We start from the raw sequence: 288,358 nt of genomic DNA on the forward strand, positions 1-288,358 counted from the left end.
TTTGTCCTCTTATAGTAAGTTTTTTTTTTTTTTTCTCTTCTTTTCATGACATTGACAAATTCAATCAGTGTCAGATTCCATCGTTTTGTTGATGGAAAATTTTTCATATTCCTCAAAATAAAACTTTATGCTTACAATATACAAATGATTTTATTCAAAAGAAAAAAAAAATAAATAAAAACGATAAATAAAATTTAAGAAAGTATTTGGAAATTAACAAATGATAAAAAGATAAGCTGCTTTATTAAAATGAAATAAGAAGGTAGAATTAATCCTTTTTTTTGATAAACTTTGATTAAAAAAAAAATATAATATATACTTATCATTGATAGATTATTTGATTATATTTATCATTGCATGATTATTTGAAAAAGTTTTTTTTGTTACTGATAAGTGTTAGCTGATACGTGATGAAAATTTTTTAATTATACAATGAACTAAACATTTTCTATTTAACTTTGATATAAACATTGCTATTGAAATGTGTTCTATATGAAGAAAGATTGTTTAATTTCAAAGAAAAAAAAAGATATTAAGTGATATGATAAAAAGATTAATGTTATCAGTGATGAAAGTACGAAAATATCAAAGTTATAAATATGCACTTAAAATGACATTTATTAAAAATTTTCCACTGAAATGAACAATGGAAAGTTAATATTTCTATTGCATATTTTCATTTCTTTAACAATTTTTAATGGCTACAATTTAAAATGTTCAACAGTCCATGAAATGATAATTTATTATTACTTTTTTGTGCCATCTATGAAAAATATATGTCTTTTCTTTCTTTCGTTTTTTTTTTTTTTTTTTTTGTTAGATTGCGCTTTTGGGGTTTTTTTATGTTTTTTTTTTTTTTTTGATGGTACAATGCCTAACATTAATATGAATGATGGAAGAAGGAACAGATGTTTTACTTGAATTATTTTATTCACTAATTTTCTCTTTTTCTCTCGAACATTGTGATCACCCTCCATTTTTGTAGTATTTTTACGTAAATGCGCTTCATATATCACTCTAGATCACGTAAATACATGCGTGTATTACTCTAGATCACGTAGATGCACTTCGTATATCACTCTAGATCACGTAAATGCACTTCGTATATCACTCTAGATCACGTAAATGCATTACGTGTATTATTCTAGATCACGTAAATGCATTACGTGTATTATTCTAGATCACGTAAATGCACTTCATATATCACTTTAGATCACGTAAATGCGTTTCATGTATCACTCCAATCAATAAGCTCTTCATTACTTGAAGTATTGTCTAGTAAAGTATCATAACACGTAAGTAAAACGTTGTTTTCTTTACAATTATACCTAGGGATTATAATAAAAATAAAAAATTAGTTTAATAACAATGCATGGAATGGAACTTTAAAATTTTCATTTTTAAAAAAAGATATTCTCAAAAAAAAAAAGTGTAAAAATGTAAAAATGGATTAAATTTAATGTCCAAAAACTTTTCAAAACAATGCATATATGATAAAAAATCTCAAATTTTAGTGCTACAAATGAATCCTTTACTAATCGCATTAACATTTTATTAAAATTAAATTGAATAAAACCATCGCTTTATGAAAAAGATTTATTATAGTCCAAAATTGAGTGTGGAAAAAGTACATATATGGTAGTCTCAGTATTATAGCAACTTAATTAACAATCATTAAAATATTTTTTAAAAAATTTAATCGATCAACGTAGTATCAACTACCTGAAGTGTATCCTTTTGCTTTTTATCATTGGATTTTTTCTGAAAAAAAACTATGAAATTTGCATTTAATTGAAAGAAAGCAAAATTATAAATTTATTTTATATTATTGTTAATAATCTATAAATTATGAATTATATCAAAAAAAATTTTTTTAAATGTAAATTCTAATAATTTGTCTGTCTGTTATGTAATCTCAAAATTTATTCTTAACATCGAATACAGTTTTTGTTGTCATTAAAAAATATTTTTTATTGAAAATTCTTGTAAAAACGAGAAAAAAAAAAGTGATAATTTATGAATTCGTTGGAGATAGATTTAGCAATATTTTTTCATTTCTTTATTTTATTTTAATTTAAAACTACAATTAGATGAATTCAAGAATAATTATGAAATTTATTTTAATGTTATTTCACTATGAAATGTAAAAAATTTGCAAATTAAAATTTTATACAGATAAATCTCAAATGAAAATTAAACAATAAAAACTAACATCGTTTTAATTTTCAAAATTTTTAATAGAAATTTGTTAAATTTTGCAATATTCTATTTTTTTTTTTTTTTTTTTTTTGTATTTCAACAATTGCATTTGTATGCTTAAAGTACATACAACAAATCTCTAATAATACCAAAATTTCATTTTCAAGATTTATTACTGTTGAAAACTTTCAATCTATCATTATTCATCGATATGAAATTGAATGGTTGCAAATATTTTTTCATTTTCTCTCTCTCTCTCTCTCTCTCTCTCTCTCTCTCTGCTTATCATCAAACATACTAAAAGGAAATAAATGATTCAATCAATCATTTTATTTAGCGAACATTATCATTTGTTTTGCTTTTTTTTTTTAATTCTTATTTAATTCGTTCCTAAACATTTATTTTTCATTATGTACTATTTCTATTCTTTCTTCTTATCTTTTCTATCAGTTGCAGTATGTTAAATCAATTCATTGATTGAATTCAATTAATGTATTAGTAAATAAGTGATCTTATGTGATTTTATTCTCTAAAAATAATTATATTATTATTATCGAAATATTAATTACTCAATTTCATTTCCATTACATCGTTTCTTTGTAATTTTTGAATAAATTTATTTGAAAATTAAAACAATGGAATTATTTATTTATTTTTTTTTTAAATATAAGTGTTTATAAATTAATTCTAGAATAGATTTGTATCATTCACAAATCATTTTTTGATAATTATGCAAAAAAAAAAAAAAAAAAAAAAAAAAAAAAACGAAAATACATATTGCTTAAAAATGCTAACAAAATATATTTTGGCGGAAATTAAATTTCGAAAATTCATTCATTCCAAAAATTTTAATTTTGTTGCAGCCATTGAGAGTAATAATGAGTTTTTAAAAGGAATTTTTGCATTTTTATTTGAATTTATTGATGAATTTTTCATTTTTTCTTCTTCTTTTCTTTTCTTTTTGCACTATTACAAAATTAGTAAAATTTATCTGTCATTTTTTTCTGTATTCATTTGTTAGAAGAAGTTCAATTTGTAAAAAGTTCACTATAAAAGTTATTTGAATAACATTTTGCGCCGCTATTTGAAGTTGCATTTTTTTTTCACTACCGAAAATAAATTATATTATGCATACATAACTAATAATAATATCTTATAAATATTTCGTTTAATCCAAATTAAATTTTAATAATGAAAATTATGAAAAAATATTATTTGCATTACTTACAAAATGTTTTGCAATGGAAAAACTTTTGAATAGCTAAACTCATTGTAAGTTATAATTAATGAAATTTAGTTATTTTCTATTCAAAAATTAGTGGGAAAAAAAGAAAAAGCGAAAAATTTTGGACAAAAAGAAAAAAAAATTAATGAAAATTATAAAAAGAATTCTTATCACTTTGAGTTTACTAGCATTTATCATAATTTCTTTATGATACTTTTATTGTTTTTGTATAAAATTGGATCTTAAAATTAGTAAAATATTCCTGCGACAATTTCCCTAAATAAATGGCTGCTATTAAAAAATGATAAATTTATAAGTTTTTTTTTTTTTTGTTCAATTTATTTTTGTTTTATAATCATGCAATTCTTATAATTGATTGATTACGCATTGATAATAGAAATTATTAAACTTCAATTAAAATGATTATCATTTCACCAATGGAATTTCTTCTTCGTCATAATTTGAAGAGTGGAAATGAACTTGAATGGGTAATGAAAGTTGTCAAGCAGAAATATTTTCTATCATTTCATATTTACAAATTAAAATGTTAAATTCCACGCACGTAAATAAATAAAAAATTATCAAATGATTCATCAATTTTTAAGCGTTATTTACATATTTATTTCAGCAATTTCTCGTAGAATTTTAATTATCAGGAAAATGATATTATCATAGTTTTAAACATTTGTACTGATAAATTGAATAAATAATCGTGAATTAAAATTAATTCATTAATTGCATAAAATTGAATGTTGTAAAAAAAAAAATAAAGTATTTTACATTTTATTGTTAGCTAGCCGTTTCATTCCATGTAATTTTTATCTTTGCTACCAAACATAATTATCAAATCTGTCAGAATATTTAAATTTATGCTTTAATTTAAATTAAAATTCTTAATTAATTCTATTAAAAAGTTATTAATCAAAAAGCAATGATAATTTAAAAAAAAAAAAAGTAGCAAAGAAAAATTATAGAGAGGCAACTTTTTTTCTTTTCTTTTTCTTCCTTTCAATAAAATTTCCTTTAATATAACAAATAAATTAAAGAAATTACAAAATTTAAGACTTTATTTTTTTCTAAATCTGTAAATTTAATTTTATTGTAGTAGCATTGATTTAATGGTTTCCATACTTTTTTTTCATTTATTTTAATATTTTATTAGCTAAATAAATCTCGCTTATATGTTCAATTTAATTTAAAATGCATTACTAAAAACTAAATTTTTTTTTTTTTAATTTCAGGATGAGCGCGTATGCGGCGAGCCTTCAAAAGCTCATCGTCGCGTTAATTCTCATTTATGCGATAAGAGGTTTTGTTAATTTGAATACTTCTTCAGCTTTTTCTCTCTATTTATTTTTGTAAATAACAACAATTTCCATATGTCTTCTCTATTTATTTATCACATACCATATGGTTTCAATAATTTTTTTTTAAATGATATAATTAAAATGAATCATTTTACAATCAATGGTATGTGTAATAGTTATGTCAACTTTTCATCCATTTATGGCTTTCATCCACTTCAAATTCTTTTTCAAATTTCTAAAAACTTTCGTTTATTCCAAAAGAAAAAAGAGAAATAAAGGAAAAATAGAATTTTAATTAATTAATATGACAAATAACAAAGGTAAAATGTGAAAAAAATGATAGAAAATGTTGACTTTTTACATGCATATAACATGCTAAAAGCTAAAAAAGTAAACTAATACTTTTGATTAATTAGAGGAAATATTTAATTGTTTAATATATCACTAAGGTATATTTCATTTATTCAAAGTTATCATTCATCGATGAGTAAATCATTTAAATTTTACTAGGTAACGAACCTCGCATTCGATTGCGACGAGAAATTGGTGGATCGCAAAGTTTGCTAACCGTTGAATGGGAGGGTATTCAAACCGGTGATCATCCGGATGATAGTGTTGGAGGATTTGCGGTAGAATATCGTGCCGAAAAAGACACACAATGGCATGTTCATGATGGTATAATTCCTTATAAAGGACCTAATTTACAGTATAGAGTGCAGGTAATTCTCATATTCTTTTAAAAAATAAAATAAAATTATTTTTTTTTTTTTTATGAGAAAATTTATTTGTGAAAATATCTAATGAAAAAAAATCAAATTTTACATTTATCAATCATAACAAAATTTTTTATTTCTTGCAAAAAAAGAAAAAAAAAATTACTTTACATTTATTATTCCTCATTAATTTAGTTAAAATTATTAAACTGAAGAAGAAAGAAAAGCAATAATTAAATTATTTAATCATTTTTGAAAAAATTTTTAGATTCCTCGTCTACCAACTGGTATAGCTTACTTTGTACGTATCAAAGTATTAGGTAAAAATGGTAAAATTCTGGTTGAGACGCCAGAAATACGCGCACGTAATGAAATGGTTAGCATTAAATGTGAATCAGGTTTGTTCACTCTGATCATTTAATTTTTAATTTTCAATTCTAATTTCTTTAATCGATTAATCCAATCATTCTCAAATGATAAATTTAATGTTTATTTAGTAAATTATTACGTTTTCTGATTTTTTTTTTTAGCTTAATTAATTGTGGCTAATTTATGAACTTTTGATATGAACAAAGAGATTGGATTATTTTTATATCAACAAATGTTACTAATTCTAAAAATACTAAATATTCACAATATTTGTTTTTAAAATTTTCCACTACTGTATGTATGCTTATTTTGAAATTTCAGATGAATTGACAGCTCCACGAAATCTCGAGGTGACACAAACAGGTCAATACAGTATTGCAATAGCATGGGAACCTCCAGAATGTGGCTCTGTTGGCGAATATCACATTGAGGTGTGTTCTTTTCTTTTTCCTTTCTCAAAACACAATTTTTTTTATTTTTACTTTCAATTATTAAATTATACTAAAAATTATAAAAACTTTCATTTTTCAATCATTGGAATTCTACATATAAAGGTATGAATGAAATTTCATCTCTTCAAATCTTCACTTATCTTTTTGTTATTTTCGTATTTCTTTTTTTAATTAGAGTTAATTATTTATTTTGTTGTCGTTCAAATAATTTGTTTTATTAATTGAAATTTGATAGATTTGTTCTAGCTAGCTGGTATTGAGATGAAATTTGACGTTCATCGCCAAACAGTAACGCATCCGTCAGTTAGTGTTACCAGTCTTTTACCCGGAACGGAATATCAAGTTCGGGTTCGAGCCGCTGATCGTTTACGCATGTTGGGTCCATGGAATGATTACTTACTTGTAGCAAAAACTGAAGGAGAAGGTTGTTTAGATATTGCTTAAATCTGATTTAATACTTAATCATATCTTTTGTGCATCAATTTTTTTTTTTTTTTTTTTTTTTACTTTAATCTGAAAAGTTTTAAAAATATTTTTCAGCTCCGAATGAATCAGATGAAATAGAAATCGATTATCGAACAGATTCAGAATTACGCATTAGTTGGCAACCATATGACGATGAAAGATTACAACACTATGAGGTATAATTGAGATTAGATTGTAATATCAAAAGAATATCAAAAGTAATAACAAAAGAATTTTAATCATTAATTTTACTTTGAAATTATCTTATTCTGATACATAATTATTGCAATTTTACTTAATATTTTTTTCTTTCTATTTTCATTGTTGCAGCTTAGATAATAGGTAGATTAGAGGAGAAAAAGTTAAATTCAATGGATTTTTTTAAATTTTATCAATATATTTCAGGTAACAGCGGTTGAAGTGGATGGTGAGAGTCAAGCGGTTGAACGAGCACGTGTAAGTCCCCTGGCTAGCAGTCATATTTTTGTTAGGTTAAAACCTGATACCCAATATGATATAGGTGTAGTAGCATTTGTGGATCATGAACCTAAACTAGTTTACAAACTACCTGCTAAAACGGTAGCTGATCCGGGTGTAGCATGGAAAGAGAAACCAATGGTTACGCAAGAAAATGCACAACAATTTGCGGTACAATGGAAGAAACCATCACTACCTGATCAAATTATTTCCAAATTTATCGTTGAATATCGTCTACCAAATGAAACTGAGTTTGTTTATTTTTGTTAATAGTTAATTACTTTTGATTTTTGTTAGCAATTAATTACTTTTGACTGGTTGAATCATTAATATTAAAAGACATATATATATATAAGTACGTAAAATTAAAATTTTGAATCATCTAAGAAATCAGTATCACATAAATTGGTATGATGAATCATTTATGCCATCTGAAAAAAAGAAAAAAAAAAACAAATTCAGAAGATTTGAAATCGAATAACAACCAAAAAGTGCTAAATATATTCTGTGTTAACATATCATAATTAAATGAAACTCTCTTAAATAATAATTTCAATTGTATCATTGTAATATCATTTGTTTAATTTAGTGATAAATATTTTGAGTGCTTCAGATGGCGCAAATATGATGATTTAATGATAGAGGAAGAGACAGATGATTATCATATTCAATTTGATGGAATGTATGATGGTTCATTGTATTCATTTCGTATTTTAGCAGTGGATGATCAACTTAAAGTAGCTGCTAAAACAACTGAGGTTTTTAAATTTTTTTTTCTTTTTTTAAATTAATTAGTGATTAAACAAAGAAAAAAATTTAAGTGTATTATTTAGAAATCATTTTCTTTCCTGTCTTTTTTTTTTTCTGTTTGATATTTTATTAAATTTTAGATTACGGTTGGATCAGCAGCGTCTAGCTCCTGCGTTGGTGACGCTGGTATCCCGCAAAACGTACGTACCAGCGCCGTATCTGAAGCAACTCTTCAGTTTACGTGGGAGAAGCCACGTTGTGATGAAACATTTGGACCAATTGATGGTTATGAATATACGGTTGCAGTTTATTTAATTTTCTAAATTTTCTCTTTAATTAATTTAAGTGTAGTTTAATTTGAAAAATGAATTCTTTTTTTTTTCTTTTTTCTATCATCAAGGAATAGGAAAATTTAATATGTGATTGTATAAAAAGTAAAACTTTTATAAGTAAAAAATATAATAAAGTTTTTTTTTTTTACTTTATTATAAAAAACATTAACTTAATTTTTTTTTTTTTTATTATAAATGGTTATTATAATTGATTGATTTTCATGTAGAAATATGCTTTATTTATTTATTTATTTTTTTTTTTATCATTTATTTATTTTTTTTTTTTTAATTTATCATTTATTTGTTGAATTCCTGTGGAAAAAATGAATATTGCTTTTAGTTTTGGAGTATAGAAACAGATATGCAACCTGAAACCGCATCATATGTTGGACGGAATACCATAGAATTGGATGACTTAAAACCGGCTACACGTTATGCATTCCGAGTTCGTTCACGTGCTGGACACGGACATAGTTCATGGAGTGAGATTGTGAATGCTGAAACAGAAGCACATTCAGGATCAAAAGGTAAATTTTAAAAATTTTAAATTAATAATAATATCTTTTAATTAATAATAATATTACACTAATAATGCAAATCAGTTTTATCTTATCAAAAAAAAAGCAATCATAGATATATTTGAAATTTTATGAATGATTATTGTTATTTTTGCTATATAATGCATAAAATGCATAAGTTTGACATTATTATAAAATTTTTTTTTCTTTTTACTTCAACAAACACATCGCAGATTTTATGACATTTTTTTCTCGTTCTGTTAGATTATGCACTTTCATTGATCAAAAAGAAAAAATGTGTTTTCACATATTAATCTTTGTAAAATCATCGAAAGTTTACGCTAAATGACGTACGTCAGTCGTTTTTATCAGGTAAAAGCTATTTTATATTTCTATTCCAATATGATTTCTATTTCTCTATGTTCAATTTGCTTTTCTAACTAATATTTCAATAATTTTCTGTCACTTTGGAGATTGCTTATAGTATCAATTTTAACTTTTTTTAATAACTAATTTCACGTCACACAAACATGCTTAAAACTTCTTTAGCTATGGTAAACAGGTGTAATAGTTAAAACTCTTCGTCCGCTTTTTTTTTTTTCATAACTTTTAGGAAATTGTCTCTCTCTCTCTCTCTTTAGTTTTCTAATAATATTTTTTTTTTACTATTTAATGAGGCTGTATATTATTGTAGTGAAATTTGAAATAGATTTTAAAAAGCAATGAAATCATCAAATTTAAGACGATTCTTTTAATATTGTTATTTAAAGAAATATTCATTAAGGTAAAATGCTTTACTTACTTTTAATCAAATGTATTAAGGTAAAATGCTTTACTTACTTTTAATCAAATGTATTAAGGTAAAATGCTTTACTTACTTTTAATCAAATGTATTAAGGTAAAATGCTTTACTTACTTTTAATCAAATGTAATGCCTTCAAACTTTAACTTTTTGAATGTAAAATGACGAAGTGTTGTCATTGTGTCACATAATTTTGTTTTTTGTTTTTGTCTGTTGATAATGCTATTTGTTCTTTTTTAACTTTATAGTAAAACTAACATTTAGTATCCACCAGTAATGGCAATTCTCGTCGATATCACTATCAATCACAATTAACCACAAATAACCCATTATCATTTCATTCAATGTTACACGAAGTACCAACATTTGCACTTCTTCGACGTTTTAAACGGCAACAAAAAAATCAAATTACAGGTAATTTAAGGTAAATTATACAGTGAAAATGTAATGTTAAAAGTTTAACGAAGTAAAATTGAAATATTTGCCAATTAATTCTTAAATAAATGTTAGTAAAACGCTTTTTCTATCCTAATTTTATGTAAATTACATAAATTTGTTTTTTTTTTTCTTCAACTATGTCTCTCCCTCTCTTTCTCTTCTCTTTTGTCTTTTCATATTTATTCTCTCTCTCTTTCTCTCTCCCTTTTGTCTTTTTATAGTGAAAAAAAAATGTAAATTGTTATTTAATTAACAAAAAAATGAGCATATAGCGTATATAATTCACATTACTGATAAAAATATCATTTCATTGCTTTTTTTTTCATACTTTGGTAATTAATAATAATTTAATAAAAATACAATGTATATAATTATTGCCTGAAGAATTCAATTTCAAAATTGCCAAAAAATTATTTCATTCCATTACCAATTATCTTTTAAAGAAAAATTTTAAATGATAATTGATAAGAGAAAATTTTTGATAGCAAAAGAAGAAAGTAAATTGTTATATGAAAAAGTAATAGTATAACTTTTACTTTCACTCTCTCTAATTTTATCATTTCTTTTTTTATTAGCTATGATAATATTTCAGATGATCATAATATCTATCAACTTCGTATCATTTTGGCACCACCAAAATCATACCTAGCTTGGACACCATTACCTGAACATGCTGAAGAAATTGTTAAATTCAAGTAAATTAATTTTCCTTCTATTGTATGCTCTTTCTCTCTTTATTAGATGTATTTTATTTAAATTAACATTTTTGTATTGAAGTGAAAGTATTACTACTACTACTACTACTGCTATAGAAGTTTGTTGAAATTTCTTGATCTGATCAAAATTTATTTTAGATTATCATATAAAAAGAGTGCTGGTGATCAATGGACACGTATCATCGAAATACCGGAATATTTCAAATGTCCAGAAGGAATTGCTGATCCGGAAGATTATTGCTATGATTTATCCAAACTTTCATTCGGTATACAATACACTGCTGATGTAAGTTAGAATTTCTGTTGCATGTAAAGAGAGAGGGAGAGGGAGAAAGAGAGAGAGAGAGAGAGTGTCGTAATTCTTTAACTTTTTTTATTAGTACATAAATTGGAAATTATTTTCAATAATTTCAGTTAATATATGAAATAGAAAATGGTGAATGGACAGCACATGGCAGCCCATTATTCTTCATCCTTGTTGAAGCTGGTACCATTTATAATTTCCATGTCTAATCACATTTGACTTATACATCACCGCCCGGCGCAATTCTGTTTCATGTTACGCATGCAGTTTCGTTTATGAAAAAGCATGCAATGCTATTTGTTTCTGCTATTTTTTTTTTCTCTTCTTTTTTTGTTTTTCACTTTCTCAATGTAAACAAGAAATACTTTTCCAACAATAAAAAAAAAAAGGAAAAGCATGCCTTGATGTAGTTGCAATAGTAAAATTTTGTCCGTCCCCTTGGTGCTTTTTTTTTTCTTTTTCGAAATTTTTTTTTTTGATAAAAATTCCAATCTACGATGCATTATGAAATAGATTTCAAAATTTGTGAACCACAGATGAAAAGGATGCTTCGGATTATTTGTAGATTGTTCTGTGGTCCATTTCAGGGGAGCCATCTGTGCCGACATCACCGCACAATCTTCAGATCAATCCTCATGATGCATCAAGTATTGAGCTTCATTGGTTACCACCCCTAAACTCGAAGCATATTCCTTTTTATCAGGCACCATTTTCTCTACTTTTAACTTTTCATTTTGCACAAATACTATTTTGCATGATTTATACATGTTCCTTCTTGCATATTTTCTGAATCATTTTGATTCATTTTGGGATATTTTGGGATACTTTTATCAAAAAGTTATTATTTGTTTATATCACAGATGAAAGCACTCTTTCCCTAGAATTATGCACAAGGCATTATAAAAAGAAAGGAAAAAAAGGAAACCAAATCTAAAATTAGTCGTATTTTGTTAATTAGTTAATTAGTCGGTTCAATTTAGATTGAAATAGAAGATCTGCATACAAGGAAAGTACGAACTGAACAGGTACCAGGGTCATTTTTTTCCTCTATCCTTAGTCAACTATCACCATATTCCATTTATAATGTTTCTGTTCGTGCTGGAACCGATTTTGGTGAATTAGGTGCACCTATATTCAAGGTTATTTCTTTACAAGGTAACAAGGATGACAAATTGTCACATCATTTATCGGATGAAGAAGACAGATTGAAACAACAACAAATTGAACAGCAAAAACAAATGAAAATGAAAGAAGAAAGTGAAAGGAATAAATTTGAGAGAGAACAAATAGAGGAGGAAGAACGGAAACGGAACAGAATAAAAGAATGTGAGCGTAAAAGATTGCAAATGGAATATGATAGGTTGAATAGGGAACGTGAGCGTAATCGAGTCACGTATAAGCATGAACGTCCACGTGAACATTTAAAATATGAACATATCGATCGAGCAACGGAGCAAAAACAGGAATATGAGCAAACGAAACAGCAACAATACTATGAACGTCAACAACAGCTCGAACGTGAACGTATGGAATTATATCAACGGCAACAATGGGAAAGAGAACGTGAACAATGGGAAAAGGAACGTGAACGTAATCATCGATTGATTCATCAACGACAAGAGCATGACACGGAACAAAGGCGGAACTCAGTAGCAAAAGAAGAAAATATTGAAGGGGAAGAGAAAGAACGTTTAGAATTGGAACAACAACAACTGGATCATATTCAGGTGTTACCGGAAACAAATAACAGACGAGGTGAGAGGACGTAACAACGAACTATGCTGACACGTGTGATTGCTAACAACGTTTAACAAGCGTGAAATATGAATAAACTTGAGTGTTTCAATAATTTACTACAATGACAAATATTTTTCATCTTTTATTCGATGACATACGTTCATCAAATCTCATCCACTTTTCTATTCTTTCATAACTTATAAGTAAAGGTGTACTTTCTGTTGAAAAATGTTTTAATCAAAGTGTGACAGTAAATATTTGCTTATTTATTGCATCACTGCATGCATGCTTAAGTATTTTCTCTATCGCTGCATGCTTATTTGCACATTTTTGCATGCTTTTACACAAATTTGACATCTTTTAATTTATTAGAGTTTTTTTTTTTTTTTTTTTGTGTGTGATAAATTTTGCTATCAATTTAGACTAATTTAAGTGAAAAAAAAAAAAAGCAAATTAATTTCATTTTGAAATTATTTATATAAATAAGCTAAAAATAATTTACTTAGGTGACATACAAAAACCACTTCTTGGTATTGATAAACCACGTATCGAGCAACGTGGATCACGTATTCTGCTATACTGGACCGTCGGCGGTGATACGTCAAATGTAATAGCATATCAGGTTTGTTGTAATTTTTTATGAAAATTATTTACAATTCTTACAAGTTCATTGTGCAAAATTTTATTGGAATACCAATCACTCATTTGTTATTTAAATAATCAATATAGCCTTTTACCTTATTAATTAATATTAATTTTAAAACAAAGTTAATAAAATTTCAGTTAACAGTCAAGTTTTCTTTTTTTTTTTGAATTTTCAGATTGATCTTCGTTCAGATTCAGATAATGAATGGAAAACTATTGATGGTTACCTGTCTCATTCACCGTCAGAAATTCATTTTCGACAGGAATTAATTAATTTAGAAACTAATAAACATTATTACGTTAAAGTCTCAGCTATTGATCAATCACGACGCATTCTTGCGACATCAGAAGCGACAAGTTTTACTGTTCATTGCCAAGGTATATATATTTCTTTGCATTTGTGATATTATCTAGTAAAAATGCTCTCAGAGTATTCTGTAATGTTCAAAATGCACTTTCACTTTAAAATCACTAAATTTAATTAATTTAACTATATTCTAAGTCGAAAAGCAATTCTATGCATCAAATATTTGTAACTTCATTTTGTCTCTTTCACAGTTAATTGTTTAAAATTTCAATATATTAGGTATTTAATTTTAACATAACTTTATCATTATAGCAATAATTTTTTCAGTGCCTAATAGCTCACCTCAAGATTTACGATTGGAAAATGTAGCGGAAGGAATTCAACTTACCTGGAATTGGTCAGATGAAGAGAATCATGAATGTGAATCATATTTTCTAATAACAGGATACCAAAATGGTGTACCATTTTCGGAACGAGTTACGGGTAGGCAGCGTCAATTTACTTTCCGGAATACAAACGCTAACGAATGGCATGTGGAAATGCGTGCTGGAAATCGTGCCGGAACTGGACCCAGTAGTGGTCCTGTAAATTTGCAAAGTAATTCAAAAGGTATTGTTCAATTCATATGATGTTATGATGATTTTTGCAGAATTTTTTAGCGTTTTTGGCTCAGTATAGTTTTTTTTTTTTTTTTTCTATTTCTTAACTGTAGGAAAAATGGAGTAATTACTGTTAAAAATAGAATAATTAAATTTTAAACTTGATTAGATCATTTTCTAATCGTAGAGGACGATTATGAATTATGTGATATTAGTAAGAGACAAAAATTAATTAAGATTAACGATTTGTTTAAAACTAATTAATCAATTAAGCATTAATGATTTGTTTAAAATATTCAATCTTTAACAATTTATTATACTTCAGTTTTCTATTTGTATTTATATGCAATTCAATTGTCAATTTTTAGTCTATGCTCATTCAATTTACTAAAAAAGTTGTTAAATTTTGATTGTAAAATTTTGATTTCTTCTCAGTTATCAATCCTAATCTTTGATTATTTGATGATTTGCTAATAGTCTTTTGATAATAGGTTATTTTTGTATAACATCTCGAAATTAAACAGTAATCGTTTTTTGTGTAAACAGAAAGACAAATTAAAATTGTAGAATTAATAAGAGGAACAAGTAGATAAGACAGATAAATGTTAATAGTAGAAATATTATCTTTTCAGTGATTAGTATGTAATCATAACATAAAAAGTAGATAACATTAGAAAATTGAGATTTATCAAACAAAGTTACTTTTCTAATTATTTTTCTATCTCTTTCATCCTACTCCAACAATTCTAAAGCTATATGTGAATGAGAAGAAGCAATGATATCTTCCAGTGATTTTAGCGCTTATTGTCATCATTAAGTCATTTGTCCCCTTTCCAGTATCCAAAGGTCTTCGTGTTCTACGTAGCATCTGTGATCCACGTGTAGATTTCTGGTGTCGTTCACCGGATGAAACTTACGAAGTTGCTATATCTCGTCATCCTAATGAAGGTTTGATTACGTGTGCTGTGGCGTGTCACCTTGATATTATGTTCGCTCCTCTTATCCTATGTTTAAATTAAATAACTTCTTATCCTAAGCAATCACCTTTCTTTTTTTTTTTTTTCACTAGAATTGCAATTTTTTTTTAATTTTAATTTTGTTTATTTTTTGCATAACTCGAAATAATTTATTCAATACTGGCTTAATTGCACTAATTAGTGCTCATCCATAAATTAAGCACTTTATTTTTATTTATTTAATTGTTTTTCTTTTTTTTTTTAGTTCTGATTATGATAAAGCATTCATATCATTTGATAAGGAAATACAATATAAGCTGTATAACCCATTTAACATTTAAATTATCCATTCCATAGTGCTGCACTGATTCATCATTATGAAGCAAATGACTTACTGATATGTTATCATTTATTTTTACCAGTTGTGATAATCAAATTTTTGCGATTCCTATGATTTCATTTCTGTTCTTGAAAATTTTTCGCCATCTTTTTTTTTTTTTTTTTTTTTTTTTTTTTTGAAGTGATAAATATAAAAAGATGGCAATGCTATATAATTTGAAAATTATTACAGATAATATTAGCATTTTGAAATTATTCTTATTTAGAAAGTATTGTTATATTTTTTTTTTCTTAAATATTTAATTTCAAATATTTGAATTGATGAATTATTGTGATATTTGATTTCGTATTATTATATATATATACATATATCATTATATATTTTTCAATAGGAATGATCATAATATTTTCTTGTCTAATGGTAAGTTATTATATGATATGAACTAATCATAGCATGATGCAATCTATGATATAATATTGATTTATATGTAACATTAGTACTTATTGTTTATTGTTACTGTAGTTATTGTTATTGTTATTGATGCTATTGCATGCTCATTATTTTCAAATTTTTTAAAAACAATTTTAAAGAAAACTTCAAATTTATGAATTTTAGAGCTTATTTCGGATCTACGGGTATTAGCACATGATGGTGATTTATCTGTTGAATGGAATAGTGAAAGAACCAGCCATGGTATTTTTGGGTATCGTATACAGTATCGAACAGATAATACCGGTTGGACATCTTATGGGTAATTTTTCTTTTTGCATAATTTTATTAAATAAATAATTATTTTAAAATTAAAATTAGTAGTGGAAAAGAAAAAGAAGAAATAACATTTATAAATTAATTAAAAATTTTTTCTCAAAATTTTATTATAGATTCTTTTTTTTTTTGAAAAATTTTTGGTAATATTTAAGATTTTTATCATTTTTTTTCAGTCAAATTGTACCATATGTGGGTGATAATAAACGTTATATGCAACAACTAACAGGTTTACAGCAAGGTAGCATGTATTACATACATATTCAAGTACTTGATAGAAATTCTTATGTTATGTATACTAGTCCGGAAGTATCAGCAAGAACTGTTTGTTCCGGTATGATTTAAAGATTTTTTTTTTTTTTGATATTAATTACATTAATAGATTTGTTATTATTATCTATGAAATTTTCATTTTAAAAATAATTTGCTAATATTTAATTTGATAAGCTTTATGTTATTATACAAATAATGCAATAATTATAATATTTTTTGCATTATTGCATTTTTCTATCTTATCTTTACTTAAATTATAATCTTTTCAATTTTGAAACTATTTTTTGAATTTGAAATTGTTTATGTAACTTTGCAAACTTTCATAAATACAACAGAGATTAATTAATTGAAGTCTGAATTTCAATCTTAAAAATGTATAATGAACCAAAATAAGTCTGTCATTAAGGTTGTTTTAAATTAAATTTTTTAATTTCTTAAATTTTGATTTCAACAAATTCGGTAATTTAGCACCAACGCATCCTCCATCACATCTACAACTTCACGCTGCTGACCCACGTCATATCCGAGTTAGTTGGGCGCAACCACCTCAAAGCACCTGGCAATGTAATGATATACAGGTGGAACTTGAGATAACAGAACCGCAAGGTATTGCACCGGTGCTTCTGAACGGATATCAGACGTCTCACGTGTTTGATTCGGATGCAAATCAGCAATGGTCTGTTCGAATCCGTACAAAAAATTCAGCTGGCACATCAGCATGGTCACAAATTGCTTCTGTTCGAACGCCACTTACCGGTGAGCTAATCATTGGACCATCAGTAAGCTATCGACACGGAATTCCGGTGCTTACGTGGACGAGCAAAGAGCGATTAGATGATCTCATCCGAACCTATCAAATTGAATATCGAACTTCGGTTGACTCAACCTGGCAAAGGCTACCTGAGCAGGTATGATAATCAATTTTACGTCTTACATTTCAACTTTTCAATAAACTATGACATGATTATGCTATTATTCAGGTGCCATACACAGGTTGGCAACGACCTTACAGTATCGATCTCAGTGAGCTACCTACTGGTCATAACTATCAAATTCGAATTCATGCAATTGATGCTAATAATGGTGTTGCTTATACCTCATCAGCAGTTAATGTGCAAACTCAGGTGAAATGTTCGGTACCACGTCGTGCACCACTTGACGTACAAGCTACCTCACTTGGACCTACACAAATTCGTGTATCCTGGAAGGTTAATTTTGAAATATGTAACAACAAAATTTTAATTGAATTGTAATATTAATGTTAAGAGATAAGAAATGTTAGACATTAAACAATTAAATTCATAAAGATTTTAAAAATATACAATCCAAAATTACTGTCTATTTTGATATATAATATGTTGACGATATTATATAAATTTTCAATTTATCGATTACTACCCATTTAGCTTATCATTTTCGATGCTTATCTTTGCCTAAATTCATTGTTAATTTCATAATGCAATTTATTAGGTGCATATAAAACAGATAGCAATGTTAGATGGATGTGTTAATGTTAATAGATAAGAAATATTAGAATATTATCATATCAATGATATCACAGGAATTACATGAGTCAGAGTGGAACTGCAATCGATTGTGGTATGTGGTTAAATATAGCACTCCACATAATCAAGGTTTCAAAAATTTAACACGTGGTGAAAATCATGTAATTTTTGATTCGGAACCATATACACGATGGACTTTTGAAGTACAAGCTGCTAATCCGGCAGGAGAAACACATTGGTCACGTCCGGTTACTGTACAAACTGAAGGAACCGGTTTGATATTTTTTTTCTTTTTATGACTATAACCTTTAATTTATATAATTTGCTGGAAATTTTTTAAAATTTAAAAACTAAACTACTTCTTTTTTTCCTTTAAATTTAGAATATTTGAGGAATTATAGTCGTAATTGAACGAATATTTTTAAAACATCATTTTTTTCTTTTTTGAACTAATACACAGTCTTCTAATTTTTAAAGCACCTGGACCAATTTCTGATTTACGAATTTATCCACAATCATCGGATACACTTCAACTTTCCTGGAGACAACCTCAAAATCCCTATGGGCAAATTACAGGTTATGAAGTGACCTATCAGTTGTTATCAAAGTGAGTTATCTTAATTATCATCAATAAATTCGAATAATAAATATCATATATAAATTCGTACTTAGCCAGTAATATTTTGATCATATTAGCTAGGATCCATTTCAACTATTTTTTAAGTGTTTCAAATAAAATTTTGACATGTATGTGGGAGTTATTTCAGAGGTATGTGTGACCAAGTGACAGAACGACCAATAACAGTGACAAGTGATAAGCCTTCATTTACCCTTCAAGGTCTACTGCCACATTCGAAATATCGTATTTCTGTTGCTGCAAAAACAAATATTGCTGGTAAGTATTTCTGATCTTAAATAGATAACTATCAATTTGTTGAAATTTATCTGAGCAATTAATACAATGTTTTATGATATGTGGTATGATATCATATAATATCTAAGTATTTGCCGCAGTCCTTCTAATGACATTTGCTATGATCATAAATATTTTAGGAAAACCTGTAAGTCAGGAAGTGCAAACTCACGAGGCTACACCTAGTGGTGCCCCAGTGTATATTCGTATAATAAATGTACTACCTACTGAAGTAGCTGTGATTTGGCAAGCACCTGCATGTTTGCAAACAAATGGTGAAATAACAGAATATGAATTTGAAGCAACACCTTTGGAACGGCTTGATTATGGAGCTGATAGTACAGTTAGACAGGTTGTCAGAGGTACCAGAACCAAAATCACTGGTCTTTCCCCATACACAAAATATTTGGTACGGATACGAGCATTTACACGAAAAGGACCAGGACCATGGTCGGAACCGGTTCAGTTTCAGACTGCTGCTGCACCTGAAGTATGTTTCATGTAGTAAACGATGCTAAATTTATGAACTGATAAATCAAGGATATATTTTATTGATGAAATTTTTTCTTTTACAGATTCCAGCACCACCGATGGTTCGAATTCTAAATACTGGAGTGGATAATGCAGATTTGATTTGGCAAGAACCCTATCCATCATCCGGTTTAATCGACAAATATAAATGTAAATATGCAGTAGCAGGTACCAAGCAATATCAAGAACGACAATTTCCCTCATATAATCCATGTGGTGAAGAAGTGATTCGTATGCAGCAATTGTCACCATTGTCACCAACACCAAGCGGAGCAAAATTACACTGTGGTAGAATTGATGGTCTACAGCCTGAAAAGCAATATACTTTTATGGTTTGAATTTTCAAATATTTAAATCTTTTTAAAAAAAATTGTTGGTAATGGATGGTATTTTTTTTCTTTGACATTTCGATCATTGTACTAAACACAAAACTACATACTCATAACAAATTGATTATGTTGAAGGTATCAGCTGGTGATCGCAGTGGTACCTGGTCACCATGGAGTGAGCCACAAGTTGGTCATATTAGTGAAGGACCTGTTCAGGTTATTTCACTGAATAAATTAGGTGGAGGAACGAATAGTGTCTTAATTGCATGGAATGTTCGTCCCACTGATGCAGCTCGTGTTGTTGGCTATCGAATTCATGTGACACCGGTGCTACAGCATGGTGCTAAACCGATATCATTTACGGTAGATCGATCAACACTGCAGTACAATATTGATAATTTATCACCTAACACACGTTATAATATAACTGTAGACGCAACTACTGATGGTATTCATTATCATCCTGGTACAGCGATTGAGGTACGTACCGATTCAGTACCAGTGGACAGTTTAATGGTTACTCCACGAGTAATTGAAGAACAAGCAACCTCAGTAACTTTGGAATGGAATGCACCAGGTGGTAATGTAAGCGGATTCGTGATCGAATATTGTCTTGGTGATGGTGTATGGCAGCAATACAGTCGACGAATTCCGGCATATCCTGGACGTCGTGTCTACACCGCTCAGGTTGATCAGGTATCATAATTTTTGCACATTTTCATTAATTTCCAATGTTTATCAACAGTGCATATAAATATAATATTGGTCAACGTTAAAAAGAGCTGCTATAAAATATTAATCATTTTTAGATTTTTTAAAATTAAAATTTAAAAATATTACTGATAAAATTATAAACTAAATCAAAATAGATTTTCATATAAAAACGCTGGAAAATTCTGTTGCTTTTTGCAGTTTTTCATTTTTCTGTTTTAGCTTCCAACAAACAGCGTAGTGGATCTTCGCGTACGTGTCGTATCACCTCAAAATGAACAATCTGCTCCAAGTCCAGAAGTTCGAGCTCGTACTCGATGTTCAGCACCACCTGCACCACCACAGGCTATTCGTCTGGATGCACCATCCACCAATGAAGTTCGGGTTTCATGGGCTCAACCGGCCAAAGATACATGGCAATGTGATCAACTAAACTATGATCTTGCTTATCGGGTAGGTGGACAAGCAGAACGTGTTGTACCAGTGCCAGGAGACAGAACCGATTATACTTTTCCTTCAGAAGCCAATACTCGCTGGGCTGTTAAATTAAGGTGCACCAATCAGGTAGGATCAAGTCCATGGAGTTCAGAACAAGTAATAACTACTCGGCAAGGAACCCCAGGTCCGGTTCGAGATTTACGTTTGCGTGCTAAAAGTCCTAATGAAGTACATGTGCAATGGCTTGCACCATTGGTACAACGTGGTTCTATTGTTGGCTACGATATTAGTTATCGGTTGAAACATCGATTAGCTTGTCCGGATGAGGAACCACGTGACGTCAGTCGTGATTTCGTGACTGTCTATAATCATAAAGATTTGGAATATACATTGACTGGATTGCTACCTTTTTCTTTATACGAAGTACGAGTACGTGCACGTACCACGGAATTAGGGCCAGAAGAATCAAAAGATATTGCAACAGAACAACAACCACCAAGTGCACCACCACTAAATTTACAACTAAGTTATGCTCTGGAACGTTCTATCAGTTTTCAATGGGAGGAAATAGAATGTTCACAACGTCATGGACATATTGTCAACTATGAATATGAGATATTGGGACAAGATGATTGGGCAAAATTAGAACGTCAGATTGCGAATACAACCAATACTAAAATAAATATTGAAGGTTTGACACCATTCACCAAGTATATTATGCGTGTGAAAGCTTACAATAGTATTGGTGGTGGTCCAAATACCGAGAATTTGGATGCAATGACGGCAAAAGCGGACGCACCATTACCACCACAGGATTTAGTAGTAGCTCAAGAAGGTACTGATTACTTCATGATTTCCTGGCTACCACCTTATCCACCATATGGACCACATGATAAATATAAAATTCGATATCAAGTACTGAATGAAACTCGTTGGATGGAAATTGAAAAAGATACCAAAGATCGATTATTGAAATGTCCAGCTGAAAGTCCTCGACATTGTTTCAATGTTACAAATTTGGAAAGTGGACGTCAATTTCGAGTTCAAGTTGCAGCTCATATTGTTGGTGGTTCGTATGGTCCGTGGAGTACGGTGACTATTGCGAACACGTTACAAACTTTACCTGATGCTCCACGTGCTATAGAGTTAATCAAGAAAACTGATCATTTACTTCACATTCGTTGGATACCACCGCCCGATCCTTTGGGACAAATAACACAGTATAAAGTTGGAATTGTTTCGTTAGATGATCCGCACGATCAATTAAAAACATTCCTTGTAGATCATCCAACATTGCAACATCTTTTGAATAATCTTCAACCTGAAACTTCTTATAATATCAGTATTTCCGCCGGTACCAAACGTGGTTTTGGTCCACTTTCTTGGACACGTTATTCCACGGATCCATTCAAGGTACCACCAATAGCAAATGCACCACAAGTTACAGCAGATGGAGCTGATGCATTGAATGTTCAATGGAGTGGTATTTTGGATACGAAGAATCAAGTCCATGGATATATCATAGAATTTCGTTCCAGTGATAATCCAACATTTACGGAATACGATGGAATCATTGAACATGACGCAAACCGACGTAATTACCAACAGCGTTTATCCTTACTGGATGCTGATACATTATATTTCGTTCGTATCAAAGTTGTTGATCAGAAGCAACGCGTTAGTGAAGCAAGTCCGGAAGGAAGTGCACGAACCGGTTGTGCATGTAAGTACGTTGCATCGATTAAAATAAATTTTAAAATTTTAAATATTTCAAAATTTCAGCAGTTCATTGTTATTTTATCTTATTATGCTAGTTCTCTAGTTTAAAATTCAACTAATTTCAAAAATGTTGTCATTATATAATTTCAATTAGTTTTTCTTTTGTTTTGAAAGTAAATAATTAATTTAACATTTCTTCAGTACCTCTTGCACCACCATCAAATGTAAATGCTTCTGCACCATCGCCTTATCAGGTGCGTATCAGCTGGCAACCACCTAGTCAATCCTCATGGCAATGCTCAAATATCAAATATAGACTGGAATACACCAATGGTTCATCATCCCCCGAGGAAATTGATGTACCCAGGTTAAACAGTTATAATCAATAATTTTAAACTCTTGAAATTTATCATTTATTTTAAGGATTACATTTCATGAACAAAAAAAAAAAAATAAAATAATTGTTGATTTAATTCCTGAATTGAGCGGTGAAATATAAAAGCATTTATTATCATTGTTATCAATAAAAAATTGAAATTGCTTGGAGTTAATAAGATTACAACAATATTACCAAGTTAGCACTAAGCAATTTGATTATTTACTAATTTCAGCGGTATAACTGATCGAGTGCTGGACGCTTCACCGAACACATTGTGGCGATTGCGGGTTCGGGTTGAAAATGAAGCTGGTGCTTCAGATTGGAGCAAGGAAGTGACCATTACAACCGCTGAAGGTACCATAAAATAAAATAACGATCATTAGCAACACAAACATATGTAACCTCTAATGATAATCTGAAATAAATCATGATATGAAATATCAGTTTAAAAGATAATCATAATTTTTAATAAATTAATAGCTATTTCGTTAATCGTTAATGACAAAGCTTAAATCAATTGTAATCATTTATGGAAATGATTAGGATCATATTATCATTACTATCGAATATGATCAAAATCATTTGTGATCGATTATGATTGATATTCACATATTATTAATGAGTAATAACAAATGAAAGTTTGATAAGTTTAATGGAGAAATTAATTTTTAATTTGACTTTATTTCAATTGTTTTAATGTAGCAAATGATTGTTTGATAAATTATTGTTAAACCTACCAGTACTCTTCATCCCTCATTTATTTGAAATCATTAAAAATAATTTAATAGTTCTTTTTTTTTTTTTTTGAATTATGCTATAAATGTTAGCTAATTACAGGTGCACCAAGTACAGTAGAAGATCTTGATGCTCGTCCATATGGACCGGAAGCTGCATCAATAACGTGGCGACCACCTGCACAACCTAATGGACAAATTACCGGTTATACCTTAGTATATAAGCTTAAATCCCGCGGTGAATGTGGTCCACGTTCTTCACAACCAATTACTCGAAATACTAAGGAAGAAGAAATTACATTGGAAGGATTATTACCTGATTCCACTTATGAAATACACGTAACAGCACATACCTCTGAACCTGGACCTCAATCAAATATTATCACTGTTACAACTGATGAAGCTCGTATGTTTCATTTTTCAGATTTTAAAGTTTAATTGAAATTTTAATTGATTGTGAGCAAAATATACGTTTCTTTCTGCAATGTCAACAAATTAATGAATTTGTTGAGTTTGAAATTGAGGGACTTTAAGTTTTTCAAAAGGAATTATCTTTAGGACATCCATAATATAAGTTTTTTTTTTTTTTTTTCGATGACAGAACAGGAAAAAAAAGTGCTTTCAAGTTAGATTTAAACTATATTTAACAAATTTAAGACTTAAAAGGTTGTTCTAAGAGAATTAATGACATTTCTCATGCGACACTGTATGTTCTGAAATTCCTTGAAACATTTCGAGAATTGACAAATTGAAAATCACAATTTGGATTAAATTTTCTTTTCATTATTGATTAGATTAGCAAATTGAAGAAAATGCTTACTTTATTTCTTTATTTGCACTTATTTTTATTTGCAACAGCTGAATTAATTTTAGATTCAATGATAAACATATTGCTTTCCTGATATGATATTTTTCATCAAAATTTTAGTAAATTTAATTTGCAGCTCCTACCGGAGCTCCGTTAAATCCACGTGTAAGTTCGATAACGCAAACACGAAGCGATTTCCTGTGGAACGAACCGGATTGCGAGCTCCGTAACGGCAAAATAACAGGTTATGAATGGCAACTAGAAAGCCTGGATCCCTGGAGTGAAAGTAAAACTGGTCAAAGTACCACACAACGAATATCCTTCGATGATTTGATACCGTATACTCAGTATCGTTTGCGAGTTTTAGCGGAGAATTCAGCTGGACAAGGACCGTGGTCAGAATGGGTTTCATTTAGGACGCAACCTGCCGGTAGGTTGGTACTTCATTTAGGTTAGGTTGTTTCAAAAGGACAACAACGCTAAGGACAACACTTTTCTTTTAAAAAGAAAAATCGAAATTCAAAGAATAGAAATTGTAATTTGATGTTAAGAAATTAACTATAAATAAAGATAGTTAAAAAAAGAGGTTAATATAAGCAAATTATATATATATATATATATACGACTGTTTATTTTAGCACCACCGGCACCAACAGATTTAACCGAGGAGCAATCATTCCCACATGCCATCGAGATTTCATTCCTGCCACCATCACCGCCTCATGGTGTTATTAATGAATATCGAATAAGACATACACCATCTGGCCAAGTGAGTAATTTTGTTATTTCGATAATGTTTACTTTTGTATCTTTTTTCAGTCATACTTAATTTTAACTTCAAATTGTGTAAATCTTTCTGTCGTTACGGAATTGTAAATCTTTCTGTCTTTCTGTCGTAAAATCTTTCTGTCCTTTTTTTTTTTTTATGTCATTGTGGATTATAGATTGAACTAAATTCTGTTCCAAGTAAGTATAAATATAATATTGTATACAAAATTTGCTAGATGAAGGACTTAATTTCTATATTATTTCCGCTAATTAAAAATAATTATTTAGTAGTGAGATAAAAAGAAATTGAATAAATATAAGATTGAAATTGTTTGAAATTTAAGAACTTTTTTTTTTCTAAAGATGAATTACAAAGAAGTTCGTGTGCTTGCAAATCGATTGCAATGCTCGGATATATCGAAACGTGATCGGTTATGTTATCGAGTGGTAGATTTGGAACCGGAACAGGAGTATGAAATTCAGGCATCAGCCCATACTGAAGGTGGTGCTTGGAGTGATTGGAGTGAACCGTTAGGTGCTCAAACACATGAACAAAGTAAGTTAATAGAGTTTAAATTGAATAAATTTTTGTATAAATGAAATGAATATAAAAATGAAAATAAAATAAAATTATTTAGATATACCGGTATTAGAACGTGAGCTAGAAGTAGTGGACAGCAAACCAAATAGTATAACATTACGATGGCAAGGATTGGATGCCGATCAGGTAATTTAAGTAATTGTTTACTTGATTACGCTTAATTAGTCTAGCTATAAATTCCTAAAAATGTTGTACTTATCAAAATTTACTGCTATTGAAATAGATGACATTTTTTAAGATAGTTTTTATTCATTAATCAGAAATTAAAGTATATATTTTAGTCAAAACATGTTGTTGGCTACATTCTGGAATATAAATCGGAAGATGATGATTGGAAGGAATATGATGGTATCACAAAACATCGTAGTCGCCAGAATGATTATCGTATTCAGGTTAAAGATTTGGAACCTTCAACGGAGTATTTCTTCCGGTTGAAAGTTGTTGGTAAAAATGAAAAACGTGGTTCTTCAGGACCCGAATTAAGAGCGATGACAAAATGCGGACGTTAGTGCTACTTTTTCGTTTTAGATTATTTATCACTTTTTTTTTTTATTTCTCTTTTCACTTCAATTTTATGAAAACAGCTTTTCACTACATGAATATTTCAAATTTTATTTTTAAGGACCCGAGGAACCGCCAACTGATCTACAATTAACATCTGATTTCGAAAATGTTAAACTCACCTGGACGAGTCCGGACAAAGACTCTTGGGCATGTGATAATGTTGAATATGTAATTGATTTCGTCAACACCACGTCACGTGGTATAATGACAGTACCAGCGGATGCACCACCTAAACTCTTGTTGCCATCACTTCCTGGTACCAAATGGGAGATTCGAATGCGTACACAGACGATTGAGGAAGGTCAGAAACCGTCGTACAGTCCATGGAGCGATCGTGCAACCTTGGTCACTCAAGCTCTTCCCGGAGAACTATTCCTTACAGTTGAACCAAAGACACCTACTTCAGCAATGGTTATTTGGGATCTAGCTGACCAGGACCGGAAATGGAACTACGGCGTAGATATTACTTATCGCCTGAAACAATTAGGTGGTTGCATCGAATCACGGAGTGGTAGTCATGAACCGGTGACAAATTACAATGTACAGGATAAACAAATTTTGCTTCATGATCTGACACCTGGTTCAGAGTATGAAGTGGTTGTTACTCCTCGACGTCCACCAACGTTACGATCATCTATCGCAACGCCAAAAACAATACGTCGCTTCAGGACTAAGGCTACCTTTCCATCTGGTCCGCCACGTAATTTGCGTGGTGAAGGTCGTCGTGATACTGAAATTTTCTTCAAATGGGAACCACCGGTGTGTGAGGAACAAAATGGCAAAATAACACAATATGAATATGAGGTAACAGGTGCTGAGGAATGGAATGATATGAAACGTGAAGGTGTAACACCACGTACCAATGCTGCAGTGGATCAGATGAGCCCTGGCTCCACGTATAATATACGTGTGCGAGCATATACCAGTGAAGGACCAGGACCATGGTCAGAACCAATTCAGATTACCACTACAGGTACCGAACTGGGACCACCTCGAGAGCTTACTGCAGTGCATACAAAACCTAAAATTATTCAACTAACTTGGCTTCCACCGTATCCAGAACGAGCACCAGTAGTTGTTTATAAAATTAGGTACAGCCCGCGTGCCGATGATTCTAATCCAGTGGAGATGGAACTTTCCGGTGATCAGTTGAGCTGTACTGGATACAAAAGTCCTCTTATTACTAATGATAATATATGTGCAACAATAAAGTCACTCCAACCGGACACTACCTACCGGTTTGCTGTTCAGGTTTGTGATAACATAAAATTCGAGGTTTGTTAGGAATAAATTGTGTATTTTCATTTATTTATGAGAAAATTCTTCAACTGAAATTTTGATTTCGTTGCAAAACTCCATAATAAGATTTAAAATAAATTCAAAATATGATCCTAAAAATTCTAAATTCAAAAGTTTTTTACTTACATCATTTCTCATTACATTAATTTTTAATCTTTAAGCGTATATTGTTATATTTTTATATTTCTATCTTCAGTTTGAATACTGTAAACTTTTAGGCTCAATCACCGACTGGTAGTTGGGGTGAATGGTCACCAGCATATTTTGCAACCACACGTTCCACTGAAGATGGTCCAATACCTGGAAAATTACGATTGGTATCTGCAGGACACGATAACCTTCGTGTGAACTGGACAGCACCGCCAGCTGTTAAAAATGTTGTGGATCAATATTTGGTACATTTTATTTTATGTAAATTCCAAGAATACTCAAATATTTTTAAAGTTTGATTCAGTTTCTAATTTCTGAATGCTAAATATGAGTTTAATTTTATCAATTTCAGGTTAGCATATCATTAGCAAGTTCTTTCGATAAACATCCAAAACAGTTTACTATACGTGGTGAACAAAATGATTATCATTTTCGTGGTTTAGAACCAGCAACACATTATAATATTACAATACAAGGCTTATCAGAAAGCAAACGAATGTGGTTCATAACGGAAGTTTTTTCAACTACCGATTATGGTATTTACTGCTAATAGTTTTCAATCTCATTTCATTTCTTCCTAAAATAATTTTAAATTTGTTGTAAAAAAAAAATGAAACTAGAAGCCTTAAATAATTTTGGTACAATAATCTTAACTATTTAGTATTTTATTTTTAGGAACTGGTTTACTTTCCTGGCTACCACCGCCAACAGATTTGAAATTGCTAGAAAAATCAGATCGTTTTTTGCATGTAGCATGGAGTCCACCGGAAATTTTTGATCCAGCTTATAAAGATTTGATTACTCATTACTTGGTATATTCCTAAATATAAATCTGCTTTTAAATTTATTCACTTTGCATAATTTTTCCAGTTAAATCTACTGTTTAGGTTATTTTTTATTTATTTTAGAAATATATTCCTTTATGGTTTGCATGTATTTAAATTGGAACAATTGAATTTAATGAAATTTTTAGGTAACAATAGCACCATTTGATTCATATACCGGTAGAACTGGCCGACCACGTAACTACTCAGTACCATATCCTGGTACATCGATCAAGTTTGATAATTTATCACCGAAAACAATTTACAATATTACGGTACAGGCTGGTACTAACAGCGGTTATGGTGAAATATTATGGGGTACCTACAGTACTCTTGCACCAGGAGAAAATCATGTATTACGATTACTGGATCGTACGCCGACATCATTGACCGTTGAATGGGAATCATCATTCCTCGGTGACAGAGGATATATCGTATGTTTTTCTTTTTTTTTCTCTTTACTGTACCAGTTTTTGATGTAATAATTTGATTAAACTTAAATCAGTCCTTAATTTCGATTAATTTCAGTATTTTAGTCGATATAAATACATCTTGAAATTTTCAGCTTTCATGGAAAAGTTTACATTCTGCTTTCAAACATGTTCACATCAATGTAATCCGTTCAGCTGAAATACCTGCTGGTACCACTCAATATACAATCGAAAATCTAGAACCTTCAACAGTTTACAATGTTACTTTGAAAGCACGACCAAGTGGTAAAATAGCATCAGGTGCGTATGCTACTTTACCACCAGGATGGTTCATGGTGCGTAATTTGGTATGGTGCGATCGAACCAATTACGCTCTGTCATTGACCTGGGAACCAGTAAACCTAAATAAAGCAACACACTACCAAGTGCGATATCTGAGACTTAAGGAACATGATGTTATCTGGACAGAAGAAAATGAAGCCAAAGCTGTAGATCTACTTTGTCCCAAAGATGGTTGTAATCGACATTGTTATCTGGTGTTCAATCTTATTCACAATCCAAATGAATATGTTTTCCAAGTACGAGCTAAGGTAAGTTAACCTTATCATTCTCTTTTCTCTTATCACTTATATTATGTATAGAGAATCAGCAGTGCTATTTCATGGTTATTGAAATGCTTAACTTTTATAAGTAATGTTTTCAAAATATCTACTAATCTCATTATCATGTGACAATATATTATTATTGGTCATTTCTGATCATTACTACCACAATATTTATTGTTACTTTCACAACTGCTGATAACCTTAATAACAATCAGTAAGTTGGTGAAGTTAAAAAGTAGCATGAAATTTAAAAGTTGAATATTTCAGGTGAACAACCAATGGAATCGATGGAGAACAGCTGGGAAACCAAGCTTTCTTGAGAAATCGGGACAGAAAAAAGGATGTTGCATCGTACCACCGCCATATATGGTTGAAAATATTGGTTTAGCTGGAACATTTTGGGAAGTGGATATTTCACCGGTTCAATCGCAACCACAAAATGTTTCGTCAGTCTTATATGCATCTTGTCGGCAAATTTAAAAGATTAACATTTCATAATTATACGTTTTAGCGATTGTAGCAACATCAGTTTGAAATTTTTTTTTTTAAATATTAATCTTTTCGTTTGTCAGAAATCATCTTTGATAATTTATAAATGACTTCTTTGGTCTCTTTTATTAGTTATACTCCTATATAATAAATATAACAACAATGCTTCGTTTAGGCGTTACTATGTTGTGGTTGATGAACGTGAACCAGCAGGTAGCACTAATTGGACTGAACTAACTGATAAGATTACGGCAAATAAAATGAAGATACCTTACTATGTAGCAGCATCTTTCAATGCTGATACATTACCTGGACCACGAAAAGTTCGTATTGGTGATGGTTCCGTAATTGGTGGCTACCTTAATTATCCACTGATTAAGGGTAAAAAATATAATTATGAAATTTACTCAGTCTGGGAGCTCAATGGTAAACCAGCTGCTGTAGCACGTCAACGAGGTTAGCTACTTTCAATATTTATATTAAGTATGTCATTTTAATGGCATTCCTTGCTTATATTAAGCATGTCATTTTTTTATGGTACTTTTAACAGGTTTGTTTCTAAGTGAGTAATGGACGTATTATATAAACGTTTGTCACTAAACTGTCGTCTCTTTATAAGTTTCAAATTTTTCACTCTACTGATCGCTCTACCGGATATCTGAAACCATCCAGGATTCTTCACAATTTATTATATACGAACATACATCGATGAACTTTTCCATATTTTCTCGGGACTAATAATGTATACTGTGTTATGGTTACGTGTACTGTAATAACGTAATGCAACTAACAATGATGTATATTGTAATAACGATAATAATATACTATGATAACACTACTAACAATGATGTACACTGTAATAACACTACCAAAAATGGTGTATACTGTAATAACACTACTAACAACGATGCATACTGTACTAACGATAATAACATACTGTAATAACACTACTAACAATGATGTGTACTGTATTAATACTAATAATGTAATGTAACTAACAATAAGGTAATATAACTAATAATAATATATACTGTTTTGTGAATTTGCTAAAAGAGTTGAATGAACTGGTGAAAAAATAGACGGGATGAATGTAGGGAGAAGAATCTACCGAGGAGGTATTCACCATGAAGGAATCTACCGAAAGGGGTTAACCGGAGGAAGAATCTACCAAGGAGGGATTTACCAAAGAGGAATCTGCCAAAGAAGGATCTACTGAAGGAGAAATCTACCGAAAGAGGAATTTAGCAGGGAGGAATTTACCAAAGAGGAATCTACTGAAGGAGAAATCTACCCGAAAGAGGAATCTACTGAAGGAGAAATCTACCCAAAAGAGGAATCTACCATCTTACCGTTTCATATTTCTATTTTCATTCATTCGTTCTAAAGAAAATATTAAAATATAAATTGCAGAAATTAACGTTGAAGTAGTCATTGAAAGACTTCCTACGACTTATGTATTCATATATATGTAAAAAAAACAGCTTATTCTCGAAAGATTAAAATTTTTTAGCTAAATTCTAAGGAGAAGCATGGATGAAAAGAGATCATAAAGGAGTGAGAGAGAGAGAGAGAGAGAGAGAAGAAAAAGAGGAGCACAAGATGATAGAATGGGATAGTTGAAGTATATTTCTGAAAGTTTAACAGATATTATTGATAAGAGATAAGAAATTTCTTTTTTGTTTTTGAAATTTTGTTAAATTTTTGTCAAAATATTAATTATTTCTCAAAACTATTTTTGAGACGATGTCTTTTCTGGACTTAAAATATTCCATCTTGTAAAAAAAGCTATAATTCTATAATGAACAATCTTGAAGTTAAAGAATTATATTTAGTTTTAAAAATGATAGCGTTAAAAAAAGCGAATTATTGGAATGACTTTTTTTTTTGTGAAGATTAGAAAGTATTTGGTTGTGCTGGTATCCAAACATAATGTTTAAATCTTTGGGGACTTTGGTTGACATTTCGTTTTAATTGTTTTTACAGCTGGTTGATAGTACTGATCGATTGTAATGTGTAAAATGCTTAAACGCTTTTCAAAACGTTCGTATTGTAGGTATCACACTGGGATATGATTCTATTTGATATGATAAATTAGGAATTATTGGGATAAGATTATAACTGATTTGATAAAAGAATTATTACGATAAGATTCCATCTGATTTGATTTGATTTTTTTTTTTTTTATAAGTAAGAAAAAATGTACAATAAATCAACGATTTCTTATTGAAAATAAATAAGTTTTGATTATAAGAGATGAAATGTTTTTCTTTGCGGCGTTTTTATTATTATTAGTGTTACTGGCGCAAAAAAAAAAAAAAAAAACGATGAAAAAAGGAAAATTCAAATTGGTGGCTTTGAATAATAATAATAATTTGTGGGAGTTTGGTAATATTTAATTCAACAATCAAATCAGAAATAAAATATTTTATTTAAAAATTTCAAAAAAAAAAGAAGACTAGTACAGCCTGGTACTCTCTCATCATTATTTGTTGCATAATCTGGCTGAATATTGAAATGGGCTTATTATCTGGCAATATCAATTAACTCGACTCATCCTTCCGACCTTTACATTATGAGAGTAGAGAGTAGATCCGATGGTCTAATTTTTTTTTTTTTAATTCTTTTTATTTAATAGAAGAATTCTCGATGAAAAATAAAGTACTTTTTTTTTTTTTGCATATGTTCAAATTAATATCCAAATAATTACAGAGTGATGAAAAAAAAACACAATGAAATGACTAGATAGATAAGGTAAGATTGTTCATAAGTTAAAGTTGAAATTACTGCCTAGAATTAACTCATATGCGCAAATGTTATAACTTGCGGAAGTATAATTTTAATCAATGAACCATTAAATAAAATTTGATAGAAGTAACTAATATTACATATTATTGCAAGAAGAACGAATTGGTCGATTGTTTCCTAAAATAATAAAATGCAAAATGATAGAAGTTGAGAGTAAAGAGAAATTCATAAAAAAATATCGTTAAACGACAAATATCTCTTTTAAAAAAGAAAAAAAAAGAAGCATTAATGATATTTAATTTACCAACGATTTTTAAAATGATTTTTCGTTTCTTTTCTTTTTGATAGCAAATCAGTTTTGTTTCTCTCAAATAATTTTTCCCATTCTCATTTCGATTATCTTAGAAAGTAATCGATCAATTCTTTCTCCTCTCACAACAATAAATAGCATTTTGGTATTTAGAAAAATAAGAAAAAAAATGGAGAAAGAGAAACTTGAATTATATTTTTTATTTGAAAATGATATAACTTATTGTTGTTTAATTTTAAATCTAATATGTGATAATAAATCGAAGAAGATTAATTATACTATAGAAATTAATTTTATATTCAATATTTGTGCTTTCAATATATTCACTCATCTTTTTGAATCCTTTACGACATCTCTAATGTATCACATCCGCATTCCGTTACTTTAATTTCTTCTTCATTAGAAAACTTGTTATCAGTGTAAGGTGATATTAATTGTTAAATTACTGCTAATGAAACTGTATCAATTTTCAAAAAATTAATCAGAATTTTGTTATTCATAAAAAAAAAATTAATATCATTATATATCAATTATATATTCAAGAATTAAAAATTAGGTATTTTTTTTCCTCTCTCTCTCTCTCTCTCTGTTTCTTTATAAATGATTGTTAATTTTTTTTTTTTTTTTTAAATGCCAATGAGAAATGATATATTTAATAGATTTTTTCTTGCTATTAAATGATTTTTAGAAATGAAAAAAAATAAAAATATATTGTAGGAAAGGAAAGAATAAAATTGTAAGAAAAAGGAAAGAAAAAAGTGAAAAAAGTTCACTTTAAAATTACTAATCATTGTTTGCTTATTGCAATGACAAAATTAATATAAGACAAAGCAGACAAATAGCAAACGCTATTAAAATTTTTTAAAAAAAAAAAGGAAAACAAAAAAAGAAAACAAACTGAAATGATTTCATTACTGTTTCGTATATTGTATTATTACTATTGTTATATTTCATTTTTTTTTTTCTTTTTGAATAATATATTAAAACAATGACGTATAAATCTTTTACCATCTTCTTCTCATCATTATCACTAATCATCTTTGATTGGTGATAATGATGAGAAGCAGCTATGGGTGACAATTGTTGATCATTGAGAGTTTGGTGACAACCAGCAACAATATAGTAGTGTGCATTATCCATCTGAACCAATTGGTTTGCTCGTTGAAGTGAAGTGGAGATATCAATTTTGAATTGAACTCGTTTTTCTATTACCCTACTACCTACTTACTTCACAAACTGCATTCCAACAACGATGAGTGTATGGCCTGATGGTACGCCTTTTTTTTTTGAAGTATAAGTTTAATTAGTGGTATTTAATTACAACATAAAATGGTTATATTAGTTAATCAATAAAATTTATTTCAAATTGATCGTTTCTCAGCACTAACAAATTATATGAGTCATTTTTCATTTATGATTCATCCTCAAATGCTTTTCGCTAGCGAAACTGTTTACTCTTAAAGCTATTACATTTTTGTTTTCTTTTTTTTTAAAAAAAAAAAAAAAAAGAAGAATGAAATAAGCAGAGAAAGAGATAACCTTATTCTCTCGAAAGAGAAAGATTTTTATTTCAATTAGCTAAGCAAATCTTTGAAAAAAAAAAAAAAAGTTAAGCATGAATGAAGTGATATGAATTCTATTTTTATAAATGTATTAAATAGAAGTTAGCACTGTTAAAGCTTTCCGATAAATAATTACTGAATCAAATACTAACACATTATATTCCTAGGATTGATATAAGATTATAGGTTTTTCTCATTCATTTCAACTGTTTTTATTTTTATTTTTTTTTTATGTTTTGAAGCACTTGAAAACATTTGAAATTTATTTCTTATCAGTTTTTCTCTTATTTAATTAATTAAAAATTAAAGTGTAAATGGTAAAAAAAATACTTTGTACTACTTCTAAGCTTTTGATTGGTAAACTATCTGTAGTAAACTTATAACTTTTGAAATACTTTCTCTGAATCTATTCAAATTTTTTTTTTCTTTTTTGCTTTTCATTTTATTTTCAAAATCTTCAAATCTATTATAATTGATCTGAAGTGACCTTTTTTTTATGTTATTATAGTTGTAATATTGCTGTGTCATTATAATGAAATGATATTTTTCTTTTTTCTTTATGTATAATACTTTTTGCTAAAACTTTTAGAATGTATTACAATGATTTTTACTCACATATTTTGCTTCACTTTTATTTATTTCCTAATAATTAATTTAAAATAATACTTTCTGATGAAATAAGTAGTGAAACATTCTTTTGGATTATAACACTACAATTCAATTTATGCTGCTTGGAAAATAATTTCCAACAAATTTCCATCAATATTATCCTAAAAATTTTTCAATTTTGTGATTTTTTACAAAATGAATTTAAAAAAAAATTGTTTTTTTTTTTTCTTTTTTAAATTAAAAGGATGAAATTTTAGCTAGTCCGTATGCGATTTCCGGTTGGCCATGGTGGTGGCTATTACTTTTACTTCTTCTGTTACTCCTGCTCATTCTTCTCACATGTTGCCTACTTTGGTGTTTGCAAGGGTAATTTTTTCATCTTTATGAAGAAAAAAGAAAGTTTTCATTTTTCTTTTCTAAAATTTATTATATTTCCGGTAATTCATATCATATTCAATAGTGTAATTTTCCTTAATTTTAACTTATAAAGCAGTGTTTTTTTTTATTTTTTTTTAAATATATATTTAACAATCATTTTAAAATAATTTGATCAAATAGTAACAAAAATCATTTGATCAAATTTAGCATATTCTTAAGAATTCTATTTTAATAGTTAAAATAATACTTATTGAATTTGTATTTCTCTTCTAAATTATCCATTATCAATGAAATTTTCATCTTTCAGTTACTCATCTTGCATTTGAATGAGGGAAAATAAAAATGGAGTAATTATCTTAGAAGCATAATTTATTTTAACTAATTTGTTTATAATCATCTATCATTTATTGCTATCGTATAATCTTAAAATTTTCAAAATCAAAATTAATAAACAAGAAATACAATTTGACCTCAAAATTATAGCATTCTTTCTTTTCATAACATTTTGTAGAATAAAAAGAAAATAAATTGGAAAAAAAAAGTGAATTATATCAATTCAATATCAAAAGAAATGACATTGTGCCACTCAATTATTCATTTATAGCAGAAAAAAAAGTTTTTTTTTTTTCGTCAAATTACTATTATTATATGAAGTGCGATAATTATTGAAGCAATAAAGAATATTTATTATATTTTTTTGTTTAAAAAAAAAATTAAATCTTTTCAATCTCATTTCATTTATTAATGTCATGAAATGATTGATTTATTTTATTAAAAAGAAAAAAAAAAAAGACATATTCGTTTGCTAAATTGCACTAATTGTTGGCAAAAGAAAAAAAAAATTGTCTTTTGAAAATGTGACAAATAAAAAAGATAGGAAAAAAATTTTTGATACAAATATTTTTAAAATTGTTGAAAATTATAATTGACTTCATAGACACAATCATTGCTTACTTCTTTATACTAATTTAATTTGATAATTTTATTTGAATTATTACTATGCATGTTTTAATCTATTACTAGTAAATAGTTTATAAAATAAATTATTCTTGTTGTATTGTGTTATTTATAACTTACTACTGATATTGCATGCTTTCTATCATTTCCTCTTTTCCTCAAATATTAAAATTTTTATTATTATTTGAAAATAAACTGAAATGAGAGATAAAGAAAAAAAAAAAAGAAAACGAAAAAAATTGAATTACAGACGTTATCGAACACGTAAAGAGCGGCGACGTGTGATTGCGTCAAATGGTCAAACAGTTCCATTACTTTCCGCAGACGTAAGTCTTCCGCAACTTACATTAATGTTAAGTATTTTTTTGCGTAATTGAGAAGAATTGCTATTAAATTAGATTCAAAATTTATTTCAAAATTGAATTTGTATTGTTAATAAGAATAAAGTTTATACCAGTAAAAAAAAAAAAAAATGAGAAATGAAATATTTTATTGATATTTCAATTTAGAATATATATTGATAATTTTGAAATTAAAAAAAAAATTTTTTTTTCTTTTTTGTATTAAATTTATTCCTACTTTTAAAACATCTTCTTGTCAAATCCTTTTTTTTTTTTTGTTAACTGTCCAAATATTTCTATGATACTTATATCTGTTAGAATTTCTACTATATTATTGCTTATTTTTTCTTTTTTTTTTTGGTAAATTTTTATGTAATTTAAAATTTGTTTAAATTTTAGAGTAAATTATAATTTTTTAATAAATTTGTTTAATTTCGAATAAATTATTGAAAGAATATTAAAAATAATTTTATGAGAAAAAAATGCAATATTTTTCTAGATCGAGAAAAATGGAATTGAGCAAAATATGCAAGCACTTTCATCACGTGTTGATGATATCCGATCATCACTTGATCAAAAAGCAACAGGTATTAATATTTTACAAAAAAAAAAAATTACCGATTCTTTTTTTTTTGCCAATATGATACTGAATTTTTAAGCTCGTGGAGATTTCGAAGATGGTTATGTACGGGGTTTTCGAGATGCAAATAAATTAGGTACTGCATCAGCAGCACGTCGACGAATGGATGATGATTATGGTAGTAGAGATGATCGATTTCATGAGGGTTATGTGAAAGGATTAAGGTATAAGTAATTTTATTAAATTATTTGAATTTTGTAAAAGTATGAAAGTTATGAAGCATTTTTGAGAATTATTTTAAACTTTAAATGATTAAATAAAACTTTTTTTTCTTGTATTTTTGTTTCTGTTTTTTATGTGATTGATAAGATAATTTTGATATAATAAATATTTTAAAAATGATTATGAAATTAATTGAAAAATTAAAATTTAATATTAGTTATGATTTCAACTAAATGCAACATTTAGTTGAAATTTCAATCAATTTTTTCAAAACTAAGAGTGAGAGAGAGAGTGTTTTAGAATTTTTATTTATATTTATTATAGAGATGCCGGAATGACCGGAATGAGTGCATCAATGCGTAATTTGGCACAACGTGGTCAAGGAGCTGGCTATTCTTCCGGTTATATGCAAGGTTTCCGAGATGGTAACTCAGGTTTCTTTGGTGATCGGATATCTAATAGTTTATTACGAAGGCTAGAAGAACAGTATCCGAATCAGGAAGAATTTCGTACCGGCTATATTGATGGATTCAAGGAAGGTATTGCAAGTCGAACTTCCGGACAACGAGTGAGAATTTAAATATTTTTAAATTTGATATACTCTACAATTTTGTTTGTAATGATATAATTTTATTTATTTTATTATTATATATTAGCCCTTATTTTGCATTTTTCTATTTTATTTCAAATGGCATTTTTATTGCTATGTAATTTTGAAAGAATTAAATTTTTTGTAGAGCTTTGAAGAATCTCGACGTTTGCAAGAGAGTCTTACTAAACTTACTGAAATATTGCAAGACAAATCGAGAGGTGGTGGTGATGAAACGCATACAACTAAGATTTATCATGTTTGTAAGTTTTTTTTTTTTCTTTTTTCTATTTTATTTGTTTCATTACTTAATTAATATTATAATAAGCAGTACAAAATAGTTTCCCATCTTCAATATAGTCGTGAATTCCAAATAGTTACCGGAATTATTCCAATAATTTCTTATTTTTCTTTTTTATATATTTTTTTTTAAATTTCTAAATTTCTTATTTTTTTTAAATTTAAATTTGACTATCTCAGATAATCAACAACCGGACGGTGTTGCTGTATCAGCTTATTCATCTACAACCGGTCGTCAACTGGAGCAAGAATTAGAGGAGCTTACATCTTCTTCGAGAAGATCAACCCTTAGGAGACATTATACAGTCAATTTTTTTCTATAAATAATTATTTGCTGTATATAATGAAATGTTTAATTTAAGAAATTTTGAAACAATAATATAGCATACTTTTTTGTTTTTATTATATTTTTGAAAAGGAATTTTAGAACAAATGTGAAACTTTTTTTTTCTTTAATTTTTTAAATTTTAGCCAGGTGATTATTTGAAATATGGTAGTGAAGCCGAGGCATATGGTAGCTTAGCAAGAAATCGACGCTCACTTTCTGCATCAGCACTTGGTCGAGAGCTTGCTAGAGGTTTTTCTCTTCTCTCTCTCTCTCTCTCCTTTTTTGCAATTTTTTAATGAAAAGATATAATGATTCTTTAAACTGTTAATTGATAGAAATATTTCAAGTTGAAAATTTTGATGTGAAAATTTTCAAATAATTAATTAATTTAATCTAATTCGTTTTTTCACTATCAAATTTAATACTAGTTAAATTCAAAAATTAAAATTTTCATGTGTTTATTCATGTGCGAGTAAAAGTAATAATTACTAAGTGATTTTCAAACAAAAAAAAAAGGAGTAGATAATTTATTTTACTACACCTAAGCACGTGTGGTTTTCTTTTTTTTTTTTTTGAAATTTTCTTTTTCTTTTATTTATTGGCTATTAACCAATGAAATATAAATTTAAGCAATAAAATGACTGTTTCAAATGAAATGCAATTTTATAAATTAAAAGAAACATTTGCAATAAATATTAGAATAATTATGAAATTTATACATTAATAATATTATCATTTCGTTATTTATTACAGTCATTTTGTTGCTTTCTATCGCCAATAATCTTTCATATTCTTTGTTGTTGTTGTTGTTATTATTTCAGGTCTTTCTGGCTAATAAGAATAATTTCTGGCCAATTTATTTTTTAAAGCTTGCTTCTGCTAAAATTCTTATTTTTGAGTTTTTACTTTTTTTTTTATAATTTTCCTTGAAAATAATTTCAGTTTTACTGTTTACTGTGTGCAATACTTACATTTTATATTTCTGTTTGCTGTTTTGTTTGCAGAACAGTCAGAACGTGCTCGTCTGTATTCCGGTACCGGAACATCATATATCAGTCGTGCATCAGCTGCCGAAAGACCCCTTACTGATACATATTCACGTCGCTACACGTATCGTAGTCGTAGCGATATGGGTAGTCCACGTCATTATGCATCGCAAACATTACTGGACGGAACTCGTCCAGGACCTTCAACACCTCACACACGTCGTGATGCACTGCACACTTTACAACGTGAACTTGATACACTATCACGCTCACCGGATCAGTTAACAGCGCGTGGCTATAGCTCCGACACCGGGTACATGAACGATACAATGCGATCACGTACCCGTGCATACTCAAATTATGACTATGGTTAGCATGCACTCCGCCATACCTTTTCTTTTCTTTTTTTTAACGTGACACAAATTATCACGTGACACAATTGTTAAAGCACCACACGTCACCGTACCTACTAAAACACTATAACTTAACCGAAAGCTTTCAATAAGTTAGATAAAGTATTACTCAGATAGGAACCCTTACTTACTCATATATATGTGATAGCTATTGAATTTATCACTTTCTTTTTTTCCCTCTTTTCATCTTTTTCTTAAACTTTCATTTAACGCAAATATAGCAAACAGTTTAATTTTCCACTTATCTAAACGAATCAAAGACGCTCACTTTACCAATTCCGCCACTTACTTTTCTTAAGTTACTTTCCGCCTACATTTGATACTATATATGCTATCATTATTAGCATGATTTGCTGAGTAAGCAAATTTTTTTTTCTCCACCAAAATTTTTTACCTTATATTACAAAAAGTTTTACGTTTCTTTCTCTTTTTTTTTGTAGAGAACAAAATTTTTAATGAAAGGAAATAATTGAGAAGGAAATTAATTTGCAATTCAAAATTAGATAAAACTCGCACTTTTTGCCGATATCAAAAAAAATAGAATCAAAATTTATTACTGTTAATTTATGCATGCTAAGCACTTCATTGTCCATCTTCTTTTTTTCGAGATTTAAATAATATTTTGAAATGATTTTTAATTGTTAGATACATATCGAACATCGAAGAGTGAAATGAGAAGTGCCGAAGCATCTGGCGGTGTCATTGGTTCAAGTAGTGGTGCCTCAGCAGGTGTTGGTTATGGTCCAAGAGCCACCGCTTCTACCTCATTCAGTACTCGTAGAGGAGGTATCTTTGCTAATTGCTGTAATAATTTTTTATTTATAAAATATTACATAGATTTTTATCTAATAATTACTATATATGCTACTAAATGGATTATAAGTTTTACAAAAAAAAAAAAAACGAAAACAAATATATATATTATAAATAGTTAATATTTCATTGATACATAATTGCATAATTTTATTTCATTTTTTTTTTCTTATCAATTATTTATGTTTATTTTTCGTTTTTCTTTTGAAATATTTGAATTGCTTTCTAAAAATTATGACAATTTTGCTTTTTTCACTGCACATTTTTAAAAGTTAAAAAAGTAAACACAAAAAAAGCGAGTCACGTTTGCAGTTTGCACAATGCCAACTTTTTTTTTCTTTTTTTAACTTCTTTTTTTTTTTTTTAATTTTTGATATCAGAAATGATATCGAGAATTGTTTGAGTGTTATTGATATGATAATTCAAAGTGTTTAAGCTTAGTTTTAATTTTAGCTTATGTATTAGATAAGTGTGCTATATTCACAGTAGCTAAATGCTAACGATACTGAAACAGTGAAAAATAAGTTTTTTAGCATTTTAAAATCGATTGCAGCATTAAATCAACAAACAAAAAAAAAAACATCAAAAAACAGAATTGCAATACAAACATGCAAGAAAAGAATAAACAAAAACAAAAAACAAAAAAAGTTGCAGAATAAAATTTGCAGAAAATGAGAGAGGAGCTGGTAGTGGAAGGACAACAGCTTTCTCATCGCATAATTGGCCCGATGATTTAATTGATATTGTCAACGAACCGATGGGACAGACATTGGATCGAATGAAAAAATACAGTAACTCGTTGTCACAGGTTGACAGAGGTACGAGAAACTCGTCGTCTAAGAGTTTTGATTACAATTACAACGAAAAAAAAAAAAAAAAATGGAAAGGATAAAATGAAAATTTTTCTTTTGCTTTAATGAATGCTTCAATTTGCACAATCTGAAATGAATGTTTATAGCTAATTTTTTTTTAAAAATATCTAATGCTTATAATAAGAAAAATTGATTTTTCTTTTTTTCTTTTTTTTTTTTTTTGTTTGTTTTAATTGATATTTAACTAATTGAAATTATGTGGAATTTTTTGCTTTGCATAAGTGTGTGATAGCTTTTGTTGAAATAACCTTTGAAAAATATGATTTTTCCCTCACTAAATATAAATTTTATATAAATTAGAATTTTTTTTAAAGGTATTTTTTTCTTCATTATAAAATTGCGTTAGTTAATTTTTTTTTTTTTTTTTTTTTGATTAAAATATTTTAGAAATATTATTGGGTGCAAAAAAAAAAAAATGAAATTAATTTTTTAATATTTACACAAATAATTTTTTGAATATTTATAGATGGAACAGAAGAAGGTGGTCCAATTCGAGAAAGAGTAGAAGAGCGATATCAGCGCTCATACAAAGAAGTATGTTTGATAATTTTGATGTTATATAATTTAAAACAAAAAAGAGTAAAAATAAAAATGAGAGTGAATTTAATTAATGATATCATTTTTTTTTTCTTTTTGAAGTGGAAAAGATTTTATGTATTTAATTTCATTTTTATTTATTTCATCGATAATTAATATAATATTAGAATATATGATCGAACAATTATTCGGTATTGCATATTTAATAATTATGTAAATTACAACAGAATGTATTGCCGGAAATTTTCCTCATAGGTTAATGATATCATATATCATACTTAAGTATTTGAGTATGGAAAATTTGCCGGAAAATGCCGGAAATTTTTATTATAGAAAATTTTAGTATAATATTTGAGTAATGTATAATTTGAATATAGTTATAAATTTCTCATTTTCGATGACTCTAATTACATAAGCTTTGTTTTGTTTTTATAATATATCTCAAATTTTTATTAATGCACCATCATTCTACTGTAATTTAATCTCATTTTGTTTCATTAAAAATATAAAATTATATATATATATATATAAAATTACTAATTACTAAAAAATATAAAAAATAAAAAATTTAAGAAACTAAAAAATATAAAATCACTAATTGTTTATAAATTTTGTTTTAATTTCAGGAATATACAACTGGAAGACGATAAACTGATATATGGATACATTTGCTAAATAAAATTTGAGGGAAAAAAAAAAAAGAAGAAAAGGCCAGAAGAATAGTCGTTGTTATTATCAGTCTAACATTTCTCTTTTTTTTTTTAAGAAATAATTATTTTAAAATGATATGAATAATAGAATAAAAGTGATAACGGTGCTCGATGATATACTGATATTTCATTTTCAATACTTCCTTATTTCTTCTCATACACATTGTTTTCTTTTCTTTTTGCATTTCTCGAAATGTTATTGCATTCCTATACATACATAGAATTGACCTTTTTGACCTTTTTTTTTTTCTTCTTCTTTAAAACAAATATTTCTTTAAATTACTATAATAGTATATAAATAGTATTTGATAATCTTTTATTTTAATTTAATTTTTTATCAATTTATATAAAAACAAAAACAAAAAAAAAAAAACAAAAACAAAAACGATTCATTCATATATTTGTTATGTATGAATGAAATTTTTTCCACTTTTTTTTCTGATTATTAATGATATTAATTAAAATCATTAATGTTTATAATATTTGTAATGCATAATTAATTAAAAATACACTGTTTACCAAGTATAACTAAGTAATTTTTGTTGTCTTATATACTCCTCATCTAATAATCACTGTCAATTATTATTATTATTTTATTGAAATTTGTACTTTTGCTCACATTTTACTTTCATTAAAAGTTTAATTTTCTTTTTTTTACTTTAAAGGTTTCAACTTTTTTTTTTTTAAATGGAAATTTTATTATTTTAACTTTTTTATTTTGTTTTGCTTTTGTGAACTGTCGCATTTTTGGAAAAACTACGCATAATTTTTTCTTTTTTTTTTTGATATCAGTGTGTTAATTATATGATAATTTTTGATAAGGAATATAGATTAATGTGATATATTATTGTGCTTACTAATTTGATCATATGTGGTCTTTATTTTTTTATTTTTATATTTTTCAACTCAAAATACTGCTGCCAATTCATTCATTAGATTAATTTTTTTCTTTTTTTGGATCTCTGAAGGAGAAAAAAATTGAAAGTTTATTGATTATAAATTGAATTATCATAGTTATATTTAACTGAATTGAAATCATTTTACGAATAAATCAAATATAACTTTAGTGTGCTCTATCTACTGCATAATTTTTTTTTTAATTTTTATTTTTTTTTTTTTTTAAACGAAATAATTGGTATGCTAAGTTACTCTTTTTTTTTTCTTCTTATGGTTCAACAATTTATTTGAATTTGTATGCTTTCTAAATAAAAATGATACGATTGTTTGTTGCACAGAATTATCTTATGAATTATTAATTAATTTGAAAATATATCAGCAGGCAGCATTTGAGCAATCTAAAGATGAAATGATGATTTAGAGCAATGGGAAATTTAAAATTGGATTAATTTAAAATAGTTTTAAAAAGAGTTAATTAATTGAAGAAAAAAGTATAATAAAATCAGGTAACAAACATCGGTGGTGATGACATCGTTAAATTGTCACCAGATTATTCAATTATGAAACATATAATTCCGTCATTAGTTACTATTAAAAGGATAATTAAATTGTTAGTGTTAAATGTAAAAAAAAAAGAAAAAATTTCTGTAAAATATTTATTTCATCTTTTTCTTTTTTTTTTTCTACAGCCTAATTAAATCTAACAAAAAATCTAATTAAGTTTACCTAAATCTAACAAAAAAAAAATTATCGCGCGATTTTGTTGCGCTATAGAAACCAATAATTAATACGAAAGTAATATTTTCTAATGTATAATTATTTGTCAAAATTGATTGTCACCTTGTTTATTGTTCTATGAACTCATTGACCTATTTAAATTATTAGCTTAATCCGTTTGACAATTTTGAGTGATCGCAATGAACTGTTAATACTTCAACAAAGGTCAGTGATAGCTAAATTGAAATATAATAAAATTTTGAAATGATAGAAAACAAAAAGTATTCACTCTTTCCTACTGTTCCTTCTATTAATACCACTTTTTTTTTTCACTCTAACCTAATTTATAATAATTAATTAAAAGAATTTACTCGTAATTTATATGTTAACTTAAATTACTGAAAAAAACATCTAAGCAATGACCAATTTTGATGATTCTTTATTTGTAATTATTATATTCCATTTATTCATTATTTACTACCTTTTATCAACTAATGATAATAGTATCAAAAATATTATAAATTTGTATAAATTATTAAAAAATAATTATAAATAAATGAATCAAATTGTATCAGTTAGCATTTTTGTTTGATTGAAATAATTCGAACGGTATCATTGACACTTCTGCTTCTTCTTTTTTTGTTGAATATTTTTAATAATTATAAAATATATATGTATATATTGAATTCATCTAGTTAATGTTTATTATCATCGATCGAATCTTCGACGACTTACTTTCCTGTTGTTGATGTCTGCTCTGCTCTAAGGTCAACTGAACTGAAGTCACACTCATGTCTTTCCTTCATTACTTTTTATCTGCACATTCTTTTTCTGATCTCTTCTCATTCTGACCTTTTTTATTATTTGTATTTAATTTTGGTTGCATAAGATGATGTTTTTGCCTCCATTTTCTATCTTTCTGATAAGTAAACTACTGTTCTAATTCAAAACAAAGAAAAGTACTTTTTTTTTTTCTGTCTCATTTTAAATTATTTCAATAATATGTTAAAATGTTTAAGTAATACTTAAGCAAACAATGATTATAAAAACTTACTATTGATAATAATTAATTATAAACAATTAATGAAATTAATAAACTTTGCAATTAATAATTATATTATTTTCACTGTATTTTATAGAATGGTAAATTGTCCAATTTGTTTGGAAGCTGATAATGGACTAATTGCATTTGCAGCATTAAAATGTGGCCATGTATTTCATCGACAGTGCATTTCATCGTGGTTAGCGGTTCGTAGAATTATTTTCTTATTTCAGAAATTTTAACAAATTTGAATAATTGCAATTCAGTATTAAAAATGAATATTAGTTGCTAAAGTATTTGTAAAATTCAAAAAAAAAAAAAAAAAATCTTAGTTAAATCGAACAAACATTTAATTTTATTATTTTTTTTTGTTAATTAAAAAAATAGTTAAAATGAGATTTTTAAAAATTTTAGTAGATGATATAAGTATTGAAATAAATATAAGAAAAAAAACGGCAGATTCAAATAATATCTATTAGATAATTTAATCTTAAATATTAAGGACCAATCTTTGTTATTATTTTTTTTTCTTTTTTTAAATCGATTAATCTGTAGATAAATTAATTTTTATTCATCTATAGCTTTCATTGATTAATTTCAGATTGATAAAAATACCAAGATTTGCCCAGTATGCAGAAAATCTGCTAATAGCTTTCTAACTTTATATTTTTTTAGCACGGTTAGTCATTTTATGCTAATTTTGCTTCGCAAATTAAGTTTTATGAATGTGACATAACTTAATTAATTAGCAAATTGTTAATGCTAATAAAATAATCAGCAAATAATAAAAATTAAATTTTTGTAGAATATAAATTTAATGTTTTCAAAAATTCCTATCAAAATATTGCTTTAAAATTAATTAATTTTGATTTAATGAGTGAAATTTTTTTTTAAGGTATATGGTTGAAAAATTAAATTAAATATTTTGCAGCAAACTGACAATTATTCTGAAAGTGAAAAACAAATGGAGAAAAAAGTGTCAAAAAAACGGTATGAATATTTTAAAATTTAGATTTTTTTTCAAAAAACACAAAAAAAAAAGGTAAATACATGAAAACTGGCTTTGAAAAAATCGTTTTTTTTCTTAATTAAAATTATTTAAATTAACATTAACACATTCGTTTCAAAGAAAAAAAACTGTCCGTTAAAGTTTTTTTCAATTTAAAATTTTCTTCTCTCTCATAAATTATTATTATATATATATATATATATAATTACTAATTAAAAAATATAAAATATAAAAAATAAAAAATTTAAGAAATTAAAAAATAAATATATATATATATATATAAAATTTTCTCTTTCTCTCTCTCATAATTATTTTTAATTCAGTTATTAATTAAATTTTATCACTTTATTCAGTTATTAATTAAATTTTGTCACTTTATCAGAATTTATCACATTTAATTTTTTTTAGAAATAAGAAAAATTTTCCAACCCACCAACAATCTAGCATACATCACTACGAGCTTCGATCAATCAGTCATATTTCAAATACTGGCAATCCTTATTGGCTACGAATTCGACGATCATAAAATTTCATTATTTCACAAAATAATACATTACTTAACTTATTGATTATTTCATATTCAGTGCTTTTTAAACATTTCTCATCTTATTTGCTAAGTACTTTTTTTTTTTAGAGAATTTTTTAAATTAACTTTAATATATTGTAAAAATTTTTAATAATTATTGAATAATTTCATTGCAATTACATTAACTGTTTACAGGGAATAATGAATTAATGAATGTTCGCAATAAAAAAACGAATGAAAATAAAAAAAAATTTTTTTTTTTTTTTAAATCGCACTGAACTAGCAAACTTATTTGTATAATTTTCAATGATATCTTTTTTTTTTTTTTTTTGTATAGAACTTACTGATTTCTTCTTTTTGAAATTGTATTTCAAAACGTTAGGAATGGTATAATTAATTGCATTGATATTACTGATATATCACTGATAATGGAAAATGATGATCTCTTGATGGAAAATAATAAATGGAAAATTATGATCTTTCTTTTTCGTTTTTTTTAATTTTTAAATGATAGATTATATGATATTGTAATTTGATACTTAATTGATATCATATTCAGCAATCTCTCAGTGAATGTACCGAGATTTCTTGTAGTGTTCTAACATTCTGCTAGTTTATTTCCATTACTTTATCATTTCAATCCTAATGATAACAATGATTTTACCTCTTCTTTAAACTAATTTTATTCTATTGCCTTTTTTTTTTTTTTTTTTAACTGTAAAAATATAAATTTCAATTATGTGTATGTGCATGTATGTGGTGTGTGTATGTGTATGTCTATGTGTCCGTGAATTTATGCATCTTTTGAAAATCCCAATTTTTGATTATTTATTAGTTGGTTATAACAATTGTGTTCAAATTTAAAAATTATTTTTAAAGTAGTCAGAATTCAGCAAATAGAATGTGAAAAAAAATTTTTTTGGAGACAGAGAAATTCGTCATTTTGCGTCACTTTAGTAACGTTACAAGTTGCTCTAAAACTGTTCATAACCATTTTAAGTTTTATTAAATGATAGGTTTATCTTTTAATGTTTTGTTTAATTTAATTTAAACTATTGTTTAGTAATAGTTTAAATTGATTCTTTTATAGTCGAAAATAGTCACTTAAAGAAAATATTTAAAATATATGTATTATTTAGCAATTGAAGATTGGACGAAAATAATTTTTCAATTTAAATTTCATTTTATTTATCACATTTAGATATTCAGATGAAATAAGGTCAAATGTAACAGTCCAAACAGTTTAGACTTAATGCAAATTAGTATTTGATACTAATGTTTGTTGTTTATATTTTTAATAAATTGAGATTTCAAAAAAAAAAAAAATGTAGATTTGTTGATTTATTTTTCAATTGTTATTTAAAGAATTTTGAACTTAACAATATTCTTCCAATTGATAAATTGGTATTTTCAAAATTTATTCAGTATAATCTTCTTAAATACATTTTTTTTTTTTTTAAATGCACAATGTTTTAGAAGTATTTTAAATTTCAGTATGTCAGAATTAGCTAACTTTTGAAATTAGCTATTACTAGCAATGATTCATAAAATTTTCATCTAAATTTCGAAATTTATTTCTTATTCAAATTTAAATTATTACATTTTAGAAATATTCAAAAAAAAATTTTTTTTTTTTTTTGAATTTTATAACGAACAAAGCAAAAATTGTTTAAATTCCTTATAGTCATTAAATGCCATTTTAAGTAGACATTTCGGCATAATATGCATTTTCACTGCAATTTTCAATTCCATTTAATAGGACAAATCTATGCAACGATTCCTTTTTGTCTCCTCTCGGTCCTTGGTATTGCCAAAAAGTCTAAATGATAATATACATTTGTTCTTGATAATATATGATAATGATAATTGTAGTGATAGCATCAATACTATCACTTTATCACTATTCACATTCATTCTGAGGATTGTACCTTTGACCTTTTGTAAAAGAAGCACAGTTGGCACAAAGGTAAGATGTTTCAGAAACACTTTTTTTTAAAAAAAAAAAACGTTAATAAACGAACAAAATCACTTTTTCGCATCTCTCTGTATACAATTTGAATGAAGAAAAGAGAGAGAGAGAGAGGGAGAGAGAGAGATAGAGAAACAAAGATAAAAAAATTGTAGAAAATTTTTCGATAGAGCTTGTACTATACAAATATAATTGCTATTCAACAGTTGAAATTTTATTCATGATACTTTTTGCTTCTTTTTCTTTCTCTTGTTTTGAAAGAAAATTTCATATAAAAGAGATAAAGAGAGAGAGAGAGAGAGAGAGAAAAAGAGAATGAAAATTTTATTTGAAGGACAAAAAAATGAAAAGAGAAAAAATAAAAACAGAAGAAAAAAGTTTGAATTATTACTGTTTGAATTTATCATTTAGTTATAGCAATTTAATCTTTTTTCAAAATTTAATTTCAAAGTGAAAAAAAAAAAAAAAGAAAGAAAAAAATTGAAAGAAAATGAAACGATTCAGCAACATTACCAATTTATTTCCTTCCGTCTCACTATATCGTACAAAATTTTTCTTTTCTGAAAAATTCTTGTTATCACTGTCGTTTATGCTTCTTTTTTTTTTTTTTTTTCTTTCCAATAATGCAATCAGTTAGATTTATTTTGAAAACTGGTTTGTTTCTTTTTTTTTTTTTTTTTTTTTTTTTTAAATTAAATCTTCAATGAATATTTGTATTGATGTGGCTAATAAGAAAAAGCAAAATGTGCTTTTTGCATTTTTTTTTTTTTCTTTAAATGAGTTAAAAAATGATGAAAAATATTTGTGGCAACAATTGTTCTTTTCCATTCAATTCAATAATTCTAATTTCATCTTCGATCATTCCATGAAAATTTTATTCCGAAATGAAAATTTTACCTGATTGTACACTTTCCTTGTCTCGTTTTCTTCCAAACATTTTATGTGACAGCAATATGTATTGGGTGGGACATTTCAGCTACCTGTTATATACCTTTTTCATAAATATCATTGGTTTTTCAAAAGAGAAATACCTGCTTTATAAAGATGCTGTAAATACTTTTAATGTGAAACAATTTTCTAAAATGACATTTTGTACAGTTTCCATTGTATTGTAACAGTAGGTTAGATGGTAAGGTAAGATGAATAAATGCAAAATAATGAATTGAATAATTTCCTTTTCTTATCAAATTAATCAATCTAATCTTAACATAAAATTTTTATGTTCAAATTTTCTGTATAAAATTAAAATGTTAAAAGTTAGGAAATTGTAATTAAATTTTAGGAAATTAAAAAATATATGATAAAATATAATTTATTTAATATTTGAAAATTTTTCAAGTTAAAACACAAAAAAAAAATTTTTGATCTATATTTTAAAAAAAGAATGAAAAGAAAGAAAGAAACTACAAATATTTTTTTAGCATTTTGGAAAATTTTAGAATTACATTTTGACTGAGAAAATTTTTCATTTTATTTCAGAATTGATAAAAAGTTTAACTTAGCCTGTTTTGGTTGTATTATAAAATGTTATACTCTTTTCATATTATTATCATTTCATCAATTTCAATTTTTTTCTTTCTTAACTCAAAATTTTGATGTCATAGAATTGGAATTGAAAGGCACTTATTTAATTTAGTATTTAATTAAATTACTGTGATAAGATTACAGGGAAAGAATGAGCACCAAGTCAATGATTGGTATTGCAACGGCCAGTTGCGCCTGTATCATTGTCATATCAATGGTCGCTGTTTGTGTAATATTTAATGAAATAAACAATTTGCATGACGATGTTATGGATGAAATGGGCGTCTTTAGAGTTAGTAATTTTATGAATGTCAAATTTCTAATTTAGATTTTCATTTTTTTGTTGTTTTATTTGTTTTACAATTTATAGCAAGTTTATTTAAGAATAGAATTAAGAAAATGTTAATTATTATGTATTTCGTTTTTTTCAAATAACCATTATCAAATTTGAAATGTGATACTATGATAATAGCTATTGAGAATTCATGCGCAAATGATTATGTTTACCGCTAGATTATTTGATCATTTACAGTATTATAAAAAGTTTAGAAGTAGATATATGAAATACTATTAGATGAATTAATTAATTATGATAATTTATGAGTATATGATAATTAAGAAGGATCAAATTCAATATTCTTTCAGACAGTTGCAGATGATACTTGGGAAAGAATAGTAATGCTTCACTTTGGTCCAGGTGGTCGTCGACAAGAAACATTCTCCTCTTTGATTAACCGATACAAACGACAATTCATTCCACCACCACATTGTCGTTCGTTTTCAACTTTTAACATTAAATCAATAAAACAAAGGAAAATTGAATTAAGCCAAGATTGATTTTTTCTTTAAATTCTAGAAATTATTTGGAGATCAGTTCCATTCAGAAATGTGCAGTTTGGATAAAATGATAAAATTTATTATAGAATGTCAAGCGCCAGAATTATGTCCACCGGGACCACCAGGACCACCAGGTGATAAAGGTCTAAGAGGTATTGATGGACCGATTGGCAACGATGGTAGAGACGGTGCCAGTGGTGTATCACTGTTAGCGACATATCACTTTCCTGGTGGTTGCATAGAATGTCCTCCGGGACGACAGGGACCACCTGGACCTAATGGTTTAGAAGGAGATTATGGAGCCACAGGACGTCGTGGATCACTTGGAATACCGGGTAAAAGTGGACAACGTGGACCAGTTGGACCACCAGGTGAAATGGGTGAACCAGGACCTGATGGAGCACCTGGAAGGCCAGGATCACCAGGAAGAGATGGAAAGCGAGGCATTGGACCACAAGGACCGAAAGGACCAACTGGACCAAGAGGACCACCAGGTTTGCCAGGTCCGGATGGAAACAGAGGTGCCGATGGTGAACCAGGAGAACAGGGAATGGAAGGACGACGAGGAAATGATGGTAGAAAAGGCAATGATGGACGTCCTGGAGCGGTATATTTGACATTTTTTTTTAAGAATTTTAAAATTACTTAAATTTTTTACATTGCTGTTCTTTTTAAAATGTTTAATGATGTATCATCACATTTAACTTTTTATGGATAAGTAAGATATTGTTTCGTTCTTCCACTTGACAACTTCATAATTAGCATATAATATTTTAGCTTGGTAGGCCTGGTCTACCAGGACCAGATGCTCATTACTGCCCATGTCCACCACGAAGTTCAGCTTACCTAACGAAGATACATTGACGATAATCGACTCTCTCTCTCTTTATATATACATATATGCTCATTCAAACGGTGACATGGAAATATTAAATTTCTTTTTTCTCAACAAATATTTGTCATTCTGATCAAAGTGACGTGGAATTCAACAATTAACAATAATTGATATGATGAAGCTCAATAAATATGGTGCAAAATAAAACACTCCATTTCGCATAAATTTTCGCCTATTTTTGTTTACACTGTACGCTTTTAATATCAGATAAAAAAAAAAAAACTAATAATGGAAAATTGATTTCATAAAGTATTTGTGATAATTATAAGAGTTTGATGGTGCAAATGTTAGGTAATTAAACAGTAATTAACATAATAACAGCTAATGTTAACATATTTAATTCTTATAATATATTACATTAATACTACTCATTAAGTAAATGTTCAAATTTTCAAAAATTGGTTTATGAAATTCCATTTTTTTTTCTTCTCCAATTTTTTAATGATTTAGCAAAAAATACACAAATTTCATTGGGTTATTAGTAAAAGTAAAGAATTAAAAAAAAAAAAAAAGAAAGAAATGAAGAAGGAACTAAACATTGACCTTTAAACTTAACATGAAAAATCATTTTTTTTTAGACTCTTTGATGGATTTATTGCTATAGATGCTATATGCTTTTTTTTTAAATATTATCTCCCTCAATCATATACAGTGATTAAACTGCTTTACTGATATTTAATGAATTAAATAATTTTTAAATTACATTACTGTTAATTATCAGTAAGATGAATGCAATATCAGCAAAAGAAAATTTCCAACATATCACTCATATATCTATTTTAACTATTATCTTTTCAGAACAATCATTTGTCAAAAATTTTAATCACTTCGTTTTTGTTTTTTGCTCTCTTATCAATAACTAATCATTGAATATTACCAAAAAAAAAACCCTTTTTAAACATATTAAAAGCAACTATTAGATGGATTATTTATAAACAAAAATTAGTACAGTTAAAAAATATCCCTCAAAATTAACAAAATCATCAAACTTTTAAAATAACTTTCAATATTAATACAAAAATCTCTCGGAGGGATCATAATTTTCATATCGATTCGATTCAGGAATTCATTAAATTTAACACAGGACATCTAAACAGAGCGCGATCGTAATATCCTGTAAATTCTCTTGCAAATGTTTAGGTTTTGGGTATGTGCTTGAGGTTTGTTTTATTTCACTCTACACGTGTTATCTTTTAAAATTACCGTACAGAGGTCACGTGCGTAAATTTACTCTCCCATACTTCTAACAGTAATACTCTTTAGAAATTAATAGATTCTGTAAAAAAGTTTTTATTTTGGTGAAAAGGGCCGTGTAATTTCAGCACTAAATTGGTTTCAGTTCTTTCCAATTCAGTGTTTTGTTTTTTTTTCTCTATAATCTAATATACATTTACACTGCATGTATGGATTATTTCCATGTGATTAAACAAGTTAGATTCGATTTGATGGTATTGTTTGCTGTATTTTAATATAGTGATTATATTAAAAATGTTAAATTTTTTAAATCGTTGTCCATTTATTCTTCTATATCTTTTTGCTGTAAAGGTTAAGGGTTTTTTGTAAACGTCTGAAAAAAGCTTAAGCCATTAGAAGTAATCATAGTTTCGTTTGATTTCTCTCATTCTTTCTTTTTTTGAACACAATTTCTTAAAGTTATCATTCTTGTGATTTTCTTCAATGATATATTTTTTGTCATATCGTGTAACAATTGCTTCAATCAGATTTCTTTGAGAACGGCAGAATATGGATGAAGAAGAATTACTGTTGGAAACACCGAGTACATTTGTAAGTTTATGCTCATGTTGCATAGTACCACACGGTATTTTATGCAAAATCTTTTTCAACTTCTTTGGTAAGCGTGAATACTAGTACTACCATATTTATTTATGAATTGACCTTTCTTCTGGGTACAAGCTCGATTGTCGGGTAGTTTGAAATTTGTTGAAAACAGTTCCGTGACTCATTATTATCATTGTCAGGATGTTAGTAACTTAAGCGAGTTGGATGAGTCGGCAATTTTGGGTGATGACGATATTCAAGAGGAAGGAAGCATAAAAGACGAGATTGTGGAACATCATGAAGAAACCGAAGAACTTGATTATGATGAAGATTTGGAAGCCGAAAAAGCACCACGTTTATCGAAGTTCACTTCTGAACGGGTATAACTTCCAATATTTGTTATGTCTTTAACTTTTAAAGTATCTCTTATGATGATACTAGCCTTTGAATTTTAGACGATAATGCAGAAACGTTCTTTGTTGAATGAAGCATCGTCAAAAAGGGATGAGCAAAATCGAAGTGCTCCGACAAACAGTGCGTCAGTCAGCAAATCGGTAACACGTTATACTTTCTTATATTCTCATTATATATCTTTTTTCTTCTTTTCATTCGCGCTTTTTGTGTTGCTGGATATTTTTAGCAATAAGTGTTTAGAATTATATAGGAATTCTCAATTGTAATTCGTTTGTTTTGATTAGGAAGCATATTATATTTTGTCATATTGATACATAATTCCAAGTACTGGTTATTTTTTATCCTGGGTAGGAGAAAACTACCAAAATACTATGTAATTTTAAAGGTTAAGCCGATAAGTTTGGAGGATAACTTGTCTCGATCATCTCAAGTGCATTCGGTGAAGAACACGACAGGCACAACTCGTGCACCGAAAGTTTTCATTAACCCTCATCACAGAGGCGTTCTGAGACCACAAGGATCAACACCACATAGCTGTGAGGACACTTTTTAATTTGATAGTGTTTAATTTTTGATTTGATTTTTTTCGTCTGTTTTCATGAAGCAGTAGGCACAGCTGAAATTTTTGTATATGTCATGAATTTTTTAGATTCCTGTAAGGTGTCTTTTTATGGTAGTTTTAATGTAATGCCCTGTTTTATGTCTCTTGGCGTGCATTTTAGCGGATTGAAGAGTTTGTAGCTCTTATTACATTTTTTAAAGAGGGTACTTTGATGAGACAAAGTCTATATCATTGTAGACTTCCATTAAAATGCTGCAAACAATCAATTTCAGGCTGTTGGAATTTTTGTGTGAGTCTTAGATTCTACAATTGTTATTTATAAGCCTTTTTAATCTTTATTAAACTATTGCAGTACCGTTGCCATGGGAAGCGGCAGTTAGAGTACCTAGTGTACCAGGTTTACGACATCCGGTAGCCCTTCCACTACCAAACAGTGTCACAATGTTGCCACAAGTGTCACATTCAGTCCCTTTTCCTGTAAGTTTTTTTTTTTTTTTTCTGGACACATTGCTAGCATTTTTAAAGGGAAATATCGCTAAGAATGTAAAGTTTGAAATTTGCGACACAGTTAAGACATTTCTTAATATTTATAAAATAACAGTTATGATATTGTGTAATACTTTTGTGGACATTCATCGAGAGTGTTCTTTAACACATGGATTTAAAATGCTAACTATTAACGTTTACCAGCTAGTTGAAGCTATGATTCTTTCGAACAAATTTCATTTAGTTAATCATATTTAGCGTTTCATAGGTTGCTTTGAAGCTTCGGAAATAAGTCGTCTATATACACTATCGAAAGAATTAAATCTTATATTGTCTTAAAATACCCAAAATACATGAGTGATTTCCAAATGCCTCGAACAAATGTCATAGATTTAAAGTGTTTCACCGTAATTAAGACTTGTGATCTTTTAAAACTTTAGTATGTATTTAAATTATTTAGCATTATCCTTCTACATGTATAGTCTGTTAGTTCTAATTTTGACAGATGTTTTAGATTGTTCCATCATCATCCACAGATTTCTCGCGTCCACCACCCCAAATCATGCCACTTCCAAATTATTCAACACCACCTCCATCTGTTTATCCTAGTCAGTTTATGGCAGAGTCTCTTGGCTTAATTCCATCCGTTGGACAGTGGGATCAAATGGTGGAAGGTTTTTTGCGTCGTACAACGGCTCATAGCAGATCTCGTTTCTCACGTTCACCACGTTCTTCCTCTTCTTCACGTTCAAGGTTTATCTCATAGATTACTTTTATTTTTGAGTTATTTTGACTAGGAGTGTTTTTGTGACACTTGCCAAGTTGATTAAATCATCTGTAAAATTTAATACAGTAATACCAGAACTCAGTTAATTAATATAATAAATAATAGGAACAAGTAGAAAATTTTTATTTAAAAGTGCAAGGTACACTATGGTGGTCATTACAGAAACAACTAAATATGAAAACTCTTTCTACGGTAAAAAATTTTATGAGATTTAATTCGTAGGTCGCATTCTTATTCATCGCATTCCTCAAGTTCTACAGTATCTTCGCGTTCTTCATCACGTTCGCCTTATCGCCGAGTTCATTCACGCAGTCGCCGTTCATCTTCACGTCGTCCGTTCAACCATCGTTCAAGGTTGGAATTTCTAATGTTACTGGTCATGTTTCCTAATTGGTGGCATTCAAAACTTCAATATGTATTAAGTTTAGAGGCTTATTATTGAGTTTAGGTTCTATAAGCTTTTTAGTCTAATTGCAAAAAGAAGGTCACGTATACCTTTTATGTATGCTATTTTTTCCTTTTTTTTTCTAATAATATTGATACTCTCAGGAATGAAGTGATACGTCGACGTTCCAGAGACCGTTTGAAAAAATCTGGCGATGGTCATAGAGAGTCGGTATACCATTATGATCGTACTAGAAATCGTGCAAATGATGTAGCGAAGCAGGTCAGTGGATATCTCCGAATTTTGTTGTTTCTAATACTTCAGAGGTACTTTTTTTTTTGTTTTTGAACTCTTAATTGCTTCAGGAAAAGACTATGGAATGCGCGAAAGCAATTGGTTTAGACAGTGAATATTTGACAAAGCTGGAGGAGCAGAAAAAAATGCGCGAAGTGATTTTACGAAAAAAAGAAGAGCGGCGTATTCAAACTGTTCAACGTCTTGGAGGACCAATTTCTGCATCCGACCAGAAGTCTATGCGGCAGTTGAACCGTACCAGTAATTTCGGTGAACGGCGACTTGAGCACAATCGAAGAATGGATGAAGAGCATTCCAGCAGACGAAAATTTGACAGTAGGATGCGAAAAACTAGTGGAATTCGAAATGGAAGAAAGGAGCCTGTGAGTGGTACAAGTAGTGACGTTTCACGAGAAGCCGTTAACGTTAACCGACTAGAAGCATCAGTTTGTGCGGAAAAAGGTGTAGCTACTAATAGTAGTGTCATACAAAAAATGGAACCTGCTGTGGTCGGAAATGATCCCAATATGGAGCAAACGGCTGCAAGAGTTACTGCAGTTACATCAGTTCGTCGTGCTAAGCGAGAAAACGAACAGAATCCGGAGCGAACACGGAAGAAGAAAGCTTATTTGGCTGTTGTTATCAGTTCATTGAATCAGGCTCCGATCAATGTAGACAGAATCAGGATCATTGCTGAGACTATTGGGCCTACTAAGGTATCGAAGTTTTTTATCGTAAACTTTTTAGTAGGGAACTATCTTGATTGAATAGCGAGTTATATATAATTATATAATTAGATTAGTTTATATAAATACAATTAAATTAAGCGCTTACTGAATAAAGGATTCTTCCTCCATGCTTAAAAGAACGAAATCATATTTCGTTGAAATCTTTAGAAAGTGTGGAGATCGTCGGAGAATACCGTATCGCTTATTTTTGAGGAACATGAGAGCGCCAAGAAATTCATGTTTCATTATCACAAGTTTGTTCATTTTTATTATCATATTTTATACTTGCTTTTATCAGATATGTTATGGTATGTTAGTTTAGCATTTCTTCCCGATCAGACTGTGATTGGAAATTTGAGAATTCACTGCAGGACGGCGTACATAGAACAGATGGAAGCATTTTGGAAGAAACATCACGTAGAATTATTTTGATCAGTTAGTAAAGTTTATAGAAGCGTTTGTTGTGTAATGTTCCCTTATGAAGTTTCTGGCGAAATTCCTGTAGCTACTATTATTGTAAAGGTATTTACTATCTTAACTTATTAAAAACAAGTGGTGAGAAGATCTGTGTATCCGTTTATTGCTTTATTTACATCACTTTTAGTCGAGTAATCCACGGTGTACAACTTGCTGTAACGCTACAAAAATTGTTCGCTAATTTGACGGAACTTCCATGATGAATGCCTCGGTTGCCGTTGGTGAGATTTGCTGAAATTCTCTTCAACGCACGAAATGAACATTTTTATTGGGTAGCTATTTATTTTGAGCGTTATCTCTTAAACTATTGGCATTATCATCAAATTTATGAGCTCGAATAGCTACAGTAAGAAAATATTTTATAAAACTAATTCAAATGAGATATCCAAATTGGGTTCCATATCCACTATGTGTGGTTTTTTTTTTTTTCTTTTAATATGGTCTTGTAAAAGAAATAGTGATTGTAGAGTATATTGATAATCGATAAAGTATTATAATCCTTGGTTTTTTTATTTTTGATGTCACTGCTTATATTTATATTCAAATTATTTGCACTAGAGAATAACCGTTCTTATTTTTCGATTTTTGATTCCTGGAAAAGTGTAATTTTGATAATAAGTTTGTTAGTGCTATTTTACTGTTTCAATTATTCCTTAATTGTTTGCATTGATGAACAGTGGATGATTTTATTTTATTATTTTGTTATCCATTTTTCATTTTTTAAACTAGTTTTTTGTTGGTCTTTGACCTTCTTGCAAGTTTTAAAAGCATAATTTTTCCGAAGCTTGAAATCTCTATTTTTTGGGAATTTATCAAGTTCTTGCTTACAACCAACAGTAGTTATTGAATGATGAAGTGTTTACTTGCATTATTATTATTTTTTTTTTTTTTTTTTTTTTTTTTTTTTGCTGCATTTTTTTCTTTGCAGTAGATGTTTGACTTTAATCCTCGTAAATTTTGGAAGTCTAGTGTCTTAAAGCTCACAGTTTCCATTCTATGTTTATTTCAAATGCGTCCTTCTAACAAAATCTCTTTACATTGACAAGTGAGCGATTTAATATATTCTGATGTTTTGATGTTGTATTTTTCTTTCTTTTAGCACGTAAATCATGGTATTTTTTGACTTTACTCCTTACAAATTTCGAAAGCTTAACTTCTCAGCAAGTTACATTCCTCTTCCTATTACTTTATTAAATATTTGTTCCCGATATATTAAACTAAAATATATTTTAAGTAGATCTGGTTGGGTGTTGATTCAAAATGTAATGTTTAACATTTCTGATGATTTACTGCTGGTCATGCGTTTCATCCATAATTTCACGTTGTAACAAGTTGTGTTTTGCGTTTAACTTTAACTTTTTCGTAAAGTATCATGATTTTTGCTCGAATCAAGAAGCATTACTTGTATCTTTCGATTAAGTCGGAATATAATTTGGAGAAAATTGACTTTGTATTGTTTGTTTTTGCTCTTAAAATTCTTGTTATAATTCACAAAAGGGCTTTAGTAATTTCAAAAATGGGTGGACCACTGACTGTAGCTGTGAAATTTGATTGTTCGCTTATTATTCCAAGAAACTGTTCCTTTTCGATTACTGTTGTGGTTGAGAAGCATATTACTATCATATAAAGTATTGTTTCATGTCACGTTCTCTCCCATTCTATTAAACGAAGTTCGAGACTTCGTTATATTTTTGATATATATGTCACTTTCAAATAGAATTGTATTAAAGTTCAACTTTTAATTACATACACTTTTTAAAAGCTAGCTTTTCGGACTTTTGTACGCTGTTAAGAGTACATTGAATAATATGATTATGTATTACCACAATAACTCTGAATATCTAAATAATCGATTTCAGTTAATTGATTTCTTAATGATATAATGGACAATTTTTGCACATATTTACGGGTATAAAGAAATCTCAGTTATCATAACATCTTTTTAATTTTCTCATTCCTCTATGCTGCTATTTTATTACTCTCAGTAATATCACTAGCTCATTGTAATGAGCAAATAAATAATAAATAAAAAATGCTTTTCATTCATGTATTCTTTTTTTATTTGTATACTTTCTTTTCCAAGTACAGTGATACGTACCTCTTGTTGTTCGCGTATTCTTCAAATCAAAAAAGGTAAACTGTAAAATATGTATACGGGTACTAGAATAAAAATGATTTGGTCGTGTTGTTTCTTTAATACACTGAATGCTAATTTCTTCTATTCGATCATTGTTTGATGATTGCAAAAATTAATTGTGCTTCTGGATGAATTGGGGGAAAGTTGAATGAAGGATGTGGTGGAAATTAGGTTATTGCAGAGGAGACACCATCATGATATGTCTTCATATGACCGAAAATTTGCTCATAAATCAAGAGCTTCGGGATTTGCTTCAGTACACAAGAAACCAAGTCTGAATGATAGTTTCATACCAAGAATAATCAGTACGAGTGGTTGTTCGTGGAAATCAAGTTTTTCTTTCCAGGAATAACTGACATTTTCCAGAACTGTCTTGGAGAGGAGCAATAGTGTAATCCGGGCAATTGTGAATATGTAAATTAATATAAAATTCTGTGCTGTAAGTAAAAAAGTCCCATTTGCTGGAACTTGGGATTTTTCATAAGCGATAGTAAAAATTTTACTGACAATAAATAAAAAAATATAAAGTACAGCATTATTCAAACAAAACGACTTCTAAGCCAAGACGAAATGTTCCGCCAGCAACACAATATCAGTATTTAATTCTTTTGGCGATATCGCTGAAATGTTGACATTAATTCCTTTAAGAAGAAAACGGTTGGAAAATTAAAGTCTTGGAACCTCTAGAATTAATGGAAAATAGTGAATATTTAAGATATAGTTCAGTTCAACTTATTTGCTAAATTCGTAACATCTGTCCGCACACCCTTAATCTTTTTTTAAGAAACACATTTTAGATAAGGACTCTTATTCTTGCAATGAATTTATTGAAAATCTTACGATCTATGGCCTTCTATTTTTCGTTTTTCAAGTATTTTAGTTATTTCGGAGAATTCACGATCCAATTTATGCTTTTCTCGATCTGGAGCACTTTTTCTTGTTTTCCGTCCATCATTTGTTTTCACTCCGAACTGATACGCCGCTCTGGAACGCAAATCAAAATATCAAATCGAGACCGTTTAATATGCTTCACAAAGGGACGTGATGTGGCTCATATAAATAATGATACAATAATATAATTACGCTAAGAACTGCCTAAAGATCTAAGGTCTTTCGAGTGACTATGACTATAAGAAAGTATCTTTAACTTGCTGCAAATATAGGATATTAATGGATTTTTTCCTACTTCAGGATTTTCAAATGTCCTACTTTAAATTTAACTTCAGGCATGTCTTACTTCGGCATAGCTTCTTTCGATTCCATATACTTTTCATAGTCTTCGTGATCCTCGAAATCCCAACGTTTCACTGGACCTCGTCTATTTCCCTGTAAAAAACAAAAGTTTAAGAGTCTTTCTATTTAAATCACCTCACATATGGAATTTTAGGCGTCTTTATACTAATCCCAGATATGACTATATGATCAATCAACAGATAAACGGAAACATAAAATGCAAGCATCTCATTTTTACTAACCATATCCATTTTTGAATAATCAGCTTCGTCATCGCTTTCTCCCGCAGCTTCATACATACCACCCGGATAGCATTCAGCATAACCTTCTGTTTCCATAGGCACTCTTTTTTTCTTTTCAGATGGTGCATCATTCTCAACCAATTTCACTACTTCTCGACGTTCACCTCGTCTTTCGTCGTCCCGCGTACGACGTTCCCGATCTCGATCCCGCTCTCTTCCCCTTTCGTAATCACGATTCCTGTCACGATCGCGATTCCTATCTCTGTCACGATCCGGTTCGCGATCATCGAAGTATCTGAATTTAAAATGTTAACTTATATATGCGTTATAACATTTCAAATGTTAACATACGACATTACCGTAAAAATTGAAAAAGTTAACACACATTAGTCTTTTATTTAATCAAAATCTCAATCCGCCTCTTGATCTCTTTCCATATGATTTTAAATCGGTTTCAAAAAACAATGAACAAAGATATATCAATAAGACGAATAACAAGAAATAAATCCTTATTTCAGTTAATTACTTCTCGACGATGAAAGAGGATTACCTCACTTGAAAGTAATGTATTGTTTAAAAAAAAAAAACGTAAAATACACTACTTCAAAACAGTGGTAAATTGATACAAAAATATAAACTGCATGGGAGAAAAGAATGACGATACATCAACACTTACGAAGAAGGTTTTAAACGTTTCCGATCCCGATCACGTCTTTCTCGATCACGATCATTTCTGGAAGCAGCGTAATCACGCTGATCGTCAAATATTGGTTGTGAAGCTATCTTAGTATGCTCATCGTTCGTACCTTCAGTTTTTTTCTTTTTCTTCTGTGTATCGGCGCGCAAATATGATAGAACTTGTGTGAGTTTCTGAAAATTTAGGACAGTTGGAAAAAACTAGGTTAAATAATTGCCCTTTATTACGACAAAATTAAGTACCTGAATAAGCATATTGCTGGTGTTGATATCATGAGTACTTTCTGTTGCGGGACAATCATGAACAGAACGTAGCAATGTAGTAGGCAAATCATTATCTTCCTCCTCCAGATCAATGACGTAAGCCATACGACCCTTCCTAAATTTCAATTATAACATTAAAAAAAATTGTGAAAAAAAAATTAAAACAATAAGGGATAAAATATAGCAACAGTCTTGCCTGAATAATTCATTACACGCAGGAAGTTCATTCTGAAACAATGCTCGATGAATGTTTCGAACCATTCGATTATCTGATTGTGGCTCGCCTTTCTGACTGTCTTTCTAGAACATGGAAAAGATCAGAAAATTCACCAAATTTTCAGTATATTTCGAAAGAATGAAGTAAAGTGTAACAAGAAAAATTATTTTATGGTGAAACTTTTCTTTTTTTATTTGCAGTTAATTTAAGCACATTGTATTTGAAAAAAAAAAGACAAAAAAAAAAAACAAAAAAACAAAGAAAAGACTAGCATATGCAAGAAAGAAATAAACACAAATACATAAAAACCTATAATGTTATGACTTACATTATATTGTGATTCCAATACTTCATCACTTTTCTGTTCTCTCATAGCTATTTCTGAACGAACTTTATGCAGCAATGAATAGTCCAAACCTTTCACTAAATGAGTATGCTCCATATCACCACCAAGATATTTACTTTCCTGCAGATTTATTCCATACATTCATTACGATTTACGAGCTTGTAACTTTCCATCAAATTGCATTTTATTGCTTCAATAACAAAAGATGAAGATTCTTGCAAAAAAATCTCTAAACATCTCAGAAACTTGGAATAAAAATTAAGCAGTAAATTACCTGAATTGCCTGTTTCCTACGTTGTGCTGCATCAACTGTTGCCCTTACATCACCAGGTACTGCTCGGTATGCATTATTTGCATGTAAATCATCAATAGTATCATCTTTTCCAACTCCCTTTCGTCTTTCTTCCGCTCGGTCACGATAATTTTTTAAAATCTCATTTAAATTTGATGGTCCTGTAACACCAATTTTTTTTGCTTTATATGCCAGAAGCGATGTGAAATCATTAATAAATGATCCAAACAAGGATTAGTTAATTTTGCAATCTTATATCGCTTCAACTGACAGAATTAATATATTTATACAAACCAAAAATATCGTCTTCGTCATCAATACTACTCCGTTCCCTTTGTTTCTTGGCCTTGGTACCTGTATTGTGGCTTCTTTTCGAACTGAAAGCAAAATATATTTGTTGTGTAGTTTTGAGTAACCAAACGGTTTACTCATTCAAAATAATCCTTCGACTATCGTTTCATAAACAAATACAAGGAATTATGATATTAACCAATAACAAAATACAAACTCTTTTCTCTGTCTGACATCTGCTTTTTTTTTTTTGTCTTGACCTTTCCTTCTAACTGATAGATAGTTAGAAGAAGTATGTTAACAAAATAACTAACTCAACAGCTTGTCGATGGCTGAATGAATGAGTAGTTTGTGTCTGTGGCCCTCCATTTGCATTTGTGTTTGTTTGAGCTACCTTCTTCGTCAAAAGTTGGCGAAAATCTTCATTACGTAACGTTGCCATGGTCCCATTTCGTCTAAATGAATAACACAGTCAGTAATTTTTTAATTATGCTTCAATAAGAAAAAAAAACTTTACCCAGTTGAGGATGAAGTGCCCAAAAGCTCTTTCAAATCTGTTTCCATAGGTGAGGTAATTCAGTTTCTGAAAGAAGAATGATTATTTTAACAAGCGTAAACATACGTGAACTCACAATTATGTAAAATCCAATACAAACTTTAGCAACTTCACAGCAAATTCAGCATTAGGTTGAAATTTCAAACACCACAGAGAAAAAAAATGAGATGAGAAAGTTCACAAATGTGAGAGAGCATTACAAGTGAAAAGAAGCATACGAAACACATGAAGAAAATGTTGGCTACTAGTTTTGAAACCTTCAGTAACTCTTCACTTTTGAGATTTAGTTTATGCTACACGTACAATATTAAGAGTATCAGACAACGATAGTAGAAGTAATATTATTGACATGAGAAAAAAACATTTCAACATAGACAGTGGGTTTTAATAGTGAGTTGGTAGAAGTGAATTAAAGATTGGAGAGAGATTACGCAATCGGAAGAGATTATGACGATTGATGGATGATGAAAATAGCGAATGTTATTGGTGGTAAGAGATGGAAAGGTTAATTAATTAATTAGTTAAATAAAAGGAACAAATTAATAGACTTTCTGAAGAGAAATAGCAGAATTCGGGATGGTAAACATAATCCGAGAATACTTCTAAATGTATGTATTCTGCATGATGCGTCAATGGTATACAATTTGCGCCTAAATTAATGAAATAGGAAATGTACTATAATTGAATTGAATTAAATAAGCAATAGTTTTGATTTTCGTTCTAAGAAATTTTTGAAAAGATTTTCTTTTCTTTTTTTTTTTTTTTTTTGATCAATCAAATTTCTTCCTTTTAGTGCTATTTAACGAACACTCTAATCGATCAAAATATATGCAATAATCAATACTAACATCAAATTATATAAATAATCTTCGCTTTTATTTTATATAAGAAACTACAAAATTAGGCGAAAAAAATTATGAAAAAAATGAAAATAAAAAAAAATGAAATTCAGGAAAGTTTTATAATTGTATCATATTTGAAATAATACTTTAAATGTTACAAAGCTAAATTATGAATTGAGAATTTATAAATTCTATAAATTACATAACAATCTATAAAGCACTAATATCAATTTCTAGTTTTTTATTTAAAAAAGAGGAGAAAAAGTACTATGAAATTACGTGAATGATTTTACTAATTGTTTGCTAGGATTTGTAACGTAGGGATTATTAATTAATTAATTAAAAACACATTATATATATATATTTCACTAAGATTTCATCTCAATAAAAAATTTTTATGTGCACCAATGAGGAAGTGAAATGCTATAACAGCTTATTTCTTTTTTTTCCTGTTGTTTCTTGAATCTTTTAGGACATTTAATTAACAAACGATGACAATAGTAAGTCAACAATAGAGATAAAATTAACATTAATGAAACTTAGGTAAAATTTTGCAATTTGTTCATGCTGTATTTCAAATTATTTATTGACAAATATCTCTCTGCAATAACTTTAAAATAAAAATGAAAATGCATTAATAAATGAAATGACAATAAGCAATACAATACTATGTGATAATTCAATGATTGGTGAATGTTTACCAATAAATGAATCCGGAACGAAAATACTTTTCTGATATTTGGTTAACGTTTCTGAAATTTCTAGGATATAATTTTCATTCATCTTTACCAATTCATATTTTTCTCTTATTTTTTTTTTTATTAATCATTTAAAAAAAAAAAAAAAAAGTAACTTTCTATTACATACCGTATGATCGGAATTTCGGTTGTTGCATATCAGTGGCATCACCGATCCTTTTCCATATTGCTTCAGTGTTATTAGTAACCTGAACTTATCATACATAATTCATAACATGTTTTATTATTCTGATATATTCCGATATATTCAGTTTTATTACATTCTTACACTGCACAATCCGGAATTAGCATTTTGTTCAACGTTACAATCATTTCGGAAAGAATTTGTATTACTTTCTTAAGATATATCCGTTTTGTTTAATGCTCAAATATTCTATATATTATTTCATTTAATTATTAAAAAATTTTTTTATTGGAATGTTTAATTAATAATTTGAAATTGATTATTTTAAAGTCTTACAGGTAATCGCATTCGTAACATAGTGAAATGGACAAATGCTATACTTCGATTTTTTCCTGTTCCTTTTCCGATTCTACATTTAGGTTCCGGTATAATTTGAACATGTTTCAAACCTTCCGACTCATCATACGGTTTACTTCGTAGTATTCCACCACCATGATACCAAATACGGAAATAATTTTTTTGACGCAGTAATTTACTGCATGCTACCTATGTTGTTAGCAATAAATGCTATAAAATGCTAAGTAATAGAGTAAATTAATTATTCGGAAAAGCATTTTAGACTATTCTAATGCAAATTTGCTAATTTACATTCTGATTTTTGCATCTTTCGAATGTTTAAATATTAGTGAAAAATTAATTTCTAAATGTGAGAGACAAAGAAAACTTAATGATAACAAATTAAAGTGTGTATAACTGACCAAAAGAATAACATTTTGATTAAGATGATCAGTGGGAAAAATATTGTGAACAGTAAGTTCCTCTTTTGAATTTGACATAGCAGCAAGTTGAAAGCTATAAATAATCGTTCATCATATATATTTTTATTATTCACACTGTTAAAAAAAGTTTTTAAAAAAAAAATCTTAGACGATATTTTATTATATTTTTTACTGATAGCATACAATTCAAATGATAAGTTGAAAATCAAAATATGGAGACATATAATTGTACATCAAGTGGCTTTTTTCTTTTTTAATTTTCTGATTGAAAAAAAAAATAATAACTTACTTACAATCCGTATTTACTTTTGCTACCTGTATGACAACAAATTCATTTCGTGCTGCTTTGTTAAATTTTACAGTTTTATAAAAATCTCCTCTTTGAAATGAAGATTTCCGACAGAAATGTCGATACTGAAGTGAAAATTTAATGCTATTAAAAGATTCCTCAATGACGTTACAATGTTATATAGCAAAATGCTAATATATGAATGTATAGCACAACTAGTGTTTATCCAATCAAGTAATATTAATTAATTAATTTGCCATCAGTTTCAACCATCAGTTTAAAAATTCTGTCAATTTTTTTAAATTTAACTTTAATTTACAGCTACATTATTACAATACTTTTAGTCAAATCATCTAAGAATTCAAACAGTTTAAATAAATATCAAAATTTTAATCTTTTTGCAAACCTCTTCATCTTGTATTAAATTTAAATCTTCATGTGCCACAAAATGCTTTGTCTTTTGTATCGTACAGCTAATAGCAATAAGAAAGAGAACTGAAAAGTTTTCTTTACGATTTTTGTTTTTGTAAGCGGAAAAAATTTTAAGTTTTGAAACGATAATGAAAATTCATTACAAATCGAATTTAAATTCTGCAATGGTTTTGAAAAAAAAAAAAAAAAAAAACAAGATTGAATTTAAAAAAATCAGTCATTAAAAATCGAATTTTGAAAAAAAAAAACAAGACTGAGACATATTTTAATTATAAATAAAAATTAGGGTACTATTAAGACGTTAAGTGTTATATTTGATAATTAAAAATACGTCAAACTGTAATAAAACTATTAATGACATTTCATTATAACTATCCGAGTTAAACTACTAACCATACATAGCGTCTGCAAAGACTAAAATGATTGTAAAAACATAAAAATGAAATTTTTAAAAATGAAAAAAAAATTTCTTTTTTAATTCAAAATATATTAAATTACGACAAAGGTTTTTATGATTGAATAGAATCTGATGTTCATATTTATGCATAAACAATAAGTAAAAATTATATTGCATATTATACAATACAATTTCAAATATTTTGCTTCAAATCAATTCATTTCTTTTTTTTCTTGTTAAATTGAACTTTCATTATTGCTATGAAATGAAGTTCATATCAATCATTTCAATTATTCATCCTGTTGTTTTTCTTTTTTATAGCAAATAAATAGCCTTTATGATTTCATAGTTTATTTCAATTTTTTTTTTTTTCTAAATCTATTTACTATTTTGGTTAAATTGCAAACAAAATCATACGAATGACAATTTATGATTTAGATATTTTCCCAAATATAACTTAAGTATAACAATTTATAACTCAAATATATAAATATAAATAATTTCACATTTATTTAAATTTTACATAACGCAACATAATTTCACAAATTTTTTGATGTTTGATGATTTATGATGATATTATCATTGTTACGTGATATTTAATTACAAATGATCGAAAGTAATCTGTTATAAGAAGATTTCAATGCTTCACTTTTGATATTATAACATCGATAACAGATTGTAGATGATTGGTCAAATCTACAAATTTGCTTAAAAACAAAAAGAACAAAGCAGATTGATAGGCGCCAGCTTATCTGATTGTCCTTACTAACATCAAATAATTACTGTTGTGTATAAAAAAAAAAAAAAAAAGAGAGAAAAATTTAACCACTTTGCAATATGTTTTATATATTATGTTAAGAAGAAATAAGAAGCGCATATGTACTGTAACAAATTTATGATAAGGAGCGTTAATGGACAGTAAAGAGGGCCACCGACTGTGATAATAAGTGTCGCATGGAGGATGAAATATTTTAGGAAGAGGCAAAAATGGTAACCAAAATATTATTTGTAACGGATGAATAAACAAATTGAAAAATGAAATGATCTTTTCTTTTTTTTTACATCAAACTAAATGCACTAATGAAGCGGAATGAAATGATAATATTGTCATTAGTATCGGAAAAGATTAAAAGTTATTTCATTGGAAGAATTTATCGGAAACTGGAAAATAATGAATTCCAAATGGAAATACCATTAGAAAAATATTATTAAATGAAATAAAAGAAGAATTTTTAGGAAATGAATTTCATCTGAAATATTAACGCTTCAGAAGAATTTATTTAAGTTTTTCACTAATGGTTTCGAATAATCTTATGAACATGTCTTACTAAAAAGAAGTATTCTTGAAGAAATTGATTTTTCCTTTTATTTTCCAGTTTTTTTTTTTAATTTAATCGGAAATAAATTTCAGTGCCAAAAATAATTACTATTCTAATTGTCTCTTTAACCTATTAATCTCTCCATATACTTTCATCATATCAAAAGAATTCTACTTCGAGGTGAATTTATAAAACTTTTAACATATTATTTTGTTTTAAACTTCAATCCTCTTTTTTAAAGATTACTATTTGAAGGAAAGAAAAAAATGAACCAATTTTAAAAAAAAAGCTAAATGAAAAAGTAAGGTTATAAAGGCAAAAGAGAATATTTGATGAGAAAGCTGAACTTTCTTAATTAATTAATGCCATTTTAATGTAACGGAACATCAATGCTAATTAGCTCAACATCACTTTTTATCACTTAAAATAGTAACGAAAATTGAATGAAAGTTCTGTCGGCGCTAATCTGTCATCGATCATTCACAAACAGTTGCGCACATTTTTTTTTTTTTTTTTTATTTTTGATAATCTGCTACATTCCTCTATAAAACCATAGTACCGCTCTTTGATCAACAATAAGCAATCGGAATGGTAGTTCTGTCATAAATTATAAAGAAGAAAATAACATTTATATCTTTAAATGAAGCATTCTGTTATTTGTTACATCATCGTACCATATTCAAAAGTACTATGATAGTTACAAATTTCAATAATCTTTTTTTTTCTTCAATTTTTTTAGTTTATAGTTTATAATCATATCTTTATCTTTTAGTTTTTAAATATTTAAATATCAATAAAACCTAGAAAAACAAAACTTTTCTTTAAATCAAATAATTAAAGATTCTTTCAATTTCTTGATTGTTAAATTTAAAAAAAGAAGAGTGAAATTCATAAGTAAAATTATCAGTACTATCTTTTTTAATGGTTTTCTAAAAAAAAAAAAAAAAAAAAGAATCTAATGACAAAATAAAAAGAAATCATGGAAAAGAGAAACGAAGTGATATGATAAAATTATCAAAAATTAGCTCAGTGAAAAATTTTTAGCAAATATTATTGTAATCAAAAAAACAAACAAACAAAAAGCAAAAAATTTAATCTTTTTCATTTCAAATTCTTGTTTACATGCAATTTTGATTAAATTAATAATGCAAAAAATTTATTACATTCTTTTTGCTATTTCATATTTATTTTATTGAAGTGAAAATGATAATTACCGTATGCTATATAAACTTTATCACTTCGTTTGCACCACTCAGATTATCAGGAAGGGGTGGAGTTCTACCATAAAACTGCTAACGTATACAACAGACGACAAAAAATTCTTTTAATAGAAATACAACTCAATCTTTGATTGGTGCTTGTCTTTTTCCTTTCAATCTTATTTAGTCTTTTTTTTTTTTTACTTTACTTTATCTTACTTATACATTTAATAGGTTATTAAATGATAAAAAATTTAATTTCATAAGTCTAAAATTACAAATTTAGTTTATCATTTAGCGAATCATTCACGTACTATTTGCATATACATATTTTTTTTCACTTAGTAATAAATAATTTTCTATTTTTTCTTTCAAAAATGTTTGGAATTGAAAATGAAACATATAGAAATAAAATTTTAGGAGAGGATATCATTATCAAAAGAAATGCTTTATTTCAAGTGGAAAATGTGATCCAAAAGTCTAATTTTCTTTCAAAAAAGTTTTCAAAAGTATAACATTTCATATTAAGTATTAGTTATTATTTTATTCTAGCTTATCAATAATTTTGGTAAATGATAACGATTGTAATATAATTATAAATTTTAATTTTAGGATTAAAAGGAGAAATATTTAAATATGATAAATTATGAATGATATTTTTATACAACAGAGAGAAGATTTGACTATGAGTAATGGAAAAATTCGGATTGCTATATCACATCGAAAATTATGGGAAGAATTTAACCGTAATATAAATGAAATGATTTTGACAAGTAAGGGAAGGTAGTGTAATGTTCGTTTGTTTTTTATGAATAATCAATTAAAGATATATGAAAATTAATGGAAAAGAAAAAAATTGATGGATTATTTCATTTTATTTCAGTTTTTTTTTTTTTTTTCGAAAATTATTCTCGAAATAAGGTTAATAATAAATTTCAATATTCATAAAATATTATTCAGGTTTATTTTTTCTCTTTAGATGCATCTATCCTCGAATTGGATATTCTGTAGAAGGTTTAGAACCGAAAACAATGTATCTTATATGTCTTAAAATATGTCGAACTGATCGTGCCAGGTTAATTATTATTTGATAGCTATTGCATAAATGAATTAATATATCTTCAAATCATTAAGAAAAAAAAAAAACATAAGTCTATTTTTTATAAAATATCAGAATTTTTTTTACTGAAATAAAATTTTAAATAAATTTAATTAGTCTATTAATTAAAGATACAAGTATACAGCCGGTGAATGGCATATGATTGCTACGGGAGAACCTGAAAATGAAGCAAAATATATTTATCCAGATAATGGATCAACACAACTTGGACAATACTGGATGAGTAATGGTATTCGTTTTGGTAAACTTAAAATTACAAACAGTACCAAAGATTGCTCTTCAAATGTTAGTTTAATTTGTTAATAATCAAAATTTCATTTTTTTCACTCATATTTAAAACTTATGATGAAGATATAAAAATTTAATTATGAAAAAATCTAATATATTTATAAATTATTTCTTAAAATATTTATACTAACAACTTTCTATTAAGTGATAAATATTTTTTACTGCTATATTTCATGTCATCACTTGTCATTTTGCAAATAAATCCATCAAAATGAGCAATTTGAAGAGATATATGAATGTTGTAAAGTGTTTATTAAATGACATACAATGAATAAGATTTATGTATGTGTGTGTGTGTGTGTGTATGTGTATGTATGTGTATGTGTCATTATGAGCATTAAAGTTACTGATAAAAATCAACAATGGCGCCTTACAGCGATCATAATAAAGCGATAACTAGGTGAGGATGTCCAACTGATAAATATCTTTGCTTTTCACCTTACCTAACTTTTTTTTTATTCTCTCCCTCTCTTTCTTTCCCTTTCTCTCTCTAAATGATTCTTTCGGGAAGAATCATTGAACATTTCACGGTTATATCAAAAACGAATACTATGATATAGCATTTAACCGACGTAGAAATTATATATTGTTATAAGCTAATGTAAGTTTTTTTGTTTAAAAAATTTTGTAACAAAAAGTCATTAACTATTTAACATATCATTGCTTATATTAATTTATAAATAAAAAGGAATTATAATAATAATAATAATATTAATATTAATAACAATAACAATAATAATAATATTAATAATAAAAATAACAATAATAATAATGCAGGGACGAGAGATAGTTTTTAGATTTTTTGTGATAGTAATAATACGTGATTAACGTAGTTTATTTTTTCTGTTTAGGTACTTCTCACGTCAATGCATAAATATCGTCCCATTCTTTACATATATAAAGTCTATGCAACACCAGCATTATGTTTCGATGGTTCAACAATATTAACTAATCAATATCAGTTGGTTAAAACTTTTACCGATCAAATTATGGAATTTATAGCTGTTACTGCATATCAGAATCAACGAATTATAGAAATGAAAAAGATACACAATAGTTATGCACGTGGACAACGTGGTGGTACCATTAAGAATAGCAATAATTTTACTACTGGTTAGTTTAACTCTAATTTATTGACAATTTTATAATATTTAACAATAATCTTATTTGATAATTGATCACGACGAAATTAGGAATTACATTTATTAAAAGGATATTTGAAAAAAATAAATAAATAAAAATAAATTTATTTACATTAAGATAAAATAGAATATTAATAAATTAACATTTATTAGTATCATTTCATTATAGAGCTCAATGATGCTAATACTACCATTTCATTGACGAGTGACCATTGTCCATTACGCTTAGCTATCAGTCCGTTGAATAAATATAAACCATATTGGACGAACAGATCAAATTATTTTACAAAACAGCGAACAATTCCACATTCAATTCATCTTCTATCTTCTAATTGTAATTCATTAACAACAACAACAACAGCAACCTCTCCGATTAGATCATATTCATTAGATGCTACTAACAATTCCAACTATCCATTATCTAGCTATGCTAATCATCAAAATTCTTTTGCTAATTTCATTTCAAATAATTCTGGAAATATACCTATTTCAAATCACTCAAAATCATCAACAACAATAGAACAACGGAATTTTTTAAATCCATCAGATTTTACAACATTAAATTTACCAAGCATGTGGAATTATAACACTTTATGGCATCATTTTTCACTACCATATCCATCGCTTGTAACAACGCATAATCCTTCTTCTTCCTCTTATATTTAAATAATCTATTGAATTTCTAGTAAAAAAAGATAAATGATATTGAAGCTGAATCATTTATTATTATAATAAATTTACGGGCTTATTATTATTCATACTAATTTATGCATTTAATTAATGATTCATGATTAATATATTTTATTTGTACAATATACTGTAATAAATATACCACTCTGTATTTTGAAATTAAATGATAAAAGGAATGAAAATGATAAGAAAGGTAAAAGGTTTTAACGATTTGTTAAATATTTTTCCCTTCTTTCTTTCTTCCTTCCTCTCTTCTCCTTCCTCTTCCCTTTCTCTCTCTCTCTCTCTCTCTCTCTTTCATTCATAGTATCCTAATGATAAGATGCAAAATGTTAAATATCTGAAAGATTGTATTGCATATGTATGAAATGAAAGAGATATTTGATGTAATCAAAGTGATGAGATGTAAATGTTTCTGGCAAATGACAAATGTTTCTTTCTTTTCATTTTACAATAATTGATAGTAGTACTGTAATCATAGTAATGTTAAGTAACTGTAAGTTGAGATTTCTTTGATTGCTAGGAATGATTAGCGAATTAGATATTTACAACAACTGAAAGTAAGAGATTAAGTCAGAATGATATAACCTAATAACAGTAACGGTAATATATTTATCGGCATCATCAAAATGATCTTTCATTTGAGAGAGGAAGAGAGAGAGAAAGAGGAAGAGAAAGAGAGAGAGGGAAAGAGGAACATTGAACCGTAACCTTTCCTTGCTGTAAAATACTGTGTCATAGTATGAATTTCATTATTATTTCAATGAGATTTTAAGAAAATAAATATTTTCGTACTTTAAAAAAAAAAAAAGAAAAAACCATTATTGGTAAAATTTACAAAGTATCCATTACTTTTATCTATAAATTTGCTATATCATCAATAAAAGTAATTATTTCTCATTCAAAATCCATTGCAAAAAACAGTAGAAATTTTAATTTTATTCCAACTTTTATTATAATACTACTTTAACTCATCCATATTCTTTGATTAACTTCTTTACTCTTCAATAGTAATACTAATACTAACATTTTGTAATATTTCATTTTGGCAAGATGAATAATAACAACAAATTAGATTTGTACGGCGAATAGTTTCAGAACAACAAAAGAAAGGGAATTACCAAAAAGGGGGAAAAGAAGAAAGATGCTTGGTTATCTGGCGAAGAGCTTAATTATATGATGCTTTAATCAACTACCCGAACTGTTGCTTTTGACCTGATACTACTTTTATCGCACCGCTTCGCGCAACTGCTCCTTCTAATGCTTAAGTTTAAGTTACCCATAATCACAAGCAATATGAAAGTTAAGCTTCATTATGAACAAAAGTGAGACCGATATTCACACCAGATACGAACATCGTTGTGCTTCAAAAAGATATATATTATTTAATCAACCCTCGAACTCTAACTATCGCTCCTTTTTAGTATTTGCTATAAATAAAGGGAATTTATACAAGCTTTGAACTATTCTAATAAATGATAACAATAGCATGGTACCATCAATGTACTCACTCCTTGCAATTCATCAATGTACTCACTCCGTTCAAGACCTTATGTATTATAAAAGTTTATGTCATATGACATCTTCAATAAAAATTAGATCCTGTTCAGATTAACTAATATCAGATAGTAAATAACCAAATTCTACGGTCAACGATCCAACGAAACTAACTAACGAACATCGCAGAAAATTATAATTTGTCTTTTCTCCAATGATATTTTTCATATAGTATGGTCTAAAACAAAAAACTTGTCGCTAAACATGTCTTTGATGGTATCCTGATGTTGCTATAAGCATCATTAAAGTTAGAAATTAAAAAAGAAAAAAAAGTTATCAAATACAATAGAAAAATAAAATCACATCAACAGTACAATGCTCTAATCTATAAAGAAATCATAGAGAGATCATAAATTCAACAAATAAGCAAAAGAAGAGCACACTAACACGATTGCAAAAAAGTGAGAATCATAACCTGATAACCACGAATTTTTACGTAATTATACAAATTTTTCATTGAATATAGTAACTCCAATAATTAGGATGAAGTGGGATCACTCTGTTAAGGACTACCATGGTCTTTTACTTTAATAATTTGAGGATGTTAAATTGCAGATAGTTCTGATTAAGTTGAAAATGTTTTATTTTTCTTAATAAAAAATGCACTAGTAAAGAGTTGATGCAATACTGTCAGATACACTGGTTGAACTACTCGAATGGCTATGTTGTTGTAGAAAAAGGCTTGGAATCCAGTACTGGATAGTGTCTGCTGATTGACTATCAATCCAAGCAATTCCTTCTTTCATTAAATGCTCCAGCACTACATCAGCACGCCGCTCATCCCAGCGCAGACGATCCATAATAAGTTCCTGAAAATAATTGAGTTTCAAACAGTCCAAACTGAAATCACTAATTTCGAATCAATGTAGTAAAAAATTTAACCTACCGAGTGACCAAAAGCAAATCTTAGACTAAACTTAGAAAACAAACTTTTCATTCACAAATAAAAGTAGATTCAAATTATGAATTTAGCACAAATATTATTAGTGGTATGAAAACACAACGAATTTCAAGTCATACAAAATCATTTTCACCAAAATTCACTTTTGTTACATAAGCAGCATCCTCAGCCAACTGTAAAACTCGTGAATCATCCATGCTAAGTTCACCAGGCACACTTTGCACCAAAAATCGTCCACTTCCTAACGCAATTAATTCAAAACCATTACCAAGTACTTTCAGTTTGTCAACAGCACGTAAAATGTCGTCTCTAAATTGTCACTAAATTAAACTTTAAAAAGAAATTATTTTGTTAGATTTACAAGTCATATATAACTATGTTTTGAGGAAAATTTACTCCATGTACTGAATGAACCCAACAGGTTTCCATCCCAGTACCTTATTTTTTGATTCTCATTCTTCACCACAATTCAAAATATATAGGGAAACGCATACGTAGTGATAGCATCACGTCGTGTTCGTGCTCGTGATCGCAGCAATCGATTTCTCAGTTCCTCTACCGTCATAACGCCACCATTTATGTGACTGGTTGACATACAAACTTCAACAATTTGAACAGCCAATTCATAATAAAAATCACCGACACCAAGTTTCTCAGCCCAAAAACCTTTACTAGCTGAAAAAAAAAAAAACAATTTTTACTACTTTTCCTAAAGAAAAATAGCCAAAAAATCTAATTCTAGTTTAATGTACTAAACTCTGGCATTCGGACCATACCGTGGGTCGAAAATCATAATTTCCCTTTTCACGTTAATTCTTATGTTTCAGCTTTATTTAAGAAACGTGATCCAAGTTATGAAGATCCCCGTCGAACAGAGACAAAATAATTCTTATTGTCTTGCAAACATATATCACAATTGAACTGTTAAACAAAGCTTAACAGACCTTAAACATTATCGACTATAATTAAGATTAAAAACGCAAAATTTTTACAGTAAAATGCAATGAATAAAATTCCAGTGCAAAAAAAAAAAGAACGTCTTAGCATCATTTCTCTAATTATTTGTTCTCAATAACAGCTCTGTTAACTTACAAGCAAGTGGATCAACACCAACTGACGCACACATATCCTGAAAGTGTCGACGAAAGTGGGAATTTCGACGAATTTCATCGCGATGTTTGTGGGCAAATTCCTCTAATTTTGTTTGAAAAATTGCAAGTTCCTGCGAAAATTGATTTAATTGTTCACTTGCTAGTTCGGAACCTTTTGCTTGAAATTTTGCCTGAAAATACTGGTGTTTCGTTGGTAGCACAAATACTCAACCAATAAATAAAATTCCATAAATCTAGCAATTTACGCTATAACTTATAATAATCAAATAAACAAGATACAAACCTGAAGATCCTTCTTCTGCTGCACTGCACCTACTCCAACACCGCGTCGACGTGTTGCCATTTATTTTGTGACTAGCTATACGCATGAAATAAATAACCAAATGGTATACAAAAAATGAATAAATAATAACCAAGTGCAACAAATTAATTTGCAAATCAAGCAATAAAATACATCGTTTCACGTTAAATATTTATAATTAAAGATATTGAATTAATCAGCATTTCCTAACTAAGCTTCCTAAAACAAAGGGTTGGGATTTGATTAAAAAATTGAAATGTCATACATTTTTTGCTAGTTTCTGTCTAAAAATGAAGGATTGAAGTGATTTAATCATCAGGAACGGAACGTATCACTTAAACAAGAAGGAATAAATAAGTAAAGCCGAAAATCTAATCACATAACTTTGGTATATGAAGCTGCGAAATCATTGTTTTGCTGGTAGTAGCAGCTCAATATTATTTGGCGTTGAAGACAGAGAATGGCAATTTAGCGTGGGGTACGTCGTGGGGTACGTCGTGGGGTACGTCTGATCGATTGCTGTGCAACGTTAAAAACGGAACATAATAGCTGTGTATGTCAAGTGATAAAGAGGGGAGAAAGGCATTGCAAAAATTAGTAAGTAATTCTCGTACGTGTATTGAAAGTATCGTTTTGCCGTGTATTTCCTTCCCTTTGTTTCTCTACCATTAAGCAGTTAAAAAAAAATGGGCAATAAAAGTGATTAATCTTCATTTCAACAGTGCTTTATTTCACAGCAACTAGTTTGTGCTGTATCACTGTTGAAATATTCAATTCCCCAAGTAACAGATATTGATTTTATTTTTTCATCACAACATTCAGGAAACGGATGCATCTAACATTGCGATGTGCATTTCAAGCAGGAAAAAGCTTGCGACATGTGGTAAATGGTCAATGGGTCACTTCGCATTATCTAAAATGTCCAAGAGAAAAGGATGTTCGTTGGGCTAGGATTGATATGAAACGAGAAGTGGAAAGTTATGATATTGTTATTGTGGGTGCTGGACCAGCTGGTTTATCATCGGCTATTCGTTTTAAGCAACTTTCGAAAGAGAAGAATATTGGTTAGTGTTGTTTTAGATAATGTTTCTAGGACTTTTCTTTTTGAACTGTTTTCTTCAAAATTCATTTCCAGGTAAACGACTAAAGAGTTGCATTGGTTTTCTTGAAATTACCTTCCACAACAGTTCTCTCTTTTATCTTCTATCTTACTCACTGTTTCGTACTTACTTTATTTAAATATTGGCACCTTTTAATCGTCATTATTTTCACCATACTTTTACTTCATAGTAATAGTGAGATCTGTTTCGTTTTTGCTTTTGCCATAATTGTTTGAACAAACGTAACCAGTTCATCGGCACCATTGTGCAAGTATCAAAAACTTACCGTATAGGAATATTTCAGTTTTGGATTTTCAGTGTTTGAGTATAGTATTCCAGATATTCGCGTTTGTGTGGTTGAGAAAGGAGCTGAAGTTGGTGCGCACACATTATCTGGTGCAGTGATTGATATTCGAGCCTTAAATGAACTTTTTCCGAATTGGAAAGAAATGGGTGCTCCTGTCTACCAGAAAGTTACTGTAAGTACTATTTTGTTTACAACCATCTCTTTTCAATATATCCTTATTTTTTCGGAAAAATTTACATCCGTTTTCCAATTTTTATAGTCTCAGTCGATGGCGATTTTGACAAGAAATGGTCGATATGGATTACCTTTTGTTCGCGGAAGTCCACTTGATAATATAGGGAACTATATTGTCAGGTAAGTTATGTTTATTTGTAATTACTTTTCAAATTTCGATTGTCTGAGACATAAAATGAACGTGCACTTGAATTTATTTGAAATATAGGTTAGGCCATCTGGTGAAATGGCTTGGCGAAAGAGCAATAGAATTGGGAGTAGAAATTTATCCGGGAATAGCGGCTCAGGAAATTCTATTTCATGAAGATGAAAGTGTAAAGGGCGTTGCAACAGCTGACGTTGGAATAATGAAGGATGGTGCACCAAAGGTTTTTTGAATCCTTTATATTGCTGATTGTTTATAATTACTTGACTCTCAGCGAAGATCATAGATGGTAAAGAATTTGGAATCTGAAATGTGTTTTTATAAAATATACTAAGTGAACAACTGCAATATTAGGTTTATTAAATAATTAAAAACAAAAAACTTATAACAAGATTATTCGTGTTTTGTATTTAAGTCATTCCATCGTTTTTAGAAAAATTTTCAACGGGGCATGGAATTGCAAGCAAAATGTACAATATTTGCTGAAGGTTGCCGTGGACATCTTTCCAATTTTATAATGGAAAAGGTAAGTTTTTTCTGTAATCCTGAGTTAAAACTACAGTTTAGTCAAATACGTCAAAGCATTTTTTTTTTTTTTTTTTCAATCCTAGTACCGCTTGCAAGAAGAATGCGATCCAATGACTTATGGTCTTGGTTTCAAAGAATTATGGTTAATAGATAAATCAAAGCACACTCCTGGCTATGTGGAACATACCATCGGATATCCACTGGTGGGTTTGAATTTTTATTCAAACATTTTTGTTGTTAAAGATATTTTACGAACTAACTTAAAAATAGTGATTTATACAATGTTTTCTAGGATCTTCAAAGCCATGGTGGATCGTTCATGTATCACATCGAAGACAATGGTCAGCCTCTTGTTTCTCTCGGCCTTATAATTGGTCTAGATTACAAGAATCCTCATACAAATTTGTATCAGGTAAGTCCATTTCATGAAATGAATGAAGATTTGGTAAACGATAGGTTATTCGGTTATTATTGTGATCTCAAATTTTTTTTTTTAAATTTTTTAATTTTAAAATTTACTCCTTCTTTCTTCTTGAAAATTTGCTTTTAGGAATTCCAGTTGTTCAAGTCTCATCCATCCATTCGTCATTATCTCGAAGGTGGGGAGCGAATTGCATATGGTGCTAGAACAGTGAATGAAGGAGGATATCAAACAGTACCTCAGCTAACTGTGCCTGGTGGATGTTTGGTTGGTTGTGCAGCAGGGCTGATGAATCCAGCAAAGATTAAAGGTGTTCATAATGCCATGAAAAGTGGTATGATCGCAGCGGAAGCAATATTCGAGGATCTAGGTCCACACACACGAAGTAAAGCCTATTCGATTATTTGTCCCAAACATTACAACAACAATGAATTTTAATTTCATTTGTTTATTTTTACTTTTTTTTTTTTCCGAGATTTCAGCAGTAATTCCGGAAGATTTCGAGCCAGAACTATACAAAAGCTACGTAATTAAAGAAATGCAACGAATGCGCAATGTTCGTCCGTCTTTCAGTAGTCGTTTCGGATGGATAGTTGGCTTACCTTATACTGCATTTTTTTATATGTTACTACGTGGAAATGAACCATGGACCTTCAAAAATAAAATTGAAGACTGGTTTCAGACAGATTCAGCGTGGAAAGTAAGTATTTTGCAGCAATTAATATTTCAAGATTCAAAATGTTACTTTTAAATCAAAAATCAATTAGTTGACTTTCACACACCGTATAGACTTCTATTTGATATTTGTTCCATCCGTCCTATGATGCGAGTGTCAAATTATAGTAAATTCTGTGATACTATTTACAATATTATTACTCAAAATTTGAAATTAGTAGAGTTAAGAACACTTTTAATTGTCTCTTTGATGCATTTGTGATCACAGATTCAAATTTTTATAATAATGGTCTGAGTTAAGAAGTTTATTTTTCTTTTTTTGAATACTTTGTAACTTGATTCATATCTCCTAGAGAATTATTTATATAATTATGTAGATCTGGTTCATGGTCGTTTTACTTGCAGTCGAAATCTATTAACTACCCGAAACCTGACGGCAAAGTGACATTTGATATTCTGTCTTCAGTGGCTTTGACTGGCACAAATCATGAAGAAAATCAGCCTTCTCATCTGTTATTGAGAAATGATGCCGATGCTGAGTTAACTACATGGCGTAGGTTTGCTGGCATGACTGAACGGTTCTGTCCGGCAGGTATGCAAATTCGTTGATTTGTTAGTGTAATCTTTAATTATACTGTTGGCTTTTTTCTAGCGAAACACGATATTAATTATGTTTAAAATCAAAAAGATATTAAATAATACATAATTCTAGAAAAATGAAAGATATTAAATAATAATATATATATTATATAATAATAAGGATATTAAATAATATATAATTCTAGAAAAATGAAAGATATTAAATAATAATATATTATATAATAATAAGGATATTAAATAATATATAATTCTAGAAAAAAAAAATGTCTTATATTTTACTATTTTTAGGACCTTAATAGTTGGTGTAGAATTTTTGTAATTTTAATAATTATAATTCATGCTGTTCTCATTTTCGATTATACAGATTCTGGACATCAGTAGTGAAAATATATAAACTTTTGAAGTTTCTTTAGTGGCTGATTCAATATGTTCTGATTAAAGGATAGTGCCCTAATAATGATGGAATTATTGTGGTCTTTGCAAATATTTATTTTAACACTATTGCAATGTTTAGGTGTTTATGAATATGTGCCATGCGAAACTAAAGTCGATACAAGAAGGCTTCAAATAAATTTCCAGAATTGTATTCACTGTAAAACATGTGATATCAAGGAACCACGCAATAATATTCAATGGGTTGCACCAGAAGGTAAATTTGTCGATATTAAGTCCTCGTATTCTCTTAGTCTAAAAAATTTTGCAGCGTAGCATCTGAAAGTCTGAAAGTGCTTAATACACAACAATAAAGGCATTTAAATTCATCCATAATGAAATTAAATGTGTTTGTACATTATTTCTCATTTTTTGCAATAATGCATAGAATCGTACAAATATATTTGTAATGCGCTATTAACGTAGATTAATTTGTAATAAATCTTATATATCAATATAGAAATAAGAATGATGATATTACACAAAAACACTCCTAAAACTAATTGAAATGAAAGTTCCTCAAGCGATGAGTAGTGTATTAACTTCTTTTCAATCTCTTCCTTTGAGTCTTTTGAAATAAAATGCTTAACTTGTAATTTACCATTAATTATTAGTGAATGTTTCATGATAGATGCTATAAAGATCACATATATCTGAGAAAAATATTTAAATCTTTTGAGTTACATATGGATAGTAGATAGTGCTTATCCATAAAAATGACAATTCTTCATTCTATGAAAACTAATTACATTTTTAGGAAATGAAGGTTGAAGAAATCTCTTTTACAACTTGTTTTTTGTCTTGTACATGATCTTCACTTTTTTATAAACACATTTACAAGATAAGCAAAATTATTTCTTTCCGATCTTCAGGAGGCAATGGTCCGAAGTACAATGGGATGTAATGGTCAGAATTACTGAGATATCCTGACTAAAATACTTCAGTTTTATTTTGAGAAATTTTGAATACAATTTTAACGATCAATTTGTATCCCGGTGCTTTTGCTGCTTTTAGGTTAAATTTGATTCAGTATGATATATTTTGTTATTTCTTATTGATGCGGTCTTTCATTACCGAACTTTGTTGTCTTTTAGTTATTTCTCTTTTTATGTAGTATATAGAAGACTTCTGATTACGTTTAGTCTGTAAATCTCTTCGAGACGAGTGCCTTTAAATCGTTGCTTCAAATTTAGCAGTTGTCCTGTAGAAATAAAATTAGACGTAATTTTATGATTTGGAAGATAATAGCAGGAAATAGTGGAATATCCTTACGGAAGTCATGTTTTTGCTCTGATTAGCATTTCACTGTCTAAATTGCTGGTATTAAACTTACTGTAACTTTAAACTTATATATGATAATTGCTTGCATTATGGAATTTTCTTATTTATTGATTTGAACTTTGTATTCTGGTAAGCTTCAAGCATGATTTCTATTGTATTTTCAAATTACTTTGTGCAAATTGTCTCGGAAGATTAAAACTTGTTCATTTGTCTCTAAAAGCATAATAGGGATGATGAATTATTTATTAGCAAACAGGATAGCAGATTTAAGAACAGTAAGAAATATTAGATTGCCCATTTCTTTTAAACAGATCTTAATTAATTATCGATGACGATCAACTAACCTAGCGCTGTTTAGTTTAATATATCAAACAATGCTTTTAGATTCAAAATTCGGTGTGATTTAAGTAGCTTATTTCAAATGTACACCGAAGAAGTTAGGAATTAGCTAACTATTAGTTTTTGCAGTGTATGCAATTGATAATCTTTTTCATTTAAATTTCTGAAAACATTATTATTATTGAAGATTTATGGTTATCTATGTTATTGATTCTGAGGAGCTATCTTGCTAGCAAATTAAAAAAAAAATGGCATGGAATAGCTGGAGAAAGTTATTATTTTTATTAATTATTATTAATAATAATCATTATTATTGGTAGTGATGTTAAGATAGACTTGCTCTTCAAATATAATTAATTATGACTGATAGTGAATAACAGATGTGTAATATCGTTATAACTAATTGAAACTAGTTTAAGAGAGGTTGATTGGCTGACACTCTTTAATTTAACCATGAAAAAAATAAAGAAACTGAAAATAATATTTCATTGTTATGTCTCTATGTCTTTATCATTTTCATTTAAAATAATTTGTAAAATTTCATAAAGAATAAAAAGATTAGACATAGTTTAATTAAAATACGATCAGTGATCATTTACTAAATTATTAGTGCGACTAAATAACGAATGCTTAAAATGACGTAACAGCATCTTTTCTTTACATTTCTTTGATTTGTTTTATTAAATAAAATTAATTTAATGCTTCCTTCCATTAATATGCAATGGAAAAATTCTATTATTAATTGTTGTTGACATATATAAATGAGGTTGAACAATTTACCTAACTAATTGATACTTTAGGCTTGAGAGAGTAAATTTGGCATCTTATTATTCTTAATTTTGGACTATAATTTGTTTACTCTTTTTGCCAAAAGCTAAGTAAAACTATTAAGTAATTAAATAATTATAAAAGAATCAAAAAAATAAAACTTTTGATTCTTCCATAATTCAGTAAATAGTTGTAAACGTATGTTAGAGATTTAAATTGATAAATAATATCTAGTCATTCTCTTTAAAAGTTTTAATTTTCAATTGATCTTTGAGACAAAATGATTGAAAAAGAAAAAATAGAAGAAGAAGAAACAAAAATATTCTAGAAATAACTAATCATGATTTAAAATATGATTGCTATTGCTATTTCGTATTAAATTACTGATTTGATTGACAATGTAAATACAATGATATAGCTTCAGTGTTGCTAATTTTTGCTGAATAAAATTTTAATCAAATATTAAAATTCATTTTTAAATTCTTTAAATTCAAAGGTTTTAAAGTATGAACTTAGAATGATATGGTCTATTAATTGATTTATAAAATAAATTATAAAGCTTTTAAGGATTAATTTCGGAATTTCACTCAAAAAGCTGTTGCGTTTTCTCTTTTTTTTTCTGTCCAATCTTTTATTCAAGTCTAATTGAATGAAAAAGAAGTATTTAAGATAAATTAAATAAATTTCAAAATTGGCTATCTTTTCTTGGCCTAATTTCAACTGATAACATTTGTGGCAAAGAAAATTTTTTACTGTTCTATCATAATTTGAAATGTATACTAGAAAAGTGATTAGCTGAATGAAAAAAATTCCCATCAGCTAAATTTAAATCGTTTATTAATTATTTTTTGAAGAATTAAATTTTCATTAATCAATAAGACTACAATTTTTGAAAAAAAAGCAGTACGGCAAATTATTTTTAATAGTATTGAAATAAAAGATATAACTTATTATTGCAAATGTTACACTATCATATGTTCAGGTGGTATCGACTTCTATTTTATTTTATTTTAATTTTATTTATTTATTTTTTTTTTTTGTTTATGTGTAAAATATTTTTTGTAATCATGGATTTTTCAGATTTCAGCTACTTTTTTTTTGTACTCTTTTCATCATTTTGTTTTTTTTTTTTTCATCTCATTATTTTACTAAATTTCGTTCAATTATTAAATATTTAGAAAATCTGTTGAGCTTTTCCAAAATCATTAGAATCTTAATAGCAATTTTTAATATGTTCAAACTAAATTTAATTTTAGCTAAACACATGGTATCATTGAAATGTTAGTTTTAAAAGCATGAATAATTCTACAGCTATTTTGTTTCAATTGTAAGTTATGTCTTCAATCACATTTCTTATTATGAGTAAATTTAAATTTATTACTGCGCTATTGCAAATTCATTACGATAAGCTAACAGTTAATTAACATCATTTTATTAGAGAAAATAGGAGGTGACAAAGGCAAATCTTTTAAATTACTCACATTAAAACCACTATTAATTGAAAGTTTTATTAATTTTGCAGATGAATTTTTGCGCAAAACTTAATTCAAAAGCGAATTTTAATATTTAAACTATAAAATGACCACTCTATATATGACCAGCTCTGGGACAATGCATATAGCATAATCAATTAAGTTCAAAAAATTGCTATTTTTAGTAGTTTTGGCACTTAATTAAAATTAAAATTGATAATCTAGAATCAATTTTCTTGTCTAATATGCAAAAACCATTACAAATTTTGAAATTTTTAAAAAATTCAAAATTTAAATTTGAAATAAAATTTAATTTTTATTCCTTAAAATGAATTAAAACCCTGATTAATTGAAAGTTTTATTAATTTCGCTGATGAAGTTTTGCGCAAAACTTAATTACAAAAGCCTATTTTAATATTTAAACTATAAAATGTTTGGTTACAAACAAATTTAAATAAATCGCTGACTTTGTGAATAATTATTGAGATAATTGCTGTTGTGCTAATAATTTTAATTATGCTATGTCTCATTAATAATATTACTTTTTATAACAACACTATTATTGTTATTATTATATTTATATTATTATTATTGTATTTATCCTGGTACTATAATTCCTTTTTAAATTATCAAAATTAATGAAAAGTTGAAAAAAATTTGCTATTACTATTCATTTTTTGAATTATTTCTAAAATTTTACATATTATGCTACTTCACTAATGATGTTACCCAACACATTAAACTGATTATAATATTGATTGATGAAAATAAATTTAAAGATTGTTTGTCATTTTTAATGACAATATTAGGAAATATTTGGAAAAGAATATAAAATATTTGAATAATAGTAATATTTACAATGTACAATAAAAAATGCATGGAAATGAATAGCATTAATAAATGTGAGAAATACAATAACCAAGATAAGAAATTTTCTCAGAATATATTAAGCATTTGAGAAAGACAAAATTATCCGCGTCTAATAGAAATGGAAGAAAAGCAATATTATGCATGTTGAATTTAAGTCATTTAATTAATTAATTAAAATTAATTAAAAAGTAATACTATGCAAAAATTCTTTTATTAGCTTTTTTATAAATGTATGCTTTTATATTACAAATAGCACTTTCCGCGTTCAAATATTCAACTTCGAATGTTTACATCTCGCTTTCAATCAAAAATTTTGTGCCATTTCTATGTAATCAAAAATCACAGTGTTAAAGTGAAAATATAAACTGACTGGTGTATTCTGATAATAACACCGAATAGGTTGTTTCGTTTTTGATTTGTACAGGTGCACACCTTTTCGAGTATTTCCTGAATTACATCTGAGTTGTGAATCTCTCAGATATTGTCACGTTGTACCAAGAAAGTGAGTAATTAATTGAAGTTCTTCCTCTCGGAACGAACTGAACTACTACGGTCACGGATGTTTCGTAATACACTTTTACGTGTGTTCCATTTCAGATTAATAAGCATTTATATTATTTGGCAGATAAATAATGCAAGTTAAAAGCTGTTAGTATCATGGAACTTGGGGTTAGCGATATTTATAGCTTAAAGTCGAATTGGATTTTAGTATGCTCAAGTACTTACTTTGTTTGTTATTATAGTTATTATAGAGGATTTATTGTAATGATTTTATTGCTGGCAATCACAATATATATGTATTTATCTATAGCAACAATACAGTGATAATTTCGTAAAGTACGAATAAGATGAATAACTTGATGTGGCACTTTAAATTAAAATGTGTTGTGAATTCTGAGAATTCATGTAGATTTGTGGGGAGAGGTTAGGATAGTGGAAACCTTTATTGGTAACTAAAATATAATATAGTAGTAATGAATACATACAGAAATAATGAATACAGAAATTAATGAATACATGAATACAGAATAATGAATACAGATAAATAATGAATACATAATGAATACAGAAATTAAGTATAAGTAGAAGAATAGAGAAGGATAATTCGTGTAGAGTGGAGCTTTGCAGTATGTAAAAGTTATATAAAGAGGGGAAGAGAGAGATGTATGGAAGGAAGTCATTCGTCTTATTTTTTTTCTTATCTTTCTTCGTCTTATCTCTTCAATTATTCCCTCCGATTACGACTGTCTAATCAATATGTTTTTAGCTAATTTATAATCATCCGTTATAAGTTGATCCTGTATCGTTGGTCAGGATTGTAACCATTGAATTTCTCCCTTATTGTTTTTTTTTTTTTTTTATGAATTTAAGAATCCATGCTGATATTCTTACTCTTACTAACCTTACTAATCTTACACTTACTAAAACGACTAGCGCCTACAACTTTGAAATTTCCTTTCATAACAGTTCCCTTAGTAACTATTGCGACAAAAATTCCGCTTTTTTCTTCATGTCCAAAATTTCCATCGAAGTTATATTCCAACTACGACCAGTTGTTCTCCTATTTTCTCAGCCATGATGGTTCTTTCCACCATATTTCTTAATTCAGTTTGGTCGGCGAGTTCTGGATCCAATGTTATACATATTTAGATTCCGACCATAACCATAATGAAACAATGGTGCATTTTCGAGTTCAAACTGATTTAATACAAATTGGGTAGCTCATATTAATTCCAGTTGGTGTATAATGATACCTTTAACTGATACGATTTGAGACTTAGCAAATATCAAGAATGTTTTAATTCCTTGAGTGTTTATATATTGCTGCCATGCTTGATGCATCTGTGAAGACATGAAGTTGTGTTTACTCTGAAAAGGGTGTGTCACAAATCTTGGTAGCTCCTTTATATCTACTGAACCATTCTCTTATTAAAGATTCTCATATTTCCTTATCTTTTTTGTTTATAGGCTGATGCCAGGCGTTGTTTTTTCTCCATAAAATCTGAAGAATTTGAATTGTATCATAGATGGAATAAGGGATCCTATTGGATCACATTGAGATGCTACGATTTGTAAAACTGTCCTTTTTATTAAGTTTTTATTGTTCCAAGATTTTAGGGTGATTTAACCTTTTGGGGATTCGATCGTGCTCAGTAATGATTTTATTGAATTCATTGAATTAAAAGATTTTATTGAATTAAAAGAAATTCTCGAGTGTTCATTGAGGCCTCTCTGAAGATACATTTGGTTTCATCGCAAGGTTTGAGTAATTCTTGAGTTCCCTTAGCTGGTAATTTATAAAATAGTCACATTCATATATAGTATTAACATACAGCTCCATTAATACAGCAGCGTTCAGATTTCTTCATATACTTTTCCATCTCACATAACTGAAATAAACGGAATTTTAACAATCGAAATTTTATTTAAATTGACTGGAAGCATTACACTGATAGTGATACATTGAACAAAAGTCGAATAATACTTTTCAGGAAAACAAAAGTTTATCAAAAATTACTTAGAACTTTAGCAAAGATTCAATATAAGGCTCAATTAAATTGTAAAATTTGTGCACCATTCTGTTGATAGCACCAGAAATGCCATGCAGCCTCTCATTCTTGCGCACCTTATCGTATTTCTTCTGAAGTATTCGCGAATTGTTGATTGCTTTCTGTTACGACTAGAATGAACACTTTAGGTGTCACCTTCCTAAAAAAGACCAAAAGAAATGAAAAGTTTGCTGATTTGGCTTAATAGAGAAAATAACTGCTTCTTTTCATTGCTTTTTCTGCATCGCACCATTTACTGAATTTTGTATTACTGTACAACGATCACGGATATTTCTTAACATATTTCCATGTGCATTAATTTCAAATTCACAAACATATTTAAATTATCAATAGACTATCGAAATTAACGATGAGCTCCGATGCAACCCTTCAAGCATTCAATTCATACTCAACATTGAAAAATTTTCCTCAGCGTTTGCACTGAGGCTGAGGTCGATGTGTTTTCTGACATGGATGTTTGCAAAACATTTTTTTGCACATTTCATTTCTGGTTGACAAAAGGATTTAAAATGTTGTCAAATTTACGTAACAAGACCTGCGGTTCAGCGCCTCTTGCGAATGTTGAAAGAATTTTGCCACAATTTTTGTACTGAGGTTTAAACCTGTGGGTTCCCAAATGCCTACATAGTGATAACTTGTGCCGGATAATTTACATTCATAAAAAAAAAGGTTTTTTGAGATGTGTATTGTTATATGTTCTTTTTATGCGTTATGTATTCGTCGTAATTCATCGCTTTGACAGCACCCCAACATAACTCGCAATTTTCCTTATCTGAAAAGTTCCCTACGTAGTAAACCTGTCGTTATTCAAATAGCAAAAATTGCAAAACAAATAATTTAAAATTTTTTGAAGCAAAGTCAATATTTGAATCACAGCTTTTGTCTCCACTTCGAATGGATTAATTTTCGAATATTAAATTAATATTCGAATGGAAGTTTTGATTTTAGATTCATTAGCTATTAGTTTAGCAGGAAAATAGAATGAAAGGGAAAAAGTATGAATAATGATATGAATGAAACATTAAAAACCACTTGGACCTTTGGTCGTTTAATTCCAACCAATCTGAGATAAAAACTTTTATTCGAATATTTCTGTCATTTCAACAATTCAGTATTTCATCTTGCTCTTCATTTCAATGACACAAATCATTTGGTTCAGCTTTCTGCTTTGGATCGCTTCGGCTGAGAATGGAAGTATCTCTCTACTAAACCTCGATATCGATGATAATATATGGGATGACTGTAGCAATGGGTACTTCTCAAATAGTTTCAATATCCTTGATAACAGCAATTTGGAATCGATTCTGGGTTCAGATATGGATGCTCATAACAGCAAACTAGGAAATTCTGCTGACAATTTGCAGGATAGCATTTCATCTGATTTTTCGCACCTCGATTTTACTGATTTGGAGAAAACTAAACATAGAAGCAATGAGGATTCCAAAATCGAAACCGTTCCAATCACAACAGGAAATTATCAGTTGCGAGAATTGCCGAGAACAGATGGCAAGAATATGAACAGTAGCAATTCGATAAACACTGAGAAATCCGAAATAAAAACTGATCTCGTTACTGAAAAAAACTTGGACTTATTTGTTCTGCAAAATCCTACCATTACAGGTAACATTAATTTAATATACGCTCACAATTTAATTTCATAATCAGTTCTCAAATTACATTAAATAATTCCAAACGAAGTAATGGAATGCGTTAATTGCAAAATACACATGTTGTGGCGCTTTTCAGATGAAGAAAATTACAAGTGTCCCCATATCGGATGTACTATGAAAACGAAAAGTCGTAAGAAATACATAGCTCACAGGAAAACACACCCCGAACCCTTTATTTATGAATGCAAAGTGTCCGGTTGTGGGTTAACATTCAATAATCCATCATCATTCTACAGTCATCAGCAAACACACGCACCCAGGACTGAGTGCGAAAACTGTGGCAAAATTTTCAGCTGTAAGAATAATCTGAGCACTCACAGGAAGTACTGCACGAAAATCATACGTTAGTTTTTCATATTTAACAAGATTTAAACACGTTTAGCTGTCAGAAATGAAATGCACGTACTGAGAAACAATGTGCTGAGAAACATCCGTTATATAGGAAAAAAACAGAAAAGAATCAAGAAGTTCCTGATTTTATCGTCACAGAAAATTTTCAATTAATTATTTCTTTAAACGCATAAAAAAAAAAACAAAGTAAAAAACTATAACCTAAGTCATTTGAAGTAAATTATCACAGACATTTTTATGATCAGTTTCCAAACTGTGTAAATTAATTAACAACTGGTATGATAGAATTGTAAAAACAAATGTTATACGAGAATTTTTCAGATGAGGAAAATCACGAGTGTCCCCATGTCGGATGTAGTATGAAAACGAAGAGTCGCAAAGAATACATAGCTCACATTAAAACGCATCCCAAACCTTTTATTTATGAATGCAAAGTGTCTGGTTGTGAGTTAACATTTAATCACCAATCATCGTTGTTCAGTCATCGGCAAACACACAAACCTAAGCCTGAATGCGAAAACTGTGGCAGAATTTTCAGCTGTAAGAATAATCTGAACTGTCACAGGAAACATTGTACGAAAACTCCATGTTAGTTCCGCAAATTTAGCAAAATTTTAAACAAAGAAATAGATTATTCTCGTTTATGTTCAACATAAAAAATGATAAGCAGTACTTGTTCTAAGAATCCAATAAATTTAGAAGTTACTTTCCTAAGAGGTTTTCTGGTTTTACGTGAAATTGTGGACATAAACAGTAAAGAATGGAGAACTTGATCTGATCTTATCGTAGCGGAAAATTTACAATTACATTTTTTGTTTAAATACATGAAGAAACAAGTAAAGATTGTAACCTAAGTTATTTGAAGTATATTATGACAGACATTTTTATGATCAGTTTCCAAACTGTGTAAATTAATTAACAACTGGTATGATAGAATTGTAAAAACAAATGTTATACGAGAATTTTTCAGATGAGGAAAATCACGAGTGTCCCCATGTCGGATGTAGTATGAAAACGAAGAGTCGCAAAGAATACATAGCTCACATTAAAACGCATCCCAAACCTTTTATTTATGAATGCAAAGTGTCTGGTTGTGAGTTAACATTTAATCACCAATCATCGTTGTTCAGTCATCGGCAAACACACAAACCTAAGCCTGAATGCGAAAACTGTGGCAGAATTTTCAGCTGTAAGAATAATCTGAACTGTCACAGGAAACATTGTACGAAAACTCCATGTTAGTTCCGCAAATTTAGCAAAATTTTAAACAAAGAAATAGATTATTCTCGTTTATGTTCAACATAAAAAATGATAAGCAGTACTTGTTCTAAGAATCCAATAAATTTAGAAGTTACTTTCCTAAGAGGTTTTCTGGTTTTACGTGAAATTGTGGACATAAACAGTAAAGAATGGAGAACTTGATCTGATCTTATCGTAGCGGAAAATTTACAATTACATTTTTTGTTTAAATACATGAAGAAACAAGTAAAGATTGTAACCTAAGTTATTTGAAGTATATTATGACAGACATTTTTATGATTAGTTCCAAACTGCGTAAATTAATTAATAATTAGTATGATAAAACTGTAAAAACAATGTTATAAGGTAAATTCAGATAAGAAAAATTATGAGTGTCCCCATGTCGGATGTACAATGAAAACAAAGAATCGCAAGGAATACGTAACTCACAAGAAAACGCATCCCAAACCTTTTATTTATGAATGCAAAGTGTTCGGTTGCGGACGAACATTCGATAATGCAGCATCATTGTGCACACACATGCAAACACACCGACCTAAACTTCAGTGCAGAGACTGTGGCAAATTCTTTACTTATATGAATAATTTGTACACTCACAGGAAGAGTTGCGCGGAAGTTCCACGTTAGTTTCACAAATTTGGCAAAATTTTAAACACTTTTGTTTACCTGAAGTGGAATACACAGCTAAGAAATACAAAAATAAACAGGTATTTCGATATTTATTCAATATCAACAGAAAAAACCTAGTTGGTTTAACATAAGAAACGACAACCAGTTAGTAACAACTACTGCTGTATGAATGACCCCATAGATTTACTACAAATTGGTATGACAAAACCGAAAAAATAAACATAAGGGAGCTTTTCAGATAAGGAAAATTACGAGTGTCCTTATGTTGGGTGTACTGTGAAAATGAATAATTACAGTCAATATATGGCTCACAGGAAAACGCATCCTGAACCTTTCATTTATGAATGTAAAGTATCCGGCTGTAAGAGAACATTCAACCACAAATCATCATTCTCTTTCCATCAGAGAACCCACAAGCCTAAACTTCAATGCGAAAATTGTGGCAAATTTTTCGGCTCTGAGATTTATTTCAACACTCACAAGAAACGCTGCATTGCAGATACTGTTAGTTCTGTAAATTTAGCAAAATCCTAAGCACTTTGTCAACCGAAAGTGAAATGTGAGCAAAAATGAGTTGCGAAACATTCGTGTCCGTGGTATAATAAAATAAAATTCTTTTGCACGATGCACAAAGACATATTAAAATGCATTTCATTGGTTGTTCCTACAAGAAACTGTTTAGTTCTTTGAAAATATTCATTGTAGGAGTGAAAAAAGAGATACACAATTCTGGCATAAATTAGGAGTGACATAGAAAGGTACTGTCATCAACATGCTGCGGACAATTTTTTGATGACATTGTGATATTTATCTTTACTTTTTTTTTAACCTATATTTCATTGGAAACAGCATGTTTTAACAGAGATACGTAAAGATTCAAGGTTGAATATTCGAAAATATAGAAACAATTTGAGCATTGCTTTTTTTAGCCAAAAAATATTTTTTTAAAGCTGGGGTCATTTTCATTGAACAAAGATTATTTAAATCTGAAAGAGAAACGAAACTGATGTTTGTTTCATACTCCGCAAATTTATTCAGATCCTGCCTAGTAATCCGTAAATGCTGAATATTTAAATTTCTAATTCAGTTCATTTGCAACTTTGAGACCTATCAAACCTTTGATTTCAGCGATTACATTTAAATGTATAATTTTCTTTCATTAAACTATGAATACTAAAATGTCTCGCAGAGATAAAATACAATGTCATTAGCAGAAACAGAAAAAGTTTCAAGTAATTTTCTTATCGACACTTCTTATTTACTTGTAATTTGCAATGTTTCATTTTTTGAGGCTTTGTAAGATTTTTAAATTTCATCGGCAACTATTGTTATGTATTTCAGTGATCTCTTTGTTTCAGTCGTATGCGTTCGATTAATTTTACTATTTTGGCCTTTAATATTTTGCTCAGAAAAGCTAATTATACGTCCATTTACAGGAACATATAATGTTTGTTCCCTTAAATTTGATGTTTGTTGTTGAAAGAATTGAAATTTTTTATCATCAACATTTTCAAAGCCAAATTATTTTCATTTCAATGCAATCGATTCTATTTTATTTTCTTAATCATCTAACGAATTGATAAAAAAATATAACAAATATTTGCTGCATGATTAATTAACTCTTTGATTAAATGATATTGTGAGATGCATTTTCACCCAAAAGATGCCGCTGCTACTCAAAATAGAATATCCGTGGAGTTGCAATATCTGGTGGTATCAGAGCTTGTATCACCGATACAATCATAATAGCACTGACATACAACTCTATTGATATATAGCAACGCCCGGATTGTTTCATATATTTTTGAGAGTTCCACAAAACTGAAATAAACGGAATTTTAACAATCGAAACAATCGAAATTTTTATTTAAATTGACTGGAAGCATTACACTGATAGTGATACATTGAACAAAAGTCGAATAATACCTTTCAGGAAAACAAAAGTTTATCAAAAATTACTTAGAACTTTAGCAAAGATTCAATATAAGGCTCAATTAAATTGTAAAATTTGTGCACCATTCTGTTGATAGCACCAGAAATGCCATGCAGCCTCTCATTCTTGCGCACCTTATCGTATTTCTTCTGAAGTATTCGCGAATTGTTGATTGCTTTCTGTTACGACTAGAATGAACACTTTAGGTGTCACCTTCCTAAAAAAGACCAAAAGAAATGAAAAGTTTGCTGATTTGGCTTAATAGAGAAAATAACTGCTTCTTTTCATTGCTTTTTCTGCATCGCACCATTTACTGAATTTTGTATTACTGTACAACGATCACGGATATTTCTTAACATATTTCCATGTGCATTAATTTCAAATTCACAAACATATTTAAATTATCAATAGACTATCGAAATTAACGATGAGCTCCGATGCAACCCTTCAAGCATTCAATTCATACTCAACATTGAAAAATTTTCCTCAGCGTTTGCACTGAGGCTGAGGTCGATGTGTTTTCTGACATGGATGTTTGCAAAACATTTTTTTGCACATTTCATTTCTGGTTGACAAAAGGATTTAAAATGTTGCCTATGTTATCAAAATAGTCTCATCAGATAGTATTTAAACTAACTTTAATCACGTTTTTTACTAAGTTTTGCATATATTTACAGAAGACGTAATTATAAATCTTGCATTATGGTGAGATCAATTTAAGTCCCTTATTTTTCATTACTTACGTCTGCAGTTTTCCAAAATACAGTAGAGAAAAAAGCCTTCTAAAAAAAAAATTTCTTTTCAATTTATTGGACTATTAGAATAGCATAAGTTATTGCATGTTAATTACTTATTTTTCTATATTCAGTGTGAGCGATATGGATCTCTTTATTGAATTTGGTAAAATATTGTAAATATTAAATAAAAAATGAAATAAAAAAAAGATCATATCAAAACAAATGGTTTGGTGTAGCTTGGCCTGATAAAGAAAATGAAATGCATTTCTTTGGCAAATTACAGCTACAGATGTTGTCGCGAAACTCAAAATAAGTCTCGCTTACCTGCAGATAACCTACAAAATATAGACTGTATTAATCTGTATTAATCTATTTTGTCTTAATTGAACATCTTTCAAAGAAATATAAAATCACATTTAAGCCATCATTATTCATTCCAACATTCATCCTCCTATTGTTGTTGAACTTATCTGCTTATCAAAAATTTTTAACTGCTAGCAAAGATTATGTGCCTTGTTTAATACATTAAAAACTATTCCTTTTTTCCAAATCAAATTTGCTTGCAATATCGAAATACTATAAAAGTTTTCTAATCTAACAGTCATTCTTTGACAATATAAAAACCTGTCTCCCATTATATAAAGAATTAAGATTATCGGATAAATTTATTCATTTAGTCATTTTCATCTCATTCGTAAAGTCACAAAGAATAAATAACTCACAGGAAAACACACCTCAAACTCACAGTTCATATAATTCCTTTAAATTCCCCATCAACTTATTCATCTTCATTTTATTCGTAGACACTTTACAAATTAATAAGGTATTGTTGCTATTATAGATTAATACTTTTGCACATTGGTTGCTAGCGAATAAAATCGTTACAGACCTTCCACTCAATGCGTTCAATGCATTCGTTTATATCAGTTATAATAATAGTTGTTCTAACGAATTAAACTGAATTCAAGCTAACAAAAATCAGAATCTCTATTGTTTATGCAAGTAAAAAATGAATTTTAGAATTTATTTACTTGTTTCAAATTCCAAAAACTCTTACAAATTGCAGGATTTCCATAGTAAAAAAAGAAAATTAAAAAAAAAAATTAATTTTAATTCTAAGAATGAATTAAAACTGTGACTCGTTGAAATTTTAATAAATTTCGCTAATGAAATATTGTCCAAAACTTAATTATTAAAGTTTTTTTTATTACTTAAACTATCAGATGACCAGCCCCGGTGCAATGCATATAAAATAATCAATTAAATTGAAAGTACATATTTTTTTTAATGAATTGCTATTATTAGTTGTTTAGCACTTAATTTAAATTAAATTTGGCAGTAGTAGAATTTATTTCCTTGTTTAATATGCAAAACTCTTACAAATTGTAGGATTTTCATTAAAATGATAATTTAGATTTGAAATAAAAATTAATTTTAATTGTAAAAATGAATTAAAACTATGACTAGTTGATGGTCTTAAAGAAACTATTGACGGAAGTTACAATGTGGAGTCTCTCGGAAAGTAAACTTTTCTTTCGCTCTTTGCCGATTTTTCACGTCAGACTTTCATTTATTTAGCGATATAATAAAAATTAGAGTACTAAAAATGTGAATATTTCTTCAGCATTAAACTTTGCAGAAATTTCGATCTCCTATTTCTAATGTCATACGATTTACACGGTAGTTGGGAGAAGAACGTCGATTTACACGGAAAATTGCATCCAACAAAGGGAGAAGTTTCCGGAATTGGCATATTTAATACTGTTAGTTTGTGAAGTGCATAAAAATTTCTCATGTTTACCCGTTTGTATGAAAACGAATTCACCATTGCTCCAGGAGTTTGCTGCGGACTATTGGGCAAGTAAGGGTATGCCGAAATAGAAAATTATCATTGGAATTCCGATGTACGCTCAGAGATGGAAGTTGTTGCATGCAAAATGGATTATGAGGATCAAAAATATATCTAAGATATAGATGAAACAAAACACAATTCGATTGGAATGTGCATGACTCTTCGTGTTAATAACTTTTACAAAACTTCCTTTCTGGTATTAATTTGCATTTTTATTTAGAATATATATCAATCAAAAAAGTCCTTTTAAAATAGCATTTGTGATCAGGAAAAAGTCATATCCTGGCAGTTTTCAAAAATACCCCTCATTACATAATTATGAAGTTTAGAAAAGTTGTGCTGAAGTCTTCAGAGAAGCAATTTCGATTCGAAATACTGATTTCTACTAGGAAAAAATATACATATAATTAGTCTTACAGCTTTTAGCTTTATTATTTACTCACCGAAGACAGATATTTTTAACTTAAGTGACTATTATTTAATTAGTAAGTACTTTGTGGAGCGCCTATTTAACATTTCAGATATTTAGAACATCTGATTATACTGTGTTATGTTTATGCTTAATATTGCTATTTTTCTGATTGTTTTCCACTCAATTTGCTTTTATATTTTGTGCATTTTGATTTTATCTGTTTACAAAGTTGTGTGAATATCTAACAATTTATTCCAGTAAATTGTTAATTTCGTCCTAGTATCGTATCCAGTAAATTTCTAATTTCTGTGTTTGGCTCAGCTGTTACAATCTAATATTTGTTTTTATTTTATTTTGTTGCTTTTTGGTTCTGTTTGCAAGCTGTGCAAACATTTTCCATCTATAAATATTTTTATCAAAGTCAAGCTTCCGATATCTTTTACAGTAATTTGTTTACCTAACATCAATGTAACTCTCAGTGTCACGTATATTTGAATTAATTTATTACGATTTCAACTTCCATGTTTATATTTCAGCGAATAACATATAAAAGTGAACGAAATTAGCCATTTGATATAATGATATCAACGTGTTGAAAATTTTCATCATCGTTTTTCTCAGTGAATTTTTTCTTTAGTTTTCAGTGTGTACCGATAATCATCAGTATTAATTCATCCAATACAATAATCCCTTACTGTTTAATTTCAATGAAAATAATTTTATTTTAATTTTCATTAATTATTGATGTAAATATTCACTAAATTTCGATTAATTATTCCTTCTTAATACATATATTTACTTCATATTTACGAATTATGCTACTAATATAAATAAATATCAATTATTCATAGCAATAAATATTGAAATACAGAAGTGGACAACAGCTTTCGCAAAGTGATATGAATCGGACTACGCTAATATTATTTTTCATTATACTCAGTAATACAATTACTGTTATACACGGTAAGTTATTCAATAGAATGACACGTTAGTAACGTGAACAGAGAAGGAGAAATATCATTTCTAAAGAAACAATGAAGTCGATTTATCTCAGATTAATATTATGATAGGTATAGCAATTAAAAAAACTCTTTAATCACACCGCATTCTAATGAATATAATAATAATAATAACTTCTTTATATGTTATTCAATCCAAAACTGTACACACTGTCATACATTTGGCAAATGAAAAGGCTAAATTGAAGATCATAAATATTCACGAAGAACTTCAAACATAAAATAAAATATTACATTTTATTGAAAAAATACAAAGTGCTTAATAAATAGAATAAAATTAGCAATGGCATACTTTTGAATATACTTCTAAGTTGTAGCCTATTGCAGGTTATGTTCGTGGATGTTACTACACTAACTGGGCTCAGTATCGAGATGGTTCAGTGATAATTTCATTTTTATTAGAGAAATTAAATAATTTCAAGAAAAAGAGTTTCTAAACAAATGCGCAGTTTTTCAAATAAAAATTCGAAGCCATTGATTGTAATGGCTATGATAAAATGAGAAGAAACAATTTATAATTAGTAATTCAGCTTCCAACATAAGCGCAAATTCTTTTCATTACGGATTTTTTAAATCCATTTCTATATGTGCCTTCATCAATGCAAACTAATATGCAAATCGAAACTACATAAATGAAATTAAGCAAAGTAAATCTTATTGTCACAATATTAATTATAATATCTATCTGTCAATCTAACATGCATTTTCATTTTAAAGGAGAAGGTAAATTCTTGCCTGGAAATATTCCAAATGGACTATGCACCCACATTCTTTACGCATTTGCTAAAGTCGATGAATTAGGTGATTCAAAGTAAGTTGCAAATGATATTTGTGATAGTAAATATGAATGCCATTTTCATATTTTGCTCAAACTGAAACTAAAATTTTTTCAAAATTTTATCAGTTACTCCGGCAGTGTTTATATGTGTGCTTCAGTAGTTTGAGTTATTGCTCAATATTCTTTTCCAATGAGTGCGCAATTGTCCCACCAAATACCATTTCTGTGATTCTTCTTTTTCTTCTCTCTCTCTTAGACCTTTTGAATGGAACGATGAAGATACTGAATGGTCGAAAGGAATGTACTCAGCTGTGACGAAACTGAGAGAAACGAACCCAGGACTGAAAGTCCTTCTTTCCTATGGTGGCTACAACTTCGGATCAGCAATTTTCACTGTTAGTTTCTGTTTTCTTCAAAATGATAGCATTCGTCAAACATATCGACAAAATTTCCAGAAATAGTTTGTTGACATCTGCTCTCGTTGGCACTCTCGGGACGTCCTATTGTTTTCTTTTCCATAAATTTAGTGATAGACAATATATTAAGGGAATAGCAAAGTCGGCGCAAAAAACGGAACGTTTTATTAAATCAGCTATAGCATTTCTCCGTAAGAATAATTTTGATGGATTCGATTTGGATTGGGAATATCCAGTCGGTGTAGCTGAGGAACACGCTAAACTTGTTGAGGTAAGCGCAATCTCTTAGCAATTTATCATTGTAATCAGACATTGATATCAAATTTCAGTTCACAAAGGGAAAATTTCATTTCCATTCGTTGTTGTGTGTTGATTTTACTGGAAAAAAAGAAGAAAATAAAATTTCCAGGCAATGAAAACAGCGTTTGTGGAAGAAGCCAAAACATCTGGTAAGCAACGATTACTTTTAACCGCTGCTGTATCAGCCGGGAAGGGAACTATTGACGGAAGTTACAATGTGGAGTCTCTCGGAAAGTAAACTTTTCTTTCTCTCTTTGCCGATTTTTCATATCAGACTTTCATTTATTTAGCGATATAATAAAAATTAGAGTACTAAAAATGTGAATATTTCTTCAGCATTAAACTTTGCAGAAATTTCGATCTCCTATTTCTAATGTCATACGATTTACACGGTAGTTGGGAGAAGAACGTCGATTTACACGGAAAATTGCATCCAACAAAGGGAGAAGTTTCTGGAATTGGCATATTTAATACTGTTAGTTTGTGAAGTGCATAAAAATTTCTTATCTTTCTTATCTTTATAAAAAATTTCTTATATATAATTTCTTATTACCCGTTTGTATGAAAATGAATTCACCATTGCTCCAGGAATTTGCTGCGGACTATTGGGCAAGTAAGGGTATGCCGAAAGAGAAAATTATCATTGGAATTCCGATGTACGCTCAGGGATGGACATTAGATAATCCTTCGGAAACAGCGATTGGAGCAGCGGCTAGTCGTCCGTCGTCAGCATCGAAAACAAATCCTGCTGGTGGTACTGCATCTTACTGGGAGGTTTAATACAAAATATTAAATTATTTCCAAATACTTTTCTTAATTATCTTCAAACTCGATCTTTGACAAATATTAAAAGCGCTATTTTAAGATATGCAAATATCTGAAAGAAGGTGGCAAGGAAACGGTTCATCAAGAAGGTGTCGGGGCATACATGGTAAAAGGAGACCAATGGTATGGTTATGATAACGAGGAAACTATCAGAATTAAAGTAATCATTTATTTCTCTTATTGTCGTAACTTTTGCGCCTAACATTGTTGTCATTCTATTTATGGATAGTTTGTTGAGAGCAAGGGAGGAATAATCTAAAAAGTATAGCTGCGAAGATATCTTTCAAAATAATTTCACAATTTTTGCCTGTGTGACTATTTCGTTCTAATTATCAATTTCAGAATCAAAATCAGGTTATGCTGTACATTTGAAACAAAGTTACATATTTCCAGATGAAATGGCTTAAAGAGAAAGGATATGGTGGTGCCTTCATATGGGCTCTTGATTTCGATGATTTCACGGGTAAAAGCTGTGGCAAAGGTCCTTATCCATTGTTAAATGCTATCAGCAGTGAGCTTGAAGGCGAGGTAGGATAGAGAGAAATATATTTCAAAGAAATTTCACTGTAGAACATAATTAAAATTTCTTTTTCTCTTCTAAAAAATGTTGAACTAAATTCTGGATGAAATTGCAGAAATAATTAGTAGGAAGCGAATAAGTCAATTTACAGATCGATGAAAATAAACATCCAGTAAGATGATTAGGGAAAACCGAAGATAGGACTGATATCATTTTTATCTGAGAATGTTAACTAACTGATTGTAAGATCTACCATTACTCGTATATATTTTTAAATTTTAAATTGATTATTTTACAATCGTTAAATTGTTTTACCGATGTAACGTTTCTTATCCAATGAGTTCTAAACTTATCAAACATTTATAGTCAGAGAACCCTGAAATAACGACGGAAGAACCAAGCATTACAGAAACTGAAGCGTATGAAACTGATGAAACTGAAGGTTGGTTAATTGTTCGAAGAATAAAAATGCTGAATCACTTGTTTTATTCCTTATGCATTCTATTTAAAATATGAAATGGTGTGATGACGAAGCATTTTGATGCTTTTAATAAAGACATATTTGAAAGCTAAATTTAAATTTAATGCTTGCTAAGACTTAATAAATATACTTGAAATGTGTAACAGGTAAATCATTTAGAATTCCCACACATTTATATTTTTCTTTCTACCATAATTTGTCCTTTTTTTCCCCAAAAAAATTACCTATCACGGAACTAAACATTGCAGAAACTTCCGAAACTGAAGCATATGATACTGATGAAACTGAAGGTTGGTTAGTTATTCAAAGAATGCTGGATCGCTACTTATTTCTTATGCATTCTATTTAAAATATGAAGTAGTTTGATGACAAGACTTAAGAAGCATTTTGATGCTTCTAATTTATATTTGAAGGCTAAATTTAAATTTAATGCTTGCTAAGACTTAATAAATATACTTGAAATGTGTAACAAGTAAGTCATTTAGAATTCCCACACATTTATATTTTTCTTTCTACCATAATTTGTCCTTTTTTTCTCCAAAAAAATTACCTATCACGGAACTAAACATTGCAGAAACTTCCGAAACTGAAGCGACAACGTATGATACTGATGAAACTGAAGGTTGGTTAGTTATTCAAAGAATGCTGGATCGCTACTTATTTCTTATGCATTCTATTTAAAATATGAAGTAGTTTGATGACAAGACTTAAGAAGCATTTTGATGCTTCTAATTTATATTTGAAGGCTAAATTTAAATTTAATGCTTGCTAAGACTTAATAAATATACTTGAAATGTGTAACAAGTAAGTCATTTAGAATTCCCACACATTTATATTTTTCTTTCTACCATAATTTGTCCTTTTTTTCTCCAAAAAAATTACCTATCACGGAACTAAACATTGCAGAAACTTCCGAAACTGAAGCGACAACGTATGATACTGATGAAACTGAAGGTTAGTTAGTTATTCAAAGAATAAAAATGCTGGATCGCTACTTATTTATTCCTTATGCATTCTATTTAAAATATGAAATAGTTTGGTGAGAAAACCTAAGAAGCCTTTCGTATGCTTCTGATGAAGACATGCATATTTGAAGCAATGTTCAAATTCAATGCTTACAAATGCATTGGAAATATGTGACAGATAAATCATTTGGAATCCACACGTATATATTTTTTCCTACCTGTAATTTGTCTTTTTTGTCTCAAAAATGTTATCAATCATACAGTGGATGAACACACCGCTATAGTATTGAAATCCATTTCAGGTCAGGAATGTCCAGAACGTGACGGTTTGTTCCCGCATCCTACTGATTGCCATTTGTTTATTCAATGCGCAAATAACATTGCACATGTGATGCAATGTCCAGCGACTACTTTCTTCAATGACGCAATCAAAGTTTGCGATCACATGACGAATGCGCCGGATACATGCATCTAATTTGTTGTTCTCTGTAATGTGTTAGTTGTAGAATAAAAGTTTAGAGTAAAAATGCTAATAGCACATAAAATAAATTGAATACACACCGCTATGGTATTGAAATCCATTTCAGGTCAGGACTCAGGAATGTCTAGAACCTGACGGTTTGTTTATTGTTTAATAAAACTCGTTTGATAATTCATATTATATTAGGAAGATAAGTACAATTATGTGAGGAGAGAAATAAAGAAGCAGAAGGCGCAAATAAACAGGAAGAATAAAGATGAATTAACCACATAGCAGATGGTTTATGATGGATATTTTTAAAGTTTTTTTTTAATTTTTTTAAAATTTTTGAAAATCGCAAAACTCGAAATAAGTGTCTCGCACACTTCCAAATAATTCACAAAATATATCAAATAAAATTGTATTAATCCATAATATTAAAATTTATCTTAATTGAATATTTCTTTAGTTTTACAAAAATGTTTCAAACTGCATCTCATGTAAGCCACATCGCAGCTGAGCTTATCTGTTTATCTAAGAATTTTTCAACTGTTAACAAGAAGTATATGCATTGTTTAATATGTTAAAAAACATTCCTTCGTTCCAAACCAAATTTGCTTGTAGTGTTGAAATGTTATAAAAGTTTTCCCATCTAAGAGACATTCTTATGACATGAGAAACTGACAGTATTTAAAACCCATCCATCTCATACTATATAAAGAGTAAAGAGGTTTTAATTCAATTTTAAAATTAAAACTTTTTATTTCAGATTTAAATTTTGAGTTTTATGAAAATCCTACAATTTGCAAGAGTTTTTGTATGTTAAACAAGGAAACAAATTCTAGTATTATCAAATTTAATTTTAATTAAGTGCTAAATCTGCTAAAAACAGCAATTGATTAAAAAAAGATATTTAAAACTTAGTTGATTATTTCATATGCATTGCACCAGAGCTGGTCATATATGGTATGGTCATTTTATAGTTTAAAAAATAAAATACACCTTTATAAATAAGTTTTGTACAATATTTCTTCAGCAAAATTAATAAAACTTTCAATTAGTCATGGTTTTAATTCATTTTTACAATAAAAAATAATTTTTATTTCAAACTTGAATTTTGATTTTTATAAATATCCTACAGTTTCTAAAAGTTTTTGTGTATTAAATAAGAAAATAAATTGCATTATTATCAACTTTAATTAAAAAAAAAAACAACTTGTTAATTGCAGATTCACCACGTGATAAGAATGTTAATTTAGTATAAGTAAAAAAGAAAGAAGAAAAAAGAACATATAGTAAAGTTAGGTAAGAAATAAGAGATCAAAAATAAAATAATTGATAAAGATGTAAGATATTAAAATCAGATTAGTTGTGAAAAACATGTGTGAAGTGATTTTCTTTGTACAAAATTCATTTTTATATAAATCAGTGGACATATTATAATATTATTTTAGAATATTAAGTTTTTGCTATATTTGAAATACGTATTATTCATTTCATTCCATGTACAAGTTTTCACTGATATATGATAAGTATTATAAATGTGATTTCAAGTGGTATTTCACTCAACAATGTGAGGCATAGATGCTTGCGATGATATTTTATTTTAAATTCAAACTATTAATAAAATAATTATTTCAGAATGAAGAAAAAAATAGTATAATTTTAAAGTATGTTGTAAATTTTTTAATCGTGTTAATCCAATAATTTTTGGCATTTATAAAATCACGAAAAAATGGAATTAAAAAACTTTGATTTTATTAAAAAGTTTCGGTGGGAAAACTTTCAATGATGAAAGTTATCATTACTATCATTATTGATATTGAGATGTTCTTTATTACTTAGAAAAAAATTGATATTTTTATTTAAAGATTTTAAAGGAAAAAATTTCAAAGCAATAATTATAATTAACACAATGGAAATTCTAATTACTACCATTATTATTATCAATATTATCATTATCACTATTAAGGACTTCATTTTGTGTAGCATTCTTGTTTTTTTCTTTTTTTTCTAGATGTTTTTAGTATAATGACTTTTGAAAGTGATATTTGAAAAATGTAATAATTTCTTGAAACTCGAAATGAGTCTTTCGCGAACTTACAAATAACTTACAAAATGTATGAAAAAAATTAATAGAAATATAAAACTGTTTCAAATTGCATCCCATGTAAACAATGATTATTCCAATATTCATCCTCCTATTGTTGTTGAACTTATCTGCTTATCAAAAATTTTTAACTGCTAGCAAAGGTTATGTGCCTTGTTTAATACATTAAAAACTATTCCTTTTTTCCAAATCAAATTTGCTTTCAATATCGAAATACTATAAAAGTTTTCTAATCTAACAGTCATTCTTTGACAATATAAAAACCTGTCTCCCATTATATAAAGAATTAAGATTATCGGATAAATTTATTCATTTAGTCATTTTCATCTCATTCGTAAAGTCACAAAGAATAAATAACTCACAGGAAAACACACCTCAAACTCACAGTTCATATAATTCCTTTAAATTCCCCATCAACTTATTCATCTTCATTTTATTCGTAGACACTTTACAAATTAATAAGGTATTGTTGCTATTATAGATTAATACTTTTGCACATTGGTTGCTAGCGAATAAAATCGTTACAGACCTTCCACTCAATGCGTTCAATGCATTCGTTTATATCAGTTATAATAATAGTTATTCTAACGAATTAAACTGAATTCAAGCTAACAAAAATCAGAATCTCTATTGTTTATGCAAGTAAAAATAAGGAAACTTCATTCTAATTAGAATATAATGCCGTAACGTCACACATAACTATTACAAAACGTCAGTTAATACGTTCACACGTGTGCACAATACGTTTACAACTGTTAAATGACCATCTGTTATGCATGTGATAATATATAAACTTTTAGATAAGGATAAATGAAACATTGTTATTATCACATTTGCTACTGTTCGGCTGCTCGATAAATTGGATTGTTTATTGAATGAAGTAAAAACAGAAGGAAGTTTCATACTTGATGCAACAATATATTTTGGTGGTATGAATTCATTGTATGTATTATCAGAATACTATTAATGTTTGTGCTAGAAAAATTGAGTATTTAAATGAACCAGAAATTCGACGTCACAATATCGTAAATCAGTTGTGTGCTACATCAGAGTTTGTTACCTTTCCCTGATTTACTTGTATTTAAACATCTAGTAAATTTTAATAAATTTTTTCAACTTGTCAATATTTCGTTATGCTTCTTGGTGGTGCTTTTTAAATTTCATTGTTTCGAATTACTTATTAAGCATTCGCTTTTGTAAATAAAAAAAAAAATCTACCGATTCTGACATAAATTTAGTTGCAATTTCCTTATATTTCTCCAGAATGTATCTGGACACAGCTATCATTACTGCCAAAAAACGACTCAATACTTTGCTATTTCCTGATTTCCGGTTTGACTATAAATGTTGCATATATTACTCATCCAGTTTGCATGTATTACAATGATATTTACTCCATATATTATCTGTAGTTGTGGCAAAAAGGTAACTTTTGTAACTTATATAAATCTCTTTGGGGAAATTTTCTAAAATTTGTTTCAGCTATTTTCTTTCTGATTTTTCTTAATTAGATAATTTCAGCACATTATCAAAAAATGTTGTAAACCTGAAATTATAAAACATTAAATATTCTTACCTAACTTCCGCTACTTTAAATAAATATGTGGCTTTTTGATTAGTTTCGTCAAAATTCCTTTTTTAGAAATTAAAATTATTAAAATTTACCGTTTTGTATCATTCAGAAATCAAAACAAGCAAACAAAACGAGTATAAAACAAGAAAGCAAACAAGTTTGTATCAATTTAAATCAATTTAAACCATTTGTTTTAAATCAATTTAAATCATTTTGTTAACTTTCGAAATTGAAAAAAATTGATAAAAAACTTCAACTTCTATGTGAAGTTTTATCTTCTATAAAATAAAAAACATTATGTGTTATTGTTATATGAACTCACACTGCATTAGTAATTTTTTCTTTTTTTTGTTTGTTTTTATTGTTGTTGCAATAATAATACAAACAATTACATATGAGCAATATTACAAACTAACATTTCAGATCAATGAAAGACAGCAACAAGAAGGTTATATTGACAATTAACTTTACTACTGCTATTAATCTATCACTTCTTACAATAATATTATCTTGATTGATTGATTGATTTATTGATCGATTGATTGATTGACCGACAGCATATCAATCGTTTTTGGGTTGATGTGAATTGATTTGTCATTTTTACAACAAATAACATTTCATTGATATATCAATTACTTCGGGTTTGGATTGAGTGAAGCTATTCTATTTATGTGAATAGCTTCACATAAGTGCTTCTTCCTCAATTTCTACAAGGAGGAGAGAGAGAGGGAGAGAGAGAGAGAGAGAGAAGGAAAGAGAGGGAGAAAAAGAGAAATTTTATAGTCTTCGCTTCGATCATTAAATCAATAAAATTGTTTAATTGATAAGAACAGCAATTAGCCAATCTATCACCTGAACTGTTTTTATCTAGTATCACAAAACAACAAATCACTATCACTGAAGAAGAAAGAAACTGATGGATCAGAAATGAAAAAGGATGCTAGTAACACTGAAGTGAGATTTGGATATCCTGAAATTTTTAACAATAAACTTATGTATGCTTTATATTGGAATATGAAAAAAAAAAAAAAATATGATGTATCCTTGCATTTCAAATCATAAATTAATAACCGTCTTACTAATTTTAAAAATAAATTCATATAGTTCAAGCATTAAAAAAAATGTTACTAATACGAAAATAAAATCCGGAAAACGATGTCCTTAATGAATTGGTAAATCAGTTGAATATTTTCCAGGATAACCTCTCGTACATTTATTAATTTCTCCTCAAAAAAGTCATTTCAGATAAAGAAACAAGTTGCTGTTGTTGTACCTCTTATAACTGGAAAAACAAAAAACGGAAATGGGCAGGAAAGTAACGAAAGGATCAGTACAAAAAAGGTTGTAGATTTTCTAGGGGAAATCAAAGTTTTAATTTTGAAAGGTTGAATTATTTATGATTTTTGTTCGAAAGACATTATTTTATGGAACGAAATGTAAAACTAATATTAAAATTCATTTCAGGCTGAATCATTAACTAAACCAAAAACAGATTCGATGAAAGCTAATGAAAAAATTCAGGAAGTCATAACACAAGAAGAATCATTGCCGGAAATAAAAGAAGGTATAATGGAAATTGCTGATGACGACGATCCAAGATATAAGGTTAAAGGAAATGAAAAAATTCAAATCTATCACAATAAAATATAACATAAAACTTCCCCTGCAATTTTTATTAAATTATTAATATTTTAGACATTGTACATTTTTATGGACAAAAAATTTGACATCTTTGGACCTGACAAACGAAAATCAGGACAGCCTGAAATTGGTGTATGTATATTTGTTTAAAAATTTATTTTATACAAGAAATTTTAAGCCATAATTTGATAAATTTTCTGATAGAATAAAATGATTTACTTGTAACTATTTCCATGGATTAAATATATTTTAAAGGAATTGAAACTTTCTAAAATCTCGAATATTTTGTCAGAAAGAACCAAATTGCTTTAATATTGTTGCAGACGATGAAAAACATATCTGATGAGGAGTTCGCTGCTAAAATTGAAGAAATCAAAGCACGATATGAAACGATAGCAAAGAAGGATCAGAGGATTGAAATCAATTGGGATACTTTATTTGTGAGTGTTTTTTGGTGGCTGAAATTACCAATAAATAATATAAGAGTATGGCAATTAGCTAATAAAAATTTGATGGATAATCTCATACATACATATATTCCAATTTTGTTTACTTCAAATAACATAAATATTGATTAGGCTGTAAGTAATTTACAACTTTTTGATTGTCTAAAAAAATTTTGACAAATATCACAGTGATTACTGTTCTGCTACGCTTAATATAATTTGTCATAAACGTTTGTCTTCAATTATAGCAAGCAAAAAATATCGAAAAAAATGATAATGCATTAATATTTACACTACCAACGGAAGTTGTGTCAAAAATGAAAAAGAAAAAGAAAAGAAGAAAGAAACAATTTCGTGAATAATTAATTTCTCTTAATTGTGTAAAATATAATTTAATAAAGATTATGTTTAACATATGCAATAGAAATACAAATATGCGGAATTTCATTAAAGAATATTCATACGGAATTATTTCTTCACTTTTTTAACATTCCGAAATGAAAAAAAAAAAAAAAAAAAAAACTCTACTATTTAACGATGACCTTCGTCAGCATATACAAATTATGCTTCCGCAGAAAACGAAAAACACACTGTCTAACTATGATTTCGATTACATTCTTTTAATTAATTAATTCTTTTCAGTTATTTTTAACCATTGCTAGCGTTTATTCTGTGTTAACACGTAATCCATTCCTCTTGAGAGTAATATTTTCAATTTTTCGAAAATATGCAGGATAAAAGTCATTTTCCACTTTATTATACAAAAATATGAGGTGAAATTGATCAAAATTCATGATAATTTGCTGATTAATTTATGATCAAAAATGTTTTATTGAAATTGTAGAATATTTGCAATGAGCAAAGATTATTTAGTTTAAAAGAGAAACGAAATTGACATAGAATTCATTGTATATTTGCATTGTTTCCCTCAAATTCATTCGGTCTTCATTTTATTTTCAAAAAACGATTGGTAAGTTACAACGCTTAAAAAAATGATATTGAAATTTTTGAAAATCTAAATTGCTCGTCCTTTTCCGTTAGATTGAAAAGTTGCAACCTCAAGGCTCATCAAATTAAAATTTAACTCACTGTAATATGTGTTTGTATTAAATTCACATAGCTTTCCTTCATTAAGGCACTAATTCTGGAAACGCTCTACAATTATGAGAAACCCACGATTTGCACTTTTTACATTATTTTTTTGCATTTTCGGCACAAGCATATTATTAGTAGCGTCGCAGCGATCCGCTCCGGTAATTTTTGAGAAGTTATACAAATATGATATGACACTGAAAGAAATTAAAAAATCAAAAGTGCGGATTCTCAAGGAATTTTTTGAGGATGATAACGACAAAATTGAGGATTATCACTCATACGGTGAGCCTGACGATATTGATGACGACGATTTTGATGATGATGACTTTGACATGTTCAGTTCTTTTTTCACTGATATTATCTTTAACCGTAACCATACCACCCTTACCCTTACCTTTCTAAGCACATCGCAAGATACCGCTTCTTCGTTTGCCATAAATATCCTCACACAATTAATGCGAGATGGTCACATAACTGATGCAGTGCTACCTTGGAAGTAAGTTTACCTTCGATCTTCTCATAAATATATTGCTAGTGTTGTTTTCTTTGCATCACTTATCAGTTCTTCTGTTTCAGCACTGGCAGACCACTTCTACTCAGAATTAATCAGACAACTACAGGATAAAATGCTGATAGAATTACCTGCATTTAAGTCTTATAATTTTATCATTTTATGAGTGGCAACCGACTCCATAGAATTTGGTAATGTTTATTGCTGAATAAAACTGAAATTAGTACTTGCTTACTCTAGACATTAAATCATTTTTGTCACAGAGCAATCAGTTTCAGTTTTGTATTACTCGCAAAACTGCAAATTCTGCCATCTTTTCTTTACAATCAAAAGGCGTAATGCTAAAAACTGCAAAGTCTAATGATTCGTTAGACTATGTTGTCCACGTGAAAAACATCACAAAATGCCCCATGTGGATCTTACAAAATTATGTTGCAGCCAGATTTTTTTCTTTATGAAAGTCTGAAAAAACACCTGTTTCAGCTTACTTCCTTATTAACGTGTGCTATTTTTTCTGATCTAAATAGCACCATTGGAATTCTGAACAAAGATTTCAGGAATTTAATTATTATTAATCATCTGAATTAATAAAAATCTAGTTATAAATTTCAACAAACTAGTGAAATAGAGAACTGTTTTAAACAAATATATAAATTTTCCACATAATCAATTAATGTAACCAATGCATTCAAAATTATGAATGATAGCTTAAAAAGAGGCAATAAAATAGTAATCATACCTGAATAATTTGTAATGCATTTATAGTTCAAATTACTAGAAATGAGTACAAAAATTTCTACGCTTTCATTATGTAAGCAATCCAATTCCCTTCTTCATAAAAATATTTCTCAACAGTACAACCACCAGCATCACTGATCAAATCTCCGAGTTCAAAATCACGGAATAAATGATAGTACCTAAATTAAAACAATAATACAATGCTAAAAGTAATTCAGTCTATTTCTTAACAATTCTATCATATCACCTTTAATACTATTGCTTTGACAGTAATTGAACAATGACTAAAATGTAATATTCTAAAAAGCATTTAACAAAATCAATACATTCAGATGGTCCAAATACGAATTTTTTTATTTAATGAGAGATTCATTAATTCCATTATTTCCATGCAATGATTCAATTTCATTCTCAGTTTCATCAAGAAAAATAAAAAACTGTGGAGGAAATGTCGTCAAGTACCTCAGAAATCGACTTCCATCAGCATTTTGAAATGGAACAAGCATATCTGGTTGAGTGAATTCTCTTCCCTCATGCACCCTCAGTCTTCCATGACTGTCGCGACGATTCATCTGAAAATGTTAACTTTTTTCATATGTATTCAAACAAAACTTCAAAATTTTTAATTTGCAGTTTCTATGAGACATTTTGGGAAAAGTGAAAAAAGATTAATGGTTTAAAAAAAGTTTGAAACTTGTCGTGCAAATTAAAACAGTTCAGATTATCCCGTCGAAATTGCGACAATGTATGAGAAAAACAGTATAGTCTAAAACCTGCACATCACGCTTTTTTTGACGCATTTTCAAATATTCAGACGGCGCATCACATAACTTCTGCTCATATGCCCAAACGGTAATGCACGCTTGTCCACCTGGTTGCAACACACGAATAATTTCTTGAATTGCATGAATCCTTAAATGAAAAGTACGTAAATTATAAAGCTATTGTAAACATCGTAAGCGTTTCACTACTATAACAACATACAAGTACACAAGTAGTGCAGTAATTTTGCATGCTGAAAAAATTCCCGTACGCAGGACTGCAATCTTTTATATAAAATTAAAAAAAAAAAAAATTACATAAACTAGTACCTTCTCTTTTTTGTAGTTAAATGATGGATGACAGCAATGCATAAGACTGCACCTGCACTAGAATTTTTGAAAGGTAACGATAAAATATTTGCGCGCAATACATTACACTGTTTTTGGTTAGCAATAAGGCATAAATTGTAGCATAAGTCACAACCAATCTAAAATACAATCAAATCCGCATTTCAAATTTCTAAGAAATGAAACAAGTCAATGTCGATTTAAGATCGTGTTAACATTAGGAATTTGGATTATTCCTAATCATTCTCTAAACGAGCAATGATCTACAATACATAATTCAAAACAGTTTTTTCATATTAAAAGTTTAAAAGTTAATTTCTAAATATAAAGGAAATATACTTTGATAAGTGCATCATCAAGTTTGAGATATTTTCCATTACCGCAACCAATATCATAAACTATTGTTCCAGGTTCAAATTTTGACAGAAATTTAGCAACACCATTCCATTGTGCGTGTCGAGTCACGTCAAAATGCTCTGCTATAGATTCATAAACCTAAAAAGATAAATGCAAAAGCAAATTCGAAAATTGTTAAATAACTAGTTTATGTCAGATAGAACAAAGAACAATAATCGATGTTTCTTACTGCGGAAACATATTGATTCTCAATAGCTGCACCAAATTCATCACTATCCGGAACTTTCATTGCACCATTTCGATCCCAGTCACAATATTCAATGAATGCACACTGGCATTTTTCTCGTATCACATTTCGAAATGTAAAAGAAACTCTCAACTGTCTCGCCATCAATTTATTTGTCACCGGATTTATGTCATACTTTCGCTTTGCTATACTATAAAATTTTTCACTACAAAAAGTTCGCAAAATATTTACATGATGAAAAAAAAAAGTTTATAAAAAACTTCTTACATGCATTCATTTATCAATAAAAAAATATTAGTAGGAAAAACAGCAAAAAAAGTAAAATACCCATGCTTCCATCGATATCGTGACTCTCCTCGCATCACTGTCAAACTAAAACGTGGCAAAAGAACATCATAAATTGTTGAAGTGTTTGCAAAATCACGAAATTCCATAACGAGATCTAAGAAAATAATAATTTGGTGAGCAGTTGTGTTCTAAGAAGGATAGGGTAGTAGAAACTGGTGAACATGCCTACTTCCACGATTACGTCCGAATGAAAAAAAAAACAAATTTATTTACAAATATATCCTCACGAAATTTTGTTCAGATGATTTTCCAAAAGAAAAAAAATGTGCAAAATAAACCTGAAAGCAAACTAAGCGAAGCTATAGTATCACTGAATGCAGAATGAGTATCAACATGCGACGGTATACCATTTCCAGGTTCATAAATATTTACCGTTACTTGGTCCGGTTTTTCCTTAAATATTCCGGCACCTAGCATTCGATCAATTACAGGTTGGCAAACTGATGGTATTGGATCTGGAGATGGTTGTTCAGATGCCATATTATTATCATAATTAAATTCAAAACCAAAATGAATCACTTTACGGTTTTTTAACGTTTCTGAAAATATAACTTATTCAAAATTTGCAAGAATAACGATATCAAAATTTCCATAATGCATCAGATATAAACTGTCAATTCTTTTCAGTTCAACATTTCTGATAATTTGCTAGCAACTGATTAATAAATTAAAAAAGTTAAAAAAATAGTTTGGCCAGTACACTAACAAACTAACAACAATAAAAAACAATTAAAACCTAACAACAATAATAAAAAAAACAATTAAAATCGCACTTCCTCTAGGCAAATAATCCTGAATAACAGTAATCAATGCTGCTTCCTCATCCGGATTTATAAAATCTGGTAAAACCCAAAGATTGTTTGGTTTATACAATGGTTCTATTCTTTTAACCGATGGCACTGAAATGAATTTCTTTTTTAATAAACAACAACTTCATATTAACTTCATATTTACTTCATATTTACATATTTACTTTTTTTAATAAACAACAACTTCATAAGATTGTAATCGATTTACTAGAAGGTTAGTTAAAATAGAAAATCAATCCGACATTTACAGTGTGATATTAAATATATACATTTTTATTCACAAGATATCATAAATACCTAATTAGCTTAAATTTGAAGCTCCTAATTCATTTCAATTAATTCAATCATTTATCGGTGTAAAATTTATGACAACATGCAACAATAATTACCGTTTTTAACAAAAGCAATATAGAAAGGTAAAGCATTCGAATTCAAATCTGATGGCATGTGTCCATGAAGCTTCTGATAAGCTAAATGAGCTACAGCTACAGTTTGAAAAATGACGAATGAGTAAGAACGTTGAGATTGAAATACCATAAAATCACAGTTTTCACCAAACTGACTGAATATCCTTTCCAATTCATCATATGACAATCCACACAAAGGACTACTATTAGCCACAAATAATATCTATAAATTAAAATTTGGAAATTAAAATTTAATTTATAATCAATAACTTCATATGAACTAAATAGAAGACAAGCATTTGCTTTATTGATTTCTGACTTGAACTTGAATTTGAAGAAAACTTGACCTCACTAAATGAAATAACTGTGTAGTAGTGAAATATCTGGTACTAACAACTTTGCTATTTCTAATAACATCAGTTTCTTTTTTCCTTAATATTATCTATTTACGATCAGTGTGGTTCATATCTATTCAATAAACCAAATAAATCACACAGCGAATACGTTCTTTCTTCATCGTTACGATGTTTGTTAAACTTCATTCTACAGTGTATAAATTTTTCTTTCTATAAAACTAGTGTGTAAATTCTATAAAACTATAGAATTTACACTTTTTTTTCTTTTTTTACTTACTAGGCGAATAAGTTATCTAGCAAAAATGCCACGGAATGATTAAAAAATCTTTTTTAAAGGAAAATATAATAAGAAAGCTGCACACACCATCAAAGTGCGGACAGTGTACATGAAATCTATTATGATCTACATCTTTGATAAGTAATTACTACTTTAATAAGCGTACGCAAACCGTTCATCGTATGTAAATAGCCATTATTATTATTATTATTACTATATTATTACTGTTACTATTACTATTGCTATTAAACAGATTATCATAATACGTATGTGAACTGTCATTTATTATTATTATTATTATTCCCATTATTATTATCATTATTATCGCTATCATTATTACATCATCATTATTACTATTACATTATTATTATTATTGTTGTTATTACTATTACCATTATCGTTATTATTATTATTCATTACTACTATTACCACATATGTTATATCTTATATAATGGAAAAGAATTGTATATAATCAACATAAATAATACGAATTAATCATTTTCACTTCTGTTTGCAAACATACGAAAGTATATCGGTGGCAATATGATAAATTATGCCGAAGATGTTAAATCCTCTATGAAAACTATCACTTACTTCAGTAGGCACTGATGAAATTTCCACATCTGGATCATGTTTTTGTAATTGTAGTAAACACTTCCGAAGTTTTCGTGATACTTTTGATCGATCCATCAATTCATCATATCATATTATTTGTTTAAATCAATAGCTAAAAGCAAATCATCAATTTTTCAGTTTTAATTTTCTCAAATTTCAATAATTTTAATCACAATTATGTCCTTTATAAATCACTATGCGTGCATTTACTCTTTCCTCCTTTCTTAAAAGAGAGAAAGAGAGAGAAATAAGGAAAGACAGAGATAGAGAGAAAGACAGGGAAAAATTCATATACAACAGAAAATCTTCCAAAAACCCAAATTCCATCCGTAATTGCCTATTCCTAATCTAATATGAATACTTTCAAGGCAAATCATAAATGCTCTCGCAACTCGAGCATAAACCTGTCGGTAGTGTGGTTCTTTTGAATACTGCAAAGGAATGTCGAGAGTATACCCACGGGGAAGGGTAGGGGAAGTGGGGCAGTCTTTCTCGCTTGTCGAGAATGTGTAGTGGTAAATGAGATTTCTTCTAAAGAATGATGAAAATGTTCATTAACAAATCGAATTATCCTGTTTTTTTTTTCGTTTTAATGATGATAAAAATTGAAATTTGATATGTTTCAAATTTTTCTTACCTCATTTCTTCTGTACTAAAAAAAAAGAAAAGAAAAAAGTTGAAGCACAAAAAGAAAGGAAAAAAAAGATTTTAAATATTAAAATTTTAAAGTTGGGGAAAAAATACTTTAGTTCTCTTACATTTTACTCACTACAATTCTTTGACATTTTATTCATTTCACTGCTTGGAAATTTTCCTTTCATAGTGATATATTCCATTAGGATGATAAGAATTCGAGTAAAATAATTAATGAAATTTATTTATTAGAATATCAGAATCATTATCGATATGATTTAAGTTTTCTTATCTTATTTCTTCTAAAACTAACAATTCTAAGCAATTTTCTAATATAGAAATTTTGAACAATTAATGCAATAAGTATTTTCATTAATAAAATTTTATGAGATTATTTCTTTTAAAAGCAGTACATTTTGCACTTTATAATTTTATTTCTAAAATAATTTACTAAATTTCAATTCGCTTTTTGTAATTATTTTAATCCATTTTTTTCTCTCTTTCTTTTTCCCCCTCTCTCTCTCTCTCATCTTATCCAAATCTAAATTACAACTATTTTTCACATATACAACTGTCGCATACCTACCTATATTAAATTTCTTGGCTCTTTTTTTTTTCATATCCTACATTTATTTTTCATTTTTATCTTTGCTTGGCTGCTTCCTCTTTTTCTGTTCAAATACAGCTTTTCTCATGCATTCCCATGATCGTTATTGAAAACTTTTCAAACCTTAATTACTGATTAATTAACAAATTATTAATTAATTATTAATTAAACAATCCAACATCAATAAATGTAGAAATGGATATATAGGTACATATGTATATAATCCGGAAATTCATTACCAAACATTAATAGTCAAAATGAATAAATAAATAAATAATTAGCTACTTTTATCATTTTCAATAAAAAGAAAGACTGTAATGCAAAAAGTTATAAGAAATGTCAAAAAAGAAACAAAAATGAATAATATCGCATCGCATATGTTTGTTATTCAAAATGGAAATACAAAAAAAAAAAAAATTAAAAAATAATTTTACAAAATCTTTAAACTGAGATTTTGCCTTTTTTTGAAAAAAAAATTCTCAATTTAATTTAATTAATACACTAATACCAGCAAAAAAAAAAAAAAAAAAGAAAAAAATATCAGCAAAAAAAGGGAATTATTTGGTAAAAAAATGTCAAAAGTTAAAAGTATGATAAAAAAATTAAATTTTTGTAACAATTGAAATAAATTTTATAAAGTGCACTAATTAATTAATATATTAATCGTTAATGCCATATAATAAAATTTATGCTTTGACTAAAATTAATAACACTTCCAACAATGATCGAAGGAAAATTAATAATTCATTAATTGCTTGTAAAAGGGAAAAAATACATTTCCTTTCTAAAAATGCTTTTCTTTTTTTAAATTTCATTTTTCTCCTCTTATTTCACTTCATTTTACATTTATTACCATTAAGTGAATAAATTAAAACAAAATCTTTAATTATGCCATCCTTAATTTAGCTTTATTTTATACTATTATTGGTTGAGTAAATTTTATAAAAAAATTGCTTGGAAAGGTTGAACACAAAAAAAAAAAAGAAAAAAAAAATGATTAATATTCGAATTAATTATAAAGAAAAGCTGTCAGGGAAATATTTATTTTTATGAAAAGGTGTCATTTTATTACTCGGATATATTCCATATTCTATGACATATATGTATATGAAATGAATTATCACAGATATTGAATATTTGTTTATTTATTTATTTATTGGTTTATAAATGAAATGGATGAGTTTGAAATGTAAAATGAAGAATTTAATCAATAAAAAAACCAAAATTTACATTATTTTTCATACTGCACTATTTTATTTTCTAGTTTTTCCATTTATTTTTGTTTTTCTTTTTCTTTTTGCCTTTCAGTACTTATCAATTTATTTCTTTCAATGTCCTTTTTTTTTTGTTCCTCATCAAATTTTCTTTTTCTTTTGCTCTTTTCAAACTTTTTATTGATTCTAATTCTTATCAACTTCATTCGATAATGAAATATCAAATAGTAGATTGCTAAATCATAGCCTATTTGATCTTATTTCCTTTTTTTTTTTTCTTCATATGCTAATAAAACGAAAATGTAATTAGCTGTTTATTTAATCCAACATTTATTACTTTTTTTTATCATTGCGATAATATATTCTCACTTAGATATATCTTAGAATAGTTAAGCATTTTAAATTGCAATTAATTTACAATTCGAAACTCAAATGTGGTAATAAGTAAAAAATTTATGAAATAACGGATGACTAAAATTAAAAGTAATCGATTGCATCAATGAAATCTAATTCTATTTTATTTGTTACTCTGACAGAAATATTTTTTTAAGATGGAAATGTATGGTAGAGCAAATAACAAGTAAGAGTGACAAGTAACACTGATCTAATTAATTAGAGAATTTGAAACGAAATAAATTGATAGTTTTGCTTTACGAGTTAATATAGGATAATATAATAATGAACTAAATATGTAGGAAATTTGTTGGTTATAAATATATAAGTTACAAATAATAACAGCAGTGAAATATGAAGTATAATTTTGTGATAAAACAAATTTAGTGATTATTGAAAGTTTAATAAAATATAAAAAGCAAATAACAAAATATATAAATAAATTAATAAGAAAATGCTAGTAAAACCCACATAAAAATACTATAAACCATAAACATTGGTATAAATACATTTTTTAAACATTTAAAATTAATCCAGACTTGATTTATTAAATACTATCAAAAAGCTCATCTTATGATATGATTGTTATTGTGCTTTAAAATGATGGCAAAGTTTATAATCAATCTCTAAGAAATCATTAATCATTATCCAGGATTTGCTCATCGTAGTTATTGATTTTTCCAAGTTTTTAAAAAACAAAGTTGCAAGAAAAAGAGGAGCTTTTCCTTTTTTTTTTTTCCTAAAAACCTACTTTCAAACACTTTGAAATGATGATCATTATTATTTGCTTTGAAGCTTTTCAAAATTCGCTTTCTTATCTTCATCAATTCATCATCTTTTGTGCAATCATTATTACAATCATCGTCAATATCGTTATCACTATTACCATTATCATCATTATTACTATCAATATTTAGTGAAATATTCCTTCGTCGTCTATCTAAAATGCTACTGAGCGAAATTCTGATTAATGAAAGAAAATAAGTTAGCAGTTTTTAAAAGAAGAAACAACGATAATATTACATTTTTAGTGGCTATATTATAGATACATCCAAATATCATTAATTTTAAAATCTAATTCAATTGACAAATAATTTATTTTTATATCGCATCTTCACCTCGTCTTGTTCTTTTCTTTATTAGCATTATTGCTTTTATTGTATTATTATTATTATTATTATTATTATTATTATTATTATTATTATTATTATTATTATCATTATTATTATTATTATTATTATAAATATATAAAAAATATATAAATATATATATATATATATATATAAATATATATGTAATTTAAAGTAGGCTTTTTAGCATAAAAAGAAATAGAAGCAACTTTAGCCAATCATTAATTTATAAATGAATTTTTAAAAAACAATAGTGGTAGCAGAAATGATAAAATATATTTGTATTACTAAAATAACATTTTTATTAAAGAAACTTATAAATTTCTTCAGAGTTTATTTAAAGTTTTGGTAAATTTTTATTAGAAAGCTTTCATGCTTTGCTGTTTTCTTTAAAATTTACATTTCATTATCTTACAAAATTATTAATTACCATTAATAGATAAATTATATTGGTAAAAAGTATGGGCAAAGAATTCATGAATTAATCGCGACTGGTTTTTTTATTATTCTTGTGCTTCTCATTTTTTTTTTTTTTTTTTGCAAAAAATGAGGAAAGTGTAACTTATTAATAGAGTTATTAATTTGAAATTGTATTTCAGGATCAAATTATAATTCTTACTTTTTTTTTTTAAACTTTTGCATTGTAGCAACAAAAGTCGAACAGAAATTATCAATTATTTTATGAAATTTCATTTTCTTTGTTAATTTTGTTAAAGACAATGAAAATTTTTGTTAAAATTTTGCATCGTTTTATTGCACCAATTTCGTGTCATTTTACTTTTTCAACAAGAAATGAATTCATTTCATAAATGACATGTTGGGGACATTTCATTTAATGGCGGTGCCAGTCACATGTGTTTGATTATATTGTGTTCAATTGAAAGGATGCTAAAATGAGGTTAAGGTCATTACCTGTTATTATAAATTATTTTAAAATTTAATTTGCAAAATTTTCAATAATTTTGCTTCTTATTGTTTTTAACATTCATTGTTAAAAAATAAAACAAAAATAAATTTATGCATTTGTTATCGTTGTTTGAATGAATTCTTTATTGTTTTATTTATTTATTAATTTTTGCTTTGATCATTGCGTACGAATAATAATTTTTTTATTGTAAAATTAACGATTAAAAAAAAAAATACGATTTATTTTAAATTAGATTTTTCGAAGAATTAAAAAATTATGAAAAATGTTTTTCTTTAAGTAAATAATATATTTTTAAAAATATACCATTAAAGGTAATTTAAAATTTTGCAATTTTTAAAAGGAAATCTGAAATTAAAAAAGAAAATAATATTATTAAAAAATGATAACAACACTGTGTTATTTTTATAAATTACAACAATTGTTGGTTTACTTTTTTCTTCTCACTCAAATAAGCTTGCATACATTAATTGCAATTGCAATATTTTTATTCATTCAGTTTTATTCCTGTCACAAATTCTAATTTAATTCTTGAAAAAAAAAAAAAAATGAAATTATTTCTGTTATTATTTATTATAAAATATGTAATTCAACTATTTAGCAATGATAATAGCTTATCACATAAAATGCAAATTTTTGATTGCATAATAAAATTTTATTTTTTTAAAATGAGAATGAAAGAAAAAAAATAGAATCGGCTTGTCTACTAATTTCAAATTAATTTTTTAATGATTAATTTAAATTTACTGTCTCATTGATGAGTTTAATTTTTCTTTGCATCAATTAGTTAAAGTTTATTAATCATTGATTGACTTCTTCCTGATTGCTTCAAATTTACCACTCGTTAGTCGATTTAAATTCATTTTTTATTAGTAAATTTTCATTTACATCTTTTCATTTCATTTACATAGCATTCAAATTTAAATTTACATATAATTTGATTGCATTTAAAAATTTTGCTTATTTTGTCATACAAATTAATTGTATATTTTTTCAAACATCGATAAAATAGTGAAAGAGATAAATTTCAAAATGAAATTGAAATGAGTATGCATATATACTTACTTCAGCATTCAAGTATATCAGTCTTCTTTATTTCAAATTGTAATCAAGTAATTGAGAAAACAATGCAACATTCAAATGTAGAGGGAGAGAGAGAGGGAGAGAGAGAGGAAAGAGAGGAGAAAAAATATGAAAAGGATTGAAAACATTAGAAGTAGTGATAATTTTATGAAATCGAATTCTTTTTTTTTCATTCCTTTTCCTTCTCTCTCTCTCTCTCTCTCTCTCTCTCTCTCCTTTTCTTTCAAAAAAAAAAAAAAAAAATCATCAATTTTTCCTCTTCTTCCTCATCTTCTTCTAGTGCTGTTTGAAAATTGAATTTTTCAATATTTCCCTCCGATTGATTGTTACAACAAAAAAAAAAAAAAGAGAAAAAGGGAGAGAAAAAAAGAGAGAGAAAAGGAAAAAAAAATTTCCTACGAAATAACTATGAAATGAAAGAAAGAATGTAGCAAATGAAAAAGTAAAAAAAAAAATAAAAAGATTAAAAGAAGAGAAAAATAAAGAGAACAGAAAGGAGGAAAAAAGGAAAAAAAAAATTGTATAAAATTAAAAGAAAACGACAACTATTGTCTCAATTTCAATTCCCATTTCAATAGTTTTAATTTTAAATTTCATTTTTTTTTTTTTTTTTTTTTGCTTTGTCTCCTCTCTTTCTACACATATATTCTCACCTTGTCGTTGTCATTTTTCTTCCTTTTTTTTTTTTGCTATTTTTCAAAAAATTTCCTTTCCTTCTTTTATTCTTTCGCAAATTCTTTTTCACATTTATATTCATTTCATTAGTTCTTGGCTCGAAAAACGAAAAAAAAAAAAAAAAAAAACACTTTTCTTTCATTTTATTATATTAGTCATGGCTTAGTTTCGCGTTAGCTTTAAATTTCAAACCTAAGCAACGATTTTCTTTTTTCTTTTTAAATGTAAGACAAAATGTACCTTGTCATTTAATTTTATATTTATTAATTAGAAAAGCGAAATTTTTGAGAATTGTAGAGTTTATCTAAAGTATTGTTTTCATAAATTGCTGATCTTATGGAACAGGTTTGAAGTGAGAGTTTATTGTTCTTATAGAATCGTTGCTTGAAATTTAATAATTCAATTCTACCCATGAGGATATGAACCAGCCCGTGGGGATAATAGACCCTTTGAAAATGTCACTTCTTGAGAATATAATGTTAAGAAATGACATTATTGATTGGTTCATTTTTGAAAAGGAAAACTAAAAGAAATTATTCTTCCTTGTCTGGTCATTTCTCTGTAAAAGTCTTATATTATTTTAGAATTTTACAACTCATTCTAGAATCTCTTAAAAAATAGATAAAAATAAAAGAGAAAAAACAGCGCTCTTTTTTCCCTTTTGCTATTTATTTAAGTAAAATTAATCGATCAATCAATTAACCTATAAGATTGTTAAAAATTTAAACCTAAACTTTGTCATTCTTCGAACTTCCTTTTTCATTTTCGTCGTATTCTACTTTAAACATAATAATTAATCAAAATTATTTAAAACATTTTCTCTTTTCATCCCTTATGACAAGATTTTATTTGCAATGATTTAACTGTCGGCATTTTCTTTTTTTCTTTTGTTTTTTGTTCTTCCCTTAATTCTTACTTACCAACTAAATTATTTTAAATGCTTACTAATTCGAACAAATAATGAATTTCAGTTTTTCTTTTCTTTTTTGAAGAAAACAATTTTACAAAATGGATCAAAAATGATTACAACAAATTTTCATCGATTATATTAATTAGGAAATCCTTACTTTCTTCTTCTGTCTTTTCCTTTTTTTCTTACTCAAAATGAAGAAATGCAACAATGGAAGCTAGGTGAAAATTTTTTTTCAAATTATTCGAAATTTATAAATTTAAAAATTGTTTTCCTTTTTGTAAAAATTTTTTTCTTGTATGAATTTAATAACTGATTACTGAATGCTATTCTTTCGTTGATCAAAGTGAACAAAAAAAAAAAAAAAAATTAAATTGGCATAAGTATATCAAAATATTGCATTTACAAATAATTTTTCTTTTTTAATTTTATGCAATTTAAGCAAACAATAAACAAGAAATTACTCGTTCTCGAGAAAAAACTGCATTTCTGTTTGAAAAAACCAATGTTTTCTCGAAATAGTACTTTTTTTTTTAAGATTTGCTACTATTATTTGATTGGATCTTTGCTTTCTGAAGAATTGGTCCTTTTTTTTTTTTTTGATTTGTTCTGAGAAAATAATATTAATGCGGGAAAATTGATAACTTCCCAATAAAATTATTTAAAAAATGAGAAATATATATTTGAAAAAAAAAAAAAATTTTTAAAAAGAGAGGAATATATATTTAAAAAAAAGAAATATATGGCAAATTCGTATTGTGTTATACTATACACATAATATATCATATTCAAACAGATTTAATATTTATTGAAAGCATAAATTATTGCAAAAATTAATATCTTACATCATCGATTATTAAATAAATTTTAGCTTAATTAAGAAATAAAATAATTTTATGAAAGATAACCCAAAAAAGTTAAACTTCGATATGTAGAAGTTGAGTTTAAAATATGGAAAATTTTTGAAGTTAAGCTTCACACACATATTAGAAAATTCTAAAAAAATGGACAAAAAAATTAACATATCAATCTATATGCTTAAAAAAGATCAAAAATTTTGATAACAAATAAATTAACCAAATAAATAATTAATAATAAATAAATAATAGTATAAATGATTAATAATAATAATAATAGTAAATAAATAATAGTATTATGCAAATAAATGAATAATAAAAAATATTTTAACATGATAGAAATGATCGGTCGGTCAGAAATGAAAAAAGCTAGTAATATATATTGGCTTCACTTGAATCATCGATTTTAATCTATCCAACCATCCAACTATCCATCCATCCATCCAACCAACCATCCATCCATCCGTCTATCCATCCATCCTTGCATCCATTCATCTATCCAAGCATCCAACCAATAAGCAAGCATCTCTTCGTCCATTTCTCTCTTTACGAAAAGGAAAAGGGAGAGAGAGAGAGAGAGCCCTTGCTGCTCTCGAGTTAGTGTTAGTAGTAATCGACCGCTTGACATCTATTCTTTCCTTCTTCCATTTACTGAATTGCTTAAACCAAATGATACTATAATTTTTTTTTTTTTTTAATTTTTAAATATTAAATAATTTTTTTTTTTTTTTCCAAATATTATTCATTCAGTTTTTCATTTATTTTTTTTTTCTTCCTTTTATTTTAATATTTCCAAAAATAAAATTTTGTTAATACAAAAAAGAAAAAAAAAAAAAATAGTGATTAAAATGTAATAAAAATATTTTTAACATTTATTTCTATAACTTCATCTTTATAAAAATTTCTTTTTATTTGCTATTTCATATCAATTTTATATCATTTAAAAAATAGTATTTGAATGTTTGTGATTAATCCGAAATTTGTACTTTTTTTTTTGTTAATTTGCAAACTTTTACAATGTACATAAACTTTTATTGTTATAGCACATATATTTATACGTTTTATGTTTTTTTTTGCATACTTACACATTAAATATATTTGTATACTTACGTATTAAATGCATGTTCACGCTAACACGTTTAGTACACGGAAGTACACCTAAGCATGTATATATTCATCTCTGCATTAAATTTGAATTAACTAATGTTTTAATAAATATAGTATATAACTTTTTATGTTAAACAGTAATGTGCGTAGTATGAGAGAAAATACTTTCTCAGAGTTTACATAGCTAAAAATTAATTAGAAGAGGTAATTATTGTTGTTTACAAAAAAGATATGAAATATTGGTACACTTTTTTTTTCTATATTCTATGAAATTAAAGTGTGGTTAAGCATAATTTTAATACAATAATTAATCAATCCAATTTATATTCAAATTTAATTGAGTTATTTAATTGTTATTATATTTACAATTTTTTTTTTCTTTTTTGAATATGATTAATTAAACTAGAAGAAAAAAAAATGCAACTATTGCAATTATTCTGCAAATAAGCAAAAAATACTTTCAAATTTATATGACAAAAAAAAAAATTATATATATAAATGATTTTATAATTATTGTGATTAAATGGAATCAATCAGTATTTCATATTTTTCAACATTATAAAACAGAATTACAATATTAAATTCATTTCTAACTCTACAATTGCTTTTCTACTTCAAAAAAATAAAGCAAATATTAATGAAATAAATTTCAAATGTTGGAGCAAAAAAAAAAAAAAAGTGAAGGAAAAACTTTGAAAAATTATCGCAGTATCCTTTGAGCTAAAATTTTGCGATGTTCGACAGCAATTTGCAAATAATACTGAAAATTTCTTATACCATAAAAAAAAAAAAGAAAAATAAAAACGAAGAAAAAAAGAAGGAAAAAGAATTAGAAACAAGAAAAAATTTATGCAATCTTTTATTCCACTTTTTTCCATACCCTAGCTAATTTCACTAAAACTTATAACATTTTCACTAAACAAATTGCAGTAAGTAAAAGTAATACTTTATTTTAATTCTCTATGCAATATGTATGCATATTCTTCCCTATAAAAAAACGAAAACAAAATAAATATCTATGGTAACCACTTGAAAATTAGTATCATTTTAACAAAACCCAGAAGAAAAAATTTTTTTTTTCATTCATAAAATAATGCTGCTTCTATTTTCATCATTTTTCAATAAAATTTAAAATTAAAATTATATCCGATGAATAGGATTAAAATTTTGAAATGGGAATGGAATTTGTACTTGCATCATCAAAAGTATAGCAATAATAAATTCACTTGTAAACAGCGAAATTTCTCCTTTCATAACAAATAATAATAAATAAATAATAATTTCATCCATTTTTATAGTTTATTAAAAATTCTTGCTCAAATTATATTTTATAATTAGTAGAAAAATATAACCAAAATTTGTAGCTCACATATTAGCAAATATTTCTTGTTTGTTTTTTTTTTTTTTTTTAAGAAATGTACTTTTTATCTTTTTTTTATTCTTACACTTCTTTCGCATTACTTTTTTATAACCCTTTCTTGATTTGCTTTTTTCCTTTCATCTTTGCATTATAATGTTTAAATTTCATTGTGATAGATTTTCAAATGTGAATTCAAATTTTCATACTTTATTTATGCAATAACTAAGAATGAACAGTGTTATAATTTTTTTCATCACTGCAAATTATATCTAAATTTTTTGCTGAGAATTAAATTTCGAGAATTACGCATTTGAAACGAGAAAAAAAGTAATAAAAACACTATTGTTTATTGCTTATTTCCTCTTTGAAATCATAAAACCAATCAACTGAATCGATTTTTACATATGTTTTCGATTTGAATTAGTCGCATTAAAAAAAAAAAGAGAAAAGAAAAAGTGAAAAAAAATGACAAATGAAATGATTCTAAAATTTTTAATAATTATTGTCAATATGTTTTTAAATAAACATACTGATAACATTCCCTGATAAGTTCATGTATTATCAATAACAATTCATTTTATCCTTCTTTCTACTTCATCTTTAATTATTATACGAGTGTAACTGCAAAATACTTAAAATTTCAAAAAACAGAAATTAAAATGAAATCAATCAGTTAGTCAATAGCAACTTATTTTCTTCATTTTAACAAATATTTTTAAACTTCTTTGTATTGAAACGATAAGTGCTTAACAAATATGCAAAAAATAGAAACAAAAAAAAAGGATTTTTAAATATTTTACTAATTAAAAAATCTTTTTATTTCCAGGTAGCAGGAGATGTTTTTTCATTTATTCTCTATAATTTCTGTAATTAATTGTTTGATATATAAAATTTTTTAGCATTAATTTTTTAAAATAAAATTAGTTGGTCAATTTTTATTTTAGTTTTTGCTTAGATAATAAAACTTACTGTATTAAAACTTTTTTTTTTCTCTTTTAAATATATCTCTTAATGATATATTTAATGTATTTAATAATGGTAATATTAATATATTATGTAATTATGTATTAGTAATTAATAAATAAAGAAATAAATTACCGAAATAATAATATTAAAAATAAGGTAAAAACACATTCATTGTACGAACTAGGAATGAAGCAATTTTAAAAGTAAACTTTAAAAAATTCATTTATTTCAATTATTACAAAACTTCAATTTTTTTTTCATACTTTTAACGTTTTTTTCTCTCATCAAATAATTTGTCTCGTTTCTTTTTCTGATAATATTATTGTTTCATTCATATCTAATTTATGAGTGTTATATTTGTATTTTTATTTCCCTTCCATTTCTTAAAAAATATTTCCAATATTTAGGCTCTAATATTTAGCCCTGAATATCCACCAGTAATTTGAATAAAATTATAATTATTAACTACTTATTTATTTATTGAAAAAAAAATTTATTTTTTAAAAATAATTTTTCTTTTTCTTTCAATTTTTATGGCTGTTATATTTTATCAGTTTAAAATATTTTGCCTTTTGAATGAATTCATCATTTTTTTTTTTTTTTTTTATCTTTTATTGTCTGTTTCAATGAATTCCATTTTCCTTCTAAATTTCAAAAGGAAAGAAATGTGAACATTTTTTTTTTTTTAATTATATAAATTTAATTCAGATTTTCATTATTTTTTCTCACTTTTTGCATTTTTTAAATATTAATAGACTGAATAAAATTTAAATTAATCTATTTTGTGTTGGAAAAAAAAATATTATTCATTTTTTGCCCATTTGCTATTTATTTTTTGCTCATTTTAAAAAACATCACATCAAAATGTGAACGACATTTTTCTATAAAAGGAAGAGAGAGAGAGAGAAGGGAAGAAAAGAAAAAAGAAAAAGAAAAGAGAATGAAGGAAGAAAGAAAGAAATACCTATGTTTTTTTTTTTTCTTTTTTGTTGTATTTTCGAAAATATATCGATTGTAAAAGTTCATTGCAATTCATTTTTAAAAAATTGAAACCAACGAAAGATGAATGATATCAATTTGTGTTAATTTTTTTGTTAATTCATACAATTTTATTACCTTTTTTCAATGAATTCCATTCCTTCATCTCTCCCTACCTTTCTCTCTCTCTCTCTCTCTCAAATTTAGTCAATTAAAATAGTTCATTTTTAGCTATTTTAAAATTTCATATAATTTTAATTAAAATCACATAATCATTTACTCTTTTTCTTTTTTCTTTTTTTTCATTTCCCACTTTTCTTCATCTTTTCTTCATTTCTGATTATGCACTCATTGTGCTTTGTTTGCAAATATTGATCAAAACGTTAACATTTAATGTCACAAATTTTTCCTCTCTCTCTCTCTCTCTCCCTCTCTCTCTCCGTATGTTTATGTATGTGTGTGTATATGTGTATATATAAGCGTATGTGTTTTGATGACAATTGAATGCTAAAATTTTAGTGACATTTCAATCAAAGTCAAAAAAAAAAAGTAAAAAAAAAAACTGAAAGAAAAACAAAACAAAACAAAAAAAAAAAATTATATAAGCAAAGTAGCATCGATCATTCAGTTAGTAATATTTTATTTCAATTCAAAATTTAACTTTTTTTTTTAGTTTTAGTTTTCAATTTGTTTCACTTTGTTCATTCTTTATTTGTATTTCATCCATGCATTCGGTATAATTTGAATTAATTAATCGATATGAATAATTATGTGAATTAATTCACATGAATACATGTCTTTGTCAATGCAAATATATAATTTATCTCAATCTCTCAGAATTAGAATTTGATTAGATTATAAGCTTTTAAAATATTAACTGATGTATTCCTCATTATTAGTATATTCCAGTTTGAGATCTAAAATTAAATAGTGACAAACACATTTAATTTATTTTTAAATTCCAATAAACATGTATGTAATATCATTACTCGTTAATATTACAAGTATCTTTTTTACTGTGAGCAAATACGATAATATTTAAAAAAGAAAATATAAAAAATTTTAAAATACTCAAACAAGTTTGAATTTTGTGTTAATTTTTAATAGAAGAAAGTTCTGAAAAAGTTCCATTATTACTTATCCATGCTATTTGGGCATTAATCCTCATACATAAATTTTCTTTTTTTCGTTTTTCTCCTTTTTTTTTAAATTGAAAATACAAGGCCAAAGGTGAATATCGATTAAATCTAATCCAAAAGTAAATAACTCTGTCTGACAAACATACATTTGGGAGGTTGGAAGGAGTAGAAGGGGGGGGGGTCATTAACATCCATATATTGTAGTAAACAAAACTACAATTGAAATCTTCATTCAATCAATAAATCTTTATGAAATAATTTGCAAATCGTGACATCTTTTATCATCTAACGTACTCATTTGGCAATAATCCGTAAAGTATATCCGGAAAAAATAGGTATTATAAGTGATAATTTGATTCTAGCAAACAAAAAAAAAAAATTAGCCGATCGCATTTATTTAATAATAAATTTATTATTAAAAAATATGTGTTGCTTATTCATTTTGATATTTCACCAATGTTTTAATCACACACTGTAGAAATCCGGAAAAAAAAATAATATTTGTTTTATTTCCCATACAGTCAATTTATCTTTTCATACTTATTCGATCATTAATACTACTAATTATAACATAATTTTAGGATAAATCTTTCTTATTATATATAATTTACTAGCAATGAAATATTGACAAATCCGACTTTCGTCTTTTTTTCCTTTTTTTGCTTTTACCTTTCTGTTTGACCTTATTTTGACCATTTTCATTTGACCATTCTATCATTTGTCATCATCTCCGATTTTATATATCTTCTTACCTCCTTTCTTACATCTTTTAGTTTCTCTCCCTCACCTAATAACTAGTCTTGTTTGTTTACGTATGCGTACACTGGTATATGTAAACAATAACAGATGTCAGTATTGTTATTATTATTATTTATTATTATTATTCTATTATTTTATTTATTTTATTATTATTATTATTGTTATCATTAATATTTATTTTTATTATTTATTAATTTATTTTATTATTATTATTATTATTATTATTATTATTATTATTATTATTATATTGTCAATTATGCATTAATTATTGTTAGTAATTATTGATTTGTTCCATCCTCTTTCATCCATTTCATCCATTCTATCCTATTGGTCATTATTTCTTCCTTTTCAAAAATTGTTACTTTTTAAATTCTTGTTTCATCTTTTCCTTTTTTTTTTTTTTTTTTTGTTTCAAAAATTTTAATTAATTTATCTAAAAGCAATACTCTCCTCATATATTTTTCCTTTTTTTTTTTGGATTGATAAAAGCTTCTTTTTTCTATTTTCTCAACAACATTACATTACTTTTTTCTAAACAATTGCAATTTGTCATTCATTTATTATAACCATAAATGGAAAATTTTTCCATTTCTATTTTTGTTTGTTTTATTTGAAATTTCGGAAGAAAAAAGAAAAAAAAAACAATATATTAAAATTTGAAAGAAATAAAAGGATTGTTCAAATTTAGCTTAGCTTAACAATATGATATGAGTCTTTTCTCTTTCTTTTGCTAGAAATTTAGAATTTGAAAATGGAAACAAAAGGAAATGATGATATTAAAGAAAGATCAGACTGAGTTAATTAATTTCAATCTTTTATTTTTATTCTTACTTTAGGAAATAATTTCAAATACTGAGAGTACCTTTTGCAATGCTGTTAATTATAAAGAGAAATGATGAAGTTTAAAAGAGTAGCAGATAGTAATAGTTAACGATTTATAATTTTATTTTTTTCTAGAAATGATTTTTTTTACGCTTTGTTTTCTTTAAAAATTAAAATTTTAAAATATCTAATTTTTCAATATTTTGATTCAATATTTTGACATTTTATCAATGTTCATATATTCTCAAAATGCCTTGAATCAAATTTATATATATATGATGAATTCGAGAAGAGATAACGTTACCATTCTTCTTCCCTTCTTTTTCCTAATTCCTTCTCAAATTTATCAATATGCAAAATTTCAGTAGCAATGATAAAGTAGCAAATTAGAAATAAAAAATCAAATTATTAAACTTATCTAAAGATATATATAAGAATGAAACAATGATGATAGAGAAGAATATATGACGAATTGACAGAGAAAATTGGTAACATTTCTCATTTTTCTATTTTCAGCAATTTAAGGAGGTAAATTTAAGGTAAATGAAAGGTGTCGAATAATTATGAGTGACATTGCTGTCATTGTTGTCGTTATTAATAATACATTTATTATTATTATTATTATAATAGTTGTTATTATTATTTTCATCAATCATTGTTGCTATGATTGATGTTATTTTGTTATAAAATAGTTGGAATTATTGTTGAAATATTTCAATATTTTACTTTTAATTTGTTCTTCTTTCTTTTTTCAATATTTTAATTTCATCTTAATTAACCAAACTTTCTGGAGATGTTAATAATTACAAAATTAAATCATATTTCTCACAGTAATATTATGAATTTTATTATTTCATATCATAATTTGCTCTTCACATTATAATTTGCTGTCATTTTGGAATTTTTATTATAATTTTTATGAATTACTCAAAAATCGGTCTTTTTCTTATTCCAATCAAATAGTGGAAAATGGTGAGAAAAGGAAAAAAAAAAAAAGAATTAGATAATATGAAAGATAAAATTCGGACACACATTTATTTAACTTCCCATCCTTCCCATTTCTCGATATTTTGTCCCATTCGGACTATCTACCATCGTTCGCAAGAATTGCTATTAAAACTTGTTTAAAATTATAAAAAAAATTTTTCCCTTTATTATTCTTACTTTATGCTAATTTTAAAGTACCAATTTATGGATTTTTTGCGTTGCTACGTACACGTACACGTATGCTCACGTTTTTAAAGTTTTTAGTAAAAAGTTGGAAAAAAAAATTGTTAAATGCATGTAGACATGATTAATGATTAATTTAATTGTAAGAAAAATTAGAAAAAAAAAGAAAAAAAAAAAAACAGAAATGTGGAATAAAATAATAGCAATAATAGAAAAATGAATAAATTCTGAGAGTAAGATAAAGTATTAAATTCTTCTCATTCCTTTTTTTCCCCCTGCAAAAACATCCAAAAACTGTACGTTCGGAATTTTGGAATGTTTTTTTGTTTTGAAATTCAACACTAACAATGCAAAAATTAAATTGAATTTCTCATAAATTATGCAAATTAATTGAACATTGTTTGTTTTTAATTGAAAAATAAAGGAATAAACAATATTGTTTCTTCTTTTTTCTTTTTGTGATAAAATTATTTTATTACATAAATTTATACCAGTTTGATTAACATTGATTAGATCAAAAAATCTAGAAAATTCATCTATAACAAACCTGAAACAGAAATAATTTTCCATGCTATAATGTCATAAAAATAAGAAAAATCAAATAAAAATGAAAATATTGGTCGACTAATAATATACTGATTGATTTGTTAAAAACAATTAATATGAAAATAAGAATTGATTGATTGATTAGATTACGCTGTTGCATTCTTTGAAATGTACTAAAAATTGAAGTTTGCTGAAGTAAAATATTAATATATCCTCAATACTTACCTGTGTCATCATCACTCTCAGTTGTTCCATTGTGTAAAGTAAGTAAATGATGCTGCAATCGTGAAAATGAAGCATTTTGTTTTCATTTCTGCTCATTTCACTTCTTTCTTTCTTCGTCTTCCTCTTCTGATCTTTCTTCTATTTCTTGTTTATCACATTTATTCAAAGTTTCAATTTTATCATTTCATTTGTTTGATTATATCAGTATTTTGTCATTGTATAAGAATTGAAATGAATTATAAATTCAAAATAAATAGAAGATATTGTTAGCAGATAGATTATTTAATTAAAGTAATAATAATAATAATAATAATAATATAATAATAATAATTAATAATAATAATAATAACAAATGATTATAGACATTATTATTGTATTCGGCAGTTGCTAGCCTTAGTTTATCTCATTAATATAATTATTATTATCATTCGCTATTACTATTAACTATTACTATTACTATTAATAATAATTATTAGCATAAAGGAATAGTTGATAATGTCATACAGATATTGAATTATTTCGTTAAATAAAAATATCTATAGATTGAATTCGTAAAAATTAAATCGTGCAATGAATCGTTTTATTTTAAAGAAAATACTTTAAAAAAGTGTCCTATGAATCCAATTTCAATTTTCATATATTATTTATGCTAAAAAATTAACTTATTGTTTTTATGCTATTATTTGACTGTAAAATGATAATACAATCTTTGAAGTTATGAAAAAATAACTTTAATTGTTGAAGTGAGAAAAATAAAATGAATTAAACAAATTAAAGTTGTATTTGAATTGATATATTTAAACTGACGTAATAATTTAGAAAGATTTGAAAATTTCATTTTGCTACAGTAAACTCTAATAGCTTTTGCTAATTAATTTTTTTTTTTTTTACTAGCTTTTACTAATTAATTGTTGCTAAATAGAATTTTATTTTATTTTCAGTCAGTGACGTATTTCGCTTTAAGAATTAAATTTCTTCTTCACCATAATTGCAATAGCAGTATATTATTAAAGTTCTGATTGAGTAGAATGGGAAAAGAAAGAAAGTAATTTGTATTTGAAATTTTTGAAAGAAATTTTCATTTTGAAATAAACGAAAAGAAGGAAAAAAGCATATAACTACTCCTGCATTATCATATCATTATCATATGCTATACTATCCAATATTATGGAATTTCTTATTTTAATTGATCATGAATATTTGAAATTCATATTAACAATTTTGGGTCAAATATCTTTGCTTTTATTATTTATTTATCATTTTCTCAGAATTACAGTATTATTATTATTATTAATTTTACTTAAGCAATAAATTTTTACTCACAGCAATATTTTAGTTTGCATACATTATGCATGCTGCTTGCATGTAATTTACTTTTTTAATTCATTTTCCCATTTTTTGAAACTTCCCTTTTCGTTTCCTTGCAATGAAAACTACTTATATTGGAAAATTAAGCATCAATAAACTTCAATTTCTTCATTTCCTTCTTTCGATTCATCTTCTTTTCTTCTTTCTAATATTTTACTTTTTCATTTATTTGATGTCACCTTGCATTAGAATATTTTAAGCCAATTGTTTAAATTTATCATTTTATTATCATTTAATAGAATAATTTTCTTATTTGTATTTTTCAATTTTATTATGTGAGTATTATTACTATTATTATTATTTTATTATTATTTTTATTTTTATCGCTACCATTGTTAATAATTATGATATTATTATAAATTATTATAATATTACTATTGTTCTATTAAACAGTATGTTTTTACCTTAAAAGTCTAATTGAATTATAATTTAAGTATTAGATGAGTAAGTAGACACATAGTAATTGTCAAAATACAAAAATGCTTTATTAACTTTTTTATGGTAATAATTCTGAAAAAAAAAAAAAAAAAAACGTAAATGAGTAGTGGCGTTTGATCTTTCAAATTTTAAAAACTAACATTCACTAAGTAATTATAATTTAGGAATCTGAAATTTTCGCGGAATTAACATCCGAGGAAATTGTTGTATTAAGTGAGGTGATAGCTACGGAAGCATTTCCCATTTTCTGTGCTTTATTTTGAATCTGTCACAGTCATCATTGAGCGGATTTTGTCGTGTTGTCGTGGTTTCTGCCGGTTAATTCGAAGACTTCTAATGGCTGCAATACCAGCTGTTAAACTTGTCGAACCGATCAAAAAAGAAAAATCGAAAACTTTTCAGGTATATTTATATATGTTCTAAGTAGTTCTGATTTTTTGACAACTTTTCTAACATCTAATAATCATTATCTCATAATGTTGCTTTTTGTTTTAAAAAAAATTTTTGATTTATAACAATGATTTGATAAACAATCATTTATTCTACTTTGTATTAAGAGAAAAAATTTCATCACGAAATTTTTATATTAATACATTTTTATCCTCAAGATTATAGGATGAAATATTAGTTAGTTAATTAATTAATTAATAGGAAAGCATTAAAATGAATTAGTTAATCTTATGTGAAATAAAAATTAAAGTCTGACAATAAGTCAGAAGCTAGAAAAGATTATTTCATTTTCATTATTCAAATTATAATGATTCATGAATCATTAATTTGTTCTTTAGGCTTACTTACCGGATGGAGCTCGTACCTATAGTTGTGTACATTGTCGTGCCAATTTAGCTAATCATAATGAGCTTATTTCAAAGGTTACTTTTTTTTTTTGTTCCTTCCTCTTTCGTCGTCAACTTTTGAAATTTCATTTCCATAATTAATTCTTTTTTTTTCGTTCTCCTTCTGTATTTTAAATGTTCATTTATAAAATTAGTTTACCCTTTCTATATCGGCCATTTTTATTATATCTAAATTTTTTTTTTTTTTCTTTTTCTCTCACATCATTTTTTTTTTCTTCAGCTGTTGCACTTTTCATCGGTTTTAAAAGTTTGAAAAAATTATGAGAAAGATTTCATTTCTTTTTTTTGCAGTCATTTCAAGGTAGCCAAGGGAAAGCATATTTGTTCAATTCCGTGTAAGTTTTTTCCTCCTTTTTTTTTCCTTTTTTTTTAAAAAATTTTAAAAGTTTCATTCATTGCCTTTTTTTTCTATACTATTATTCAAAAATAATGTGTTAAAAAAGCATAAAGAAAGTGAAAAAAAGTTTTTATTTCATGAACTTTTCATTTTCTTGTATGACTTTATTTCATTTCATATTTACGTTTTTTCAATCATTTAAAAAGAGTTACAAACTTATTCATTTAAGATTTTAATTAATTAACATATTATTTATTAAAATGAAAGAAAAAAAAATATTAAAATGACGATAGAATATTTTATTATAACTTTATTTTTATTATGATATTTGTAGCATGCACATTTATTGTAATATGATATCATAAATTGTTGAAAAAAATTAATACAAATAGCTTTTAAAATAATTATACGCTTGTAATAATAACCACTAATCATTCAAATATCCTTTTTTTTATTTTTTTTTTCTCAAATTCATTTTCAAAATGAACTGAAAAGAAAATTTCCAAAAAAAAAAAAAAAAAAAAAGTTGAAAAAATTTTCCAAAATTATTAAAAACATCGCTTATTTACTTATTTATTTATTTATTATTATTGTTGTTGTTTTAGAAAAAGTTTGAAAAAAATTCAATTTTTTAGGGTAAATATAGGATGTGGGCCAGCAGAAGAACGTGTTCTATTAACTGGCCTTCATGCAGTAGCCGACATATACTGTGAATGTTGCAAAACAACACTTGGCTGGAAATATGTAAATTTCTTTTTTATCATTAATAAATTCAATTTTGATTTTAAATTTATTAATTTAATATTAATGTGTATCCTTTGTAATTTCAGGAGCATGCATTTGAAGTTAGTCAAAAGTATAAAGAAGGTAAATTTATTATCGAACTGGCGCATATGGTAAAAGATAATGGTTGGGATAAGCGTGATTTTAAAAGGAATACCAACACTCACTAATTTTACATCATCTTTTTTTTTTTTTTTTTTAATGAGTGATAAAAAATGAGAAAATAAATAAGATGTAAAATTGAATAAGAAAAAAAAAAACAAAAATTCTTTTTTTTTTGTTTATCTTTATTTGCTTATTTTTTGTATTATAAATTTTAAAATTTATTGTAAATTTGATCATTTGTAATTGTTTCTTCTCTTTTTTTCGCTCTTTATATCTTTTCTTTGAACCTTATCATTGATTAACTGTTGCTTATCATACATGAATATAAGCATATGTATTTGAAAAAAGAAGGATGAATAATTTAGGTAATTTAGGTATCAGAAGAATTTTATATTTTATTATTTAGGAAATGATTATTTTGATTTTGTTTCCTTTATTTTTTTATTTTGAGTTTATTTTTAGTTTTTTTTTATTTATTCATTTTTTTTTTTTGATTAGAATTAGGAAAAAAGAATGCAAAATGATTTGGGATTAATTTTTTTTTTTTTTTTTACATTTCATTAAAATTGAATGGAATGATTAATATAGCTAAAGTAATCCTGTTGAATGCAATTTTTACATAATTTCAAAAATTTTATATATTCAAAAACAAAATTTCACACAAATTTATTGTTAGTTTTGTGTTTAATTCGGAAGAAATTTCTAAAGGAATTTTTTTTTTCTTCCGATGTATTCGAAAAAAGTTAAGAATTCAATGAAAAAAATATTGATATAATTATTTATGTAATGATAAAATTTTATTAGGCATTATTATAAGCGATTAGTATTCATTATGCTAAATTAAAAGAAATTTTCATAGAGCTATTAGCAATGTTCCAAAAGCAATAATTTCATTTGAAATTAAATTTAATGCAAGAAAGGAAGTAAAAGAAAGAAAAGATATGAAAGGAAAATTAAATGAAATCTTTAAAAAGAATTCAATTGTTTTAATTTAGAATATAAACGATGGAAAGAATGATATGACTTTATTTAATCAATTTTGTCACATATAAAAATGATGCGAGAAAAAAAAAAAAGAATAATTATTTTTTTTTTTTTTTTACCTTACTTTCTAGCTTGTCAATTCTTTGTGACATTCCTTTTTCTTCTTCTTTTGAAAAAAGAAGACAAAAATTGAAAAATGAAAATTTTAAAGAGGTTAAAATCCATTTGAATTTTCTTAAAAGTTTGTCATTTTTGTTTATGCAACTAACTTATGATTGAATTTCAAAAGAATTCAAACATTTTTTGTTTAAAGTTTTATTGATTGATCTCTGTATTTTGTATATTTACACCCTTTTTTTTTTGGTATATATATATATATAATTTTTATTATTATTATTTTTTATTAGTGTAAACTTTGATAAGCAAAAATATAGCATCGTCAATTGCAGTGTTTTAAATGAATAATTAATATTGCTACTAAATTAGCATTACAAAATCATAAAAACTCAAACTATGATTTTATACCAAAATATTTAAATAGCAGAATGAAGCATTAATTTAATTAAATGACTTGTTTTATTAAAAAGAAAATCATTTTAAATTTTAACTAGCTATGCTAATTATATAAAATGAAACAAAATTATTGTATAGTATCACATCATCTACATTTGTATTTGAAATGATTAATGATAATATCATTTTTATTTACTGCTATTCATACTATAACAATTGCAATTTGCTAAAATTATCATTCATGTGCAAAGTCATTTAGTAGTATTTAAATTTTATTTTTATATTTCGTTTCATTTCATTTCATTTTTTATTAATTTAAAATCTTTCATTTTCTTTCTTTCTTTCAAATTTGAAAATCATCTTGCTTTTTAATTTTTTGCTCCTTTTTTTTTTTCTTCTTTTCATAATAAATTTCATATTGTTTGATAAATTTTTAAGTTAGCAAAAATTTTTCTACTAATTTTGCTTTTTTTTTTATGATTAAAAAAGAAAACTTTCTAATAATATATAATGAATTCATTATAATTTGTTGTTGCTAATACTACTAATTTTTGCAATTTCATTCCATTATATAAAAGAATGTAAACATGTAAACAGGATGTAAACAATTTTAATATAAACAACCCATAAGTTGTTTATCGCTTATTAGTGCTAATCTATACGTAATGAAATTAATTGAATTTATGAATGTAATTGTGAGATTGTACAAATTGCAAAATATCTCTTAAATAATAGTTTCAAATATTATTTTCTGAAAAAAATAAAATAAATTACACCCAAATGTAAAAATTCAAAGAATCTCATTTTTCTCTCTCTCTCTCTCTCTCCCTTTCTTTTTTCTTTCTCTCTGTTTGTTTAAAGTTTCAAATAATTGTACAAATTTTATTTCTATTCTTATCATTTATATATATTATACATACTATGTTGTTTTTAATTAAGTAATTTCATATAATGAATTCTTACTAAAATATATTACTTTGTACGTGAAATTTTATCATTTATACGTACAAATTATATGTACAAATTATATTTTTTTTTTTTTTTTTTTGTTTCTGAAATTTTTAAATTGCTATGAAATATTTAAATTTAAGCATTAAGCATGGTACCATCATATTTCATTTATTGTCAATCATTTATGCTGTAAATTTTTGATAAATTGTTATTATTATTATTATTATTTTTAGGATAAACAAATGCTATCGTCGCTTTCTGAAATATATTTTCTTTTTTTTTTAGGAAAAAATTTAAATTTTTGCATTAATTTACATTTGCATATCTTTTTGTATGTATTCAAATGCGTATTATAATGCATTACTATAAATAATTTTGTTGTATTTTATGAATAATATAAAAAATTAACCCTAGAATGGCTGTGTGTTTTTTTTTTTTTTTCTGTTTAAAAATTTAACTTTGATTTATTTAAAAATGAATGGTACGAAACAAGAAAAAACATTTGTCAATAGGAAAAGAAGTAAGAGTATATCTTGCTATCGAAAGAAAAATAATTTATTTTATAACTTTTAATATTTCAAAAAAAAAAAAACCATATATATTCGAAAAAGAAATAATGAAGTTTTAAAATTTGTTTTAAAATTTTTTAAATTTCACCAGGATATTTTAAATCATTTTAAATCACATATAAATTCATCAAATATAGCTTATATCTATGCTTTATCAATAATTTAACATCGTAAATATGTGAAAAGTTGAAAATTTGTTCAATAAATGATAAAGTTTATTTAAATTTCCACTGGAATACATTCATATATTCATCATAAATTTTTTTTAAAAAAAAAAAAACAATTTCTTTCTTTTATTACTAATCGATGCCATTTCATTGTTTGTTTCAATTATTTTTATCTTTTCAAAATAAATTATTTTTTATATCCTCAAAAGTTGGACCGTTTAATTGAATATTTTCACCTCAAATATTTTATTTTATCATATTTATATTATTTTCTGTCCTAAAATATTTTAATTTTGCCATTCTTAAAAAAGTTTTTTTTTCCTTCAAAAAAAGTGATGATTATCTTTTTATAATACCTGAATTATTTTCATTTTCAAATTTAAATTCTTAGTTTCATATAAATTGAATTATTTTTCTTAATAAATGTTTATAATGCTTAAAGTAGTTCCATAGCTGAATGTTTACTATTCAATAATTTAGCAGAAACTAATTAATAACAAAGTATAATAATAATTTTTAACTGTAGCATTCAAATTAATATAATATTTGTGGGAAAAATCAAATTCTATGTTATTTCTTTGGATAATATCAAATGAAAAAATAACATAAACAATGCTATCATTCTTAATTGAAATTAAATATAATCCTAAATAATAGTAATATAGTTTGAATAATGTATGAAATATTTAATATAATTCAAAAGTTTATGATATTTGATATTCAGATTGAATTATTTAATTAATATTAAACCAATTAATCTTTTATAATAATATCATATATCAGTAAATTATTTTGTAAATTCGTGTTTAAAATTAAGTTTAATAAATTTTTATGATTTCTGTTTAAACAAATTATTTGAAAACTTTTTTTTTTTTAAATTAATTCATTATACTCTTTATTTTGGTTTTTTGTCAATAATAAATTATAAAGGAAAAAAATTATCTTTTCATAATTCTTAATTTAAGCAATTACTTAAAGAAATGGTAATCTGAGCAATTATTTACCAAAATAATTATTATAATTAATAGTTATTTTATCTTAAAAATTTTAAATATAATATATCTTTTATTTTTTATTCAACAATTCTTGAACAAAAAAGAAAAATCATTGTTACATACTTTATTTATTTGTTTATTCGTTTTTATCGAATTTATTTTCAGTTTCATTTTTTGTTTTCTATTTTTTTCTAACATTTATCTAAAAAAAAATATTACAAATACATATTTCATAAGTTTTTACATGGATAATTTGTATATTTCTAATTATTTCCATTAATCAAATTTTGATATTATCAAAATTACTTAAAATAACACTGAAATATTTTCTAAGTGTAGTATTATTAATCATCAAAACAAAAAAAAATATGCAAAAAAACATAAAATCATTTCACATTTCATTTAAGCGCAAAAAAACATAAAATCATTTCATATTTTCTCTAAGCGCAACTGTCCTTTTCTCATCTTTCACATACTAAATCTATGAGATAATTGGCTTATTAGCAATATAAATAAACTAAAAAATTTTAAACTACTGCTAGATTTATTAAAAAACTAAACAAAATTGTTAACACTGATTTAAAAATTGCTTTCTCTTTATTCTCCTTACTACTTTAAAATGATAATAAATAATTTAAACTTGTGAACGCATGTTTCAAATTTTCTATGATTATTTTAATATTACATCAGTTTATTACAATGCTAACTTAACTTAATCGATGAAAGTTTTAAAATAACATCAATCCATAACATTCTGTAATATTTGTAATATAAAATTATAATTAAGAAAGAATGAAATTTTAATTTAAAATGAATTACTTCATAATCTGTTTTTCTTTTTTTATCAGTTAAATGATAATTCTATTCAATTAATAATTATTTCATTCAATAACAATACTGATAATAATTTTTACCATTATTTACATCGTTATTAAATGAAATATTATCTTTGATTATATTAACAATATTACTTGTATTTCAATTATTATTTAAATTTCTACATACTTTTAGATTTTTTATATACAATCTCTCTATTCGAATAAATATTTTAAACATATTAATTCAAATTCAATAAAGGTTGAGTTTATTGTATTACCAAATATGCAAATTTATAAGTAGCACAAGTATCAACAATAAATTATTATGAGTAAATATTTAATTTAAATAACTTAAGAGTGAAACAGTTAAAAATCAAAAAGAACTAACTGTTGTTGATATGAAAGTATAAAATATACTCAAAAAGGGTAATAAACAATCATTTTCAATTTAATTCTTCGCTTCGATTGTTTACTTTAAATTCACATAATATAAACATTATTAATAATTGTAGTAAAACAATAACAATAATAAATAATAATAGTAAATAAATAAATTTCTTTCCTTTTTTTTTTGTTGCGAAAATATAAACGAATTCGTATTCATTTGAAATATAAAATGGAAACAATGCATATTCGTACAAAAAAAAATTTTATATTTTTAAAGTCACAAATTGTGCTATTCATTACTTCAATTTAATTATTATTATTATTATTTTGAATATTTGGTAAAAAGATTAAATAAAGAGTAAAACAGTTATAAAGAACTTTTTAACTGCAAGTTATTAGTAAATAGTAAATGACTTTTAGGATGTGAAAAATGTTTATTTAAAAGTTAGCGATAATATCTAACGAATGTTTAATTTTCATTTATTTTATACTACCAATAACTTTTTTTTAAATTTTTACTTTAAATTTTAACCTTAATATCATGGATAGAAAAAATGTCAGAGAAATGTAAATGACAAAAAGTTTTAAATGTTTCAATTATTTAAAATATTAAATTGTTGTTAGAATATTATTTTATGTAACTTAAGAAATATTTATTTTAAGCATAGCATAAACTCAATTATTAATTTCAATTTTGAAATATAACATGTAATTTTTGATTAATTAGAATTTACATTTATCAATTTATCCGATATGAATGAGCATATTTCATTTGTAACTAATAATTTATTTTTCCAAATGACTTTAGCTTAAGTCATTTTGAATTTTATTTCATTTTCGTTTCCTCTTGCTATTTCCCCATCTTATTTTGTTTGTTTGTTCGTTCGTTTATTTGTTTGTTTGTTTGTTTGTTTATTTGATTGGTTGGTTGTTTGTTGTTGTTATTATTTTCCAGAAATTGTCACTTCTTTTTTGTTTTCTTTTCTATCGTCATTAATTACATTAATTTATTGATGCCAGTTTTATTAGCGTCAATTACCAAACAATTCGAAATTACACATTGAAAATTTTCTTATAAAACAAAAATGAAATACTCGAAATTTCTATTTGTGCCTGAAAAAAAAAAAAAAAAAAAAACAAAAAAAGACGAACAAATGATACAGTTATTGAAATTTGGAATTTTTACAATTATTATTGATAATCTGATGAAAACGATTTATTTTTTGCCATTGTTTTATCTAATTTTGTAGTTTAAACAAGTTTAATTCAATTCTTTACAAATATAAATTAATAAAATAATTTTATGAAATAAAAATTGTTCATTTCTTTTTGTTAACACTAAAAGTTAAAGAAAAAAAAAATTGCTCGTAATGAAATTTTTTGAAAATTACGAATCAAACATAGAAACAAATATTGATAAATTTTTGAAAAATGTAATAAACTGATTACAAGTTTTATTAATTATATATTATACTGAAATTTAAAAATGAAACAATTTAAATGTATCAGTAATTTCATGATGGAAATTTCATTTAATTTTTATTTCATTAATATTTGTAATGTATGTAAAGTAAAAATAATAATGAAAAATAAAGAGAAAATATTAAATTTTATGCAAAGAAGAATTTTCAAATTGATATTTTATTGAAAATAGGAAATTGAAATCAAAAGATAAAAGAAATTTAATGAAATAAAATGAAAATAAGACTAGAAATAGATGCATATTTTCTACATTGGTAAAATATATATTATATATTATACTGAAATTTTTTACATCAATAAAATGTGCTGTAAACAATATTATGTCAACAATAATTGTCACATCTGTGTTGTCACATGTATTTAATGTTTATATTGACGAACTGATTAAATTGCATTGCTGTGTAATTTATCAGTGATATTATCAAAGTTTCATTTTTACATAAATTAATCACAATTATGCTATAAACTATGATAATTTTTTTTTGTATAAAATTTAAACTTTTGTTCAATTATTTTTGAAAATATTTTAAACAGTGAAAAATAATTTTTTTTTTCTTCACACAGCAGAAATTTGAAAATTTTTAGAACATTTTAGGAAAATATTTGAAATTAGTAGATTAAATACTTTTTTTGCGTATTTTGGTCAATTTTAAAAATTTTTTTTTAATTTCACTTTTTATTTTAGTACAATCTTTTTCATCATTTTTATAAAAAAAAATTAGGAATTAATTTCAATAAGATCACAAAAGTAATTAATTAATATTTTTCCCTAATTGTTAAGTTTTGTTTGCTCTTGTATTGTTGTAATAAATTTGAAGCAAATTATCCCAAACAATATCTTAAATAATATCAATGTTGATTTAATTTCTCATTAATGACTTTATATTTTCTAAACTTTTATTTTATCAAACAAATTTAGACGCAATTATTACAATGGTATCTTTTTAAACATTTTTAAAAGCTGTACCGAAGATTTCATAAAATATGTAACATTTGTGACAAGTAATAAATAAATTAAAATAATTTAATGAAATTGTGTTATTTGCAAATGAATCAATTAATTATTTACTATGGAAAAAATGATTCGAACATTTTTGTCATCAAAAACTTTTCATTCTTTTTTAAAACTATTGAAATAGCTTTATTCTTTTCTTTAAAAAAAGGAATAATCAAAAATGGAAATGAAAAAATGAAATTTTAAATTGTAATGAAAAGAAAAAAAAGGACAGAAATATTGACAATGAATAAGAGTTTAAATATGATAAAGTTACTAATAGAAAGAAAATGAAATGAACTAAATCATTAATTTTGAATTTAAAAAAAAAACATGAAGGAATTTTTGACTGAAATAAAATTTGTAATTTTAGTTGTAAATAACATTTTAGTATTATCTGGAAAAATAAATATTACACATTCATTTTCTATCCATCTCCTCATTATAAACGAAACGATAATAAATTGCATAGAGCAAACTTTGAAAATAAAATAATTTTTGAATTATTTATTTTCTGATCAAACTTACAGTACGAAGAAAAACGAAAAGAAAAATTAAGAATTATTGAAAAAGTTTTTTGAAACAAATCTCTTAAAATTATTCCTTTTCTTCAAGTTTTTTCCTTTTAATTAATTTTCCAATTCTTTTTTTTTTTTTTTTTTCATTTTCATATGTATATATAATATTATAACAAATAATTATTGAATAAGCCTTAATTTATTTGCTTTTATAACTTAAAATTGTAATGAAATTTTGAAATATAACTGATGAATAAAAGTATAAAAATGTTTGAAAAGTAAAGTAAAAAGGGAAGATTTAATATTTGAAAACAATTTTCAGCCATTTTTTTTCCTTTTTCCTATGCTATTGAACAATTAGCTTTCCTTTCCTTCTTTTTCTTTCAGTTTATTCCAATTTAGCATTTTATGGCTTAGCTAGTTATTAGCTATTTGACGTACTTAACTTTTAGTTATAACTTAAAAAACGGAAAAGTCTATGTACACATTTATTCATTTCATATTTATCTCCAAATATTCATATTACTATTATAATTCTGCATTTGAAAATTCGATCATATTTTATGCATTTACAATATTTTAAAAATGATTCTATAATGATACTATAATGACTTATGCATTTGGTTCATTTTAATTTTAGGTTTAATTAATTCATATTATCATAGTAACTTGCATATTTTCTTCAGTTTAATTTTATGTTTAATATTTTTACCAAAAGTTTTAGGAAAAAAGTTTCATTTGTTTTAGTTTTAGATTGTTTGTATATTTGAGTTTTAAAATTTTAAAGTATGTTACTATCAGTTATTTTTTTTTAATGCTTTGAGATAGAGAATATCATTTACAACAAGCATTTTTCATGATTTATAATTTCGATATGATAGTAATTAACAATAAGAGTAATGGTACTAATTAATGATAATCATATTTGATGCCAGTGTACTATCTTTGTATATACAAATTATTTGTAAATCTTTTCAAAAACAAAACACATCAGATTTCCATGACAATATAATTTCTGATTAATATTATTTGATCAGAAAATATGATTTGAATAAAAAAAATAATAAAGAGTTAAATGCATTGTATCTTTTTTATCGATGAAAGAAAAAAACATTAAATGATAGATATATTTTAATGTATTTTAATTGTTTGAAAATTAATATATTTAATTGTTCGAAAGTAATTAGCTATGATAAGTTATTGATATGTTAGTAAAAAAGTTAAAAGTTGATAAATTAGAGAAAAAAGAGGCAGTAATAACAGAATTCTTTTCATATGATATTGTAAAATACAAGGAACGATTACAACAACAATAAGGACAAAAAATACTAGCAACAGTAACAATAACAATAACAACAAAAAATACTAGCAACAATAACAATAACAACAAAAAATACTAGCAACAATAACAATAACAACAAAAAATACTAGCAACAGTAACAATAACAACAAAAAATACTAGCAACAGTAACAATAACAACAAAAAATACTAGCAACAGTAACAATAACAATAACAACAAAAAATACTAGCAACAGTAACAATAACAATAACAACAATAGCAATAGCAGTCTTTCTTTTTGTATAAAAAAAAATTTTTTTTCACTTATATTTATTTATCATATTGACACTTTTACTAGTTTTATGATTGTTATTATCATTTAACGATTTGATCATTGCATTTACTTTTAATGAAATGCAAATTAAAGGATGTTATTATTGGTTGAATTAATTATTGTTTTCTTCTAATTTTTTCTCGTCAAATTAATCCTTCTCATGCATTTATTTCTGATGTTTATTACTGATGAAAGTTTCAAAGTAATAACCTTAAATGAATGAATAAGAAATTAAAGTTATTAGATTTAAGAGATATTTAAAATTTCTATATTTGAATAAAATATTTGATAAAATAATCATTTCCTTTCGTTTTTCTTCTCATCGTATATTAAAAATATAGCATATTCATTCAGAATTTGATAATTTATGCTGTCAATGTGTTAATTATCTTTTTTTTTTTTACTGAAATAATTAAATAATCAATAATATTAAATTTTATTTATAAATAACAATTATGATTGCCATAATTTTATTCATTTATTTTTTTTAATAAATTTTTCTCATCTTAAAATTATTCTCAAAATAGGGAAAGTTTATTTTATTCACTTCATTAATTTCATATTGAATATTATTGGTTACAGAAGTATGAGAAAGTATTTATAAGAAATTTTTTACTTCTATTTTAAAAATTTCACTTCAACTAATCTTCTTCCACTTTATCTTTCACTGTTTTCAAATGATATATTCACTTCCGCTTTTCACGCTATAAGATCTAAGATTAAAATTTTAAATGCATATTTGCCATGCGATTATAAAATCATTGAAAAACAACACAACAAATGAATGATTGGATAATATTTGACATCAATGAATGCTAAAATTAATTCTTATATTAATCCTATAGGTAATTTAACAATTAATCTTTCATCTTTTATGTTTTTTAAATTGATAATATTTAACTTTTGATTAATATACTAATTTATTGTTTATACAGCGTTAAAAAAAAAATAGATGAATATCAAATCAATTTGAAAATTTAAATTTTTGTAGAGCATTTATTCTAAAAATTTTTTCAGAAATAAAAAAGCAATTATCGTTTTTTTTTTTTTTCTTTTTTTGTAATTTTTAATGTCTGTATTATAATGATAAATTAAAAAAATATTTGTTAGCATTTAGTTTCATTACCCACCAATCTGATTATTTACATACACTTTAATTTCTGATTATTATTATTATTATTATTATTATTATTATTATTATTGTTAATTTATTTAATAGCAAATAATTAATTAACTACTAATTGTCACTAATCATTGTTGTTATTATCACTACAAAATTATCATCCATTGTGTGGTTTGTTAGGGATAAGATTAGAAAAGGAAATTTTCTTTTCCCTTCCATTTCTTGAAATGGATATACTTTTTTTAAAATGAAAAACGAGTAAAGAAGAGAATGGAGAAGAGGAGAGAGAGAGAAAAAGAGAGGGAAAAGAAAGAAAGAAGGAAGGAAGATGAAATTCTCACTTCATCTCGTCATTCTTTTCTTTATTTTGGTTGTTTACTTCTAATTTCCTTCGATAAACTGACTAATATCATTTTAAATTTGCTTGTTGATTAATCCTTTTCCTTAAGTTAATAACAATTTCTGATATTCCCACAGCAGTAATTAACATTGTTACTAATATTTACTTTGTTTTATTCTTCCTTTTTTTTTCTTTTTTTTTTACTTTATTATTTATTAATTTATGATATTTGGTTGTATTTCTTTCATTTTCCTTCCTTTTAAAAAAAAAGAAAAATTTTAATTTACACTTTAATGATTATATCTTAGCTTTATTATGTGTATAAATAAATTGGAAAATGAATTTTCACAGCTTACCTATAGGTAAGCTTTTTATTTTAAATGAATTTTTCTTTTTTCTGCTGTTGATATTTTGATTTAATATTTAATTAATTTGTACTTGAATACTCTTTTACCATTATATACACAGGTATTAATATATTGTACTTACTTTGTTTTATTATTTGATTAAATTACGATTATTAAATATACCATTGTTTGTCAGAAAAGAGGCACTTTTCTTTTTCATCTTCTTTGAAATATGCAACAAACAATATTCATCATTTTTTTTTTATAAATGTAAAAAGAAAAAAAAAAAAAGAAAACAATTTTAAAAAAAAAAAAAAGAAACGAAGAAAGAAAAAGCAAAAATACATTGAATTGAATGGACAAATTTTATATTTTACATTAGCATTTCTTCCTCTTTCATTTTGATTTTATTTCATTTGTTTTACTTTTTTCTATTAAACAAATTTTATTCCTTAATTGAAAATTACTTTCAATTTCCAAATTGTTACCATTGCTAATCATAATCATTTATCATTTAGCTATTTTCATTCCTTTTCAAAATTTATCTCTTTTTTTTTTTTTGAAATCGATTATTTAAACGAATGAAATGGATAAATAAATAAATATACATATTACTTTACTACATTTGCAGTATGAAAAAAATATATTTATGCTTTTCATGCTATTCTGCATTTTTTTCATTTACAGAAAATAAATTGCCATAAAGTAAAATAGTGAAAAAGAATTGACTGTTTCGAAATTACAAAAAATAATTATAATTTGAAGTTTGAAAAGAAAAAAAAAAAAGCACTGAGATAACTTAAAATAGTTGTAAAATTTCCTGTGAAAATTTTTGAGTTTTTTTTTTTCTTTTTTGTTATAATCTATTAGCCTAAAAACTACTCAATAATTCCCTTCTTTTTACATAATTTATTATTATCACATTCCTCCATTAAGCATTTTTCGAATTTGTTAAAGCTTTCATTACTAATTTGTCCTTTCAAGTAATATATAAAATCTTAATTTAATTTAATTATATCAAATTATATAACTATTGACATTTTCATTTATTAGCAAATTATTTGCTAACTAAGAACTTTACGTCATTTCATCTTTACATATATTTTAAAGAAATTAGTTAAACAATTAATCAGCTAATTTAATTTAATTTGATATATGCCTAATCTATCCATCTAATTTTCTTCTACTGAATTTTTTGATGTCAAATTTTATTTTATTTTTATACACCAACATTTCCTAGCATTAGTTATCACTATTTTATCGCTAACAAAAATAATACCGTTAATATTATTTATTAGCAACAAACAAAAATAATAATAACAATGATAATAATAGTTAATAATGACAATAGTTGATAATAATAATAAAAGTAATAATAATGATGATAGTAATAATAATAATAATAATATTAGTAATAATAAATAACTGCTGATATTAACACTTTATCATATGACTGTGATTTTTTTAAAAAAAAAAAGAAGAAAAGAAAGAATGGAATTTTGAATGTGTTTAAAAATGAATTTTATCTACGCAGTTAATTTCATCTTTTTTTTTTCTTTAATTTGAATAAATAATAAAAATGTGAAATGAGAAAAAATTAAAGGAAAAACGAAAACGAAAAAGTTTAGTTTTCATATTCTTTTATTCTTTCCATCACTCTTTTTCACTTATTTCTTTTTTTTTTTCCCACATTTTTTCTTTTTTTATTCTCACATATTTTATTATTTAAAAAGTGAAAAAGGACGAAAACATTAACTCAAATTATATTTGAAAGTTTTTCCTTTTTCTCTCCTTGTTTCCTTTTTTTTTTTCTTTTTCCTCAAATTAATTTTTAACTTTTTTTTTTTGAAATGAATTTAACAGTTTGTAAATTTTTTGCATATCACATACACATTGATACATACATTTAAAAACGGAAGAGAAGAAAGCAGTAAAAAGAAAGTAGATATGGAAATAATTTTGAAATAAATTTTATTTCTTTTTTTTCTTCACTTTTTTTTTTTTACTTTTTATGCAATAAAATTAAATGAAAAGCAAAAAGATAAGCATAATAATATCAATATGTAATATTATTTCAATTTTCAATTCTCAACTATTAAAACTCATTAGTATTTTATATTATTCATATCATTACAAAGCTAATTAATTATTTAATTTGTGATTATAAAAATTTTTTCATTTTGCTCCAAAAAAAAAAAAATTTGCTCCTTTTTTAAATATCTTTTTGCTTTTAATTTGATTCTTTATTTTCATTATTTTTTTTTCTCATTACTTTATGTTATTTAGTAAAAATGAATTATGATAATTCGTTTATTTGTTTTTTCGATATTTGAATAAAATTGGAATATTTTTTTTCTATTTGATTAAATTGAATCAAACTTTTAAACTTTTTTATTAGTTAGATATTGTCTTTATTTCAGTTCTCCTAAATGCTTTTATTAAAATTTTTAAAACAATTAGAAGTTGTCGTTACTTTAATTCTCCTAAATGCTATTAATTAAAACTTATTCTAATAGTTTTATTCGACTTGTCGATATTTAAATTTACACATTTCACTAGTAGTAGACAATTTGTTCAGTAATTATCAGAATTAGCTAATTAATTGTTAAAGTTTAGAATGTTATTTACGTTTAGTTACAAATTATTACTCTTTATTCAAAGTAAAAGATATCAAATATCGTTATTAAAGTGAATTTTAGTTTAATGTCAAAATTTTGATGAAAATTTTCAATCGTTATTTGCTATGTTATTTAACACAATTTTCAGCTCTAAATTTTTAAATTGATAACTTTATAATGGCCGTCTATTAGTGCTGGTGCAAGAAATTTTACTCAAAAATCAAATTTCAAAAAATATTTGTGCTATATTTCCAACAATAGTATATAACTTTATTTGAATAATGCCAATGTATGATATTTTGATATAATTTTTAACTTTAAATTTTTGGGTTGAGATTTTTTTTAAGTATCATATTAGTATTATTTATTTCCAATGGTTATATTAAAAAATAATTTTAGCAATTATTACAAGTTGGTTTGAAATTTAATAAAAGGAAGCAAAAAATAGGTTTCATTCCAGCGAATTATTACTTTTTTTTTTTTATTTTTTAACGATTTTTTTTTCTTCTGTAAAATCAATTGAAATGAATTATTTCTCTTTACCTTTATTATTCTATATTTCAAATTAGTGTAAAATTAGAACTTCAATTTGAAATTATTTTCTTAAAACAAATAAAGTACAATTTGCAAAAAAAAAAAAAAAAAATATTTTCCGATGAAATAAAAACTTACGAGAACAAACCGAAATAATTTAATTTATTTTCGAAGTAATTTAATTAAATTACAGTTTTTTTTTTGTTCCTTTTTTTCCTTCTCTTCAGAAAAAATTAGAGTAATAGAACAAATTTTGTATATGTTTGTAAACGTACGAGTTACGTGTGCGTAAGACTAGAAACGTGATGTATGTTAAATTTTATTTTATACGTTGTTCTTCTCTTCCACTTTAATAGATTATCTAATAGCTTTGAAAAAAAAAAAAAAAAAAAAAAAAGGAACATAAAGCAACAAAACGAATAATCATTTTATGGGAGGTAATTAGTTTGAAATTTTAATTTAAAAAACTAATACAAATTTTCCTCTTCTTCTTTCCCTCTTTTTTTTTTTCGTTTTATCAAAAAATTTCAATAATCAATAAAAATGCTTTACAAATATTTACTTTTAAATCATTTTTGATCGTTTTCATTGTTTGAAAAATAAAATGAAAGAAATCAAAAGTTAAAAGAATGATTAAACAAGCTAAATGATTAATATAAAAGGATGGAAAAGCATTCTTTTAACATTCTTACAAAATTTTCAATTGTTAAGAAGCATCTTTATACATCTCTAAAAAATATATATTTATCATTAGGCATAAACACCTTTATTGCTTTGTGCTAACACAATAATCAAGTATTGAAAAAAATTTTTTTTAGCTATAATTAAACTTTAAAAAAAGAATTTTTTTTTTTTTTTGCTATAATTAAATTTTGTCAATTGCTTTAGCTAATCAAATTTTTGCAAATATCAATCATTTTTGTTTTTTTTCAGTTGTCGCTATGCTAGCTATTACTGTTACGAATAGAAATAAACATAAAAAATAAAATAAAACAAATCGAAAAGCATAAACAAAATATTTGCCCTTTTTGTGCAAAATAAAAAAGGAAAAAGCCTTCTTTATTTGTTATTTGTTAGAGATAAATATTTAGTAAATTGTACCAATGGAAAATTTAACAAAAATGGAACGAATTTTTTCAAGAAAATTTAAATTCATTTAATCAAATTAAATGTTTAATATCTTTTAACTATGACTAAAGTTTTTCTAACATAATAATGTTATAATATTTAATTTAACAATGACAAAATCTCTCTCTCTCTCTCTCTTCTTTCTTCCTTTCCGTTTCTATTTTTTTATTTTCGTTTTTCTTTTTTTAATTATGATTAAACAACTTTAAAATATTATTAAATAAATCTTAAAAAGAAGAACCTATTTTAATTTATCTAAGTTTAATACTATAAATGTGACAACATATATATTTTACATATTTAATCACATCAAATTCTTCTTTCTTTTTTTTTTACATTTTTTTTTTCTGACAAATAAATTTCTTTTTCCTTTCTTTTTTTTTTTTTGCTACGTTACTCTTTTTTTAGAGTATTTTCTATTATAAGAAAGCAACGAGGAAAAAATTAAAATAGAAAAAGGAAAGAAAAATTTTGAGAAAAAAATAAATTTGTGAAAAGATAGTTCTGTTGTATATTTCATTGCTAATAGAATTAAAAAAGTACAATTAAATATTTCAGCAAAACTTATTACTTTTTTTGATTGATAATAAATACATTTTTTTTTTTTTTTTTGCCTAATTATTTTATTATCATTATTATTTCATTTTACTTTCATTTGTTATCATTACTACCAATTATTGTTATTATTATTATTATTGCTATTATTTTAATATTTTAACAAAAAAAAAAAGAAACTTTTCTTATTTTTAAAGTTTACAAATAAAAATTGTTGAAATAACTTGTTACACTATGATAATAACTCCATTCTTAAATATCATCATCGATGGTATTATTCATTCAGTTACATTTCTAAAGTTAAAGTTAAGTTAAGAAAGGAAGGGACATGCTAATTTGTACTTCTCTTCAAGTGGCATTTTTCTTTCATTTCATTTAGTTATTGGAATGGAATTTTTTTTTTCTCTTTGAGGAAATTAAATTTAGCAAATACCCTAAAGAAATTTCTTCTTCTATGTTTTTTTTTTTCTTTGATTTATTTGTGAAAAGAATGTTAAAATAGGCTGCTAAAAGATCGCAAGATTGATTAGTGTATGTGCACCAATTTAGAATGCGCAAATGATTCATTCATCATTCATTTGAAAAGATGATATGATCATTTTATATATCTTCTTTCTATTTCTCATGATATCATTTAGTTCTCTTATTGATATCACTGTTATTATTATTATTATTATCATTATCACTATCATTGATATCATAATATAATATTCTTAATGTTTGTTATCATTATCATCATTGTTATTATTAATATTGTTATTAATTTTATTAACATTATTGTTAGTATTTTTAACACTAGATGGATTAGGAGGATTAAAAGTATAATGTTCAAATATATTCCATAGGAAAGGCAACATTTTTTTGATTTAATTATAATTTTCTTTAACTAATAGTTTTTTTTTTTCTTTTTTGAAAAAAGAGATTTTCTTGAAGTATCAAAATTTAAGAAAGGGAAAAAAGAGTGATTTTATTGTCATCGTTTTATTTTATTTTATTTTTATTTTTATTTTTTTTTTTTGAAAGATTTATTATTTACAATATCATCAGTTGCGGAAACATATAACAACATCTCCTTGTTCCTTTTTTTTTTTAAATTCTTACAATGATAAATCAAGAGCAAAGCAAAGAAAAAAGAGAGAAAGAGAGAGAGGGAGAGAGAGAGGGAGAGAGAGGGATCGAAAAAAAACGAAATGAAATGAAAGGATTTTGTCAGATTTGATTGTAATTGTTCGTTCTAAACTGATCATTTATCATTTTATTTTCATTCTATTTTCTTTTATGCATATATTTTATTTATATAAATTCTAAAATGCTATAATTGTTTTAATAAATAGTGTTAACAAAATAATAAAAGAGTAGAAAATAAAAAATAAAAACTAACAGTTTTAAGAATTAACAAATTTAAAATAGGAAGCAAAAAAAGAAAAAAAAAAAGAAAGAAAGATAAATTTTGAAAAGTAATTATAATATTTCTCACTTTTTTTACAAACAAAAAAAAAAAAAAACTGAGAAAACCTATTGTAGAATTAATTTATAACCAAAAAAAGTATGTAAATAAAAACGATGACGTAAACTAAAAAGAGAAATGATAAATTTGAATTATTTTTATAATACCTTAGAGTATTACTTTATTTTTAGCTCTAAAAACGACGAATAATAATAGTTGAGAAGAAGAGAAAGAGTGAAAGAAAGAAAGAAAAGAATGGGAAAAGAGAGAAAACTTTTAATGTTAATAATAAAAATATAAAATTTATTCGTTTTCTCATTTCATCGTTTCATTTTTAATATATAGCATAAATGATTAATTTATTATGCAAATTAATAATATAACATGCAAAAGTGAGAATATTTAATGAATTTATAACTTACTTCATCGTTATCTAATTCTTCTAGCAAAATATTTTAATGTTGAATGTTGAATTAAATTAAAATTTTTAAATCATTTTTTTTTCTTCATGAACTTGCTATTTGAATATTTATTTTTTCTAAAAAATTTTCTCCTTATTCAAATTTCAAATTTTCTTTTGCATAAAAAAAAAAAAAGGAATAAATTATTTTTTTTCTTTTGATTTGATGTACTTTTTCAAGCGAACTTGATGATCAATGTGTGTTGTATATAATTAAATAAAAAAAAATTTTAGAAAAATTTTTCATAAAATACTGATTGCATCTAACTATTTCTAATCATTTAGAGTCAATAAAAAGTGTGAAATTATTTTTTTATTAAAACTTAAATGAAAGCAAACTGTGAATATTTTTATTGTTTGCCTAATCGAATTTATTTTAATTTAACCAACATTAATTCTTTTGTTTTAATTACATTCAATTGTATTTTCTTGTCGACAATTTTTATTTTTATTTTTTATTTTTTGTTTTTTTCCACTGCTTAATAAAAAAATACTTTAATTTTATAAAGAATAAATGTATCCTCAAATTTTGGTAGTTTAATTAAGCAATGTTTCAAGTTTTCTATTTCAAATTTTGTTTAACAAATTTTTATTTGTGACGTTTACAATATTTCAACTTTTTTTTTGGATTAAAAAATTATTACTTTTTCAGATATAATATATCTGATATTTTAATAAGCTACTAATAACTCTAAGTAATTATTAATTATGTTAAATTTTAAGCTAAATGCATCAAGAAATATAACAATTTCAATTTATCGCTTTTAAAAAAAAAAAAAAAAAAAAAATAATTTTGTATTGGAAAATTAATTTTAATGCTATTGCATAATGGCATTCGTTTTAAAGCGGAAACATCCGCAATTTTCATACATTTTCGTTTTACATTTCCTTCTATTCCCATTAAACCTATTTTATCGTACATTATTAAACAGATTAATCATAGCGTTACAAATTTACACAAATGTAAATTTCAATTTCTTTACTTATTTCTTTTAATTAATTATTTGATCGCAAACATTTAAAATAATTTTTCATTTCTTGTTCATTTATTACCTAATTATATGAGTATAAAATTTACATTATCATTTAATTGATCATCTACTTCATGTAGCACAATCAAATATGTTAGAAGAAAAATGTATGAATTTAATTTCTATAAAAAATAATAATAATTTAAAATCAATATGCTTTCTATTTAAGGTGTAATTTTGATAAATTAAAATAAATGATAAATGTGATAAATTTATACAAATAAATATGATAAACTAGGAGTAAGTCAATAACTTTAACAAAATTAGACATTCCAAATTTGTGGAGACAAGACTTATTACTGGAACTGGATGTTTTTAATATCAACAAGACAAACTTGATAAATCATTATTAAATGATAGTTTTAAGAAATTTTATGTTATCACTGTGTTTGAATGTTTTTGATAATTTTAATAAAATAGACACAATAAATTATTTACATGATTTCATATTATTAACGATATCATAATTGCAATAATATTACATTTGTAAAAAATGGAAAAGATATGATAAAATGATAGGAAAAGAAGGAAAGGATAGAAATTAAAAGGAAGGAAATATTTTGGAAATATTAAATAATAAACAGGTATTATTATATAGCTTTAATAGGTATTATTATATAGTTTCAATCTTTCAAATCAATCATTTTTATGAAATTATTTCATTTAAGCTAAAAAATTTTCACTGCTAATTTTTACTCCCTTTCATTTTCCATATTTTAATTTTTAATGCTTAAAAATTTTCCATTAGCAGTGTTACTTTTAATAACATTTTTTTATGAATAATGCAAGAATTATTTCAGAAAATAAAAAATAAAAAAAAAATTTTTTTTTTTTAATGAAATTTTGTTTTCTAAGTATAGCAATTATAATTATTAAATCAAAAATGTTTTAAAAAATCAAAAGACTAACTTAATTTAGTCGTAAAATTTTATTTACTTGTTGGTTTTATTGATTGGTAACTGTAAATGACAAATTGATAATTTGTATAATATTAGGAAATCATTTACTGTCTCATTAATTCGTTTAATCCTCAATTACTGTACTACTTCTAAGCTAATAACGATTATTTTTTGATCATTTATATTCAACTATTATTCCCATTTAAATTTTAAATTCAAAAAATAACAATGAAAAAGAGAAAAGAAAAGAATTTATCAAATTGCTCTTTAATCCGTAATTTCCATTAAAAATGTATGTCGACATTTTCGATCTTATTTTTTCCTTTGTTTTTTTCCTTGAAATGTCTTAAAGAAATATTCAATTAATTCCAGCAAGATATTTAATTCTCTTTTTGTTGATTTTTTCCTTTTTTTTTGCTAAAAAATTTGTAAATAGAAAAGAAAAATTCCTTTTCTAATATTTTAACTTTCATCTATTTTTGATTTTTTTTTTTTTTTTTTGCAACAATAACAACGAATATATATATATATATATTTTAATTTTAACTTTTTTTTTCATTTTCTTATTACTTTTATAATTTATTAACATTTCTATACATTATAATACGAATATTTTTTTATAAGAATTTAACAGTAATTTTTTTTTATTTTCATCTTTTTTTTCAATTCTTTTTAAATAAGTTCTTTTTTTTTTTTTTGGAAAAACAAAAAACAAGATGTGTTTTTTAAAAAAAAAAAGATTTATCAAAATTATCATATTTTTACATTATCAATTAATATTTGATAAAAAAATTTCATTAAAAAATAAGAAGAAAAAACGAATGAAAAACGAAAACCGAAAAAAAAAAGAAGAAATGATTAATTAAAATTATGTTTACATACAATTTATTAATTATCTTTTATGACACTTTCTTTTTTTTCCTGATTAATTTTGCTGAACTTTCTATAATTATACATTATTCGAAATTAATTTTAATTTGAAAAATGAGAAGATGAAAAAAAAAAAAAAAGAAAAAACAAAAAGAGCAAAATGATATTAAAAAGGAATAGTTGAAACATTGAAATGCTTTTAATGTGAGAAAGCACTTTTGAAATAATACGAAATGACTGAATGACAATTGAAGTAAACAAAATTGACCATAGCATTTCTCTCTTTTTTTCTTCTTTTTTACTAATAACACTAAGTATAGCAAAAATTTTTTTTTTCATTTTTATTAAATCTATCATTTTTTGCATTCTTTTTTGCTTTTATTTTACTTTTTCCTCGTTTTCTTCCTTTTCTTTTTTTTTATTTGAGATAATCATAATAACTTATTAAATTTCCTTTTTTTTTTTTTTTGTTTTAAATTTTTTTATTAAGTATTACAAAAGAAAAAAGGAAACGAAAAGATAAAAGTTAAAAAAAAGAAAAAAAAGAAAAAGGAAGAAAGAATCAAATGAAATATCATTGCATTATTTACATATATTTAACGAAAATAAATGATAAATCAATAAAAATAGAAAAATTAAATTCCTTTTTCTTTTTCCGAAATAATTTTCGACAATTTTTCGAAATATTATTACCATATTAAGTAAGTTTTATTGCAATATTTGATGAATGGTTATAATTTAATTGAAAAAAAATTTTTTTTTTTTTTTCTGCATATTTAGAAATAAATGAATAAATATTAATTGCTGATAATTCAAAAAAAAAAAAACTTATTATTTAAAAGAGAAATTTAAAAAAATTTATTTAAGAGAGAAAATTTTGTAGATGAAAAAACAGCGAATAACATGTGATACAGAAATTCCAATATCAACAAGTAATGGCGACAAATTTAATAATTATTGTAGTCGAACATATCGTAATTATAGTCTACCACGTAATGTAGCTATAACTAATGATAATGATAAGCAATATGATAAGCCAAAGAAAGGAGTTGATGATTTATCAATGGAAATTACTGGTTCATCGCAGGAAACAACAATTAATTGTGTATACAATAATGAATTAAATAATAAATGTTACTCGAATATTCGTAATTATGACGTACCGAAGGATACCATTAACAGTAATATTTTGGAAAGGTAATCATTTCTTGTCTTTTAATTTAATTTAAATACCTCAAATAATTCATTAAATATTTCATTTCATCCATTTATTTCAACAAAAGTTGATCAGTTATCATCAACCATTTTTGTTAATAATAGTAAATATATATGACTGAATATAATTACCAAAAAATGATAAATAATATCAACTCAAAATGATAATATGACAGAATTTAATAGAAATTTTTTTCAAATTATTTCGAACGATTAATCAAAATATTTGGGTTTATTTGTTAATTAAACATAATCAGAAGAATGTTATTTTCAGATTTTCTTCTTACAACTTTTTTCAATTCTCAATTTGAAATGGTTACGTATACAAATAATAAAATATTGATTTAGAAAGAGAAAAAAGTAAAATCAAAGAGAGTATACTGATTTAAGAAAAAATAAATTAAAACTAAATAATTGTTCAACATTTAACAAAAGGAAATAAAACAAAACTAAAAAAAAAGAACCTTATTATTTGTTTTATCAAAAAAAAAAAAAAAAAATAGATGTTCAAGAAAGGGAATATGTAGAAAGAATAATTAAGCGATAAGTCTAAGAGGAATTTTACGAGAATCACAAAATTTGTAAACTATATTTGAATAATTAATTTAATTATTCGTTTTATCAAATAAATCATGACATTTCTTATTTTCAAAAAATGAAAGAATAAAAATTGAACTCTTTCAGAAAAAATTACTTTCTTTTTTAAATTTCAACAATCAGCCAAATACGCAGCTAAATTTAAATGTAAATAAGTGTTTTGTTGATTTCCTTGTAAAATTTTGATAACTTCAAAGTTTTATATTTCAGTGGATCTCAACCGGTACAACCAATGAAACAACCATTACTTCATGGCCATCATCAAAAGCAATCCGATTCACAAAAAGCATCAACTAGACCACCACCTCCAACTATTGTCCTCAGGTAAATTAATTACTTTCATATAGAAACTTTTATTATTACAACTATGCTTCATAATAAAACATTTCCAGATGAAATATATAAGCTATTCAATGTTTTTCCTATTAATTAAATTTAAAATTAGACTAACAACATGAAATAATCGTAAATTCATTTTAATCTAAAGTTTTCGGATTAAAATAATCCCTCATTTCCTCTTTTTGCTATCAATTTATGCTATTTTTTCTTCTTCTAGTCCACCGGATGACGCATCGCCTGGAAAAGTGAAAGTAATTTTTGAATATGACAATGAAAAGTATACGATACAACCAAATTTCCTGATTCGATATAAAAGGATTATATTATCTGTTGCTGTATCATTATTGATCTTTTCCTTATTAATATTTGTTATATTGGTCATTTATATTGCGCATCGAAAGAGGTTATAAAGAACTGCCTATCATTTATTACCACTTGTGAACAAATATAAGAATATAAAAGTTGAGAATATAACCGTAACACATTAGTACCGGTAAAATATAAATAAATAACGAATAGGAGATTTGAAAAAAATCAAATTAAATCGATATAATAGACAACTTGTACAATCATGATTACAAACTTTAATAATTTGATTTTGTAATAATGTGCTCTTTTTGCATATATGCAAATCGAAGAATTTTAAATTGAAACGACTCATGTAATTGAATACACTTTCACATTACATCATATTTTCTAAAATAAATAAATAAATTATAAGTTGTAGGTGGAGGATTACATCACAGAAATGAAATATTCATCACATAACAAAATTTTCACAAAACGCTTGTGACATAATTGAATGACAAAAAACATCACTAAAAAATGAATGAAAAACGGGCGTAAATTAAATCAATATCACTTGTATTAGTTATTAGATAATATCGGCCTTTAAAAACAATATCCTTTTTCATCAGTGCTAGCATTGTAGTATGCTAATCCGAATTTTTAAAAGCAATTTTTCAACAATATGAGAAAAAATTTGCCAAAATGTCCATCTCCTTAATTCCAATTTGCTCTTGCAGTTCTTCAACTTTCTCCGCAAGCTGATCACGAAGTAAAACCTATAATACTCTTTTCATTTCAACAACTTTTCTATTCAAATAAATCGTCTGCAATTTCAATTCCTTACATCTTTTTAGCTTCGTGGTAGGATAATTAATTTCCAACCAAAATATAATTAATGAACTTTTCAGGCATTAATGCCTTCATGATAGTTTTCGAGAGATACATATGTGTAAATGAGATGCTAATTTAATTGCACATTTTAAAATAATTTCTTGTCAGTACATAAATTTATTTCCTAATAATTTCTTGTCAGTACATAAATTTATTTCCTAATTAATATAATTGTTGAGTCCAACAATCAAACAAAACAAATGTAAATCACTGAATGTTTACTAGCTCATTTTTCTGTTTTGGTTAAATTAATGGTCAAAGCCTTCAAATGATGTTATTTTGCACCTCCTAATTTCTTGTAACATTCATATCTTGTTATAATCAATAAAAATTTATGGAAGTACCTTTGCACTCCTGATGATTGCATTAGCTTGTCGTCTATTAAGATGATCTATAGTAGATAGCAATACCAATGGATCTGTTGAAGCAATTGAACCAATCGTTTTGAAACCTTAAAATTGATAAACTAGTGAAATCCTATTAGCGGTTCTACTATGACTCATTGCCTGCCATACTTGCATCGGCAGTGTTTTTGACTTCATTTTCTGTTTAAGTTTTAAAAAAAAAAAACATGAGTACTAATCAAGATGAACTTTCCAATTCAAATAAATTGATATCACTGATCCAAATTATGACTTCCTTTTAAATAAAAAATCGTATTGTTTTAATACCAGCATTATAAAGTTGTCGAGCTCGTCCTCTTTTAACACCATCCAACGCAAGTAATGGAATCAACTCCTGCTGTGAACAATCTCGCAAATGCTGTACCAAATCAGGCAATAAATTTTTCAACGACCAGAAAGACGGCAATTTCTGCAAATGTTATCAAATATGGTGATTTTATTATTTGATCCTTCAATACTTCCAAACAAAAATGTCACTTTTACTTCTGAAAAACGCGTGATTGAAGATGCCTGTGAACAAGTTGCTTGCAGGACATTCTGAAGCCAACCACGAGACACGTGAAAACGTTCCGCAACATCAAAAAACGTTTCCTGCTTCCACAGTCGGTGCAACATGAATGAAATATAAAGACGTAATGGCGATTCACCTTCATTCTGCAATTTTTATCGACTGATGTTGTTAATTTCAGTATCTTGTACGTAGAGCCACCATCAAAAACATAACATCAAAGGATCAAGAGATCGTTGTGTGATATGCTAATCAGATCTAAGGATCGTTTCACAACCAGCAGCTAATCCAATTAATTATTAGGCATTAGATGAGAAATAGAAGAAAGAAATGCTCTTAGACGAACCAAGATTTTGAAATTAACAGGAAGTAAGATAGCTCGGACCATTTTCCCAAGAAATATCTGTGGCAAATTAATACAAAGGCAATTAAATACTTTTGCAATTTTAAAATTTTAATAACATTAAAAACTTACTAATTTTGGTTGATCAATAAAACACCGCACCAATTGCTTATCATTCACTCCCAATCGTGCAAGCAAAGCTTGCTCAGATCTTGGCAAGGCTTTATACTGAAATGAACAAATTTTTGTAAGGAATCAAGTAATGTATAATCTTCAAACAGGAATCAAGTAATGTATAATCTTCAAACATTAATTATCATGGACAATATATTTAAGCAAATAAAGTAATAATCAGATTTCGAATAAAACAATAATTACATTTCATATAAAGGAGACTGAAGAAGTAGAAATCATTTAGAGAACCCGAAATGGAACTAGAAAAGTATCACAATTATAGCCTCCAATGATTTGTGAAGAATTCAGAACCAGAAAATTACTTAAATATACCACAAAAAAATTACTGCACATATTGAGATATAACCTCTTCATAGAATATATTCCAATCAATATCAACGCTTATGTCGAACGGTACCATCATGAATAACAGATGAAAATGTGAAGATAATACAATACCCTGAAAAATATCACGTGCTCAATGAAAAAGATAAAAGTTAAAAACTTATATTTTCGAACACTACAAAATATGAATGGAGTGATCCGGACAGCTCTACTAGTCAGCGTCCCATTATTTAAGAAGCTCACCTATATTAAGCCGATGTAATTGCTACATACTCTAAGATGCATTATGTGCGAAGTGATTTAAATATTTAGCATGTCAAATCTAATCAAGTATCTGAATAATGAAATCAATTATCAAAATAACGTAATTTAGGTTGGAGGGACTGGAGAAAGCTAAAGTGAAACTATGCTTATGCTAGTGGTATTCCTAAATGTCGATATCTGAGTAAGTTAGTCTGTGCAATTTGAACTTAACATTTATATTATTCAATACATCTAACTGAACTTTTTAATTCAAATTATAAAGATTAATTCAATAATTTTAGCTGAAACTTTATCAAACATGTAGAAAGTAGAAAGATCTTACTTCTTTTATATTATTTGATAATAATGTGCACATCTGCCGTGCTACCAGTGGTGATAAGGGAGCCGAAAAGACTGCCATGCCAAAAAGTGAAGCCGAATAGTTCCCATTCTAAAATCAGTGCAACATATATTCACATACACACTAATGCTGAAATGAATTCCCAAACCAATTATTCACTCCATATTATCTCAAGTATCATAGAATCAAGTATCAAAATGATCTTACCCCATCAACACTTACTAAATCGTGATTTATTAGATATTCCAACATTTCTCTTAATAGCTTCTCACTACCACTGTTTTGTATTCCAAATAATGTTTGTTGCACCAGAACTTCCAGCTCTTCCAACCGTTGCGCCACCTGGAAAGAGATTTTATGGAGAACACTTTTTTATTTGACACAGTTACAAACATTAAAGAATTCATCAGCTATGGCTAACAAGAAAAGCAAGCCATAAAATCCCTAACCTTCAATGAGATTAAATCGAGCAGAAATGATGAAAACACTGCTGGTTCATTCAATGAACTATTACATCGCGGCAGAGGCCCTTTGATCATGTCTAAAAACTAAAACAAAACATCAAAATCAAAGCCAAAAAAAAGTCAAAAATGCCTTCCTCTTTCTCATAGATTGATGTAAAAAAAAAAAAGGCCGAACTTAATAATAGAAGATCGCAATGATTACCATTTACTTAAAATGAATACAGCGATTTATCATCTTATGCTTTTAGAACAGTTATTGTCATACCCTTTTGCTTGCATAGAAAAGAAAAGAAAATTCACGGTTCGTCTAAAGAATTCCGGAATATTACTAGGGTTTCCACTGAAAAGTTCATTTAAAATATACTATCAGCTGACTTTACTTTCCTCATAACTAGAGCGTACGACTGTAACTGCTTCTCCCATATCATCATAGCCAGCTCGACCAGCACGACCAATCATTTGAAGATATTGCGCTTTACGAAGTGATTCTTTACCAACCAATGGAGCATTGATTATCACTCGTCGGGCCGGAAGATTAACTCCCGCCGCCAAAGTAGAAGTACAGCAAATTATACTAATAATTCCATCCTCCAAGTATTACAATTGTAACTTGTTAAGTCCGGAATAAATTGTAATATATCTATACTTTTTTTCCTTTTTATAAGAATTTAAAGCTTAATTTAAGTCTGGAATAAAGCAAAACTCCTATTAGACAGTTCAAATTGAACTGAAACTTCATTTTTCATTCTGCTGTAAAAGCTGAACAAGAAATACAATCACCTGATAAGCACCCTCAATAATCTTTCTTTCGTCGGCTGTTAAACCACTATGATGATAAGCAACACCACGAGTGATGCTTAGTTCTAGCAAAGAAGGGAACTCGCCATCTTCTTCATTTTTCAGTGCTTTTACTATAGCCAGTCTTTCGGTTTTTTTACGTTCTCGAAAACTCCTAAATTTACAAACTCATAGAAATATTTTGGTATATATTATATATTTTTTTATATTATATATTCAAAATGTTTTTTTTTTTTTCTTGGAGAATTGTTTTTTTTTTTTTGGTCATTTTGGAAAACTGCTAATTTCTGATCTTAAGCTAGTGAACGCTGAAAAAGCAATTATTATATCTAGAAAATTGTCAGCATAGATTATAAATGTCTACGATAGAAAAAAACAAACAAACAAACAAACTTCGGCATCAGATATGAAAGCATTTTACAAACGTTTTCACAATTCTTTTTGGTGGGGCAAAAAATCAGAACAGACCGTCTTGGTACAATATCATATAACAAAGGTACTAATCCATCTGGATCACGATTTTTTAATTTCTGAAAAAAACCTAGTAGGCGTATCAACATGACTGAAATTAGAAGTTTGGTAAGAATGTATTAGCAACACATACATTTTCACCTAAATTCATCTCCAACTCCAATTCTCCACCTGGTTGTATGACATACAACGAGTTGTCGATTTTTACCTTCTCTATCAGTTTAACCTAAAAAGCATCTAGTAGTAAAAATTATAAATATTCCAATAATGAAGTAGCAAGCTATGCCCACCAGTCAATCGCATGTCCTTCGCGATTTATGGAATGCATTAAATTAAATTAAAATGAATTTTTTTCGTCGTTTTTTCTCGTCGCTAAATAGGTAAGCTACACGCCGAAACAAGTTTTCAAATTAATTTACACAAGTGCTGCACACTTACTGGACGAAATTTTGTTGAAAATACCGCTGCATTGAGAAATTTTGCTAGCTGTTCGACATTTGAAAGAGTTGCTGACATACCAACTATTTGACCAGTTCCTGAAATTTTAAATCGAATCATATTAAAATTCTTGTAAATCGAACTGATTCAATATATAGCCCCCTCATACGGTCAATTACATCTGTCTTCGCAAGTCGAAAACTATCGAATTTCCGTACATGATAACGCATCTTACACTTTCTGCAAGAATATCTACTCCTCCTTTCATAATACGATTGAATCAAATGAAAAAATAAACGAAACTCTGACCTTTTTGCATAAATTTAATCAGTCCTTGTTCAATAATTGCTCCTCGAATATTTTCTCCTATCATATGCAACTGAAATATCAGCTAATAGTAAGGAATATCATTTGATGGAAGTGATAAAAATTGAAGAACTAACCATCATTTTAGGTTGAAATATGTTTATCCTTATATTTCTCAAACCATGAGATAGTCACCTGTGTTCGAGAGTACGTTAATCAAACCAAAGTGATTAAAACATTGAAATCTACATAAACCAATAAAATATTGAAACATATGCCTTGGATCACTTACTACAAAGAAATTATTTTGATAAAAAACTGACTAGCAGCATATATGACTTACTTCATCAACTACTAGAACTCCAATTTCGTCTATGCGATCCACTTCTATCAAACTATTAATTAACAAGTTTGCTTTTTCAATAGTCGCAACATATACAGATTCTCTTTTTCGATGTTTGATTGGTGGTAAACGACCTGAAATATGCATCAATTTCAAACAGACCTCTGAAGTTACGCAACGCAGTATTTTAACTGAAATAACTAGTGTTGATAGTTCAGTTTTGTTATGGAACTACAACAAGGGAGCATTCTTTGTTTAGTTCTTTTTTCACTTTCTTCCTAAAATAGCTAATGATTGTTAATTTTTCTGTTAAAACAACTTCGTACTGCTAAGTATCTAAAATGAGATTTGTAAGCATAGTTGAAATGGTTTTAACCAATTCAACTGAATAAAACAGATCATTCAAAATATGCATTTTCTGCAGAGTGATCATACACAGCCTTTTTTAGAGCTTTTGAGCAAGAAATGATTTTGTCGAGTTATGAAATTTATATTCCATTTATAGTCTCAACTTTAAGAAGCCAAAGGAAAACCAAAATTTCCAACCTTTGCTTGCGGCATACTCCTCAATGCAAATATTAAACTTATCCTCGAAAAGCGACAATGAATACACCTAAATTAGTATGACCAATAAAGTATTGCAAATCTCAATAGAAATAAATATTTTTTTAATTCGAGTAATGAGATTTTTGATTTATTTGTAGACTGTTAAATGTATCCTACTCAAGTGTATTATTTTTCGATCTGTATAAGAACTTACTTTCTCCTGAGCGATTGCAACATATGGTACAACAAGAATACAACTCCTCCGTCGGTTAATTAATTCTCGTAGCATTACAATCTGAAATAATTTTTCTCTTAAGGTTTATAGTTATGATACTATCCGCAATTTATATTATTATTTGGTTATTAACAATCAATTCAGTCAACAGAATAATTTATGGCTAGCACATAAATGACTTTCTTAAAAATCAAGGATAATCAAGAACTCTAAAAAAACCCTCATGTATACAGAAAAAGGAGGAACCTCTGCAACAAGAGTTTTTCCTGCACCGGTTGTCATCGATAAAATCATATTTTTACCACTTATTAAATGTTCATCATTTAAGCACTGATTTTGCCAGTCTAGAAATAATGTATCCTGGATTAGAAAAAAAAATTAGAAACAAATGATTAAACAATGCTATGTAAATCATTAATAATTACAATTAAATTCTAGCCAGCTGTCGTTAAGTGCTACCTTAATTGCAAGCAAAAATCATGTACTCCATTAGAAAAACGATAAAGCAGCATGAGGAACAGCTCGAAAAATTATCATATGAACAGTAAAAAGAAATGACCACACACCGTAAAATTTTGAAATATTTCGCAAGTTCCTGTAAATCTCACAAATATTCTCCATTTCCCTGTACGCATTACTTTGAGACGTTCTAGCAGAAGACAAGCAATCGCAATTAGTTCTATTTTCCTCAAGAACTCCCTTGATTAAACAAATTACTGGAGAAAATAAGATGGACAAGATTATTATGCTATTCTATTTTAAGCAATTATTTCCTGTCTTTATACATTTGCTAAAAAAAAAAAAGATAGAAACAGCCTTTTATAAGTGGAAAATAAATTTACTTCCATTTCAACTTGTGCTTCAGTCGTATGAACAAAATTAACTACTTGTTTGCTTCATCTTCATTTTTCTTGTGTTTGATAAAGCAATACCTAAAATTATTACGTTAAACAGATTATGGAAATGCATATATTACAACATTATCATAACCGAATTTCAAATGCACTATACAACGAGCATAAACATAAGAGAAAAAGGAAGTAATAACTTCTGAGGTCCATGTCTTACTGCACATAAGCTGAAATCCATGAATACTTCAATAATTTGCTTTTGAATACTAATATGGAAATTTACTAAACTTTCTATTCATTTCAGAAAACAGTTTTAAGCAGAACCAACCGATGGATGTGGAGTTTTCTATATAAAAACTCCCTTAATTAAAAAAATAAGTTTAAATTCTAACAAATTAAGGAAAAAAACCTTGGCGATTTTCTCGGTGCTTCCAAATTTATTTTGGTAGAAATGTTATCGTTACTACCACTCAATAATTTCATTGATGTTTTCTTCATAATACCATAATTATCAGAAACAATTGATGAGGATTGAGCTTGAGGAGACATGATCAGTTTTTTCAGGAAAATTAATAAATTTAAGACGAATATACTGAAGAGAGGTACATATATATTTTCATTTATTTACTTATTCACATTTTTAGCTAATCATTTTTTTACTTTATTTCTGTGAAAAAATTATGAATGAATGACTGACTATCTTTACATTAAACTTCATTTTCCCTCTCTTCTTTACCTGTCAACTAAAACAGGATTCGTTTTCAGATCTGATATAAAGAAAAAGAAATGTCTAAAATGTGAATTGATATCACTTTTCCCTCTTCTTTTTCAATCTACGTATTTTAGAAAAAAAAAAAAATGTGTCACACTAAACGAAATATGTCACACATTTCTTGACTTTATCACTCTGTACATTATCTTCATTACTCTCAATCACTACCATAAATAATATAGCAATTCAATAACATACTCTCTCGATTCCAATCGATCTTTGCATTTCTTCACACATATCTCTATTATTCTTTACTCTTAAATTTATATACGACCACTATTATATTTAAAAAGTTTATTAATTCCTAGTAGTAGATATGCTCTTCAAGTCACGTCATCGCAACATTTCCCACGCTATTCCCTATTTTCAAATCTTTTATAAATTATTTTAAACACAAACACTCTACCGCTCATTCCCTTATTTAATTTTAATTGCGGTCCGTTAAAAATAACTCCACGTGAGGTAAATTTTGGACGACCACTTGTTTTTAGCAATGAAAATGCCTTTGTTTGGTTAACTAAGAATGCGACCTTATAGGTGCGTTGTGTACTTGTCAACTGGTTACTCACGTACGCAAGCGATTTGCTAATGTGTTCACGTAAACAGTTGAAGCATCTTGCTTGATATGGAAGTTTAATATGAATGTTTTAGTTAAAGTTTAAGTAATATGAAATTTTTGGTTAATAATAGGCCAAAAATTACAGATGAAAGTTTAAATATTTAACTGTTTGTTATGAACTTAGCCAGTTTTATATATGCCATTCTTGTTTCCTGGATATTTTTCTTTATAGTTTCAGATGACGTTCCTTCATTTTCTAAATTGTATAGCACTGTCATATGCACCATATTTTATCGCATACAAGTATTCGGGTTTATCAGAATATTGCTCCATATGGAAATGCGCACACGCTGCTCTGGCGTATTTTTTGACGCAGCTATGCAAAATGCTTGTCCTTGCAACGTTCTTTCCAGCCAGTGATATTAATGGATTTGATTTGATCCCAGTAAGTTCGTAGACTCTAGCTTCTAGAGTTGTCATCGATCAGAATTATAAATTACATTTTTGGATTACGACTACCTTTTATATTTCACGTTTGGGATTAATAATTTGCGTTTAAATTAGCTATTTTAACTTAGGACCCTATTCTTCTATGCTGAATTTGAATTTGGATTTTACTCTACTTTGTCAGTTTTTTAAATAGGTGGCTGTATATTTATGAAGAGATAGTTTGTTTACGATTTAAAAAACAGTGAAAGAGAGTTGCTGAATTCAGTGCGAAATCTTCATGTGATGTACTAAGAACTTTTAAGATTTTCATTTAGGAATTAATGAAAGCAAGCGCGGATATTTTCGATGTAATGGGTTTGCACGCCGTAATCTTTTATCTGATGGCAGGTAAAAGTGAGATCCGATTCTTGGCTGTTGGTTTAGGCTGGGCTTTTGCTCATAGGTAATTTCCAGATAGTTTTTATTGTTTTTATTTATAGATCTTATTTATTCTACATCAGTCTAATTATTTCACGTGTAGAAATTTATTGAAGAATTGATTAAGTAGTATGTTTACTATATCGTCTCTCAAGAAATTTGGATTGTTACTACGATAGTAGTCTCTTTAAGTAACTTTTCTACATTTTTTTTTCTTTAACATGCTGTTTGTATTTTCTTTATTTTAATTGAAAACGGAAAAGATTAGGATAGACTGTTAAGATTCTAAGGATAGAGTGAGTTGCTTCTTGATTAACCTAGCAAATTTAACTTAGACATGATATGATATAAATTTGTAATAACAGTGTAGAAGAAAATAGTCTCAATCTGTTTGAGTAATGTTGTAGGCTAAACTAAGTGATAGTGAGGAAAAAAGTTTATTTCAGTGTAGCTAGTCGCCTCGTTGGTTTTTGGGTTGGTGCCAGAGCAACAGCATTTCATTGGAAGTACATTCAGATGGCCCTAAATTCCAATATTGATCTAATTTTTTATGTTGGTGAGGTTTTGTTATCTGTCCTCCTGGTTCTTTCGTTTTATAAAGATTTGAGAAGTTTCAGTTTACTTGTGAACGAATTTATTTTCTTGTGGATGTATCAGTTATTTTGTAGAGTAACTGATATCTTACAAAAGCTATTACTGGAGAATAGAAGAGGATAAGGATGAGTTATTACCTAATAGAAGTTATCGAAAAAACCATCTATGATGTTTCTTTGCAGCAATGGCAGCATTAGTATGGTTATTCACTCGAAATGATCTCCGATCAGGAATGAGACGAATAGTTGCTTTGCTGATTGCACTTTGTGTTTTTCATGAATTTATTGAGCAGTAAGTTTATTTTTTTTTAAGTAAATACTTTATTCAATATTGCTATACGGATTTAGAAAAGTGTTCCTGATTAGGAAGGCTGAAATATATTTTGTTCACAAATGCCGTAGAAATAGTTGGTGTTTTGCTGATGTTGTAGATTCGTTTGCGTTGATTTGTTGTAAAAGCAAACGTAGAGCATTTTTGTTTACAATTTGAATTGCTGCAAACTAAATGTCACAACGAAATTGGATAAGTCCAGATTTTATTCTAATATAAATTAAATAGATATTTGTAATTTAGAGCGGGTGTTGTATATTTGGATCTTCGATCTTGGACCTTGCTTGGAGCAAAGGCCGCATTAACTACGGGACTTGCCATAGGAACACTGATTGCATATTCATCACTTGGAACGCATTTCACACAGTACCGCAGTTAAAAAATTTTTGCGGAATAGATGGAATATCAGACCGATGTCATTGGAAAAGGCAAATCTTTTGTTTGAAGCGAAAGACAAGCACTTGCCAGAGATGTTATTTACGACCTCTTTTTTTTTTGTTGGATTACAGCAGTTGCATTCGTATAAAAGAAACCAGCATTGCATTTCCATCGGCAAAATTCAAGAAGTTCAAAGACATATATCTGGCACTTCTCCGTATCTGTTGCAAGGGCATATTTCTCAAATACCAAAGACTGGTCGATCAGGCTGTTTCACTCTTGTATTAAGTGTAAACCATTAATCACGCCGTCTGCCGTGCAATTCATCAGATGAACTAACAAAAGATTCATTCTAAACATTCCCGACAGTAATTCGTTACTTGCTTATCATGTATCCGTATATCCACAGTTTTATTTCATCCAAATTTAAATCCTATATATCCCAAAATTGGAAGTGTTTTTTGGTTCCTTGACAACAATTTGCATTTGTGGAGAACAAATTAATCAGTGGAGGAACGTACTATCTTTTTTTTTTTCACTTGGTTGCTTAGGACGAATTCAATGAGGAAGAGATGAAACGCATATAAAGCTGAATAATTTTAAGCGCAATTTTCATTCATTGAGATAAATTTAGCAGAAATCTTTTTTCAACATTTGCAAGTAAAAAATTATACACGACACACACATACATACATGCACACACACAAAAAAAAAAAAAAACATACAATACATATACATGTAAACAAATGCGAAAATGAAAAAAAAAAAGAATTTCAGAAACATTGCATGCATGAGGCAAACCATACATGAAAATAAAATTATTTTTTACATCAAGAAATTGACGGCAGCAAAATTGGGTAAAAAATAATGAATTTGCTAAAGTTTGGATTAACTCGAAATGCATATAAGCTGAATTAAATTCTGGGAAATCAAAAAAAAATATTAGGAAATACAATAATGGATGAGACCCTGATTCGCTTCATATATAATGGATAAACAAGTTAACGGAATATACAAAATAATATAATTTTGCGAATAAGAATTGCTATGTTTTATATGACACTAGCAGGTAAACGTTCGAAAGCATCTGAATTCCGTCGATGAAAACCATTTACACTTGCTGGAGTTCCGGTTAACTGTTGTCCCGGTGATATTCGCCGCATAACAACATCTGATTGCCGTTGCAATTTGGAATCATTCGTTAGCAATTTATCATTCGTATAGCAGAAATCACGTGATGATAGCGAACCGGTAATCATTTCTGGTCCATCCGGAATGCCATGTTTCGGGTCCAAACCTGCTTTCAGCAATATTGCAGCACAGTCTAGTGCACCGGATGTTTGTGCATGCCACAATGCCGAACGACCCATTTCGTCTAGCATACGAAGATCCGCGTTATACTGCAAAATCAAATATTTCAGTAAAGTTTAAAGTTAAATCCATTTAAATAGATTTTGCACAATGTAACAGCAACAACAATCAAACTGCTTCACAACGATAGCAAATTTAGTAGGAACCTAATCACTTTCCCTTCATCACCTAATTTTAATGTTCGGAGTCCAGCGGACGATTTTCGGAATTGATAAATAGTTCGTTTCAAACAAAGCAATTAGAATTTTCAAAATTTATCACGTTAACTAGTAAATCTGCCATATTAACTAGTATCCAAAAACAGATTCTAATTTAACAAAGTCTTAGAGACTTTGTTAAATTCTAAGACTTTGTACTGGCTTCCCAAAATGAAATTTTGAGTCAGGTAATTAAAAAACAAAACGAAAGGAATAAAAGACATGGTTCTTTTAGACATATTTACAATCTCTCAAACATATATCCTGCCATTGATTGGTTTTGATGTTATCATTAATATTTTTTATCAGTATGAAATTCAAAAAGTTTACCCAAACAAGAAGTTGAGTGCAAGCAGCAGATGCATTTGAACATGCAATATGTAAGGCAGTACGCCTATCAGTCATATTAACTGTTGTTCGAAGATCACAAGTACTACAACGTGGTAAAATTGGTAAAAGTGCATCGAGATCATTATTGAAAACGGCATCAAGCAGTTGTCGGCCAAGTGGTATATTGGTTGTAATGAGTGGAAGAAAACGTTTTCCCTCATATTTCACCTTAATCCATTTCTCCTTTTCTTCCCTAAACAGAATTATCTATTGATAAATCATTAAAAGCAAAGAAATGAACTTTTATTGAGTTTTGGAAAGAACACGTAAAAAGCTTAATTACTGGATTTATTCGTAGAAAGCTGACTTAAATTTTCAAAAACAAAAATATAAAATTAACCTTGATGAGCTTGCCTGCGGTTTTCTACCTGATGGAGCACTATGCTCCCAAACAGAATTTGCTTTTTTATTACCAATCGCTTCCATGACATTCAAATACTCCATTCTAAATAAAGTTAAAACTCAACGAAAATATTATTTATAATGAAATTTATTTATGTTGAAAGTTATAAAATTTATGAAATTCTCATAAAGCTGTAAAAGTGTATGTTTTATAAATGAAGTTAAAAACAGATATATACCAAATAAAGATGAAATTGTCACTCGTTATTGGATAAACACAAAATAAACTTAGAAATTTATGTCATCAAAAACTACAGCAAAAAAAAAAAAGAAAAATGTGAAATGAAAACAGAACTTACGGCCAGTCATCCAAATCAAGTGAACGGACTTTTGAAATGTGTGAGCCAAGATTTCGATGAATTCCTGAGCATTCAATGCAAATTAATGTTCCCAAATTAAGCGAAGCCCAATCTGGCTTTAGAGCACAGCAATCAGCACAAGTATCATTACCCGGTATCTGTCGTAAAGCTTGTACCTATTAATAAAACTATGTAATTAACAGACTTTAAAATATTATTCAAGATTCACTACGGGAAAACGTTGCATAAAATTGTTATGCGATTTAGAAAATAGGAAAAAATGAGATAATTTGCAGGATATATTCTTACAAATACAATTAAAAGATTGCATTGTAACACTAGCTGTGATGCTTTTAAAAAATATTATTTCTATAACATTGCATATCACATAAGACAATTCATCAATGGTTTATCTATTTATTACTGTCAATAACATCAGACTAATATAAAGTTTATCATTTCAAATTCTATATCAACATGTAATTAAAATTAATGTAATGCAAAAAAATAGCGTATTCGTTTAACATTTTTGCGTGCAAATATAATCTAAAAATGCCCATTCAACAAATAGTATCATTCATTTTGTAACATTTATATACAGTGCATATTAAAAATTAACTTACTTCAGCTTTATTTCCATGTCCACGGCTACTATCTTGTTGTTTTTGACTCATTTGAGCTTGCAACGATTTCTCAATAAGCTCTTCGATAGCAGCAACCCATTCATCACGTTCCTCAACTGAAGTGGCCGAAAATTCCCAACGTTTCTGATCACAAGTAATAATTTCGAATTCACAATCATCTTCTGAAATATATCGCAAAAGTTAAAGATTCTAAGACAAGTATGTTTTATTCGTCAAAATCATTTTACATTTTTTTTAGAATTGCACACTAGCATCTTAGACTAGAAAAAAACGTCACACTGAAGGAAATCAAGGTACAAATTTTCAGAAAAAAAATTATCACAATAAATAATTCATTTACCTTCATCATTTTTAGCGGCTGATCCAAGTCGACGATGGCCTTTCTTTTTCTTACTTGCACTAGTAGTAATAGAAACTGGGGTAGTTATAACTGAACTACCTGAAGCTAAATGTTGTACATTCTGCTGTTGATCATCACTACCACCAGACGTTCCTAAAATTTGACAATGTAATTATGTTACAAATTAAAATAATCCATTGAACTGATACATCAAAAAAGTCCATTGAGATACAAATTTCATTCTTACCTTCACCATTTATACACTGTTGTTCATCACTGAAAGCTTTATTATCTTGACCAGTCGAAACATTAGCATCGCTTGTACTTGCAACACCAACTCGCACTACATTTGAATCATGCAATTCTTTTTTACAACCAATATCCTTAAGAAGTTGATTATCTCGGCCAGATCCAGAAATTATTTGCGTTTGAATACGTTGTGTATTTCGTGGCCTTTGACGTCCAGCAATACGTACTGTTGCTAATCCCAAAAATACTTCTTTCCCATTTGTATCCTTTTCCATATAATCCTAAAAACCAATAGAAATTCACTATTTATCATTCATAATAATTTCACGAACGCAAAAAAGAGGAAAAGAAGAAAAAATATTTGTAAAGTTCATAAATGATAACATACTTTTAAAGTCTGATGATAAGAAAGACGACCATTGGAATGAAGACAAACATATTTCTTTTTCCACTCCTTATTCAATGTTTTGTTACTCCTTTTGTACAAATGACCTTGTTTAACCGGTATAGCCCGACCCATACCCATACTAATCTCAGCTACTGATCGATGTGATTTATCATCGTGTCCGTGATCTTTAGGCCGCTGCTAAATTTAAATTAAAATGTTTACAACAAAGTTTACTAAACTTTCCACAAAACGAAAAAAAAAAGTTTAGGACAAAAACATTATTATCAAATAATTTAACTAAAATATGCGCCAACAATAGCAAATTAAATAGAAAAAAAAAAAATTCAATTAAATAAAAAATGACTATAGCTGCTTATTTCTAAACCAAAAAATTTTACAACTAATTTTCATTTAAAACTGATAGATACATAAGAGCATAAATATCGATATTTTTGCTCATTACCCAATCCTCTTAAATTTAAAGTTAGACGATACATTTTTTTTTAAAAAAAAAAGAAAACTAAAACAAATCAAAAGTTTACATACAAATAAATTGGAAATTCGACGATTTCTTCGCTGCGTTGTTGGAGTGGATAACGGCGTCAATAGATGAGTGGATGAAGTTGTTGCTACTGCAGGTGATTGTAATAGTAACTGATTGTCAAATGCTTCATCTTTGACAAATAACGCTTGATCAGTTTGACCAGAATTCATGATTGATGCTCGGGGTGAAGATTGAAAATGTGACGTATCTGAATAATTCATTCATCATATTACAATATCAAAACAGCATAATAAATTATTGATTATGGCAGAAATGAATATGAATCATTTTATTAAAGTAACTTTTCATCAAAAAATACTACGGTATTTGTTTGTATTTAATACTACTATTTCATAGAATTCATAAGTTTCATATATTGTAGAAAAAAAAGTCATTCAAAATAAAATTTCAGTTATAAATATATTGAAGCCCCTAATAAAAAATATAGCATATTATGTAATATATAAATTTATGCAAAAAAATATTTGCATTCTTCATTTTATACTTAGTCAACCAGAACAATTATAATTTTCCTGATTTTATCTAACTTGTAACTATAAATAACTTATGGTTTATTTAATAATTGCAATTATATATGGTCAGAGAAACAGGAATCATTTTATTAGTAATAAAGTAATGAAATGAATTAGAATTCATATATCATCTTATATAATTGTATAAGTTACCTAAATTATATTAATAACTATAATGAATGAAAAATATTTAGTATCATTAATCCTAGTCTAACATTATACATATGGTTTTAATAAAGATACTAAAAATTTCACCACTCCATAACCAGTTTACACTCATTTTGATGATATCACCAGAAGCAATTCATTCTTTTTCAACAAGCAAAATATTTTATTGTGCGTTAAAAAATAAAAAAATAAATATATTTATGAGGCAGCTGATGATAATAAATCAATTCAAATGAAAAGTAAACCCATTATCCTTCTCAATTTTTCTTTCCTATTTCTCGAAGAGTAAACTGTATAATTTTATTATTCAGAAAAATGATAATCTTTTTTTTTTTCCTTCCTTTTCTCTTCTTCCATTCCCAACCACTGATATTCAATATTTCATCAAAACTAGCTAATCAATTATTACCAGAATGATATAACTATTCTAAAATGTATATAGATCTAATATAAAATTAATATTGTTGAAATGATAAAATATCAATAATAGTCTAAATCTTTTTCTTATGTTAATAATTATTTATCAATAAATATTAGTTATATTATCATAATAGAAAAAAAAACAAGAAAGAAGACAACAGTATAAATCTTTATACTTGTAAGGAAAAGAACCAACCATTACTACCAGATGTACAACCATTTGAACCGATATGACTTGATGATACCGGATATCCTGCTGTATTACCACCACTACTACCACCATAACCATTACTACTACTATTACTACTGGATGCATACGGTGCGGCACGTTGCATCTGCATTTGCATTTTGGCCAAATGTGTTGTTGTTGTTGTTGTTGTTGCTGCTGTTGTTGTTATTGTTGTTGTTACGGATGGTATTACAAAAGCAGACATCGATCGTTCTGTACCACTACCATGAATTCCTGAAAAAAATAAAAAAGAAAGTTTTGTTTTTTTCACATTTAATAATAATATGTATATAAAAGAAGGAAAATACAAAACAAAAAAAGAGGAAATGAAACAATTTACTATCACAATTAATACTTTTTTTTTTCATCTAAAAATAAATGAAAAAGTAAAGGAGAACAGAAAAAAAGAAAGAAAAAAAGGTTCAATAATAAAGTAAAAGATTAAATTATATGGAAGGAAGAAAAAAATATATAAATAAAATGGAAGAAAAAAAAATCCTATAAATAAAATAGAAATAGCTGAATGAATACAAAATTATATACAATTGTTGTGTTAAAAATTTAATTATTACCTTAATTATATATTTAACTGAAAGAAAAAAAGAAAGAAAAAAGAAAATCAAAAAACTCTAATTTACTTACTCTCTTTACTTTGTCTTACTTAGTTAAATAAAGCAAAGTACATAAATTTATTTGAAAGTACAAACATCGTCTAAAATTTGTCCAAAGATTTACACTGTTAAAATTTAGTAATTCATTGCCCCATTCCATCTTACGAACGTTTAACCTATCAAATCCAACTCTTACTCACACTCATAAATCAAATTTCCAATTGACATATCTCCAAAAAAAGCTCTCTCTCTCTCTCTCTGTCTCTCTCCCTTCTCTCTCTCTGTTTCTCTCACCTCTCTTTTCTCTTCTTTTTCCTCTCCTTACAATCTCTTTTATTGATTCTATTCATCTTGACCTTTTCCTTCTTCTCATTCTGTCTTCCTTTCAAATAAACAAGTAATCAATAAGAAATGAAGAAAAAAAAAGACCTAAAACAATAAGGCGCTGTTGTCTTTAAATTATTATTTACTTACTTTTGTAAATTAAATATTACTTATTTAATGTTATTAACTAAATAAATTAGTTAGCTTTTTATTTCTCTTCCTTTTTTCTTTTTTTTTGTTCAATTAATTTATATCACAAATACATTCCTTAATTGTTAATGAATTAATTTATATTTACCAACGGATACATTAAAAGCGAATAGATTACCTAATCAATTATCAAATATCAAAAACATTGGTAATATTATTTATTTATTTCTGTTATTCATTTCATTCCATTTATTTTCTTGCTCTAAAATTTTAATGAAACACTTAATGGATGTAAAATTATCTTTTATTAAATGAAGAAATAAAAATTATTAAACCTAATTTATTAATAATTGTATGGCTTATATGTTTTATGTATTCCAGAAAACATTTATGCAACAAAGATAAGGAATATTGTATTAATTGAAAAGTATATATTATTTAGCAATATATTATTAATGACTGTTAATTAATATACTTAATTATTATCCATTTTATTCCATTTCTCTTTATCCTATAAAACTTTTCAATGACTGACTCTTTCGTTTCATTGATTTTTATAATTTCATAAATTATAGAATACATTTTAATAATTGCTTCAAAGCCTTATTTGTTGCACAAATGCAGAAAAAAGTGTTTTAGTAGCAGAATTATTAAGTTATATCTTATGATAATCTAAAATAATAATAATAATAATAATAATAATAATAATAATAATAATAATAATAATAATAATAATAATAATTGTCATTTAAAGAAACATTCATCCTTAAAATTTAAAATATTTTTGATAAAATTTAATCGCATAAAAAAAATTATCATTAATATTCAATTTTGTGAAAATCTCCATTCAATATAAAAATCAAAATTTAGATGACGTGAAAAATATCACAACGAAAGATTCGTGCACGTACGTAGTAAATTCTATGTTGCGTACGTTATGGAATATAACCCGTGAAAAAATGATATTTGATGTTATATATGATATTTGCTGGGAAGGAAAAACAAAGCAGTAAAAAAGTGAGAAAAAAGAAATTACAAATGGCACCGAGTAGATATTGTTGAAAATAAATGTCAACAAAGATGACAGGGCGAAAAAAAAAGGTAAAAAATGTGACAATAACAACAATTAACAACAATGACAAACAATAACAACGACAATAAACAACAACAAAGAATAACACGATTAAAGGAACGATTTCAAAAACAGAAGAAAAAGAAACATTTATTTTGAAATTATCATTTCGAATTATATGTTTAAAAAAAAAAAACAACACTGTTTAGAAATGTTCTATAATCTTATTTTATAATTCATAGTATTATTATTTATTCATTATCTACTAGTGTGTTAATTTTCCAAAAAAATATTCCATTTATTTATTATTATCATATTAATTGATAAAATAATAATACCTGATAATTATTATCAATGATAAAAATTTATCATTGACAATAAAATTGTCATACTATATAATATTATGTTAATAATTTTTACAGTGAAAAAAAAAGGAAGAAAGAAAGAAAACAACATACCAGCATTTACTGTGGAATTTTCTCGATGATAAATATAATTGGTTGGCAATTGCATCGGATTATTGGATGAATAATGAATACCATTTCCATAATATCCACCTGATCCTGTACCACTACCACTTTGATATTGCTGTTGTTGTTGTTGTTGTAAAGGTAATGCTGATATCGATCGTTGATGATAATATGATGCACTTTTAGTATTACACCCGTTTGAATATGTCAAATCCTAACAAAATTATTTTAATTATTATTATTAAGATATAAAATTTTAGTAATTTTAGAATTTATCAAGAAAAAAAAAAAGAAGAAGGAAATGACCTAAATTTTAATAAAATACTATAATCTACGATTTAATTCATATAACTAACCTGATAATTACTGTTTCGATAATCACTGCAGCTATTACTATGAAAAGTTGATGCTGTTGTTGTTGTTGTTGTTGATGTTATTGTCGTTGCTGTTGTTGTTGTTGTAGTTGTTGCTGCTGCTGTTGTTGTTGTTGTTGTTGTTATTCTTGTTGGTGTTGGTGTTCTTGCATTACTCGAAAAACTACCCAATAATCGTAATCGTTGTTGAAGAATTTTTTGACATGCTAAAGAAAAAAAATAAAAATGAAATTTATCGGTTTTTTTTTTTTCCTCTTTAGATATGAATAGCAACATTTACGAGAAGTTTGTTTAACGAATAATTAACTTTAATTAATAAATCTCTGATAAAATAATTAATTTCAAATAAGTACGTTAATTTTGATGATTTATAATTAAAATACATGGAAATCCTGTAGCTATTATTTCACTTCAGAACAAGTTTTCCGTCTTTTTTTCTTTTCTCTTGTATCAATTAATCAAAATAGGTAAACAAGTAATTTTATAATTCTATCCATCATCATCGTTAATGAAAGCATTTCATTTTTGCTACTACTGATTTATTAATTTAATTAATTAAACAAAAATAAAAATTCAAAATCATTTCAATAAATATTCAAAAGAAAGAATTGGGAGAAAATTTTTTTAAAAAAAGATGAAAAAATTAAATGGTATAAATCTATCCGTCAGTGCAAATTTTTATCAATTTATATAAATTAAGAATGAAAATTCAAATTCATTCATTTCAAATTGTATATATAAATTTTTACTATTTATCTTGCCTAATTAATTGTTATTTTTAGCAAAAATGAAAATGTTTGATGAATAATAATAAATATTTTGATAAACAATAATAATAAAATTTGATTGTAATGAAAATAGCATGGAAAGTAAAAAAAAAAAAGATATTTAATGGTAATTAATGATTAATGTAATACTAACATATTAAATGTACTATTTGATGTAAGTTTATTTAACCTTGTAAGTTTGATATTTGAGCACTAAAAATTTAAACATTTACAGTATCATATAATTAATCATACCAAACATTAAAAGAACAAATTTATCAATTTGTCAGCAAATATGCTGATGATAATCAGCATCACTCTAATAATCAATCATAGAAACAAAATCACTGATTAATATCTAAAAGTATTGCATGTTTCTTTTCAATTTATTTACATTTCAAATTTCAAAAAAAAAAAAATGAAAAAAAAAAAACGAATGAAGGAAAAAACACATTTTCCTATCTGAAAAAATTTTTTCTATCTTTTCCATGCATTCATTTTTTATATTTGTAAAAATTTTTCTAAATGAGGAAATATTGATAAAAAAAAAAAAAGAAATTAGAAGGTAAAGAAAGTTAGCAATGCGATAAAATATGGATAAATTTTAAAATATAACTTGATTTTTTCATCTAGAATTGAATTTTGATCCTTAATTTATAGATTTTACGAAATTATTGGATATTAATCAAATTCGTCCATTTGAATTATCAGTATAAAAAGGAAAAAAAAGGATAAAGTATACTTAGAAAATAAGACATACTTAAATAAGTTTATGGTTTATGGTAAAGATGCATAAAATTATGTATATATATATAAGTTTAAGGTAAGTTAATAAAGTCAAGTGTAAATTTTAATTTTTTGGTGTAAATTTTTGATTTAAGGTATAAATTTAAGAATGTAAAATAAGATTGTAAGTAATGTGAAAAAATGCAAATGTATTAAATTATGCGCAAAAAAAAGAAAAGTTTTAAAAGTTATAACGGAATAGGGAGAGAGAGAGGGAGAGAGAAGGAAAGAGAAGAAAAGAAAAGCAATAAATAAAAATTGATGGAAGCAAAAAGACAAGTGAAATGAAGAAATTAATTATAAATTTAAATGACAAAATGAAACTATTTGAAACAGCTATTAGAGAATATCAATTAATTGATATGTAATGAATGATATATGGAAACAAAACATGAAACACAATAAATAATATTGAAGATATTAACATTTGCTAAATTTTATTCTTTAAAAAATATTAGTAATCGTTAAATTATATATTTTAAATTGCATTTTTAGTGTTTTTCAGTCTATCTTGATGATTTTGTAAGTAATGATAGCTTTATTCCTTGGTTTGTTTAAAATTTTCTTTTTTTAAACATTTGGCAATACTAAATGGTAAAGAATGTAGCAGTGAATAACTTTACTAAAATATAATATTAACCAAGAACAATATTCAAAACTTTAAAATTGTAAAATTAAATATTAAAAAAAAAAAGAACAAGGAAATAAAAGTATGGAATCAAAAATTCAGCTTATATTTCACAAGTAATATCATAATTACTTTTACTATTCCTATCTTATTCATATTTACTATAATTACTCATATTCCTACTTGTATTACATTATTATCACAATTATCATTAATAATATTACCATCTGTAATATGAATAAGAGAAAAATCAGACCCAGTCCAGCGATCATAAGTTGTTGTTTACGGGAATGCAAACGACGTTGCACTTGTTGTTGTTGTTGTTGATGATGATGATGGTGATGATGAACATGCTGCTGATAATCATGATAACGATGATGATGATGATGACAATGACAATGATTTTTAGTTTCAGTTAAGACACGACTCTTTCCTAATAATCCAGGCATTTTAAATGCCGATGTTGATTTCGATGACGATGTTATTGTTGCCGTAGGTGATAACGACGACAATGATGATGATGACGATGATGATGATAGTGATGATGATGATGATGATGGTGATAACGACGATAATGATGATGACGATGATGATGATAATAGGGGATTACGTATACTAACAGTATGATAACGATTTATTATAGCAATATCACCGACGAATGCTGGTGTCCAAACTGTTATTGTTGTTGTTCTATTTTCACAATACAGATTCATCGTTATACTATTAATGATATCATTTTAATCAAAATTTTTATCACCAAATTTTTCTTAAGATTTATTTATCAAGGAAAAAAGATGGAATAACAAAATTTGCATATAAATTATAAAATAAGCTAACAGAAGAGATTTTCTATTTCGATTTTTTCACCAAAACCAATTATATCTCTTTATTTAAAAAAAATAAATGAGAAATTTTCAAGGTTAAAATAATTCCAATATTTTGGTTGAAAATTTTCAATCAGTTTTTGAAAAGGAAATGAATAGATAATGATACAAAGAAGGGACTGGTGAGAAAGAGAGAGGAAGGGAGGAAAGGATATAATAATAATAAACAAAGACAGTAATGAATAAATTGAAATAATTTATCGGAATTTATCAATATTTCGTGATGAATTCAATCATTATTTTATAGGAGTAAGTTATAGCAAGAGAAACAAAAAAAGTAAAATGATAGTAAAGATTGATAAAAAGTTAATTGTAGTAATAACTATTGATTAATATTACAATAACAGTAGTATAGTAATACTAACAGCAGCAATAATACTAATAGTAATAGTATCAGTAGTAAAATATAATAATGATAATAATAATAATAGTGATAATAACAGTAATAATGGAATAGTGAATGTTCGATAATTGTTATTATGATAGGATGTATTATAGTGGTAATAGTGAGGATGACAGTTGTAATAGTTGGTAATGATGATTGGTCTGTCCTTTGTTATGTATATCAGTGTTGTATATACGTTGTAGCTGAATGAATAGAACAAGTTTCAAGGCCAACAAATGATCCGGTCTTGTCACTCATTTCACTAAATTTCTTAAAAAAAAAAAGAGGAAAAGAAAGAAAGAAAAATGGACGATAAGAATAAAAGGAAAGAAAATTTGTTGAAAAAATGAATGAAATAGATTGAAATGATTATTGAATAATTGAAAAGAAAGGAAAGAGAAGAAAAAAAAAGAATGAAAAAATAACAAAAAAATATAACAATTTTAATTCTAATACAATTTTAGGTATTTATAGTAGAAAAAAAAAAAGTCTTTTCATTCTTTCTCATTCATTTTAGATAATTATCCTATAATTTTTACTTTATGCATATTTCTTTGGGGGAAAAAAAAACGATTATTTTGTATAAAAAAAACACTTTTATCACTTTTCAGTTGATAGCAGCAGGAAAATGAATGAATAAAACTATTTTAGTATAAACTGAAATATTAAAAAGTGAAAAAAAAAAAGTTCATTAAAAAAAAAGAAGCAAGATTCGTCCATTTAGAAAAAAATTATTATTTAAATATTAATTATAAATGATTTCAACTAAATCAGTTTTTTCTTTTTTTTTCTTAAACTTTTTTCTTCGATGGTTAAATAAATTTTTATTGATATTTGGAATGATAAATACACAGTATTTAATGGATTTAGGTCATTACTAGATTTAAATGTTCAATTTAGAATTCAAAATGGAAATTTTACAACTAGTGATGTTACTTTTCTTTAAAAAAAAAGAAAAATTTTTATGCAAGTGTGAAAAGAGAAAGAAAAGGAAACAAATTTTAAAATTTTAAACAAAATTCAATTATAAATTAGTTATTTGTTTTTATTGTCTAAAAAAAGAAAAGCAGCTGATCAAATATAATAAAGAATTATGCGCAATTATTCCATAAACATAACGTGATAATCTTAAGTAAACGTAAACTTAAATTCTGATCAGTATATTATCAGTATTAAACAACTGACTAATTGATTATCAGTATGCTATGAACAACTGACTAATTGATTGATATTCACATTCCATGAATTTGAATAATATTCGGAAAAAGTGAAGACAGTAAAAAATGAATACCGTTTACCACATCCAAATTTAATAGCCTAAGTAAAAGAAAAATTTTTTAAGCCAAAGGTTATATAATGAAAATTTGAATACTTTCACTCACTCGAACTGAACAACGATGAAGATTGATGACAAATTAGACAATCTTAGACATAATTAAAATTCGAAGCAATAATAAACATATAAATTAAGAATTTAAAAATCGAAAGAAAGAGTAGTTAAAATTGAAAACAAAACTCATATAGAATAAAATATGATTCATGTGCAATCTAAATTTTATAATTTATAAATTACAAATGTAAAATGTTTGACTGAAAGATGGAAGAAGAGAAAATTGCAATAATAATAATACAATAATGCATGACTTACACCAGTGATATTCGAATAGCGTCACGATGATAACTAAATAATATCACGATGATTTAATGGATGGTTTGATGGATAATTGTTAAAGTGCAACATGCATATGTGTGTATGTGTATATATGTGTGTATGTGTGTTCTCATTTATCTTTAGTTCAAAAAAAAAAAAAAAGTTTATAAATTTTGATGTCACCAATAAATTTGATACATAAGCAAACTATTGTAAACAGGAAATAAACAAAGAGAGAAAAATGAAATATCCAAATTTTTCATTTTTAATTTTTCTTTTTGATACAATTTTATTTGTTTTTTTTTTTTTATTTTGAAATTTTCTTCTTAAAATATTTTTAATCCAAGCATACATTTATAATTTTCTTTTTTTTTTCGTATCTTCTTTACCATTTCAGATGCATTTAAGCATTTCAAATAAATTTAAAGATTTAAAATGAATTTATCTTTTTTTTTTTTTTTTTTGGCAATTTCATATGCATCTAAAAATACTTCCATAGATTTATAGAAAAGAATGAAATTTTCGATTCTTTTTTTTTCTTTCTTTTCCCTTTGACAAATAATGTTTACCAATCTTTTCACTTAAAATTTCTTTCTTTTTCATTTAAAAACAAATTTTTTTCAAATCATTTTTAACCAAACATGCATTTCTAATTTTTTTTTTCTTAAATATTTCGTTGTCATTTCTTATACATCCAAGCAATTTCATGAATTTAAAAGGGTTGAATCTTTCTTCAATTTTTTCTTTTTCTTAAACAAACAAACCCTGTCCAATCTACTTCAAATTTAAAATTTCTGTTAAAATGAAAAAAAAAAAAATTCATGTCCATACTTATGGAGTTAAAATGAATTTCTTTCTAAATAAACATAAATTTTCAAATTTTTATACATATTTTAAATAATATATGAATATTAGAAAAAAACAAAGATGATTTTTATACATTTATGGAATTAAAATGAATCCGAATTATAAAAAAAAATTCAAAAAAAATTTTTTTTGCATTCATTTCAGCGTTTAATTTCATCTGTTTAAATTCAAAAAAAAAAAAAAAAAAACTTAACGATCTCGATTTTTTATCATTATAGTGAAGCAAAAATAGGAAATTTTTTAGTAAAAAGAATGTATGTTTAAATAAAAATTATTAAATTTGGGAGAATTTCGATTATAGTTTGAAATTATATGCATAAATATTAGAAGAAAACACATTTATTTTTTGATAAATATTTGAATTTATTTATTTTTTTTTTTCTTGAAACAATTATCAATCGATTTATCTTTTATGTACGATATTATCGGAATGTTACACATCAAAAAATGTTTCCCGAAACGTATATATATTGATTAACAGATTTTATTCTGTTTCAATTTGATCTATTTGAATTATCAGAAATTGAAAATGAAATTTATTTTCAGTTTTTGTTTCATCAAAAATTTTTTTTAAATTACAATCTTTCATTAATACTTGCAATATTCAATAATTGCTATACATATATTACTTATCACTATATCATTATAAATTCACTATATCAAAATATATCACTATAAATTATCACTATTTTGTGCAGACATATCATTTTATTTCTTACTCTATCAAATCACTATATCAAAATATATCACTATAAATTATCACTATTTTGTGCAGACATATCATTTTATTTCTTACTCTATCAAATCACTATATCAAAATATATCACTATAAATTATCACTATTTTGTGCAGACATATTATTTTATTTCTTACTCTATCAAATCACTATATCAAAATGCATCACTATAAATTAAGCATATTATCATAACAGTAAATTCATCATTAGCATACTTAATTATCAGAAGAAAAAAGTTAAGGAAGAATTTAGCAAAAAGAAAAGACTTCAAATATCTGCAAAAATAAAAAAAAAATGACATAAAGATATTAATGATTCATTATTAATATGTAAAAAGTAATATTGAATTAAAAATTAAAATAATTACAGCTATTTCTCAGGGATTGGAAAAAAAAAGAAAGTTATCAAATAAATTAAAAAAATAAGAAATAAAAATGAATAAAAGCAGTTTAGTTAAAAATTTTTAAGTGAGAAAACAAAAAATTGAATGAAAAGAAGTTAATAAGAAAAATAAAAATAAAAAAAAAGATAAGCATCAAATAAAAATAAAAACTAATGAAAATAAATTGAATAGAATGCAATACAAAATGATAATAGTGATAACAATAATAATGATAATGATAACAAAGATAATGATAATAGTGATAATGATGATAATAATGATAATGATGATGATGATGATGATAATTTTGAGGATAAAATAGCGTTGACTGACATAATATGAAATAGAACATCTGGCATATTAATTTTTTTTCTAAATTTTATACTTTTTTTTCTTTTCTTCTTTTCCTCCTATGTTTTCACAGTGTCTCGGAAAATAACGATAAATAACTAACGAATCTAATGACAGTAAGTTATTCATTTCTTAAAAAAAAAGAAAATTACCCTTCTTTCTTTCTCTCCCTATTCCTCTATCTCTCTCTCTCTCTTGCATTCCCTTCTTTAATATCTCAAATTACAACATTAAGTTATAAAACATGATGATATTTTTATTACTCTATTTCTAGACTTCAAAATAAACTAGAACTTTTAAATTTAAATTAAAAACAAATTTTTTTCGGCCAAATTTTAAATATAATATAAATAGTACATTTCAGTATATTTCATTTCTTTTACAGTTATATTTTATTTTTGAAATTTCAATTCATTTTGATTGAAGTAATTTAATATTAAAAATTTCTCCTACAAATGTATTTTAATTTAATGATTTGGTGAAATTTGAAATTTAAAATGACTAATCAAATATTGCTGAAAGAATTTAACGTAATATTCTTTCATCAAACATACAAGTAATTTATTTTTAGATGAGATTTAATTAATTGATTTCACACTCGAAGTCTTGCACACATTATTTATTTATAAATTTAAAAATTTTAAATTAAAAAACAACTTTAAAAATTGTTAAAATTGTTAACAACCATGCAAAATATACATCAAATAATTTGGATTAAAAATTTTTAAACTTAACAGATTTATTTAATTATTTAATTTCATTTTAAATTACTATAACGGCAAGTACTAGTAAAAGTGAAATCTAACTTTTATTTCTTTTCAAAAATAACAACTGACAACGGCTAAAATGTAGTAAAAATCATCACACTTTTTAAATTTAATTTCAGTAATAAAAAAGAACAATTTGAAAGAAAAAAAGAAATCAAAATTTGAAATAATATAACTTATCATGTATAATTTACAAAATAATTTTCAATATATAATGTCAATTTATTTATTTAATAAAATTAACAAACTTAACTTCAATTCCAATGTTAAATTTGAAATTATATACTAATTTTAATTAAAATTAATTAATTATTTTTCTTGTATATTTTCAAACCATTTATTATATATTAATTTTAATTATCTTTTTTTCAATTTAAAAAAGGCCGGATATTTTATTATACAACATTAATTAATTACACTTCAAATTGTATGACTATTTTTTTCTTTTAAATTTACTAATACTTCTGATAAAAAAAATTTAAAAAAAAAAAAGCTAACCATCTTTAAATACGCGATCCACGTTTAAACCATACGTTGAGCACGTTTCATAGTACGCTGAACATTTTGGTAAATTTTTTGCCATTTGACGTCCTTCGTGTTCATTAATTACACGTGGATTTGATTCTGTCACGGCGTCCTAAAAAAAATTTTTGTTTTTTTTTTTACCTCAAAATTTAATCATTCATTCAGATAATATTGTTAAATTACTTCTTTTCATATTGGTTAACTATCTTTTAATCATCCATACAACATTTAATAGCAATTTTTAATCAGAAATTTAAATTCAAAATCGAAATTTATTTCAAACATCAAATAATAATATATCATTTTAATGCTAAAGACAAAAAAAAAGTTTTGAAAAGAAAAATCCTGAATTTTCATTGTAATATTAACTTGGTCGAAAGAATTTAGAATAATAAATATTTGGATGAAATATTGAAATAACCTGCAACTAGCATTATTTTCATTAATTCTTTATTTTTTTCATATTTTAAATATTTAAACATTTAAATATAAATATACAGGGAGATTTAATTAAATATATTAATTAACAAATAAACAATTTACCTGTGTTGCTACCATCATTATTGGTATTTCATTAATATTTCGATATTTAGCCATTTGTTCGTAATAGTGCAATGCAGTTTCAATGCTTTCTTGACTTTCCAATGAAAATACAAAAATTATTGCATCCACCCACTGCGCAAACTAAAAAATAAATAAATGTAAAATATAAAATAAGTTTTTTCCTTTTTTTTTTAAAAAAAAAAGCATTTCCAAATGATCTAATAAAAATTTTTGAAAATTTAAAATATTTGTTAAATGATAAATTATAAGTTAAAATTTAAGTAAACAATTAAACTCATTCAGTGCATCATTTCATATAATTAATATAAAATGATTGAATTAAAAGAAAAAAAACTGCTATAAATGATAAAAATATAAAAACGAAATAATGAAAATTAATAATAGAAAGGATGAAAAAGTTTTTTTTTTTGAAAATATTTAAAAAAAAAAGGAAAACCAAAGAAGAAGAAAAAGAGAGAGGAAAAGAGAGAGAGAGAGAGAGAAATGAAAAGATTAATAATTAACATTATAGTTATGTGAATTTTAATTAAAATTTAATAATGAAATTCTGATAAAACAATTTTTTTTTGAGTTTTATACAAATTTTAATTTTTTTTTTTTTTGTATAAACACAATCATTTGACTGTTGGGAATGCTATAGAAATGAAGAAAAAATGCGAAATTTTTTTATGTCATTGGCAGGGTAAAATGAGATGACAAATACAAAGATAAGAGTTGGATGAAGAAAATTATCAAAATATCTGAGAGGGAGAGAGAGAGAGAGAGAGGGACAGAGAGAGGGAGAGAGGAAGGAAAAAAAACAACGAAACGAGGGATAAATGAAGAAAGGAAGAAAATTGGGTACCACAAATGTTGTTGAAAATTTACAATCAATCAGTATCAAATTTTTCTCAATGTGTACATTTTGGCAGGTGTAATATAAAATGGGTGAGGGAAATTTTCTTTTTTCAAAAAGTGATGAAAGAATATTTAAATTATAAAAATTGTGACAGTTGTACAAATGGATTTGAATTTATTAATAGTTAAAGTAATCAACGATTAATTAGTTAGTCGTATAAAAAAAAAAAAAAATTCAGGAAAAAATGAGATGCTTCCATATAATATGAAATTTTGATTTAGAAATAGAAATTAAAATTATTTATTAAAATTTATAAAGAATTATTAATAATTAGTTTTCTTCTCATATTATTTTCACTTTTTGCCATTTATTATTGAGTTAATAATAACTAATCGTTTGAATTTGATTAAACTGAAAATGCAATCAAAAATGTAAATTTAAATGATTCGTAGAGGTGAAATATAAAAATAATAGAATTTCTATAAGTGTAGATTTGAGTGAATTTTGAAAATTAAATCTCTTTTTCAAATTTAAATTTTATTTGTACTTTAAAAAGTAGAATAAAACTGATTGTAAAACCTGATAATCAGGTGGAGCACTTCCTTCGTCACGTATAAGTAATAAATAACTTTGACCGTCAAGTACCACTTCCTTCTTGAAACGACCACCTGAAATAATGACAACGAAAAATTTTGTAATATTTTAAAAAACAGAAAAAGTCAAAAAAAAAAAAAAAGAGAAATAATTATTTGAAATACCAAAAATATAAATGATTAAAGCATCAATTCCAATCTAATTTTTAAAAATTTTCAAAATATCAATTAAATAATTTTTTCTCAAATCAAATCAAAAAAAGAAAGAAAGAAAGAGAGAGAGAGGGAGAGAAAGAGAAAGAGGAAAAGAGAGAGAAATAAAAGTGAATTAAAATTAAATCAAAAATGAACCTTCAGGTGATTCTTCGTTTGTATAAGCACCAGTTAAATAGCGATGTACAAGTGATGTTTTTCCGCTATGCAACGATCCAACAAGTCCCTACAAGAAAAGAAAAAAATTCAGTTCTTAATTAATTAATTAATTTTTTTGTTGTGAATTTAAAAATTAACAGATAATAAAAACTAAATTAACAAAAGAAAATTACAAATCATAAATTCAAAATAATTAATTGATAAAAAAATAAAAAAGACAAAAGAAGAAAAGAAAAAGTTAAACAGAGTAAAAAAAAAAATTAATAAAAAAGACAATAAAAAAAATTAAAACAAATTTTAATTATTAAAAAAAACTTTTTTTTTTCAAATATTTGATAAAAATATACAAAAAAAAAAAAGAGAGAAAATTTATAAATGTTTCATTCTAAATAGCATATAACACATACAAAAGAATGAAAATAAAAAAAAAAAAAACAACAAACATATAATTAATTTTGTTATATTTCACTTTTTTTTCTTCTCAAATTTCAAATATTTCAAAAAAAAAAAAAAGGAAGGAAGAAGGAACAACAATGATATTAAAATACATTCAAAAATTGAATGACAATTTCAAAAAAATTCATTAATTATCCGATGGCACAGTAAGGTATTGTAATAATGATGGAAATAGATTTAACAATGATTGATAGCTTTACTGTTCCATCAATGACAGTTCTTTCTTTTTTTTTTTTGCTTAAATAAAAATGAAATAAACAAAAGGAGAGGAGAAAGAAGGGAAAAGAAAGAAAGAAAGAAAAAACATCCTAAATGGGAAGAAAAGAGAAAAAAAAAAGTAAAAATTTAAATTTCTTTTAACAAAAAAAAAAAGAGGAAAAGAAAAAAGCGAAATAAATTTGAGCTAATATTTTAAAATTTCATTATCAAATAAACAGTTTTTCTCAAAATATTAAATATTTGTTGAAATTGTTTGAAGAAAAAAAAAAGACGAAAAAAGCAAATTCCATCTCAAAAATATTGAATAAAAAAAAAAAAGACTTAAATTAATGAATTAAAATGGAATATTTAAAATCAGTTAAAAAAAAAAAATCGTTCTTTTTTTGTTTTTTGTTTTTTTTTTATTTTTATCAAAATTTGAAATATTTTTGAAAATTTTATGAGCAAAAATTCTCCAAAAATTTTATCAAATTAAAAAAAAAAATAATTTGTAAACAAATGCTTGTGATGAAATAAATTAAGAAATTAGAAATATTTCATCCCAAAAAATAAGTTTTCTTTTTTTTAAATACTAATTTTTTCTTATTTTACTTTGCGAATAACATATAATTTTTAAATTATTATATATTGTTTTTTAGACAACAATATTCATATCTCACATTTAGGTAAATATACCTGTTAATTAGCAAATACAAATTATCAAATATAAAAAATTAATTTTTAGCTATTATTTTTTAGCCAGCATAGATTACTTTTTAAAATGTATATCATCTATGAGTTGCTTTCATATAGAATTCTCCAAAAATTTTAACAAAAAAAAAATAAATAATAAATTTAAGAAATGTATAATTAAAAAAGTTTGAAAAAAATTACAATAATATAAATAATGCTAAAAAATAAATAAGTGATAACTTATCACTTATTATAACTTTTTTTTAAAGCTAAATTTATGATAATTTTGATCAATTAAATGACGCATGAAATGGTAAGCAATGTAAAATAAAAACAAAAAATTATTTTAATAATTAAAGAAAAAAAAATAGAATCGAAATGTGATTAAAAAATGATAAATAATAATTGTTTTAATAATTAAAAAATACAATTAATATTATCAATAGATAATATCACAGTTCGAAATAATTCAGTTCAAAATATTAAACAATAATGAATTAAGTAAAGAAAAAAACTTATACTATAATTTTATAAAATTTTGAAATTAATTTCATAGATATTAAATTATTATGCAGAAAAATGCATAATAATTTATTATATAATTTTGAAAGAAAGAAAAAATCCATTTTGTCAAAATAATCATAGGATGAAGAGAAGTGCAACAAATAGCAGAAAAGCAATTTTATTGTTAATTGGAGTGACCCTTGACCTTAGACTTTAATTTGCATATCTTTCGCATCGGCCTTCTTCTTTATCGACTTACTACTATACTAATTTACTTATACAATTACTATTATCGCTATATTAAAACTTAATTTTAAATGAATAAAATTTTGAAATGATTAATACACAGTGTACCGGAATAATACATTTTACATTCCGGATTGCTACATTGGGAAAATTTCGTATCTTTAAAACAATCATAATCTTCCAAATTTATTATTGATTAATTTTGTTTAATTCCTTCCTACTGTAAGCATCAGTTCACCGAGATTAGCATAAAATATTTCCGTATGCAAATTTTGCCTTATTTGAAAAACAATTATTCGACCAATTAATCAACAAAATAATAATTTCTTAGTGATAATAGTATTATCACTAATTGTGTCATTAATTACATATATAGAACTGATAATAATTAATAACAGATAATCAATCACCAAATTATTCCGAAGTGATATTACATTATTTTTCACTGATTATTTTTATGCAATAATTAATAGAAATAAACAAAATTATAAATCATTATCATTGATAACATAAAATAACAGCCATTATCATATCATTATCATTTATAATGATGTGATAAACATAAAATAACAGCCATTATCATATCATTATCATTGATAATGATGTGATAAACATAAAATAACAGCAATTATCACATCATCATCATTGATAATGATGTGATAAACATAAAATAACAGCCATTATCATATCATTATCATTTATAATGATGTGATAAACATAAAATAACAGCCATTATCATATCATTATCATTGCTAAAAAAATACTTTGAATACAGTAAAAATATATTTTGTGTTTCCCTGTGGAATGCATCAAATCCTAATTACAAACAATTTGAATACAAGGTCAATGCAATGATAAAAATCAATCTGAAAAATCTCTACCTGAAATAATAATCACAGCAATTGGCTGTTTTTTTACCTACAAAAAAATTGCGATGGAATTTTTTCTCTTTTTTTTGAAAATTATTTGCAAATTTCATTTTTTCTTAAAATAATATTAGGCATACAATATTAATTCGCCATATTATATAAGTAAATGAGTAAAATAATTAATGTAAAGAAAAAAAAAGTAATTAAGTGTTAAATACTAAATTATTATTAGTGATAATAATATGATAAGTGTGATAGAAGTGATATTGATATGAAAAAAATAAAATTGATGATAGTAATATGCATAAATAATATTAAAATAGTAATGATATTAGCAATCAAATATTTAAAACTTAAATGCTCAACATATTAATTTTAATATATATATATATATATATAATACATTAAAAAATTTGCTAACCAAATAAAATATATTTCATTTATTTATAAAACTGACAAAAATTATTTCAGCACATTGATAATAACAATAATAATAAAATTTTATTTGATAATAAAACAATAAAGATAATATTTTAATTATTTGCAAACAATAAATTACCAAATTTTTTGGCTGAATAATAAAACAGTAACAACAATAACAGCTACTACTACTACTATTACAGTACAGTAAAGTATAGGAAATGAGTAACTTATATAGGAAATGGATAACTTATATTCAATAGCAAATACAATCGAATAGTTAGTTATGTTGAAGAATGGACGAGCAACAGTTAACCCAACAGCAGATGTTTTCATTTCCAAATGACCTGACCCCATGGGTCCAATTCAACCCAATTCTAACAGTGACATCTACCCGCCAATTTTTATTTTCATTTAACAATGATGTAACATAGCTCGCAATAATTTAAATGGAATAGATTAATTAATTAATTAATTAATTAATAGAACAGAATTAGAGGTAGTTAGAGCAAAATGAAAACAAAAGAATTAATAGGATAAATGTGAAATATTGCATTATTCCATAATTATTTCTTAAAATTTAAATAACATAATAATAATAATAATAATAGAATAATTGTGAAATGATAAAGTAATAATATTAATTTAAATTAACTGTCAAATTATTATGCAGAAAAATAAGTTAAATTATGTAATAAATAAATGCAAAAAATAAATATTTATTATTAAAAAAGGAAATTAAATATTTTTTTTTGTTTTTTTTTTAAATCAGTTTGTATTTTTATATTATTTTTAACTTATAAAATGAGCAACATTTACTGATTTAATTATATCAACATTGACATGAATGATTGCAAGTAAACAAATTGTAGCTGAAAATTAAGATTAATTAATACTAATTAATAAAAGCATATTTAAAAGGGACTGATCTGATCGATTGATAAATTTGATCGATTAATACAAGCTGATCAATGCAATGATAAATTAATAATAAAATGTTAAATTAATAATAAAAATTACTGACTTCTGACAGCTTAATAAAACTATCCTAATTATCATTATCATTATCACTTAACACTAATCAATCAATATCATAAAATGATAAATTAAAAAAAGAAAGGAACTGTCTTCATTAAACTTTCTTTTTCCTCATCGTCTTAAATAAAGCTTTTAAATTTTATTTAAAAATTGTCTACACTGATTGCAAAAAACTATAAAATGTATATTTCAGTAAAAAAATTTTTAAATTTTTTAAGTAATCAAACTTTTTATTTATCATTTATTTCCCTCCTTCTTCTCCTTTTCATTTAATTTCCAAATTTTATAATAAAATTTTAAAAAAGTTAAACCTTTTTCCTCGTTCTTTTTAAAAATGCTTATTTATACAATATTTTTTAATAAAGAAATGGAGAATTATGCAAATAATTATGCCAATACAATGAATAAAAAAAATTTTTTTTTTTTAAAGTTTTATTCGCTAAACAAAAAAGAGAGAAAAAAAAATAAAATCGCAGAAATTTATTTCAGAATAAAAATGAATATTTAAATGAATTTTAAAAGAAAATCACTAAATATTTAATTTAAACATTTCAATTCAATATTACGCACAAATCATTCCAATTTTTTATTAAAAAAAATTTATCAAATTAACAAAATTAATAAATCCTTTTTTTTAAAATATACATGTTTTTTTTAAAAAATTCCTAAATTCTAACTTACTTATTTTTGAATTTAACGTATGCAAATTTAATAATTTATCAAATTTCACTCATTTCATTTTCTGCTACTTCAAAAAAAAAAAGTCTACCAGTATATTAATAAAGTGAACAAAGAAAAAATAAATAAGAAATAAAAAATAAAACAAAAAGAAAAAAGTGAACAAATTAGTGCCAAACAAATGAATTTTAACTTTTTTAAGAAAATTTTTCGAAATTATTTGAATGATAAGCAAAAAGTCAATAAACTGATCAAACAATTAATTAGCTTGAATTTTCTTTTATTTTAACACTACCAAATGTTTTGAAATTAAAATATGGCTTATTTAAATTACAAATTTATATCAGTGAATTATAAAATTGAATAATTACAATTAGTATTATCAATTCATCTGTTTTATCATTTTTTTTTTCTCTACAAAATATCATTTGAAAATAGTAAACGAATGAGAATATAATTTGAATACAATTTGTAAATATAATTTAATATACAATTTCAAATAGAAATATGTAATTTGAAAATAATAATTAGATAATAATCACAAATTTGCAATACAGTAAGTTATTTTTCACTTTTACAAATTTTATAATTTAAGATTTGAATTTAAGATTTTAAATTATACATTTAAGAAAAATAAAAAATAAATATACAAGGTAATATAAAATCAATTGAACGAATAAAGAATAAACAAGAAAGAAAAAAAATTAAATGAAAATAAATATTAATTTTAGGAAGCAAATAAATAATTCCATTGAAAATAAGAAATATTATAAATAAATAATAGAAAAAAAAAACAAAAAAATTTTTAGAAAAAAAAGTGAATTAAAAAAAAAAAAGCAAAACAAAGAATTTTTAATTAAATAAATGAATGATAACTAACCAATTTGAGCTCAGCAACACCACGACATAATGTCCATTCATGGCTATTAACAAATGCATCTGAAATAAATAATTAAATTTAATTGTAAAATGTAATTAATCATAAAATATTTCATTGAATGATTAAAAGATAAATTTGAAAATTTAAAAAAAAAGAAAAAAAAGAAAGAACAAAGATGAATAAATCTAATTTCATCTAATAATTGATGAATTACGTAACAGTTTTAATTTCATTCCTCTATGTCTAAATTTATGAAATGTAATAAATTTTGATTAAATTTTAAAGGCAATTTTGAAATTCCTCCAAAAAGGAACTTTTTCCTTTCAAGATTTAAGATTTTTCATTGTAAATAAATAATTCGAATGTAAAACAAATTTCAACTAATTATAAACACTATCATTATTAATTTTAAGCTAAAATCAAAAATTTGAATTAAAAAAAATTCTTTAAAAAAAAGAAATAATAAATAATATTTTTAATCAAATAGAAAAAACAATTCTGCCTCACTTCTTAAATGAATATTATCAAAATTCTTCATTTATAAAAATTTTAAATGATATTTGAAATTATTGCAACAATAATTTCAAATTTAATTTAAAATAATTAAATGAACAAATTCAAAAGAAAAAAAAAATAGTTGAAATTATGGAAAAGCGTTGAAAGAATTTATAAAATTTTAAGAATTTTAATTAAAAAAATTAAATCTGATAGAATCTAATTTTGCCGCACCACTTTTACTTCTATGTACTTTTTTCGCTTTTCTCCAAGAATTTTTTCCGGATGAACCATTTCGCTCCATTTCCATTAACAAATTCGGCATCATATCCATTTGTCCGGAAGATTTCATTTTTTCATGTTTAGCATATTTTTGGCTTGTAGCACGTAATTTCATCTTTTCAAATGAATATTTTAATGAATTACGAAATGATGAATCATGGCTAGTTGTGCGCAATTGTCGTCTATTTCTATTAGATATATACTCATGTGGTATAGGATAATCTTTGGGAAAATCTCGAGGAAAAAATTGCAGCGATTCTCGACTACAAACATTTTTGATTTTTTCCCTTTGTTGTATTAATTGATGGTGATATGATGACTTGTTAACAGATGATAATGGTGATTGCTGTTGCTCCTCTTCATATTGATCACTAATATGATCAGGCGCAATTGTCACATTTAGGCGTATTTTAGCCTTACATAACTTTTTATCAGTATTTTTAGCCGAATAAAATGCTTTATCAGAAGCATTAACAACAGGAAAAATAGTGAATGATGTTGATTTAGAAAGTGTATATTCCCCGCGACGTCGTGGCATATTTTATATTTCTTTCCTTGGTGAATTTTTTTTTTAAAAAACTTACACAAGTTTATTTCATTTTTATTTAATCTAAAATAATTTAAAAATTAATAGAATAAATACTGAATAATTACGATGAAGTAAAATTGTCGTATTTTTATAGAAAGAGAAAAATTTAATTAATACTTTTTTAGATTCTAATTTATGAGAGAAAAAAGAATACAAAAAATTGTTATTTATAAGAATAAGTTTGTTACAATAATTAATTTTTTATTATGCATAATATATAGCTATCAAATACTATTAAAATTTATTATTTTATGGTAAAAAAAATATTTTTTTACTAAATAGAATGCAAATATCACATGTAAATATTTTAGGATATTGAAAATGAAAAAAATAAATAAATAAATAAATAAAAAGATATTACAATTATTTTAAAAAAAAAATCACAAATTAATACTTCCTATTGTTTTGTTATTTACTTTCTATATTTTTAGATTCATTTATTTATAAACAACAATATTTTTGAAAATGAACTAAAATAGATTGAAATCATAAATTCAAATTTAAAAAAATCATTTTGATATTATTGACCAATCTGAAAAATCAGTGAAAAATAGGAAAAAAGAAAAAATATTTTCGATATTTTTATAAAATACTTTAAAAAAAAACTATGTATGGCAGGCACTACTATCAAATGCGCTTATATTTGCAATCTTTAAAAACTTAAAAAAGTTGAAAAGTTTAAAATATTGCAATTGAAATATATATATTATTGTTAATTATTACTATTGTTATTGTTATTATCATTATTATTATTAATAATAAATTATCGTTAATGTTATTGCCACTATTTCTTACACATTTAAATTGATTTTGTATATATAATAAATAATAAAAAATTGTTCCAAAAAAAATTTCAAACATATTTCACAGATTAAATAATAATATTAAAAATAAAAGTAAAAAATAAAATTGAGCAAAAAAAAAAAAAAAAAAAAAAAAGTAAAACTAATCGTTCGGAAGAAAACGGATTGAATGATAGAAGTTTAGAAATATTTGAGATTTTAAGTCTTTTTTTAACTTACAATTAATCTCTTTGTTCATTTTTATTTTTTATCTTTTCTTTTTTTTCATTTTCTTTTTTTTTTGCCTTTGCCTATTTTCAACAGTTAATAAATAAATATATTAAAAAAAATCGAAAAAAATAAACAAATACAAAAAAAAATTAATGAATGCAAGAGAAAATTATATACTTTTATGTAAATGTTTTTTTTTTTTTTGTTTAATAAAAAGTAAAATATATACAAAATTTGTGCGAAATATGTGAATAATTTCTGAAAAGATAGCTGAAAGAAAATGAAATAAAGGAATTGTAAATAAAAATATTTAAATTCAATTTATCAAAATTTTTTTAACTTTGTTTTTTTTTTTTTTTAATTCAAATTAGTAATCGTTGGTTACTTTTTACTAAAAAACGATATTCAAAAAATGCAATTACACTTGGAAGTATATATTTTGTCAAATTTAATAATTTGGTTGATAAGTTAATAAAATAATAATTATTGATATGATATGATAAAATAAAAAAGAGAAATATTAATTAACACAAAAAAATAAAATATATTCAAATTTAAATCTTCATGAAGCATTGATATTTTTCAGAAAATATCAAATTTTAGCAAAAAAAAAACAACTAAACCTTGACCTTTAACCCATAATGAAATATTATTTCTTCCATTTATTTACCTTTCTTTCGATTTAAAAAACTATTTGTATTAAAGTATGTAAACGACCAAAAGATTTTCAATTTATCATTTTTCATTTTAATTAAGAATGTAAAAAACGTTAATGAAAAAGTTAAAAAAAAAAAGAAACTAATCAAATAAGTTTTTCTTCCGTTAAATGAAGCAAAAAAATCATTTAAAGTAATAAAATATCTTTTAAGCTATTATAGCTTAAAATGAAAAAAAAATTTAGCAAAATTGTTAAATATTTAGGAAATTTGATTGTTATTTTTATTAACAATTAAAATTTGATTATTAGCAATAAAAAAAAAATTTTTTTTTACTGTTTCGTTTCTAAAAAATATTGTCTATGCCATAAAATCGCATAAATTGAAATAAAGAAGAGAGGAAAAAATGAATTTTGAAAAAGAATTAAATTTGAAAATTGTTACGAAACAAAAATTTCAATTTTTTTATAAATTCTAAAAAATTTTGAAGTAGACATTTTCAAAAATATTATGTCTCGTGTTTATTTTCATCATTTTTTCATAAAATTAAACATACTTTGACTGAATTTTAAAAAGATTTTTGAAACGGATTATAAGTATGTGATTATGAAAGTAAATATTAGCATAATGCTTGGTGTTCTCTCTATAATCTAATCTTTTTAGAAAAAAAATAAAATCGATTAGTTGGATAGGAAAAAAAGAAAACAAATTAATCCGGAAAATTTTAATGCTCTTTCTCCTTTTTTTTTTTCAACAAGCTACTTTGAAAATTTTATCAAACATTTGGTTATTTGTCTTAGTAAATATTCATTTCATTTTTCATTAATCCATCTAAACGGCAAACGTTAAAGCATTAAATTATTTACGGATTTTATCATCCGAAATAGATATGCTCCGGTATTTCGGTTTCGGTTAATTAAAAAACTGATAACTGCGATGATAACATATATGCTTCATAAAATCATAAATGACAAAATAATTTCTTCATTTTTTTCAAAATCCAATTAAATTATGTTTAATTTCAGAGACAGAAAAGAAAAGAGAGAGAGAGAGAGAGAATTGACAAATTAATTATCAAAATTTAGAATTGGAAATTAATTTTAATTTTTTCTTTTTTTATTTTGAAATTTTATTATTTGGAACAAATAATATGCATGCAAATGCAAAATTATCAAACAAATAGAAAATAATAAATGCAATTTTATTTTAAGTGAAATTTAATATTAAAATGTAATTTAATTTTAATTCGAACCTTACAAAAATTATTTCAAATGCAAAATTTCGAATATAAAAAGGGCAAAGGTTAATTAGCATTAGCAGATGGTTTCTTTTATTGAGAGCTTTCTTTTTTTTCAATCCACAAGGGGAGGTGACACTATTAGGCGACCAAAGACTGAAAATGTAGCATAGATAATGAATGCATTTTGAATACGACTTAATGATCGATCAATACTTGACCCCTGCTGACCCTGCTGACCTAACATAATAAAGCGATAATTTTCGATACCGAAAATACCACCCAGGTGAAATTATTGTTTTCGTATGAACGTAGTTGTAAAGAATTGACTTACTTATAACATACTAACCTACTTTTAACTTAGGTAAAAAAGTTACCTGAATTCTAATTTAGAAATGTACTGAATTAGTAAACTTTCTAAGTTATAATGCATATTTATAACAGTTAAAATTGGTAATGTTTAGATAAATTAAATGAATTGAAAAATATATAAAAATTAGGCAAAGCTGAAAAATAAATGAATTATTTGATATTATAATAAAATTTTAGAAAAAAATTGAGCCTTTTTTCTCCATTTCTTTTTAAAAATTCTTATTTATACAATTTTTAATGTATATACATAATGGAAAGAGATATGAATTATATAAATTTCAAAAATTCAAGAAATTAAAGAAGTATATAATTTGTAATTTTATTTTTAAGTAACCAAAAAAATTATTTTTCTTTTATTTATCATTTATCTCCTTCTTTCTTCTCCTTTTCATTTAATTTCCTAAATTTTATAACAAAATTTTGGAAAAAAATTAAGTCTTTTTAAAAATTCTTACTTATACAATATTTAAATTTAGATACACATATTTTGTAATTTATAATATATAAATTTGTATGTAAAACTTGAAAAATATATGAATTTGGCAAAATGAATAATTTTAATTATGAAAATTTATGAAATAAGCAAAGCTAAGAAGACTTTACATGATGAATAATAAAATTTAAAATATGCAAATTAAGCCAAACTATTATTATTATAAATTAAACTAATATTATATGATAATTTTGTAAAAAAATTGCATTAAAAAGGAGAAAAAAAAGAGAGAAGAAATGATAGAAAAATGAATTATTAAACTTTTCAAATAGAAATTCATTTTTCTTTCTTTTTTTAAGAATAGAAAAAATATTGAAAGAGTGAAAATGAATGAATTATATAAATGCTTTATACTAACAGCTGCATTCAAATGGATTATTTTATTTGCCATTTTTGGTCAATGATAAGAAAAGAAAGTAAACAGACAGATTGTATGAATTGAATTATTAATTAAATCGATATAATGCAGAAATTATATTAAATATTGGAAATCATTTGCCACTATTTAAATTTTAAATTTGAATATTGTTATTAAATAAATAAATGTATATATGGTTTTTCTTTTGCTTTTAGTAGTTTCATATTTTTTGAAAAATTTATATTTAATTTTTTTTTCTTTGTTTTACTTTTGAAATTTTTGGAAAAAAAAAATGATGTAGAATTTTTCTTTTGTTAAAAGAAATTTTCAAAATGATTTAAATAAAAAAGTGAATCATTAAATTTGCATAATAAAATAGAATGAAAAAGAAAAAAGGAGAGAGAGAGAGAGAGAGAGAGAGAGAAGAGAAAAATAGAGAAATTTTTATTTTTAAATGAAATAATAAATTTGAAGAAATATAATTTCAGAAAAAAAATTTTTTTTTAAAATATAATAAAAATTTTGTGCATTACCGACATGTGTACACTTACACATACATACATACACACACATACACACACACGCACACATACATATGAATATGTGTAGTGTCATTTTACAGATAATAGAGTAAATAGATGGATGGATGATCTCAAACCGTCAATATTTACAATCTAAGATTTAATTGACAAATGGAATTGAAGGATATAAGTAGGAATTGAAATGGAAATTGAGAAAGAATATGAAAATAGTCGGATAGTTCAAATATAATATAATGGAATGAAAAGCATGACAAAAGGTCAAAAGATCAAGAAAGGTCAGAGAAAATTCAAATAATGGCATAACTGATGACGATGATACCTGTAATTAGCAACATATGGTGTTGTATAGAGAGTAGTAGTAGTGAGATGAGGTGAGGTCATTGATGCATTAAAAGAAATGAGTTGAACCTTGAACTCTGCTCTGTCCATATAATAAGAATCAATAATGATGATTAATAATAATAATAATTACTATTATTATTTATTGTTATTATTAATTATTATTATTATGGTACTCATGAATGGAGTGTTTTTAAAAAAAAAAAGTGAAAAAAATTCCTTTTATAATATAGTATATTAAAAAAAAAAAAATGAAATTTAAGCAATTAAAAACTAAAATAAAAAAATTTGAAAAATTTTTATGTAAAAAAGAAAATATTTGTTTGAAATAATTAAGAAAGAATTTGATGAATGCTAGAAATATTTGGTCGAATATATGGTAAATAATAATGTGAATGACATAATTGTTTTGAAAGATAACTAATCTTATTTTCCTCTAAAATTATATCAAAATTTACAACTAAAAAAAAATTTTTTTTTTTGAAATTTCATAAAATAAAAAAAGAAATACGAAAAAAACATAAAGAGAAAGAATGAGAGAGAGGGAGAGAGAGGAAGAGAGAGGGAAAAAAAGGTATGAAAAAAATTTTTTTGTAGTAAATTTAAAATTCTATTAAATTGATTATATTTGAAAATTTTCTTCATAAAAAGATGAAAATATTGTAAACTATTTTATGTTTAATTCATTAGCATTTCATTAAAATATCTAAAAAAAAATCTACCATAATTATTCAATGCAATTTTTCCATCAATGTTTCTTATAAATTAAAATTTCTTTTTCAAAAATATTCCAAAAACAAATAAAATATTTAATTTTTATAACACTTAGTCTTCCAAGTTAAAATTATTTTAAAAATTTTCAAAATTATATTTCAAAATTTTGTCACAAATCTTTCTTTCAATTTAAAGCATTTTTATTTGTGTTAAATTTACATTCATAAAATTCCAATTTGTTTTATACATTCAATTTCAAAATGTCATTTTTGTCCTTCGATTAAAATATTTGAAAAAAAAAAAAAATATATATATGTAATTCCCAAATGAATTTCTTCCTATTATTTTTATTTTCTGATGAAGAAGAGATTTGAAAGAAATTCGAAATTTTGCTCTCATTTTTTTTATTGGCATGCCGGAATCTTTCCATTTTAGTAAAAGGAAAAAAGGAATGGAGAAATTTTTCGAAATTTTAAATTTGTAACAAAAAAAAAAAAAAATTATTGGAATAGAAATGAAAATGATAAATCTCAACTGAAAATAAGCTCTTCATCTTTTTTCAATTTTTTATTTCGCTTTTTTTTTTTTTTTTTGCTTTTCAAAATATTTCAAAAATGTATCAATAATATGTAGGAAAATTCAAGAACTTCTTAAGAGATCAAAAGAAAAAGAAAAAAATATATAATTCAATTCGGCATGAACTAATAATGACAATAATAACAATAGTAATAAATAAAAAATAAGTAAATAAATAAATAATAGTAAAATATAACATAATTAATAAAATGTTACAAAATGATATTAAAAAGTTTGAATGTAAGTTCGAAGCTTTCTTCAATCGAAATCGAAAATTGAAAAGAATTTAATAAATTTTGTAAAGGTTGTAAATAAATGAAATGTGGGATGCAAACTAACAATCCGAATTTATACTAACAATTATCATTTTAATTAATTTTCCTCTTTACTAATTTTATTATTTTATAAATTGGTTTGAAACGAAATTACCAGGACTGAGCAAATAAATTAAACAAATAATATGAAACATTTTAAAAATAAATTTTGAAGAAATAAAAATGTTCCATTTAATTTATTCTAATCAAATATTGAATTTGTCTAGTGATAAAGGGACAATAATGTGAATTTTTTAATCAAATAATATTTACTTTAAAAATTAATACAAAAATAATAAAATAAATTTTAATAAACAAATTTTAATCAATATTTGATCATCGAAATTAACTAAATTTTTAATTTGCCATAGTTTTAATTCATTCTTACAATTAAAATTAATTTTTAATTGAAATTTAAAAATTGGTTTTTATTTGGTATAATATCAAATATATATTAGTATACTGAAATATTTGAAAACTATTGAAATATAAATATAAAACGTTTCGCATATTTTTAAATAATTTTTGTTTGAAATTTTTTTTAATCAAATGTGTGTACTAATATGCTACTATATATATTGAAATTAAAGAAAATGAAAAAGAAAATTGATAATAACAATCGGACAGGAAATGAAAGAGAGAGAGGGGAAGAGAGAAAGAGAGAGAGAGAAAGGCAGAGAGGGAAAGAGAGAGAGAGAGAATAAAATATTTCCGGTTCAGAAATTGCTTTATAAAATGGAATTGTGTTGGAAAATACTTTACAATGCTAGTTATACGTCATACTCTATAATTTCAATGAAAAATTTATACGTCACGTAGTTCACGTAATTATAAATCATTGTAATTATATATATTTTATACACATACATATATTTGAAAAGTTTTAAAAAGAAACAATCAGGTAGAAATCAGGTAAAATGAAATCAGGTAGAAATCAGGTGAGATGAATTTACTAGCACAAACATTAACTAATAATAAGAATAAATAATTAAAAGTAATCTATAATTGATTAATAATTAATAAGCTTTTTCAATTAAAGAAATGTGGAGAAAGAAGAGACAAAAGGAAGGCAAGCAAAACTGCATTAATGCATGTATGCATGCAACATTTCAAATTCTAATTTACTTGCACCTACAGATGAATGCAACTAAAATCAATTAACTAAATGTCATGTCAAGCAAGCAATTTCAATGAAATCCAACTAACTAACTACAAATCCATTCATCACGAAATATAAAACGCATAGCATTATGAATGCATGCATGCAGGGTGCATGCATTAGAGGGAAAAAGCACAAAGGCCAATATATATATTCAAATTATCTTATTGGCCCATTATGATGACTATCTATTATTAGTGTAGCCTAAAATGAGGCCAAGGATAGAATTGTAAAAGTAAATTAATTGCACTAAGAAAATTTGAAATGAAATGAAATAATATAATGTAAATGATAGCGAAATAAAAAGTAAAAAAGTTCTTTTTTTTTAAATTTCAAATTAAATATTGGGAAAAGAAAAAAAACATTCCATTTTGTATTTTTTTTTTTTTTTTTTGATTCTATTTTGTATTAGAGTATATAAAATAATGCAAATTGGAATTGAAAATTAAGTATAAATTACTTAAAAAGCAAAATATTTTTGGATATATATGTATTATTATTATTATTATTATTAATTATTATTATTATTACCAATTATTATTTTTATTAATATTATTATTATTGAATCATTTAAAGATTCACTTACAGAATTTTTTCAGCAAATTTCACATTTATTAATAATAATAAACAGGAAAAATAAGAAATTTATAAGTTTATTATTTTAAATTTATAAAAAAAAAAAAAGGAAAAAGGAGAAATTTATAAAATAAAATGAATTTTTAAAATTATTTCATCACAATGAAATGGTAGAAAACAAAACAAAAAAACTCGTCAAACTACCTTAACGTTTATTAATGCATTAAATCAAAAACATTGATTTTTGTTTGACTAAAAATGAACAAAAACAAATAAAAAATTTTCTATTGAAATTGAAACAAACATAGGAAAAATTCACATTGAAAATATTTCAAATAAAAAAAGATCGAAAATGAAAAAAAAAAAAAAAATGACTCATTTTATTATTGAATGTAATCAATAAAAAAATGATTGCAAAAAATTATAATTGAACAAAAAAAAAAAAATTTTGTTAATTTTTCTGCAAGTTATTTCGTCTTTTGATGAAAAAATTTTCCTATCAATGCTATTTACTTTATTTATTTACTTTAACTGTTAAAATTTGATTAGATAATTTATTTGTTGTTATGGTTATGAATGAAATGAAAATTTATTCATTTTTAAATTGTAAAAATGAAATTAATTGTTGTATAAAATAAAATACGAACAATTTTTTTTTCTCTTTTTAATCAGTTTCGATTGTATCAAAAAAATAATATCAAATAATTATTTAAATGATTATCCTAATAAGATTATCCATTATTATTTGTAAAATCATCCAAAATAATTCATTAAATTCAAATTTGATATAATATATTTCTATGATTAAACAAAATATAAAGAAATAATCGAATGCGAATTTTGCATGCAAAGTAATCTTTTGCATTAACTTTTGAAATGAGCCTAAGGCTCGATGTAAAACTTACAAATTATTTTGTTACTTACAGTAATTCACGATAAATTCTTTTTATAAATTGAACAAAAGTTATATCAAAACTGTAAAGTATAAAGCTATTGGCTAAATGAATGGAATTTGTACAAATCAACTAGTAAAATCATGATTCCAAAAATCACGATTGACTTGCAATTGGCAACAAAATCATGATTTTTAACAAAAAATCAAAATAAAAGTGCGATTAGCTCGTGAAATTATACCTAAACAACGAAATTATAATTAGTCAATCTTAGTCATAAGTAACTAACTAACAAAATCATGATTAGATCATGTTAACTCATGAAATCATGGTTGATAAATGAGTAATTACAATTGCTAAATGATATGAAAATCATACATGATTAATTCATGAAATCATAACTAGACAGGGAAATCATGAATAGTTGATGTTAGCCAATCAAATCATCATGAAATAACGATTAAATCACGATAAAATCATCAATATCAATGATCCACGAAATTATGATTATTTCGTGAGATTATTTATGTGAGAGACAAAATGATAAACATAATGTAAAATCCTTGTTATTATACTTATTCATTAATTAACCTTGTTACTAATATTTATTCATTAATTAACCTTGTTACTAATATTTATTCATTAATTAACCTTGTTACTAATACTTATTCATTAATTAACCTTGTTAACCTTGTTGCTTATACTTATTCATTAATTAACCTTGTTAACCTTGTTACTTATATTTATTCATTAATTAACCTTGTTACTAATACTTATTCATTAATTAACCTTGTTAACCTTGTTGCTTATACTTATTCATTAATTAACCTTGTTAACCTTGTTACTTATACTTATTCATTAATTAGCCTTGTTACTTATACCTATTCATTAATTAACCTTGTTACTAATACTTATTCATTAATTAACCTTGTTACTTATATTTATTCATTAATTAACCTTGTTACTAATACTTATTCATTAATTAACCTTGTCACTTATACCTATTCATTAATTAACCTTGTTAACCTTGTTGCTTATATTTATTCATTAATTAACCTTGTTACTAATACTTATTCATTAATTAACCTTGTTAACCTTGTTGCTTATACTTATTCATTAATTAACCTTGTTAACCTTGTTGCTTATACTTATTCATTAATTAACCTTGTTAACCTTGTTACTTATATTTATTCATTAATTAACCTTGTTACTAATACTTATTCATTAATTAACCTTGTCACTTATACCTATTCATTAATTAACCTTGTTAACCTTGTTGCTTATACTTATTCATTAACTAAGCTTACGCATCGGAATAAATAAACAAATATATGCAAATTTATGGATAAAAATAACAAAAAAAAAAATAAATAAAGTAAAAAATCAGTGTTAGAAATAGACCAGTGGTTTTGCTTTATTAAATTTAACACTAAGATAACAAATAAAATTTATTCAGTGATGATCCAATTGTGTAGGAAAAAAAATTCCAATTAAATAAAATTTGACCCTTATATTCGGGTAATAAAATTATAATTGCTTATCAAATAAGAATGAATTTCATTATGCAATAATAGATGAATGATATTAGATTCAAAAGTATCCAAAAAAATTTTTCGAATATAAAAAAGTAAAATTGTAAATTAGAAAAAAAAAAACATGAAAAAGTGTTTTATTTTTTTATTTCACAAAGTCCTAATTAAACTATTAAAAAAAAAAAAAAAAGTGGACACAAATATCAAAGCTAATTGAAAGATAATTTAATTTATATTTAAATAATAAAATCATGAATAATATTTGAATTATTTAATTATATTGAAAAAGAAAAATTATTTCATGCATACCTAATTTCATTACTTATAATAGCATTTATTAATAATTCTGGATAAATAAATTTAATATAATTATCATTTATAAATTAACCGAAAACAATTTTAATGCTTATTTCATTTCTATTAATTATAAGCAACAATTTTAATTAATGAATGAAGAAATATTTGATGTAAAGATGAATGCAAGATGAATTCAATATTTTATGAAATCATTAAATCAAATATTTGTCCTTTAATTAAAATGAAAAATGTAAATGAAATTTGTATTAAAATAATACCAATAACAACAATAACGATAACAATAACAATAATAATAATAACAATAACAATAACTACTACTAATGCTACTACAGCTATAATATTTTAGAAATTGCTGATAGATCATTTTGTAATTATTTGAAATATATTTTAAAAATGAAAATTCGAGAGAATTAAAAGTTTGAGTGAATAAAATTTGTAATTTTTAAATTTGAAAGAATAAAAACATCGATCGATTTTCTTCTGTCCCTATTTTGATGTTTTCAAGGTTTTAAATTGAATCAATAATGATATTAAATTAAATTTAACAATAAAATTTAAAGTGATAAAAGATAACAATGAAGAATATTCAAAAAAATGCATGCTTCTATTTAATTTCATTCAAATTTGCACTATCAATGTGAAAAATAGTGAAAAATCAGTGGATTAGATTTAAAATTAAGAAATTTAATAAAGTGATAAAGTGATGATAATTTTATGAATGAAATAGTTTGATAAAATATTTCCTATATTTGCACAAATTTGTTATAATACATTTAAGATTTATTTAATAAAATTAATTCCTTATATATATTATATTTTATTTATAATTTATTTTTGTTATCATTTATCAATCTTCTAATTTGCCTATCTAATTTGTATATATTTATTATTACATATTAATTATACATTTATTTCATTAATAAAAATTTAAATTTCATTTACATATTCATATGTAAATGAAAAATGTAAGATTTTATTTTACTAAAAATTTAAAAAATGCTATCGTCAACATTTGTCACTGAATTAAGTGCAACGAAATAAGTGTCTTCATAAATAGGCCTTATTATATTTCTCAAAAAATAATTTTACAAATTCTAAAATTTATGAAATTAAAAGAAAAAAAAAAGAATAACGGAAAAAAAAAAAACAAAACAAACAATAAAATTTATTGCTACATTTAACAATGAAATTAAAAATATCAATAAAATTTAAATGTATAACCTTGTAAATGGCCTTATTAGCGATTTGCATTAAAATTATATATTTTTTTTTTTTTATCTTTTTTTATTTTCTTTTCTCTTTTTTTTTCTCTTCCCATCGATAATGGAATTAAAAATTCAAATTTGATGAGGAAGGTCAATGTGTCATTCATTCATTCATTCATTTCAATACTTAACACAAACAACATGCCGACACTTTAGGAATAAAAAAAAAAGAAAAATTTAAAAAAAAATTTATTTAAATTGAAATAATTAATGAAATGGAATAGAATAAAACTTATAATGATAGAATAATAAGCAAATTCAAAAAATTAAATCTTTTCATATTTTAAATTCACAAAAATATTTCATTCCTTTCTTCTCACATTTAAAAAAAAAAGAACTGTTAATATAAATTATCTTTTTGATATCAAATATAACTGCTCAAAAATTTTTTGAAAAAATAAAAGAAGGAAATAGAAAATTATACTTAAAAATCATTTTGGAATGAGTCATCATCCGGTTAACTGATTTTTTTGAAGAAAAAAAAAAATAAGTAATTGACTTAAAAGTGACTAATTCTTCAGTATATGAAAAGTTTCAAAAAAAGATGTTAATTAATTACCTTTAATTTCGGAAATTATTTACAAATTAAAAAGTTGTCTTTTTTTTTTTTTTTTTTTTTTTTTTTTTAAATAGCAAATTTGGTAGGGTATTTTGGAATAAAACAAGGAAGAAAATTTTTAAAGAAAAAAATTTGAAATGAAAAAAAAATTTTTTTTTACAAGTTGTTTTAATAATGTAAGAATCAAAAATTTGATGGAATTTTAGAACAACGAATTCATTCACATTTTTTTTTTTTGCCCGCTGTTACATTTTAAAATATATTCAAAAAAAAAAAAGGGAAGAAATGACATTCATAAAAGATTCGATTCTTTTTTTTTTTTTTTTTTTTTTTAGAAACTCTAAAATAGTGTCCAAAAAAAAATGAAACGATTTTTTTTACTTTTTTTTTTTCATCAAAAATACATCCAAATTTACCATTACGTATGATTGAATGCTATATGATAAAAAAATTTTAAATTTATACAAAATTTCAGAAACTTCACAACGAATTTTTGCTTTTACTCTTTGCTTTTTCATAAATCAAAAATTTTTTAAATAATTAAAAAAGAAAAAAAATTCCTACCAAATGATGGTGAATGATGTAGTAGAAGTTGTGGTAGATTATTACAATTTGGAAGAATATAACTTCGTCGATGTTTGTCCCTCGTAGAATTACGTATACGCCAAGAACGACGTAACATCGTAAGGCCCAATAAGGGCATAATGTCATCAGGCTAAGTTGAAATTATTCATGTTAATTTAAATTAAATTAAGAAAAATGGAATGGAAATCGAATCGAATCGAATCGAACTGAATTGAATTGAATTGAATTAAACCAAGAAAAATGACATTGAACAGAATGAATAAAATAAATGAAAAAAAAAAAAAAAGAAAATTTTGAATATGAAGAAGAAAAGGATAGAAATAAGAATAGAATAAGGGAAAAATGAAATGAAATGAGAAATTTCTTGATTTTTTAAAATATTTTTTTTCTTTTAATAAAGTAATTATAACAAAAATAGCATAAGAAGAAGTAATAAAGAATAAAGAAAGAGAACGATGAATAAATAGTAATAATAATGATAACAATAATAGTGATAATTATTATTAATGATAATAATAAATGATGTTTATACCAGTGGTAATAATAGTGATAATGATAACAAAATTTCTCGAATAATTATTCAATAAGGAAGGATAATTTGCAAAAATAAAATTAAAAAAAAAGGAAGATGAAAAAAGGGTAAAGATGAGGGTAGGAAAATAAGCTGGGGAAAAAGGAAAAGAAAAAATGGTTGAAAATAGTTGAGCAAATAGAAAATATATTAATGAATGAAGCGGAAATGTCATCGATCATTTGTTAATATTTCCGCATATAATTTCCCACTTTTCATCATTTATAATACATATCAAATGAATATTGAATTATTTCTCAGAAAAGCAAAATTTCATTTTATTTGAAAAAATGCAAAAAGGAAAAAAAAAAGATTTAGAAATTAAAAATAGAAAATATTTTTGAAATGAATTGGTACTATTAGAAATAAAAATAAAAGAAAAAATTGATAATTATCGGTGGAGAATTTTTATAATTTTACTTTGTTACCCATAAAAATTATTTTAATGAAATTTTCTTTTAACATCTAAAGATGACAAAATCTCAGCAAATTGAGAACAATAATTAAATAAATTATTTAATTGAAGTAAGAAAGAGAGAATGATAGTATGGGAAAAGGTCAAATGATTAAAATTTTAAATTTAAATTTAGAAACGGAAATGTTATAAAGAAAGTTTAGTTAGATTAAAGGCAAAAAAATTGATAGCATTTATATTTTCTTCATAAATTTTAAATCAATGAAAGCAAAATCTTTTCTTTTATTATTATTATTCGTATGAAATATTCTGATGAAAAAATTTTTTGAAAAAAAGACATTAATATAGGAAAATTTTTGGGACAAAAGTTTATGAAATATTTCATTGAAAATTTTTTGAATAGTAGTAGTGAAAAAAAAACTATTAAGAAATGAAATTTCATTTAAAAATGATTTACGAACATTCATTCCATTGCTATACAAATACAAATTTAAAAAGACATTGGTGACAACTTTTTTTGTAAACATTTGGTGACAGTTTTTTTTTTTTTTTTTTTTTTTACAAAATCATTCAAAATGATAAATTGAATTTTGCAAAAATTTTTAAGTTTCCAAGAAGAGAAATACAAAAAAGAAAATAAAAAGAAATGAAATAAAAATCATTCATTTCGTTTTCCTTTTTCTAACTTTTGAAACATTCAATTTTAAAATGAAAATGAAAATCAATAAATGTATTTGCGATATTTTCAATTTTCAATTCTATTTGTTAATCAAATGCACAAAACTTTTCAATTTTTTTATTTCCCCAAAAATTTCCTCTAAAAATAGACTAAAAAATTTTAGTAGAAGTAAAGATATCGATATGATCTTCCAAGATATAATCTTCTCGATCATTCTCGATTTGTTCTATTCGAGAAATAATATACTAATAATTATGATTTTAACTTATGGGTGATGTAAATAAATAAATAATCGTATGATAATAGTAGTAGAAATTAAAATAAGAAAAAAGAAATCAAGAAAGACAACAGCAGAAATTGAAAAAGATACTGATGAAAAAAAAAAGGAAAAAAAAAATAAATAAAATTTTAAAAAGAAAAGTAAAATAAATGAGACAAATTAACTGAGCAAATCATTGAAATAAATAATTGAGAGAGAATTATTAAAGATTTTAGGTAAGCAAATGAATTATGTAAACAATTTATTTTACCCAATGATTTGGGTAAACGAATCTACCGCATCACAGACTAACATATGCACCTGTTTAGTACTAACAATAAATTTTCGTACATATAAATTATACATAATATATAATTTTGTTTCGAATAGAAAAGTAATTTGTTATTAATTTAAAATATTATGAAAAAATCTGTTGTAATTGAAATAACTTAAATAATAATTTCGTATAATAATATAGATAAATAGTGGAAAATAAAGTATACAAAATGTTTTAAATAGGATATCACACTTTTTTAGTTTATTATAATTGAATTCAGATAGCCAACAATTTCATTTTATGATATAAGATCAAAAATTTACAATTAACTAATATTCAACTTTTCGTCTGATTTATTATTATTATTATTATTAACAATTACTATTTTTAATAATAATAATAATTTCAGTAATAGTATAATAACAGTAATAATAATAATAACGGTGATAATAATAATAAGAGTAATCATAATAATAAGCAGAAAAATCATAATAATTTCAGCGGTAATAACAATAGCAATTGAGAATGATGATTTGAAAGGGAAAAAAGGGAAGAAATGAGAGAGAGGGAGAGGGAGAGGGAGAGAAGAGAGAGAGAATTTAACATGAAATTTATATACTTGCACAAAAGGAATAAAATGATAAAAAGTCCCATATTTTCGTCATAAGAAAGAAAAAGGACGTCGCAAAATGTCTGAGAAGAAAAAAAGAACAAAGAGAATAAAAGATGGGAAAATAATTTTTTACAAAATGAAAAAGCAAAATATGAAGAATTAAATTTTAGACTAAATGAATAATAAGAAAATTAATTGTTAGTGTATGTAATAAAAATAAAATTGGGCATAGGATAAAAGTTATGAATGAATTATTAATGTATGAAAATGTACAAATTTGTATTCTTATGAATGTTCGATGGATTCAGAAATTTCCGGAAAATTAATACGGTCGAAGATCTTGCTATACTGTTGAAAGTACCAAAATATTAGGGAAGAAAGATTTGAGAGAAATAGCAGGGAAAGAGAAAAGAAAGTTTTTAAACCTAATTATTTCTAATTTTTTCACTCTAATCTTCAATCATGATAATGATATTGCCATTACTCTGATATTGATAATAATGATAATGATGATGATAATAATAATAATAGCATAAATTATTCTTGATTTTATCACTATCTACATTTAATATTTTCTGATAAAAAAATTAAACATAACAGAAAAGTAAAAAGTAAATTTTTTCAGGAAAAAAATAATATTTTTATGACATGGATAATACAAAAAAAAAGAAAAAAGAATAGAATTAGTAATGATAACAATAACAACACAGCTAGTATTACTAATAATTCATACTATTATTACTGTTTACTTTCAGTATTTTACTATAAAAGTATTCAATAATATAAAAAACAAATCGGAAAAAAGTAGAATTTTTCAGGAAAAGTAACACTATTAAGAATTGAAAAAAAGCAGAAAAAAAAGGGAAAATAGAATGAAATAATATTATGTGTAAGGAATAAATAAGAGAAAGCATTTAAATTAATGAAGGATAAAAGCTTAAGAAATGAATACGCTAAGCAAATTTATTGAAAAACTGAGTTGTGTACAAACATATCTCTCAATATATGCATATTGATATGTGTGTGTGTGTGTGTCTGTGTGTGTATGTGTATGTCTGTGTATGTGTATGTGTATGTGTATGTATGTGTCATCCACCAAAAGACTTTTTATGATAGTAAGTTATGAGGCCTAAGAATCAGTAGTAAGCCTTACTCACTTCTGCTAGATGTCATGGGCCTAGTAAACAAGCAAGCATAAAATTTTGGAACTGAAATATTTATGAGGCAGAAAAAAAAATGCTTAGAAATAGTTTAAAATTATAATTGTAGCTAATAAAATTTACTAAAATGAAAAAAAAAAAGGCCACAAAACCATTTGAATAGATTAAGCTAAAAATTATACTAATAAATGCAAACATAATTTATAATTCTGTATTTTATATTAATTATATATAAATATTAAAAATATATTAATTATATATAAATATTAAAAATATATTAATTATATATAAATATTAGAAATATATTAATTATATATGAATATTAGAAATATATTAATTATATATAAATATTAGAAATATATTAATTATATATAAATGTTAGAAATATATTAATTATATATAAATATTAGAAATATATTAATTATATATAAATATTAGAAATATATTAAATATATATAAATGTTAGAAATATATTAATTATATATAAATATTAGAAATATATTAATTATATATAAATATTAGAAATATATTAATTATATATAAATATTAGAAATATATTAATTATATATAAATGTTAAAAATATATTAATTATATATAAATATTAGAAATATATTAATTATATATAAATATTAGAAATATATTAATTATATATAAATATTAGAAATATATTAATTATATATAAATATTAGAAATATATTAATTATATATAAATGTTAAAAATATATTAATTATATATAAATATTAGAAATATATTAATTATATATAAATATTAGAAATATATTAATTATATATAAATATTAGAAATATATTAATTATATATAAATATTAGAAATATATTAATTATATATAAATATTAGAAATATATTAATTATATATAAATATTAGAAATATATTAATTATATATAAATGTTAAAAATATATTAATTATATATAAATATTAGAAATATGTTAATTATATATAAATATTAGAAATATATTAATTATATATAAATATTAGAAATATATTAATTATATATAAATATTAGAAATATATTAATTATATATAAATATTAGAAATATATTAATTATATATAAATGTTAAAAATATATTAATTATATATAAATATTAGAAATATGTTAATTATATATAAATATTAGAAATATATTAATTATATATAAATATTAGAAATATATTAATTATATATAAATATTAGAAATATATTAATTATATATAAATGTTGGAAATATATTAATTATATATAAATGTTAGATATATAATATATATACATAAAATATAAAAAAAAAAAAAAAGAAATAATCAATGATAAAATAAAGTTTACCTTTAAAATATATGAAAAATTGAATGAAAAAATATAATTTTTTTCTGGCTGAATTAGCTTCTTGGCTAATTGTAATAGTTATGATAGCCAGGATATTATATTCTTGGCTGTATCATAATTAATAATAATAGTAATTAGCAGTAATTAATATTAAGTAACAGTAATACGAGAAAAGCTGAATAATGGATAACGAGGAAAGATTTCCTTGTAATTAGACAACAATCAAATTTTAAATTTTCAAATTTAGTCCATTACTTATTGTCAGATTAATTATCAATTAAGTATTTCATGTAATAATTGATTAAGTTGATTTGTGAGAAGAATTAAATTAAATTGTTCAAAAATATTCAAATAAATTTGTAAAAGTACTAATTTGATGTAATAAATAAAATTCATTAAATTATTTAAAAGAGAAAAAGTTTGATCCATTAATAGTTGAATTTATTTTTAAAAAAATATTGTATTAAAATTTGTTGTGTTTTCCTTCTTTATAATTATATTTTACTTTGTAATATTTTTTTTTTTCATTTTGTAAAAATTTAAGAAACTAATTAAATAATTCTTTAATAATATACAATTAATTTGCATGAAAAATTTTATAGGATATAAAAATTTATTTAATAATTATTAAAAATTTGATGCATTTCGATGTTCAGCGACATTTTAATATTATTAAAGAATTTTTGCAAAAAAAAAAAAAAAAGATTCTATCAATTAACTTTCAAAATTTATCAATTATTCATCTTTGCTTTTCTTTTTTAATTTTTGATAATTATTTTTGGTATTATTAATTTGTTAAATAAAATCGAATAAATTCCTAAAAAGTATACAAAGAAAAAAAAAAAAAAAAGGAAAACAACTGATAAATGATATCACTAACCTTCAATGCATACCACCTGATCACGTAACTGATTCTGTAACAACTGATCAGGAATTAATTCGATTAAATCGTAAACCGTATAAATGCATGGATGAACACTTTCGAAGCGTTGAATTTCATTGCGAATTTGTTCCGAAATGTAAGCATTAGCGTTAATATTGAAACGTCCGTAATGATGATGATCACGTGGCATTATGAATGCATGCAGCGTATTCAATGAATAATTTTTGCGTGCTATTTACGTGTACTGCAGAAAATATGTTGAAGAAATAATCAGATATCAGTTTTTGTTACAATAATTATTGTTCAGGTGCGTTTAAATATTGTTAAATAGTAATAATAATAATAGTAGCTGATCAATGATATTATCATTATTATCAGCGTTAATTATCGTTATCATTGTTTCAAGACATTCAAATTAAGCTGAAAAATGAAAAAAAAAATTAATATTATTGACTCAAAAATTTTTTTTATCACGACGATGATAAATAAAATTAAAGTAACAACAAACGAGAAATGATTGATTGATTTATCGATTGATTGATTGATTGATTGACTGATTAAAAAAAAAAGGAAAAGAAAAATATGGCAGTAATTGCAAAAATACAAAAGTATAAGGGAAAATATTGCTTATAGGAATTTTTATTTTCATTTTTTAAAAATATTTGCATATAAAAAAAAAAAAATTAAAGTTAATTATGGGAATAATTTTTTGGAAAATACCAATTCTAATTTGAAAGGTAAATGAAAGAAATCAAATTGATACAATTAAGGTATTTAACAAAATGATAATAAAGTTATAAAAAATACAAAAAAAAAACAAAGCAAAAAGTAAAGACAGGAAAATGAAATGAAATTTAAAAATTTTAGTTTTTTTCGGTATGTTTTTACCTTTATTCGAAAAATAATTGCTGAATTGATAATTACATACACAATATTAATTATAATTTTGTTACTAAAATAATTATTGAATTAATAATATGCAAATATTAATTATTATACTATTGAAATACTTGCTAAAATACTAAAAACTTTAATTATGGATCTGAAATTCAGTATAATAAAATTAGATATTAATTATGAATCAAAAATATAATATCAATAATTCGTTTTGTTGTGAAACAAATTAAATAATCAAAACTTCCATTTGAAAGTTTTTTGTTTGAATGGCAAAACAAAATTTATTTTATCACAAATGAATTATGATAAACCATGAAAATATCCATCAATTAAAAAGAGAATAATATTTTCTTTTTTTTTCCTTCGGCATAGATTAAAAAAAAAAAAAAACGATCTTCACAAAATTGATTGATAAGATAATTCTGGTGATAATTTACCCATTAAAAAAGGTAGGAAAAAGATCGAATGGATCAATAATATTTATAAAACAATCGATTAAGAATCACTGATCACAATTATTGATAATGCTGATAAATGTAATCATGATTGTTTACAGTGAAATGCTGATATAATCATAATTATCTAATTTAAAACTGTGATATCGCTGGAAAATGATTATGATTATCTATCACCAAATGATAAATAAATATGATTGGAATTATGTATCAGTTAATCCTGATATGATCATATCAAGTTATATTGGATAAGGATTAGTAAATGCGATTTGAAAATTTTAAACTGATATTATTCGGTGTATGTTCGAAAATTAATTCAAAAAATATTATTTTAAAAAAATAATTTTTGCAAGAAATTTTGATAAAAAATACAAATCATACTATTAAGTTTATAACAAATCTAATATCATTCGATGAATGTTCGAAAATTATTGAAAATTTTTAAATGTTCGAAAAAATTTTTTGCAGTATTTTAATATATAAAAAAAATGTAAAATATGAATTTAATAGTTTTGCTTTTTTTAAAGCTATTTGAATAGTATTTTAAGTATGTAATTTTCAAACTATTATCGTAGGAAACAAAAATTGTTTAATATGTAATTAAATTTATTATTCAAGAAAGTTTTGCTATTATTAGTAATATTTTCTTTTTAGGGATAAAGTTTTAAATTTTAAAATAAAGTGAATAATTTTAATTTCAATTATTTACTTAAATCATATAAGTAAATTGTTAATCCTTTTTTACTTCGATTGTTTTGTAAACATTTGTTAACTTTAACCATTAAAATAATAAAATTTCTATTAAATATAGTTACTTTTATTTTAATATTTTTTTGAAATTTTTGCTTCTTCTAAAAAAAAGATTCAAACAGAAAGAAAATAAACTAAAAATGACAAAAAGAAGTAATAATAATAATAATAGCAGCAACACCAACACACAAAACACATATATTTTTGCAATTTCTGTAAACAAAATTCGAATAATAACAAACGAAGCATAAAAACAAAATTTTTCTCAAAGAAATATTGTTTACATAAAATTAAAGAAAAAGAAAATTCAACAGAAAAACAGAAAAAAAGAAATAGCTGAACTCAATTTTGCTCACAATTTTCATTTTGATTTTATGTGATAATTTTATCTTGAATAATTTAAATTTATTTGTTAGAATTATATTCTATATAGAGAGAGAAAGAAAGAGAGAGAAAGGGAGAGAGAGAGAGAGAGAGAGAAAAGGACAAAAATTCGATCGGTACCCGATAAGATATATTGTAGTAATAATTGATCAATATATGCTCTTATCATTGAATGTCATTGCAAATATGTATATATCACTAATGTTAAACTGGAAATTAATATCATAATATAATATATGAAGTATTTCAGTACAGCAAATTTTGAATAATTAAAATAAATTAAAATAAAATAAAATTTTTTTTAAAAAAATAAAAAAAAAAAGAAATTAAAATAAAATTTTTGTCTAAAAAAATTATTATAAACTAATTTACACTGTTAATCATTTTCATCGATTCAATTAAGTGAGTTCAAGAAAAAAAAAACAAAAAAATGTTCAATCTATTATTTAAAGAAAAAAAAAAAAAATTATCGGAAATATTAGCAAATTTTAGTCTTCAAATAATTTAAAATTTGCTAATATTTTCAGTCATTATGAAAAAAATTAGGAAAAAGATTAATTTCTTTTCTTTGTTATCTAAAATGATTTTAATATTAAAATGATCAATTTTAACGCATCATTATAGTATATTATTAATGAATAAAATTAACATACGAAATGATCTGTATGGGAGAGAAATTTGAGTAATTAAAAACAAATAAAAAATAAAATAAAATTGTTAAATATTTAAATAAAATGAAAAAAAAAAAAAGATTTAACAAATAAATTTTTTGTGTATTAATTTACAGTATTGCGATAAAATTTTAACAATAATTTGCATGTAAAGAAGGACGAAGAAGTGACCAAATGAAAAGGAATGACCAAATGGAAAGAATTGAGATGAGAAGAAATAACAAAATAAACAAATAGGGTTGAAGTAAACAAATAATGATAAACAGTAAGTGATATGAATGAATGAATGAATGAATGAATGAATGAATGACATGAAATGACATGTTGACAACGAATGATAAGTGGACAAATACTATAAACTTTGGAGTAGAATGGACAATAAATATAACCTTGGATAAAAGATGAATAAATATTAGTGATATTGATAAGAGAGGAGTAGAATGTTGGTAGAATACAGAGAGAGAGAGAGAGAGAGAGAGAGAGAAATTAAAGTAAATATATAATAGTATTGAAATAAAAGTGATAAAACTGCAATGATTGATAAGCGAATGTAAAATATAGAGAAATAAAGAATGATAATAAAATTTACTTAAAGAGATGGTAAGAAAGGATTTTTTTTTTAAAAAAAATGCACTTTTAGCAAAGCAAAAAAAAAAATGAAAATAAGTAAATGATAAAATGATAAGAAAAGTATGCTTTATAATAATAGTAATAAATGTAGTGATAAAGAAGAAGCAAAGAAGCAAAGTTCAAGCTAAAAGTTCAAGCTATACTGAAATTAACAAAAAAAAAAACGAAATTTTAATTAAATTCAAGAAAGGAAAAAAAAAAACGAATTGATAGATTGAATAAATTATTTGTTGTTTATATTACTTGATTAGCTAGCAACAATTTTTAAAAAGTAAAATTTTAAAAACAAAAAAAAAGAAAGATAAAATGAAATGTGTAATTTATAAATTAAAAATAACTTATCGATGAAATTTTATAACTATAAAATGAAAAACTCAAACATTCACTTAATTTTGTGAAACAATAAAGAGAGAATTTCATGGGACAGGTAGGAGAGAGTAAAAAGAAAAGAGAAAATAAAAATTGTGAATTAGTTTAAAAAAAAAAGACAAAAAAAAAAATGAAAAGAAAGAAAGAAAATATAAAATGAAGTGAGCAAAATGTATGAAATGAAATTTTGAAAAGAATAAAAAGAAAAAAAGAAAAGGAAGCAAAAAAAAAAGAAAAATGAAAGGAAGGAAAAGAAAGAAAAAAAGGAAAAGGAAGTTAGTGAAGCAAAGAAAAGAAAATTTTTTTTTTTTTTTGTTTGGTTATTTAAATAAAATTCAATAACAGATGGTGCATAAAATGAAGAAAAAGGCAATATTATAGTAATGAAAATTTTTAGTAATTTATTTTAAATTTTAAAACTTTTTCATTTCATTAAAAAAAAGTTTAAATTGTTGTAATTAATTAAAGTAAAATAATAATAATTGAAAAAGATTGGGAATTTTTAATTAATGCAAATATTTTTTAGAAAAAAAAAAAAAAAAAAGGAAAATGAAATTTTGAAATAAAAAATTCTATGATTTTCTTTTTTTTTTTTTCAAAGTAAACGATAGAAATTAAAGGGATAAAATAATGAAATTTAAAATTTAATAAAGAATAAATATAAATTGCTGAAGTTTTAGCAAAATAATTTCTTTATTATTTTATTTTTTAAATTAAAAATAGAAGAGAATGAGTAGAGAGAGAGAGAGAGGGAGAGGGAGAGAGAGAGGTGGAAAATTAATTCATGAAAGAAAATATTTTTTAATTGCATCTTTTTTTTCAATTTTTTTTTTACTCGAAAATTAATGTTTTTGATTATCTGTTCGCTCAAATATCAATAATTCATAATACTTTATTGCACTTTTTTTTCGACAGAGAGAATTTGAATAAACAAATAATTTGATAATTAAAATTAATTACTTATATCTTTTCCATACTCTGTTTTGAATTATTTATTTACTCGAAATGTTTGAAATTTCAAATGTAGAAAGTTTTAAAATGATAACGACTGGTATGATATTTGCAAAGCAAAAAGTAATTTTATTATTCCATTTATTGGAATTTATAATCGATACTTATTTGAAATGAATTAATCTCCCAAGAGTATGATTACAATATTAATTTAGTTGAGTCAAAACCTTTTCCAATGAATTTAATTTTGTTTATTTTTAGTGACAATGTATACACAGTGCTTTAGAATTAATAATTCACGTAAATATACGCTTCCTAATTTACAAAGATTAACGCTTAATTCTTAACTCAAATATTTTTAATTAATTACAAAATTTAAAATTGCAATAAATAATGATGATTATACTAATTGCTAAAATATAGTGTTAAAATAATTCTATTCATATATAAAACATTACATAAATATTATAACAGTAAACGTAAAAAAAAAAAAAAAGTTAATTACACATAAACGTCATCTACGTGTAAAAAAAATTGCTAATTGTACAATATTTGATAACAATTATTCAAAAACGTAAGTAATACTATCACAAAAAAAAAAAATTTTACTCTTATAATTTAATGATAAATATTTCATTTCAACAATTTTTTACATCAATTAATTACTTAATTACGCTAATCTTACAAGTTAATAGCAATCATTTCATTTCAAGAATTCCTTACATCGATTTATTATTTAATTAATCTACCCTATCAAATTACTACTAATCATTCAATCTCAAATAATACCAATGTAACATTTAAATTATTTAAACTATTCTTATAAAACTAGCAATAAATATTCTGTCCAATGAATTTCTACATAATTTATTTCATTAAGAATAAATTCTTACGCTCTGTAAAATACTATTCTTTTACTTAATGTAATTTTATTGAAACTTTAATCTTTTTTTTTTTTTGAAAAAGAAAAAAAAAAACTAAAATTTTAACAAAATAATGTTAAATTTAACTGATAACGAGTGAAATATTTAGATTAGATACATTAATACAAACATATATAAATACACGTCTGTACGAGTGTACGTGAGGAAGTGTGTGAGTAGGTGAGTTCACGTGAGCGTACGTTGTGTGTGAGATGTAAATGCGTGGGTGAAGGGGTGAATATGTAAAGGAAGTGAGTGGGTGGATGTATGCATTGGACGGATAAATGCAACAGATGTGATGAAGACAACAGCTGATGATCGGGTGAAATTGAATGATGCGCTCGGCTCTCGACAATACTAGTGGCGGTGGTGGCGGTATAGTTGACGTGTAGTGGCGGTAATGGCGATGTTAATTAGTATTTGAATGAACATTTAGAAAAGATGACAAAAGGAAGAAAATCCTCCGTAAATGCACATAATTAATCATTGTTGTGTTCCATTGAGAAAATTTTTCAGCAAATTAATTTTACGGCATCTTTTTTTAGTTCATTCAAATTGTAAAAATGAAAAAATTTTTGTTGGCATAAGTTTCAACAATATACAAATAGTAAAATTTTTACAATGCAGTAATGCAGAAATAAATAAGCAAATAAATAAATAAATAAACGAATAAACAAATAAATAAGTAAATATAAATAAATATATGTTGTAAAACGTAATAATATTAATTATTGATTATAATACTAATTAGTAAAAGTAATAAAAAAAAGTGGAATCAGTATATGAAGATTACTTAAAGTCTCAATAAATAAAAGATTTTTCTCTTATTTTTCCTCGACTTTTTTTTCGAAATTTAAAACAAGAATTTATATATATATATATAATTTTTGTTTTAAATTCACCATAAAGAAATATAAAAATAAGTAAGCAAATAAATAAACAAATGAATAAGTAAACGAATAAACGGATCAACAAATAAATAATAAATAATAAATAATAAATTATTAAATAATAATTTATAAATAATAATAAACTAACTAAAAAAAATAATAATTTCCCATTATACTAAATAATTGTTTTGTTCTTTTCAAGAAATGAAGAAAAAGTATATTAAAACAGAAACATAACACACAATAATAATTTATATTATTAGTAGAATTAATCAAATTAAACTAAAATTCAAATTCTACATTCTGTCATATCATTCAAATGCTTTAAATTTTGATTAGCGTTACGTGTTTGTTTATTTATTTCTTCGTTTCTTTTTTTTTTTTGTTTTTCAAAGATATGAAATAAAAAGGAAAAAAAAAAGGATAAGGAAGGAAATTCAAAAATTTACAATTTCATATCTAAAATTATATAATATTTTGAAATGAATATTTTTTCAATCCAATGTAAATTATAAAAAAAAAAAATGTTTAATTAAATAAAAAATGTAATCGATGTGCGCAAAAGAAAGAATTCTTGAATTAATTTCTTCTATTAATTGACTACTATAGCAGAAACAAGTGGCAAAAGTAAACAAATTAAATATCTATTTATGAAATAATTAGATATTTAATTAATTAATTATGGAATCTGTGAAATTAATCATTGTCTCTTGTTTATTTCATTTCGCATAACTTTAAATATAAATTATTTTTAGGAAAAAAAATTCTATTGAAAAGAAAAGTATATTTATATTTACTACAAATAAAAAAGAAAGGAAAAATTATAAATATTAATAAATAAATATAAAATATATAATTATGTAAATGAATAATAGCAACGAATAAATGAAATGCAAACGTTGCTAAATCATTTTGAATGAGACAATGCAAAAAGTTAAGATAAGATGAAATGATAGCAGTGTTTTTAAAAAATTTCACTAAAATGAACAGCTGACATCGTCGACATATTGCAAATTTTCAGATTTCAAATTTCACAAAAAATAATAATAAATAAAACCTTTTCATATATTTATAAAAATATTAAATTTCTAAATCCAACTGTGACTAAATAATCAATATGGAATGATTTCGATGGAAATTATGATTATGAAATTATAACGATAATTTGGTGGCGCAGATGTTCACAGTAATAATGATGACGATAATAATAATAACAAGTGATAACGATTAGTAATAACAATTAATAATAATAAGTAGCAATAACAGCAATAATAATAATAGTAATAATAATAATGATAACAATGACTATGATCGTTCCGGTAGAACGGAGCAAGAGGATTTGAAAAAAAAAAAACTGTATATTTGATTCAGTTGTAATAATAATAATATTTCAATTGAAAATATTTCCCTTATTATGGGCATTTTACCCATCTTAAAAATATAGAATGGAAACTGAAATATTTGTATAAGTGCAAGCATAGATTAAAATTTCAATCTGAAATGAAATTATTTGTAATCGTAAATTTAGTTTTCTTTTTTCTTCAATTAAAAAAAAAACATTGAATGGATAATGGAAAAAAATTTTTTTTAATGCTTATTTCCTCTTTTTTTTTTTTTTTTTTTTTTAATTTATGAAACGATGAATGAATGAAAGAAAAATTTTTTCTTATGCAATTTAAAAGTTCAAAAAGCATACTAATATTTAAATATATTAGAATTTATGTAATATTTTCACTTATTAAATCAAATAATTATTCACTTATTCCGTTATTATACATTCATATATGATTAATAATATTTGTGTAATAAATAATATCAATTTTGGTAATAAATTTTATCGATTCTTGAATAAAATTAAATAAAACGGAAAAATAAATTTAAAATAAATAAAGCAGGGCAAAAGTAGCATTTATTTTTATTTATTAATGCTTAATCATTTTTTTTTTACTAATTATTTATTAAATTTATTTATTAATGGAGTGATAAAATGAAAAATTGGGATTATTATTGTAAATTTAAAATTTACAGTAATAATTTAACTTTAGAAAAGATAATAAAAATTAGAAGAAATTATAAAAATAAAAATATGAAATGAATTTATATTTTAATATAACTATAAATATAAATAAGAAATGCGGGCATAGGCTCCGATGACCCCATTTGTCGTTCTGCCAAGCGTAAAACCCTCCGGGTAATCGCATTTTTATTTTTATGACTTCTAAAAGCCAATACCGCACCGCCATTTCGTCCTGATCCCAATAACGGGTCAACAATTTTCAGTCTCCCATTTTGATATCGTTATGATTTCAAGGTCATCCAATGTTGCCCTCTTTTGTTTGTAAATTTCGTTTAAAATATTATGACGTGAAAAATTACGTATATATACGTGTATGAATATACGTTTACGTAAATTTTGTAGTTTTAATTTATTCATTGTACATTTGTTATTCGTTCTTTCTTTCTTTTTAATGTTGAAATGAAAGTTTTTAAATGATAAGTAAATAATAAAAAGAAAAAAAAAGAATCATTTGTACATATTTACTGAAATGTATGGCAATTAAATAATTTGAAAAGATTGTTATCAATTAACAATTATTGCATGAAATGATCGATTGATCAGGAAAATGATAAAAGAGATCAATAATTTTAGTCAAATTATCGAAAATATAAAATGAAAAACTGAATTGGCTGAAATAATAGGAATTGAAATAATTAAATACAAATGTACAAATTATCAAATATATATTTTCACATAAAATTTAAAAAATGCTAATGATTCTTATCTTAAAAAGTTAATAGTATCATTTATTGATGGCACAAAATAACACAATTTCTTACGAATAATAAATGTTAAATTATCAAAAGAATAAATTAACAATTTAAAATATTATTTATTAATATTTAATTTTCATTTACACAATCCATTAACAGTAAAAATAGTAATAATAATTGTTTTTGCTTCGTTTTTTTTTTTTTTTTTTTTCTAAAAAATTCCTATTAAATTCATTTAATAAATAATTAAAAAACATAAAATTTAATAATAGTATGCTATTATTTAAAAAAAAAAAATAAAAATAATAATAGTATTAAAAAAATATATAAAAATAAAAAATTTAATAAATTTTAGTTTATTTTTTTTCATTCATAAAAATAATACTAATAAATAGATTAACATTGAGATTTAAAATGAAATTTTTAAAAAAAAAACAAAAACAATTCTAAAGAGTTTTCATTTCAAAATTTTCTTTTTGCACTTAATTCATTTATTGCAAAAAAAAGAAAGAAAATAAAGAATAAATTGTATGTAATATATATTGAGAGGGAGAGAGAGGGAGAGGGAGAAAGAGAGGGAGAGAGAGAGGGAGAGAGGAAAGAGGGAAGAAGAAGAGAGAAGAAATGCTTACAAATGAAAATGAAATAATCAATTATTTCATTTTTCATATTTCCTGACATGTTATTATGAAAGCTAAATTAAACTTAAGATTACTAAAAGAGACATTTAAATTGAAGCAATGAAGACAGAGAAAGAAAGAAAAAGAGAGAGAGAGAGAAAAAACAATGATATATATATAATTTAAATGTTAGTTATATATTTTCTATTTATCCATCTTCTTACCGGTTCTATCTTCCCTTCCGGATTTCTGTTTACAATATTCTCATCGTCCTACATACACCATTATTTCAACTTCCGATCATCTTTATAGCTCATTTCGATTATTCAAATATTAATTAAATTTTCTTCCCTATTTAATCATCTTTCATCCAGTTATCTACCTTTCCGGATTTCTATTATTCATTTTACATATTTGTATATGAGTGATATATTCGGAAGACAGATAAATATATCTGATAAAATCATTCATATCAATGGATATATTTATATTTCTATTGCATACATTTGATTATTTATTTATTTTACTTGTTTACTTATTACATATTGTTTTATTTATTTGCTCACCTACTTATTTATTATAACATGAGATGCTCACTTACATTAATCAGTAATGAAAGAATTGAATAATTAATAATAATAATAATAATAATAATAATTAGTAATAACAACAAAAATAATAAATTATTAAATTGATTAATTAAACAAATAAATAGCTGAATAAAAAATGAATAAATGAATATAAGCAAGTAAATAAATAAATGAATAAATAAATAAACATGAATAAATCAATACAAACAAATAAACAAATACACAAGTGAATAAATAAATAAATAAATAAATATATGTAAAGCTTAATAATAAATAGCAGATTAAATATTATGAAAATGAAACGAAAGAAAAAAAAAATTATATAAATAAAATAGAAATAGTTGAGTGAATACAAAATTATGTACCACTGTTGTGTTAAAAATTTAATTATTACTTCAATAATATTTCAACGAAAAAAAAAAATCAGAACACTTTTACTTTAATTTATTTACTTTCCTTACTTTATCATATTTACTAAGTAAATCAAAGTATATAAATATATTCAAAAGTACAAACATCACCAAATTATGATCAGAAGCTATAATGTGCTACAAAATAAAAATAAAAAAATGTCCTAAATGTGTGTGTGAATTACTACTGAAATAAAGTTGCAACACATTTGCTTAAAGTTTCAATGTTTGAACTTTTTAAAATAATAGAAACAATGCTAATAAGAAATTATTTTATTTATTGATATACAGTATGTGCTGTGATTATTTTCTATAAATATTATATGTATGTAATAAATAAATGTAAATAAATAAATAAGTAAACGAATAATAATTAACCTTTTCACATTTTAAAATCAGCAGTAATTACCAGATGAATTAATAATAATAATAATATTAGTATGATCAGTGATAGTGATAAGTGGCGGTCTTGTCGACAGGTATAAAATCGATGAAATCCTCAGATCTTAGCTTAGCTTCACTTCGTTATCATCAATCAGTGAGTGACACTTTTAGCGCCAAATATCAATGAGTGCCAATGACGCCGCATCGTATGAAAGAATTTGTGTTGAATAGTGTCACACTTTTCATTTAAGGATGGGATTAGAATGAAATTGTGAAATGAAATGAGTAAATGAAGCTTAAATTTTAGGACAGAGAGAGAGAGGGAGAGAGAGAGAGAAAGGAGAGAGGGAAAGGGTAGACAAACAAACTGTTACAAATACAAAAAGAATTCGATTGAAGAATGAAAGAGAGTGAATAGGAATAGGAGTTGGAAAAGATAGGGAAAGGCTATATGAAATGCATTCCATTAAGTGAAGAAAGTGAGAAATTTTTGGAATGGAAAGAGGGAGAGAGAGAGAGAGAGAAGAGGGAGGGAGGGAGGGAGAAAGAAAGAATGAGAAAAGATAGGAATTAGCTAAAAGGAAGGAAGAGAGAAGGAAGACATAGCTGTCATCGAATGGAAGGAATTTGCTATTGTTGGATTGGATTAAAAGCAAATTAGATGGGAAATGGATGTGTGTATTAGTTGAATGGAGGAGTGGGGTGGAAATGTGGCACAAATGATTAATTATTATGAATAATTATTGCTTATGTTAATGGATGGATAGCAATGCCAGGAATGGTTATTGATAAGAGTGATAAGGATGGCAGTGGTTGTTTAATAGTAAGTGATAATGATGGAAATTATTGTTAATGGATGAATAGCAATGCTAAAAATGATTATTGATAAGAGTGATAAGGATGGCAGTGGTTGTTTAATAGTAAGTGATAATGATGGAAATTATTGTTAATGGATGAATAGCAATGCTAAAAATGATTATTGATAAGAGTGATAAGGATGGCAGTGGTTGTTTAATAGTAAGTGATAATGATGGAAATTATTGTTAATGGATGAATAGCAATGCTAAAAATGATTATTGATAAGAGTGATAAGGATGGCAGTGGTTGTTTAATAGCAAATGATAATGATTTAATTAATTTAAAAAAAAAAATGAAATCAGACGAACGAACGATAACAAAAACATACGAAAATGTTCATTAAAAGCTCTTTTCAACATTTTCACATAGCAATCATTTCGATGCTTCAATATCTTTTGTAAATTAAAATGAAACTGAATAATCCAATCTTCGTGTCCCCAAGAGACACATTTATTGTCGTCCATCTACTGGGCTACACATCCACAACTATTATATAAATGCTACTAACAAATGTCAACATACATACACATACACATACACACAGTCCTGAGTATTTCTTCTCACTAAATAATTATTAATTAATTAAGGGTAAGTTATTGGTAATTAATTAAGCATAAATTGAAGTGTGAAATGAAAAGGGGAAAATGATAATGGACATGTTGTTGCTGAGTTGTGCAATAAAGCGGTAAATGAGGATAATTTATGGTTGATAGTTTAGAATGATAGTACTGATAATAATTAATGATAATAATGAATAAATGAATAATTTATCGATAGTCAAAGAGTAATGCAAACTTTTTTGAATCACAATATTGGACTGAATCATTTTGTATTGAACTAGCAAAAACATAAGTCATTTAAATAATATCACTCATAATTTTTATTCATTACTGTATAAATTGTAAAATTTCAATGAAATAACTTTTGAACTAAGATTCAAATTAATTTGATTTCAAACATTTTAACATTTCAAGAATTTCTCTTCAATTATTAACACTATTTAAGTTACACTATTTACCAAATTTTTAAATTTGCAATGTAAGTTTCGATCTATTTACTGGAATAGAATTAAACGGTTTTGTATTTCCTGATCGGAAAATTTGCATTAGGAAATTTATTTACCGTATCATTATTTATCAAAAAATCACTTACTTTTGCTGTGATCAATCCTTTTACGACAACAAATCAATTGGATCATTCCGTACGGAATTTGTTTACCGAAAACTACATGGAATTTATTTCATTTTTAACTTACTTTATTTATTGTTTACCATAAAGATAGAGATTTGTTATAGATAATAAAATTAATTGTTGTGATCAAAATGATAACAATATTAGCAATAACAAAAATATTTTTAAAATCAACTTTGAAAATAATTTTGAATTAGACAATTTTTTTTTTAAACACATAAACAATCCGTAAAAAAGAAAAAAAAAGAATAGTAATTAGAAATAAGATTTTGGATAAATTACATATTTAAAAAGGTTTATAAAAATTTCTGTTCCCCAAAAATTTAAATATTTTTTTATCAGTGAAGCATTTAAATTTAAATTGGCATTTAATGGTTAAGCATTTAATGCTTATTTTTAAAAAAAAAATTCATTTCGCTGATAAGTTTATGCAATGAAACATGCAGAAAAAAAAAAGGAATGGAAATTTATAGAAAAATTTGCTTAATATGACAATTAATTGCTTAAATAATTTTAAACAAATAATTAAAATTTAAAGTTAAATAGTTTAATCTAGCAATTTGCTATTATAAAACTTTCTGAATAAAGGAATAAAAGGCTAATATTAAAATTTTGACTTGAAAAATTTTTTAAATAATCAGAATGTTGAGTTTACTCATCTATTCACTTATCTTAATAAAAATATAAAGTTTATTTCTACTTGTTTATTTCCAATATTAAATCTTCTTTTTTTTTTTTTTTGCTTAATGCTTTAAATAACAAAATCCAATGTTATTTTTTTGTCATTGTCATATTTTTAGGCTAATACTGTTAGGTTTATTAAATGCTCGCATTTATTACTTTTATTATTATTATTATTACTATTATTTTTATTGTTATTATTATCGTTATCATTATTATTGCAATTACTATTATCATTAATTGTTATTATTACCTATGACAAAGCATACTAAGTCGGCAAAATAAACTATCGAATATGAATGGAAAAGTTTCCCGATCTATTTATATCAATGAGACAGATGTGCATATTTATGATGCAACAGATGCCATTGATCTATTTTGAATAATCATAAACAATACCTATTAAATCATCAAACTAAAATCGGTAAGGTCAAGTAACTGCGATTAGGAAGAAATTTCCTGATTTTCTCTTTATGCTTTTTCTATCTTTCGCAGTTTTCTTTCTTTTCAATTTGAAATGAATAAATATTTGTGTGATAATTTGATAAATAATAGTAAGAACGAAGCATTGTACATACGTTGTATATGTAATATATTTGAAGTGTATAACAAAATGTGCAGAAAATTAAATTATATTTGCTAAAAATCTAAAAGCTAAAATTGTTGTAAATTTTGGCTAAACTTTTTAATTTAATTCAAAATGTTAATGTTTGTTTTACAAACAACAAAAAAAATAAAATTCAAATTGACTGTTGTTTTAACCTCTTTCTATCATAAATTATACTTTCAATTAAATTTTTTAAATCATCAATTTTTATTTCTTCTTTAAATTAAAATAACTAATGAGCACGTGAAATGTGAATAATTTTATATAATAATACGAAACAATGCTAACTTGTTTTTTTTTAAAGTTTTTTAAACTAATGTTAATTATATCAGTGACAATATTTGGCTATTTATTAGTAATTATTATTCAAAGCAGTAAATATAATAAACAACAAATAAAGTAAAAGTAAACAAATAAATGAGTGTAAATTATTCATTCGAATAAGAAATGAAATAAAAATTTCGAAAGTGATAAAAGCATGGATACCACCAATTTTATTGGATATCTTTTCTTTTTCTACCTTTAAATATTTTGAAATTGGATGAAATAAAAAGTGAGTAATACAAGAGAAGAGAAAAAGATAGAGAGAGAGGGAGAGAGAGAGAAGAAGAAGGAAGTAGAAAAGATATATGAAAGAAGAAAATGGTATAATGAAGAATTTTGAAATGGTTATTGTAACAGTGACCATAATTCAAGGCCATTTCAACTTTCTGAACCCAAAATTTTGATCAACTGAAACGCAATTTCAACAAATACACTTCATATGTGTATCAATTTGTATATCTATATAATAATAATAATAATGATAATAATGATAATAATAATAATGATGATAATAGTAATAATAATAATAATTTCATTTATTCATTTATTTTTTCGACCAATTATTATAAAATTTATTTTAAATGAGCAAAAAAAAAAAAGCAAAGGTGCAAGAGGGAAGAATGAAAATTAGCATATTATTTAATATTAATATTTCAAATAGATTGTTAATAAGAAAAGAAAAAAAGAATGCACCGAAAAACTTAGCTGTTTTTCTTTTTTTTTTTTTAAATATTTTGACTTAGAAATAAAAGTTTTAAATTTCAAACGAAATAAGAATTTTTATCAATCTATTTAAATTTTTGTTTTTGCTTTATCTTGTTTATTTGAAAAAAAAAATCCCAAATTACATTTTTATTTTTGTTATTTTGTTAAATACTTCAAAACAAAAAAAATTTTTTTTCTATCGATAATCGACTAATAAAATGAAATTTTTTACACTAAATTCTGTACTTCATATAAATTGAAGTGACTATTATCATTTGTAAAAAAAATTAATTTAAAGCAACAATAGATGTTGGGAAAACAAAAAATATACATCTTGCATTTAAAAAAAAGTGCAATTTTAATAGCAAAAAATTAATTTAGAGGACAGTTTTTTTAGTAAGAGAAAAATATAAATTTAAATATTATTATTTCATAGTGAAAAAGAAAAAAAATGAAAAAGTAAAAAGAATTGAAAGAATCAAATTGTGGCAAAAAAAGATCTAAAATTATATCTAAAAAAAAAATTATAATAATGAATGAGTGTAACGATTTGTAATGTTTGGAAAGAAAAAATAATTGTTTTTTGTTTTATTTCTAAAAAAAAAGAAAAGATGGAAATAAGAAGAAAAATTTTTTTAAATTAAAAAGAAAGCATTTTTTTTTTGTCAGTTACACATTTTTAGCAAATTGATCAGCCATTAGTGTGACATTTCATACTGTAAAAAGTTCATCCATCCTATTTATCACAAATTAGACTAATGATTGATAAATTAGCCAAGGCCATAATTTAATTTTTGCTTATTTCGCTTATACTCTCTCATATATGACATTTAAAATTTTTCCGATAAAATTTGTTTTGAAAGAAAAAAAAATGAACAAAACATAAAAACATATTATTATTGAATAAGAATGGAAATAATTTAAAGTTAATTCAAAGATAATTCATTTAAAATAAAACTGTTTATTTATTTGTTTGTTTTTGCTGCATATTTTCGAGAAATCATTTGCAGGATTTGGAATAATTTAATTAATATTTTATCATTCAAATTCTTTACATATATATATATAATTATTTGAATCATTATATTTAAATAATTATTTTTTAGTAATCTTTTTGAAGTAAAAAATAATTTTAAAAAAAATAATTAAAAATTAAATCCTGCTGCTTCAAATTAATTATACTAGCAATAGAAAAAAAATTTAATAAATTGGAATTGGATAAAAATTTATCAGCAAAAAAAAAAAAGAAAAGTATATTTGAATTGTGTAAAACAAAAAGTAAACTCACTGCGGGAGATTGAAGGTTAGCCGAAAGAAAATTACACACTTACTAAACCATCGGTGGGTTATTATCACGGATAATCTCGAACGAAATAAAAAATGACAACATCCATCCATGGGTATTTTCAGAGATATATTAGCTCGTTGGATGACTTTATTTACTTTTGCCGATGTGACACGATGTCAATCATAAATTACCCAATGGAATTATATGTAAATATAAAATTCAGCCTATATCTATTTGACAGAAATATATCAAAATTTTGATTTTAAACAGTGCAATTCTTAATTTTAAACAAAAAAATTTTTTTATTTCCATTTTTTCCACTTAAAATTGTTATTTTTCTTTTTTAAATTTAATTGATGAAAAATATATGTATGTGCGTAGAATTAGAAAAGAATTTATTAATGTATTTTTTACCATTTAAATGAAAATTCTAATTTTAAATATTATAATTTTTAGAAATTCAATTACATTAAATTTCTTTAGTAAATTAGATTTTGGCAGTTCTCTTTTGACCAACACAATATGTATATATTTGTGGTTTTAATGATATGTTTATCATGTTTAAATGAATAATTAAAATACTTTATTCTTTTTTTAGTCTTTTTTTTTATTTTAGTAATTAAGAAAAAGAATTGGTTATTTATAATAATTCCAATCGTTACAATTTATTTTCTAATCATAGAGATTTAGTGCAAAGATTAAATTATGATTAAAGATTAAAATTATGATTAATAAATTACAAATATTAATACTTGAATTCAAATTTCCTTCACAGCAATGCTACTAGGAAATTCAAAGAGTAAATTTTACTAATTGTTTTCTTTTTCGTTATTTGAAATTTTAAGCATTAATTTTAGACATCAAAAATTTATTTCATAACAATTTGTACATTAATGCTGCAAAAATGAAATATAATACAGAAACATAGTTTGTGCTATAAATTTAAATATCAAATAGAAACAAAAAAAAAAAGAAAAAATGAAAAAGAAAAGAAAAATTCTATTTTAACAGTGTTTTTGAATTTCTTTTTCTTTTTGTTTATTATTTTTAAATATTTCAAAAAATTGAGTTTTTTTTTCCGCAATCAAAAAATTTTCTACCATAGAAATATCAAATTATAAAAAGAAATTATTTCATAGCATAAAAATTATACAATTAAAATGAAAAAGAAAAAATGAATAAAAATATGTTTAACAAATGAAAGAAAGAAAGCAAAAAAGAAATTTCAGAAAAAAAAAAAAGAAAAAAAAAAGATTGTTATTACTTATTCAAATAGTTGTATTGATTAAAGCTTAAAACTTAGTAAATTAATAACTTAAAAAAGGAAAGAAAGATAAAAAGTGAAAAGAGATGAAACTATTAGAAATATATAATACTGAATGATCGGTTAATTATATATTTGGAATAATTAATATAAATGTCATTGCTAAAATGTCTCAGTCATAATTACCGCCTTAATGCACTTCAATTTAACTAATTTTGACATATTCGCTCAAATTGATATGCATTCGAGTTAATTTATACATTAATATATTCTTAACCTCTTCTTTCTTTCTTTTCCCCTTTCTTTCCTTCCCTATTCTCTCTCTCTCTCCCTCTCTCTCCTCCTTTCTTATTTGCTTGTTTACTTCCAATATTTATCTCCTTGACCTCTTTTTGTTTTCATTTCTTCCTCTGTGCCTCTTTCTCTTTTTCTCGTTTTCATTCTATCGCTTTCTCTATCTTTTTTCTTCCCCTTCTCTCCCTCTCCCTCTCTCTCTCTCTCTCTCTCTCTCTCTCTCTGAGTAAGATATAACTGCAATCAGCGTTCTTCGTTCATTCAGCATATCCTTTATGCTTAATTAGCATGCAAATGCAAGTCGTGCATGTTAATTACTGCAATAAATACTATTGAAATGTTTTAAATTGCATTTTCCCTATAATTAGCAAATAATTATTATCGTAAAATACAAATACAAATTTTTTTTAAAAAAAAATACAAATTTATTAAATTTAAAAGGAAAAAAATTGTCTTAAAAAAAGACGCAAAAAAAGGCAAAAATTAATCAAAATTAAAAAAAAAACAGTGATTTTTTTAAAATTAATAAGTGAAAAAAAAAAAAATGAAAAAGTAAATTGTAATTTAAAAAAGTAAATTCATAATTAACAATTAATTATAGTTGTAATTATCTAATATTACCTTACAGGAAATATTTTACATAATACTTTAACAATTAAACGATCCTTTTTAATTATTCTTTCTAATTTTTTTAAAGTTTAATTAATCTTTCTAATTAGCTCTATCTAATTATGATATTAGAAATCAAACAATTTTAACAATTATCACAATGTGTTTAGGCTTAATTTATTATATTTATCATTTTTCAGAATTGATCGATTTCATGCAATTTAATGATAAAAATTCGAAATTTTCAATTTTAGAAATGAAATTGCTACAAATTTGAAAATTTTCTAAATTTCTATTTTAAATTTAACTGCTAAAAATCTAAACACAAATAAAAAACTCTCAATGAATTAAGTTTAAATTCATTTAAGATTTCAATTCTTTCCTATTTTTTATTTGAGTCTTTTTCCAAAGATGAAATTGTTAAAAAATTTTTGAAACTTTCTTCAAATTCAAATTTACATTGAAAACATTGCTGCTAAAAAAAAATCGAAATGCAAAATAAAAAAACTTACAATGAATTACTGTCAATTTCATTAAAGGTTTCAATTTGTTCTGATTTTTTTTTTTTTTTTTTTTTTTTTTTTGAGCTTTTTTTCTAAAAGATAAAATTATTTCAAATTCTTTAAATTTTCATTTGAATTACAAATATGCTTAAGTTTTTGTTTTCATTCTTTTTTTTAATAACTGAACAAAATAATTGAAAATTTCTTATACCCAAAGTTTAAATTACTTTATTTTGAACTAATTTACTTTATTTTTTTTTCAAATGATATGTTTCATTTGGAAAGAAGAAATTACATTTCATTTTTTTATCAGTGAGAAATAGTTTGCTTTCCCTTTTTTCTTTGGCAAATTTCGGGTAAAGTCATAATGAGCGAATAAGTACGAACCTTTGATTTTTTAGATTATTAAAATGCCCGTTGAAATTTAATTTGATCTGCTCAGACAGTACGAATACATTTTTTGTTATCATATTATTTTAAAACTCAAAGCATAATGAAACAATAATCATCGCAGACCAGGTACAGGTCGAACCCAAGACCCATTGTGCTTAGGTACAGCGCAACACCGAACTACGCCACGACCCCACCTGCTACATTGTCTTTGCATAAGTAATTTAAATTTTGAATTTTCGAATTCAGTATTTGTGTTAAGTTTGTGTTCTATAAAAATATTTATCCATTCATTTTTTGTTGTCAAAGTAATACTAATAATAATTAAAGTAATTAATAAAAATAAAAAATAAAAATTTGAATAGTTTATTTGTAAAACAATGTGTGAAATTACAAATTATTCGATTATTACAACAGATATTTAATTATTAAGAAATAGTAGTTACAAAAGAAGGCAGTAATTTTTTTCTATGCATCTAAGAATAAAAAAAAATGTGAAAAGATGATAATTATCATATAAATGTCAAAATTAAGTTGAAATTTTAAAGTAATAAGTAAAAATTTTAAATGATTAACTAATAAAATTGTTAATCAATATTTAACTTAACTATCATATAAATTTTAACTTAACTATCATATAAATTATATTTAACTTAACTATCATATAAATTAATAGAAAAATAAATTTTAAGATAATCAATAATTAGCTCATTTATTATACAAATTAATAGATGCATTAGAATCATTTACAATCATTTTATCAATATTTTATTTATAATAAATATGCTATGTTTTAGTTAATGCAAGAAATAAATTCATCACAAAAAAAAAAAAAAAAGAAAATTCAAATATTTGAAAATGATTGACGCATAAGCATAAAGGATAAAAGATTTGTTCATTCAATGATTATATATGCAAATAAGAAAGAGTGCTAATAACTCATAGTTGGATACAATTGAATAGAACTAATTGCGTCATTTGAAGAATGAGCTCGAAATGACGCACTAAAATTGCTCGATGAAGATAACAGTGCAAGACTATGTGTACAGTAAATATTATTGACACTTTTTTTTTTGTTGGTAAAGATTAAGAAAGATTGAAAATCTAGGTCTAGAATCTTTAAATGATAGATTTAGTTAAAAATTTAATTAAAAAATTTTTAAATTAATATCTGAATAATTCTATTCAGAATTTGAAATGTTCAGTTTTTTTTTTTTTCTTTTTTGAATTAAAAGGAAATTACTGATCAATTCGTTCTGTGTGAATTTTGATGATTATGGAGAAATCATTTATAATAAAAAGATAGTGATACTTTTAAAATATTAAATAGAGTTAAACATCATTTACTTTCTGTAATTTATCATTGAATTTCATTTTTCTCATTTTCTTTATATTGCATTTTATATTCAAATTTTATATGATTTATATTATGCACAATATAAATCATGCAAAATAATGTAAAATTATTATTATTATTATTATTATTATTATTATTATTATTATTACTATTATTATTATTACTGTTATTATTATTATTGTTATTATCATTATTATTATGATTATTATTATTATTGCTCAATTTATTAATTACCCTTTTTTTAAAAAACTTCCAACTGAAGATGATAAATTACTTTAAGAGTGATGACGGAAGAGATGGGTCGATTAGAATGAAAAAAACATTTGCTGCAACAAAGATATCTAACAAATACAATGATAAAAGTTTTGGCGACAATGCACAGCGGGTGACTGTAGCGGTCAAAAGATCAGATTACTTCTGTATTGTCTAAAGATGCATTTCATTGAATAGTACAAAGCAATTATTCATTCCACTATTAGTTTAAACAAAAAAAAAAAATCGAGCAAATAGATTTTTTAACTGGCGCAACTATATTATGTATGCGCATTCTCGAATAAATTAACCATAGAAGTCGGAGACCATTTCATTTGGATGATATTTACTTTTGCATATCATGGTTATAATATAGTTAATTAAAGTGATTAAACAAAATCTATTTACTAAATTTCTTCGCTTTATATCTAATAATTAATTAGCAATTAACTGGGTGTCAAGATAATTAAGCCGCGAAGTGTTTTAGCTTATATGTGGACAAACACATTTTACAGCTATAAAATGATTTATCGGTTTTTTTTGAATGAAAATATAAAGTGCGAGAACTGGTAAAAGATAGATATGAAATTAAATAGCATTATAAAAAGTATATGAAGCAAAATAAATATAGTAATAATAAAAATATTATGAAAAACTATTCATACAATTAATTGCTCGTGATTAATTTAAACAATAAATAAAAAATTATTTTTTAAATAATAAATAAATAATTCTGGCACAGGATACCTAGTTTTTGCATAAAACTAAACATAGGAGTACACAAATAAGTTGTAACAAAACTTGTACTATCAAATAAAATTTAAATTGTTCAAATAATTGCATGGTAAATAAAATATGATAATAATTAGTTATTGCTTAACATATGAACAAATGAAAAAATAATAATAATAATAATAAAAATAACTGAATTATGATGCATTTTAAGAAGTACATGAAATGAAATTTCTAAGCTATTTTAATATTATTATAAATATATCAAATATTCTTACTGACTCAATAAATGTGTTGCTTATTGCTTTAAATAAAATAAAAATTCATAATTCATGAAATGATAATGTAATCATTTAATCATCACTCAAAAGAAACTGCAAATTCAAATTCAATTTATAGCAAAGCATTCAAAGTAATTTGAAAAGAAAGAATTGTGAAATCGAAACCGTCATAAAATAATTGGAACACAAGACTAAATATAATTGGAATTGAAAATGCCTTAATATAATCGAATAGGAAAATGACGCGGAAGTAATGGAAATAAAAAGTGACTTTTAGTTAATTGAAAGAAAAAATGATAGAACGATAATTTTGAAATAAATTGTAAAAAATAATAACATCCTTAAACACAAAGTATAACAGTAGTTTATCGCACAAATACATATTCAACAAATTTTCTCGAGTATTTAAAGATCTTGAGAATGATCATCGAAAACTCTTAAACTAATAAATTAAAACTAAGCAATGAAAACGAGATGATAAAAGGTAATATAAATTATACATTCAGTTACATTTATGAAGCGAAAGCATAAATTCCAGTTAAAAATCTAAACTTTATCCATCATACATTGAAGCACTTATTTGCTTATTTATTTTCAATATACATTACATCAAAACTTTAAATGTTCTCATTTTAACAGTAAGCATACTTACATCTTTCTACGATCGATTATCAAACGCGTCTTTTCATTTATTATTACGGTAAGTTATCATATGGTATTCTCTTACCGTATCTCTTCCTTCTGTGACAGGCTACCGTATGCCTTTCTTTATGATGCCTGTCTATGGTAGGTCACAGTATTTTTTATTTGATATTTACGATACATTATAGTATTCTGTTATAATTTTTGTTTGTGAAAGATCACCGTATTTTTCTTATCTTTTTGTTTACGGTTATTGTATAGTTTTTCTCTTTCATTACAATAGCTTGTAGTACTATTGTTATGTTGAATAGAAAGTAATATAAAATATATATATAATAAAACTAAAACATAACATAATAAAATATAATATAATAAAACTAAATATATAATCAAACTACAAAATGATTAAAAAAAAAAACTTTTGTTGTAACATAAGCAATACAAATAAATAATATCAAAGCGTATCAGGTTTCTTTTTCACTTTTCCTTTTATATTTGCTTGCATTAAATTAAACAAAACTTTACAGAATTTATATGTTTCTACCACATTACTTTATCTTATTATCAATAAAAAAATTTGTATCACTTAATTTTTTTAACATCAAATTGAGCGATTATTATCAAAGTATGAAGGCATTATCTTTCGTTTCAAATAAGTTTTTTTTTTCCTTTTTTTCATTGAAGAAAAAGATAGGAAGAAATGATATTTAACATTTGACATTTTAAAAATGAAATTGAAGGTCAAAAGGAAGAAAAATGAAAAATTGAAAAGATCAGATTTGTTAGATACAATGACAATAATTTTTACTGCAAAATCTTTGTCGCAATTTCTCTACATATACAAAAATTATTTTTACAAATTTCTTTTTCTTATTCACAATGTAATTTTCTTTTTTTTCAACAATTTCTGTTGTAATTTGCAAAAGAAAAAACTAAAAAAAAAAGTGGTGGAATTAAATAAAAATATTATATGTATATGAGACAAATTTTATTAAAACGAGAAAATATATAATACATTTTAAAGAAAATGTCGATTTGTTACTGACCTTATTTACCACCTTTCTATTCTTCATTACCATCTTTCGTTCATACAGTTTGATAAAGTGACAATGAAATTGTTCATTGAAGAGTTACACAAAAGGCCTTGAACGAAATTTTAAATATTTTATTTCGATGAAATGATAGAAATTTTTTTTTCCTTTTTTTTTGTGGAAGTTACAAGAAAAATAATGAGTGTAAATGAAGGAGGAGAAATTTTTGAGCTCATAAAATTGTCGTATTGTCGTTTTGTTCCAGTGCCTATACTTCTAGGTTGGTAGGAACTAAATATGGTAGGTAAGAGAAAAAATAGACTACAGATAACTTATGTTTAATTTATGAATATAAGTTTAATAATTATAGTTTGCTTCCATTCATTCATTCATTAACTAACAATTTATTTCATAAATGAATTACAAAAGAATTCGTTAGCTTCTCGTTTCCTTTTTATAGTTTAATTGAAATTCAACGACATTACGTTACGCTTCATCACATTGCTGATTGCTAAAATTCAACGACGTTACGTTACGCTGCGTCACATTACGTTATATTTGACAGTCAAAAACGACAATGCCTTGTGAAGGGGTAATTTTTGTATTCCTCTTTTTTTGTAATAGTTTATTGTAGCTAAAAGATATGTACTGATAGTAAATATAGTCAAAATAGAGCAAAATGCATTTTCAGTTTTTAAATGTGAGAAAATCTATTAATATTTTGCTCAAAAACAAGTAGTCAGCTAAAATTGGTTTTTTTTTTTTTTTTTTAGAAACATTAAAAATTAATTTTCAATCGTTTGTATTTTTGTACGACTGATTTATTATATGATAGAGTAAACAGAGTGGAAATGTTTCCTGCAGTTAATTAGCTATTAATTAACTATTTAATAATTCAATTTAATCAGTTAATAAGTATTCTCATAGTTTATTAAATAATTCAAAATATATTCGTTTCTAGCGTGAATGTATTTCTATACATATTGGACAAGCAGGAGCCCAAATTGGAAATGCATGTTGGGAATTGTACTGTTTAGAACACAATATTGGAAAAGATGGAAAAGTTGCAAGTGAAGGAAGTGAACCCGGAATACAGAATCAAAAACCGGAAAATCAGGTAGATATCGCACTAAATTTTGTTTTTATTATGTTTTATATTCAAAATTCAATAATTGCTTTTCTTTTTAAGAAATATCGAATTTTAGTTTAAATTTATTTTGTAAAATTAACGAACTAAAATCATTCATTGTTCTTATTTTGTCAATTGGCATACTCTAATAGCTAGTTCTAGATCATTTAATTATCCTTGGTCAATCAAAAACTTCTCTTTCCACTTTTCTGATTATTTTTCTTCTTGTTTAGTCAAAAAATTTGATGCTATTCCAGTTTATCTCATCAATGTTAAATATTTAAAAAAAAAATTTAACATATTTTTAGTCAATCACAACATTCTTCTCAGAATCATCCGGTGGCAAATATGTTCCTCGAGCTATTTATATTGATTTAGAACCTACTGTACTCGGTAAAATATTTCATTTTGTATTATTTACTTCTTTTTTAGCAAATTATCTCATTCTTCCATGAAACACTGTGTATGTGCAATTAAATTAAGTATATGAATGAGTGAAAAGAAAATTTTTATTCCTCAATAAATTTTGCTTAAACTTCAAGTAATGATAAATAATTTAAGTTTGGATTAAATTTCAAATAAAACAGAAAAAGGCTAAATGTGAGCTGTTACTGTAAATAATAATGAAAATTCAATTACTGTAATATAATGATGAAAAAGTTATTGTAATTAGTGGCGGCCGTTTGGTCCACTTTTTGTCTCTCTACTAACATATGAAATCTTTAAACCAAAAAAAAAAAAAAAAAGAGTTATTAAGCAAAATTTAAATATTAGGCCGAAATTTCATTTTAAAATTTAAATTTTATGCATTAATGCATGCAATACATTCTTATATATTGTTTAATACTTTAGCCAATTAAAGTAATTTTTTGTGCATAAATATATTTAATTTAATTTAATTTTTTATAAATCCTTAAAATAACAGAACTAAATTCTTGACGAATTATGCATCATACCGTTTAGAATATTATTAATATTATTGAGCAATAGAATAATTTATTGGTTAATGTTTTATTTACTTATTTATTTATTTTAAATAACTATAATTACTGATTAAGCTTTTCTTGGTCTAAATTAATGCTTACATTACTCGTTTTTTTTTTGATTATATTTAATTTATATATGTTAACAGTGATTAATATGCAGATGAAATTCGTTGTGGTCCATTCAAGCAACTTTTCCATCCTGAACAATTAATTAGTGGCAAAGAAGACGCAGCCAATAACTATGCCCGTGGCCATTATACCATTGGTAAAGAACATATTGATATTGTATTAGAAAAGATTCGAAAGCAGGTTTGTTTTATAATTTATATGTCTTTACTTATTTATTTATTTTAAATAACTATAAATACTGATTAAGCTTTTTTTGATCTAAATTAATGCTTACATGTCTCGTTTTTTTTCTTTTTTTTTTTCGATTATGTTTAATTTATAAATAAGTAAAATAAGAAATTTATAAATAAGTTATAAATAAGAAATTTTATTCATATTTGAATATTAATTTGTTGTATTTTCAGACAGAACAATGCATGGGATTGCAAGGTTTCTTGGTATTTCATAGTTTTGGTGGTGGTACCGGATCCGGATTTTCATCATTGCTAATGGAACGACTTTCCGTTGAATATGGCAAAAAATCAAAACTTGAATTTAGGTAATGGAAAATTTTTTACAAACTTGGCATATTATGAGCTTTCTTACTATTAATCTTTTTATGCAATATAGTTAGCAAATCAAATTTGTGTCAATTTTTCAATTTTGTTGTAAAATTTCAAAAACTAAGAGTTTTTTTTTTTTAATTATCTTAATTTGAGATTGTAAAATGGCTCATTAATTTGATGGAACAAAAATTTCATACCTGAAAAAATCACTTCATACTTAAGTTCAATTAAGTGAAAATACTGTAATGAAATATTTGTACAACATTTGACTTATTACCGATTAATTGTAGGTAGTAATTAACTGATCAAACAAATTAGTGGGTTTAATTAATTAACATTTGTTGTATGTATTATATATATATATACTGAAAAATTATAATATGAATGTTTATCTGCTATAAACCTAATTCGTTATTTTATTCAGTTCATCAATAACTTATTTTAATCAATTAATATTTAAACTATTCATGCAGTCATCTCTTGTTCAATTGTTTATTTTAGTATCTATCCAGCACCACAAGTATCTACGGCTGTTGTCGAACCATATAATTCAATTTTAACCACACATACAACTTTGGAGCATTCTGATTGCTCATTTATGGTTGATAACGAAGCTATTTATGATATCTGTCGTCGTAATCTCGATATTGAAGTTTGATATTATTAATGCTTATGAGACAGTATAATGTAACATGACAGGATGCAAAAATGAATTCTTTGTTTAGCATTAATGATTATTTGGTAATAATATAACGTAACGTATATCAATGAATTGGACAATTGAAAAAGAAAAAAGAAGAAAATAAAATTAAGGGAGAAAAAAAATTAATTTTATTCTCTTCTTTTAATTTTTTGGTAGAGTAAAAGTTTGGCAAATATTTGGAAATTTTGAAAATATTTAAAACAAATGAAAAGAAAATTTTTCACGCAGGTAATTGAAATTGATAATCTTAATTACTTATATTTTAACCATCCTAAATATTTAACAGAAAATTATGTATAAAAAACGAACAAACAAAAAAAAAGATTTTAGAGGCCATCATATGTCAATTTAAATCGACTTATTGCGCAAATTGTATCATCTATTACCGCATCTTTACGTTTTGATGGTGCTTTAAACGTTGATTTGACTGAATTTCAGGTTTACTTTTTCCTCAGTTTCGTTTTTAATAAAATTATGATTTTCTTTTCTAGTTAAAAAGGAAATAAAATTTTCTTCTCCTTTAGATTCCACATATATTGAAACTGTTAAAAAAAAAAAAAAAAAAACCTTTTTGACTTAGAATTATTATAGATTAAAATAATTGCAAATTTCTCAATGTGCGAGTGAAAAGAAAATTTTTAAAAAAGAGATTACTGTTTTATAAATTATTATTTTCCGGGTGTTACATACAAAAAAAAAAAAAAAAAAGTTTATTAAAAAATAATTTTTTTTTAATTTAAAATACATTTGCAGAAGGCGGAAAAAATTAAAAAATTTAAAAATATATATTTGTATAAACTATTTTAATAACATTTACTTAATTTTTTTGAATTAGTAGATCATCAAAAAGGACAAAAAAAAGCGAAAAAATACATATAAATGCTCAGTGAAAATAAAAAAACAATTATTTAAAAATTTTTTGCTTAATTTCTTTAAATTAAACTTTAAATGTACTTTCAGACAAATTTAGTACCATATCCAAGGATACATTTTCCTCTGGCGACATATGCGCCTGTCATCTCATCCGAGAAAGCTTATCATGAACAGTTAAGTGTGGCTGATATTACAACCACATGCTTTGAGCCACATAATCAAATGGTGAAATGTGATCCAAGGCGTGGAAAATATATGGTATATTATTCATTTAGAAAGAATTATTTTTAAATTTTTAAAATTTTTTCTTTTATAAACTATCAATTAAGTGATGAAGTAATAAAAAAAAATAGCCAATAAAACATTAAATAGTAAACATTTTTAAACATAACAAAGAATCCTTATAATCTTTTATTTCTAATAATTTATCAATAAAAATTTTTATTATCTTCATATCTTTTAATGTGAAAAATTGTATTAATTTAATTGTTTGAAAAAGGATTAAAACTAGAAAGAAAAAATTCCATAATTTTCTATAATTTTCCACTCTAAAACTTAATAGTTTATTAGAAATAGCTAGATTTATTTATTTATTTATTTACTTATTATTATTATTATTATTATTATTATTATTATTATTATTATTATCACTATTATTATTGTAGGCTGTATGCTTGCTGTATCGCGGTGATGTGGTACCAAAAGATGTAAATGCTGCAATTTCCATGGTTAAAACAAAACGTGGAATTCAATTTGTTGATTGGTATTCTTTTTTTTTTTTTTTAATTATTCTTTTTTTTGAAATATGTATATAAATACATATTTCATTTTTATCCATTAAAAATTATTATAGGTGCCCGACTGGATTTAAAGTTGGCATAAATTATCAACCACCTACTGTTGTTTATGGTGGCGATTTAGCAAAGGTTAGCTTAATTAAGTAGTTAATTTAAATTTTAATTGTTAGTTTAGAGTAAAAGTTACTAAATTAAAACTTAACTGTTTTTGCTTTAAACAAAAAATTAAATATGCTAAATACTTAAAGGTACATCGAGCCGTTTGTATGCTTTCAAATACAACTGCAATAGCTGAAGCATGGGCACGTTTGGATCATAAATTTGATTTAATGTATTCGAAACGAGCATTTGTGCATTGGTATGTTGGTGAAGGTATGGAAGAAGGTGAATTTACGGAAGCACGTGAAGATTTAGCTGCATTAGAAAGAGATTATGATGAGGTGAAAATTATTTAAAAAGATAAAGTATTTTAATTTTATCATTTAAAATCTTTCAATTTTTAATAAAAATTTTTCAAAAAAAAAAAAAAAAAAAAAAACAAAAATGTTGAAATAGTAATTTTATAAAATAAACATTGTAATATATTACTAATTAATTTCTAAAAATGATTGATAAACAGATGAATTTGATATATTTCATAATTGTATTAGTAATATTTTCATTTATTCGATAGGTATTAGATTTTGTAAGCTTCAAATATTTTTAGACAATATTTATATAATTAGTTGTTTTAGCAATAATTGAAATTTGTATTATAGGTTAGCAAAGATTCGGCAGCACTTAGCGATGATGATGAAGAAGAAAGTGAATATTGAAAATTTCTCAAATATATTTTTAAAAAAAAGAAAATACTGTGTAACATTTTAAATTATACATTTATTATATAGCAATAAATTATCACTTTTCTCCCATAATATAACAATCATTGTAAACAAACAACAATAATGTTAAAGTTATTTGCATAGTAATTGGAGCAACATTAAAAATATTTAATGAATAATAATTTTGGATGATTAAATTTTTTGATTTATTCAAATATCAATTATATAATTTACTCAAACTTATTAATACTTATAGTAACTAATAATTTCTGTTGTATTTATTAATAATTCTCTTACTAAATACATATATGAAATGCAAAAAAAGAAAAAAAAAAACAATTTCTGATAACAACCTAATCAAAATTTCATCTTTTTTTCAAGAAAAGAATACGTTCATTTCATTTCTTTTTTTTTTTTTTTTTAAGATGTATTAAAAGATAAAAGTAAAATGAAAATTACTATCACTACTATCATCTCAGTTTCAATAACTGCATTTCTGATAAGAAATTCTGAGGTTCTGAAACGTTCGTAAAGAAAAAAGTAAACAAATTCAAATAAGAAATAACAATAGATGAAATGAAGTAAACGAAATAGTAGAATAAGAAAGCAGTTGAAATAGCAATAAATAAAAGTGTCACCATCAACTGTCATCATAAGCTTTACAGCATATTTGATAGGAGAGAAAATGTATGAGCATAATAAAAGTCATAAATAAGAAAATAAATAGGATAAATAAAGAATGCACAGTTGTACAGAGTAATAAAATAGGTATTGATAATGAAGCACCTGAATAATGATAACAAATGATAAGTAAGTCTAAGAATAATTATGCAAAAAATAAAGAATAGAATATTGTTAAGTAATAAACGAAACAATTCCAATATGCAATCAATTTATGTAATTCGGACAACCTATTAATTCGGAATAATATTCCGTCCGGTTCATTACATACATGTGTTTGCATGTGTGAATGTGTGTGTTTATGTGTCTTCTGTCTACACATAGTTTTTCCATTTGTTGGAGTAGGAAATAGAGGAATGGCAAAAGGGAAATTAAAATAAGCAAAAGTAAAATATTAAACTAAGAAAACCAATTTAAAAAGGTCTTAAATAAGTAAACTGAAATAATATGCAAATAACTTTTTAAAAAAAAAAATATATTTGTAGTATGAATGGATTAATGTGAAAGTTTGAAATGGAAAATATATGCATGCCAAATAACAAATATATTTAGCAAATTTCAATTTTTATTATTCTATCAACTTTTTATTTCCTTTTCTCATTTTCATTTCAAAACTCAAATTCTTTAGATTCATATAATTAAATGTTTTATAGCATTGATTACCAATTATTCACATTCATTTGGTATTGTCATCAAATATCACAAACTAATGAAAAACCATTAACAACAAATGTAATTAGTAATGTTAATTTAAATTAAAAAGTTTAATAACCAAACACTTTGATTGTGCTAGTTGTATAATCCAAAATTCGATGATCACGATAATTTAAACCACCGAATGATATGCCTTGATCACTGCAGCAATAAAGAGGATTCTGCTAAAAACAGATGCAACAATTAATAATAAATTAAAATATAATTGATGAATTTTTTGAGTTTCAGCAATTTTTAAAAACTGTTCCATTAATTAAATACACTTTTTAACATAATAATTGAATAATAGAATTAATCATAACTGTTTATTATCATTATATGAAAATTGATTATGTTACAACAAATAGGTATAATTATTAAATTGAAATTTTTAAAAGTTGCTGAATAAAATTCCTAATTAATTAGGTTAAAAAACAAAAAATAAAGAACCATTTTTTTTGAAAAATCCAATTCACTGCCTGCAATTAATTCATTGAAACCATTTGGGATAAACAAATGCTTTCCATCCTGTAAATTTGCTAAAATTTCATTCAAGCATTTCTTTTTTCAAAAAAATAATATTCTAAGATGATAACATTTTATGATTAATCTTATCAGATAGATCAATAAGTTTTAAATCGATTAATTTTTCTTCCTAAAGCATATGATACTATAAATGGATAATAGCTTAAATAGATGTATGATATGTTATCAATTAGATGAATTATGCATTCATTAAATTTTTTCTCTAAAGCACTGATATAATAAGTTAATAATATTTTAATATACTAAATAGTCAAATAAATGATAGTCTTATCATTTTAGCTATTTCATTCTTTATATGATTAAAAGCATTTATATAGATTAACTAGTAATATCCTAATGAAATATTTACACATGATAACCTTATCAATTGGATCAACAAGTTGTACATTCATTAGATTGCTACATCGCATCAGTGCTCGTTCTGTAGCACGGGGTGATAACCATCCAAAACAGTTATCATTAGCCATAAGGTCGAGAGCAGTGCGGGAAAAAACGATGCCAGCTTGAGGTAGAATTGTTGTATAAATATTCCATGGGAATAAATATGAACGGAAATTTCTAGAAAGTTGTAAGAAAGTTTAATTTTAGTTTTTGCTTTTTAAACAATTATTGGAAGTAGCATTGATAATTTATGATAATAACAGCTTGTAATAAAATTTAATCAATAACATATGAGTGATAGTAATTGATAGTGACAAATATACATGTTGGATAATATTTGTAATAAATAAATATGATTATAATATTTAGCAACAAATAATAAAAAATTGATAATAATAGTAATAGTGATAAGAAAAAAATCGTAATTATGATAACACTAGACGATAAGTAAATATGGCAATATAAACTAATCTTATCATTAGTAATAAACAAACACAATGTGCAAATTGTTAGTAAAAAATAAACCTGATAGTGATAGATCAATCTAGTAGTGATAATGATATGACATGATATGTAATGACTTTAGTATGTTTTCGTGATATTACTTTCTGCAGTTTCAACTATTCTTCTTTACTTATATATCTTTGTTAATTATAAAGTATAATATTTACTAATGCAAGCAAAGAAAATCAAAATTTTTTTTAATCAAAACTGAAATTAAATTAGAAAAGTTTTGTAACAAAATCAAATTGTGACTTAACAAATTTAAAACTCATTAAATAATTGTTTTAGCTCAAGACATTATTTTAATAATTTTAAAATGTCATTTGTAAATTGCTAACGTAATTTTTTTTTTTTTATATAGTAAAGAAATTATGGCTGCAAGAAAAGATCTGAAGGGAAAAAAAGAAGTGAATAACGAAGACATAACGTAACGGATGTCTTGTTTTACTTTATAAGCAAAGGAAAAAAGAGAGGGAGGGAGGGAGGAGGGAGAGAGAGAGAGAGGGAGAGAGAGAAAGAAAAAAAGGAAATGAATTTACGAAATTTACTAGTTATTAAATCATTTGATAATGTAACAACCAATGAAATATGCTATTATTTTTCAAAATGCAATAAATGAATATAATGTGAGATGTTATGAATGTATGATAAAAGACAAAGTATGATAAAAATTATTTTAAAATATTATTTTAATAAAAAGGAAAATGTTGCTATAATCATTATAGGTCATTGATAATAGTTGAAAAATGAGATTAACTTTAAAATTGAAATCAATCAGTAAAATCTTGGAAATAATAAGAATAAAAGCTGCTAAATTAACATTTATTGTAATTTATTGTTTTGAGAGCATTTAGAAATTTTGGAAACACACAGGAAAAAAAGCGATGTACTCCCACTTTAAAAGCTCGCAGAGAAAAAATCACATAACTTCTTGCTGCCTTTTTTTCAATCAAAAATACTACGGAAAAGATGATAACAAATTTATATATACATATATGGAATATGATTTCTAAATTTCAATTTTCTAATCAATTTTTCTTAAAATTCTAATCACATAAGTTCAGTTAAAAAGAAAAATTTAAAAACCATTTGAAATAAAATTAAACTACCTTTTGCTAGATATCCTTCCTAATATAAATGATTGTTGTGAATTATTCAGTGCTGACAAAAGCCGTCGTAAATTTGCCATAACAATAAAAGTCTGCTCATCACTAATAATTGTCCAAAATTGATTCTGTTGTTCATTATACTTTGTGGAGTATTTGATAATTTCGCGATATAAATCCCAATGATATTGTGTTTTCTTCGTTTTTACAAATGCAACATTAATCTCTTCTACAATACTATATAATAAAGTAAATTCAAAAAAGAAGGAACAGCATTTGTTTGCTATGTGAGACTTTAATAAAGTTACAAATTTTTCTGTAATCTAGCTGAAATACTTCAATACACATTTAAAATAAATTAAAATTTCTAATTTAGTGAGTCCAAACTTATATTTTCATTATTTTATTGCATATAATACAACAGTCATGATGGAAAATGATGGTGATAATAGATGCTAAGAGTAATAATGATAATAATAATGTAATGATAATAGTAATAATTATAGTAATAATAATGAATTACCTGAGAAATTACGGCGAATCCCTTCTGAATTTGTTATATAAACAGTATGATTGCATTGTTTGGTATAGGTGTCACGCAATGTTTGGACATATTTCCGCTTAAATATCTGATTGGGATGGATGAATATAATGCACTGTATTTGAATATCAGACAGAATTGAAGTATTTAAATTGATCGAAGTAAAGTGTCTCGATTGATTTATTAAAATGGATTGTGTAGCAGTTTCATCTTCATAATTAAATGTGACACAAAATCCAAGTAGAATGCCAATTAAAATACCAAGAATAAATCGCGTAGTGTTATTAGATAACCATTGCTTGCGACAAGTTGCGATTAGTCGCGACAATATCAAAATCACTTGTCGCATTAAATTTTGACCATATCTTTGGGATCTTGAAGAAGCAAAATATAACCTTTAGTAATCGATTATTTAAAATATGTCAGAAAAAAGCAATATTATGCAAGTTTTCCCTTTTATCTTTTTTTTGCAAAAAAATTAAATAATTGGATTAATTAACTGTCAATTAATTAATTAAACAAACAAATAAATACTCTCACATTATCTGATTGCAATAATTTAGGGCACAGAGCAAACTATGATTATTCGACAATGACAGAACGATTGTGAACGTTGCCGATGATTTGTTATTAAAATGAAATATTTAAAATATCAGTCGAAATTAAATCATTTGTGTTGAACTATCTGTTTGAGTTTGGTGTTGAATTGGTATGGTTGATGAAAGGAATTTGCGCAAGTAAATTTAAATTTGAAAATTTTTGAAAACTAATGAAACAGCTGAGAAAAAAAGAAAAAATGATAAAACAATAAGAGAGAAGGAAAAAGATTATGATAATAATGACAATAATAATGAACATAATAACGTTAATTATAAGAAAATATGAAAGTGTACTGAAATGTAAGTAGTTGAATGAAATAATAAAATGGGGTATAGTTGAATTAACAAATACTGAAAAGAAAAAACGTTGAAGTTATATATATATAATAATTATAATAACATTAATAATAAATAATGGGAATAATAAAAGCAAATAAAAATTTTTTGTACATTTTTTATCTGTAAGAACAATACTAAAGAGTATGTACTAAATTGTATTAAATTGATATTTAAATAGAAAAAAGCCAAAATAGAGGGAAAGAGAGAAAATTTTAATTTTCCCTTTGTATCTTATCCCCAGATTTTTTTATTATTTCATATCAACAATATATTTTGTGCACGATTTATCACTCTCAACATATTTAGCATGCAAATATTTTAATTAGATTAATTATATACATAAAATAATGGTGAAAAGATGATGGGCTCGAATGGAATAAAAATTGGTTAATGTTTGATTATTGATAAATTTCGGCATTTCTACTGACCCTATTACTTTTACCGATCTCTTCTCATTCTCTTATCAGTTTATTTTGGTAAATGACACACTTTCTACAATCATTTATTACTCATAGAATTCCTTCCTATCACAACTAACAATCAATCATCATTTTTCATGACAACCACATGCAAAATGTCACCCATCAAATGAAATTTTTTCTTTTAGCCATCTTTCTTTCATTCTTTTTTTTTTTTTCATTAAAAAATTTCAAGAGTGATAAAATCGGATAATTTATTATTAATAATTAAACAATGTAAATGTATGATAAATGATGAAGAAAAAGTACAATTTTTTTTTTCTTTTTTCTTTCTTTTGCTTTGTTGTATGCGTAATGGTTTATTTTTGTTTAAAAAAAAGATAGAAAATGGAACATAAATGCGGAAAATAAGAGAATTAATCGTGCCGCAATATTCTGGATGATAGAATGACTAATTATCTTTTATAATCAGATACCTAATTTATTAACAAAATGTAATTCACAGTAAAATTTAATGCGACATCTTAAATATCATTCAGTTGCTTGTTATTGCTAGAATAATTTAAGAATAATACGATAATTGCTGGGACACTTAAAGATAATAATTAGATAGTAAGATAAATAAGGATAATTTAAGAAAAGTAATTAGATTAAATATCTAATAATAGAAAATAATTTATGAGAAAAGTATATTGTTTCGAACTACTTAAACTGCCTACAAATGATCGAAGACCGTTAGAATCAAAAAACTGAAATTTAAATTGAATAAATAATAAAAAATGAAAAAAATGATATCAGATAAAATATTAATATCAGATAATATCAGATACAATATTCAATTTATTTCAAACACTTTCCACACTATCCACGTTGTAAATAATGAATAATTTTCCAGTTTGTTCTTTAAAAAAGACAAAGCGAATATGATTGTGGGAATAAGTCATATTTGAATATAATTTTCCTTAAAATAACATGCCTTCATCATCATTAATGAGTACTACTTGACAATGAGTCGTATTTGAATTCATGATTTAACTGATAAAATGTTGGATAAAATCGATACAAATGCATAGATATAATGAATGAAAGAAAATGCATTATCACCGAAACATAGTAGAAAGGAAGAGGGATAGTATGGCAGAATGCTGTGGAATTTCGATTTCTTTCCTTTTCAAAAGAAGAAAACTTGTTTTGGCACAACAATATGTGTAATAGGCGATCGTTTTTCTTTCAGATCAACAAGTTCACATTTTCAGCCAATTTTTCGAATGCATAAATTCCATTTTCTCTTATCATGCAATGAATACTATTTTGCCATCACTCAAACTTTTTCTTATAGTTTTTTTGCTGGTATTATCACCACTATCACTATCATTACTATTACCAGTGCTATTATTATTTGTTATTATTATTAATTTTTATTTTCATTGACATTATTACTATTACTGTTATACTATTATTATCATTTTTATTGTTTCTGTTTAGCAATCATTCCCTCTGAAATGAAACAATAAACTATATATTCAACTAGCACTCTTGAAAATTTTTATTTGGATTCTAAAATTAAACATGTGATAGAATTCAAGTTCTTCCGATTATCATATTGTCATTTTATCATGGTTAAAGCAAAACTGATTTGTCAGTTTATCTGATATTTTTAATTAAAAGTTTTGAAACTATTGCCATTATATCTTATGATAAATTTAGATCGGAAATATTAGACCAGTGTATTTTTGTTTTCAATAATTATAAACATTATTAGCAGCTAACATTGTTGCCATCAAAATTACTGCGATTATTAACAGTTCACCGTTATTGTTATCCATTATCACATCGATAAATATGTTATTTCAATCAACAAATTATGCTAATTTGATTAAACTGCCAAAATTGGCAGAAACTTTCGAAAAACAAATTTGAAAGGAGCAGAGAATATTAATATAAATAGAAAATGAATAGTTTATATTCTAATAATAGGTAATATGGGATAGCGGTGAGATCAACATTCATTCATTTTGGAAAGAAATTAATCAAGAATCAATTGGAAATTTGATGTGAAATTCTTCATTCCTTAAAAATATCTTCATTTGTGAAATGATGATAAGCAAACAAAGTTGTAAAGAAAACGAACGATTATTTAAAGATATGCTAAGCAATTTTTTCAGCATATTATTCATTCAAAATTAATTACTAAAAAATTCCAATGATATATTTGAATCTTAAAGTTTTAACAAATATTACTGTTATATAAAAGATCCCTTAGAAAAACTTAGAAATAATTTTTGATGCTATTTAAATGTCGTATATTCATGTCGTTGATTTAAGGTTATCTATTTATGTCCCAATTAATGCCAAGAAATTATGTTACAGAATATTATCGATATATGTTACTGAGATTAAATTTCTTGACTTGGTAAGATTTGAAGCAAACTTGACTCATAATCGCCTAAACCTGTCTCAAATATATCAAATGATATAGATACTAATGAGAATAAAGTTATAGATACTAGCTTAAACAATATAAAATGATCAATAGGTTTATATTAAATAATGCTAATTAATCGTTCTTCGTTAAAAAAATTCTTTGTTGAAAAAAAAAAAAAAAAAAAACTCCTGGGTAAAGCAATCATCGGTGATTTTATTATTTACTCAATTCTAGCAATTTCATTATTATTATCTATATATATATATATATATATATATATATATTTATTGTATGATTTGAAATTTCCTAAAGATAGATATTAATAATATTGGATATCTTGTTAGGAAAGATTGATAGATAGAAACAACGGAGGTAGTCGAACTAAAAGAAAAAAGAAAAATGCTTCATAATTTAATATTTCGGTGAAAGGATAATAATAATTACAAGAAAGATCCTGGAAATTTCGCAAGGACAAAAAGACAAGCAAATTGGAAATTTATAGACAATTAAAAGTTAAATAAAAGTGATGAGATTGAAATTTTCATAATCACTTCTATTTTTAAGGCTAAGCTGTTAATGTGAGGGGAAGAGGAGGAAGAAGAAGAAGAAGAAGAGGAAGAAGCGAAGGGGAGAGATGTGGGGGTAGTAGGGAGTAATTAAGTTAAAAGTAAGGGCTAATGATCATTAAGTGTTGTGGTGATGCTTATGAATGTTTGAAGGGAATTCAAAATTTGTATGAGTAGTGGTAGAGATTGGAAGGGTGTATAAAAGTAGCATATTTAATAATAGTGGCAGTGAATAAGTGTGTAGCATATTTAATAATAGTGGCAGTGAATAAGTGTAAGACAAGGAAGAAGTCAAATGTTTTTTCAAAGAGTTAAGTGAGAGAGTGATTTTATCGAAATTCCTGTTTGGTAATTCATTCATTTGGTATCAAAAATTTTGATAGTATCATTGAATGATAATATTATGATTTGATGGATATCATTTTGTGTTAATGTTGAGAATTTGACGGAAGTCATTTGATGATAATATCAAGAATCTTTTTCACTTGATTTTCCACTAATTTAGAATAACGAAGAGAATGGAAAACTCATGATATCATTGACAGATGTATCACAGTCAATTTGAACTGGATTGAAAGAGATGTCAGTTTGTTATTTCGTATTTTCTTCACTTTTGTCTGGAGTGTTTCAACGTTATGCATTGAATGCGCTGGGGAAAAAAGGAACATGTATTGTTGGTAATATTATTGTATGAAAGTTAGGCAAGAATAATGGCAATTTTGTAAAATTCAGTTTACTTTTCACTTTTTTTTCTCGATTTCGCTTCAGTTTATAAGTTTATTATATAATTAACCTTGACAGAATTTTTCACTTAGACTAATATTATACATTATACAAAATTGCTGCAAACCAATTCTTACTTTTCTTTCGACTGTCAAGTAAATGAACTTTTAAATGTGACTATTGCAGCATTACTTATGGTTTGATTGTCATTATTTCAAACATTAGGAATAACTAATAATACTTATTGTGAGTGATTCACTTTAAGAAGTTTTAAGCGTAGGATTTTATGTAGTATACGTATAACATCTTTTCGTAAATAAACTAGGAATGCAAAGCGTAACTAGCTAGATAAACAAGTTTAGCGCAGTTTATTTTTCGATTGGTTAGACATTAAAATATAAGTGATATTGTTTTTTTTTTTTTTTGGTAATATTCGAGCATACACTGCAGATTAGTAGTTCTGGCCAAGTGCGAACGGAAGATGATGAATGAAGAAGGTAACCACTTGTTGGAAACATCTATCTGCTTGAGGCGAAGAAAATTTGCATCGATTGGTGTACTCTTCCTTATTAATTTACTCAATTATATGGATAGGTGCGTAATTTTTCTAAATTTTATCACTACGTTTGTGCAGTTTATTCCGAATTTTATCAGGATGTTATGAAAGACTGTTTAGATATAAAGACTATGGCGATTATTTTCGTCATGTAAATGCAGGTGTTGCGGCCATGGAAATGTTTTCTTCATAAAATGTCATATTACAAAATTCTTAACTGTAGTATTTATTTTTGTTTGCATATGCTTAGGTTATCAACAAAGTGATGATAAACATGCACAAACTTTACGGTTATTAAAATGTGGACATGATAGTTTTAATAGATAATACAGTGTAAGAAGATTAGATTGACATTGTATAATATTATCGTCTGATATGTTTTAGGTTTCCAATGTCCCTGAAATTGGATAATGATTTTGATCGTATTTAGATCATACTGAATTGGTGATTAATAACATTTAAGGTTTACAATCGCTGGTGTACTTACGCAAATACAAAAATATTTTGATATTGATGACTCAAGTGCTGGACTTCTACAGGTATACATTTGTTGTATCATAATAGAAATTAACAAATTGTGGGCAAAATTTTGGTTTTTTTTAAATGAAACCTAGTAAGATAAATTTTGGGCTTATACTTTAATTCTACTTTTGTCCTTTCCTGTCTTTTTTTAAATTGGGTAAATTAAATTAAATGTCTTAGTGGCTTGCACCACCAACCAAAGTTTATTCGTATATTAGTTCAAATTGCATTGTATTAAATTCCGTAATATTTCTTGGATTCTGTTAGTTTTTTGTTAAATTTTGTTTCTGTTAAATATGAGTTCCTAAATTATCAGTGAAATTCTGATTTATGAATAATAAGAATTAATTGAATTATGTCAGTTTGCAGACCGTATTCGTTGTGTTTTATATGATAATTGCCCCAGTTTGTGGTTATTATGGTGATCGATACAATCGAAAATTTATTCTGCAGATTGGGTTAATTGTTTGGATGACAGCAGTCATATTGTCAACACTTTGTGGTCCCGCAGTTGGTATTTGTCTTTTCTTTTGTCGTTCTGATTCAAAAAAATACTCATATTACTGAAATATGACTGGAAATGTCCCATTGAATTTATACTAATTTTTCTGATTTTCTCTTTCAGCATTTCTATCTCTTTATGTTATGTCGAGGTCTTGTGGGTATTGGTGAAGCATCTTATGTAACTATTGCACCAACAATAATTGCTGATATGTACACAGGAAATCGACGAAGTTGTGCTTTGATGATTTTCTATTTTGCTATACCAGTTGGGAGGTTCGTAATTTCAATTATATTTCTTCCTCCGTATTATTATCACTGTGAAAATTCTATTGAAATCTCAGAATTTCTATGCAAGCCCTAAAAACATTAGCTAGGATCTAATGGTTAGAATTATTCTCACTTATCTGATGATGCATAAACAGTCGTTAACAGTTGAGACATATTTCGGATAGTATATTCAAGAATACATCCACTTCATTTATTTCCTCGTCGAGACACATTACGGAATCAAACAAGCCTTCATCCTACTCACCTTTTGCCTTTAACTTTGCTGAATTAGTTTAATTTTTAAAATAAAATGTTTGGGGCTTTTAGATTTTTTTCAGTTTTTTTTAAAAGATTTAGTATATTTTAGTATAGCTTATTGTCTGTTAGCTGGTTTTGGTCTTTTAGCTTTTTAGTTTATTTTTTGAATTTTTTATTTACGATAAAAGGGTTTTTAAGCTTTTTTTGTTATTTGTTTTGTTATTTGGGTTTTTGAGCTTTTTTTTGTTAATTGCATACATTTCTTCAATAACAGTTTTTTTTAAGAACTTATCCGTAATTTCAGTGGTTTGGGATACGCCACTGGTGCAGCTTTTTCATTATGGACAAATACTTGGATGTGGGGTGTTCGTCTGACATCTATCCTTGGTATCATATGCTTTATGCTGTTGGTTTTTGTTGTTGAAGAACCAGTGCGTGGCGAAGCAGAGCACTCTAATCCTGTTCCGTCTTCATTTCTTGAAGACATCAAATATCTACTTACCGTGTTCGTTTTTTTTTTCCTGAATGAATGAATTTCTTTTTGTTCTATTGTAGTTTTTCCTCAGCAACAAAAGGGAAGATCTAATTCAGTTAGAAGTAGAACTTATCTTTTTTTTTTTTCTTCCATTATAGCAAATGCTATTCTTCTTCTATACTACTGTTGAGGTTATGGCTGCAAAAATTCAGAATAAACACTTTAAATTTTTTTAAATTTTTTTAAGACGGACGTATATTGCCACAACTCTTGGACTGACATCAGTAGTGTTTGTGGTTGGATGTTTAGGATGGTGGACGCCGACGCTAATGCAGTATGCATGGGCTGTGCATCATGGTACCAGTCATATTAGTAGTGAAGTGAAGGCTGAGTTCGTTTTCTTGTTTTTTATTATGCTGTAAAGTTTAAAGATAGATCAGATGATGACCAAAGATTGAAGGCGAATCATAAAATAATTGTAATTTTTTGCTGAAGGAATAATTTTCTAATGGATTGTTTCTTCACATCCATTTTTTTTCTAGGATCGGTTTGGTATTTGGAATCGTTACATGTCTTGCTGGTTTTTTCGGTGTTTTCTTTGGTTCAGTATTGTCTCAAGTAAGATCATTACTTTTCTGTTGATCTAATTTTGAATATGGAAAACATCTCTTTATAGCTGTTTTTCATATAATGGATATTTCAGTCTAAATCAATAAAGACTTCTGCCTTAAGAAAAGTTTGTTTTGTAAAGTGATTTTAATACTTTCCATTAAAGGAAATGCGAGCTATTTGAATTTGTAGTCAACAATTTGTAGCTTAAATTAAACTAACGATTTCTTTGTTTAGATCTGGCGATCAGGGTTCGGCAGTATTCCGAAGAATGTCCATGCTGATTTGCATGCCTGCGCTTTGGGTTCTCTCTCAGCAGTACCATTTCTATATTTCGGTCTTATCTTGTCGTCAAAAAACACGACTTTATGCTTAGTAATATTTTTAATTTTGTATAGGATGCAAGATTATTTGTATTCATTCAGTCCAGAAATTATACACCATGAAGCATTTTTCATACTCACTTTTCAGATTTTTACATTTCTCGCTGTAACCGGTTGTTGTGTTAATTGGGCTGTCAATATGGATATTTTAATGGTAAGTTAAAATATAAGCATTAGCTCTTATATTTACTTAAATGCAAAATATAATCCAGCATTTGTTTCCTTTTTCAATTGTTTATTTAAAATCAGAGTTAGAGTTTCTACTGCGATGTAATGATATTAAACTGTTTTTGAATTTCAGTTTCTGCTTTATCAACTTTTTACAAAAATTCTTATGCTGCTGTTTATACGTTTCGAAAGTGATAAAATTTCGTTTCAGTCTGTTATAAGTTTACGTCGGCGGTCAATAGCTACAGCTATTCAGACTTTAATTTCGCATCTTTTTGGAGATGCTTCTTCCCCATACATGATTGGACTTATATCGGATGCAATACGTGGTAAGTCTGTAAATTTGATTTCTTTTTCACTGAATGCCACTAATTAATTACTTTGTTTAATATCATTAGCATCATACTGTCATATCTGAGTTCATGAACTTATCTTGACAGGGCTAGCAGTGTGTCGAATTCATATTATATCTCACCAGTTGCACGAATATGAACTGGTTATTAATAGCATATTATAATTTCTCTACTCGTGTTTCTCGCAGTTACTGTCAGTTATTTTTCAACAATTAAATCACCTCTCTTAATATTTGCTCTTAATTTACAGGACATGAACGTTCTACTCTTGCACATTTTGTTGCTCTTCAGCGTTCATTGTTTGTGCCAAATTTTGTTCTTTGTTTCGGTAGTTTGATGTTTTTGGTTTCAACTTTTTACATCGATCAAGATAGACAGAATGCTCATGAATTAACACACAGTACGCATTTAATTTTTTGTCTTTGAAGCTCATCACGTAACCAATAGATTCAGATTATGCTTTTGACGAGAAACATTATGTTATACCTTAGTTACTTTTCATTTATATTTCTTATCAGCACAATCTATCTTTTTTGTATCGTTGTAATGGTTTTAGTTTCATAAGTATATCAGTTTTATTTCAGGTGAACAGCTTACTATTGAAAATGTTTCGGAAACATCACCATTAATAGATAGTGTTGAACATTCATCAACTTGAATATATTTATACCTGATATGATGTTAATTCATCAACGGATACTTCAATTAGTTTTATAAGAGGTTTGTATACTTCAGTATGCATGTACAATGTGTGAAGAAAATTCTAGAAATCTTTGATTTATTCTTTTATTTTCAAACTTTGTCGTATTGCAGGAAGTTTTTACTGACAATCTTGTGCGTACTGCTATTATGCTTGTTTTCAGTAGAATTTTAGCAGTTAGCCAAGCTTTTTATATGGATTTTGCTGCACTGTATACAACATTTTTAACACGATAAACATTTTTAATCAAAGTCTCACTCTTTCGAAACGAATCACTTTGAAATGCAATTTCATACACTTTACTGTCAATCCCTGATGAATGAATGTCTGGCGCAATGGCTGCAAGGATTCTTCAGCGCAGTCGTTGAATTGCTCAATCTCAGATATGCTTAATTTAGCCGCATGAAATTAATTTGAAAGGTATTTTCAAATTAATTTCATGAAACTTGATGAATCTTACAAACTTGTAAACTTTTAACTTCTAATTCCTGCACTCTTTTATAAGCTAATCATCACACCTTGTTTTATACGACATATATTAACAGAGTTAGTTATAAATAACCAACTAATGATATGCTATCGTATATATATAACTATAGCTTTGTGACTAACAAAGAATTTAAACTACTGTTTAGTGAGCTTTCCAAATTATCCGATTTATGAATGAAAATATCCCGAAGTTCGAGCAGAGAATAAGAACATAATAAATGGAATACTTTGATAACCTTACTTCTTCTAGTTCATTTTCTGCTGAAATAATACTCATGAATGCAAAATACAGCAAATTAACGGCGACTTTATCTCTTTATGAACGTATTAACAAAGCACTCTGTAGCATTAAATAACAGTGACTGTTGTCGTAGTTAGAACAATGACTGTTCTAATTAGTGAATATTCTCACCAGTATTAATAATATATTCGAATTATAACTACATCTCAAATATTTGCTATGTAGTTGTACATTCCTTTCACGCATTTTTTAACTCAGATGTGATTTCTAAGTACGTTAACAACAGCTAACAGATTAGACTACTACTTTATTGTCTTATTCTATAAAGCAATTAATATTTCATACGCAGCAAAGGATCAGCAATATTTATCACTTTTTGTTTTAACCCGACGTTCCAATAACAATTCATGTAAGTTGCCTTCTTGCTGGGCACGACGCACGGATTCTTTATCGTCCAAATTGATATTTATATATTTTCCTTTAACGGCAACTTTCGAATGCTGATACATTTTCCTGTAAGTGAATGCAAGTAATTTAGCAGAATTAAGATAGTGGTGTTTCTCATACGAAAAGGAAAGATATGTATCCCATATGGAACAAATAATTAAGTCTTAAAATAGAACAAATTTCAAGATCAAAGCATGAGGAAAGAGTTTTTTCTGAAATTCGAAAATATGTCCACAAATTCACGATTTCACCAATGTTTTTAAAAATTCGAGATACAGTGGAAAAAGTGCGTACACATAGCTTGTTTCGCATTCGGCAGCCGATTTTCTATCTTCCTCTGAACGCCAGTCAACAGGTCCTTCCTTTTTGGAGTCGGTTCGTAACTGGAAATATCAAAAAGCCTGAGTTCAGATATTAAATAAACTTTTCAACATTAGGTTTGCAAACAGTGTTTTTAATAACATAAATCGAAAAATAAATTAAGTTTAAACCGTTAAAACCAAATCTTTATATTTGGCTAAATTTGAAAGGATTTATATAATGGAAAAAAATAAATACCCAGACCCAATACTAATGAATAGTCATAAAATTAATGATAGCCTTTTCTATTTTAGACTTCTCTGAAACACAACGTACCTTAATCATTTCATCAACTTCCGCTTTTCGACTTGTAACACGTATATAACCTTCAGCATCAGGTTTCATGCTCAAAAAGAGATTGTTCGAAGCAGACTGTATTGCGGTTTTACCCTATGATCGGAATAATAATGTAGTAGATCAAAATTCTACCAGTAGAAAAAATTGGTTCACGAAAAAGATTTAAAAAAACTATCTCCTCCGATTGGAAAAAATCTTAATGGATGACAAAATACCTCCTGGAAGACAACAATCATACGTTCTCTCGTTCCAATAGCATCAGCTGTAGCGATAAGGTTCCCTTCTGAATCAACGCCAACATATTTGCCAAAACCTGTTTTCATGCTGATAAGCACATCATCTGGTGTTTTTATTAATGTAAGCATCTGAAAAGAATTTAACAAATTAGTGAAGACTATTACTGGCTTATTTATCAGCACTCCAATTTTCCTCATTATATATATACGGAGGAGGAATAAAATATTTCAACTTCGGAGATGGTAAACATTCTTATCTTTAAAAATATAACATATTTAATACACTCAACTACCACATTTTTTAATGATAGATCGAAAAAACTGTGCAAAATAAAGTAAAATAAACGGTAAGTTGATAAAAATGATAATTTCATACCTTATAAACAAATTAAATGATAGGAAAATTAGTGAATCTTGAATGAAACCACTTTTCAAACAACACAAATGAAGAATTCTATTATAATTGTGAAATGATAGCATAAAGATATCATAGATCTAAAGACATCTTACACTAACCACATGTTACATTTATTAAGCAACTAACTTCTTCTGGATTTGGTCCTTCGCCAGCTAAGTGTGGTCCACCAATCGTAAATCGGCCATTATCCATGGCAGCCAGATATGTCCCTGGCGTTGTGTCACATTCAATGCATATGTTTATACCACCTCGAAGATCAGTTTCATTCTCTATTGATCTCCAACCACCTGTACAAATGAGTAAAGTGAAAGCAAAACCTTGTAATATTCAGAAAGCTCGGCAAAAACAACACAGCTGCGATTAGCCATAATTTGAAAACAATTTCAGTTATGAAATTAAGTACGACTGGAACTATTGGAACGACAAACATCTGTAAGAAATGCAAATGTAGAGAATATATGACCTTGAGATATATTCCTTACTGATCAAGCAATCTGATATTTAAGATATATTTGAGAAATCACCTATTTCCTAATTACAGATTACACTAGCTGAAACAATTTAAATTCGGCTACAGAAATTATGTGGACATATTGTGTCGGATAAATAAAACCATTCCAGGGATCTGTTAAAGTAGTGGTGATGCGCACTCAGTACATTGTACATTTATGAGCACTAATAGGAAAACGAGACTGACGAACATTCGCCAAATAATTATTTCAAAAAGCACATTTATATTGTTCCCAAACAAATCTGTCCATGACTCAACAGTAATATATGATATTCAAACAAATTCCAGGATCCATCCGTTATTTAGTGGCCAAAATGTTAAGTGGCATTCTACAGTAACGACCACTGGTCAAACAATCAAGATAAAAATCCGTATGATAAGAAAAATATTCTGGAATACCTGAAGAAGTATCAATGACCATACATATGAAAATGTTCCCGATCTTGAGTTTTGTTTTCTTCCAACCTAAAACGTTTTTATACTTAAGGATGCAAACAATTTACCATGAATCTCGACATCCGGATTAGTCGGCGTGCCATCGCTCTCTCCAAATTTCTTCTTTTTCTTGGATTTATTAGAAAACCTGTGGAAAATTTACTTTTAAAAGAAGCACAAAAAGAGATGCAATTTTCCATGTTTTAAAACTGCTAAGTCTTGCAAATTTCTCAATCTCATCCAAAAATTCACAAATGCTATGAATGCTTTGTTATATGAGCAATTATTTTACGAGATTTTTCAGAAAAATTAAAATACTTCAAGAAATCGTACAAATAAAGAAAAAAAAAAAGAACTTGAAAATTTACAATGATTTATTTCCTTTAAGTTTTATCGGACCACGCTTAACTGCATGATAAGCATCACTTCTAGAATTCATTCCTTTCGTAAAACGTCTTTTAATCTGCAAAAATTTACATCCTATTATTCCTGACTGCAATAAAACAAAAAAAAGAAAAAGACAACCAGCAAGTAAAACCTAACTTTTCCAACGTACAATAGTCCTTGAAGCATCCCGCAATGAAAATCACAATCCCAGCCAAAACAAAAATGAAATAATAGAAATTGATATTAAGAGGCTATAATCCTCCGACCTGAGATGATTGATCTGTGTAGCATAATTGTGTCTTAATAGCTTTTATATCAGTGATTCTTGCTTGAACCACACTAGATATTCCGGATGGTGGAGAATCCGTCTAAAGATTGTAAGTGATAACTGTAAATGATCCATGATTGCTGGGCTCTGTAAGATAAACAAATTGCTGCACTAATGAAAGCTTAAAGGAACCTAGTAGTAGCCTGGCGAGGGTGATACTGTCTGCAAAGAGCAGTTCCCGGATAAGGTGACCTACTCGAGAATGAATCGGTTCTCGTCCATATGGTATCGAATATAAATATCGTTCTCTTCATCAAAATCTACAGTAATTGCTTAGAGTATCATGCAATAATGTGAATAGAATTGATGCGGAAATGTGCGTAATCTTGTTTTATGCCATTGATTATCGGAGATTGAGTTACGTTGCTCATCGGGCAAAATGGTGATCATTTTGAGAAATTTTGGAATTATAGATTTTCTTAGAAATCGTTCCAAAATTTATGTTTTTTTTTTTTCTCAAGATCTTTTATATAAATATATATTATAGTTCTTTGTTCCATTCTTCACATTTTTGTGACAATTTATCCGAAAATAAAATCATGTTTGTGATGCTTCGTAAGCTGTCAAATAGAAATGCTTCTAAGATAGTGAATACTATTTGTAAGAATGGTAAACAAGGATGAAAAAAAAGGTAAAGAATTTTGTTTAGAATCCTTGTAATTTTTGATAATGCTCTTTGATAGATTTTTTTTTTATTATTCATTTAAGCAAAGCAGTATTAGAAAAAATTCATTGCAAGAAAATTCATAGATATTGAAATTAATTAATCAATAAGTTTTAAAAAGGAAGAAAGAAGATTGATAGAACAACGAGATGTCACCGGTATTGTGGCTCTGCAAAAGCATTAAAATTATTAAAAATTATATATCATACACGATGATAATAAAGCTAAATTTTAGCGTTCAATTTATTTAGCTATAAATAAAGTTTATGCTATGGAAGGTAGTGGATGAAAATTTTGATGAAATCATTTAGCATGCATAAATTTATAATATTAATTGCAAAAGATATAACAATGCAGTTATTCTCTTTTGTAGTAGTATGTCAATTTTGATGTGTAAAAGAATGAGAGCGAAATAAAATAAAACAGAATGAAACTATACAAAAATTAATCTCAATTGCTTTATGTAAAATATTTTTTCACAATGTAAAAACGCAACTGAAATGGAAATTATTAAAGAATAAAAGATTAAACATTAATAATATTAATATTACATTACTGCACGTGAATATAATATACATTATCAGTACAATAGTTTGCCACTCCCATCTAAACAAGCATATATATCAATGTCATCCTTTGACATTATTTAATAGAAGTAAGTGATTTAACTCTCTTCGATAAATTTCGTTCAGTAAGTTCCATTTCACTGATTTCAAATTTTACATTGTAAGAAATAACATGTAGCAACATAACTTATTCACACTGAACACTGATGGATGTCCACAATAAACTTTTATTATTTTTCTACCAAATTTATTGTCATATAATTTGCGTTTAGGTTGATCTTTAGCGTGAATAAGTTGTTATGCTTACTGTTTGATTTCAGATGTTTATATTTTGAATATGCGACGGTTCCCTTTTTCAATGCTAATAACATATTTGGGAAAATAATTTTCTTTTTTTCTTTCAACGTAATTCGTCAAATAGATATTATTTCTTCAAAGTTTTAGAATTGATAAGAAAAATTCATCAACATGCATTACATCCATTTCGTCTTCTTCTATTTCCTTCAACTAAGCCATGCTCAAACTATTGTAAGTTTATTTCAAATTATGGAAATAAAATATAGTACTGCAATATTTTGATAATTTTTCAGAGTTTTAATGAAATTACAGTTTTAATGAAAATCCACAGTTGTAATGAAAAGAGAAAGTTTGTACAATTTAAGGAAGCGCAAACGGTACAGACAGAGCCACTGGATTTATCAATGTCAAAAATAAGAAAGGAACAAAGTGAACAACAAGAGCAACATGTTTTAGTCAAAGAAGAAGTGGAAAAACCGGCAGAATTATTAGATTTATCAGCTGAAAAAGAGAATATTGAACAAGATAGTTATGAACAACAGGAAGGATTATTGAATTTACCATTCAAGAAGCGATTCAAGAAAATCCATCGCTCTTCAGCTAATGATGCAATTAGTAAAAAGGTAGAGTTATTGCATGAGCAAAGAGCTGAAGAAGGACATAAAAAAAAAGAGTGTGAAAAGTATCAAAAGGTAGTAGGAAACCATAATCGGCATGTGATAAGTCATACCCCTGAAAAGCTAAATTATTGTCCTGTATGCAAGAGACCATTCAGTTACCTGGCAAATATGAGACGTCATATGAAAGCTGTTCATAGCTTATAGAGATTGCAAGATAAATGCAAAAAATTTCCGGTATACCTTTCAATTTTGAAAATGATCATTGAATTCATATGAGGAGCCAATTTAGTTCTATTTTGCAATGCAAGTTTCTCGTAGAAATTTCTTTTAAAATTACATATGATATAAATTATGTTAAATTTTAAGTTTTAAAACTATAATGATATTATTTTCAGTGCTTTTTTTTTCTGATTGTTTGTTTTTATTAGTTAAATTCTTGTTATTTGTGCCTTATTTTTCACTGTTCTCTTATTGATATTGTTACTATTGTTATTTTATCACTTACTTATAACTGATTCATTTTTTTATCTTCTGTGCATATCAGTATTTATTCTTTTATTTCTTTATTATTTCAAATATTTTAATAAATAATTTTTCTTTTTTGTATCCTTTTGCAAACCTTACCGCTTTATTATTATTAATGCATGCATAACATGCAAGTAAATTTGCATATCATAGACGGATAACATTGCAAGTAATTATTAATTTTATTAAATTACTAATAGAATGAACTTATCTGATAACATTTTTTCATCTAATTATTACGCAATTAACACATAAGTAAATTTTGGGAAGGGAAAAAGTACATTTTAATTATTTAACATTCATCAATTACTTTACAAGAAGACTAATTCATTGTAGAGAATAACGTTTGAAAGAAATTTTTTACCTGTATACTTGAAATTAACAAAATTAACGAAAGTTAGTAATTTTTCTTGGGGAGACTTTCTTTTCCTTAATTCGTTAAAATAACTATTATTATAACTGATATAAACGAATGCATTGAACGCATTGAGTGGAAGGTCTGTAACGATTTTATTCGCTAGCAACCAATGTGCAAAAGTATTAATCTATAATAGCAACAATACCTTAATAATTTGTAAAGTGTCTACGAATAAAATGAAGATGAATAAGTTGATGGGGAATTTAAAGGAATTATATGAACTGTGAGTTTGAGGTGTGTTTTCCTGTGAGTTATTTATTCTTTGTGACTCTACGAATGAGATGAAAATGACTAAATGAATAAATTTATCCGATAATCTTAATTCTTTATATAATGGGAGACAGGTTTTTATATTGTCAAGGAATGACTGTTAGATTAGAAAACTTTTATAGTATTTCGATATTGCAAGCAAATTTGATTTGGAAAAAAGGAATAGTTTTTAATGTATTAAACAAGGCACATAATCTTTGCTAGCAGTTAAAAATTTTTGATAAGCAGATAAGTTCAACAACAATAGGAGGATGAATATTGGAATAATCATTGTTTACATGGGATGCAATTTGAAACACTTTTATATTTTTATTAATTTTTTTCATACATTTTGTAAATTATTTGTAAGTTTGCGAAAGATTCATTTCGAGTTTCAAGAAATTATTACATTTTTCAAATATCACTTTCAAAAGTCATCATACTAAAAACATCTAGAAAAAAAAAGAAAAAAACAAGAATGCTACACAAAATGAAGTCCTTAATAGTGATAATGATAATATTGATAATGATAATGTTTCATAATTATTGTTCTGAAATTTTTCCTTTTAAAATCTTTTAATAAAAATATCAATTTTTTTCTAAGTAATAAAGAACATCTCAATATCAATAATGATAGTAATGATAACTTTCATCATTGAAAGTTTTCCCACCGAAACTTTTTAATAAAATCAAAGTTTTTTAATTCCATTTTTTCGTGATTTTATAAGTGCCAAAAATTATTGAATTAACACGATTAAAAAATGTGCAACATACTTTAAAATTATACTATTTTTTTCTTCATTCTGAAATAATTATTTTATTAATAGTTTGAATTAAAAACAAATATCATCGCAAGCATCTATGCCTCACATTGTTGAGTGAAATACCACTTGAAATCACATTTATAATACTTATATCAGTGAAAACTTGTACATGGAATGAAATGAATAATACGTATTTCAAATATAGCAAAAACTTAATATTCTAAAATAATATTATAATATGTCCACTGATTTATATAAAAATGAATTTTGTACAAAGAAAATCACTTCACACATGTTTTTCACAACTAATCTGATTTTAATATCTTACATCTTTATCAATTATTTTATTTTTGATCTCTTATTTCTTACCTAACTTTACTATATGTTCTTTTTTTGATTCTTTTTTACTTATACTAAATTAACATTCTTATCACGTGGTGAGTCTGCAATTAACAAGTCGTTTGTTTTTTGACAATTCTCATTTTTGGCAATTCTCACTGAAAATTAATAAAGAATATTGGCGATGACTTTCACTTTAATAACTGTATACATATGCTATATATTATGCAAGTCACTTTATCTCAAAAATTTCTTTCAATGCTAATACTTCAACTTCTCTTCCTTTCACCCTAATCATCTATTCTCCGTTACAATATGCTCCATTTCTTATACTTGTTTACCTGTGCTACTTCACACTATCAACACCGATATTAAAAAGAATTTTTCTAAGATCAAGGAAAAGAAAGTCTCCCCAAGAAAAATTACTAACTTTCGTTAATTTTGTTAATTTCAAGTATACAGGTAAAAAATTTCTTTCAAACGTTATTCTCTACAATGAATTAGTCTTCTTGTAAAGTAATTGATGAATGTTAAATAATTAAAATGTACTTTTTCCCTTCCCAAAATTTACTTATGTGTTAATTGCGTAATAATTAGATGAAAAAATGTTATCAGATAAGTTCATTCTATTAGTAATTTAATAAAATTAATAATTACTTGCAATGTTATCCGTCTATGATATGCAAATTTACTTGCATGTTATGCATGCATTAATAATAATAAAGCGGTAAGGTTTGCAAAAGGATACAAAAAAGAAAAATTATTTATTAAAATATTTGAAATAATAAAGAAATAAAAGAATAAATACTGATATGCACAGAAGATAAAAAAATGAATCAGTTATAAGTAAGTGATAAAATAACAATAGTAACAATATCAATAAGAGAACAGTGAAAAATAAGGCACAAATAACAAGAATTTAACTAATAAAAACAAACAATCAGAAAAAAAAAGCACTGAAAATAATATCATTATAGTTTTAAAACTTAAAATTTAACATAATTTATATCATATGTAATTTTAAAAGAAATTTCTACGAGAAACTTGCATTGCAAAATAGAACTAAATTGGCTCCTCATATGAATTCAATGATCATTTTCAAAATTGAAAGGTATACCGGAAATTTTTTGCATTTATCTTGCAATCTCTATAAGCTATGAACAGCTTTCATATGACGTCTCATATTTGCCAGGTAACTGAATGGTCTCTTGCATACAGGACAATAATTTAGCTTTTCAGGGGTATGACTTATCACATGCCGATTATGGTTTCCTACTACCTTTTGATACTTTTCACACTCTTTTTTTTTATGTCCTTCTTCAGCTCTTTGCTCATGCAATAACTCTACCTTTTTACTAATTGCATCATTAGCTGAAGAGCGATGGATTTTCTTGAATCGCTTCTTGAATGGTAAATTCAATAATCCTTCCTGTTGTTCATAACTATCTTGTTCAATATTCTCTTTTTCAGCTGATAAATCTAATAATTCTGCCGGTTTTTCCACTTCTTCTTTGACTAAAACATGTTGCTCTTGTTGTTCACTTTGTTCCTTTCTTATTTTTGACATTGATAAATCCAGTGGCTCTGTCTGTACCGTTTGCGCTTCCTTAAATTGTACAAACTTTCTCTTTTCATTACAACTGTGGATTTTCATTAAAACTGTAATTTCATTAAAACTCTGAAAAATTATCAAAATATTGCAGTACTATATTTTATTTCCATAATTTGAAATAAACTTACAATAGTTTGAGCATGGCTTAGTTGAAGGAAATAGAAGAAGACGAAATGGATGTAATGCATGTTGATGAATTTTTCTTATCAATTCTAAAACTTTGAAGAAATAATATCTATTTGACGAATTACGTTGAAAGAAAAAAAGAAAATTATTTTCCCAAATATGTTATTAGCATTGAAAAAGGGAACCGTCGCATATTCAAAATATAAACATCTGAAATCAAACAGTAAGCATAACAACTTATTCACGCTAAAGATCAACCTAAACGCAAATTATATGACAATAAATTTGGTAGAAAAATAATAAAAGTTTATTGTGGACATCCATCAGTGTTCAGTGTGAATAAGTTATGTTGCTACATGTTATTTCTTACAATGTAAAATTTGAAATTAGTGAAATGGAACTTACTGAACGAAATTTATCGAAGAGAGTTAAATCACTTACTTCTATTAAATAATGTCAAAGGATGACATTGATATATATGCTTGTTTAGATGGGAGTGGCAAACTATTGTACTGATAATGTATATTATATTCACGTGCAGTAATGTAATATTAATATTATTAATGTTTAATCTTTTATTCTTTAATAATTTCCATTTCAGTTGCGTTTTTACATTGTGAAAAAATATTTTACATAAAGCAATTGAGATTAATTTTTGTATAGTTTCATTCTGTTTTATTTTATTTCGCTCTCATTCTTTTACACATCAAAATTGACATACTACTACAAAAGAGAATAACTGCATTGTTATATCTTTTGAAATATTAAAAAAAAAAAAATTTTTTTTGAACATATTTTGCAATACCTAAATATTTAAAGTTCGTTTGCCCAACACTTTGATAGCTTCGAATATCAAATGTGATAATTACAATTGGTTGCTTTTCTTTGTTGCTTTCTTTTCAAAATTTTCGTTTTTATTTTCTTTGTTATAAGCTCAAACTAATATTAGCAACAAATTTTTATTGTTGATTTATTCATTTAAATCAAAAAAAATTAAAAGGAATCGGATAATTAAAAGGAGTTCAATTTGATCGATGCCAAATATATTTGTTATTGTAGTTAGTATAGACGAATGTGTTGAGTGATAGTTTATTGTAACGATTTTATTTGCTAGCAATCACAGTATACAATATTAATAGTAAAATTATTTTGTAAAACAAAATTGTGATTTTTTTTGTAAAACTGAATTGTGATGAATCGGTCATATACAAACAATGCCAGTGATAATGAAGATTAAATCAATTCATACAATTCAAATTTTTTTGCATTTTTCTTTTTATTTTTCGAAATTATATTTCAAAAGAGAAAGTGAGTTTTATTTCATTCACTGATGTGCTTTTCACATAAATTATTATTTCGTTACATCAAAAATCTATTAAACAATGGCAATATATAATGAATGAATAAAATAATGAAATACATATTTTCACATCAAAAAAGAACTTATTTCAAAATACAAATTATATATATGATTTTTTTTTTTTTTTTAATTTTAATTTTTTCTTTAATTTAAAGAAAAGAAGGAAATACAGTTGTTTGTATGGATGATAAATAAGTGTAAGCATGCATGCTTTCTTTTTCTTAAACAAAATAACTTTTTGTACAATTGCTATCTTTCATTTCCGTAGATCTACTGATTGAAGTCGACCAATTAATCATGTTCATTACGTTAATCAATTTCAATTATATCAACAAAAAGAAATCTAATAGATAAAATCAATAAAATAATAATTTGAAGAGAACAAATTAAGCATTTGCTAATGAACGCGAGATATCTACAATGAAAAATTACTGGTAATACGGTTTGAACTTATATTTTATTGCAATATAAATGTAATATTTGTGTTTGATAAAGCAAAAAAAAGAAAAAAAAGAAAAGAATATTCAAGATATGTTAACACAAAATTATTCCATTTTTCATTTTCAATAATTTTTGATGTCTTTTTTGCTACTAATTTTATATAACGCTTCAAATTATATAACGCTTCTCATTTTCATTTCATGAACAATCAGAATAGTAATTCGTCACTCCGTTATTACTTCTGCAGAATATGACAGAACAAAACATATCATCTAGTGTTCACTGATTGGTCGTACAAAATGCATGAAAGCAGTAAACATCCAATTGTAACTACCACTTCTGATATTTGAATTTGGAGCTATCGAAATGTTGAGTAAACGAACTCAAACACTTAGATATTGCGAAATATTTTAATTTTCTTTTTTGGATATTGAAGATGTCAAAATACTGTCATTACCACATCGAATTCATTTTGTCTTCATTGCTTAAATGTTTAATGAATAGAAGATATTTGACTTAACAAGCAAATAATAAATAATAATAGATTGGAATTCACATACTTTTTTTTAAATGAATATATATAGAAACAATAATGAATATATTATTGTAGGATTCGAGCTAAAATTATTTATCAACAATATTTCATTTCTCCACTATTAATGTGCACTCATTATTTATCCGCATTATTCGAAATATCGATTCATTTTGCCAACTTTCAATAACCTGAAAATAAAAATTTCAACCATGCGAATTATTATTATTTTTATTGCAACGGCAACATAAATTAAATTGATTTTGATTTTTTCTTCCTAAACCAAATATAACGATAGTATTCAGAAACCTTCTATCACTTTTTATCCTCGATGGAAAATAAAGATGAACAACCTGATCAGTAACACGAATTAGAATATCACGTGGTCCACGGACGAATATTTGTCTCACCGCTGAAGAGGTAATTTTTCCCATTTTCTCCTTTAACTCATCCAAAGTTCCATCGTACAACCTTATCATGTTGTATATGCTATTTCCTTCTAATGCCATATAAATTGTTATCAGTGGTTCAAGTGCTCTAAATATGTTTTTAATTATTTCAAGTGTTGCAGAAAATATTATGAGTGAAAATAATATACTATAAAGAATAAAAAAAATAAAAATAAATAATATACTATTCTTTCCATTCCTGGAAAAAATGAAAATTTCAACCAATGTTTTAACAAAATGAGTCATTTAGTAGAGAAGTAAACCAAACTGTAATTATTTATTAAAAAAATGTTTACTTTTTACGTAATGCCTGAAATAAACGCAAAGCTTCGGATTTATCACCAATCAGAGAATTCAAATCTAGTGTGCTTAATCGAAGAATATCTTCTCCTACAATAATATAAAGTTGATTTAAATGAAATCTATTAGTTTTTACTGAATTATTTGCTTTGAAAAATAATAAAGACTGCAAAATACACGAAGATTTATATGTTTTCAAATGGAAAATACCTTTAAGCTTGAGACATGAAAAGTTCGAATACACTAGTTCAAATACCGTTGAGCAAATGGACTTCACAATATAGAGATACAAAGATTATATCTAGTATAGTTTGTTTAGCACTGCTTCCTTCGTCAGGAAAGCAAATTAGATTTCCAGGAATGCCTACTTTTCGGTTACTGTAAATTATGCAATATTGTAAAACAACTAGCGAATATAAAGCAATTATTCGAAATTAAAAGCCAAACCACTGTAATTGTTAAAAATATGAGTGCAGTTGGTAAAACGATGTGATTCCAGCCATTTCATAACAAAAGCCGCTGAATGACTAGCACAAATGCGCACTTCATTAATATCTGCTTCAGTTACTGAATTTTCTCGTGAATAATTACTATCCACCGATAAATTACAATGCCTTTTCGATATCACTTGCTCCATATCATCAAATGCAGTCGCAACACGTAGAAGTTTACTCCTTCCCAATGAAGCTCCAATGTATTCGACTTGTTCGGTAGGAGTTACTCTTTCTTCACTATCGACATCATAATCAAAATCTGCACCCAATAAGAAAGTATAATCATACGATGGCTGATATTGCTCCTGCAAATTTATACAATATTTGAAAAAATGACAAAGATTTTAAAGATTCGCCTACACTGGATAACAATCATTCTTAGGACATAGGTACATTCTGAAGGAAGAACTTCTGAAAATAAACTTCAGCAGTAACATCTATCGATTCGACCTGCCTAAATTTAATCTATTTAATCTATTCAATACGATTTTTCTAAAGATTCCAACGTATCCTTTTCAAATAAAATTATACTATTGCCTGCGACTATTATCAATATTCCTTCACTGATCATCAATAAATGACAGCACAATAAGGAAAAGAATCTACCTGATTCGCATGCAATGTTGCTTTCTTTCGTTCTGTTCTTCTCTTCCTCTCCGCACCATGAAGCTATAACAGAAGATATACTAAATTCAATTCAACTCGATAACATATTTCTCAAAATTCATGAAATTTGGGAACATTTATTAAAATGCAAAAATTAACCTTGAAAATTTGAATAAGTGAACTATTTTGCTGCAAAAGTTCTAATGATCTGTATGAATAAGTTTGGAAAACGAGTCGAAATGGTTCTCCCTTCTCACCGCAGCTATCTGTAACCATTGTATAGCTTAAACATTTTAGAGGTAAGCAAAAAGAGAAGTGTAAAAAGCTGATCAAAATCCTATAATGTTATTCATTGGATTTGAAGCAATTTTTTTTTCTTTGTCAAACTAATCATTTTTTAATTAAAAAAGTTTTCGGTGTATCTACGAGGCACCGAAGGCAGTTGAACAGAATTATTAAGAACAGAACGATAAAAGAAGAGGTTATACATAATGACCACTTTTATTATCGAACGATTCGAATAAAATGGAATTAATCAAAACATCAATCTATCTAGTAACATAATTAGTTTTTTTTTTTTTTTTTTTTTTAATGATTGAAAAGCTTATCGCAAATATATTATACATTCTGTTTTAAAATAGCAATCCTTCTTAACAATTATATTCAACTGCATAATTTATGACTGCCATTTCAGCGTTAAGGAAAGCCAATGTTTTTCGCTACTAAACAGTATGAAGTTAGCTAGGCATTTGATAGAATATTTTACCAACAAAATCCGAGCTTAAGACGAAAAATTTGATAAACAAAGAAGCATTTGGTAGCGAACCATCCCATACAAATTCAGCTGAACGTAACGCATATTTGACTTGTGATACATTTGAACAGCGCGGCATATCTAAATAATAATTAAAATTCGATTATGAAAATTAATTTAAACTTGCCAAAAAATCCCATTCTTATTGTTCAAGATGGCCATTTTAGATTTCATTTAAATCTTCAATATGCTGATCTTGTTCTGAACGACATTCATATTGAACTTGCCTAATGTGAAGAAGCGTTTTCCTGGATTTTTCGCCTTCCATATTTCCATTAAGTCGTTCATCTGGTAGCGCAACTTTTTGCTGTCGAAACAAATGGTTATCACTGTCTAGATATAATTAAAATGAGTAGTTCGTTATCCAGAAATACTTTACGCGCATTAGGCGCAAAAGAGTCACTGTCTTTTTTTCTGAAGGAAGAAGGAAGAAAACTTTTATAAAAAAAGTGTAGACGAACAGAATAAGTTTTTAATGCATAAGAAGGCAAACGAAATAAATTTTCATGTTTGCTAATGTAGAGACTCGAAGTTACGTCGGAAAGATAGGTCAGACTGAATGTCAGATCGTGGAAAAAAAAAAAAACAATTAGTAAAAAAAGTGTATGATCAATTTCGAATTTTAATATTTAAATGTTTCGACCAACTTTGTAACATGAATCCTGTCCATCGGAATATGGTTCAAGTGCACATTTACGACATTTAATTTCATACGGTCGATTTTGATTAAGAAATGTTACTGGTTGTTCATGTAATGGTATTGCAGCTGAAGTTGGTGCCATCAGAATGTATTCCAACCTACAGGACAATATATCAGTATATGTATATATAGATATTTTAAATGATCACTATCCTCTTTCTTTTTTATGTTTTGTCGATTACTGTAATTTGCTGTAAAATTAAGCAGTAATCTTACTAATCTGAAAAAAGGAATGTTAATTGTTTAATAATTTTGTATTAAACAATAATGCTTTTCTTCAATATTTTTTAAAAAATTAATATTAAAATAAATGAATCATTTCTCATTTGAATTTTAATAAATGTGACTTAATCATCTGATTCTTTAAATAAATGTAACCTAATTATTCGATTCTCATGATTTTAGCTCAAATACAAAGTATTTCATAGAAATAGATTTAATTCAAATAAAATATTTCATCTCAATTCAACCAACATTTTCAAATAATTCTTTCTAATCACATTAAAAAACACATCAAAACATCTTCTTAATATGAATGAAAGAATGATTATCAGTTATTACTGGATATTATTTTAAAGAAAAAATAAAAAAAAGAAAAAAAAGAAAGACAAACATAGCAGTTGCTGCAGAAGAAATATTATGCCACGTGGTATTACGTGATATTGTAGTACTATCCGTTGACTGCCAAATACTTTCATCGTCATTCTCATGTGAAGGTCCCGGCAGAAGATCACATGCTGATAACATTACAACAAACCTAGCAATCAAATATTATTTAATATTTTATCTTAACCACTTCGTGTCGTGTAAATTTATCAAAAACATTACTCAACAGTTCGCTTTTTTCCACGAATCAAGAAATAAAAAAAGAAACCTTACAAAAGCGACACACTGCTACGGACAACAATATATTTCTATTACTTTTCAAACATTTGAAACCTTAAGTCTCTCATATTGGAATATCTTCTCTTATGTTGGGATCTGTTGCAAACAAGAATAATCAAATAACACTAATAGTTTTTATATGTCTAATATTCATTCTCGAGCAATTCATACTACTAAACTAAAATTTAATTGACCAATAGCAATATTAAAGTTTTAATTGGAGAATATATATGGAAAAAAACAACTAAAATTAATAAACCCAACCATCAATAAACTCCGGAAAAAAATCCTAACTCTTTTTTTTTGTATATTTTTTTTATATTTAAAATTTTGTATATTTAAAAAAAATATAACTTAGCACATATTCCTGCTTTTCCTATTTCATCACAAAATCCATCGATCTCGGAAATACAAGAGCCAAGCGGAATAGCTCATTGACTTTTGTAAAATATAAACAGAAAAATTTATTTAAACACAATGTGTTCGGCACCCAGTAATAAAATCTCAACAAAATACTTACCATTTTTGATAAAGCTTATCAAAAAAAAAAAAAAAAAAAGGAAACATGAAATCATCACAGCGTTTCTTCCAGCCCTCATAACAAACAATATTTTTGTAAGAAATTTCGATATAATATGTAGATAAACATGAAAAAAGTGAAAGGATAATAATGATTTGTAAGTCAAATAGCTGAAAAATATATCCCATCTGTTTTCTTCTCATTCTTAATAAATGAATCTTTATCAAAATTTTCCCACACGACCAAACATCCATACAAATGAAAAAGAGATTTTGTACATAGTAAGCTGCCCATCATATCTTTTACAAGAATTCTTCCACTTAAAATTAAGTAACAAGTTTGATCAAGATTATCCAACAAAACAAACGTTTTCAATCTGGCCTGTAATCTATTCCTCTCAAATGCAGAGGATAACAAAGAATCTCAAAGGATCAAAGATTTAACATGAGCTTAACATTATCCAAATAAACCGTAAATCAGAATGAACGTAGAGAAAGAGAAGAGAAAACATAATTAGAGGAAGAAATGAGTAATAATAATAACATTATTTCATCTGATTGTATATTTAATATGAGAGAAAAGGCAATAATATACATATTCAGATTAACTTAATAAATCGTATAATTCATTTATTCCTAACACTTTCTGAGTGAAGTGACTAAGTTAGGCTCATGTATAAATATAGTGTACTTAAACACATCTAAACATATAAATAAATATCGCTATTTGAATGTAACCAGGCACTGTTCAAAACTATAAACATATCATAAATAATTGCAAGAAATTCCCAAAATATTTTAGTAATACATATTATATAACTTGCTGCGCTTTTTTCAGGGGACCGAATTGCCAATTACCGCGGTTGTTGGCGGTCCAACAATTATTTCTTGTCTGCCTAAAAAAATGACTTACTCATAACATCCAAGTCCAAGACATTATGCGGAACACAGAAAATTAATAAAACAGGCTGTAAGGATTGTAATTTGAAACATTAGTTATAAAGTTTAAAAATGTCTTACTTGATAAGGAACCAGTTGGAGAAATTGCTGCGGATGATTGCTGTAACTGTGCACTTTCCTTCCTGTAGAATGCTTCTACTTCATCAAGCTCACGAGCAAATTCTGCTTCCAGTGCCTATAATAAGTACATAAATTTGCAATATATTACCTTCGACCTCTTCAACTTTAATCCAACATAACATTTCGAGCTAAAAAAGCAATGCTTCCCGAGTCATGGCAGATCAATCACTAGCAAAAGTTCCGTCTTTCACTAAAATCATTTGCAGTATTATTGACCAAAAGGCTTCATTATTTAAGGTACTAAGTTCTTGCTTTTCTTGAACTGTAAAAGTAGAACTTTTTTGCAAATCTATAATGATATTCAAAAAAAAAAAAAAAAAACGAAAAACCTTCCATACCTGTTTTCTAATAGGTAAGCCAGCTTTCCAGTCAGCTATCACTTGTTCATATTCTTTCTCGTACATTTCCATTTTATTTTCCTCTGCTTCTAACAACATTTTACGTTTCTCACTCTGAATTAATACCAAGTTAATAAACAATGAGATGCTTAATTTATGATATGTTGGATTCTAGCTGCAAAACTAAAATATTGTATTATTTTCTCGTTATTGCAAATCATTTTCTTGTAATGTAATCGGATTATCGATATTTTTACACATACAGAAACGGTACAAATATGTTTAAGAAATTTAGACATAAAAATAACAGTTATGAAAGCAAACTCATCTAGAAAAAAAAATGAACTAACATGAATCTCTTCTAGTTCTCGTATAGCTGTTGCATTTTTCTCCTTCAGTTCTCTCAGTTTCCGAGCATATTTAGTGTCGTGCTCTTCCAGTGCAATTCGTACACGTTGCTTTTCTTTCTCTTCAAACGCCCGTATCTTTTCATTTAGCGTTGTAGGATCATCCTTCTGAAGAGAGGCAAGATTTGAACCTAGATGAGAGATGAAAAAAAAAAAAAAAAATTATATAAATCAAACATGAATATTTGCTACCTGACAAGAAATACGCAGACTCTCTTTGAACATAGCAATTCGTGTTTTGGATTCGGTACGGAAATCTTTAGGTAAACGTTTTTTGAAACTGGCATACAAGCGTACTTGCTCCTCTTCATCCATTTCATTTACTCGACGCATATGATCCAACTCCTACAAGTATTAATGAATGTGAGCACGGATTCGGTAAATGTTCAGATCATATGCTGCTATATCGTACTGTTATATCCCGTAGTTTTGGAAAATAGCAATCAAAAATAAACATGAATGTTTAAACCATATAAAAGCGTACTATCATATATTTAAGCGCCAACTTACTCTTTGATGTCGAGCAAGCATTTGAGTTCTTTGTAGATAAAACCGATCTTTTAACTCTTGCTTGTTGAGATGATGTCGTTCAGCCAGTTGCTTCTCTTCCAGATCCCACTCCGAAGCTTCGCGTGATCTAAAGATAAAGTAATGAATTCTGAAAATAATTACAATTGCTATAAGCAAAAATAACATCTGATAAAGTATAGCTAAAGATGGAACGCATAATTTTGTGAACTTTTAAACAAGGCAAGCTTTCCCAAATATCTATACTAGAGAAAAGCAAAAAACAAAGAAAAAAAATTTAACTCAAGTCAAGGATTAAACTTATTTGCATGCATTTAATCACAGTTGAGAAGATGAAAAACCTTAAAACGGCATGCTTTTGTTGTTGGAAATTCTTTTCAATTTGCAAAATCTTCATTTTATGATCCAGCTGGACACGAGCCATGCGTGCTGCTTGTTCGGATTGCTGTTCAGCAATAAAATTCATCTCCTAAAAAATAGTATTGCTTTCGATGAATCGCGAAAATAATTTGCTGTTTATACAACAATAATTTATGCTTATACAATATATTGAATAATGCTAACTCTGTTTTGTTGATCGCTATCCAGATGTTCCTTGCGCACACGATAGCAATCTTTACGTTGGCTTTTTGGGATTGTGTCCATTTCCATTTTCAGATCACGTTGTTCTTGTTTTAATTGCTCACGAAACATGCGCAATTCACGTTCCTAAAATGCAGTTGTAACTTATAATTTAAGCAATAAGCAGACAAGTGTCAGAAAATTTTCGAGAACCCACTGCACAGTCTTATCTAGTATCCTGTTGCAGCACCATCATACTCCACTAAATAATTAATTTCTGACAAATCGAAGCTTGAAATTCGGTTAGGTGCTTCATCTAATAAAGGAATCGAGATAAAAGCATTAATAAACTCTCCAAAGTCGTTTAAACAATAAACAGGACATATATATATATATATGTATATTCAAAAGTAAGTATATGCTTAAACAGAAATATTCATAAAAATTCGATTGTGATATAAATAAGAGTAATAATAAGTATAAAGAAGGTTAGCATCAACCTGATCACTCTGCATTCTCTTCAGTGACTGTTTCATATCTTCATTATGTATTTCTTCACATTCTTTTAACTGCCTCTTCTGCGTTCTAGCCAAAATTTGTAACTCAATGTCCGTTTTCTTGTAGATATTCTGAAGCAAATAACATTTTCAAGGACTGTTATAACTAATATGAGCAAATATATATCTAGTAGATCCAACATGCTAAAATAAACAATTTTTTAAAGAAATTTTAAAATATTTCTCCAAACGGACTACTTACTTCTTTGTCGGCAGCAAAACGCTTTATTTGTTCGTTTCGCAATGCCTCGGCCTTTGCATTCAATTCACGTTGTTGACGTGCTTCCTCACGTTGTAGACGACGCAACTCATGAAGCTGTTGTTTCCTAGAAAGAAAAAGATGAAGCATATAAGTAAACAAATTAACATAAAAAAAAAAAAACACATTATAGTTTCACAACAGAGAACACTTACCAGCAAAAATCAGATCACCAAAAACTAAAGCATCCCAACCTCTAATATCGGTTTGTAAGCGAAGTCTAACATACCAGAGCTACTCATTTGTCTCAATCACAAACCATTTATTCTCTTATTCTTCTCCTCTCATTACCACAGCCACAATTAGAGAATCTAATACAAAAGAATAATGAGATTAGAATCATAGCAATCATGATCAAAAATGTAAAATCGGAAGTATAACGATGAAAAAATAACAACACAACTCAAATACACACTGACAAACATGCACAAAAACGAAAACGATATCGCGTATCATCATAAAACATAAAAAATTATTAAAGCTGAACAAAAATTTAACAAAAATAAGAATAATATAAATTGGAAGACTGACCAGTCACCATACAGCGATATATAATAACGTGGGATGAGACTGTAAAAATTCCTCAAATGTTAGCGAATTTAAAGCTTCAAAACAAAATTCAAATATCCAGAATAAAAGTTGGAAAACGGATCCTAATTTTTTTTTTTTTTAAATAAATGCAAGAAAATGCATCTTTGTCTTCCTGTTATTCGAAATTCCTTGCGTGTTCTATAGTTTCTTATATAGAAATCAATTTATAACTGCTCAGTTTACTAAAATGATGTAAATCTTATCCAAATATAAAAAAATTTGAAAACCTTGTAAAGACTTGAAAACAAGAATTTAGAGAATTTGATTTTAAAAAATTTAAGATCAAACCTCAATTCATAGTCCTGCTTTACACCAAATACTTGATGCGATGTT

At 25.7% G+C, this 288,358-nt stretch overlaps 27 protein-coding genes across 36 annotated transcripts in view; 16 read left to right on the plus strand and 11 right to left on the minus strand.

The window, feature by feature from the left end:
* Nucleotides 1-4,666: 4,666 nt before the first annotated feature.
* On the plus strand, nucleotides 4,667-43,679 carry Bm4801 (Fibronectin type III domain containing protein; the record flags this gene model as incomplete). 2 transcript variants are annotated; one of them, XM_043076399.1, is made up of 57 exons in its annotated part: nucleotides 4,667-4,733; nucleotides 5,242-5,450; nucleotides 5,713-5,842; nucleotides 6,135-6,244; nucleotides 6,512-6,689; nucleotides 6,806-6,906; nucleotides 7,136-7,458; nucleotides 7,821-7,965; nucleotides 8,098-8,256; nucleotides 8,630-8,816; nucleotides 9,874-10,023; nucleotides 10,640-10,742; nucleotides 10,902-11,049; nucleotides 11,178-11,250; nucleotides 13,311-13,426; nucleotides 13,626-13,827; nucleotides 14,084-14,365; nucleotides 16,267-16,402; nucleotides 16,593-16,750; nucleotides 17,158-17,597; nucleotides 17,670-17,897; nucleotides 18,251-18,467; nucleotides 18,672-18,801; nucleotides 18,962-19,089; nucleotides 19,248-19,597; nucleotides 19,683-19,970; nucleotides 20,103-20,663; nucleotides 20,901-22,839; nucleotides 23,037-23,202; nucleotides 23,447-23,568; nucleotides 24,052-24,354; nucleotides 24,893-25,186; nucleotides 25,395-25,525; nucleotides 25,888-26,080; nucleotides 26,163-26,251; nucleotides 26,407-26,629; nucleotides 26,748-27,940; nucleotides 28,207-28,383; nucleotides 28,491-28,674; nucleotides 28,814-28,950; nucleotides 29,112-29,396; nucleotides 29,528-29,983; nucleotides 30,266-30,444; nucleotides 30,663-30,943; nucleotides 35,971-36,079; nucleotides 37,299-37,374; nucleotides 37,889-37,976; nucleotides 38,049-38,193; nucleotides 38,516-38,759; nucleotides 38,929-39,043; nucleotides 39,261-39,385; nucleotides 39,552-39,657; nucleotides 40,413-40,763; nucleotides 41,453-41,593; nucleotides 42,289-42,438; nucleotides 42,959-43,026; nucleotides 43,656-43,679. In XM_043076399.1, 57 exons carry the CDS (start codon nucleotides 4,667-4,669, stop codon nucleotides 43,677-43,679), a joined length of 13,413 nt encoding a protein of 4,470 aa, XP_042932333.1. The 2 variants fall into 2 exon arrangements, with proteins under 2 accessions (XP_042932333.1, XP_042932334.1); XM_043076400.1 differs by lacking the exon at nucleotides 9,874-10,023.
* Nucleotides 43,680-46,493: 2,814 nt separating this feature from the next.
* Nucleotides 46,494-47,930, plus strand: Bm283 (Uncharacterized protein; the record flags this gene model as incomplete). 2 transcript variants are annotated; one of them, XM_043076401.1, is made up of 4 exons in its annotated part: nucleotides 46,494-46,601; nucleotides 46,997-47,074; nucleotides 47,327-47,385; nucleotides 47,813-47,930. In XM_043076401.1, the coding sequence occupies 4 exons, from the start codon at nucleotides 46,494-46,496 to the stop codon at nucleotides 47,928-47,930; spliced, it is 363 nt and encodes a 120-aa protein (XP_042932335.1). The 2 variants fall into 2 exon arrangements, with proteins under 2 accessions (XP_042932335.1, XP_042932336.1); XM_043076402.1 differs by having other exon boundaries at nucleotides 46,556-46,594.
* A 3,644-nt stretch (nucleotides 47,931-51,574) lies between these two features.
* On the plus strand, nucleotides 51,575-53,124 carry Bm9021 (Nematode cuticle collagen N-terminal domain containing protein; the record flags this gene model as incomplete). Its single annotated transcript, XM_001894035.2, has 4 exons — nucleotides 51,575-51,715; nucleotides 52,069-52,195; nucleotides 52,347-52,867; nucleotides 53,038-53,124. 4 exons carry the CDS (start codon nucleotides 51,575-51,577, stop codon nucleotides 53,122-53,124), a joined length of 876 nt encoding a protein of 291 aa, XP_001894070.1.
* Nucleotides 53,125-54,898: 1,774 nt separating this feature from the next.
* On the plus strand, nucleotides 54,899-59,267 carry Bm7517 (Uncharacterized protein; the record flags this gene model as incomplete). Its single annotated transcript, XM_043076403.1, has 11 exons — nucleotides 54,899-54,940; nucleotides 55,135-55,314; nucleotides 55,390-55,488; nucleotides 55,734-55,884; nucleotides 56,263-56,387; nucleotides 56,911-57,149; nucleotides 57,406-57,537; nucleotides 57,733-57,850; nucleotides 57,934-58,578; nucleotides 58,759-58,844; nucleotides 59,195-59,267. 11 exons carry the CDS (start codon nucleotides 54,899-54,901, stop codon nucleotides 59,265-59,267), a joined length of 1,890 nt encoding a protein of 629 aa, XP_042932337.1.
* A 2,529-nt stretch (nucleotides 59,268-61,796) lies between these two features.
* Nucleotides 61,797-65,349, minus strand: Bma-smu-2.1 (Suppressor of mec and unc defects protein, putative; the record flags this gene model as incomplete). The annotated part of the gene is made up of 12 exons (XM_043076404.1): nucleotides 61,797-61,824; nucleotides 62,045-62,188; nucleotides 62,442-62,530; nucleotides 62,680-62,974; nucleotides 63,356-63,549; nucleotides 63,619-63,754; nucleotides 63,854-63,939; nucleotides 64,185-64,322; nucleotides 64,477-64,655; nucleotides 64,789-64,871; nucleotides 65,100-65,240; nucleotides 65,303-65,349. 12 exons carry the CDS (start codon nucleotides 65,347-65,349, stop codon nucleotides 61,797-61,799), a joined length of 1,560 nt encoding a protein of 519 aa, XP_042932338.1.
* A 1,446-nt stretch (nucleotides 65,350-66,795) lies between these two features.
* On the minus strand, nucleotides 66,796-68,965 carry Bm1194 (Uncharacterized protein; the record flags this gene model as incomplete). The annotated part of the gene is made up of 7 exons (XM_043076405.1): nucleotides 66,796-66,935; nucleotides 67,051-67,129; nucleotides 67,402-67,611; nucleotides 67,824-67,917; nucleotides 68,134-68,258; nucleotides 68,540-68,628; nucleotides 68,959-68,965. The coding sequence occupies 7 exons, from the start codon at nucleotides 68,963-68,965 to the stop codon at nucleotides 66,796-66,798; spliced, it is 744 nt and encodes a 247-aa protein (XP_042932339.1).
* A 3,161-nt stretch (nucleotides 68,966-72,126) lies between these two features.
* Nucleotides 72,127-74,006, plus strand: Bm5637 (T-box family protein; the record flags this gene model as incomplete). Its single annotated transcript, XM_001894066.2, has 4 exons — nucleotides 72,127-72,263; nucleotides 72,460-72,555; nucleotides 72,711-72,885; nucleotides 73,740-74,006. 4 exons carry the CDS (start codon nucleotides 72,127-72,129, stop codon nucleotides 74,004-74,006), a joined length of 675 nt encoding a protein of 224 aa, XP_001894101.2.
* A 2,876-nt stretch (nucleotides 74,007-76,882) lies between these two features.
* Bma-vps-22 (EAP30 subunit of ELL complex, putative) lies at nucleotides 76,883-78,633 on the minus strand (the record flags this gene model as incomplete). Its single annotated transcript, XM_043076406.1, has 5 exons — nucleotides 76,883-77,086; nucleotides 77,322-77,487; nucleotides 77,673-77,853; nucleotides 78,271-78,460; nucleotides 78,574-78,633. The coding sequence occupies 5 exons, from the start codon at nucleotides 78,631-78,633 to the stop codon at nucleotides 76,883-76,885; spliced, it is 801 nt and encodes a 266-aa protein (XP_042932340.1).
* Nucleotides 78,634-79,420: 787 nt separating this feature from the next.
* On the plus strand, nucleotides 79,421-83,937 carry Bma-let-721.1 (putative electron transfer flavoprotein-ubiquinone oxidoreductase,mitochondrial precursor, putative; the record flags this gene model as incomplete). Its single annotated transcript, XM_043076407.1, has 12 exons — nucleotides 79,421-79,655; nucleotides 80,031-80,170; nucleotides 80,258-80,352; nucleotides 80,441-80,600; nucleotides 80,811-80,903; nucleotides 80,989-81,108; nucleotides 81,198-81,317; nucleotides 81,456-81,711; nucleotides 81,809-82,026; nucleotides 82,407-82,593; nucleotides 83,116-83,250; nucleotides 83,906-83,937. 12 exons carry the CDS (start codon nucleotides 79,421-79,423, stop codon nucleotides 83,935-83,937), a joined length of 1,791 nt encoding a protein of 596 aa, XP_042932341.1.
* A 7,532-nt stretch (nucleotides 83,938-91,469) lies between these two features.
* Nucleotides 91,470-94,241, plus strand: Bm9020 (Zinc finger, C2H2 type family protein; the record flags this gene model as incomplete). The annotated part of the gene is made up of 5 exons (XM_043076408.1): nucleotides 91,470-91,953; nucleotides 92,080-92,346; nucleotides 92,676-92,942; nucleotides 93,325-93,591; nucleotides 93,970-94,241. The coding sequence occupies 5 exons, from the start codon at nucleotides 91,470-91,472 to the stop codon at nucleotides 94,239-94,241; spliced, it is 1,557 nt and encodes a 518-aa protein (XP_042932342.1).
* A 5,836-nt stretch (nucleotides 94,242-100,077) lies between these two features.
* Bma-cht-1.2 lies at nucleotides 100,078-104,957 on the plus strand (the record flags this gene model as incomplete). 3 transcript variants are annotated; one of them, XM_043076409.1, is made up of 15 exons in its annotated part: nucleotides 100,078-100,141; nucleotides 100,525-100,572; nucleotides 100,915-101,008; nucleotides 101,232-101,370; nucleotides 101,522-101,662; nucleotides 101,801-101,925; nucleotides 102,043-102,166; nucleotides 102,280-102,465; nucleotides 102,557-102,676; nucleotides 102,910-103,044; nucleotides 103,403-103,478; nucleotides 103,766-103,807; nucleotides 104,092-104,139; nucleotides 104,424-104,471; nucleotides 104,785-104,957. In XM_043076409.1, the coding sequence occupies 15 exons, from the start codon at nucleotides 100,078-100,080 to the stop codon at nucleotides 104,955-104,957; spliced, it is 1,563 nt and encodes a 520-aa protein (XP_042932343.1). The 3 variants fall into 3 exon arrangements, with proteins under 3 accessions (XP_042932343.1, XP_042932345.1, XP_042932344.1); XM_043076411.1 differs by lacking the exon at nucleotides 104,424-104,471; XM_043076410.1 differs by lacking the exon at nucleotides 104,092-104,139.
* A 3,478-nt stretch (nucleotides 104,958-108,435) lies between these two features.
* On the plus strand, nucleotides 108,436-111,074 carry Bm9019 (Uncharacterized protein; the record flags this gene model as incomplete). The annotated part of the gene is made up of 9 exons (XM_001894830.2): nucleotides 108,436-108,477; nucleotides 108,735-108,782; nucleotides 109,049-109,073; nucleotides 109,497-109,579; nucleotides 109,871-109,966; nucleotides 110,090-110,230; nucleotides 110,321-110,398; nucleotides 110,590-110,706; nucleotides 110,961-111,074. 9 exons carry the CDS (start codon nucleotides 108,436-108,438, stop codon nucleotides 111,072-111,074), a joined length of 744 nt encoding a protein of 247 aa, XP_001894865.2.
* An 801-nt stretch (nucleotides 111,075-111,875) lies between these two features.
* On the plus strand, nucleotides 111,876-112,432 carry Bm18579 (Uncharacterized protein; the record flags this gene model as incomplete). The annotated part of the gene is made up of 3 exons (XM_001894831.2): nucleotides 111,876-111,965; nucleotides 112,053-112,303; nucleotides 112,384-112,432. 3 exons carry the CDS (start codon nucleotides 111,876-111,878, stop codon nucleotides 112,430-112,432), a joined length of 390 nt encoding a protein of 129 aa, XP_001894866.1.
* A 682-nt stretch (nucleotides 112,433-113,114) lies between these two features.
* Nucleotides 113,115-117,656, minus strand: Bma-alkb-8 (the record flags this gene model as incomplete). 2 transcript variants are annotated; one of them, XM_043076412.1, is made up of 11 exons in its annotated part: nucleotides 113,115-113,235; nucleotides 113,519-113,628; nucleotides 113,830-113,968; nucleotides 114,148-114,305; nucleotides 114,505-114,660; nucleotides 114,752-114,959; nucleotides 115,097-115,211; nucleotides 115,396-115,572; nucleotides 115,891-116,016; nucleotides 116,316-116,556; nucleotides 117,561-117,656. In XM_043076412.1, 11 exons carry the CDS (start codon nucleotides 117,654-117,656, stop codon nucleotides 113,115-113,117), a joined length of 1,647 nt encoding a protein of 548 aa, XP_042932346.1. The 2 variants fall into 2 exon arrangements, with proteins under 2 accessions (XP_042932346.1, XP_001894867.2); XM_001894832.2 differs by having other exon boundaries at nucleotides 115,396-115,656.
* Nucleotides 117,657-137,222: 19,566 nt separating this feature from the next.
* Bm3887 (Uncharacterized protein) lies at nucleotides 137,223-139,033 on the plus strand (the record flags this gene model as incomplete). The annotated part of the gene is made up of 5 exons (XM_043076413.1): nucleotides 137,223-137,288; nucleotides 137,675-137,758; nucleotides 138,035-138,078; nucleotides 138,716-138,824; nucleotides 138,911-139,033. The coding sequence occupies 5 exons, from the start codon at nucleotides 137,223-137,225 to the stop codon at nucleotides 139,031-139,033; spliced, it is 426 nt and encodes a 141-aa protein (XP_042932347.1).
* A 22,162-nt stretch (nucleotides 139,034-161,195) lies between these two features.
* On the plus strand, nucleotides 161,196-162,873 carry Bm8801 (Uncharacterized protein; the record flags this gene model as incomplete). Its single annotated transcript, XM_001892532.1, has 3 exons — nucleotides 161,196-161,509; nucleotides 162,335-162,448; nucleotides 162,681-162,873. The coding sequence occupies 3 exons, from the start codon at nucleotides 161,196-161,198 to the stop codon at nucleotides 162,871-162,873; spliced, it is 621 nt and encodes a 206-aa protein (XP_001892567.1).
* A 552-nt stretch (nucleotides 162,874-163,425) lies between these two features.
* Nucleotides 163,426-170,469, minus strand: Bma-helq-1 (Type III restriction enzyme, res subunit family protein; the record flags this gene model as incomplete). Its single annotated transcript, XM_043076414.1, has 21 exons — nucleotides 163,426-163,527; nucleotides 163,987-164,093; nucleotides 164,314-164,455; nucleotides 164,530-164,700; nucleotides 165,030-165,125; nucleotides 165,439-165,531; nucleotides 166,003-166,110; nucleotides 166,228-166,362; nucleotides 166,470-166,568; nucleotides 166,860-167,072; nucleotides 167,265-167,436; nucleotides 167,676-167,812; nucleotides 167,887-167,979; nucleotides 168,192-168,289; nucleotides 168,501-168,570; nucleotides 168,841-168,974; nucleotides 169,387-169,453; nucleotides 169,601-169,681; nucleotides 169,868-169,965; nucleotides 170,188-170,308; nucleotides 170,464-170,469. 21 exons carry the CDS (start codon nucleotides 170,467-170,469, stop codon nucleotides 163,426-163,428), a joined length of 2,343 nt encoding a protein of 780 aa, XP_042932348.1.
* Nucleotides 170,470-172,041: 1,572 nt separating this feature from the next.
* On the plus strand, nucleotides 172,042-173,973 carry Bm7469 (seven transmembrane domain protein, putative; the record flags this gene model as incomplete). The annotated part of the gene is made up of 5 exons (XM_001892530.2): nucleotides 172,042-172,248; nucleotides 172,568-172,695; nucleotides 173,117-173,226; nucleotides 173,447-173,555; nucleotides 173,838-173,973. The coding sequence occupies 5 exons, from the start codon at nucleotides 172,042-172,044 to the stop codon at nucleotides 173,971-173,973; spliced, it is 690 nt and encodes a 229-aa protein (XP_001892565.1).
* A 1,051-nt stretch (nucleotides 173,974-175,024) lies between these two features.
* Nucleotides 175,025-201,540, minus strand: Bma-cnt-2 (GTP-ase activating protein for Arf containing protein; the record flags this gene model as incomplete). The annotated part of the gene is made up of 18 exons (XM_043076415.1): nucleotides 175,025-175,372; nucleotides 175,871-176,123; nucleotides 176,271-176,375; nucleotides 176,632-176,807; nucleotides 177,255-177,436; nucleotides 177,616-177,768; nucleotides 177,863-178,145; nucleotides 178,253-178,450; nucleotides 178,799-179,004; nucleotides 180,114-180,380; nucleotides 182,762-182,987; nucleotides 183,130-183,353; nucleotides 191,850-191,988; nucleotides 192,420-192,560; nucleotides 193,858-193,946; nucleotides 194,223-194,310; nucleotides 200,226-200,284; nucleotides 200,955-201,540. The coding sequence occupies 18 exons, from the start codon at nucleotides 201,538-201,540 to the stop codon at nucleotides 175,025-175,027; spliced, it is 3,723 nt and encodes a 1,240-aa protein (XP_042932349.1).
* Nucleotides 201,541-246,551: 45,011 nt separating this feature from the next.
* On the plus strand, nucleotides 246,552-251,951 carry Bma-tba-8 (FRG1 protein homolog, putative; the record flags this gene model as incomplete). The annotated part of the gene is made up of 12 exons (XM_043076416.1): nucleotides 246,552-246,566; nucleotides 246,936-247,091; nucleotides 247,412-247,496; nucleotides 248,250-248,398; nucleotides 248,623-248,756; nucleotides 249,265-249,415; nucleotides 249,797-249,904; nucleotides 250,427-250,597; nucleotides 251,005-251,102; nucleotides 251,193-251,265; nucleotides 251,385-251,576; nucleotides 251,895-251,951. The coding sequence occupies 12 exons, from the start codon at nucleotides 246,552-246,554 to the stop codon at nucleotides 251,949-251,951; spliced, it is 1,389 nt and encodes a 462-aa protein (XP_042932350.1).
* Nucleotides 251,952-253,402: 1,451 nt separating this feature from the next.
* Nucleotides 253,403-256,758, minus strand: Bm6257 (Uncharacterized protein; the record flags this gene model as incomplete). Its single annotated transcript, XM_043076417.1, has 5 exons — nucleotides 253,403-253,516; nucleotides 253,782-253,859; nucleotides 254,237-254,435; nucleotides 255,872-256,097; nucleotides 256,392-256,758. The coding sequence occupies 5 exons, from the start codon at nucleotides 256,756-256,758 to the stop codon at nucleotides 253,403-253,405; spliced, it is 984 nt and encodes a 327-aa protein (XP_042932351.1).
* A 5,203-nt stretch (nucleotides 256,759-261,961) lies between these two features.
* On the plus strand, nucleotides 261,962-266,233 carry Bma-spin-4 (Major Facilitator Superfamily protein; the record flags this gene model as incomplete). Its single annotated transcript, XM_043076418.1, has 12 exons — nucleotides 261,962-262,074; nucleotides 262,500-262,575; nucleotides 262,928-263,068; nucleotides 263,184-263,335; nucleotides 263,892-264,092; nucleotides 264,310-264,453; nucleotides 264,605-264,680; nucleotides 264,909-265,046; nucleotides 265,143-265,208; nucleotides 265,434-265,551; nucleotides 265,826-265,975; nucleotides 266,160-266,233. The coding sequence occupies 12 exons, from the start codon at nucleotides 261,962-261,964 to the stop codon at nucleotides 266,231-266,233; spliced, it is 1,449 nt and encodes a 482-aa protein (XP_042932352.1).
* Nucleotides 266,234-267,361: 1,128 nt separating this feature from the next.
* On the minus strand, nucleotides 267,362-270,148 carry Bma-frg-1 (FRG1 protein homolog, putative; the record flags this gene model as incomplete). Of its 2 annotated transcripts, XM_043076419.1 has the most annotated exons (7): nucleotides 267,362-267,518; nucleotides 267,747-267,835; nucleotides 268,089-268,202; nucleotides 268,325-268,474; nucleotides 268,890-269,050; nucleotides 269,778-269,857; nucleotides 270,078-270,148. In XM_043076419.1, the coding sequence occupies 7 exons, from the start codon at nucleotides 270,146-270,148 to the stop codon at nucleotides 267,362-267,364; spliced, it is 822 nt and encodes a 273-aa protein (XP_042932353.1). The 2 variants fall into 2 exon arrangements, with proteins under 2 accessions (XP_042932353.1, XP_042932354.1); XM_043076420.1 differs by lacking the exons at nucleotides 269,778-269,857; nucleotides 270,078-270,148 and having other exon boundaries at nucleotides 268,890-268,955.
* Nucleotides 270,149-272,268: 2,120 nt separating this feature from the next.
* Bm10725 (Zinc finger, C2H2 type family protein) lies at nucleotides 272,269-272,775 on the plus strand (the record flags this gene model as incomplete). The annotated part of the gene is made up of 1 exon (XM_001896156.2): nucleotides 272,269-272,775. One exon carries the CDS (start codon nucleotides 272,269-272,271, stop codon nucleotides 272,773-272,775), a length of 507 nt encoding a protein of 168 aa, XP_001896191.2.
* Nucleotides 272,776-276,013: 3,238 nt separating this feature from the next.
* Nucleotides 276,014-276,666, minus strand: Bm17353 (Uncharacterized protein; the record flags this gene model as incomplete). Its single annotated transcript, XM_043076421.1, has 2 exons — nucleotides 276,014-276,472; nucleotides 276,607-276,666. 2 exons carry the CDS (start codon nucleotides 276,664-276,666, stop codon nucleotides 276,014-276,016), a joined length of 519 nt encoding a protein of 172 aa, XP_042932355.1.
* Nucleotides 276,667-279,047: 2,381 nt separating this feature from the next.
* Nucleotides 279,048-283,047, minus strand: Bm10724 (uncharacterized protein; the record flags this gene model as incomplete). The annotated part of the gene is made up of 10 exons (XM_043076422.1): nucleotides 279,048-279,128; nucleotides 279,291-279,474; nucleotides 279,683-279,776; nucleotides 280,134-280,485; nucleotides 280,787-280,849; nucleotides 280,946-281,052; nucleotides 281,553-281,681; nucleotides 281,828-281,933; nucleotides 282,248-282,398; nucleotides 282,914-283,047. 10 exons carry the CDS (start codon nucleotides 283,045-283,047, stop codon nucleotides 279,048-279,050), a joined length of 1,401 nt encoding a protein of 466 aa, XP_042932356.1.
* Nucleotides 283,048-284,538: 1,491 nt separating this feature from the next.
* Nucleotides 284,539-288,358, minus strand: part of Bma-gck-4 — a gene marked incomplete at both ends in the record, with an annotated part of 12,957 nt that continues 9,137 nt past the window's right edge. For all 4 annotated transcript variants that reach the window (XM_043076424.1, XM_043076423.1, XM_043076425.1 and 1 more), the window contains 11 exons: nucleotides 284,539-284,600; nucleotides 284,725-284,839; nucleotides 285,123-285,236; nucleotides 285,473-285,637; nucleotides 285,722-285,874; nucleotides 286,040-286,166; nucleotides 286,399-286,526; nucleotides 286,622-286,765; nucleotides 287,119-287,247; nucleotides 287,378-287,501; nucleotides 288,314-288,358. The exon at nucleotides 288,314-288,358 is cut by the window's right edge and continues 107 nt beyond it. In XM_043076424.1, the coding sequence (XP_042932358.1) occupies nucleotides 284,539-284,600; nucleotides 284,725-284,839; nucleotides 285,123-285,236; nucleotides 285,473-285,637; nucleotides 285,722-285,874; nucleotides 286,040-286,166; nucleotides 286,399-286,526; nucleotides 286,622-286,765; nucleotides 287,119-287,247; nucleotides 287,378-287,501; nucleotides 288,314-288,358 (1,306 nt within the window). The remainder of the gene's footprint in view (nucleotides 284,601-284,724; nucleotides 284,840-285,122; nucleotides 285,237-285,472; nucleotides 285,638-285,721; nucleotides 285,875-286,039; nucleotides 286,167-286,398; nucleotides 286,527-286,621; nucleotides 286,766-287,118; nucleotides 287,248-287,377; nucleotides 287,502-288,313) is intronic.

This window comes from Brugia malayi, assembly GCF_000002995.4.
Source record: "Brugia malayi strain FR3 genome assembly, contig: Bm_v4_Chr1_scaffold_001, whole genome shotgun sequence".
Classification (NCBI taxonomy): Eukaryota; Metazoa; Nematoda; class Chromadorea; order Rhabditida; family Onchocercidae; genus Brugia; species Brugia malayi.